Source organism: Epinephelus moara, chromosome 14 (genome assembly GCF_006386435.1).
Source record: "Epinephelus moara isolate mb chromosome 14, YSFRI_EMoa_1.0, whole genome shotgun sequence".
NCBI lineage: Eukaryota > Metazoa > Chordata > Actinopteri > Perciformes > Serranidae > Epinephelus > Epinephelus moara.
In genome coordinates, this window is record NC_065519.1 from 18,581,762 (window position 1) to 18,820,153 (window position 238,392).

The 238,392-nt window shown below is 41.4% G+C and overlaps 4 protein-coding genes across 10 annotated transcripts; 3 read left to right on the forward strand and 1 right to left on the reverse strand.

Moving 5' to 3' along the window:
* The first annotated feature begins 13,966 nt into the window (after positions 1 to 13,966).
* Positions 13,967 to 47,447, forward strand: impg1b (interphotoreceptor matrix proteoglycan 1b). Of its 2 annotated transcripts, none has more exons than XM_050061901.1 (16): positions 13,967 to 14,410; positions 20,981 to 21,196; positions 22,401 to 22,567; positions 22,690 to 22,718; positions 23,451 to 23,485; positions 23,611 to 23,657; positions 23,767 to 23,916; positions 25,651 to 25,709; positions 25,987 to 26,180; positions 26,268 to 26,687; positions 30,455 to 31,110; positions 41,252 to 41,471; positions 41,905 to 42,115; positions 43,172 to 43,357; positions 44,145 to 44,228; positions 46,827 to 47,447. In XM_050061901.1, exons 1-15 carry the CDS (start codon positions 14,344 to 14,346, stop codon positions 44,182 to 44,184), a joined length of 2,697 nt encoding a protein of 898 aa, XP_049917858.1. In that variant the 5' UTR covers positions 13,967 to 14,343; the 3' UTR covers positions 44,185 to 44,228; positions 46,827 to 47,447. The 2 variants fall into 2 exon arrangements, with proteins under 2 accessions (XP_049917858.1, XP_049917859.1); XM_050061902.1 differs by having other exon boundaries at positions 41,917 to 42,115.
* A 2,088-nt stretch (positions 47,448 to 49,535) lies between these two features.
* myo6b (myosin VIb) lies at positions 49,536 to 110,605 on the reverse strand. 2 transcript variants are annotated; one of them, XM_050062604.1, is made up of 33 exons: positions 110,431 to 110,605; positions 106,071 to 106,218; positions 102,045 to 102,114; positions 101,864 to 101,937; positions 100,217 to 100,346; positions 99,067 to 99,172; positions 98,682 to 98,737; positions 98,497 to 98,594; positions 98,236 to 98,400; positions 96,145 to 96,225; positions 89,815 to 89,995; positions 88,990 to 89,134; positions 87,305 to 87,462; positions 86,914 to 87,005; positions 86,366 to 86,438; positions 81,669 to 81,796; positions 80,610 to 80,705; positions 78,586 to 78,756; positions 75,691 to 75,729; positions 75,508 to 75,601; positions 73,264 to 73,394; positions 72,993 to 73,070; positions 72,733 to 72,862; positions 69,931 to 70,021; positions 68,063 to 68,213; positions 66,568 to 66,776; positions 66,371 to 66,449; positions 61,089 to 61,249; positions 60,919 to 60,969; positions 57,365 to 57,468; positions 54,132 to 54,266; positions 51,511 to 51,729; positions 49,536 to 51,267 (listed from the first exon to the last, which is right to left on the reverse strand). In XM_050062604.1, exons 2-33 carry the CDS (start codon positions 106,185 to 106,187, stop codon positions 51,068 to 51,070), a joined length of 3,813 nt encoding a protein of 1,270 aa, XP_049918561.1. In that variant the 5' UTR covers positions 106,188 to 106,218; positions 110,431 to 110,605; the 3' UTR covers positions 49,536 to 51,067. The 2 variants fall into 2 exon arrangements, with proteins under 2 accessions (XP_049918561.1, XP_049918562.1); XM_050062605.1 differs by lacking the exon at positions 60,919 to 60,969 and having other exon boundaries at positions 110,431 to 110,604.
* Positions 110,606 to 113,484: 2,879 nt separating this feature from the next.
* Positions 113,485 to 116,391, forward strand: colec11 (collectin sub-family member 11). 3 transcript variants are annotated; one of them, XM_050061691.1, is made up of 7 exons: positions 113,485 to 113,624; positions 113,997 to 114,158; positions 114,259 to 114,330; positions 114,703 to 114,774; positions 114,867 to 114,920; positions 115,245 to 115,340; positions 115,473 to 116,391. In XM_050061691.1, exons 2-7 carry the CDS (start codon positions 114,026 to 114,028, stop codon positions 115,880 to 115,882), a joined length of 837 nt encoding a protein of 278 aa, XP_049917648.1. In that variant the 5' UTR covers positions 113,485 to 113,624; positions 113,997 to 114,025; the 3' UTR covers positions 115,883 to 116,391. The 3 variants fall into 3 exon arrangements, with proteins under 3 accessions (XP_049917648.1, XP_049917650.1, XP_049917649.1); XM_050061693.1 differs by having other exon boundaries at positions 115,491 to 116,391; XM_050061692.1 differs by having other exon boundaries at positions 113,493 to 113,624; positions 114,002 to 114,158.
* Positions 116,392 to 120,313: 3,922 nt separating this feature from the next.
* Positions 120,314 to 185,091, forward strand: LOC126401516 (doublecortin domain-containing protein 2). Of its 3 annotated transcripts, XM_050062845.1 has the most exons (12): positions 120,314 to 120,640; positions 122,021 to 122,069; positions 122,696 to 122,772; positions 122,894 to 123,025; positions 123,568 to 123,744; positions 123,843 to 123,891; positions 127,492 to 127,621; positions 130,235 to 130,335; positions 130,874 to 131,002; positions 133,841 to 133,910; positions 135,964 to 136,017; positions 161,314 to 161,445. In XM_050062845.1, the coding sequence occupies exons 1-11, from the start codon at positions 120,357 to 120,359 to the stop codon at positions 135,978 to 135,980; spliced, it is 1,215 nt and encodes a 404-aa protein (XP_049918802.1). In that variant the 5' UTR covers positions 120,314 to 120,356; the 3' UTR covers positions 135,981 to 136,017; positions 161,314 to 161,445. The 3 variants fall into 3 exon arrangements, with proteins under 3 accessions (XP_049918802.1, XP_049918805.1, XP_049918803.1); XM_050062848.1 differs by lacking the exon at positions 133,841 to 133,910 and having other exon boundaries at positions 161,314 to 161,371; XM_050062846.1 differs by lacking the exons at positions 133,841 to 133,910; positions 135,964 to 136,017; positions 161,314 to 161,445 and adding an exon at positions 184,735 to 185,091.
* Positions 185,092 to 238,392: the final 53,301 nt, after the last annotated feature.

Genomic DNA, 238,392 nt, shown 5'->3' on the forward strand with positions numbered 1-238,392 from the left:
CGCAAGTTCGTAGTTTTCACCAAAGTCTGTACATTTAATGGAAACACACAGGATTCGTATTTCTTTTAATGCGCATTTCCCAATGATTCAAATCACTTTTGGATGGAAACATAGCTACTGTTTGGCATTACAGATGCAGCTGTAATAGGAACATGCAATACTGACACTTTTGTGACCGATATTATCCATTTCTTTCGACCTGAATCAGATCATACAAATCAAGTTTAACTGTTTTCCTGCAGCTATGCCGTAAGAAATGAACGGGCTCTCGGGAAATCATTAAATGAAGCATGAATTACATCTGTCAGTGTGAGATCAGATGAAAACAAAGCATTTATTGAGGCAGCTGCACGGACTCACAGCCCCATTAAATGTGGAGTTCAAACAGTGATGACTGTGGCTGAACCAGAGACTCCACAACCTACCAATGACCATGTTTCCTTCATTCTAATAGAAATAAATAAATAAATAAAATCATGGTCTCAGTGTCCTTGGAGGATGAGGATAAAATGCAGTCTGGCTTATTTACCATCCATGTGCAGCTGCGTGTCCAGGTCAACCTCCTCTCGTTCCTGAGGTCCACAAGTTCATCTCTACCAGATGCCACACCATCTTAAATTGCGTGTCTCACTTTGGAGGTGCAGGTCACTCGTATTAGAGTGAGGCAAGCTCACCCTGCAGAGAAAACTCATTTCAGCCCAATTTACTTGCAGGGGTGGTGTCCTGGAGGGTCGGAGGTGTTACCAGCCTCACTGCAATCTGAACTGGCCAAGCCTGGCCTTCATAACACATTTCCTGACTATTACTGGTAAGTAGGTAGTTGATTTGTCATTACTGAAGAAAGAAGATGTTGGCAGATGAGAAATTATGTGAAATGGAGTCGAAGCAGAGGTTAACATGTGACTCCATCTGTGACGCCTGATTGAATGGTTCTGATCACGATCTAAACCTCATGACTGTCAGATCAGGGATGTAGATCGACCAGTAAAACCTTTGACTACCAAAAATGCACAAGACCAAGATCAAAAGGTCAACTTAGCCCACAGGTAATTTTGAAAAGGTCTTTTTTGGTCACAAAGCCCAAGGCTCTCTGTGGATAATCAGCATGCTGTGATGCGGTGTAAATGCTCAGTGAGAGGTTACGACACAGGGCACCCCTATTTTTGCGCTCTGACAGGTACGTGTGTTCTCTTACTTATCTGAAAATTTCCATAAATGTGGAACACCACGTTGGCCGTTTCACCATTCAGAATTTAAATGCAGTGAGAAAGCTGAGCATTTCCAGACAAAGCGAGAGCTCTCGACTCCCCAGTAAAGCCGCGCTGACATGATTAAAAACGTCTGATCCACTTAATCTCAAAGACAAACACACAAACAGGCAAATGCACACATGGACAAGAGCGCAGATAACCTTCATGGCATTCTTAGATCGGGTTCTGCATTGTCTGCTTTGACTGGTGTAAAAATAAGAGGGTATCACGTCAGTCAAGAACACTGCAGTTATACATGTGTCGACCTGTGGTTGATGCAGTCCTGACAGGTTTATATCTGCAGTGGATTTAGCCATGGTTTCCATGTTGCCTCTGTCATGCTGCTGTGGGCTGTAAGCAGGTGTGGATTAATATGTCGGGTCACAAATGCATCCCTGATGGGCTGTCAACTGACCTGACCTCCTTCTCCACTTCTCACCCTCTCTGTTCCCCTGCCATGCAGCACTGTTTCTCCATGTTCATCCCACTACTACTCTATCCTCTGCCTCCTCTCCATCTCTTTCCCTCCCACTCCACCCTCTATCACTGTCTTTCCTTCTTTCCTCCATTCCTACCCGATAAAATGAATCCTGCCCATGAGGGACATGATAAACAGGCTCCGTTTCACTGGATACTTTGAGTCACAGTTCTATCTTCTCTCTAACAGCATGGGAACGCCGTCTTTTAACTCCTCTTCAGCTCGGACAGCTGGAGGAAACCCTCCTGGGCATCTACCTCTCTGTCTTATTCAGAACAAAGACACAGGCAATTAATCTTTAGACATCCGCCTGTCAACTGTAGAGAGCTTTGGATATAATTCCACATGAGACCATGAGCCTTTTTAAGCTCTGATTGCATGTGACGTCTTTAATAGGTCATTTAAAGATATTAATCTTAAAGCCGCCTCAATCTGATATCTCATCATATGTATGATACGCAGATAGTATTAAAGGAGAGTGGTCCCTGTTGTTCGACTTGATTTCATCAGTGTCTTTTCAGAACTGCAGCTTCTTTTAATATTTAATCAAATCAGTGATTAATATTCTCTACCTGGAAGATTGAAGTGTCCCCCTATATAATTTGTCCTTGTGCAGCGTAATCATTCGAGCGCTTATCTCGACATCCTGGGTGTTTAAAAGGCTGATGCTGTATGTCTCTCGATAGAAGTTTGATGTGATTTTGAGGCCTATAAGTAAATTAAGATAAGCCTGTCGTATGTTGTAGAAGATGCACATAGATACATTTGAATAAAATTAGTGTTAAGTGAGACTAATTCAAAGTGACGGGGTATTTGGCTAAGAAATTAAATTATTTAGTTTCTCTGTTTTCTCTGTTGTTTCCCCTCCTCCCTGTATTTCCCTCTTGCCCAAATGAAGATAATCTTTCTTCTCCTGATTTGGTTTACTCGTCACAAGTTTGTATTCACAGTTTTGCAGATCTCTCTGAGGACAATCTGAATAACTGATATTGTTAGTTATTGACCCTGCTATGTGAATGTTAAGTGCATGTTTTCCAATAAAAATGCCCTGATTTGTCTTTAATGGAAAAACACAGTTCATTACAACTTGGGTTTTGTTTTTATGGCTTCTATTGGTTATGAAAGCATTACCAAAGTACTTGCAGATGCAACAAAATCACTACAGTCAGGACACTGCAATCAGATATCGGTCTTGGACCTTATGTAAGAGTGTACAACTCTTGTGTGGATCTTTGAGCAAAATGTGGAAAACATATGATTGTGAGAAAGTCTTATGAATGGCAGGACCCTCACAGTTGTCACAGTTTGAGGTTATTAGCTCCTCACAGGACAGAATATTGCGCTCATAAATTTACACTGCGACTTCCTCCATATAGAGTCATTTTCAGCTACTTTCCATTAAAGTCTGACCATTTCAAGTTCATTTTAGGAGGGAACTGACTATTTACCGAGTCAGGCAGTCATTTAAAAGGCAGGTTTAAGAGTGTTTACTACTCTTACATTATTGCGGATTATTGTCAATATCCAAGCCTGGTGTTTATTACACATTACAGAGAACATTTTGTTTCCTTACATTTATGTGGATAAAAATAAGCCACTAGAATTCGAAGTTGCACATCTGGTAATTAATCACACTCAGCATGATGCCAGCATTTTTTTCGTCATGCTGTGCATATTGTTCACACTGCTATAATAATGTAACACTGATAAAATATTTACTTGAAACTTAAGCATGTCACACTGTTCAACCCACCATAGACTTCTTTTTGGTTTTTTTTAGGAAGGGCAGAAGATCTTTAGACAGAGGTAGCAGGTCAACAGTATACATCACATAGAAGAGGAAACATCATCTGAAAGCTGGGAACATGAGGATTAATTTGGGGTGTAGCTTAGCACTGTCTGTGAAGTCTTTTTAGGCATAAATCTGTAATAAACATTGTGTTTTGTTTAGGCTCCTATTGAAACCGAAAGTTTACAGTGTACAGGGTCTTAGAACGTTACGATGAAAGTATATGATGGCCATTCCCATGCTCAATTATGTCTCATAATTTGCAGTTGTTGGGCTGAAGATGGTCAAAAATCCCTCTAAAATATCAAATCAAGACACTAAGATCTTAAGGAACATCATACAAAAATCAATACTGTGTTTTGGTGTCAAAAACCACATTGACGTGGAGATTTCTGTGAGAACTGCATTTTTCTGGCATTGTATAGCGAGCACTTCAGCTCTGGAAACTTTTCAGAAACGCCCTTATTGTCAACATACAAAAGTCCTACATCCTCCAAATGCCTGAGGTCTCTACTTTGTGACCTCCAAAGTGTCATGAGGCTGTTATTATTCAAGAGGTCACAATGGCCTGTTTTATACAGTGATGCCTGTCTAAAAAAATGATGTCACTACAATGAAATTGCTACTTTAGGGGCTAATATCATCTGACATGAATAAAAGTATGCTTGTTGAGTCCACAAGAGTCTCAGCTTTCCAGTCATACTCAGTGTATATAATTCCAAGACTGTTTAGGGACCGCAGTATGCAGAAATATTTAAATACAGTAGGTGGAAATAGCACATTTGTATTACATGCATGTTTTTTGCCCAAAACTGCATGAGGCCAGCATAAAGTGGAAAGGAGAGACTCATGGGGACTCATAAAACCCATTTTCATTCAGATATCTTACGGTAACAGTTCAAGGCACTTTGAAAATGCCCATGTCAGTTTTTCCTTGCGAAATTTAGCTTAGCTTTGAAGCGTTATTTAGCCGCATTCCTGACAAGCTAACATGTCAAGGTTGGTACTAGGGGATTCCTTGAGTCTTTAATTTCCATATGATAATCTTACTGAAATTAACAAATAGACCTGCCCATCAGGAAGAGACTCAAAATGACCCCAAAGAGACACAAAAGGACCACAAAAAGATGCAAAGGAACTGCAAAGAGACACAAAATAACTACAAAAAAAGGCAAAACAACCAAAAAAAGACACAAAATAACTTCAAAGAGACACAAAATTACTACAAAGTGGCAGAAAATGATCAAAAAAAGAGACAAAATTACATCAAAAAGACCCAAACGACTACAAAAAAGACACAAAAGAACCACAAAGAGACACAAAACAAAACAAAAAGACACAAAATTACCTAAAAGAGACAGAAACAGCCACAGGAAGACACACAATGAGAAGAAAGAGACATAAAACCACAAAAAGACAATTAACGACTGCAAAGAGATGCAAACCACCAACCAAGTCTGTGTGCCTTGTGGGGCCCTTTGCATATCTGTAACCAGGGGCCATTCTCTCATATGCCGCAGTCCCACAAGTATTGTGTTTTTAACACCTCAGTGGAATAAACAGAAGCTAGCAGCTGCCTGGAAAGTGGGAAAAAAACATTTTGAAGTTTAAATGCTACAGTGCGTCTTGTGAAGTGGTGATCCTTTGAGTTTGAATCAGACTGAATCATCAAACATCCACAAATAGCTTTTACCAACACCTGTGACCATCATAAGACCATCATAATGGAAACATTTCTGGGTGTGCAGCAGGTGTCTGAGGGGTTTCAGGCGCTGAATATGTTGAGTCCAGACCTTAGCTGCATGTAATTCTCCTGCTCTCTCTTAACTCATTTTCTCTCAGCTAACTCTCTAAGAAAGGCAAAAGGACCAGTATATTTCACTCATATGTGCATCATTAACCATCAGATTTATATGAGAAATCTACTTTACAGTGAGAAGGAAATACTGGAATGCACTGCTCTAGCTTCCTAACAACTTCATCCCTTCACACACTTCCACTTCACATAATCCACTGAAATTCATTTATGCACCAGAAGTAATTGATTTCCACATTTTCCAAAAATATGCCCTTTATCGAGTGTTTTGAAAAGAGAGTGGGTCATGAGTTTTAGTCAAAAGTAGCTTGGGAAATAAGAGGTTTATTTCTGAATGAGTTATTTGTGTATCTGCAGAGCCTGAACATACTTTTCCTCCTCACTGACTTCAAACAGTTATGGTTTTACCTCCTGCTGGGACAGTCCAACGTGCTGCCCTCTGTTGGTGTGTTTTTTGGCAGACCGGGACTCATCAGCGCGCAAAATCATGAATGGGAAGCAATTAAACCCTCTGATACACTTTAATACTGGATATCTGCAGCGTACTAATGACTTAGCAGGCTTACAGTAGCACTCTGTTAGCATGAGATTCACTCTCACCACCTTGATTGCTTTAATGTTTAGTATTACATTTATTTACTCAATTGTAAATTAAATGTATTCCCTGTAAATATGAAGGTCTAGATGTTGTTTTATACCCTACTCTGGACAGACAGAAATAAAATTCAGGTGTGGAAACTGAGAGTATCCTTTACGGGTTTGGTTTTAAACCTCAATCATTTTCAGTGCTGGCTGAAATGTGTCCACATCAAAAAATCAAAAAGTGTAAAGTATCAAAGGTTGGTGTCACATGCTAGGTACGATTCTTAAGCTTATTTAATTATTTTTTGGTAAAAGTTTTCCTTATTAAAACCAGGAACATAACTTTAGACTTGAGAATTTTATTCAAACACAACTCACAACCTACCTGGTGGTGGTATAAATTGTGCTGAATTTACATAGTGTGGGTATGGTTGAGTTTAGGCACCAAAACTACTTGGTTAGGTTTAGGGAAAAAAAATGTGTTTTCGATTGAAATAACGCAGTTTGTTATGTACGGGACGAAAGAATGTCATCAAGTGACCATCAAGTACATCATAAAAATTGACGTTAAGTTCCCAGTTTACACATGGGAAATGAACAGCAGTCTCCTGGGTGAAAGTCTTTGACCCATCCACCACCCTGACCTCCTTTGTATGTGGACTTTCTTCGTCTCTATACTATCTATGGGATCATAACATTAACCAAAGCCCATTGCTTTATGTTGATGGCCCAGGGAATCTGTGTGTCCACCGCAACCAAGGATCCTAATTGACTTTCCATTTGCACTGTTTGTGTGGTGCTTGCAAGTAATTTCAGCACAATACGTGCCACCCCCACGAAATGTTACAAGGTCACGGTCATTTTACGAATTTCTGTGAGAGCGGGTTTGTCAAAATATGTTTCAGTTCAAGAAATTATTGTGTAGGTAGTAACACTAATGGTTCTTTGATTGATTTTGTTAGTGCAACAATTGTCAAAATTAGATATACTGACACTGGACATAGACCATGTGGAAGTAAAAACAAACAAATTTAACCGAGGACACAAAAACACAGAGGGCATGACCTCAGTTTCCTTAATGGTATCTACAGCCCTGAACATGAGGATCTGAATACAAGACGGATATGAAAACAAATGCTCTTGTGAAGTTTCCTTGAGCAAGGCATTGAATCCCTGCAATCCACTTACTCTGCATGACCTTGACCTTCCTGAAGGACAGCGCAAGATTATTGAAATTTTTTTCCTACTGACCTCAAACACAGTATTTTAGTTTCCACTCTTTTAAAGCAGAAAGAGTATTTCAGCATCCATAGTTCAGATGTGTTACTGCCACTGCACACATCCTGATGGTTATCAATGAATACATTCAGCCAGAATCGACCTTTTACATGCCCACACAGCAGTGTGTCTTCATGAGTGTTCAAAGGCATCACAAATTCAGCTGCATTAATCTCAAGGCTACTACACTTATGAACTGATCTTCATTACAGATTATGGATGACTGAAACGTCCTCATCCACTCCAGTAGCCTATAGGTCACAGAATTCACGTTGGCACAGGCACACAAGCAATGGCACTTTCACTGCTGCAGGTCAAGTAGAGTGGATCACACCGATAATCAGCCCAGAGTGGATTTTCCCAAAGAGGAGCGCCACAACAAACATGACTCTAATATTAGACTGTAGCCCTGAGGCACTCGTCTTTCTCAGCTTTCCAAGGGAAGGTTAAAAGTTGGAACCGCACTGGAAAATAATATCAGAGGCATATAGATCTTATACAGTCTTCAGGGGAAAATACAGTATCTACAAACAAAACTAAAAAACAACAACTTTATTTTGGTATTTACAGTCATAGTTAGGCTATAGGAACTTAATTAGCTCTGTCTACCTGTCTGTCCACTAATATTTACAGTTTATTGAAATAATTTGATGCATCTAAATAGTAGGGCAGCTTGAATTTTTGATGTATTTGTAGAACACAATTACAAATCACCACAAAAGTGGTAATTACTGACTTTACAGAGATTCATGTTTTTTAATTTTTTATATATAAATACAAAAAATTGCACAAGCAGTAGAGTCCCCACCTGCTGGCAGCAGAATTGAGTGTGTTAGTGGTACTGACTAACTTAGAAATAAAATGGTGTCCGTTAAAACTGATAATGGACACCATGTAAGTAGCTCCGGTGAAACTGTCTGTTCACTATTCCAAATTAATGCACCGCCTACGTAATAGTACCAGCATCTGTAATGTGTTCACAATTAATTTACAACCATAGACTGTAAAATAACGGACGTAGTTTGTGGACTGCCGTTGTGAAGCCTCGAGTTTGGCGTTTTGGCCGTCGCCATCTTGGATTTCTGGAGCCAGATATGCAAATCTATGCAAATTTTAGACTAGGGGGCGGAGCAATGGAGGAGTGCGGAGTACACTGCGCACGACCACCTACACCGGCAACCTGACTGACTGAACACTGCACTCGGCTTGCCGGTGCCAAACCGCTGCTAACAAAGTTAGCAAGAGGAGTGACGTTAACCTGGTAACGTTAACCTTATTATAGCGTTACCGTGTGTACGTTAATGTTAGTGTGTGGTGTGTAGTTAGCATAACTGCAATAATATGGTGGTTAAGACGATATGCGTTCTTTCTTTCTCTTTCATAAACGGTAACAGCTGAGTAGTCATTCAGTGTCTTATCCTCTGAACACCACAGGAGGGAGACAGCAACACACCCTGCAGGTACTACACCGCCCCTCTGACCTTCAGCTAACGTCCCAACAGCTATTCAACTCTGCCGACAGTTTGTGAAAATTTTGGTATCGATTTGCTAACAGCGACACGGCTGGATAGCTAGCCGGTCTTATTGTGAAACATACTGTCAAATTATATCTACTGTTTGTCAACTATATGCAATGTTATTGACTTTGAATCTTGCTAGCATAACGTTAGCTTTCTGGCTAATAACAGGGCGGACTAGAGTATCTCCCGTTGCTAGGTCGTAACTAAGGTTAGTCCTATTAAGTGGAGAGGTGAATAATGTTTCCATTGCATAAGAACTTTATGGGGCGGCAATGATTGTTCCAGGTATTAGGTAAACCAGGTGTTACCAAGAAAATTGAGTTAAAACTGTTAGATTTTGACTTCAAAAAAGCATAAAAATATGAATGAGTAGTCTTGCTTTTTATTGCTTTGGCAAGTGACCATGGTACCAGTGGGATAATGCCCATGGAGGTGTCCATTAGCTCTTTTTAACGGCCTTCCTGAGGCAGACGGTTCACACCTCTAAGTCAGCCATTAAAAAGTTATAATTGACACTTCGTCCATTATCCCTTACTTATAATACAACTCAGTAAATATAATAGTTTTAAAATTATAGTTGAAATCACTTGGCTTGAGAGTCACACTGGCAATGACAAGTACATCCAGTGTGGGGTAACACTGTGGGCATGCCCAAGGGCTTTGGCAAGAAAAGCTAACAATTTTGATGCCACTTGAACTGATTGTCTGTTGTCCCTCTGCAGTGGGTGCTGTTGTAGTCAATGATCGGCTCATAGTTGGCATAATTATGCAGCCTCGGATGGTCCCATTTTCTGAGTTGGGGGAAAGGTTTTTCCCACAGCCGCAAATTTGATCTAAACAGCTCTGGTTTTTCTGAATTTGGTGTGTTCATGAGCTTTGAGTCACGATGTGGAAACGACACGGTAGCTACAAAACGTGTTAGATTTTATTACTCAGAGAATTTAAAGAACACATGATAATGAGGTGATTTTGTCCCAGACTTGCTGTTGCACCAGTGTGTCCCCTAAAACTACTAAAATATTGCTTTACCTGACAGATGCTAATAAATAACTTCTCTAACTATGTAGGACAATCTACACAGACAGCCACTGGTTACAAAATACCATAATACAAATTACATATGAGCAAAAATTTAACATGCAATTATATATGAATTAATAAAAAGTTTCTTACCGTCACCTGAACATTTACTTTTGTCTGCTGTATTTATGCATTTATGGAGTCAATTCCGATTATTCCAACATCACATTAATTCAGGACTAGTATTTCTATGACAGAGGTCACCATGAGCAATGTGGTATATTTTCTACAGCACAAACAAGAAAGTCTGAGTTTTGAAGAAAAATTTGAGGTACAGTAACAAACCTCATGCCCACTAGCTGTGGGATATGGTTTTAATTAAATCAGTGTGCAGGTAAAAATATTTAGATTTAATGTGGAGTGGTTCTCCAGTGAAAAAAGGGCTAACTGCTATTTTTTTTTTCTCCTCGTGTTGTATTCAGAGGGGACGGTTCCTGGTCAAGAGCAACCTTTCAGGATCTCAGGCATCTTTCTGAGAGGATTACTAAACATGAAAGCAGCAGTAAAAGTGGGCTCAAACTGACAGCGCATACAAACAGGGAACTGAGCAGCACCTTGACGAGAGCAGGTATGTTCCCAGTCTGAATATCACCTGTGGTAACTAAAGTGTGTGGGAAAAATGAAATTGTGCTTAAAATATCAATTAGTAAAATGTGTAATTCTGTCTAAAGTCGTTGTAGCCCCACCTAAAAACCCCACCGCACACAAACACGATCTAGCAGCTACAGATCGTGGATATAACAGCAGAGGTGTCTTTTGCTGTGCCAGACCCTGCCAACCAGAGACACCTAGGCTCTGTCCCTAATGAAATAACCCCTTCTGACAGATGGCAAGTACCACTTTCCCTTTGTTGCATAATTAAAACGGACCACTCTAATTGGACAATGATTCAAGTCATCAGGCAGTGGGAGAAGGTCAAGCTTGTCCAAGCAAGATTCTGGTTGAGACTGACAAGGATTTGTTTATTTTGGGAAAAATATCAAAGTGAATATACAGTGAATTTAAGAATGCATTATTAATCTACAAGACTCAGATACAAGATTAGACTGCTGTTATGCATAAGTGATGCTAAAATTCAACAATGATGTTGCATTAGTGTCAGGTTATTTCAGGCTTAAACTTGATAGTAATGCTTAGGGCTGAATGTCAAAGTTTTTTCTTAATCCTTACTCTGAAGCAAAAATCTATGACTTAAGCTTGACCAAGACCGATCTGTGACCCTGACTCTAATCCTGAAGGATATGGGTCAGGGTCACGTACTGCAAAGGTCAGGTTTGATTGATTATACAACTGCAAAACATATGCAAAAGTGTGCAAGCGAGGACTCGGCAATCAACACTTTGTTGATACATATATAGTTTAATAGTTAGTTTAATTTACCTGGGGAGGAGAAGTTTTGTATGTAAATTTGAAAAGGAGTCCTCTTGAAAAAGACAGTCCTAGCAAATGTCAGCGTGGGTGTACTGTGGCCTCTTTCAGTTTATAAATATATGTGAAGATGGTTTTATAATCTTCTCAAATGTGCTGTGATGAGAACAGTCTGTACCTGATGTTACCTTGTCGTCCAGTGCAGAGAGACATTTATTTCTGTGCTTCAGCAGAGTTCGTCTGCTTTTGCAAAATGTCAATCATGCATTAACTCAATAGATTGATCAAAAGAAAATTTGATTCTATTGATTATATTGTGATCACTTCTCTCATGTCAACTGAGATTATTGTCCCAATAAATGTTTTTTTTTCTGACAGCTATTTTGTATCATGAAATCAAGGTTACTACTGGTACTGTGGAGTTTCTATCAACTGTATTCTACCAGATCCTACCAACTGCGGGAGAGTAAATACCCTGACCTCTGACAAACCATTAGGAAGGTAAGCAAACTGTATCCCTTTGTAATCAACACAGAATCACACAAAAATATTTATAAATACATTTAAATTAACCATATAATCCTGGATTCGGTGCATGTATTGGCTTTCTGATTTTAAAGGAACATTTAAGGTACATTTTTTAGACTAACAATAATATAAGTTTCCCAGCAGGAGTATATTAAAAATAGAAAAGCTGCTCAGGTGCAAAAACATGCAAAAGTTAATTTGCTTGTAATGTACTAACACAATAATTCTTTAACGTAACAGACATGTATTCATAAAAATAGCTCTTCAAAGTGGGGCTGGGTGATGGGGAGAAAATCAAATATCACAAGGTTTTTGACAAAATATCTCAATTGATATTTTGAAGCTGTTGTAGGGTTGGTGCGTTCGGAACATATTTACACAATGAGATATTTGGATATGAAATCATCAGTAATGTACATATAATTAGGAAGTGGGTAAAGACAAATAATAGAACAGTTAGAACAGTCTGATAAGGTCAGAAAATAACATCACTTTACTGTAATGCAGCCTGTAAAACCAGGAAAAGACAACACTTACGCAATATTATTGATATATCCAAAGTCGCAGAGCCCTGACACACGAGGCTGACAGTCGGCTGTTTGTCAATGTCAGGCTGTCAGTGAGTGTTTGTCACCCTAGATTTTGCAGTGTGGAATGTGAGAGAAGCAAACAAACAGCCAAAGTGAGTGATAATGTGAGATAAACACTTGTTATATGAGGTAAGATTATTTTTTTGTAGCCACTGAGCTCTTTAGCAGGAACGCTTCCTAATGGTTTGCATTATTGTTCACTAGTGCTCAGTGAACATTCTTTGTTCTTTCAACATCAGGTTGTGTTGTTAGTGTGCTACCTAGCTAACTAGCATCTTGAATCTGTCCTGTTGGTCTCCTGGTTTCCCCCTTTCAAATGACGAATTCAGACTACTACCACCTGCTGGTGTGGAGAGTTATTTCCTCTCAGGCAGGGGTGGAACGTACCTGCCAGTTGGCCGTTGGCTGTAGTCTTTGCATTGTGTTCAAATGCCCTTTTTGGGCTGAGACACAGGCAATGTGAAGCAATGCAAAAGTCAGCCATCTACGCCAAAAGTTCTTTGATGTTGCTTTGGCATGTCTGGGCCTTCAAACATGGTACTGATATGTTGCCCGGCCCTAAATCACAGGTTAAAACTCCATTCAGCAAAACTAGCCAACATATAATCTGGATGTGTACATAGGCATTTGTTTGCTAAAATGTTAGCCAATATAGCTTTTGTCTCCATGTGGCCGAATAATACAGCTTCAAAATGTGCCACTCTCAATGCAGCCACAATCATTAGTTAAAGGTTCAGATTACTGTGTCAGAACGCAGCCTGGGTGGATTATGTTGCTCTTGAAGAGGCTTATTTACTGCAGCAAATTGTTAACAACCAACAAGCGCAGCTAATCCTCTTCACAGGAAGAGGCAAGGGTGGAGACTAACAACATGGGGCCTTCCCACCCTGATACGCCATAGCAGGAGAGGCCACACATGCCTTCACTGTCTCTGATTACTTCTTCCACCATCTGCAGCCATCACCTCCAGCACCTAAAAAATAAACTAAAAGAGAAGAGAGGCGATATAGAGGAACAGAGACTTTCCTGATCCTGCTTTTTCTGCAAAGTCAAATACCTTTGGATCAGACAAATATGGAATAAGTGAGCATCAAAAAGACACCTCAGGAAGTGGAGGTGGGTGAATTTTTCGGAGGAGGAGGATCAATCAGGTGCATCTACAACAGCCAAAACACAGGGGAAAGGGGGCAGGGTTACATGTAGACACTGCCCTTACAGTCAGAAGAGAGGCCTGAACTTGGCTGTGCAGCTCAAATAGGAATTAGACACATTGTTTTTGGTAGCTGGGTGAATAGCACAGAACAACACTGCAACCCTGACCTCTCTTGGCACCCAAAATTGCTGGCCTGGGAGGCAGGGATTTGCTGTGAGCACCCAGGAAGGAGGAATCTAAACTGAGAGCAAGAAGAGGATGAGTTAGAGCATTCAAACAGTGACACATAGAGGCGGATAAGAACACACAGAGTCTGGGTGTCAGTGATCAACTTTGGGGCGACTGTAGGAAGTAGTTATCTGATCTAGGCTGGCTGGCCGATCCCCAAGTTTGTGCAGCTGACAGATGAGGGTCCAGAAGGTGGCTAACAGGATGAGGCCGGGCGGCCACGTGGCCCCGCACGGATTACAAGCAGCAAGAAGAAGGTAAAGAGATTAGACTCAAAACGGAGCCTGCTTTTTTAACCTCGTCACTCTTGTCACACTGACAGCGTAGAAGGAAACCTCCTGAGCCAAAATTCCACCCGTTCACCGTCTCTCCTTCCTCTACCTCTCTCCTCCCTCCCTCGCTCCCTCTGCTCATCCACCCATGTAGCCACCTCGCTTGTCTACAGGGATCCAACAGCATCCAGGAACTAACTGCTGCTGAAGAACTGAGCTGGAGCACAGATAAGAGTGGACTGGACACCCTCTTTTGGCACAAGCTGAAGACCTTGTCAGCACAGATGAGGACACTGTTGCACCCTCTGCTTATGGACTCGTGCTAAAGAGATTGTGGATTTTATTGTTGCTTGCAACAGCCTCTTTACAAATGACAACTCTGGGCTTGAAGACCACATAAATTAGCCCATCATGCTTTTGAAGTCAGGACTTTTCCTCACTTTGTGTCTGTTTACCCTCCAAGCAAGTCGAATCAAAGGTAAGAATCCTGTGGGAGGCTGGTTTTTCTGTCAACATAGTTGAGATTTTTCACCCAGTAATTGCCTTTTATATTATGATTGGAGAACGAAATGTTTGTTTTCACACAGAAGGTTTCAGTAGTTGCATATTTGCAAGTTTGAACAATCTACCTCTTTGAGGCTGCACTTGTAGCAAGGACAGATGTAATTCTGTCAATAAAGTAGTGATATATTTCTACACGCCTTTTTTATACACCTGCCTCAAGAAGGACCAAACTTTGGAAAAAGGTCACTTTATGTTTAGTTACTGACAAATAATTATTTGCTGTGAAGACCTTCCTGCAGGTTTTCTGTCAATGAGGTTTGATTGCATGGCGAGACTTAAAGAACAGGCAATCCACTTCAAGGGCAACAAGGTTTTCCAGTTAAAATTGTGCATGACTCTGCAGTTTGAAGATTTCTCTCTGTAAATTACAAATTGTTTGCTCATGCTCACTTAGATCTTTGATTTTTTTAAGAAAAAATGTCAAGCAGTCAGCAAACCACTTTTGAGGTCATGAATATTCACCATGAATTAAACGGGCAGAGACATAATAGATGTTCACTGAGAAAGATAGCATCACTTCACCAGTGATAACATTTGCGACTGCACTGGTTGTCTTGTTCAGTTTGATGTGCCCGGGCGAGCTCATTATCCTGAAGGAAACAAAAGCCATTCTGTTCCCAGTGTCGCAGGACGCTAATCTTTTCTGGCTTGTAATTCTGCTGCGAGGCCTTTTTGTGGCTGCACCAGGCATTAAGGCCCGCTCAAACACTCCCTCCTCTTGCTCAGGCCCTCGTGTCTCTGCATGTGCAAGTCAGGCTTCAAGCTTACCGATTTCCAAAAACCCATTTAAAAGGTTGTCTCGCTGGCGTGACTATTAATGGAGGCACGCATGATTTGGCTAAATTTCAGGCAGCCTTCTGACCTGCTGGAATGGAAGTGGAAGGTTTGTCGGGTGAATGGGTCTGCCTGACAGACACTAAACTGGGGGATATTTGCCCACAAAGCTACAGGCTGTAATGTCAATGCCCACACATTCTTTGCGTGCTCTTGGTGTTGGGCCAAGTTTGGATTTGAGAAAACAATATTGTTCTTTGTAGAGGTTGTTATTTAGGTGTAATACAGTGATTAACACACTTTTTACTTGTCTTTCTCCACCATTCATGTCAAGCAAAACATCAATGAATGCCTGTGTTTGGGGCCCTTTTTCAGCTCTTTAATTCTAATTCCCGAATAAAGGCCAGTAGCACAGCAGGCATGCACATTCCTACTACAACTTAAAGTAGGTGGACACAATGTGATGCAACAACCACCACAAACCTGACCTATAATATTTTATAAGAGTGAACGTTCATCTCTGTCCGTCTCAACAAAATCAATTACAAACTTCACAGAAGTAGTTTGCATGTTTGTTAGCATTCCCAGCTACTCCATCACAACACATATTCAAGTGACAATGATATTATGACATCACAATGTATGAGCGATACCATAGAGAGGCACAATTCCTCGTTTTTCCTTCCTGTTTCCCCCACAGGACATTTCAGATTTGTGCGGTAGTCATTGATTAGAGACAAATCAATTTTGATCCTGTTTGAATTGTGCCATAAATTACACATGAATTTCACAAGTGGTTTGTTGTAGTACAGTTTAGTTTAGTGTGAAACCGCTCATTGAATTACATCTCTTGGCTCGCACAATATAGACTGCTTCATTGCCATATTGTTGCTCGGGCAACAGATATGGTCTTGTTTACTTCCTGTCATCTGATGACAAATCATATAATCTGTTTGGACACCACTATCAAGGAAATGAATGAGCATATATAGTTAAAAAAAAAAAACATCAGTCAACTTTAGATAATGTGTGGTTTTGTATTCAGTGGAAACATTTTGCAGTCAAAGGTTTTGGTCGTAGTGGGACTTGACATGCCTGACCCATTAACTTCAATAGTGGTGGCACCCAAGCAAATGCAAAATTCAAATGCTGCCCCTGATAACCCTTCCGTCTTTAATAATTTGCTTGTCATCTACTGCATCAACAACATTCCAATAGGATTAACACTTGGACCTATGTCTAGTTTGAAACAGTTTATACTTCGCCAACACCAGCTAGTTAGCTAGCTAGGTGACTTAGCTATTTCCCACACACAAATGTAACCTTATCTGACCTGATGTGCTTAATCCAGTGACACCTCCCTGGTCTTTTTATCAGCTGATAATAGAAGAACGAATAAGACGTGTTGCTGGAGTTAGTGCATTCCTATAAGAACCACACAGGCATTGTAGCTTCAGTGAGAAAGAAACTACTGACTTCACTTACGCGACATGTAGTCTCCTTCAACAGTTTCAGGGCAAACTGCGACTGTCATGACTTACAAAATTATGTTTTGAATTGACAAACATCACATGTGTAATTCATGGCACAGTCATAATGGGATCCGAAAATAATTTGTCTGTGGCTTTCAACTATCGCACTTATTTTTTTACAAACCTAAGGTCCCATGGTGGGTCACCAAAAGGGAGAGACTTCATCCCTCTATGATGTTTCCATGTTTCAGCACTGAGTTAGTACAACAACATGCAACATCTCAAAACAAATACAGCGACACAAACAAACTCTGAGAAAATAAATGAGACACACAGTTGTAGCTCTTACTTCCGAATCTCTGGGCTCTACCTGTATTGTTCTTCATCTGCTTGTGGTCCAGTGTTCACCATGCTGGACATGATTATGTTATAGTTAACACAACTTAATGGCTGTCATGGGGATGTGTATTAATGCATGAGACTGTCCTGTTGTCATGTTTATCTTCACAAAAATGCACCATCGCCAACTTAAAGCTCTGTGTCTGATGCCGGTATATCAGTGATTATATTGTTTACACTCAGTTGCTCTTTTCATTTCTCTGTTACCTTCATTCTGCTCCCTAATCCAGAGGAGGCACAGTCTATTATTTGGGTCCGATGACCTGAAGTCTGTTTTTGGGGCTCATAAATCCTGGCTTATTGTCTTAGAAAGTCCTCTGAGGTTTGCCACCTGGCATCACAATGAGTTCCTTTCTTCTAAAATAGCTTTGTTCAATGGTGTGACTGTGTTGGAGAGCGTTGACTGGCACACCCGCTTGTGTTGTGGTGTGGAATTACCCTCCTGTAATGCCTCACCGGGGTGGCTGAGCTTGTTTTCTTTACTAAGGTGATCAGAAAATTAGGGCACTTCTTCTCAGTGTGTGCAGCATCTCAGTGTTATACTTTATGGAAATAGTCCTGTGTCTGTGTGTCTGTTACTGTTTGAATGTTTTTATGCAACAGAATTGTTTTTGTAAAATCAGCTGGGTATCCACCTGCACCTCATTTTAATCTCTTTAAGGTTTGCTGTGCACGCACATCCCTTTTCAACTGTAATCCGCATGCGTGTGCATTTCTACACATTCACACCTGGACGCTGCCCAGCACACTGCTGGCCACTGAGCAGCTTCAGTGAAGCCATGTGGGGTCAGGTCGCCCAAGGGCATCTCAGCAACCATTCCTCAGGGAGAAGCGAGTGTTACTCATTTGCTTTCGCCACACATCTGTGCACTGTGCCAGCATTTGAAATGACAGCGTTCCAGTCACAAACCAGCTCCTGAAAGCCTCAGGCCCAAAACGTTTTTACACTACAGTGAATTCAAAAACTCAAATACAACATTGCACCTTAGAGGGACACAAAAATCACACATGCAAAGGATTTATTGACTCTCCGGGACCCTCTGTGTTTAATATACTTTTCACTGCAAAGCCAGATGCTATTTATGGCCAATGGCAGGGCAAGCAGCAGTTAACTTACAGTAAGAGGGCTGATGCCATTAGGTAACTTGTTGGATTAAGTATCTGTCAAATCAAATACTCCTCAGTGGTTGTTAGTGTTATCTGCCTGATACCTGCATACACATTACAAGACTACCAAACATGGGCATTTCAAGGGAATTCCAGTTTCCAGAGTTTCCAGAATTCCGCCCTAAAAAACAGTTTTAGACACGTTTGTAAATGTTGAATTACATTTAATAAAATTCTCCCGTGCCCCATATGCTGTTACAATCACTCCTGCATGTGTGGGGCGCCCAGTAGCTCACCAGGTAGAGCAGGTGCCCCATGTTCAAAGGCTATGTCATTGCCACAGCAGCCGTAGGCTCAATTCCAACCTGTGGCCCTTTGCTGCATGTTGACCCCTCTCTTCCCCCCTCATGCTCATCCTGTCCGTTCTAATAAAGGCAAAAATGCTGTAAAAATAATCTTAATATTATGACTCTAATATTGCTTGTAAAAACTATTGATACACTATTAACAAGTAGAACGCAGATACAAGTAACCTACTCTTGTGTGTGTTGAACTCTGCAATCTCTCACCCCTAGAGTTGGCGTGCATGCATCTGCATTTTGTTAATCCACCTGAAAGCGCTGTCACAAATTGACATTTTATCCAGTTTTAAGCCATAATGTTACCATGCGCTTTTTAGATCCTTGTCATTTTTACCTAAATGTTTTAACCAATTAGATTTTAGCATTTGGATGCTTGGTTCTGAAGTAAACCAAGTGATCGACAACATCTGTGCCTGCCGGACACCATCACTAAAACCTTGCCAGATTCTCATTCATCTCAGTGGGCCCAGTATTTGGGCCCGTGCTAGTAAGTTTGATGCCTTGGAGGACCTTAACCTGCTTTTATCTCTATCAAAGCTAAGATAACGCTGTGAACTCCCGTGTAAGTTTTTACACTGTGTCTCTGCAAATTAGCTAAACCGGGAGTAGCTGTCTGAGCTTCAACACTCACTAGGCCTTTACTGCTGTAGTCGCTTTCTCTGTTTCCCTAGTTATCGTCTGATTCCAGCATGCCATCACTCACCTCTCAATCCAGGTGTGATCGCTGCCTTCATCTGACCAAAACCATTGCCAAGCTGAAAGAATATATCTCCAATCTCTACAAACTTTTCCCAGACTCCTTGGTTACAGTGGGTGCTGCTCCCATCGCTGCAGCTGAGGCCGAGCTAGACTCCAATATCCTGGCTGCTCAATCCAACATGGAGGATCCCTGGCTACAGCAGGGAGCTAAACCAAAGAAAAAGGCTAAGGCCACATCAAATCCAAAAATCCACAGCTCCACTTTCAACAAGAGCCTTGGTCCATCGTACATCGGAATAGCAAGGGGAAGATATTACCCCTGCTTCCTTCTTCTCCCTGTGAGCTTCAACTCCCCAACTGGTTCAACATTCTGGAACAGGACTTCTCCCTGCTGACAGAAAACCTCCGTCCCAACTAGTCCTTGGGACTAGTCAATCCGACTGGTCCGTCAATCTGATTGAAGCTGGCTGTCATTCCCTCAAAACCAAGTGATGGACACGCAGCTCCTTAGGCTGTGACCTTATCTTATTGCTACAAGCCTTCACTGCACACTCCTACATCTCTCGTCATTTGTGATTCCATCATAAGACATATTAAATCCAAAACTGCAGTGACCCATTGCATACCCCGTGCTAAAGTCCCACAGATCCTGTCTCTGGTTAGCAAACACCCCTATGTCCATAATGTTATTGTTCATATTGGCACAAACAACACCACCAAGCAGCAGTCTGGAATTTTAAAAGATTTTGACCATCTTTTAACAAATTAAAACAACTGTGGAAAGTTCGTCTTCATCTCAGACTCTCTGACCTCGCTGGGCCGAGGCATCATGGCTGCAGTCTAATCAGTCATTTGTGTTTTACTTACAATTTAATCTCTTTTGGTAAAGGGTTTCCTTTTTCAGCAGTTTCCATGACTGGAGAAATTCTGTATTTTTGGAGAAATGCAGACGAGAAAGAGCTTGTATACATGAAGATGCCATGTCAGTTATGTGGATATAATACAAGACTAAGCAAAGCTAAATGTAAACACTGTCAGAAAACAGCAGAGTGTATCACAGCCTCTACAGATGCATTCATTGCAGTGTGTGTGTGTGTGTGTGTGTGTGTGTGTGGTAAGCGAGGAGAGAAAGACTTGTGTGTCTGCATTCAGGACAGGCAGGTGAGCTGGTCGTCAGGTTATCAGTAAACCATGAATGTAACAGTATGCCCATGTCAAGACAAGCTTTCGGCTAATATTTAATAGGTCTAAAGCCCAGGATGAAATAACTAATGGCATTATTGTGACATCATCAGGGTTGTTGCTGTTTTCACGGGATAAGCATTACGTCTTGTGACAATTATACTGATTTTGTGCCTCTTTCAAACGTCTCTTGCTTTGCTTGTGATAATGCAAACCTAGTTTTGTTGCCAGCAAATAGTATTTGCTTTTTTTTTTTCATCTGTAAAGGCAAAGGCAACATGTTTTTAATTAATGGCAACATTATTTTGTGTTTGCATCATTTATATAACAAGTAATTACATTGTGAAGCTGTTAATATTGCATTTGCCACAGAAACAAACTCCTACCTAATGCAAATCATTCACCTTAATGTAGGAATACTTCATGTGCTACTGGAAAGAAAAATGATATCTCTTCCTAAACTTCCAACTTCACTGACTGCTCTTGCAGACCTTCATGACCACGGTTTTTCTGGACTCAGGGATGTGAAGTACCGACACTTCCTAGAAGCCTCCCGACCGATCAGACATGCCACAAATGTCAGGGCAGAGCAGGACGGCCATCGGACAAAGAGGTCGGCGCTCCTCACCACGGGGGTTAAAGTGTGTCCCCAGGAGACGATGAAAGCAGTCATCGGTAGCCATCGGGCCTATTACAAGCTCAGAGGTAAACTGTGAGACTTTGATGTGAGCTTATACCGTAGATAGACTTTTTTAAGTTTAACTTTTATGCAACACCTTACAGTGAAATTAATAAGCCTTTCCTAAAACATTGACTCTGTGTCAGATGAGAATAAAGCTCTTAGGCAAACAGTTGGGTAAACAGCTGTCTGCTTTGATGTTTTTGTGCATGTTTCCTTTAGCAAAGATGATTAAAAAGATATTCTAATCCTCTCAAATGTGTATGATTCTCTAAATCTTATTAATTAATGTACATACACATGCATAGCTTAATACACTGTAGATGTTTGTTATTTGTCTCAATTGTTTAGAGCCTAGTGAGGCTGACATGATGCCACAAAGCGATGCGCTGAAGCTGTTTTCCTCACTGTACGGATACACACACACACTAAAGCACTTGATATAATGAAGTTATATGCAAATATTCTTTGTCCAAGAGAGATGAATTGTGGATGATTTAGGAGGCAGAGATTGCCACCTTGGCTGTTACAATGGCAGAGTAATACAAATTGTTCCACAACAGCTGCCGTGGCGTACGTTGTGGAAATGAGGCAGATTAATTCGGTGTATTGGAGGTAATCGCTTCGCTCCAGAAATGAGTTTGTCAGAGAATAAATTTCCCACAGGCATCAAGATATTGGACATTGTGGAGCTTGTTTCCCCCACAGTGGCAGATAAAACATACTGTGGCTTCAGGGTGTCTTTGTGCTCATGGTTTTCCTATTAACAAAAATGTCATGGACATGCAAAGACTTAAATACGTGGTTTGACATTTACTGAAAAAGGCATTCCTACCTTTTTGCGCTGTCCCAATTATATCATGTTCAATATGTTATGTGATTTATTATAGCACTGTGGCATTGTACGGTGTAATGTGCTGAGTATTCCTATGTGAAGCTGCAGTGTTTGTCTGAGGGAGATAATAATCTTGTAGATAAATCCCTAAATCAAAGCAAACTCCCCACATGCAGAGATGCCAAGATCACTACCAACAATCCTCTTTATCCTCAGTCATTTGATTTCCCTGTGCTGTAGCTTCCACCCTGTCTGCCCATATTGCAGATATATATAATGCCATGTCTATTTTTTAACATAATTATACTTACCTGTGAGGTTGGTGTGTTTTCTTGTTATGATTTCTGAGAAAAGTCAAAAGAACACATCCACAAAATGACCCTACATGTCCTCAGTTTGTCAGGAAGCAATCTGGGAAGCGTTTCGGATCTTCTTGGACAGAGTCCCAAACTCAGAGGAGTACAGAGCCTGGCTCTACACCTGCCAACATGAAAACCTCTGCATGGACGACCTGGCCCAGAACTTCAGCAGCTCTCAGGAGCATCTAGACATGGTGGCCAGAGTGAGTTTGCAGCTGAAATACCTTCATAGAGAAGTCCAAATTTATGGCTTGTATATATTCATACTGTTATACTGTCAATCTCTAGTGTAAGTCTGCGTTAATATCTTGCTTCTTATTTCCAGAGAGTAGCTGAGCAAGCTGAAATTGAAGGGTATGTGTGAACTTCTTTCTGAAGTTTTGTGGTAAATGTGAGTTTCCTGTTTTGTAATGTGCTTTTAGACCAAAAAAAATGTTCATAAGAAAAAAAAAACGTCAGTTTTAACAGTGCATAAGTGGTAAATAATTGATAAATAATTATCAGTGCTTTCATTTCCAGAGAGGCAATTTCAGTAAGCATCAGAGGAGCTATTAACACCTCTGCTCAAAATGTTCAAAAGAGTTGGAGTCAGCTTAACCTTTAGCACCCCAGACAGAAAAATGAATATTCAGGGTGTTATGCAAAATGGTTTTAAAGGTCCAGTGTGTAGGATTTAGGGGGATATGTTGGCAGAAATGGATGTAATATTCATAACTGTTTTTTCATCAGTTTATAATAACCTTAAAATAAGAATCGTTGTGTTTTCATTACCTTAGAATGAGCTATTTATATCTACATAGTGAGCGGGTCCTTTTCCACAGAGTCTGCCACGTTGTTTCTACAGTAGCAGAGAATGGACAAACTAAACACTGGCTCTAGATAGGGCCATTCACATTTGCTTGTCGTCTAATGTAGTTCTCCAAAATGTTTGGCCCACAGGAGAAGTTTCAGTTTCTTCCAATCTGCAACCTCACCACTAGATCATGCACACTAGACCTTAAAGCATAAGGCTTATCTTAACAAACTCTAGTTAATGGTCATTGTTGTGTAACCAATTTTTTTAAAAACATGTTATTTTGTTTCCAGAGTTATCCCTGAAACCCCAGGGCCGGAAAGGGATTGTGAGTTGAACACTACAGCACCCACACTATTCAATGAAAGCATCTGAATTTCTTTAGAAACATAGCAGCTATCAATACATCTTCATAACATCATATATTAACTGGTGAGTTCCTGTTTGTCTCAGGCACCTGGACGCCCCCACTGATTCTGCTACCAACCGAAGCTGATGCAGTAAGTTGACCCACAAAGTTTCAGAATTGTAGTTTACTGTTTTGAATATTTAAAAGTGTATCTAATGGTGGCACTATAGTCAAACAACATAATTTGGCTTTTTCGTCAGCTTGAAGAAAACCCCAACATGATAAAAGAGAACTACGAGGAGTACATTATCGAGTTCAGAGTCACCATTGTGGACCCGGCGTACAGCAAGCTGCTCAGGGACCCGGAGGTAGCACAGTATGATGGCATCACACAAGAGCTCACAGACAAGGTGAGGACCGAGTGTGAGTTCACAGACCCACAGTAAATGTTAGCTGTCTGCTTTACCTCTCCACAAACACAGGGAGCCTGATAACAGAGCTGTGAGAGGGCTAAAACCCCGAAAGTCTACTGGAAAAGAAGCAAGTGGGATCCATTTGTATTGTCTGTTTTGTCACTTGCAACCTCTTTGCTGAAAAAATCCTTACACAGCAGTGTTGTATTATTATGCACAATGCCGTACAATGAGATCAATGTGAATGCCAGCTTCTGCAGCATTGTATTGTTCAGTGTAAATCTCACCCGATTGATTTAACAGCTTTAAAGTCGCAACCAAAGGACTTTAGGTAAGACTCCTAAATGACCACAAGCCTGAAATAGTAAGATCTAATCATATAGATTATCTCTGACTAAGAAGGCATTGACTGAGGCTCTCAACACCGCACTTAAGAGTGACTTTTGCTGCTGTGAAACCAGTATGTCATTTATTTTTTAAAGAACTAAATGTTGTTTCTAAGAATTGAAAGGTGAAATTTACAGCCATGCTCTGATGTGTTTTTTTTAACAGTGTCACAGCAACGCTCAACTAACGCAAATCTTAAAACTTTAATATCAAGCATGCACATATAATTAAAGTAATTGCACTATTTAACACCTGTTTAGACATGCACATGTACAGTAGCTTTTTATGGTTACCACGACTGACAATCCTTAATATCACTTGTGCATTTCTTTACCTGTTGTCAATTTGCCAGTCACTAATTCTTCCTGTCATTTCAGAGCCTGCTTCCACCCTGCCCTGCAGTGTTTCCACCTTTAGCTGTCATCTGATCTCCATACCTGTTCCCAATCCCCTAATCAGCTCCCTGGCACATACACAGGCCACTTCTCCTCACTTTCTGCTTGTTACGGCCATATGTCTGCATCTTTAAATTTATGTTTGCCTGCCTGGCTTTCCCCTTCTGCTTAGTTTTCCTTTTCAGATTAATTACCTATCGACAAACCCTTTTTTTTTTTTTTTTAAATTTCAGACACAGCAAACCTTTGAATATTACCTCTCTGCCTCTATGTCATGCCTTAAGGTCTAGTAGGCCTTTTTCATTGAAGACATTTGGACATGTTACAGTAGGAAGCACAGGTGTACACAATGAAATTATCAATAGCTGAATTCCATTTAGATGCTTTGATTTCAGGGTCCTGGTATTGTGCATGCATGCTCACTGAGAACAGAGCCACTGTTAATGTCATTAGTAACACCTGTGCTTTTCCAACTATGGCAGGTCAAAATGTCTGCCGTGAAAAAGGTCTATACTGAGCCTACACAGTAGCACATGTCCTGCTACTAATACTGGAAAATACCTGGCACAATTTGTCTAAAGTCCAAGGTGATGTTTTAAAATGGCTTGTTTTGTCCAAGCAGCAGTTCAAAACCCAAAGATTTTTACTTTACTGTCATGTATGACAGAGAAAAACATACAGATTCACACATTAGAGAACACTGGAGCCTGGGAATGTTTGCCATTTTTGCTTAAAATAGTTGCCATAAATGTTCTTTCGATTATTAATTAATACGTTGAGCAATCTTTGCAGCTGTAGTGTACAATGCAGCAAATCCCTCAGTTGTAAAATAACTTAATACAGAGATACATGTTTTTTTACTGGACAGCAAAGCCCAATAAGGCAAAGCAGAATGATTGAAGAGAAACTGTTCATGTTTCTTACACACTCCTGTTTTTCTTTTCTTCAGATGCTTCATGTGTTTGAAAAAGTTCCAGGATTCAAAGAGATTCGTATTCTAGGATTTCGGTAAGTTCATTGTAATTGTTCTTTGTAATGATGATTGATTCTGACAAAACAACACAGTAGATAAGATAAGAGACTCAAAACATAAATTTCTTATACTTTCCTCTGAATTGACTTTAATTGAAGTGTTTAATTCCTCAAGTCTCAAGAGAAACTGTAACGTTCCCTAAAATATCCTCTTCTGGGATATGACTTAGAAATGTCTGCCTCAGCTGACATCCATTATCAGTGAGGTCTGTCTGTTATGAGGGTTTCTGACATGACTTGTTGTGTTGATCAGCTCAGAGGATGTGTCCGTGCGTTACGCCGTGGTTTTTAATGGAGAAACAGAGCTCAGTGATGACCCTGAGGGTCTCGAGGAGCCTGAGACAGATGAGGATGTGAATGCTCCTAAACTGAAGCACATCATCGTAAAGGCCTTAAAACAGGAGCCGTCGCTACCGCTGGACATAAAGACGCTCAGCTTTGAGGCTGGTGAGCATAATATCACTGAATAATAGTATGTTAGTCCTTAGATTCAGGTTTAAAAGCTGTATGAATTTTTTAACTCTTCCTTTTCAGTCACCACAGTTTATCCAGTTGCGGAGCTCGGCATGAACCCTGCTGAGGACATATCTGAGGACGACACCACACAGATGCCGACAGCGGACAGCACTCCTATCCACAGTTTCTTCCCCACTGTGCCGGTGATAGAAAACTCTTTGGAGGCTTATACAATCGAACCAGAAACACACACCTTTGTGCCTTTCATCCCAAACATCCTCCCAGAAAGCACCTCTGCTGTCACTGATGAGACTCCTGTAATGTCAGCAGTAGAGGAGGAATCCACAGAAGGTACTGCTGAGGAGCCCAGTGGCATTTTAACGCCAGAAACAGAAGAGCCGGAAGAGGAAACAGAGCCAGAGGTGGAGGAGATACCACAGACTGAGCCTGATGCCGGAGGTGAGGCTGAACCTGAACCTGAAGAAAAGGTGACAGACGGTAAGGCTACTTCAGGTTGAATCTTTTTTGTAAAGCAGTATGTTGAAGTTCAATCAGGAGACACAAGTTCAACAATTCAAAGCTTTATTGAGCAGCTAAACTTTAGATTGAGGTTCGGACTCCATTTAGAGGTATTGACAGAAAACAGGATCGAACCACAACTTAACCCACACTTTGCCATCGTGTTCTGGTTTCTGAGTCTTGATTAGATTGATGGTGGGAAAGCAGTGGGAGGATGCTTTTATGGTCTAAAGACTCAAGAGACGGGAACAGCTGATTAAGGTTTATAAAAGGAACACATCCCCTAGAGAAATACATTTTAATATTATTTGAGGGGATGATACCAAAGAAATTACATAATATCTAAAAGTAATTGGATAAAAGAAAGAAAGATGAGAGTGGAGGAAAGTATATGAAAAACAATTAAGCATTAAATGAATCTTACTGATTGAACTTAAACTGTGCTTCATTTTATTTTTATTATAATTTAACATCCCTTTATTTGATTAGTCTAGTATTGATCCGCAATTACTGGATGGTGAAGAAGTTTTCCCCCTTTTTTTCCCTGTATGTCTACACATTATTTAATATTAGTCCCATTTCTAATATTAACCCTGACCCTTAGAGTAACTTCAACTGGGTAATAAATGTTCAACCTAATTTTATCACAAATGTCACATGAAACTCTAGAGTCGTCCTAGTGATACATTAAAGTCACTTGATAGTAAATATCAGCAATGGACTGTCCAATAAAAAGTGACCCATTTTTTTTTTCTTTTACTAATACTTATCAGCACGGAACACTCACCTCTCATAGGAAATGGAAATTAGACTTGGTGGTTTGGTTTTGTGCACGGAGATGCTCCCTGCTGAGGCAATACACCATATTAAAACCCATTAACAAACAGCGGCCTGCTTGTGGTCGAGTCATTACAAACTCATGCTGTGCTGCCAAACTTTGTTCAAACCTGCAGAACTTCAGCGTTAACTCTTGTATGTATCAGGCTTGTCAAGCTGAATATGAGGGACGTGTATAAAATGATGCGCAACACATACACAGTATTTTACTGTGCTGTCAGACACTGGGACATGCCATAATAAATAATAATAATAAATTTTATTTGTAATGCACTTTACATAAAAAACAAATCTCAAAGTGCTACAGAAGGCAGTGCAGATATGCTATGCTAAGAGTTAAAAACAGACAACATGATAAAATACATAAAAATGCTTTAGTAAAAAGGTAAGTCTTTAAGTTGCGTTTAAAAGTGTCCACAGTCTGCGGTGCTCTCAGGTGGTCAGGGAGTGCCTTCCACAATCTGGGAGTGGCCGAGCAGAAGGCCCGGTCTCCCATGGTGCAGAGTCTGGTCCTGGGGGGGGTTGAGGAGGTTGGTAGTGCAGCCAGTGTGTGAGGAAGTCTGAGGAGTGAGGAGTTCTTTAAGATACAGTGGAGCATGTCCATGAATGCACTGATGTGTGATGAGGGAGACCTTGTATTGAATTCTGAGTTCAATGGGCAGCCAGTGGAGTGATTTGAGGATGGGTGTGATACGGTCATGCTTGCGCGCCCTCATCAGGATCCTAGCAGCGCTGTTTTGGATGTATTGAAGCCTCTGGATGCTTTTACTAGGGATCCCGATGAGGAGCGCATTACAGTAGTCCAGCCTGGAGGAGACAAAGGCGTGGACAAGCTTTTCAGCATCTGCCGGGTTGAGTGACGGACAGAGTTTTGCAATGTTCCTGAGGTGGTAAAAGGAAGTCTTGCACAGGTGTTTGATGTGAGTCTCGAATGTAAGGTGGGGGTCCATTTTAACACCGAGGTTGGTGACTGAAGTAGACAGGGGGTTGTTCTCGCCGGAGAAAGAGATGCTGGTGAGGGTGGATGATCTGACCTGGTGGGGGGTGCCAACAAGGATGGCTTCAGTCTTGGGCTGTTAAGTTATAAGAAATTTAGCTTCATCCACGCCTTTATCTCCTCCAGGCAGGTAGTGAGTGAGGCAGATGGCAGGAGTGCAGAGGGGGTGGGATCTGTCCGCAGGTAGAGTTGTGTGTCGTCCTCATAACAATGGAATGATATGCCATGCCTGCTGATAACACAGCCAAGGGGGAGCATATGGAAGAGGGTAGGACCCAGCACCGAGCCTTGAGGGACACCACAGGTGACATAGTGAACGTGTGATTTTGCCTCTCCCAATGCAGCATACTCAGTTCGCCCAGTGAGGTAGGATGTGAACCACTTGTGGACGGTATCAGCGAGGCTGATGGTGGAATGCAGGCGGTGAAGGAGGATGTTGTGGTCCATGGTGTCAAATGCAGCTGTAAGATCCAGAATTATGAGGAGGGATGGGGAGCCGGTGTCCGTTGTCACCATTATTGTAAAACCCTTAGAGCTGCTTAAAGGAACAGTCTGAAATTTTGGGGAAACAATTATCTCTTTCTGTGTGAGTGTTAGATGAGAGGATTGATACCACGTATGTGCCTTAAGTCTGGAACTAGAGCCAGGTGATGGTTAGCTTAGCTAACATTAGCACAAAGACTGGAATCAGGGGGAAACAGCTAGCCTGGCAATTCCACCAGTCAGGCTTGTTGGGGATGGAGCACCTGCCACAGCAAGCGAACACACTGTCTGCAGTCATTTTGACTTGACCAGCAGACTTTACTACAAGCCGACTGGCTGTAAAAACAGGCGACATGCCTTACATTGTAAAACCAGCAACTGGCAATTTGACCAGCTGAGTTGCAGGTGACACCATCAGCTGGCTTGAGTCGAGCTCAGACGGCCAGTTCACACCTCTGCAACTTTTCTCTGAAACATTCTAAAAAGGATTCGTCTTGTCGCAAATCTTTGGTCTGAACTGGGCTTGAAGCTCAACTGTTGAATCTTATCTGTTTGATTTGTACACATACGGTAATGTATAATTACAATTTGTTAGGTGGTTGTAACTGTTTATGTAGAGACGCTAGTTGCCAGACAGCCTCATTGTGATGACAGTGTAGCTGTTTGCCTGTTTCCAGTCTTGATGACCCCTGGCTCTGTTTTTAAAACACTAACATGAGGGTCTAAAGAGGGTAGAGCACTGAAAAAAACTTGGTTCTGAAGCGGAAATTCTTCTGCACGAAGTGAATGCAAAGTGAGCTGTCATATTTTGTAGCGTCAATAGTGGATCAAAATATCCTAAAAAAGATGCATGGCATGCTATGACTCATTCAGTGAATGCTGTATTTGGAGAAAAGCACACAACTGATGAAGTAAACAAAAAAAATAAAAGGATCAATCTCAAATCTGAGGCTAAAAACATATTGCCAAGCAGAGAAGAAAGACACTGACCACTGAAGGAGGCAGGGTTGCCCTTGTCACTAAATAGATCTACATGGTCTTGGAAGACGTGCTCCTTCCTCAGGACACGGTCTGCGACAGGCCATTCTGACATAGACAAACATATCAGAGCTCAAATATGAGTAAGAGTCAGAGATTCTGTTATTACCTAAGAACAAATCCCAAATAAGAAAACATTGGTGAATATTTGTGAAAAATGCAGAAGTAGGTTTTAGAAGAAATGTATTCAGTTGTCAGATGAGGCCCAATCTTATGTGACTTTTGGAAAAATGTTCAAACTCCTAAACCTTTCGTCAAATCATCAAAGTGCTTGAGTGTCCTGCCTGCAATGCCTTTATATAACAATTACTGTACCTGTATAATTATCTTATACATAAAATAACTCCGTCTGGTCCTAACATGCCTTTTTTGATATACGTTTTTTTACAAGAACCTGAACCAGCTGATGGGATCACTGAGGAGCTTCCAGAGCAACAGAACGAGGACCTTCCCTTAGAAACTCCAGACTCCCAACCAGAAGAAGTCATTACTGATGCACCTGCTGAGGTTAACTTGGACCTGCCAGAGTCTACAGATCCCATTGTTACCGAGATATCTGTTGTAGAAGCAGCAGAAGCCATCACTACACCATCATCTCATGAGGATGTCGTCCAAGGCATTGAACCAGAAACAGATGTGGAGCCTTTGCCATCCCCTGCAGAGAGTGGCGAAGCCCCCGAGGACGGAGATGAGTCTAGTGGAGGGCACAGTGGAGTTCCGCCGGTCTCAACGCCCTTGCCTCCTGAGAACTACAACATACAAGAGGATGTAGGGTTAAGTCAGAACAGGACCAGTGTGGAAATGATTGAACCTCTGGAAGAAGACAGCGGGAGTGGATTCCCCTCAGAGTCTGACGAACGTCCGTATGAATCCACGGCTGCACCGGCCATGAGACAAGCCAGCACCCCTCTGATGACCGCAGTGGATAAGGGCAAAGAGTTAGTGGTTTTCTTTAGCTTGAGGGTCACTAACATGATGTTTTCTGATGACCTGTTCAACAAGAGCTCCCCAGAGTATAAATCACTGGAGAATACCTTTCTTGAGCTGGTAGGTACACAAGCTTTTGTGCTGGATATCATGCTTTTGCATGCTTCTTTCTCATATTTGCTTTCGTAGTCTGAGCTGAAATGTGTGATAGAAGTACATCTGTGCAATATATGCTGTAAATTGTGGTGTTAGATGATGTTTTAGTAAGAGTGAAAACATTTTGCAGTAGCCCTAAGTTGGTGCTTAATCTAAATTTTGTTGTCCTGGGCAAGTGAGGATGCACTTTAAGCCTTGTCCTCACATTTTTTAATGTTAAAATTAACAGTAAATTATGATAAATATTTATTTTTCTTCAACAAATTTTATTTTTTTATTAAAGTGTTATAAAGTGTGATAAGGCTTTAATCAGTCGCCAAATTCTTGATCAAATCTGCAGTATGCTGATGTTGTAATTTCAGAGGAGCCATTGTGTCAACAGTATAAAGAAATGACTCTGTTTCACTTAGACACAGCACTCTGGGTCCAGAAACTCGCCAAACCCTGGAGCTTCCAGTAAATCTGGGCCTGGGAGACAGAAGACTTTAGCCTCCATACCGGTATTTTTTTTTTCCATATTGGAACTACATGTCCAATGCCTCAGAGAGAGCATGACCTTTCTATTTCTTAACTAACCTTTTCGAAATGCAGTATCTAACAATCTGAAAGCACCTAACATTTCTGAAGTACTCAGCTTTAGTTTTTAGCTTTGCTTTGTCCTTAAATTAGACACTAGACCTTCTTGCTGCAGCTGCTCATGTCTGTTGGTTTTATCTGTGAGTCTGGTTGTAATGTTGGCGAGCTTGGTTTTGTGTGTTTTGCCTTAATTTTTTGATTTGTACTAAAGTTTTGGCTTTTTCAAGGATTGTTAAGATTCTGTTTGACTTGTATTTCAGCTCCTCATTTTGTACAGTTTATGTCTGCAAGTGATTTGTCCCAATTATGGGCTGTAAAATTGCTATTACGTGGAATTCCAAAGAGGTAAACATGCAAAACAGTGAGGTAGTGCAGATGAGAATATAGGTAAGGGCTGCACAGTTATCAAAATATTATTGAAATTGCAATATGGCAAAATACAATATTCAATCAGAGGAGTTGCAAGATAAAATGTTTCACAACATACCATTATAAATGAAGCATTGTGGTGCTACGGAGATGCTCTGGCCTACAAATCATATTCTAGATGTAAGGGAACACGTTTGTTTGGTACAGACCACGGCAAAGTCATATCATCATCTTTTTTTCTTAGTTTTTTGCAGCCCTTATATTGACATCACTCTCATATCTGTCCCTTCAATACATAGTTGGAGCCAACAGCTGGTTAGCTTAGCATAAAGACTGGAGAAAAGAGGAGACAACTAGTATGGCTCTGTCCAAAGGTAACAAAATCTCATTACCTGCACATCTAATGCTCTTTGTGGTCCTTGATATTGTCACAGCTGGTTGCCAGACTTAACAGCGAGAGCAAGACAGCCAAGAAATAGTCTGCCTCATAACCCCCTATGAAATCACAAATTGTAATTCTTTGCTTTTTGGAAGTATGTTTTGTCACCTTTGGACAGAGCCAGGCTGGCTGTTTCCCCCTGTTTCCAGTCTTAATGCTAAGCTAAGCTAGCTGGCTGCTGGCTGTAGCCTTAATTGGGATTTAAACTTCTGGGTCAGCTCTATGCAGAGCCTACGCCGTAGCCTATGCACGTAGCCTACGCCGTTGTGAGCATTTACACTTGTGAGGTGGTGTGTCTGTGTCACTCTGCAGTTACACCTCCAAAACACTAATCAGCGGCGGAGTTTGTGTGAAGTGCTGTAAAGTTTAGTTGATTCAAAACATACATTAAACATGGCTTAAACACAAGCACACAAGTCAGCTTCACTATAACGCGAAGCATTTATAGACAAAGCACTTGTCTTTTGCTGGACACATTTTCCCCACAAATACAACATGCTAGCGTTATTAGCACAAGCCTATGGCATTTTACATTGTATAAATTAGCCTAGCGATGAGCAGAGATTTCCTCTACTCATATGAAGCCAGGATAAATCACACACAGGACTTAAAATGCTGTTTTGTGGAGGCTTAACTGTCTTCACAATTTATTGTTTCTTATCTTTTAAAATAAAGTAAATAAAAGGTTCCTTTCCACTGAGGGAAATGGTTTCCAGCATACAAGAATAGGCAAGAGGTCTGCGTCACTGCAACTTGTAGTTGTATTTCTGGGGAGGCTGCAATTTTACCATTCAGGGCAATAGTGCAACATCAATGTACATCCACTGCTTGTTTTTGCCACTGACTTGCTCAGATTGTTAATTTAAGTGTCTGACAACATTATGGAAGGGATCCTACAGGGAACTGAAATGTTTGTCTTTACCTTTTGCTGATCTGATCTGTTTGTTGGTGTGTATAACCAAGTTTCACTCAAGCAGAAATATCGCTTCGACATCTTGTAGACTTTTTCACATGGTCAAAATCAGCCAAGTATTCAGCAATGACAAGTTCTTCCTGACACTCCTCTCTCCAACTCTCACTATCTTTTTCACTGTTAACTTCCCGCAACAAGTTGCCTCTCAAACAACAAACAGACCGCACCAAGCGAAAGATAAAGAAAAAGTTTCATTTCCTTGTAGTGTACTTTTCATAATGTTGTCAGATGTATAGTTTTAATAAAAGTCTGAGCATGTCGGTGGCAAAACAAGCACTTGTAGTGGATGTAAATTGATGGTGCACAAATGCCCCGGGTGGTTACATTGCAGCCTGTTTCGCCACTGCAGCTGCAACACTCTCTCAATACTGGACCAGTTTCAAAACTCCATTGGTCACTGAGGCACAAAACATGGGGGAAAGGGTCCAGGTTGAAAAATACTTTAAGTGGACAGACATGAGAGTGGTATCAATCTTCTCATCTAACTCTTGGCAAGAAAGCAAATGAGCATGTTTCCCCAAAATGTCAAACTATTCCTTTAAAGAATGGCATTGTAAGCAAAACATCTGTTGTCTTTTGTTTGTATAGACAAGCTCTATGGTGTGATATACTACTGCTTGTTGAAGTTGCTTTGTATCCTGATGTAGCATACACTCATTATCTGTCTATTGTGAGTCTAAAGGTTTGTGTTTACGTGTCCATCTAGTCAGGCTAGTTAGTTTCTGACCAACAAAATCCAGAATATATTTTTGTACATGTGTTGCTCATGTGTGTTACAACACTGACCAGTGTGTTCGTGCATGTTTTGAAGCCTTAAAGATAAACCTGCAGAGTGAGTGAATGAATAAATGAATTAATGTGGAGCACAATAATGTGATAATAGGCTTAGTAATGCAGCTTTATGCATTTTGTGTTGCTTAAACTGTATTGCTTTTGTACATGGTAGAGAGCAAACTAGCCCGGGGTAGTCTGAATCATGAGACCCGGGTCTGCCTTAGTCATTGTAGGACTCAGAGGTTTGTGACTTGTGGTAAGAAGCTTTAAGTAATTCTGGTCAGTTCCAGCACCACACACACACGGTGCTATTAATGGGTCCAATCTGCTTAGTGCGACATCAGTCAGGTTACATCTGTATGGTGCAGCAGTATTACTGTGTTGGCTATCTGGAGTTATAGATAGTATTTGTACAACTGTAGGCGACAAGACGATGAAATAAAATAGCTCACAGATTGGTCGAGGTTGTTTTGGAGCATTTGTGTGTAAATTCATGTTTTTTTAATCGATGCTGGAGTGTTTCCTTTTGTTCCATTTTACTACATTTCTAAATTTCTATTGTGTCTCCTAAAACCACCTTATTAGCGTACATCAATGCAAGAAGCATCACTTGACTGCCCTATTTAGTTTCAAGGCTTACCCTGAGGTTGACGGCAGGACATATTTTTAGGCTTGTGCCCTGTGCTCTGTGTTACGTAAAGGCCTCAGCCTCAAACTGAGGAGGTGCATCGATACAAATTGGATTGTGTGTTTGCTGTAATGCCAAGAAGCAGAGGGAATGTGAAGTTACACAGCTACTCTGGGTTGGCTTAGTGTTTTTGATGATAAAGCCTCTTTGGTTCAGATAAATAGTTAATGTGTTTCTCATTCATTTTCGCTTATTTATTACAGTAACATACTGTAAAAAGTAGAGGTTTTGATGATTTGTGCTGTGAATTTGATCTGTTTTTATTCTGCAATTTTCTCAATTAAGCTTTAAAAGTCCAGTGTGTAAGATTTAAGGGCATTTAGTGGCATCTAGCTGTAAAGATTGCAGATTGCAGCATCATAGTGACTAAATGCACCTTTGCAGATTGCAACCAGCCGAAATTTCTCCTGGTCAGAAACCTTTCAGGTTTTTACCGGGAGCCATGTTATCTGCAGAGGTCTCTTTCTTTTTAAAACAAATGGACCCATTGAGTTAAGCCAGTAAAAGTTGAGTCAATTTTATTTGTACCGCAGCACATTTAATACAAAGGTAAAGCATAGAAAACATTGAACAATGAGATAGAAAACATATAAAATACTCCACATAACCATTCAGCAAACCACACAGTGCACACACTTATACACACAATACAGTAGGCACTCACAGATGGACTACAGGCGCACACGAAGGCACATGTATACACGCACACACACACACACACACACACACACACACACACACACACACAGACTGCTTTTAATGGATGATACAGTCATAGCAGATCTCAGGTTATCAGGCAGTTTCTATCAGAAAACAGCATCATAATGACTAAATGCACCTTTGCCTGATTTAGATTTAATCCGAGATACATTCAGGAGACACATGCTTGATGATCTGGGGGATCTGGTTGAGCTATAGCTAGTGGACAGGTCAGAAATATATTAAGGAGCCATACCATTTAAGGCTTTGTAAACAAGCATTCGATTTTGTGCTGTACCCATAGCCAGTGGAGTGTTTTCAGTATAGGTGTAATGTGCTCTGTTTTCTTTGTCTCAGTTAGGACTCTCACTGCAGCATTGTGAATTAGCTGGAGCCTGCCTATTGTCTTTTTGGAAAGTCCAGCAAGAAAGGGCATTACAGTAATCCAATCTGCTGGAGATGAATGCATGGACCAGTTTTTCAGAGTGGTAGGAAGCTGTCTTAGTAATTGTCCTGATGCAAAGTTAAGATTGGTATCAATATTAACACCCAGATTTCTGACAAGCTCACTGTGGTTTAGAGAAAAAGACAATATTGATACAATCTCCTGCCAGTAAAAACACTGAATAAGGCAGTTTCATGCTAAAAACCACTTATTCTTCTATGCTGTTCAGCTCGGAGAGGCTGCTTACTACAGTGGCTGACACAAAAATATGAATGGCCTTATCTAGAGCCAGTGTTTCGTTTGTCCGGGCTACTGTAGAAACCAACCTAGTCTCACTCTGAAATCGTTGAAATCTGGCGCTTGGGCAGTGACTTGTGGTGTCAGACACTGACGAAAATGCTGTCCTTAAATGTTGGCAGCCGGTTGACGTTATAGTTTTTGTCAGCGTCAGGGTGGCAAATGTCGGAGTAGGGCAGGTGGGAGTGGTGATGGATGGGTCCAACAATCAACGGGCTTTCACCTGGGTGAGCGGTGTTGCGTCTCGTAAGATTATCAAGCCAAACCCTGTACTTTTTCCCAAAACCTAGCCACGTGTATTTTTTTGCCTAAACCCAACCACATTGGAGGGGGGGGAAAAAAGTCAATTTGTGCTGTTGTACTGACGTAGTGAGTTTATTTTGAAAGAGACTGTATGTAAACATTAAATTTCCTGTGAAAACGGAAGTGTATCTTGAAAGAAGACAAAGCATGTAACAGGCAGAACTTGACACGGCGTCCAAGAACGTCAAAAACCAACGCACCCAGGGTACCTTGCACGTCTTATCTGGATGTGGAGAGTCCATGACCAAACGCTGATATGTGACGAGGTCGGAGTGAGAATATGTTGTACTAACATGGCGGTGAAACATTGGCAGACTACATGGACAAGGAGACATTCCCTATGTAGATATAAATGTCTTATCTAAGGTAACAAAAACGCAGCTATTCTTATTTCAGGTGATTATACACTAAAGAAAACAAACCTATTACATTATGCTGCACTTCTGTCAATATATCCCCCTAAATCCTACACACTGGACCTTCAAGTTTCCAATTAGTTTTCTTGGCATGAATAAAAACAATCAATGTCCGCACTGGGCCAGGGATATGAAGTATTAGGGATACATACACCCAGAGATACATATTATGAGCAAATGTCCAAAACAATAATGAAACTATCACTCCATCTCCAATCTTTAATGGTTGCCCAAACTGTGGTTACTGCAGCTTTCCTCATTAATCGATGTATTTAGCTTCCTGGCAAAACTAATGTGGTCAGACGTTTGAACTGGTAAGTATTTACCGTATACTCTCTGTTCTCAGTACCCCATTAGGAATAGTCAACATACTGTATCTTCCTTTTAAATGGGCTATTTAGGCACTGGGGGGCACTTTGAAGCAAATATTTCAAACTGGTCTGAGGTTTATAGATCACTGAGCAGTACTAGGAACATCAATGAAAAAATGTCACATAATACATATTCTGCAGCCCATTTAAATGGACACAGTGTAATGCTCTGCTGGATATTGGACCCCATTTGTGATACTGTACATTTACTATCTCTCATATATATGTATGCATATATATGGACCATTAGTTTGCCCCCATTACTCCTGTACCTACTGGTTTGTGAAGCAACCAATAAAATTGGACATGGAGGTTGGAATGACTTTATTTGCCACAGTAAATCATAAAAAATGGCGGCATAATATTCCTTGTGACTGTTCCTTTTTTTTTTTTTTTTTGACATCAGAGAAGGGATGAGGTTTTCCAAAACAAGAACCAGTAGATACATGTGTAACCTCAGAGAAGCCTATGTGATCGTGCCAAAGACTTTATGGTTGTGTTTGTGTTATGCTGTCTACATTTCTTAGGCGACAAAGGAATCTACATTATTGTCCTTAGTCCACAATACAGACTGCACTGAGGTTTGTTGTGAAAGAACTCGGCTTTGACCTTGTGTGGAAGGCAACAGAGCAACAGATTGGTATCTAATCTACAGTGTAGATGTAATACTTGACACTTTGCATTGAGACAAATGGACGACCAAGCAGCAAGCTGTGTGTCCAGTTGTACTGCAGGCTGTCGCCCATTTGTTCAGGATGTCGGACCCTCTCGTACTTTCTCAGAGACTATTAGCTACAGGGAACTAGCCCCTGGTAAACTGTCGGCCAGTGATAAGTGAAGTAACCCGATCAGAGCAGAGCTCCTTAAGGCCTCTTATCTCCCGCTCGGCAGCCAGGCCAGCTAAAGCATCGTAATCTCTCCCTCTCACACTGCGGCTGTTTGACGTTCGCTTCGCCTGTAGTGAACGTGAAGTGGCTGGAAGGAGAGTGGTTCAGATCGATGAACATTGATGCAGGTCCATTACTTGAGCTGGTTGACTTCCTCCCTGCCTAAATATCACCACAGTCATCAGTCTGAGGCCACAGTCTTAAAAGATTGGTTTCTGGGTTATCTGAGCTGCAGGGTGGGAATATCTTTCAGTGCAACAATGTGGAAAATTGTAAGATATGAGTTAAAATATGGCTGCGTAGATTTGATTTTACTGCACTGATGTTCTTTTTTAATCAGGAGTTGGTGATGCTGTGTGTATTGTAAGGCAGAAGGCAAACTGTGTGACAGATACAAGTTGTAAGTTAATACATTAATATATGATTTTAAGGTAGAGTTTGCTCAGTCTCAGAACCTGTCAGCTATCTGTCTGACGACGCTGAGCCTCTGGCGGTGAGGGGCAGATCCGGTGTAGCCAGTGGATATCAAACCAGTGCTTCCTCTTGCATGAGACAGTCATTTTGGCTAATCTCTATAAACAGATTAGGGCTGCAACTAACGATTATTTTCATTGTCGACTAATCTGTCAATTCTTTCTTTGATTAGTCGACTAATCATTTTTTCAAAAAATGTGTTAAAATGTTGAAAAATGTCGGTCTGTCTCTCCCAAACCCCGAAATGATGTCATCTAATGTCTTGTTTCGTACTCACGCCAAAGGGTTTTAGTTCACCGTCATGGGAGGGTGTGTAAAGCTGCCAGTATTTGAACGTAAGAAGCTGCAATAAGAGTATTTTGGGGTACTGTTATAGTACTACTTTTTCCATGAAAAATGACTCAAACCGATTAGTCGACTACTAAAATAGTCACCGATTATTTTATAGTCAATTAGTCATCGATTAGTCGACTAATCGTTGCAGCCCTAAAACAGATATCTGTGTATGAAGACAGATTTAAAAGACAAGCTAATATAAAGGTAACTTGTTGTTGGACATAGCTGATGGGTTCCAAGACTGCAGTTCGGCCAATGCATTCTGCCTCACTACGTGGACTTTTTACCCGCCGTTCAAACGTAATTGGTCAATACTACTTGGACTACAAACGGAAACCAAAATCTTGTCCCATCGACTATGGATTCTACATCCATAAAAAGAATCTGAGTATAGAAATTAGAGTTTGCTAAACCACATCAAATCCAAAATTCCACTGGAGTCGGTGGCTGCAGAGATGGCAGTTATTGCTATTCTGCTAAACTAAGCTAACAAACTTTTTGCGGGATAAGTTATTTTTACTCCATAATGATTGTATTTTGCATCCGCTGTATTTATGTGGTATAACAAACTCAAAATGTTGTTTAAATTACAGCAAACAGGCAGGCTAAATTGGTTAAATTAGCTTTAGCCAAGGCTACGTCACCAGCTAGCCTTAGCTAAAGCCAGAATAATTGATATATGATTGAAGAGATGTCATAAAGTCAAAGATTCTAGTTGATATTAGCGATTGAGTTGCTGTGTTTTGGTTTTGTAGGGCAGTGTTGGTGGGATTATACAGAGATACTTGACCAGACAATATAGAGTGCTGCAGGAATGAGTCCTAAAATGTGGAAATTAGTTAGCATTTTGTCACTTCCAGTTCCCTCGTATTGAAGACGATAGGTTTTTCGAATGGGTTTTTGGTTATCTGCCTGAAATAGGTCTGTAAACACAAGCTTAAGAGACCTTTATATTTCGTTTTAAGACATAAATACATAAGTAAATGCCCCTATTGTGAATTTTGAAGCTATTAGGTGTTTTAAAAAGTGGCTAAATGAGACTACAGAACGTCATCATGCAGAACACAGCTTTACAGCCTTGTGGTGTCGACATTAAGTCAGGCAACAGTGGTGTAGTTTGTTTAAAGCCTAATGTTAGCTTTTTACCTCTTGGGATTGCATATGCTTCAAACTATCTATAAATCATAAAAGTGGTGCTTATTTGTGAAGATTATCATGCTGAATAAAACATTTGTTTGTTTACTGCAGTATTTCAAAATCAGATGGAATAACACCATTGGCTTTCTAACTAAGGAACCAGGACATCGCCAGCTTCCCTGTCGGCCTACAAAAAAGCATCATCCCTGCAGCACTCTATAGCATGCATATGTTACTGTTAGGCACTTGAGATAAAAGCTTTCATTAAACAGCATATATTATAGATTTATTTTGGACATGCGATAGCTTTGATGCCATGCGAGTCTTTTCATGTGTTCCCGGGCTCTTCCTCAACTAGAAATAGCACGTTCTGTGTTCTTATACTAATGCTTATAGAGCTAACCCTAATTTTGTTCTACATCTAATTACACAGTCTGTGCAGTAATGGCAGGATTTCATGCTTGCATCAAAATTTAATTATGAACTATTCATAGCATTCACACTGTAAAATGTGACCTGAATAATTCAAAATCAGCCGTGCGACGACAACCTTAGTCCTGTCGTTGTGGAAGTAAAACCACAGGTAAAGGTGGTCTCTGCCGCCCTGGTCTCCTTCTCGGGGGGACTCAGATCTTTACTGAGACTTGACACCAGCATGAATCTGACATCATTTCATTAACCTAAATATTCGAGGGGGAATCTTTGTCCTTGTGAGATTGAGAACAGTTCCCTTTTTTACCTTGTAAGATGAAATCTTGCTTGAGTGTGGCTTTCCAGGAGCATCATGTTCACTCACTGATCACTAACTACACAGAAAATTGACATTTTAAATGAGGACGTTCAGTACATCCTCTGAAAGTAGTTGCATAAACATTTTAAATTAGAAAAATATTAATTTGCTTTCCTTTTCCTTTCCCTAAGCTTCTGCCATATCTACAATCCAATTTAACCGGATTCAAGCAGCTGGAAATTCTCAACTTCAGAAACGGCAGCGTTGTGGTGAACAGCAGGATGAAACTGGACAAACCGGTACCTTATAATGTCACTGAGGCCGTTCACTGTGTGCTCGAGGACTTCTGCAACGCCGCGTCTAAACGGCTCGACATCGAGATTGACAGTCGCTCCTTGGAAGTGGAGCCAGGTGAGATGTCCTTCCTTGTGCGTACCGTCTTGTCCTGTGTGATTACAGGATGCGGACGCCTCATGCAGAAAAAAAGAATCTGTTCTTGCAGTGATGTTTATTCATGCTACAAGGTCAGAGCGCCACACGTCCCCATTCTGCTGTCTTTTTCAGTCTGTAGGTGATGTGCAGTTTAAATGTGATGCTTGGAAGAGTTCACGACTGTATGTGACCTCATTAAACACACCTTAGTGAAAGCAGACACCATAATTCACATCAATCAAAATGCCCTTTAATATCCCCTCTGCATCAGTGAGTGACAGGTGGACACCACTTTAATGCTAATAAGCTATCACCTCTCTCTGGTCTCTATCCACACCTCTCTTCCCATTCCTCCTCCTCCTCCTCCTCCTCTTCTTCTTTCCCCCTCCTCTCTCCTCTCTGTTGGGTTCAGCTGACCAAGCAGACCCCTGTAAGTTCCTGGCTTGCAACGAGTTTTCACGCTGCGTGGTGAACAGTTGGACCGATGAGGCGGAGTGTCTGTGTGATCCAGGCTACAGCACGGTGGACGGCCTGCCGTGTCAGAGCACCTGCGCTCTGCAGCCGGACTATTGCATGAATGGAGGCCTGTGTGAGATAATCCCGGGGCATGGAGCCACCTGCAGGTATGCACAAGCTGACGAATCAAAGAAAGCACAAGAGGCATGACCTTAACTTGTTTGAAGTTCTTGCATTTTTAACTAGAGAATGTGCTAGACTGTGCATCACTGCAAAACATTAACACACCTTAAGCCTTTACACATTCTTTGTGTTTGGCAGCCATTATTTTTCATTCATTTCACTGCTGCAGCAGTTTTTATTTTGTTGTAAGACAGTTGAATGCACAAGCAGGGACTGTAGTGAAAACCCTTTCTTAGTGAAGCAGTCAAGTACATTCTAGTTTTGGAAGTTGACTGCTGAAAAAGATTGTATTCTAAGCATTTTATCACACCCAGAAGATAAACGTCAAGCAAGTATCACTGCTGTGGAGAGGATTATCACCATCTATTATTTTCTCACTATTGGTGTTTAGCAGCAGGCTCTATGTTGAATACACCAACAAGAATTAAAGGTCCCATATTATAAAGTCAGAATTCCATGTCTTTTTAAATGTACAGGTGCTATGTAAATACTGTCAAAGTATCAAAATGCTCAGTCTACTGGAAAGTGCAAACAGTCCGTATTTCACAACTATACAACTATAAAGGTACAAAGTGTCGAAGGTGTTGCTACAGTGTTGTGACAGTAATTCTCTTGCTGCAGTGATGGTGCAGACACAACAAGAATGAAGATAAGACCTTGAAACTCTGACTAATCAGAGCAGGCTGGGCTTTTTCAGAAGGGGGGCTATATTTGTGTTTATTGTCAGAGTGGGTTTTCTCCAGGTTCCTCCCACAGTCCAAAGACATGCAGGTTAATTGGTGACTCTAAATTGTCCGTAGGTGTGAATGTAAGCATGAATGGTTGTCTGTCTCTATGTGTCAGCCCTGTGATAGTCTGGCGACCTGTCCAGGGTGTACCCCACCTCTCGGCCAATTTCAGCTGGGATAGTGTCCAACTCCCCTCTGTGACCCTGGATAGGATAAGTGGTTACAGATAATGATCGGATGGATAAGTGGTAATTTGTTTGGTTTCATTTGATTGTGTCTTCTTCTCTCTAACCTATATATGTTCTCTTTCAGATGTCCTGTAGGTAAATACTGGCACTACCACGGAGAACGCTGCAACGAGCTGGTGTCAATGCCAGTAGACCCTCCGTTAATTATAACCTGCCTTGTGGGAAGTCTCTGCTTTGTTTGTGCCATCATCGGCATCTTGATATTCATTAACAAGAAATGTATAAAGACCAGAAAGGCTGTAACTTTGGTGTAAGTACCAGTCCTTTTTATTCTTCATATTTAAACTGCTTTTGTTTCAGGGTGTTGCTTTTGCAGTGATTTGTGATGTTTGGTTTGTGCCTCATCTCCTTTACATTGTAGGCACACCCTTGCTCCCTATGCCTTTGAGAATACTTTGAGGGAGAACCCCGTATTTGAGAACGATGACGGTGTCTTAACTCAAGTGTCCACATTGCCATATCCGTCAAGTTCTGCTTCTTCCCAATCCCAGCAGTCTGAACAGGAACATTTTGCCTCAATTGAAAACATACATCTGAGTATTGAGGTACACTGTGCTGTATGTGCACAAACGACTAAGCTACTAACCTCAAACCTGCGACTACAGTAAACTAATACACTCTAACAAACTGTCTGCAGATAATTGGCTTGTTTCCCTCGCTCATACGCTTCACAAACTGTCTGATGAATCCTTTAGTGTGACTTAAACACTGTCTAGTGTGGCTTTAATGGTAATAAACACAGATCAAGGTCCTTGGGTGCCTTCAGTAGTTGCTCAGAAGCCTTGATCCACACAATAAAACACATTTTTTACACACCATCCCCAACTTTAAAGATGTTTTGTGCCAAATCTAACAAAGGTGTATCATGTTAACTCAGAGTTCTGCAGTAGCAGCTGTAGGTATAATCTCCTGTGGTAGATCTTTCTTCCTGGCAGCTCCTTATATCGGTTATACTACCTGCTTTTGTTCACGATGCCTCTGGTTCTATAATATATTAATGAAGCACACTGTAAACACTGTCTGCTCTGTCTCCACAGATCCCCAGACAACTCTACACAACAAGATCAGAAAAGTTAGTCTCAGAAATGGTTGACTTCCATCACTGTATACCACACAATGAGGTGAGGACCGCAGGGTAACGTCTGATTTTGTAAAGTTAAAGACACAAAGATACACTTGTACCGCAAAAGTTCAAGGGAAACTTAAACTCACTTAAAGTGAAACTCACCACCTTTTGTGTGGATGTCCAATCAGTGTTGATGATAAATGTTGTTAATTAAAGCAATAAATTCTGACATGTGTGCCATATTGACCTAGAAAGCTGTGTTCTCCTTCTCACGACTACTCATGAGTCGTGCCGGCAGTGCGTATAAGTATGCATTGCACGGGAGCTGCTAGCCCATTGAGGAATATTTAGGAATTTAGAAAACTCTGGTTCGAGGACTTCATCAACTCAGTGGTGTTCCTGTTCCCTGTCAGTCTTATTTTGAGGCAGTTTGAGCTGCTTTGTATTTCATATACTCAGGGTGCGTTCAGAATCGCATACTTTTTACTTTGAGTATGTACTGCAGCTGCCCTTTAAAAGTATGTACTGTTGCATAATCAGGACATACTGCTGTCTCATAACTTTACGCCTTGAACTTTGACCCTCTTGCACATCTATCTGTTACCGTAGAGATAAAACAAAATGCCATTTGTTCAAAATGCCAGAGACGGAGATCAACCCGGACAGCTCTGATTGTGTTTTTTGCAATGTTATAACTGCATACATTGTAGATTCTAATATATTATATTCAGGATAGTTGAATTACATAGGCTATACATTAATACTTGTGCCCTTTTGTTGGTTATATTTGTGATTATTTTATTCAATTAGACAGTTAATATTCCGTTCATTATTAATCGACTGGTCATCAGTCACCTGAATGCGCTGTCATCCATCACTGCGACTTCTGACAGCTGTCAATCAGCTGTCAGCGAGCTGCTAAGCTGTCATCTGTTTGCGGCTCAGTCGATGTGATGTATCGTCTGCGGTCCAGAAGATTGTGGGTCAGAATAGCCAAAAAGCACGCTGGCTTATTCACTGTGACTGGATGTAGTAGAACATCCTGGTATTTTTGGCACACTGCATTTGACATACGATGTATTGGGACATACTAAATCTTAATCTGTCATACTATATAGTATGGTAGTGTGGGGACTGGAACGCACAGTTAGACAATTCAAAGGATAAGGCTGGTCCACATGCTCCTCTGTTCTCCAGAGAAAAAGGGCCGCTACCTGTGAGCTGTTGCTACATATAGACCTTGTGCTCCGCCCATTCAGGAAGAGAGAGGCAAGTAGGAGTGGTTGGGGATTTTTAATGCAGGTAGATGGAGACAGGTAGAGGGATGCTTGGATTTTCCACACCTATAGTTATTACTTTGTTGGACAAAACATAGTGTAGCTGAGGTGTAAAAGGTAACAATATAAAACACAGGGGCTCCTGTAGCCTGAACCAGCTTGAACAAAGACGGCAACATGCTTTTTTTATTTTCACATTGTCCAGGGCAGCACATTACCACTTTACTTTTTCAGTTTTAACCCTTCACAATAAAAGCCCAACTTAACTCACAGTAGTGATAGGTATCATAAACACTCACTCAATAGTCATCTGTCCTGTCCACCCTGCTGGTCTTGGTTGTCTTGTCCAGTTTGTCGTCTGGATCCTGAAGAATATCTCCAGCCCGCCCATGTCCAAGTGAGAAGTAAAACTTTCCTGCATAGTAACACACACACACAGGCTCTCCCGGTGTTGGTGACAGCACCCAACAACACTGCCAATTCATTGCAGCAGAATGATTTAGTTTCTTTTTGCATCAGAGGGCAATTTGAGCAACCGCAACACCAGTCGGTGTTTGCTCTCCGCAGCTCAGGTTCTGGAGGGTTCCCGCTGGTCATATCCTCTTGCATGGCAGCTGCAGTCCTGGCTGCTCTCCATTGGATTACTTCTGGCGTGTACTCTGGTTCAAATAAGTTCGGCTGAGTATCTGAGTCAGCCAAAACACTACAAAACGTATCCTCGTCCATAACATACTCTGCAGTAGTTTGATTATACAGGCAAAGAGAACAAGGAACTCCTGTTTTCGAGTGGCATCTGGGGCGTGTTCCCTGGCTACCTGGGGGTGTCAAATGGCGGCGCTGAATGCAGGAAGAGCAGATTTTGCAGCTTTCTCTGTCAATACATCACACACTGAGGAATTTATTACTTCACTTGACTACTTCACCGTGGACACTGATTGGACAGCCACATAAAAGGTGTCTTCAGAGGCCTCGTACTTTTAAAATTCACTTTGAAGTGTTCCTGATATTCAATAACAGTAACCTTTACATCAAATGTCTTACAGCTCTATGATGTGTGCAAAGGTAAAACACCTGAGCGTGTCGTAGCCATTGCTGATTTCTCACGTTCTCACAAACCAAATCACTGTTGACTGTTTGAGCTAGATAGTTTTAACATGATCTAACAAATAGAGATGGGAAAATGATCAATTATTAACCTTGGGATGATTTTTATGTCGAGAAGTCTCAGTGTTGATGAAAAATAGTCTGTCTTGAGTTTAGGTAAATTGATTCATACAAAGCAAATATCTTGTAGATATAGTTACAAGGGTATTCTGTCATGTATTGTATAATTCCCCCTGAAGCTATTTTTCATCCTCCCTCTTTGTCTCATCTAGACGTGGCGACCGCCAAATGAATACAGAGCATGCTGCCTTCTGAGGGCATCAGATAACGAATGTTTTGAAGTAACAGTCCTTTGATGGCACCTCGTTCGTGTGAGGAGCAGCCGACACAGGGAGATGGTGCGAAACACGAGGTAGCAGAGACAGAAGATGCTGTTTAACTGTTTATGGGATGCTGTGGTACAGACGCAGGTACGGTAGACCAGTCACATGGTGTTATAAGTGTTGAGATTAAGTGTTCATAGTGATCAAATTGTCTTGTTAGACAGAGAGCTATGGATGTAAGGTGGACTTAGGTTGTCTGAACGTGGAACCTAATATTTATTCTATATATTGAATGGTAGGAACATTTCCTGTATACCCTTGGCAAAGGTTGTTCTTTCCTCACAATGAGGTATTTATTATTTACAAACTGATACACATTGTGGTATCTTTAGACTGTAATATGTTGTATATTGTAATGTTATACTTGTATATATACCATACCCGTGTTGTGTCCCAAAAAGAGAATGAATGTATAAGCTGTTGGGTCATGACATATTGTCTGTAGAGTCATCACCTGCTGAGCTGTATTTATCACTTGGTCCTGTTCAAAACAACTCTTCCCACTAATCGTGTGTTTTGAGATTTGGATTTTTTACACATTTTGCAAGAATAAAATGCTTTTTGCATAAAAATGTGATGTTTTTTTTGGTTTGTTGTTGCCGCTACCGGAGCACTTAACGTTTTCGTCAGAGCAGAGCAGCTACCAACAACACAGGACACTCTGCATTTAATTTTCTACAGCTACATAAATTGTTCCACCGGGCGCCAGCTTTGCTACTGAGGATGGTATCTGCAAAGAACGTGCATTGATACTCTTTGGTTACTGGTGACAGCTACCAGCAGTTCTGTCCACATATGGCAGTGACCCTGAGAAGGTCCTGTGAATGTGCCAAAGGGCAAGCCAAAATCTCAAGGCACACGTGCATTTATATCTGTGCACAATAGCTTCTGTAACAGTGTTATCACTCTTATCACAGCATTAGACAATAAAAATAATAAAAAAAGAAGACAGGCTGCTTTGGTGATACTGTCTACTGACAGTTTTGTTTTCTTTCGATGGTAGGTTGTCTTTGCTGGTGCTTTGTCGTAATTTGCTCCGTTTAATGAAGTGATCCATTGTCCCACTCACAGCTCTCTCCTCGTAATTATCATCCCTCACACTGGCTGCAAATCAGGGCTTTTGATGTGTCACACATTTATAATTCCCACATGTGAACCGTGACGAATAGGTTCCCCATGAAGGTTTTTTAAATTAAAGTGAAATTAATTAATTTAGATTAAATTAAATCCCACTTTTGGCTAGAGCTTGCCCCTTTCATGTGAAATGTGTGCACACAACATACTGATACAGTCAATTAAAAATTAATTCATATTTTTTGTATAGGCTCAGGTAATATTGCAATAATAATGTGCGGTCATCACAAAATCCCAGGGCACACCTGAATCGGCATCATGGCACACCAGTGTGCTGCATCACACCATTTGAGAACCACTGACTTATATCAACCTACCTCTTGGCTCGTAATATTAGCTGTAATGTTAGCTTTCTGGCTTTAGTTCTTTTCTTTTCAGTCTGGCTGGGAACTAGCTTCCTTAGCAGGAATTGCTGCAGCCTAAGAGCTGGCTTGTAACAAATATTCAGCTGGGCCTATACATTAAGTTACGAATACTTTTTTAATTGACTTTATCAGTATATTGTCTGTACGCACTTCCTAATAAAGATGCAAAATCTAGCTAAAAATGTAATTTAATTTAATTTAATGAAAAAAAAAATCCTTCACGGGGAACCTATTTGTCACCATTCACGCGTGGAAAATATAAATGTTTGACACATCAAAAGCCCTGATCGGCAGCCAGTGTGAGGGATGATAACAATTACAAGGAGAAAGGCGTGAGCGGGAGATTGAATCACTTTATTGTACGGAGCAAATTACAACAAAGCACCAGCAAAAACGACCTACCACTAAAAAAGAAAACAGAAAAAAAGTAGACAGTAAAGCTACCTGTCTCATTGCTATCGTCTTATGTTGTGATAAGAGTGATAACAAGTCATAGAAGCTATTGTGCACAGATATAAATACAGGTGTGCCTTATAAATTGGTTATCAATGCTTGTATTTTAAGGTGAACATGATTATTGCTGGCCTCCATGGGGCCCTCCAGTGGCTTGGCCCTAGAAAGGTTTCCCCTTTTACCCCTTTATGTAGCTACTGATAGCTACTGGAGAAAACAAAAACGCTTTCCTCTACTTGCTTTTGTTGCATAATGGTTGGAAGCACGTCCTGTGTGCCGTAAATCTTACCTTCATTTTCCTAGGAGATGGAATTGCATATTGAAAGCAGGCTTATAGGGAACCAAACTAAACGCAGATGGTTTATCTATTATTATTCTGTAGCCATCACATTGTGCAATCATTTACTTCATAATGATAAGTTAAAGAAAAAACTTCTCTATTTCTATTTCCACTTTGCAGGCTGACGTCAGCCAACTTTGTGAGATGAAAGTACATGCAGTGTTTTCATTCAAATCAAGGACATATCAACTTACTGATTGTTACTGTAAGTTCAGAGGAATAACTAAAAAATACTTAACAATGTTAAACTGTGCACTGAAGAGGCTCCTAACTTCAAAACATGTTCGCAGTCAACTCAAGGTCTGCTTATGGGTCATTAATTTTTTCATACTCGTCACTGTTAATTTGCCACAAAAGCAGAAAGCATCTAGAACACATCGACAAAGAGAACCTGAAGTCAGTTTTAATCCACTTGATCACTTAATGGTAGCGAAGCCTCAGCTCAGTGACGACATCAGCTGCATATTAGCTTCTGCTGTTTAATTAATCTACACACTAATCTCGTTAGCTGCTGTTACCGTCAGGATGTCAGATCCATTTACAGAACACGGCCCGCTGCAATAACTCACTCTCACTCATCAGCTATTTACAGTAACTCAGCAAGAAACAGCACCAGGAGGAGGATGGGGGCATACATTTATTGTCTACAGTGTTCCAGTGCAAAGGCCGACATACAACCAGAGCCAACAGGGAGCAATGAAACTGAACGGTTAATAAGTGTGAGCCTAAATAAAGATATTGCATGATCGTCCGACGAGATGTTCCTGATCTAACCAACACGTCTAACAACAGTCAAGTAATCAGCTTAATAAAACAATACATGAACACACAACACACACACACACATTACATTATTGTCTGTAAAACAACCCCAAACCCACGAAACTGCAAACATGAAAACTAATGTCTACATTTCCCTCTTACATAACAAATAAACAACAATACAAAAAAAAATCCCTTTTTAAGGAGTTGTACACGCAGCAGGAAAATAATGGATGGATAAAAAGACAAAACTAAGACGGTAATAAACCCAGCACTTCTTTAAATGGATTAAAAAATACATTCTGTGACTATATGAAGTGAAAAAGTTGTGAAAATGTTGAATTTGTTGCTTTATTTTGTCAAAAGTGAAGCAGATGGAGGACTGAAAAAGAAATCTGAAGTTCTATACTTGAAATAGAGCGTAATATAACAACAGAAATATGTGTATAAATATAATTTGTTCACTTTCTTTTAGGTGTATGATACTCATTTATGATTTAAGTTGTTTTCCAGCAAAACCGACACAGAGAAGTGTTTTCTTATCGTCCCTTTGAAGCTGCATGAGTGTGAAAACTTTCATTCTTACTAATCAAATCAAGTGTAGATGAAGAACAGTACTTAAAGCCTTATTATCCACATGACCATAAAGCTTTACTTAAAAGACAAAGATAATTAGACACTATTAAAAGCATGTGTCACAGTCTAATTTATTGCAGACCATTAAGGTTTCAGGTTAATAGCTAGATAAGCTACGCACCAATTAAGACTTCCTGGGTGTAGTGCAGTTTATTATTGCAGTTTAAGGCCTCTCAGTGGGATACTCTATTCAAGCACAGATACAGAAGAAGACAAATGCTGACAAACGCTACACCAATCAGGTGTTACACTGCAAAATAAAGATATAAAAAGTGGTGTTTAAAATGAGATGAAACTGAGTGCCTACGAGCATCGTTCTCTGGTTACTTCCTTTTCCTCCTACAAACAGCAGGCACACCGCGCTGCCCTTGAACGTGTACGTTTATGTTCTTGAGTCTTGTGTATTCCATGCTCGAGGATGCTTATCTCGCTGCTGTGGTTCACTTGAGGAGACTCTGAAGCATGGCGGTGGCGTACGTGGGGCGGGCCTGCTTGTTCTCAATGGCTTTCTTGAGGTACTGGATTCCGTCGCAGCGTTCCCAGATTTCTTCAAACTGCCTGGGCAGGATCTCCGCCCCCCTCTTCCTGGTCAGACCGGTCTCCTCCAGACTCAGCTCGCACATCTCCATGTCGTCTTTACCTGAGTGTTGGACGAATGAGGACAGAGGTTTACTGAAAGGACACATAGGTAGGTACTTTTGCACTTGAGTCTTCCATTGCCATCTTTTTTTTTTTTACACTTTTCTGACAAAACTAAAGACTAAACCATGAGTCCCTGAAGATTGGGAACCCTCGAAAGATGATTAAGGCCAAGAACCATCTGACTAAAAGATTAACTGAATAATCATTACAATATGACAAAAACCAAAAGCTGCCGACTCACCTGCGACCAGCACAATGGGTCGTTTGTCTGGGTGCAGCTCCATCTGTCTGGCTATCCAGGGCCCGTCGAAGTGGGCGTACCACCAGCCCTTCTTTTTATTCTGCGGGTCTTTGTACTGGTCCGCAGGCCGGATGAAAGGAATGCGGAAATATCGCTGCTGGCGGTTCATGGCCACTTCCTGATGCTGGGCCGTCATCGGAGGAGCTGGGTTCTGTTCAGCTGCAGAGGGAGTGCGATCATTACAAGATTAGATTTGTTTTAAAAACGGAGATTGTTGTTCATCTCCAGAGCAGACAGAAGAAAGCATCTGTCAATTGGTCTATTATGACGTTATAATGCTCATGTTTTGCTAACAGCAGAGAACAAGTTAAAGAGACAATTTACCATTAAAATCCAAAACACATCTTTTTCCTCTTACCTGTAGTGCTATTTATTAGTCTAGATTGTTGTGGTGTGAGTTGTTGAGTGTTGGAGTCAGCCACAGAGATGTCTGCTTTCTCTCGGACATAATGGAACTAGATGGCACTCAGCTTGTGGAGCTCAAAGTGCCAAAAAATACATTTGAAAAACTCAACAGCAATGTCTCTTTCCAGAAATCATGACCTTGTTACTCAAGATAATCCACAGTCCTTGTTGTGAGCAGTTTCATGTAGGAACTATTTTCTTTCTACCAAACTACACCCACCAATCGTATCACTGTGCAGAAAGAGGCGTGCATCTACTCAAGGACAAGAGGCTTGTGCTCGTGCAACCTGGTCTCACTCCGAAGTCATTGAAATCCGGCACTTGGGCAGTGACTTGCGGAGTCAGACACCAACCAACAAAGGCGTCTTTTAACGTCGACATGATGCATTGCCAATTGCTGTTCTAGTTTAACAGTGCCCAGCAGCGTCAGAGGGAAACATGGCGGGACAAGACCGCAAGTTTAGGCAGCAAAAGTCCGAATGGGGTAGGTAGGTGGGAGGGGTGGTGGATGGGTCAAACAAACACCAACCTTCACCCAGGAGAGTGGTATTCAAGTCCCGTAAGATTATAAAGCCAGACCCTGTTCTTTTTCGAAACCCAATCACGTGCTTTTTTTTTTTTTTGCCTAAACCAAACCACAGGCATTGTTGTTGAAAGAAAAAAAGTCAGTTGGCGGTGCTGTACTGACGTAGTACGTTTATCCTGAAAGAGACGTTACATTTAAGAAGACAATGCATGTAACAGGCAGAACTTGACACGGTGTCCCAGAACGCCAACAACCAACGCTACCAGGGTACCTTGCACGTCGTATCTGGACATGGAAAGTCCATGACCAAACATTGATATGTGACGAGGTCGGAGTGAGTATGTGTTGGCTTGTGACAGAGGGAGATGCAAACATCAATGGCGTCCTCTTCAGCAGAGCTGTACCGTTAGCTAGCTCAGTGGTGCTATGTGAGCAAGCAGTGGACGTGCACTTCCTTCTTGTGTGTGCAAATGTAGTTCGGTAGAGAGAAAATAGTTCCTACATGAAACTGCTCACAACAAGGTCTGTGGATTATCTTGAGTAACTGGGTCAGGATTTCTGGAAAGAGACATTGCTGTTGAGTTTTTCAAATGTTTTTTTTTGGCACTTTGAGCACCACAAGCTGAGCGCCATTTTGTTCCATTATATTTGAGAGAAAGCGGACATCTCTACGGCTGATATCTCCAACACTCTGCAACTCACATCAGAACAATGTAGCCTGATAAATAGCACTGCAGGTAGGAGGACAAATGTGTATTTTTGATTTCTAGGTGAACTGTCCCTTTAAGTGGGGCAGAAAACAAAATATAAAGCTTTCAAAACCAGCCAGGAAATGCCCAAAAAAGGACCCAGAAAATGTCCAAGTAAATATCACATGGAGAAACCAGGTAAAGCAGCTTTTAGCCTCTTATGAAATGACCTTGATAAGACCCAAGCTGCATCAGCAGAGGCCAAGAACAGGATCCAAATATAAAGCAAACAAAGCACAGCCAGTACGGCTTTCAGGAGCTATCATATCAAAAGAGAGAGGCGAGTAAATATAGTGAAAGCAGAAGCAATAGTGACTCCAATGTTCCCATTCCCCCATCAAACTTAATATTTCTTTAAAAGACGAAAAAGAGGGGAATGCAGAACACCGGTAAGCTTTAAAGCAGCTAAATAACATTTGTGTGTATGTGTGTTTGTGGCGCAGAGCATGCTTGGTTGAGCTGAGAATGAAATGAGCAAAGCAGCGAGCTGTCACGGCAGCAGCTACTGAACCTGACAAGGCATGGCTGGCAGTTACTTGCTAATTACAACAAATATTTCTGACAGAGGCAGACAGAAGGCAGCTGCATTCTCAGGCCTCGCCGTCTCATCGGCTAATTGAATGTTAAGAAACACAGGCAGGTTTATTTGTGTGCAGGTCATTATTTTCTGCCAATGACAGCGGGAGGCGACAGTGGAGAAACTAAACACTTGTCACCTGTAACTTAATGTGCCTGGGGCGGGGTGTGCATGTGTGAAATAGATGGAATATTCATGTGCTGTGTTTGTGGATATACAGATTTGTATTGATATCCACAGGTGAAGCATTAAATGACAGTAATTTAGAGAAAGAGGGAGTACAGGGAGTAATATCTCGACTAACCGTAGTCTGTGACAGATTTAGGAGCCCTCTGATCACTTCCGTCATCGTTGCGCTTCTTGTTTTTGGACTTCCATGCATGATAGACCTTCAGACGGCGGTGGAACTCCTCTCTGCAGGCCGCCAGCAGCTCAATGTCTGTCCACACAACACCACAACAGTTAGTAGTGCTCAAATGTTGACTGTTCTCAAGAGACTTTCTCTACATATGTCACTTGTTTTCAAGTCCAAGTCTGGACATGTAAAATGTGATATTACATACTTGAAAAATAGTTCCGAAGAAAATGTATTATTTAAGGGCAGACACTACAGGTGAATAACTTTTAACAGATATCATAATGAAACGTTTCAGGTTGAGTCCTTACATGAAGACAATTATTTTTTGTTATAAAAGTTTTCTGACGTTTTATGTTTAAATATGCAAATTATGCATTACTTAGTTAAATATGTGGTTATTTGGACAATATTCCAGAACAGAAATCTGAACACTGAATAAAGCCAGGTTCAAAGTTCCTCTTTATTTAGTTGACATTTTAGGAGTCAAAGGTTTTTGGAGAGGGAAGTTTGGATATCTCTTTTTATATCTTTTTATATTTTTTTCATCCTTTTTTTGGAGTAAAATGTTATATAAATCATGCTATGAATGACATATGAACAAACACCTTTGTAAAAACATTCAGAATATAAATAGGAATAAAAGTGGAAAGTGGAGATTTATGGCTCATAGTATGAGTAAAAAAAACTAATTTTAAGTAAATGGCCTTAACATACTGTATGTATAGTAAAATTCCGTACATTTTTAGACAACAAAATAAGACACTACAGGTGAATATGGAAACATTTTTAACTAATTATATATCGCCATGAAACTAAGCTGTGGTTAGCCATTACCTTAATCTTCCAAACCAAAGATAAGCCCAAGCAGCAACTTCCAAGGCTGAAAAATGAAGCCAATGTGGAAGTGCTGAAAAACTGCAGTTCCTAACATGGCCACTTGAGGCTGGCTCCAAAAGCAAATCAATCCCAAAAGACCCCCATGTTTGAATGCTCAACTTTACAGCAGAAATAAACCTGTTTACAGCCTGGTACAAAAAATGGTTTTAGTCTCTATAGCTAATTTTCCCCTTCATGACGACTGTACGGGGGTCGATTTTTTTTTATATAACTCAACCATTTACATTTTATCAAGGCTTAAAGTTACACATAATTATCGCTCCAGCCTCTTGCTCAAATATGGTAACTTCTGGCTCCAAAACACAAACCAAAGGGTGACGTCACGGAAGCTACATCCAATATTTTCACAGTCCATGGATAAGCCATAAAATTACAATTCAGTATCTTTGAACAAAACCAATTACAACTACCAATAATCATACTCATAAGGAAGTTATATTGTCAAAATTAGACAAATAAAAGATTTAATCCCTAGGGAGTTACATTAGCATAATGCTAAATGACAGTTGTTCACACTCGTCTACAGGACCCAGGACCCAGAAAAATCAAACAAACAAATCCAACAGGACAAATTACAAAAACCAAAACCATTAGCACAGATTTGCATGTTGAGTGTCATGATCCTGGGGTTTGTTAATATTCTGATATATTGTGGACTTCCTTTTGGGGTTTTCTGTTTGTGTTCTTCCTTGTTTCATATTATTCACTCCTGTTTATTATGTTTCCTGTTTTATTTTATAGATTCTCTCCTCATGTTTCATAGCTGGCTTTACTTCCTGTCTTTGTGTGTTTTCCCACCTGTTTCCTGTCACACCTGTGTCGTTAGTCCTTCCCTGTTCCCAGCATGTTCCCTTCACACCTGTTTTGTGTTAGTCTTGTTTGCTCCATCCTGGTGTTCCCCACCACACCCTTGTTGTTCGCCAAGGACAATGCCGTGTCCTCCTACTCCAGCTGTGTCTCGTTCTTGTGATTAGTTTTCTGTGTATATATACCTGTGTGTTTCCCTTTGTTCCTTGTCAGTTTGACTGTGCTCACGGTGTTGTTTCAAGGATTTCTTTATCGGCAATAAAGCATGCTTTTTTTTGTTAAACCTTCAACCTGCCTCCTGCTCTGCATTTGGGTCATTCCTGACCCGATTCCTGACATCGAGTTGTTTTTTTTTACCATGTATACCCAGAGGGCCTCCGTATGAAACGTTCCCAGTTGTTAACTGATATTAAGACAGTTATTTTTTTACTCTACAAGCTTTCTGAAATTTTCTTAAAATAGACAACAAGACACATAATTAAATATGCATGTTTTGCATACATTTCCAGAACAAAAACCTGAACTAAAATGTGTATTTTGGACATTTTCTTTCCACACAAAGTCTTGTTATGGAAGCAAAATAGCCCAAAATCCAAAAAAGTATGTTTTCACCTGTTGTGTCAATATGAAGCTGGACTGTTTACAGGTTTAAATAGTCTGGCACATAACCTACATGTATTTATGCTTAAAATACAACGGTGTAATGAGGAGTGTAGGGTCTCGCACTGTGTTTTCTTCCCTACAATGACAAACAAAACATTCACAACATAACAGTGCTTCTCGTGAGCATAAGGCTATAATCAGTTAGACTTCAAACACGGCTTTTTGGTATCACCACCAGCACCACCAAAGCAAATGGGTTCCACAAATTAGCCAGATGTCCTTGGAATCCCACAGGGAATATCAGAGTCCCTAACACTGATCAGAGCACTGTATACAGTGGCAATTAAAAAGGCATCGACAAGTGTGGAAGCAGAAAGGCATCTGCTATTCATGCTGACTGAGGAGAGGGTTGGCTGGGAATGACTAGGAAGGGCAGTAATGGTGATAATTTCCTCTCCCCACCAATAAAACGCATGCTGATGAGCCGCAGCAGCTGTGGGAACATCCTCACATCGCTCCTTTTTCATCTTGTGTGCACACTTTGTACAGCTGCAGCGGCAGTCACTTTGGCTATTCAAAAAAAAAAAAAAAAAAAAAAAATGACGGGGAGAAAAATGACAGAGTGCGCGGATGAAAAACGTTTCTGGGTACCAAAAGTGCCGAAACATGAGCTGCTGCTGAATTATTTAACGTGGGGGCTGAAAACTGTAAATAAAATTGAAGGAGGGAAAATAGTCGAATCACAAGCTCTGCCGCCTTGATCTGCTTGGAACGGCTGGTTCGCTGCACACACACACACACATACACACACACACACACACTGTTTAGTTGATAAAGGCGGCATCATGCTGAACTCGTTCGGGATTTCTCACCACAGGAAGTGTTGATGACATCTCGCAGCTCAGCATACTTCCACTTGCTGAGGTCATACTTTTTCACACCAGCAGCAGCTTTGGTTGCCTGAACTTGAGGACCCCTGTAGCACGGAACAGATGAACGTGGGTGTGTGTGAGAGAGAGAGGGGGAGAAAAGAAAAAGAAGGTGAGTGTGAAGACAGGTGAGGGTGTGACAGCGTGGGAGTAACACGGATTAAGGGTTCTATTTTTTTGACGCTGAATAAAATTTAAGTTTTACAATCAGGGAGGTGTCAGCGTCTAAAAGAACATGGCAACACAGCGAAAAGAGCAACATTTGATCATTACGCTGGAATTTTAGTGTTGTGTTTCGTGGAATTTTAACAGCAGACAAAACACATGAATATTAAAAGGATGCAGGATTGATTAAGTTCACCGCCCTTGGTGGGAAATGAAAACAGATGCCCCGCTTCTTTCAAGCCCTCCTCTTTGTCTCAGCCGACTGAACTCACGTTAGAGGCCGGGCAGCAGGGGAGCCAAAGAGCAAAGTTTGTCCATATCCATGCAGCCTTTCAACTCCACTTAAAATGATGCAAAGCTCCTCTAATGATACAACTACGCAGGCTTCAATCTGCTGGTATTTCTTTGTTCAGGAATGATGATGCCAAACTGTAATACATGAATCAAACTGGTGCTGCAGAGTTTCAGCTACTTAAACGACTGCTGCAGCAAGTCTGAGCTCGTGTCTCCTGCTTCCCTGCTGAGTTGAGGCTGCTAATTCAATAATGCGAAGGATTTACCTCCTCTATTTACAGTCCGCGTAGCTGCTAAGAAGAGGATTAGCGATCTACGAATCATCAGCCAGATTACCATTACCGTTCATAATTCATACTGACTGGAAAGATGATTCGGGATCATCGTCAGTCTGGCTGAGACGTGTGCCAGCGTGTGACTTTGCTTTCGCTGCAGCCAGGAAAGACGGAGTGGAAGTGAGGCCACGGCCAGGGCTTTGCTGTTTGGCAGTAGGTGAACAGGAAATGGATGGCTGAGGCGGTCCTCTGTGCCAGCGATGCCAGCCAGCGTGTATGCTTCTACTGCACGCATGGCTTCATGTGCTTAACCTCTGCGGTGTGCACATGTGACCTTTGGAGCTTCTTTCTTGCATCAGATCTCCTTTTGGTTTCCAGGGGTCAGCTGACTTACAGGGATAGTATGAGACATGCAACATGGCTCCTGGATGCCCGAGCCAACGCTGACAAGATTACAGGCTATTAGATCAAATGAAATTTTGTGCTCGCTGAACCTAGGTAAGAGATGAGAGTCCATGCAGGATTTGAGAGAACTTCTCCTGGCTCTATAACACAGAGTGGGGTTATGGAAATTCACTCCCACTGACACTGTGGAGTCAAATTGATACCAAGGTTCAGGAGTATGATGTGGGCAGCTATCATACACTGTATTTAAATCTCTCCTTATTCACTACATACTGCACTACTGAGCGTCTACTATACAGGAAACAGTGAATGAGTGAACATGGAGTGACTTCAAACACAGCTCATGTGCAAAGTGCGTTAAACTGTTGGAAACCATGGGAACAGCACTATGCACCATGTTCCTGGACACAACCTGTTACCTGTGGTGCCCTTACACACATGAGACTAAATACAGAACCATTCTGTAACATTATAAACACAATATTTTATCGCAGTAGTAAGAACATTTAAATATTGTGAGTTGTTATCGGAATAAATATGAAATAACAGCTATCTTCACTAGTAGCTAAGACTCTAAATACCTGGTAATTAAAGCCACTGATATTAATGAGATTTAAAGGAATGCTTCACCACAAAATGATCATTTGTATTTCAATTTATTTACCCTGTGTCATGTCAAATTCTTGAAGAAATCTTTGTTTTTCTTACATGCTGCCACGGTAAACAAGGAACCCAAACACAGGGACTGTTCTTGATGAATTGAAGTCATAGGGGTCCACGTTTAACAACAGCAAAACTATATCAAAACATCCGCTTACAAACTTTCACACAACTCATGCAGTGTAATCCAAGTTTCATTTATCCAGTCGTATGCTCACTGTTTCCCAAACACATGCATTTTTGCTAAAACCTCACTATGTCAAACACATAAAAAGTCCCATGCACGGACGGGCCACACGCCTGGGCATACATGTGTTTGGGAAACATTGAGTATATGACAGGATAAATTACACTTGGCTTATACTTCACGATGTCATGATCCTGGGGTTTTGTTTATATTCTGGTATCTTGCAGACCTTGTTCTGGGGTTTCATGTTATTCAGTCATGTTCAATCTGTTTCCTGTTTTATTTTGTAGATTCTCTCATGTGTCGTGTCTGGTTTTACTTCCTGTCTTTGTGTGTTTTCCCGCCTGTTTTCTGCCACACCTGTCTCGTTAGTCCCTCCCTGTTCCCAGAGTCTTGCCTTCACACCTGTTCTGCTAGTCTTGTTTGCTCCACCCTTATGTTCCCCAACACACCCTTGTTGTCAGCCAATCCCCATTTCCCTCCTTTTGCCCGTGTCCTCCTACTCCAGCTGTGTCTCGTTCTTGTGATTAGTTTTCTGTGTATATATACCTGTGTGGTTCCTTTTGTTCCTTGTCAGTTTGTCTGTGTTCATCCTCAGTTTCCTGCTTCATGTCTTATGTTCTGTTTGGAATTTTTACCCGAGTTCATTTTTTTATCCTGGTTGGTTTTCAGTTTAGTTTTGGTTCTTCTTTCTTTTGGATTTTCACTTACCTGCCTTTTTTTGGATGTTTTTTTATCAGCTTGCTTTTTGTTAAACCTTCAACTTGCCTGCTGCTCTGCATTTGGGTCCTTCCTGAACTGATACATGATTCACGAGTTGAGTGACAGTTTTTAAATAGATGTTTTGATATAGGTTTTGCTGTTGCTCAACGTGGCCCCCTTTTACCCCAGCTCATCGAGACTTTTCTCAGTTCATTCACCGTGTAGGCATGTGAGGAAAAACAAAGTTGTCTTCATACATTTAATGATTATGTAAATGATCATTCCGTGGGTAAGGATTTCCTTTAAGTTAGGGGAACAGAACAGTGAGTTCAGACCGACAATGAAACTTCTTATGTTATGTTCTTATAAATACACATGTATCCAGAAGACATGGGCACCTACAGATTCATAACAATCTAATGTATGAATCAGGGGAAGCACATAGACAGCCATGGTGTTGTGCACCAGCACTGCAAAGGACACAGACAGGCTTCATCCACGGCAGACCCATGCAGAGCCCATTCAGATCAGCGAAACAAAACGATCACATGCTGCACATTCTGATCCACCTCTCATGTATGATTTGATGTGCCACACCAGACATCTCAATTTGACGACTGATTTCTGAAATCAAAGGATTTTTTAATCGGCTTTGCAATGCTGGTATAAATCTGTATCTATTTTAAGGTGCTTAGACATTTCTGACTACGACAGAATGAGACAGACAGCGAAGGAGTGACTGATTATCATGATTGGTGTTAGGTACACGTGGACACAGGCAGTTATAGAAACCTGTGCCGGTATCTTACATGGCTCTGGCTGAGGATGAGGAGATAGGAAGATCTGAAAAAGGCTCATCGCTGGGAGGAAACACAGCAACAGGAGAAATGCAGTTACACACGCATGCTGACAGTTTGTTTATCCTGAATTGTTGTGCACACTGCTTGTTGACTGTGCACTGCAGTCACATATACAATACCTGCGCAGGCTTGGGTCCATCTGCCCCTCCTCAGTGATGAGCTCTGCCTCGCTCTGAGCAATCCTCATGGCTAACTCTCTGTCTCGTCTCTCCTGCTCCAGCATGGTGCTGCGCTGGACCTGCTCCTCACGCTCCAGAGCCAGCTGAATCTCCAACTCCGCCTGTAAACACACACAAACACACAATAGCTTTTAATGTGACTTTATAAAATCCACATAACCCCAGATCCTGTCTAAATACTGACGCTGCCGTCTGTGCCAGACCTTTCATAACAATTAGAGCTCTGCTGTGAGCCCAAGCCTGATTAGACATATTTATCCAGAGTGTAGAGCTGCTAATGAAGCTTTACTGGTCATTTGTCTAGACACAACAGGGCATACAACAGACAAACACTCAACACCAATCAGTCCTGGCATTTTTAAAGTTTGACCCAGACTAAACTTTTTGTTTTTCACTTTATAGAGCAGAACAGAATCTGTGACTGGCTCACACCTCACTGTAACTAGCCAATAGGCATCTAGAGGGCATACTCTACATATTAAAATAAATCAATAAACATATATCTATCTGTATGTGTAGGGCTGCAACTGTTAGGATCGTTCATTGCCGATTCTTGATTAAAGGAACAGTGTGCAGGATTTAATGGCATCTAGCAGTGAGGACTGCAGATTGCATCCAGCTGGAACTCCCCCCATGTGCTAAATGTGAACTGCTAGTTCGGATTCCATCAGTATTCGTTGTTCAGAAGGTTTTTAACGAAGGCCGAATTATCAGCAGAGGTCTCTTCCTCTCCAACACAAATGGACAAGGTGGTTAAAACCCTGAGTTAAGCATTTTCACGTAACAAACAAAAGTGTTTCTCCTATGCTGTTCGGCTTGTCAAAGACAGGCTGCTACAATAAAGCATATGGTATGGTATGGTATCGTATTTTTCAACTTGGACCCTATTTGCCTGTGTAAACTGATTAAAGAGACTGATGTGAACAACATTTTTTTTAAATGATTCCAGTATTAAGGGAGCCAGATGTCCATTAAAAGTGGTTATTTTTGCCACAGAGCAGCTGTTATTGTAAGTATCTGAAGTGTCTCTTTACCTTTCCTTTGATCCGGTCTGTTTGTTTATTTAACCTTTTTTTAACCAGGAACACCCATTGAGATTGAAAATCTCTTTCACAAGAGAGACCTGGCCGAGGTAGCAGCCGATCAAAACACATTTAAAATGTAACATATAATACAAAAATCCACAATAAAATAACTATTCAAACACAGTGGCCTCTCAAGAAAAACAAGCACATGTCTCTGTCACCACGTTCTTTATGATGCCCTTAAATGCACTGATTAATGTAAGTGTTTCTAATTTTAGTTTTGTTATTGCCTCCTTATGCTGAAGTCGCTTTCTGAAATATCATGAGATGTCAAAAATAAACCGCTTTTAATAGACATACATTGACAATGTTTAAGTGCCCAGTGTGCCTCCATTGCAGCTCGTTCTGTGGCTGCTGGCTCCCTCAGTATTGGAACAATTTCTAAAACTGTTGTTCACATTAGTCTCTCTGATCGATTTACACAGGGAAATAGTGTCCTGGTTGAAAAATGCAGAAGTTATCCTTTAAGATCCAGATGTTCAGGAAGATTTTAACTGGGGCTCTTCCTCGTCAAAGCAAACAGAGCCGGTGATTTAAACCGGTAAAAACTGAATAAGCAGTTTCTTGTTGAAAAAATCTGTGTTTTCCCAACACACTCGTTGTGAGGGGCTGCTAACTACAGTGGCCAACGCGAAAGTGCATTGTTTGGTTTGTCCACTCTGGGCTAATGTAGAACATCACGGTGCATTGTGGCAATCTCCGTAGATTAGGACCTACTCCCTATGTAGACGTAAACAGCTGCTTTTAAGTTAACAAAAGCTGACAGATGTCACTGACAGGTGATTATCTGCTAAAGAAAACACATTATATGAAATTCTATTTCTGCCAGTATGTCCCCCTAAATCCTACACACTGGACCTTTAATTGATTAGTTGCTTGGTCTATAAAATCAATCGATCAGTGTTTCCCAAAGCCCAAGATGACGTTCTCACATGCTTTGTTTTGCCTACAGTCAAAAGATATTCAGTTTACTGTCAAGTGGAGTAAAAAAAACCCAAAATTATTCACATTTTTTCTTGAGAAAGTTCCTCAAACCGATTAGTCAACTATCAAATTACTTGGCGATTTATTTAATAGCTAACAACTAATCAATTAGTCGTTACAGCTCTACTATATACTGCATATTCATCCCCTATCACCTTATAGAAAGCCGCTAATGAAGTCCACAATGGATACTTCTCTCTGAGGAGCTTTAAATATAAATGTCTCTCCAGTTGATAATATATTATTCATACCGTGTGACGTTCCACTTGGCAGCTGGGATACATGGCCAAAACTTTAAATTGTGACGGCCTCAGTGTGAAAGTTGAGCTGCTTTATAGCAAGTGGAAGCATGTTTAATAGACACCCTTGCATTCTGCTTACAATTAATTCATGGTAAACCCCAAATCACCACTGTAACTCTGAATTTGACTGTCTTCAGAAAGACAAAAGTCAAATTACTTGAATGATGGGAATAGTACACCGAAAGTCTTCCATTTTGTGAGGTTCCCCTCTATGGGAGGAAAAAAAAAGAGACTGGAAGGTGTGCAGTAAATAAGGTTAGGTTGAAAGACACCATGATACAAAGTTTGAAGGGAGGAAGATACAGTGCTAGACTAACCTTTGACACAGCAGAAAATAGCACAGAACACAGAGTAAAATGCCATCTAAGTCACAGCAGACACCCTTAGAAAGTTTACCGCTGCAGCTTTGAGCCTCTGAGCTGCGGATAAACAAACTCTGCAGAGAGTCTCCTGAGACGTGTGGCTTATGACAGCCTGGTGTCAACTGTCTCACTACGAGAAAGGGAAAAAAATGACAGCATGCAAATGTCCAACTGGCCTTGTGTGAATAAAAAGAGCTTTAGATGTACAGAAGGTGCGATGTACGTGAAACAGATGGATGAATGGGCGGTTAAAAAAGGCGAGGCATAATGGGAAAACTGGAGCAGCAGGTGTGTGTGTGTGTGGTGATACAACCAGAGGAGAAAGATTAAGGAAAGACGTAGCGACGTGACAAAAAGGTGACAAATGAAATGTGAGTGAGTGAAACAGGCCGAGATGGATAAAGGTAGTAGTAAAGGGCGTGATAATAAAAACAGGGAAGCACACGGAGGGATAAAGTAGCTTAGTTAGGAGAAACTGTGCAGAAAGTGGAACCATCAATCAAGACCCTGTGGGAAACCCGCTGGGAATCCGACCAATGTCATGACCCAGCTGTTGCTGTTGGAGACCAAATGAACGTTTCAGTTAGAGGAGAGAGCAGGCAGGCTGCCACTGAGAGGAAACATTAGAGCCATAACGATGGGTTTGTGTGATTTTCCTCTGCTGATTAACCACAATACAAATACTTTAAACTACATTCTGAGCAGCCTCGTGAGTCATTTGTATGGAGGACCATTTCAGCCAATGTGATCTGAAAAAAAAGATCCTGTAAGTCGTGCATTGCCTGGCATTATCTTAAATACTACCTCGTCATTTTCAGAAAGGCTACTAATTATTTTGAGATACTTACTCATTCTTTTGAGAAAGTTTATCATTATAATGACTTGCAGGATCTTTTTTTATCACATCTGTAAAAATGGGCTTCCATATTTGTAAGTTTAGGATGGTTCCACGTCCCCAGAGCCAGTCTGCAGCACCAGGGATCAACACGCCCTGGGCCCCGCCCCTTCCTGCTGCCTGGCACACAATGCACCAGACCCTGATTCCTGTCCCTGCGGGTGGTTGGCCCGGCTGAGGCTGCGTCTGATTGGGCTCCATGGCTCAAGGCCCGGCCACCAGACACTCACTGGCGAGCTCCCCCCTCAGTACCTTGATGTCCCCATACCGTGCTCAAAGTCCAAATATGGCATGTCATCAAGGTCTTCTTTAATCGCTCTTAGTCTGGCCCCTCCCCTGGGACCACTTTGCCTTTGGATACCCTACTAGGAGCTATAAGCCCCGGACAACACAGCTCCTAGGTTCACAGGGACACACAAACCCCTCCACCAAGTTAAGGCGATTCTCGGAAAGGAACCTCATGAGATGTGAAATTTGTTTTAAGTTAAGTTATACAGTGCTCCAGGGATGACGTTTCTCTGTAGGCCGACATGGAAGTTAGCGTCGACCTGGTTCCCTCGTCAAAAAGCTCACAGGATTTTTTCATTGGATTTTGAATTTGCTTTTCTTGTTTCCTCTCAGTGCCAGTTCATCTTAGCTCCTTGCGTGTCTAGTGTTCCAGCCTTTTGTTTCCCAGTGTCCTTTTCTTGTTTTTTTTTTATTTAGCCTGTTGACTGACTCTGCCTCTGCCTCATCCCTGTTGGATTTGTTGCCTCCACTGATTGTCCCTCTGTCACCAAATCTACCTTTCGACCAGTTTTCGACCAAACTGTCTCCAGAGCCGTGAGTTTGAGTCCACTCTCACCTGGTTCAACAGTTGTTACACAATGACGCTGTAGTCATGTTTGTCGTGATGATCTTCTGTGGTCTCATTTAGCTATTTGTTAGCAACCACCTTTTTTTAAGACACAAAAAAACTTCAAATTCACGAGTGGTTTATCTACTGATGTGTTTTATGTCGTAGAACAAACCATGTGAGTCTCTATAAGCTGACTGACCTTATTTCAGACGTATAACCAACAACCCATTGACTTTAAGATAAGGAAACTGCGTGTGCTAACAGTGTGAGTGCTAACTAATTTCTGGGCTTTAGGACTCATTCCTATGGCACTCTTTTGGTATGCTCCTCTTGGTCGTGACTGTTTTAAAAACATTTGTGGTGTGTTCAAATGCTTATGGAAAACTTACAGTCCATGTTTGACTTTTGAGACTAATTTTTCTACAACATCCTGTAATGTACTGTTGCTCCTGAATGCATCACTTTATGACAAATGGTTATGAAGTCTAAGATGTCGGAGCTTCATTTAACGTTAACATTAATTTAACATTTTGGCTGCTACTAATGGTTACAATTTATTGTCATTGTGCACCTAAATATCAAGCAAATCAACCTACAATAGGAAGTTTTTAAAGAAGTATACAATATACACAACTTGATATTCATCCTAAAATATGAGCGTTGATTTGGAGGTCATTTTCTTACATTTTTATTTCTAAGGCTTTGCAACCTTTTAGCAGGAGAGTACACCAGTAGACATTTTAGGGTGAACCAAACCTGTATAGCCTTCTCTTCCTCCTCTCTCTTTTTTCTATCCTCCTCCTCCTGCTTCCTCTTCATCTCCATCTCTGATTTCCTAAAATGTTTGGAAAAAGGAAATTTTAACTCAGACTGGCACACAACTTATAGTTTCAAACCTTTACCACTGCATTTACTTTATTATCTACTGACAGTCCTCCTCTGCAATCACTCACATTCTTCTCTCCTCTTCCTCCTGTTTGCGCCGTTGCTCTTCCTTCTCCCTCCTCTTCCTCTCCTTCTCCATCTCTTCCTCGATATGTTTCAGCCTCTCGGTCTCTTCCTCCTCCTGCTTCTTCTTTTGCATCGAGGAGAGCAGCTGCTCCGAGCGTTTCACCAGCACCTGATACTCTGTGTCAATCTCCTTCCAGGTCATTACTGTGGCCTAGGGGTCAAGAGAAAGATCGGAACGGAAGGTCATGGTCACAGAATGAAGACATACTTGTTATTTCTTCTTCTATCAAACTATTCAGTTAATTCTCAAACCGTGTTTATGACAGAAAAACCTGATGAGACTCCCTTTAGGGTGACAAACATGCTATCCTGAATTTTGTTTACTTTCAACAAGGCGAGGGGACATTTTTGAGGTGTGACACCGAGTGCACTTATAGCCTGACTCGGCACACACTCCACCGTTACCATGGCGCAACCCTCCCATGTGACAACGAGAGAAGACACTGACTGACACCGTGACTGTCACTTGCACACTGCAGCCACAATGCTCAATTCCCCACTATACTTGTCTGACAATCAGCGGGGGGAGAGGAGGTCACCGTATTGTGAAGATTCATTAGACTGGGTCTCTAACAGTGACACGGGGACGGAAGATGACAAGGTCTTGTCCCCAACGCATAGAAGTCTGAATGACAGCCATCGGCATCTCATGCATTATTCATACAGAGACGCCGCGCCAGGAGCAATTTCTAAGCGCTCAGGACGCCATGAGTGTCGACAGTGGGGCTGCTAATATGCTAACAGAGGACGATAGGGGAGTGGGAGAGGCTGATTTGGGGGAGAGGGGAGAGAAAGGTGCTTCGGTGTCAATCAAGACACCCAGAGGAGCCTATGAGCGCTCTAATCAAACCTTTTGAATGCATACAGGTAACTACACAGCACCAAATCAACACTATTAGGCAGCCAGAGCCCAGATATCATGTGGATGTGTTTGTGATGATCCGCCATACCTACAGGGTCCAATAAGACGGGTGCTTATTGCACAGGGAGAGCTGGGATTTCACTAACCGAGTTTGATCATTTAGCAAAACAGCCTCTCTAAATTATATTATTGGAGAGGAGAGGACTTCTCCTTCACCTAGCTCTTCTTTTTTATCCCGAGGTGATTGAAAATATTGATTCCGAGAGGAGGAATGAGAAAAGGGCACAGCACACTTAGGAAAGGGCATAGTGTACAACAGAAGACTGGCTGTGCCGCCGAGCTACAGGTGTGAATGCAGACAGCCATATAAGTCTGAGGCAGTCACGCTTAAAGCGAGGAGTGTGCTCGGAAAATTCTTCCGCGGATAAACACGTATAAAGACAAACAGCAAAATGTTTCATTGCTCACACTGTATCATGCTCAAAGCACCTGGAAAAAAGTGTTGACATGAGCAGCTTTAGAATCAGCAGAGCAATAATTCCTGGGTGATATGAAAGAGGTGAACACAGACTCGCCTTTATCTTTGCTAACAGAGCGTCTATGGAGGCAGCCAGCTCCTGGACCTGTTTGGCCATCTCCTGCTTTCCCTCCTTCAGTCCGCTCACCACCTCGTTGAACCGCTCCATGTGCTTCTTCAGGTTTCGAACCTTCACCATTCCATCAATGCTACGAGAGAAGAGAAAAATGCAAATGTTGTACACATGAATGCCTCAGTAAGAATGAAGCATTACATTCAAATGGCCAATGTTTATAAGAGGTGACAATTAGGCCTGCCCCCTAATAGTCGTCCAAAAGTAAGTTGACCAGGAAGGTCATTAGCTGGCAACACTGTATATGTCTGGATCATAAGGGAATTCATTTGAAAGGACAGACACAGGAAGTGGTGACACTCAGCATTTTGAGATGGTGAATGACGAACCCAAGGTGATATGTAAACTCATCTTCATTGGTCGACTACAAACATGACGTATCATCTGAAACATGGAAGTAGCTACGTGCCCATTAGCCACTTAGCATAATCATTACTGCTTTACCGACAGCATCATTAACAGGCGGCTCGCTCAGTGTGTGACGTGCACTTGTAGATAAAATATAGGCCTATATTAATGAAGGTTCATTAGTACGGTTTTGTATTTCTCTGTAATGTAGCACAGTGTTAACAATGTTACTGATACTATTCTTTCTCACACCTTCAACTCAAACCATTGTGTTGCCCCGCCCAAAATATATCATTTAATAATGAAATCGATATCGTAAACATGCGGGCGACTAGTCGACTAATGGCCCTAAATGACGACTACTGGTTGACCAGGAAAATTCTTAGTTAGGGGCATCCTCCTCTCCTTCCTTTCTGTTAAACATTTCAACATGTTTGAGGACTTATGTTGAACACAGATGCATAAACATGATTTTACTTAATTTCAAGAAGTTCAGTATGGGTATTTCAGCTGACTAAAATATTTTTTCACACTTATTTTTAGTTTTTAATGTAATTTTAGTTAACTATGATAACCTTGGTAAAACAAAATTTAAAAAAAAAAAATCCAACTTGACTGTTAGCTTGTAGATTACTTTAGCTAGCAGAGCAATATTATGGGTTAGAGGTGTGTGTTTGGATCTCAGTTAGCAAAAACTTTGGTTATATCTTTATATGAGCGCATGGTTGTGTTCTGATTTACCAATCCCCCCCCCATCCTCCACTTCCTGACTGTAATGCAGATGAGGGAGGTGTGGATGGAGGCCAACATTTCTTTACATTACTGTGCAAATCCGTATTCGCCAAGCTGCTCCCAATATCGAGCACTTTAAATATACCCTTCATAACTGCATCCTGACCACATATTCTGTTTCATTCTGCCTTTAACATTTCCAATGCCTTTTTCCTTTTTTTAGGTTTTTACTAAAAATAGATAAATAACTGTTAGGAATGACCCTCTTCATACTGAACTAAATGTGCATATGCTGTCATAAAACATTTCCTCATATATCTATATACACACACTGCCACTAACAATCAAAATCTGAGTCTAAAAGAAAAAACTTGAAACTCATCATCTGGATGGCTGCTTCCACAAAGGCCATTTTTCCAAATGCAACCCAATACAGCGAGACACGCGGCATTTCCCAAAGCAGTACAGTGAGACATCAGTTCTCCGCAGATGACTTTCTGAGATTGATTTGAACTCTTAAATGCACAATGTGGGTGAAGCCATCAAAACCTGCCAAGCGTGAATCAGTTTAAATAAAAAGCACAAGAGAGTTCAGGGTGAGAGGGAAAAAACATAAGAGAGCAAAGGGCACAGACAAGCAGGAAGATGGTAAAAATGATGAATGTGTGTGTGTGTGTTTGTGCGCAGGGCACCAGAACCAGGAGGAGACTCACCGAGGCTTATGCTTCCTCTTACACAACCACATGCGGACAGTCTTCTGAATCTTAATGCAGGCCTGAGCTCTGTAACTCATCTTGTTCCGAACTGTGGAAGACAAGGAGAAAAAAGAAGAGGATTCAAACAAAGATGTAGAAAAATAATTGTAGTAAGAACTTTATTTTTAAAGATGAATATGTACCTGAAAAATTAAAGCTCAAATTATGCCACAGCCAATGTCACAGCCTTGTATAAGCTGCTATAATGGGTAATATTGATCAGGCACAAAAACAGGCAGTGCAGAATATCGTACACACACTACATCTCTCTCACACTCTCACACACACGTATATGAAAGTGCGATAATAAGGTGAGGTGTTGAAGGAAATAAATGACCAGGACCGAGGACATAAATTTCCTCAGGTCATTTATGCAAGAACTGCGTGGTCAAGCAGAGGCGTCGTTCTCTTCTAACGCTAATGTAATTTCATTTGATGCTTTCACACAAATAATCAGAGGCCTGCCTGCACTTTGTTAAATGGTGGAAATCAATAACTTGGCACAGAGCATAATGGTTCAGGGAACTGCTTTTAGAGTACTATTCCATATTGCTAGAGGCTGCCGCTCTCAATATTCAGAATGAATGGGAAAGCGTGAAATATGATTTAGTGTAGCTATCAGAGCTATATAATAAAACTGTGGGGGAATGACAAAGCATCTTATACATCATGCAGTGGAAAGTGAAATAACTTGACTAACAAAAATAACTTGTGCTTCTGGCCTTTCTTCAATTATTCTTTTTCTTTTTTTTTTATTCATTTGCACTTTTTGTGTAGAAGTCTTGCGGGATGTAGATATGGCTGCATATTAGAGACACCCATACACTTTTTTTTTTTTAACCCGTTTAATACCAGTGGTCGTAATAATAACCACCAAAAAAAAGTTTTCAGTTTTAAGGCTCTAAAAATGCTAAGGAATGATGTGTCAGTGCATTTCCAGCAACAAAGGGTCTCAATGAAATACATGCAGTGTCGCATGTTTAGTATAAATTGTCACATGACCAGAGCCGTTTACTTCCTGGTTGCACCATGAGGCAAGAAAGGCTGCATCAAAGCTCCCAAACAAAAGGTCAGTAAAGTGTGTTAACATAAAGATAGGACAGACATTTTTGGTACACATCATCTTTAAGGTGTTGAGTATTGATATGTGCATTTACAATAACTCAGCTTTGTTCATTGTGGTGACAGAATTAGTGAACATGTTGACGGCAACAATAGTGACCAGTGGGACAACACAGCACATCTAAATGTACATGTACTGATACACATCGTTCTTGTTTTAGGTTCACTTTGAGTAAAATTTCGGATATGTGGGATCTAGGTAAAAGCCAAGGCAATGCATACAACCTTACAGTTGTCCCTCACAATAAAAAAAAAAGAAGCTGTCTCCAGTGATTGTGACAGCGATGGGTCAGATATAGACTATGAGGGGGAGACAGACCATTTGCTGAACTTATGCAAACAGACCATGACAGGAATAACCTTATCAGTGATTATGACCTCCCCCTCCAGCCCGTTCTCATTCCGAAGTCGTCAGACACTACCCCTTCGTCAATGATTTGGACGTCAGACACAGGAAAATCAAATGAAGTTGGAAGTTGTTGCGTCTCCAACTATAATTTTTGACCCACACGTTTGTACATGCTGCTATGCATTCTTTTGTTGACGCCTGCATAGTTTTTCTACGAAATAAAGTCATCTTTGGTATTATTTTTCCCAACTGGAGCTCATTAATCCAACGTTAGTTCTTCATGGTTCTCTCCTGCAACTTGATTGGATGATTTAGGATTAGTTCAGACAAAGTGGATGTTCGGGAAATGAGTTGATTTGTGGCACACTTGTTAAATGACATACCCTTTCATCTTTGGGTTCAGGGGAAGGTATCAAGTATTTTCAAGTCAAAAGGTTTAAGTCCAATTGAAGTTACAAGTCATTGGTGTTGAAGTGCAAGTCAAGTTGCAAGTCTGTTTTGACTTTGAAGTCTAAAGTCACCAGATTTGTGACTCCAGTCTGACTCAAGTCCAAGTCGGATGACTCAAGCCCACACCTCTGGCATAATGACAGACACACAAACAGTTCATCAGGCTACACATATGCTAAATTCTTAAAAATGGAAGTTAATCATGACTTTATAGGAAGTGTCTGCACCTAAAACAGACATAACCCAGGCAAAGACCATGTTAAATGATTACATATTTTACTCACGATCCTAAAATACACTAAAGCAGGCATACTAAAGTTGCTGTGCCCGGGGGCCATGTTTGCAAAATGACAGTGGGCCAAGGGCCAGTTAATAAACAAACATTAATATTATTTATCACATTAAATGAATAAGAGGTAAATCCAGTCACAGCAGCCCTGCATAGGTCAGCTGTCCGCAGGGGCATTTCTAGGATGAGAGGAAATTCATGGCTTAGCCTGGGGGACCCTCCCCTGGCACTTTTTTTTTATATATATATATAAACAAGCTTTATCTTAATGCCTTTTTTGCAGCTGAAGGCCAAAAAACTTCACAGTGTAAATTAATTTATTTTCACTGTGAATTAGAAATTGGTTGGCTGGACTCCTGGCACTGTATCCTGGGCCAGATTTGGCCAGCTCAGGATATGGTGCCTATGTTAAGTTGAGCATAACCACTAAAATTGACTATTAGAGAAAACAGAAAGACCATCAGAATCATTCCCTCGCTACACTGCAGATGCTCGTACCGAGGCTGCTTGAGTTATACATCACAAGATCTGTCCATTAGATTGAACCTACGTTTGATGACAGACAGGCTGCACCACTGGACCTTCTTCCAGCGGCTGCACACCAACCACGTGTTGACTTTCTTCAGTAGCTCTGCGAGGTGGTCTGGATCTGACTTCATGATCTGGTCAAACTCAGCAAACTGATGCATGAACACAGACACAAAATTACCAAGTTAAAATATGATCCACGTAGTTTAAGAAATATTCATAGAGTTCTGTACAATGATCTGCAACATTACTGCGTAATGAGTTCTGTTAACTTCTCTGTACCTTTCCCGGGCGGAAGAACACCCTGGTCAATCCAAACTTGAAGTCATTGTCATTTAGTCCCAGAGCTTTGAACAAAGCCTACAAAAATACAAATACACATTCAGTGACATAATAATATTGTATAAGTGGTAAGAATGTGGGGCACTAAACTGTTGATGGGTCAGTGTAGCTATAGGCTTTTTCTTACACAACTAATTGGGCTTTACTTTAACAGATTACACGTTTGTCTTTCTCCAGTGAAGCAGAAACATATGAGTTTACGTAATCCCACCTTGCAGAAAAGTCGTGGATTCAGGCGTGTGAGCTTGTCAGGCATGTACTGTTTATACATGTTGTAGAGCTCATGGAAGGGGGCTCTGGAGGGGAAACCCCCCTGCATCAGGTCCAACACTGACACCATGCCTGATCAAGACAAACACACAAAGACAACAGTGATCTATTGAAGAGAAACTGAAACCATGGAGTAACAATACAAGCTCAAAGGTAACCAGCCTATCAAAGGAACACCATGAGCCTTAATGCAACCAAGCTCAAACCTGTAACATACATTATTCTCTTAGTACCTCATCAGTGTCTGATGTGTGTGCATGTAAGTGTGAATGCAATGCATGAAAGAACAATGTTGCTTTAATGCAATCACAAAGGCGGTGGCAGGGTCATATTAACTTCTGCATCAATCACAGTAGCAGTATGTAGTGACGTCAGAACACACAATTTAGCACCATTTTATGCTGTTTTTTTTTTTTTCTTAAAGCAACATGAAGAATGAACAACGTGCCCCAAAGTGAAGGTGCAACATTTACAAAACCCCCATAATTAATCTAACATGACAAGGGAACCATCTATAAACTTGACAGTGTCAAACAAGGACAAACTGCACTGAAATACATTACAACATACAAAGTCAGATGCCTCCAAAGGTTTTTCCAGTCACCACAGTTTAACATAATTCAACCTTTGTGGGAAGCAGTGGGAGGAAATGTAAATTTATATAACCTGCATTCTCTAAAGAAACTGAGGCTTTCCTTTTTAAAGAAAGGTCCAATATAGTTCAAACTCTGAGGTTCTTGTGTATGTCATATCCACATTAGAAATATATCATGTTGCAGTCTTCGTAGTTGAAACACATCTCTCTCTAATTTTGTGTCTCTTTGTAGTTGCTTTACTATTCTTTTTTTTTTTTAAAGATATTTTTTGGGGCATTTTTTGCCTTTAATGGACAGGACAGTTGAGTGTGAAGGGGGGAAAGAGAGAGGGGATGACATGCAGCAAAGGGCCACAGGCTGGACGAGGGGATGACATGCAGCAAAGGGCCACAGGCTGGACTTGAACCCGGGCCGCTGCGGACATGTACATAGCGAGCCTGCTCTACCACNTGAGTGTGAAGGGGGGAAAGAGAGAGGGGATGACATGCAGCAAAGGGCCACAGGCTGGACTCGAACCCGGGCCGCTGCGGACATGTACATGGCGAGCCTGCTCTACCACTAAGCCACCGATGCCCCGTTGCTTTACTATTCTTTGCAGTCATTCTGTGTCTCTAGTTTTTTTGTGTATGTGGTTGGTTTGCCCCTTTATGTAGTCGTTGTGTGTCTCTTTGTGTTTCTTCGCAGCTGTTTTGCATCTTTTCGTAGTCATATCTCTTTGTTGTTGCTTTAAGTCTCTTTGTAGTCATTTTATGTCTTTTTAAGTTTTTTTTGCCCCTTTCCGTAGTCATGGTGCATGTCTTTGTGTCTCGTCGCAGCTGTTTTGCATCTCTTTGAAGTCTTTTTCTGTCTATTAGTAGTCATTTATGTCGTTTTGTGGTTGCTTTGCCACTTTTCATAGTCGCTGTGCATCTCTTTGTAGTCATTTTGTGTCTCTTTGTGGTTGTTTGGCCCCTTTCTGTAGGCATTGTGCATCTCTTCTTGTCTCTTCGCACCTGTTTTGCATCTCTTCGTAGTCATTTTATGTCTCTTTGTGGTTGTTTGGCCCCTTTCTGTAGTCATTGTGTGTCTCTTTGTGTCTCTTTGCAGCTGTTTGCATCTCTTTGTTGTCATTTTAGATCTCTCTGTAGTTGCTTTAGGTCTCTTTGTAGTCATTTGATATCCCTTTGTGGTTGTTTTGCCCCTTTCTGTAGTCATTGTGCATATCTTGTTGTCTCTTCGTACCTGTTTGGTATCTCTTTGTAGTCATTTTGTGTCTTTATGGTAATTTTATGTCTCTTTACAGCTGTTTTGCATCTTTTTGTAGTAATTTGTGTCTCTCTGTGGTCCTTTGCATTACTTTGAGTGACATTTTGCAGGTGAAGCCGAGGGGGACACTTTGAGCCCCTTGGCTTTCGCCCGGTGGACCTATCCATTAATCCATCAATGATTCAATGAATACACTTTAAGTGGGGTGACCCTGGAATTGCTTCACTTACAGTAGAGCTACTAAGATATCCTTAGTATATTCACTGATCCGAAAGATTATAAATATAACAACTCCTGCTCTAAAATGTCACAGTACATTCTGTACACACTGTCCTTGGTCCTACCTGAGCACTGCAGCTGTGAGAGAATCAAAGCTCCTTCAAACTTGTGGCTGACCATCTTCAGGTTGGGTTTTACACAGCGGATGAAACTTGAGCCCTGTGCACACATAGATTAATAAGGACTGAGTGATCCTGAGCAGTAAAGTATATACAATAAAACGGAGAAAAAACTGACATATTACTCACTGTACTGCGGAGCTTTTCCAGCAGCAGGTTTAGCTGGGTCTGTGTGTGCAAGCAGACGAAATGAGATGGTTATTGGTTTATTTATAATGTTTAATGAAGGTAGCCCAGACAGTAATTTAAATGAGGTAGTAGGGAAGGAAGCAACCAGAGTTAACAGTCATGGAGGGATAAAGGCAAAATAAGCCAAATTATTTGTATATCATCCTTCAACAATGAGGAAAAACAAAGTGCTGTATATAAAAGGCATTAGACTAAATAAAAAAGAAACATAAGGCAATATAGGAGGTAATATAAAAGACACATTCACAGGATATAAAGGATCCAAACAAAGTAAGATAGAACATTACAATTTGATAGAATAGAATAAAGATTAAACCGTAAAATAAACATTACAGTGGAGCTACAGTGCAGTGTAAGACATTAATGAATGGTCCCAAAATAATTTAATAAAATGCAATGGCAAACAGTTAAGTCTTCTGCCCTGATTTAAAACAACTGAGAGTTGGAGCAGACCTCAAGTTTTCTGGGAGTTTGTTCCAGATATGTGGAGCAGAAAAACTAAATGCTGCTTTTTCTGTGTTTAGTTTTTACTCTGCAGACACTAAGCAGACCTGTCCCAGACGATCTGAATCAGCTGCAGCTGTCTGATCAGCGTTACAGTGGGTGAGCCGACTGAGGATAAATGCATGGAAAAGTTTTTCTAAATTCTGCTGAGGCGTAAGTGCTTTAATTCTTGAGGTATTCTTAAGGTGAAGGTAAGCTGATTTTGTGACTGTCTTAATGTGTATGTTAAAAAACACTAATTTCTGGCCTGGTTTGTGGATTTAAACGTCCTGAATTTAAAATTAAGCTCAGCACTGACTTTTAAATCATTCATCTTTGGCTTCAAAAACAATAACTTTAGTTCAGGACCACTTTAAGTCAAAGAAAACTTTATTTCCATTTGCAGTATTATATTTGCTCTGTTCTGGGGCCTCTCTGCCTCTCCTCAGGCCTATGCAGAAAGCCTCTTCTACACTCCTCTCTGCCCTTCCATGCGCCTACATGGAAAGCCTAACGCCAGGGCCACACTGCCTGCGAAGCGCAGCGCACCAAAATTCTCGCGCGCGCCGGAGAACCTCCGTTCACATAGACGCGCATTTCTCCACGCCGTCGACAAGCGATTCTGCTCCCAGCTGTTATTTTTCACTGCCTGGCTTGACACATTCGCTCGCGGCTCGCGCAGAAAATAGACCAGACGCCGAACTGATCGCTGCAAATCGTGAGCCTGCCGCGGAGCTTCCCGGCGCGGCGCGGCCAGTGTGGACGACACAGTCGGTTAACATGGGCGCCGAAAGGAAACTGCCTTCTCTTCTCGGCGCTTCGAGGCTATTCGCGGCGCTTCCGCGGGCGGTGTGGCCCTGGCGTAAGGCAGGGAGAGAGCAGCAGCAAAGCCCCCCCCCCAGAGAAAGCAGCAACAGCCAGCAGGCCAGAGCAGTTTAAATAGGGCGCCCTGAATGAGATTCGCCAGTTGGTTGCAGGGAATCATGTGATCTATCATGGCACATCATTGTTTTGTTGCTTTTTATGCTGAATAGAAGTGGCCCAAGAGCAGAGCCTTGGGGGACTCCACATGCCATAAATCTGTTTGTTGTGTGTGTAATTATGATGAGATATTTTTTGTTTTTCATGTTAAATAGGACGGAGCCTTGGGGTGCTCCACATGTAATTTTTGTGCACTCAGATACTGTATATAAATACAAATCAACACAAAATAGTGTCATTCAGATAGGATTCCCACCAGTTTAGTTGTGTGCCAAAAAGACTGAACCAGTTTTCCAGTCTGTCCAGTGATATGTCGTGGTGAACTGTGTCGAATGCAGCACTGAGATCCAATACTACCAACATGCAAACTTTTTCACTGTCTGTGTTTATGTGGATGTTATTACAGACCTTAACAAGAGTCTTATATTTCACATTACATTTTACAGACTACTTACTTTGACAGAATGTATCTGTCCTAACATGTTTCCTGGTGAAGAAAATAAAGACTACATTTCCTCTCCATACAACACACTCTAGCTATTAGAGCCTTTTTGAATCACACACACATCATCTTTGTGCTTGAGTCTATATCCGGTGCATTAGTGATAAAAGCAAAGAAGCGACATTAATGGTAAAGAAACCTCAAATCTGAGGATGGAGTTGGCTTTTTTGGTTGTTGCTGGAGCATGAGACACAACTGAAAGGTGTGTGCTTCTGGCTCACTCAGCACAGTTTCGTGTGTGAGTGTTTCATTCTTTCTTACTCCTATTTTTTCACTCTCCTGGTTTCCTAACACCTCGCTTTTATACCTCAAGCTGACTTTATCCAGCTTTATCCACCAAGGAAGGTTTTCTCAGAGGAAAGAGGTGGGAGATGGAAGAAATCTAAGAGAGGGGAACCCTGAATACGAAGGAAGGACGGAAGGAGAGTGGAAAGGTTAAAAAGTTACACCAGAGGTCTAGGGATAACAGTTAGAAAAGTCTGAGAAGAAGCTGAAAAGATAAAGGAGTACCGTGAACTATCTTACAAAATTGTACTCCTCTAAACCAGTAGGCAATACTAGACAGCAAATCAGTGTATCTAAAAAAGTACATCTACATAATTTTGCCTGGAAAACCGCATATCAAATTAAATTGTTGTATTTTGCCACATGTACAGCTGGCCAAAACCTATAAATATACTGTAAATATACTGTAATCTACATGTCTTTGACAATAAAAGACATTAACACAAAATACTGTAACATCTAAATGTTTGAATTTGGTGAAGTAATCCTTAGTATGAAAAAAACAACTGTATTTGCTCAAAATTACCTACTGAAATATAAACTGAAAAGTACATTATGTTCAGTGATTAACAATGAAAAATGACCTTGAACTTGTTGCCAACGCTGATGAAGCTGAGTTTGCCCGCCTTCTGTTTGGAGTCCTTGTTGGTGATTGAGTTCTCAAACAGCTCTCGAACAAATTTGTCTTTCGATTCAGACACTAAGCTCTCCAGGGACATGTGGAGGGCATCGTTATTCTTCTCCACAAACCGAGTCTGTGGACAAAAACATGCAAACGCATACATTTATGTGAGGGGAGACTTTCAGAGAGATGTACAAGATGCAAAAACGAATGGAGAAAGCCTAAATCCCTGCAGACTACATAACACATCACCAAAGCAACTTATTTAGTTTGTTTTTTTATTTGTTGTTTTTCCTTTGCTGGTAAAATAACGTGACAGAAAAAGTGTGACATGTATACATATATAGACAAAACATAATAAAGATAGAAGCAATGGACAGACATTGACAATAACATTAAGTATGATCATGTATATGTGATGATGTGATAAGAAACCAGGTGTAGAGCTTAGATTAGATTGGGCAAGGTGTGTGTGGATGTTTGGATGAGAGGCAGTGATAAGTATATGTGTACTGTGATCCTGGATAGGTTGATGGGTGGAGCAGGGGTAGGCTATGGGTTGTGTGACAGAGAGAAAGAACAAGACGATAACAACACAATAAATGACAATAAATATATGGTGATGCAGCAATATCATTATAATAGACATATAATATTAATATACATCCATGTCTGCCTGAGCTCATATGTAGCCATGACAGTAAGTAGACAATGCCTCAAAAATGTGTCATGATCCTGAGTTTTGTTTATATTCTAGTATCTCGTGGACTTTGTTTTGGGGTTTTCTGTTTGTCTTCTTCCTTGTTTCATGTTATTCCTTCATGTTTAATCTGGTTCCTGTTTTATTTTGCAGATCCTCCCCTCATGTGTCATGTCTGGTTTTACTTCCTGCTTTTGTGTGTTTTCCCACCTGTTTCTGTCACACCTCTTGTCCACCTGTCTCGTTAGTCCTTCCCTGTTCCCAGAGTCTTCCCTTCACACCTGTTCTGTATTAGTCTTGTTTGCTCCACCCTAGTGTTCTCCACCACACTTGTTGTTAGCCAATCTCCATTTCCCTTCTATTGCCCATGTCCTCCTACTCCAGCTGTGTCTCATTCCTGTGATTAATTTTCTGTGTATATATAGGCCTACCTGTGTGTTTCCCTTTGTTCTTTGTCAGTTTGTCTGTGTTCATCCCTGTGTTCTTGATGTTGTTCCCTGCTCTGTTTCCTGCCTGGTGTTTTGTATTCTGTTGGATTTCTTCCCTGAGTTTATTGTATTATCCTAGCTGGTTTTCAGTTAGGTTTTGGTTCATCTTTCTTTTGGACTTTCAGTTACCTGACTGTTTTTGGATGTTTTTTTATCAGTTTTATTAAAGCTCACTTTTTGTAAACCTTGAACCTGCCTGCTGCCCTTCATTTAGGTCCTTCCTGTACTGATCCATGACAAAAATGGATGTTGCTGCAAAGAAGCTACATAGTCTTAAACATGGATGCTTCACACACATCTTCAGCGCCACAGCACAGAAGATCTATACAATCAGCACAGTTTCAAGTTGGACACCGAGATTAGTGTCACCAATTCAGTATCTGACCAAATGTCTCTTTTTTGTTCCTGAGTTATGACGTTGAATAATGGCCAGAAAATGATGATGTCACAATAGAGATGACCTTTGACCTTTTGGATATAAAATGTCATCACGTCATCATTTTATTTCAATAGACATTTACGTGACATCTTGTCATAATTGGCGCATGAATTCTTGAGTTGTGGCCAAAAACATTAATCTGTTCATCGTTGAGTCCAGGTGGACGTTTGTGCCAAATTTGAACAAAATTCTCTCAACGCATTAATGACATTAATACCAGGGTATCAAACACATAAGAGCTTTAAGCTAGCTTTAGCTGCTAGTTACTCCACTGTGTTATGTAACTAATCAACATGTAGATGTGTGAATGTGAAAACTACCTGGCCCCAACATCCCTGTATACAGTAATAAGATCTTACTGTTTCATAGCAGACTGCTCCGGCAAAGTGCCTGATGATGAAGCCCTCGTCATCCCGCAGATTCCTGTGAATGGTCAACTTCGACTTCCTCGGAACCTAAGTGGAGAGAGGGAGAAGGCAAATCGAATGTAATGACAGTGCTAAAACACATACATATCGATTTCACTCTAATTCTATCCATCACCATCTCTACAGCAGAATCGTGTTTATCCACACCACTATTGAATGAGGAGGGCCGGGTTGGAGAATGAAACATTAAAATCTATGAAGCACAGTGAAACAAAGCCAAAAAGACAGAAATTATGTAATAAATATGGACGTATTCTCACAATCTCTGAACAAGGTAATTTGTGGTTATTTAACATGTTTACTTGCAAGGAAATAATAGTGACTTTTTAAAGCTCCATTAATCTTATCTGGCTCAAGTATTATAAAGGACCCAAAAAAATCCATTACCAGAAACAATTCAGGATAAAGAAAAGCAGTGGTACCCAGCATTTTAAGCTCCATTAGCTTCATCGGTGAGGGGAACCATAATAAATTACCCTTAAAGTGTGAAAACTATACAGCAAAAAATGTTAGCTCATGGCATATGCAGGCACTTTAGATTAAGATTAATGTCTTTCACCCTATTAAATGTACAGAATAGTGCTTATTTGAGTAATAACTCTCCCCGCAGTATAGAGGGTGGCTGCAGCCAGCCAGCTGTAATCTTAAGCCTGAACTGGTGTCAAGGCTACATTTCTAAAAGGATTTCATGCTTGCACAGATACAGACAGAGTGACGAACAATAGCAACAATGACAGAGACAGAGGGAGGGCTCGGGACTGTGCGTCATCCCCAAAACTGCTGTTAAAAAACAGGCAGAGTAAAAATGATCACAATGACTAAACCGGTGTGCGGTTACGTCACTGCCTCGTCTCACAAAAGAACTTCGTGCACAAAGAAAGAGAATAATAGCAGAATACTGGGGAGAAAGCAATAAGCAGGCGGCGAGAGAGAATAGGAGAGATAGTGGGAGACGAGAGAGGGTGGGAGAGCACGGCTAAGAGGTCTGACCGTCAGTCTGAAGTGGTCTTTATGCTTGCTGTGAACAGCCAGAGTAAAGTGCTGGTCGCTAGGCTGAGGGAGACGGTTCTCCTCATCCAAAATGTCCAGGACTCCCACAAGCTTTGCTTCCACGAGGTCTGCAAACACCAATTACACATGTATCAGCAACATCATTATGATTAATGTTTAAAAATTATTTCACTGCTGGAAAGATAGTCTTTACATAAGACTGGACTGTCTATGCAGTAGGAAGATGCAAATTCTTTTGAATTTGGTGCTACACAACTAGAGAAAACAGAGAGAAGGGGCTGTGGCATTTGCTTTTGCGCAAGATGTAGAAAACCTACGACTACCAGAGTGCACTGCGCCACATTGGACCAATAAATACTCCAGCTGGTGGGTGATTTAATGCCAGGGCTATAAAATAAAGGCTGGTACACTGTGACTTCATGGGAGCTATGGGGTATGACACATGTGTCAAGTAACTGGAGCTAGCTGGCATTAGAAAAAAGGGGTGGTGTCCACTCAGGTGCTCTTTGGGTGCACTCGTTTTAGTCTCTTTGAGTGCGCTCAGCCTGACAAACATTTTTGGGTATGTGTAGATTTTCAGTGTTCAGAACGTTTTCAAATAGAAAGCATTTGTTCATTGTCTTTGTTTAGACCTTTTCAGTAATTGTAGTTCTCACCCATATATTTAGCATAGCATTAGTTCAGGCAGGACACAATGTTAAGCTCAACTCACATCCCAGCTACACCAGCTGATCTCAAACAGCCAATCAACTGATGGAGCAGCTGATTGATGGAAGGGAGTCAACTAATGGATCCCATGATTCCTTTCTATGCAACCAATTGGCAAATCTCATTCAGGGGGCCCTATTCAAACTGCTCTGGCCTGCCTACTGTTGCTGCTTCCTCTGCAAGCCGCTTTGCAACCTGCCTCCACCCCAGCTCCTCCTTTTGCTGTGTCGGACTTATCAACGTCATTTCTGTTTGTCTTTGCTGCTGCTCTCCCTGCCTTAGGGTTTCCATGTAGGCGCATGGAAGGGCAGGGAGGTTTGCTCTCTCTGCCTCAGGCTTTCCTCGTTTGCACGTGGAAGGGCAGAGCGGTGTGCTCTCTCCACCTTAGGCTGTCACCCAGCTATTGAGCCTTCCAGCAATTGGAGACTAAATTTTACTGCACATTGTGTTGTACCCCAAGGATACAACCATATGACATCGTGACTTCTCCTCTTTTTAACCTCTCTGCGTAATGCAAGCTTGTCCATTTGGACTTTTGCAATGTGTGTTTGAGAAAAAAGCAACACAGCAACAGAATCTTGGTTCATATCGATCGGCACTGCTTAGTTTTATAGTTTGATCTCAGTATTTTCAGCCTCCGTTTTTACAATACAGGAAACAGTATGGCACCCACTACCTGATCAAAGTTCTTGTATTACAGCCAAACAGTGCACTAAAATATGTTTTGGAAGTCATTTTAGGTGAGATATTGGCAATACAGGAACAGAATGTTGGTTTATATTGATCAGTGCTGCCTAGTTGTACAGTTTGATCTGTGTTTGGTCTGCACTTCTATACTTTTTGTGTCCGTGGTGGCAGGTATACAGAAATGCCGAAGTAAAGTCTGTACTTCAAGCAACAGCCAAAGCAAGATAAGCAGGGAGATCTGTGTGCTGGTACGATGGAGGGAAGTTTACAAAGTTTACATATCTGGTTGAAAACTGGCAAAGCATCTCTTTAAGTACAACACGACTCAAATGTGCAGGGAAGCTCCAGTATGAAAATATCCAGTGCCTAAGATGTCACACGTTAGTTGCCAAAACCTGAAATAATGTCCACACTGTCAATATTTCCAAGCATCAGATGCTGACAGACATATTTAGTGACAACAACAAAATAGACAAATCCCTACGGAGGTATTTGGGAGGGGGTGAGGTGGGAACCACAGCGGCTATCATTATGCAGGAGTTATAAAAGCACTAAACATTCAGTTTATGACATTTATTGAAAATTTCCACTGTTTACTGTTTCTGGTTGTGAATATTCAAGGCACAAAACGTGTTCATCAGGATGCTCATTTAGCCATATATCTGAATTATTCATGCAGCATGCTGTTTGGAATATAATCTAATAGCCAAGGACCTCTGAAAAAAAAATCTGCATGAACAAGCACCTGTGCATAAATCCCGAAGATTGATGAGTGAATTAATGGCCAACCCAAACGGTCATTTGCAAGTCATAAATGTTATTCACGGCTGTCAGTTAACCTCGCACCTGAATAATCGCAGCCTTTGAAATACAAATCAAACTGCTTCACCTTGATACACTGACTACTTCATCCCATTAATTCGAGGATTCACTCGAGGACAGACACAACAAAAACAAGGGGGTGTTATTTCGCCAGGCTTCCCGTTGCACAAAAGAGACCATAAAACCCACAAATACTCATTACGCCTGCTCCCTTCAGACACACGGATATGCCATCTCCTTGGATAATGAGAAGTCGGTATTTTTGTCCCCCTGACAGGTGTATTTTCGCTGCTCTGACGTGTAGCCCAGAGCACGAGGAATGGCCCAAATGAATGCCATGTGGGTGAGCTGATGCTGCACTTGAACCATCCTCAGTGCACTTGTGGTGTGTGGGCTAAACAGACAGCCACAGTTTGTGCTTGCAGAAGCCCTCAAAGGCCACACTTCATCTTAATGATGTCTCTGAGTGTCACTCGATGTACCTGTTTTCCCTTCCGAAGATCACCCAAGGTGCAGATACATGTAGGTATCAATACAAAAACTCCCACATGTGTATACCATTGATATTAGTCATTTGAAACCAGCTCAAGACAGATATCTTATCACTGAGATCATTTGAGTTAGTTTGAGTTTCTTAAGTTTTAGTTTAGTTTCCAACTTAGTTTATTACTTTTCACATTTAAAGGTTCAGTGTGTAAAGTTTAGGGGGATTTAGTCAAATCTAGCAGTGAGGACTGCACATTGCAACCAGTTGAAACTTCCTCTGGTTAGAATTCCTTCAGTGTTCATTGTTTAGAAGGTTTGTGCCAGGAGTTAATTATCAACAGAGGTCTCTTTTTCTCCCAGAAAAATGGACCTGGTGATTCAAACTGGTAAAATCACTCAATTAACACAGTTTCATGTTATAAATCAGAGTATCTCCAACACTGAGCAGAGGGGCTACTAACTACACTGTAATGGTGGCCGTGCAACATGGCGGACTCTGTGGACAAGAACCCACCCCCTAGGAAGATATAAACGGCTCATCATTCTAATGCGGTATTTATACTTTTGCACTAAATCAACGCCATACCCTACGTCATAGCCTGACGTGCACCACCCTGGAAATGTAACTACATGTTGTGGCAACGCAGACCTCTTGTCTATTCTTGTTAGCTGAAACCATTTCTCTCAGTGGAAATGAAGCTTTTATTTACTTTAATGTCACAGATGATAAACAATAAATTGTGAAGACAATAAAGCCTCCACAAAATAGCATTTTAAGTCTTGTGTGTGATTCATCATGGCTTCATATGAGCAGAGGAAACTTCCGCTAGGCTAATTTATACAATGTAAAATGCCAAAGGCTGGCGCTAATAACGTTAGCATGTTGTATTTGTTTTAGAAACGTGTAGTATAAGACAGTTGTTTTGTCAATGAACCTTGTGAATTGTAATGGAGCCAAATTTTGTAATGTTACCATTGTTAAATGTTACTGTTGTCCCTGGCATCATATGAGTAGAAGAAAAGTCTGCTAGCCGCTAGGCTAATTTATACAATGTAAAATACCATAGACTTGTGCTAAAAACATTAGCATGCTGTATTTGAGGGGAAAATGTGTCCAGATAAAGACAGGTGCTTTGTCTGTGAATGCTTCAAGTTATAGTGAAGCCAATTTATTTATCTGCGTTTGAAAAGTCATGTTTAATGTGTGTTTAATGTGTGTTTAATGTGTGTTTTGAATCAACTAAACTTTACAGCACTTCACAGAAACCCCGCCACCGACAAGTGTTTTGGAGGTGTAACTGCAGAGTTACACAGACACACCACCACACAAGTATAAATGCTCACAACTGCGTAGGCCACGTGCGTAGGCCATGGCATCGGCTCTGCATAGAGCTGACGCACTAGTAAAAATCCGAGGTAACATAAACACAAAGACGCTTATTTTCAGGTGATTATAAACTAAGGAAAATATATAAATTATATAAAATTCCATTTCTGCCAGGTTATCCCCCAAAGTCCTACACACTGGGCCTTCACATAAAAAGATCTATACAAGGAAAAAAAGAAATAAAATCTAGTATAAAATATAAATGGGGTTGGGGTTGGTCTGCTTCCAATTAAGTAATACGAGTCTTCTGGCTAAAAGACTAATGTAAGCAATGCAATTTGACTGCACCTTCGAGAGATGATTGTCCTCACACTGAATACCAAAATGTCTGTAAGAGGATTTAGATATATTGTTCCTCCAAGTGTCTTAGACAGTGCTTCAAAAATGGGGGACCAGTAAGCAGAGAGCCCCAGGCAAGACCAGAATGTATGAGCTCGTGTTGCAGGTGAATTTTAGATATTTTTAAGTTTCAGAGAGGCAGTACATTTTTGAGAAGTGACTGTGCACACAGTGAAGTAGTAAAATTTTAAAGCTGCAGAGTTTGAGGATCAACAGGGTGCGAGGAGGGAAGTCGATATAAACTTACCTATACAGTCCTGGTTGTCAACATAATGCACCTCATTGACTCCCAGGCCTTCCCTTTGATACAGCTCTTGCTCCTGCACAGACATGACCAAATATCAAAACTGAAAACAGATTCTGAAAATGTCCTGATGTAAAATTAATTTACACCTTTCTGAGTGGCTTCAGAGCATCAGCCAACTCAACAAAGCAAACAAAAAAACACCAAACTGGCAATACCCATTCAGATAATAAGAAAGAGGCTTAAACCAGAGATGTGACACATTAATTGGAGACCTTGGAAGGGAATAACGTTAAGAGATCACAGGAGAGAAGCACGCCTCATTGTGTCCCCTGAGAAATTAGCATTCTAATGAGAGGGCGCAGGAGAGACGGAGGACAAAACAAAAGTGAGAAAGCAGAGACGAGAAAGACAAGAGCGTGCCAACCGCTTCCTCCCAGCTTGTGAAGGAGTCGGCGAGTTCGGCTTGTGAGTGACACGACACGGCCCGTTTCCCAGGATAAAGGAGTAAAGCACACCAAATCACGTTAATCCGCACGCTGCTCACCCACCTCTTTGAGAATACGCTCGTTGAAGAACTGCTGCAGCTTCTCGTTGCAGTAATTGATACAGAACTGCTCAAAGCTGTTGTGCTCAAAATATTCTAAGAGGGGAGACAAAACAGGTGAGGCAGAAAAGTCATATATTTCAATTAATTTTCCAAATTGAACATTTTTGCAAAGCCTGTGTTAATTATGCAGTCTGGGGAAATTAATTCTCAGGCAGGAGCCTTGGTAATGAAGTGTGTGTGTGTGCATTAGGGTACTTATATTAAGAAACATGCTGCAAAGACAAGTGTCTCTTTAGTGGGCTGAATGCTAAGCAAAATGAAAAAATGTGGGAAGTTATGTTGAGCTCAATCTACACGTTCTATTACAGCAAACACTAACTGCATTGTATTACCAAACCCAGCGATGTCCAACACCCCAATAAAGTTGGAGGAAGTCTCAAAGGGGAAGCACTGGTTCACTCGTTTGACCACATGATCGAAGAGCCGGCTGTACACCGCCTTGGCCAGGGCATCGCGGGCATTGTTTGCTTGTTCAACCTTTAGAGGCACCCTGGGGGGGACACACAAAGTGGGGCAGTGAGAAACAGTCCATAACTGGGACATGCTAGCCTCTTATTAAACCTCTCTTTTTTATTTCCCCCACCCCAATCAACCCAATTTTCACGCGGCAGCAAAAGTTTAGCCGTGTTGATGTGACACTTTTTGCCGCATAGTTTCCCTTTTTGATCTCTGCAGTGGAGGTAGGCAACCGTTTTCAAATGAGGGTTTCTGAGCCGGAGATGAGGTATTAAAACTAAAATGTGAACCTTGAACTCTTCTAGACTCTCTCATGGCGCTTTAACACAATATATTTTTAAATTATTTACAGGGGTTGACTGTAAGGACAAAGTGCAGCTCCACAGAGACCCAGAGTTCAGCTCACCTGTCCCTGCTGGGAAGGAGGTGAATTTAAAATGAAAAGGTCTGTCTCTTGCTATGATAGATCGTTACCCACTTTTTTCTTTTGATATTCCACCCATCGAGTCCCCAGAAGAAAAAAGAAAAAACCTTCATCCATTACAAACAGGAATAGCCCACCTATGTGAAGACCAAGGCAGCCATATTTTCTCCATTTCACTGTGACATGAGCTAAATGCAGGAGTTTTAAAAAGCACATGAGATCCTTTCATTTCATCTCAATGACAGGCATTTTTTATCCAATGTAATGCTCCATATGCACGCTAGTTTGAGACTCCGTCACCCCCACCACCACCACCGCCGCCCCTCCTCTGTAACCCTCAACCTCCCGGGGGTATAGGGCGGATCTGTCTGGGGCTTAATGACAAAGCCAGGCCCCCTTCCCTCCACCTGCTCCCCAGACACCAGGCCTTTACTGTACTGCAGCCATGCTCGCCTGCCTCCTCAGATACAGGCTGCATTATTTATGTGGAGAAAACACTTCCAGGCCAGGCCAGCATCTGGCCCTCCTGAAATATTAATCTATCAAACCTGGCCCCATCACTCAAACGCCACATCATCACCAAAGTACACAGGGGCAGCGCCAATAACACTGCACCACATTCTCCTCTCAATCTGCGAGAAGTAACCACACGATCGTGTACAAGTGCAGTTTATCCAAGCAAAAATCCCTCTATACTTGTGTCCCTTTTCCACTGGAGCTCACTGAGAGTGGTTTAGACAGACACAGAGGGCTCTTGCCTGCAAGGAATAATAAGATCTATTATACACTCTTTATGATAAGATCATAAAATAAAAGGCTTTATTGTGCAGGATAATGAGATTAAATCATGACGCTGAATTGATACTTTGCAGGACAGCACCAATAAGCACAGCAACAACTGCTTCGCCACTGCCCATGTCGATTAAATTCTACTTGGTTAATCTCTCTCCAGGATTATTTGCTATTTTCAGACCTATGGTGGATTTACTGCCTTCACACACACAGTTCATCTACCATTAACTCTGACAGCGACTTCTGGAAGAACTAAGAGGATCATTTTTTTGTCAACAGTATCAAAAGAAGTTGCAAAGAGTCGCAGATCTTTTAAGTGCTTTTGAAGCGTGCTGTTGTTCTTACTTGATAACTGTTCCTTTGGCGCCCCCTGCTGTCGTGAGCATGACCCTGGTTGTGAGGCTGACACGCAAATCATCCTGGTCCAGACCCAGCAGGTTAGCACAGTACTCCAGAGACTGGCCGGACTGATTCTTCAGGATACAACCGCCTGAAACACACAGCAACACCTTGAAGAATCATCCTACTACAGTCTGTGGTTCTCTCTCAATACCCAGACAATGGAGACACAACTACAGTAAGATTCTTAGAACATAAGCAGAAGTGTGTCTTGGGTGGGAGAGCAAAGGGTGAAAGATTTTAGCTGTGAATGGGTGACATCAACAGCCTGATACAGAGCTGTTGGGTGTAACGTACAGTATATGAATGAAGGAGAAACTTCTGAAAACTGCCCTCAAGAAAAGTTTCAAAGTACACTTATATTATCCCCAGAGACTTTGATTGTAGAGACAAAGAGAAGGAATGAGCCAGAAAAATAATGAGAGCCGGATCACGGTTACCAGGGTAACAGAGGTTCTCTTTATCATCACTGGAGACTAAACAGTGGCGACATCCAAGGACAGCTGAGCTATTCTTCTGTATTTTATATTGATCTAATACTGTAACACACATCTGTGGAATTCAAAAAAGTGTTGATGCCAACTTCTTTAAAAAATGGCTGCATAAAGGATTTTACAATTAATGTTTTAACCCACGTTTTTGAGGGCTTTTCAAATCTGGCACTGAAGTAAAGTTTTTCTTATTTCTGGCAGCAGGAGATACAAACATAAGAGTCCAACACCAAAGATCTCACCAGAGCCAAAATATTAAGAATCTCAGCGTCTGTCTAACCTGAGGAACTCCCTGTTTCTTCAAAGTCGATGTTGCCCAGGTGCAGGACACCGGCAACCACCCTGAACAGGTCCAGCTTCTCAGTGTCGTCCAGACCGATCTTCTTCATGGCCACACACATCCTGTTGAAGTCGCCCAGGTCGTCGAGAAGAGGGTCCTTCAGAGCACCGACCTTTCCGTGCTACAAAACACACGACAGCGTCAAAAATGTGGAGATAAGGAGAAAAACAAAGTGTGAGAATTCAATTGAAATCATGATTTACTCTGACACTATTCAGAAATGGCTAATTTTTTAATAAATAGTCTTTAAATGTTGAGTAAATCGGATTTTAAATTGAACAGGACATGGACCCAACAGCCTCAACAGTAATAGACACATATTAAAGGACTATTTCACCCACAAAATGATCATTTGTAAAACTTCATTTGATAGCCCGGGCTATTATTTATTTAAATCACTGAATTCAACAGGTCTATATTTGGGACAGGCCTTTAATTCCTTTCACACATAACTGTTGCTCAGCAAGAATTGGGAAATATAATCAAGTTATTTATTTAAACCAGTATGAATATTACTTGTCGTCTTTGGTGCTCATACTGTAGTTTCAGTAAAACAAACAGTGAATTGTGGGGAATCTAAATGAGCTAACAATATGAGCATCTCCGTATTGACAAAAGTTTCGACATTTATATTTGTATGTGCGATCAAAGCAGCTGACTAACATTAGCTCAAGTTTATAGCAAACAACGTGTTTTATACGTACAAAGAACTTCTATAGAAATGAACTGCTTGGCAACCAGACCAGGCTTCTAATTGAGACAGGCCTTTATTTGTCAAAATGTGTTGCTACACCAGGCTAGTGAAAGGGACTGGGCTTTTAATTGAAGTTGATCAGTATATTAATTACTCACCTAATGTTACACTGAATTTGTGAGGAAAATGTTTTTCTCGCATGCCTCAGCAGTGAATGAAGAATCCAGAAATGTCAAGTGGGTTGCATTTAACAAAAGCAAAACTATATCAAAACATCCATTTACAAACAGCCATAATATTCAAAACACTTCAGCATAAACACTTTAATGCACAGATGAGTACCGCATCCGAACAAGCAAGTGCACTTGAAGAAGTTCTGCTGTTCATAAAGAAATTTCTCTGTATTTTTGGATTCTTCGTTCACCATGGAGGAATGTGAGAAAAAAGAAGGTTTCTTCACAAATTCAAGGAAACACAAGGTGAGTCACTAGTGACCATTTTGTGGGTGAAGTATTCATTTAACACAGACTTTGCACTCAAACAAAAATATTTTACACTCGTGAGTTGAAAAAGCCTCCACCGACAGCACACAGCAAACAGCAAACACTATAAACTACTGTAGGGCTGCTCTGCTACAGCAGCTTTGTCTCCAAAGTCTTGACAAGTACTGTATGTATGTACTTAAAGAAAAGAGCCTATATAATATTGAGCAATATCTCAGGGATATAGAAAACAGGCATGCAGTGAAAGACTGAACAGAACACTTCAACATCTATTAGGAATCAATATTAAACAGTGATAATTACCAAGAGCTGCACAATTATCAGTGAACGTATGCTCCTTATTATAGTGTAAAATAAGAGAGCAAAATGCTTCAATTGCACCTTCTTCATGTTTTATTTATGTGTTTAAATGTTGATTAGCAAAAAAAAAAAAACTTTAACAATCTGTGCACTATGGAAAATATACCGTGATTGTGCAGCCCTTTATAATATGACTGTAAAAAAAAACAAAAAAAAAACAGCTGAGTAAGCAAACATCCTTTGTATTGTATCGACAGCGCCATCCAGCCCCGACCCCGCCCAAACCTGGCAGACACATGCAGACAAAGAGGAAGCATGCACCCTCATTTCCTGTTTGCACTACAAACAGCAGCATGTAAATCCTGAGAGTCTCAGTGTTTACTCAAGGAAAATACAGGATAAGGAGCACACAGCACAAAGCCCTGATAAGAGAGGAAACATCACCTTATTGTCCTACATAACAGACACGTGGAAAGACAGACAGTGACTTAATTAGCAACATGGGAACAACACACAGTGTGCTTACAACCACACAGATTACACATTTCATCTGTAATCTATAATAAAAGCCCTTTTTTCATTAACAGAAATCAAACATGAGAACAAATTTCAATCTGCATGTGGTTTTTGAATATTAATACCAGAGGTGGGACCGAGTCATGGCACTCGAGTCACAAGTCAAGACAGGTATGCCCCAAAGTCAAGTTCTACGTCAAGACCTACAAGTCCCGAGCACAGACTGTAAAAATAATGGACGAAGCTACCGTGACATCAGCCACTGGTTCGTGGACTCCCATTTTGAAGCCAGCTTGAAGAAGTTTGGTATTTCGGCCATCACCATCTTGTTTTTTTGGAGCCAGAAATGACCATATTTGGGCGAGAGGCTGGCGCTGTGAATCTGACGCAGATGCCTAGGGCACTATCGGCAGACAGCCCCTCACTCAAAGTGGCCCACTACTGTGTAACTTTAACCCTTACTAAAATGTAACCGGGTGAGTTATACAAAAATTCACACACTGTACGGTCGTCATGAAGAGGGAAACTAGCTAAAGAGATCAAAACCGTTTTTTGTGCCAGACTGTAAACATGTTTACTTCTGCTGTAAAGTTGGGCATGTAAACAGATATACAAAAAAATCCTCCGCACACTGACATAGACTTTACTATCGAAGTTTAATGAAGGGAACAACGCGTTTCGCGTTTAGCGTTTAGCGTCATCAGGTTCACCTCATCAGGTCTGACCTCAGCTTAGGTTAGGATTTTTTTGTATATCTTATGACTTACGTTCCTGCTGCCTACCAGCACCTGACGATCTGTGGCTGTGCAAGGAGATTTCATTGATTCCAGTTTGGGCATGTTAACATTGGGGTCTGTGGGGATTGACTGGCTTCTGGTGCCAGCCTCAAGTGGCCATTTGAGGAACTGCAGTTTTTGGCACTTTGGAGTTAGCTTAATTTTTTAGCCAAGTTCCAAGTGCTAAACTTTATGCTTCGAGTCCTAAACAAGTCATAACATGCCCTTCACCCAATGTCATGCCATTTTGACAACAGAGAAATACCATGAATGCTTTTTAAAATGTGTTCTTATTTGTTAAAACAAGTTTGTTGGAAGAAGTTGCATCACCATCTGTAATTTTTGACCCGCATGTTTGGCATACTGCAATTTGTTTTTTGTTGATCGACACATAGTTTTTCTAGGCAAACAAAATTAACAATAATTTGGTATCATTTTTTACAACTGGCACTAAGTAACGTAACATTCTCTCGAGGTTCTCTCCTGCAACCTGATTGGATGCTGTCAGATTGGTTTAAACAAAGTGGATCTAGGGAATTAACTGTCAAATTGCTGGGAATGAATATTAATGTTAGCTGATTCCGGAAATGAAGGGAAATGAATTGATTCGTGGCACGCTTTATAAATAAGATAATCTTGGAGAATATTTTGGACCCAAAGTTTTTATTCTAGGTTTACACCTGACAAACATCTTGCATCCAAGAGAATTATCTCACTCTTTCGGAAAAAGACTGGAAAACCAAAGCTCATTAATTGGATTAGAGAGTTATCTATGATTCCAATTTTGGAAAAGATGACATATGCCATTAGAGGGAAACAATAAGTCTTTGAAATAATTTGGGGTCCTTTCCTACAATAAATGGAGAATGTTGATGTAAGTATTGTGATGAAGTAGTAGTGGTCCTCTGCAGTTGTCTGAATCATTTAAAATCCTATTAATACTTGACTGTATCGGTATGTTCCATGTGAACTATGTCTTTAAATTTGAAACAAGGCACAAACAATGAAAGCATGACATGGCTATAACAATAGGGGACCCCCTTTGGAAAACAGAGGAACCTCTTTTTTGTTTATCTTATCAAGTATAATTTATCATTATTATTTTTGTTGTTTGCATTTTGTAGTCTTTAAATTGTCTGACATGTAAGGGAAGGACAATAATCTGTGTGCTTTCAATATTCTTCTGGATGAGAACACGATTGCTTCCCAATACTTATAAGGTATTTGAAAATTAATAAAGAAAAAAAAGATCTCTGGGCTCTGGGGAAAGTATCAAGTATTGTCTCAAGTCACTGGTGTTAAAGTCCAAGCTGAGTTGCCAGTATTTATTTATTACTTTTTTAAAATTTTGTCAAGTCGAGTCTGAAGTCATCAAATTTGTGACTCAAGTCATTGGACTCGAGTCCACATCTCTGATTAATACATAGAGCAGTTAAAAACCTGGACTGAGGGGGTGACAATGAAACCAAAGCACAACTAATCAAACACCAGCTGCCTCTGAACTTCTAGAAATAAAGTATGACTAGTCCATACCCACTGAGTGCACAGATGCCCATGTACAGTTTCACATGGTGTGTGTTTGGGATACAGGTCATAGGAAATTGCAGATTAAATAGTCAACTGATTAAGATTAAGAAGAGCAATGTATTCAGACAGAGTATTTTTGTGAATTTGATGACGATTGCAGCCACAGCGATTGGTTGCATTTTAGTCATTTATAAGCATTTTTCTGTTGTTATAGCGCCACCCAGTTGCCAATTAGAGTTAAAGTTCTCCAGTCACCTTGAGGTGTCCTGTTCTACATATCTACCAAGTTTAGTAAAAATCGATATGGCGGTTAGGCCTAGATAAGAAATTAGCTCTCTAGCGCTCCCATTTTGTTTGATGGGGTCAATAATGGAGGGGTCCCCTCAGATTATGTGTGGTCATATGCCTACAAAGTTGCGTGGTGATCGGTGAAACCCTTGAGATGTTATACACCTTTATGTGATGAGCCACGCCCTCTGCAATATTCATTGGCTTATAGAAGCTCAGTTTTATTAAGTTTTCCAACTTTTGCCAAGAGGGAACTTTAGATATTGGTCCCTAGATTATGTTCACAGAGTTTCATACAGATCGCTCAAACTTCCGAGGAAGAGATCGATTTTATGTGTTCAAAATTCAAAATGGCGGAAAATCTATATAACCGGAAGTTATGGGTTCTTGAGGCAAATTTGTTCCTCATGAGGAGAGGCACCTCTGTGCAAAGTTTCATGTCTCTGCGATATACGGGGCATGAGATATGCCCATTCAAAGTTTGCGATTTCAATCGGTTGTTATAGCACCCCACTTTGGCCAATTGATGTAATATTGCTTCATTCGCATCCTCCCATGACCCTCTACCACTGTGCCAAATTTCACATGGATTGACCAAGTCAGTGAGGAGAAAAACATGGAACAGACACACAGACACACCCACAGACAGAGTTTTTGTCATTCTATAGTAAGATGTTGCTGGGGTAAAAAGTCTTTTCACCAGGGGTAAAGTATCAAGTACTGTCAAGTCAAGAGGCTCAAGTGCAAGTTATCTCTCAAGTCACTGATGTTAAAATCCAAACCAAGTTGTTATTTATTTACAAGTCGAGTCTGAAGTCATCAAATTTGTGACTCAAGTCTGACTTGGACTCGAGTCCCCATCTCTGATTAATACATAAAGCAGTAAAAAACCTGGACTTAGGGGGTCACAGTGAAGCCAAAGCACGGCTAATCTCACACCAGCTGCTTCTGAACTTCTAGAAATAAAGTGTGATTACAATATTTCAGAGAAAAGGCAGAATACAGAGAAAATTAAATTACATATAAAAATCAAAGAATAGCTTATGATTGGCCTCTAAGGTAAAAACAAAAGTTCAATCATTGCATTTCTCTGAACGTACTCGGCTAAATAAACCCATTAATAAACAACTGAAACCACTTCCTTTGTTTACCACTTCCTCACCTGATCTCCCTGAAACTTTGATCAGCATTAAAGAAGATATTCTATCTTAGAAAACAAGGAGTGAAATGAACATGTCTAATTAGTCCCTGAGAGAGAAACATGTCACACTTACTCTCCTAATTGTTTCATGATATTAATTACACATCTCCTGCAGGCTGTGCAGCCACCGCTTCTGTTTCATGTTATACATAATTCATCAAATACACAGACCTGAACTAATTTCTTAGCATGAAATATTCTTATTGACCAATTCCTGCTTGGCGTTTCATGTCTGCAGCTGATTTCTTTAAACGTGTGTCTGGGCTTTGCTTTCAGTGCTTACTCATTGTTATTGGGGAAAAGATTAATGCACATGTATCTGAATGATTTATTGCACAGGAGAGAATCAAAAAGTGCAGCATTACAATACAGTCTTTGCCTTTGCTCCTTAACTGTAACACAAGTGTCCAAAGTAATCATGTATCGTGGTTGGAGTGATGAGACCAGAACAGAACGTGACATTACCTCGGGGCTCTTGCGGTTCTGCATGATTTGCTTATCAGAGTCCTTACTGGCAAAGTATCTGGTGCATCCTCGGTTCAGGTACTGCAACGGAGAAAAATCAGCTTAAAAAACATTTAAACGCAATCAGTGTTTTGATAAATTAAATTCAGACACAGTGTAAATGCATTTCACTGGTGGCGACAAACCTGCTGGGGATATTTGTATTGATTTCCATCGTCTAAAAGATTTACTTTGTTGTCTTCCTAATATTGCTCCACAGCTGACTAGTGGTGAATCACGTGAAGTAATTGCCTCTGTTGATGTGGGTGTCACCTCGGGGACCTGATATAATGACACTATGATAAACATCTTAAGGAACAGCTTGAGCTGCTTGTTGTTCCGGTAAGTGTTGTTTTGTCGAGCATGTGGAGGAAAATAAAGGCTGCGGTAAACACCTTTATGCTCTCTGACTTCGCCCCTGCTGAGCTGATAATTGCATTCAGAAGGGAAAGAAGTCAATTGAGAAATATTTTGTCACTGAGGGGGATTTTGATTTCACATGGGAGGACGTCTTGACATGATGAAAAGATAAGCTTCTGTGACATCTAGTGGGCTTCCTCAGAACTACCAACCTACGTGCACTCCAAAATACTATTAAATGCAATTTAATTACATTAAAAGCAGCTTTTAAAATAATTTCTGTCTCTTCCAAAAACAGGACCACAACTTCTCACCTTCATTTCACTTTGGAGTGTCACAGCTGAAATTCTCTTGGGTCACAAAACAGTAGAGGTCTACAGAGACGCCATTACGTCTATCTGTAACTGTTCAACCAATATAATAATATCTGTATTTGTATTTGGATAGAGGACTGAAAGTGCCCATGGTTTATATCGTAAGTCACGTTAAATCAGGCAGATGTTGTATTTTACAACATACATTAAGAAAAACATTTCCACTTCCTCATACTGTACTTTCTATCGATCTATATTTATTTTCTACTAAACTAAGTTTTATGAACTGTCTGTCCCCACCACATGGAATACCATTTAAGTCAATATTGAATAAATACATGAATAAATATGGCCATGAAATAAATCCTTGAAAAAAAGGAAATGAATATACAATCACATAAATAAATGTAAATATAAATATTAAAATGAGTCACTATATTTTAACATATAAATAATGAAGATTTTCAATAAAACTTTAATAGATATTTAAAGGACTACTTCTATTTATTTCAGGGGATTTTATTTCATAATTCCACATTAATTTCCCAGCTCATTTAATTTCCAATTGTTTATATAAACATGAAATATTGGTAAGGTGAATATTAACTGAAATATAAGGTAAAACATCTTCATATATATGTGTATATATATATGTGTATATAATATAATTATTTGGGTAGCTTTTATTGGACAGGACAGATCAAGCGTGACAGGGGAAAAGAGAGGGAATGACGTCCAGGAAAGGGCATGGTCTGGAATGAAACCCGTAGCCATGCCGGCTGCGCTACTGGGCACCCCTAGATGTTTTTTTTAAATGGAGGAAATGAACAAATACAGCTAAAGCTGCAGATTCTGACTTGCATTTTGATGTATAATTTGCAGGGATTTGAAAAAAATCCAGCTGCCACAACAGGCTTTTGTCTCGGAACTCCTGCACATGAAGCTTCCTTCTCCACGGTACCTGGGTTTCACTGAGTGATAGCTGGGAAAAGTGAGCTCTGTGCCTGCTGTGCACTGACTCAGTGGGGGCAACAAAATATAGCGACGAGTTCATCAATAATGTGTGGTAAATGAGATAGCTAGTTAGTGAAATCAAAGTTCTATGTTGCAAATAGAATGGACATATTCATCTTGTGGCCATCCACAATGATATGAACAACTTAAAGAAACAATGCACAAACATGTTAATCATGGCTTTTTTCCAAATAATGAGCAATTTTGGTAGAATAATTATCTGTTTCCATCACATTATTTGAGCTTTCCCAAATAACATATTCGGATTCAGGTACATCTGTACAATACAGTGGTCAATAACATGTGTTCTGCTTCTAAAAAACATTGGCACTGCAGACTCTGGGGACTGTCTAAGCCCACTGACCCTGAAGCTGTCTGGAGAGTCCAGGTGCAGCTTCTTCTTTATGTCCTCAGATGCTCCGGCACACAGCCTGTAGAAGATGTGGTAGTTCCTCTCGTCGTTACTCTGCATGCAAATCCTCGACTTCTCCAGCAAGTAATGTGAGACAAATCCACCCACAACTGCATTCTGGTAACGCAAGAGAAGATCCAGATCTTAAAAGTCATGTTTCACACACATCAAAGTATAGAGGAGCCTCGAATGTAATCAGTGACCATCTGGTACCTTCTCATTGAAATGGATTTCCACAAACTTCCCAAAGCGACTGCTGTTGTTATTTCGGACTGTCTTTGCATTTCCAAAGGCCTCCAGGAGGGGATTTGCTGAGATTTGAATACAGAAAAACAATCAGGATCACCTTGCCTCCATTTGGTACATACTGTACTGATAGTTAGTTACTCATTTATTACCTTCTACAATTCTCTCGTCAATATCTTGCCCACTTCCATATGTTGTGGTGAGATATCTACAGGACGGAGATGAAATAAGGAAGACATTAACCATGATAAATAGATTTTAAAAAGTAAGACAGAAACACCAAAACCCAAATCACTGTTCTCACATTATAAAGACAATAACTTCCCTTTGCGAAGAAGCTACATTTTTGCTACTTAAATTGGCAATTAGATCCAGTTCAGTGTTATTTTACTACCTCTACAGTTTATCAGTTTTCATTAGATATTTGAAAAGGTATGAGCAGTCAAAAGGTCAAGTCAATGGTGAAATATTTTGGTTTGGACCACTTTATATCCTGTGAAGGGAGGATGAATATGGGATGCAGGATGATACTCATACCTGAGAACAAACTTGGTGTTTTCGGTCTTTCCAGCACCGGATTCACCAGAAACTATGATAGACTGGCTCATCTTGAGAACCTTCATGTCCCTGTAGGCTTTGTCGGCTAAAAAAAGAAGACACATTCTCCTTAAAAAAGTAACACCAAAGCTCTTAGTACCTATCGGTACCAGTACAATATATCATCAGTAATGTGTTTCAAATACAACTCTTTTACTCCTTAAGTGCTGTGATATTACTTAAGTTTGTAGTTCTGTACATTTCCCTCTTATTTAACAGGGATTTTATTCCTCTCACTTGTTATTGAAAAACATTCAAATATACAAACATTGCAGACGTGTACTCATCATAATCCTACAAATAAACAAGAGCATGAATTTAAATGAATAAAAATTAAATAATAATAAAATAATTACAAAAAACAGAATTGGGAACTTCAACATATTCAAATAAGAACATATGTTATTCTGCTTTAAAGAGCTCCCTGTACAGATTGACAGTTTTGTATTTTTTTTTTTCTTAATTTTAAGAGTCTTAAATATTCTTTAAATTCGCATTAAAATCCAGTGAAATTAGAGTACGGTACGTTTTTTTTAAATTTACGATACGATCGATACGATACGATACGATACGATAAGAAATACTTGATCGTGCCCGTAGGGAAATTTGTCTTGGACTCAGGAGCTGCACAAGTATTGCTGCCTTACAATAATAGTCCAGAGGAAGTGAAAAGCATATACCATAAAAAAAAACACATAAAAACACTACTACATAACAGTTTTGCACATCAGCCACTCATATATTGCACATAATACCAGAACCAGCACATTTATGTATCTGAAATTAACCATGTATGGTCAATAAGTTTACAATAAATTCATGTCACACTTGTTATACTCAAAATGTATGCTGACACTGACATTTTTAACCAACAAATAATATTTTATTCAAGTCCAAAGACCAATTAAATGTAGGCTATACAATGGTCAAATAAAAGCCTTAAAGATTTTGCTTCAGTATTGCAAAAATTACATTTGTTTCCAACAATTAAGAATTTGGATCATATTGGTAATACAGGACTGTCATGGTTATAGCAATACCCTACAAAAATGTTGTTTCTTAGCAGTGATAAGAAGGTGTGAGCTTTCACCTATAGCGTAGACATGAGGTGGCAGAGTTCCCAGTGACTTCCCCCGGTACGACTTGATGGCATCAGGGCCGTAAAGTTTGGGGATGTCATAGTAAGGATTCACAGCTATCAAGATATTGGCCACATAAGTCTGTAAGAGATATGAAAACATCTATGATTAGAGTCGCTGTATTTAGAGACAGTCAATAACCAGCTAAAATACACATGAATTATTGAATAATGAGAGACAACAGAGGCGAAAACGAGACACATCTTAACTTGTTTCCCTGTCTTGCTTTCCCCGTCTACCAGCTGTTTCTCATTTCCTAAGTGAGTGACTGGGATCAGGATTGGGTTTGCCAGTCTGACTCTGTGACCCTTCTCTAGCTTCCCTCCCCTCTTTACCACCTGGTGCTTTCCCCCCAGGGAAACAAGGAAAGGGATCCTCTCTCCTGCTGTCTCCCAGCTTGTCACTGTATCTCCTGATGCAGCTGGATAGAAGTGACTTTAAAGGGACAGTTCACCCCAAAATCAAAAACACACATTTATCCTCTTACCTGTAGTGCTGTTTATCTGTCTCGATTGTTTTGGTGTGAGTTGCTGAGTGTTGGAGATATCAGCCAAAGAGATGTCTGCATTCTCTTTAATATAATGGAACTAGATGGCACTCAGCTTGTGGTGCTCAAAGCGCCAAAAATACATTTGAAAGACTCAACAGCAATGTGTCTTTCCAGAAATCCTGACCCAGTTACTCCAGATAATCCACAGACTTTGTTGTGAGCAGTTTCTTATGAGAACTATTTTTTTTTCAACCCACCTTTACACACCAACAAAATCAATTTGCAGAAGGAATTGTGCATCTACTGCTAGCTTACCTAGCACCACTGAGCTAGCTAATGTTACAGCTCAGCTGAGGAGGACGCCATTAATGTTTACATCTCATGCCGTCACAAGCATGAGCCTCTCATTCAAGAGTAGATGCACGCTTCCTTCTGCACAATGATAGCAGGTGTAGTTCAATAGAAAGAAAATAGTTCCTACATGAAACTGCTCACAACAAGGTCTGTGGAGTATCTTGAGCAACCAGGTCATGATTTCTGGAAAGAGACATTGCTATTGAGTTTTTTGAAAATGTATTTTAAATTTCAAAAAAAGTAATTCCTATATTTCATGTAGGTACTATTTTCTTCCTACCAAACTTCACCCGCCAACCATATCACTGCGCAGAAGAAAGCGTGCATCTACTGCTAGCTCACCTAGAACCACGGAACTAGCTAACGTTACAGCCTGTTGTCCATGAGTAGATGCACACTGAGCTTAATATGCTCACATCTGTGGATTATCTTGAGTAACTGGGTCATGATTTCTGGAAAGAGACATTGCTGTTGAGTTTTTTCAAACATATATTTTTGGTGCTTTGAGCACCACAAGCCAAGTGCCATCTAGTTCCACTATACTCGAGAGAAGGCAGACATCTCTACGGCTGATATCTCCAACACTCAGCAACTCACATCAAAACAATCCAGATCGATAAATAGCTCAGAGGATAACAGCAATAATATGTAATTTTAATTTGAGGGTGAACTGTGCCTTTAAGCTATTGCAAGAGCACTTGTGCAGAAACTTGTGCCAATATGCAGACAAGTATAGATGGAGAAGAAAACATACATAGATGTGGTCTTTATTGTACCGCACTCTGACGTTGTTCAGAAGAGTGGCTTCATTCAAGTACATAAGGGAACCTGAAAATAGAGGACACAAACAACAAACAAGACAAATAAAATAAAGCTATTCATTAAATGTGTTAAGATTAACAACATGATTGTAAAAGCCACATGTGTTGACTTACAGTTGTCATCTACATGTTTGTTGACATCATCCTCTGCTGGGAAGACTTGGCTCATCGGAGCAAGAAAAGTCTGCAACAAAAACAGTTTCCATTATTACAACATTCACATGATGTAATTTCCAGAAGAGACAGACATGCAACAGGTGGCACTGTCTCTATTCATCCCTCTATATTTATCTTTGATATGACACAAAACAAGTGTTTATAAGCATCCCAAAAAAATTAAAAGCGTGGGGGGAATATTAGGCGTAATAACAAAGCTAAGCAAGAATGCATAAACATGAATCATTCATCATGGTTAAAGATCACAGTAATGATGTTTGGTGCGACATGTTCCCAGGCTGAATTAGTTACTGATATTCTCACTCTATTGTTTAAGAGTCTGAGTTAATGGAAATAAACTCAATGGAACAAGCCGGCTGTGAGAGAAACAAGGAGAGACATGGCAGGATAATGAATAATTTGGTGGGAGAGCAACCGGATCCGAACACCTGAGTGAGTAAGTGAGTGTATGCTGTGTGTGTATGTGTGTGTGTGTGTGTGTGTGTGTGTGTGTGTGTGTGTGTGTGTGTGGTTGAGACAAGATGACGGCAGGGCTCTGTGCTGATCTTGTAGGAGCCAATCAAGTCACAAACTCCACCCTTGACATTTAAACAGGGCGTGTACTGCGCCTTTAAGAAGGTAAGACCACGTGACGTGATTACAGCAGTAAATATATATACACACACATATATATATATATATATATATATATATATATATGTATCTGTGTCTGACCATTCCCTGTACAATATATATTTCAATAATAAACACTCTTTTGCTCCATTTACAAGTTCATTACACTCCCTATATCAATACCACTGCTTGTGTGTGTTTGTGTGTGTGTGTGTGTGTGTGTGTGTGTGTGTGTGTGTGTGTGTGTGTGAGTGTGCCCCAGTCTGTGCTGTGATGCATGGTTTATTACCGCAAACAGGCTGTAAGCATAAACAGAATCTGCTTTGTGTGCGTGCTTCAGTACTTTGGCTCAATCTGGACATCCACAACAATAATAACCATGTGAGAAATGTCTAACCGATAAAATTGACAAAGAAGAAGAGGCGGCCGTGCTGAGGGCTGTGCACTGAGCTGAGCCCCTAATGAGCTCCACACAGCAGTAAAAAAAAAAAAAAAAGAGACACTCAATGGGCCTTTCATTCCCTCACTGAATGGGACAGGAGTTTCCGCCTTGCAATAAAGTGATCATGATCATTCAAAGTTCACATTTATGCAAAATGAGATCCACTGCAAACTACCCCAGCTCAGTGTAGCAGAACATAAAAATATGTATGCATTTATGCAGAGTCTTAATACACTCATTTCCAATGCGACTTCAATTCAGAGGGTCTCTGGTATCTGGTGACATCTTGACATTAAAATAAAGTTCAGTGTCAGTTATGATTTCCTCAGACAAATTTTAAAGTGATTCTCAAAATAGCTGGGGTATTGCAGTGCAAACACAAGGTTTTCTGACAACTTTAGTAGTATCAAAGTACTTTATCTGGCTGTTCTCGCGCACTCACAAGCTCTCTCACAAGCCAGTAATTCGTGTGTAACCCACATAATTTGGAAGGCTGTAATCACATCAGAAATACTTTACTGATCTCCGAGAGGAAATTGTGATTAGCTACAGTCGCTCCCATGTGACGAACAGGGAATTATAATAAGTAAGAATAAAAGTATGAAATAGAAGTATGTAGAAAAAGAAGATTATAATAACATGGAAATAAAAATGTGTATTATGTTACAATACATACCACTAGTACTTAAAATATTAAGAATAAAAAAATTAATATATGATATACTTTTTTGTGCTGAGTCTGTAATGAAGTAGTATCAAGAGATAAAGCCTGTGAAAAGAGGCAAGTTGGGGTTGTGGATGGGTCAAACAAACAAAGGACTTTCACCCAGGAGACCAGTGTTAGAGACTGGGTAAAACCAAATGAACTTTGAGACACGTCGTCGCCATGTCCTTTTTCTTAAAGATTTTTTTTTAGGGCATTTTTGCCTTTAATTGATAGGACAGCCAAGCATGACAGGGGGAGAGAGAGGGAGTGACATGCAGCAAAGGGCCACAGGCTGGAGTCGAGCCCGGACTGCTGGGGCAACAGCCTTGTATATGGGGCGCATGCTCTATCCACAAAGCCACTAACACCCCACCATGTCCTTTTTCTAAGCCATATCTATCTAACTTTACACTAGCTACTAAACTTTACTCTAACTATGTAACTTTACTTTAGGTAACGTCATTCATAGGATGTTAATTCGTTAGATATCATACAGACCATTGTATGAGGTTACAATGACTTTAACAAGGATAGACATTTTTGGAATGCAAGGAATTTATATTAAACATGACTTCTTCTTTTTTTTTACCAGAAAGGCATAAAAATTTCCAGAATAAAAAATCAAAAGTAACATAAAACTATCAAACATAGTTTGACAAAGTCGCCTTCATGTATGCAGCTCCATGTGAAATCTTTGGCAAAGGGATTTAAAGTTGCACTCATTAGTTCCTCTAGGCCGTTTCAAAGTAGAACGCTGCTTGGGCCACATTTTCCTGACCGAACCCGACCTGAGTCCGAGACAGTTATAACCAGGCCCGGCCCGACCCTGACAGACTTTCTGATTTTTGAGTCCAAACCCGACCCGAGCCCAACACAGTTTGTTCCCTGACATAGTTATTGTTATAGACAGTATGTAAATGACCATCAAAAGACTGCTATTACACACATTCAAAAAACACCGCTCTCACAGCAGCACAGCACAGCACTGTACACACACTCAGTTGGAGAGGAGCCTGTGTTGCGTTTTGGCGTTGTCACGTAAATAACAAATTGCAGCACTTGAATAGGCCATAGCACAACACAGCAGCATGTTAAGTGGGCCGAACCCAAACCGAACCCGGGGAAAATTTCTGATTTGTTATCCGGACCCAGCCCGATCCGTCGGGCTCTGACGGGTCCCGTCAGGCTTGAGTCGGGTATCCACACTCTGTTTCAAAGCACTGTTGCAGAAATTATGTTTGCCATCATTAATGTCAGGGTGTATTTTAGCTTGATTTTTGTATGGTTTATAGTTGCCCATTGTCTTGTTTGTCTTATGATTTGCTTATGGCATTCGTCAATTTACTTTTTAGTTTTTCTTCGTAATAATGTCATTTTATGTTTTATATTGTTCACTTTTGTGTTGCATATTTGATGATGTATTTTTGTTCTATGTAATCTATGTTGCTGCCTGTCAATAGATTTAATCTGGTTGAATAAAGGTTAAAACAATTAAAAAAAGAAAATTAAAAGACTGTTCTTCTAGAGGACATTTTGAACCTTGCAGCTAATAATGATAGCATTCCAATGTAGGTGTTCCAGTACCGGGGCCCTGGCTCACTTTAACAAGTCAAAATGTCTGAGGCTAGAATGGTCTGTAGCTGTGGTGAAGCATTAGACGAAACCAATGCAGAGGCAACTGCTCTAGTCCATGCCTGTTGTAAACATCAGAGGCCTGCTTGCTGGGGACACGTGACGGCTCAGGTGTAACAGGTGGCCTTTACCTCCTAATGAGCAGCTCTCCCTCTAGGCAACACTATCAGTGCACCTGCTGCTGCACTCTTTATTTATTCATGCCTCTGTACATGTGGTCTCTCGTGTTTCTCACATTTTACACATTGTTGTGCTGACGCCTCTCTAATCGCACCTTAGACAGATGGCGACAAAACTACAGAAAATACTTCAGTTCTCACACACAGCATCGTAATTCTCCATGAAAGTCTTGTAAATGAGTTTATGAATGCGTGTGTTTGTGTATGGTGTGAGCATCCTCCTGGGATTATAACACCTAGTTTATGTGCGCCACTTAATGAATGAGCAATTCTTACATCGACTGAGCCACATGAAAGAACAACAAGCCTCTCACACATATCCCCAGCTGGACTTTCTTTGCTTGCAAATGGAAAGCCTGTGTGTGTGCATGTGCCTGTGTGTGATGACCCACCTTGCCCTTCTGGTTCACTGGTTCTATGGTGAGCGTGTCGGCTCCTATGTCAACGATCATCCCCAGCTGGAACCCGTCGGCGGGGTGGGGCGCCCACACTGGCTTCCCATCCTCCATGGCTTACCTCCAGTCCAGCACGACGACACAACTAAAAAGACAGAAAGGCAAAGAAAGGAATAAAGGAGAGCAACGTGTGGCTTAAAATGAATATGCAAAGTACAGTATGCAGTTTTGCATTTTGACTAAGGTGCTTCAAACAAAGTGGATTTGCGTCTGAGCCGGTCCCAAGGCTTGCATTGCTACACAATACGCATTTCACCTTTTCTTCACAGCTGACAAACAAAAGTGGATGTCGACACTGCTGATTTAACTACTACGAAAACAATAATCCCCAGTGAGGGCAATTTCTGTGTTCCATTTTATTGCTGAGCACCTGATCCTCATTTGCATGGCAGTATTTTCCTACATCCCTTCATACCCCACAGACTCCTTACTAGTATCTAAAGTAAGTAATGGAAACACTATGTTTTACTTGACATGGAGACTAATATCAAAGTTTAATGGCTAGGTACGACTGAAAGAAGCTTAAGTGAAACAACACAAAACCAAAGATGAGAATGACTCCATTGTCAAACTGAAATACAGTGTTATTCCTCACGACATGACTGGGACCTGACCCACTGATGCAGTCTGCTTCGCTTTCCTTTAACCTACTATTCTTCCTACTGATATTTTAAGAAAGGATTTTCCACTGGGACACGACTGGAGGGAGTCCTGCAATCTCTTGTGAGGACAACACTACCCTGAGTGACCTGACGTAAACTGCCTGGCCAAAGAATCCAGTTCGGAGCATCTCAGGTCTGTAGGTGCATGTTGGGACTGTGCGGAGTCCAAGCTAAAGCAGGTAATCCTGAGACAATGCTATTAAACTCTGACATTGCAACTAACCAATTAACCAGTTATTGAGCTTAAAATTGTGACGGTATTTTTAGTCATCAACCATCTGTGTTTAAGTTGGACGTCAAACTAAAACAGACTCTTTTAAAGGGACAGTTTACCTCAAAATCAAAAATACATATTTTTCCTCTTACCTGTAGCGCCATTTAGCAGTCTGGGTGGTTTTGGTGTGAGTTGCCAAGTGTTGGAGATATGGGCCGTAGAGATGTCTGCCTTCTCTTGAGTATAATGGAACTAAATGGCACTCGGCTTGTGGTGCTCAAAGCACCAAAAAAATACATTTGATAAACTCAACAGCAATATCTCTTTCCAGAAATCATGACCCAGTCACTCAAGATAATCCACAGACCTTGTTGTTAGCAGTTTCATGTAGGAACTATTTTCTTTCTATCGAACTTCACAGACCAACCGTATCAATTTGCAGAAGGTAGCGTGCATCTACTGCTAGCTTACCTAGCACCACTGGGCTTGCTAATGCTACAGCACAGTCGAGGAGGACGCCATGAATGTTTACATCTCGTGCTGTCACAAGCACAAGCCTCTCATTCATGAGTAGATGCACACTTCCTTCTGTGCAATGGTATGATTGGAAGGTGTAGTTCAGTGGAAAGAAAATAGTTCCTACATGAAACTGCTCACAACATTTTACTGTCTCTTCGAGCACTACAAGTCAAGTGCCATGTAGTTCTATTATATTTGATAGAAGGCAGACATCTCTACAGCCCATATCTCCAACACCAAAACAATCTAGATTGGTAAATAGTACTACAGGTAAGAGGATATTTAAACTGTATATTAAAATTGTACAACTTTATTCTGTAGGTGACAGCAGCAGTTGGACCTTGGAAGACACAGAGTACAAAGTGAATAATTTCTGTCCTAATCTTGCGCCCACAATATCCAAGCATCTTTGATCAAATGTGAAAGCTTGTATTTTCACATGCGTGTGATTAATGGTTCTTAATCCTACAACCACAGAGTTCTTCAAAGCAAAAGTGCTGACGTTATGCTTGATATCCCATTAGCCTCAGGGATTGAGGTCAAATGTCAGACAGAATAGGTGCTGGAAAGTGCTGATGCAGCCTTCAGCAGCAAGACTCAAAGTTCAGCAGGTGCATCGGCTCAGCCTAATGGCGGATCCAACCGAGGGAAAGACGAGAGATGGTAGTGACTATCTCTATTGCTTTTCTACCTTTGTTTTGGACCTTGATGAGGCTGGATCACAAATGATCTTGCATTATTCAACATTTTATTACATAATATTTGTGACTGAACATCATATTCCTTTGTGTTAACTTCCGTACAAGAGCAGTCAACCATTTCTTTCTTACTAAACAAATGATAGGCCCTTGCATGATAGTGCTTAATAACCACAATCAGGCTTTTACAGCTTCTTTATCAAGCACACGTCACGTCTGGTCAACACACTTACATTTGGCTTTTCTCAGTATAAGCTATGGAAACTTCCAGGCACTCACTCACTCTGAGGACTTTGTAACATAAGGCTCAGATGTTAAACCCATTAAAATTAAGATATAAGCTACAGTAGCTCATATCACTGTAAATCCTGTTGCAAACCATGAGACTGAATGCCCTTTAAGATTTTGAGAATGTCTGCGAACCTGTGCTAAGAAGTGGTAGGCCTACTGTAAGTATGAATGAATGAAAGCCTAGTTTGCACCCAAGGTAAAGCAGGGCCGAATGTTATCACTGCTTCCACTGAAAGTGAATGTAACATGAGGCACACGGCGTGCTGTTATCTTTATTATTAGAGCAATAACCTTTATTTTCAATAGATGTCTTTGCCCCGGGTGGGAAAACAGCCGAGTAGGAGGAGGATTTTACACATCAAGGGGCCGACCCACCGTCAAGGCCAAAACTAGAACAAAAAACTCAAACAATGCGCTGAGAGGCAAAGTTATAAATGAAGTTATAAATAAATAAATATGATACTAGAAAGTTCTTGAACCAACGTATCGTCTACACATTGGCAGGATGCAAGCTACAATCACTTAAGGCTGCAACAAGTGAAAAGGACCTGTCTGTAACTTTAGGAACTGTTTGTACAATAAATGGAGGCCATATCCATATTTGCAGTGGTGATAATTTGATTATTAAGCTCTAAAAAACATCCAAACATAAGCAGGAGTGCAAGAAAATCACACCATAAGGAGGGAGGATAAAGATTACTTTCCCAGTCTGTTATCTCGAACCTTCAAGTGTGAGATCAAGGCTAGGGGGATCTTCAAGACTGATGACCGATGACTGATGACTGATAACCACAAAGCTTTCCCACAGTGCAAGTTTAATTATAATACGTCCACAAAGGAAATACGCTCAGTTCAGGAAAACCTAAATGTCTATACACATCGTGCTATGACTGACAATTCGTGCTTACCACCTTTGTCAGACACAAAGAGCAGTCTATGTCGGTCTGCCGCAAACTCCACACACAACACATCTGTCTTTGTAATACAGCACTGCTCAATGCATCAAGAGCTTTGAAATTATCATGCTACTTTCAATGCAAACCTCCAAACAGTCTGGTATATCACTCACGGAGAGATGTCCTTGAGCCTAAAAGTCTACACCACTAATACAAACAACAAAACAGACACCGGCCCATCATGAGTAACTTTGACTCTGCAGCCCTAAATCCTCTTAGTATCTGACCCTAATCCAGACCATGAGGTGAAACGCTTCAAGTGACACCTAAGCCTCACAAATAAAAGTCTGTGATCGGTTGTTGTGAGACGAATCAGAAGGGAAGCAAGGAGACACAGGAGAAGGAGAAATAAACGTGCACACAAATGAATGGACTCTGGCTCAGAGCAAAAGCAGGACACACAAACACGCCTCTTGTTTCCTGCCTCTTGTTTCCTGTTCTCTACTATAGGCAAAAAGGGACATGGAGAATTCTTTGGAAGTAGACAACAGGGAAACAGGATGAAGACACATGTAGAGACGGATCACACTTTCAAAGGTTCATCTTTAAAAAACATGGACAACATAGAGTTTTGGTTTAAGAGGGATTTAAAGTGGCTGAGGGGTGGCAGCATGACAGAAATGAAAGAATTAAGAAGATTAGACAGTCAAATAAAATAGGTGCAAGACAACCTCATAATTAAATGGATTTAAATATATCAGCACCTTCTGTACACTGAGCTCCTTATGAATAAACCATTATGACTACTTCAGGTGTTTGTAGGCAAACTCACACTGTGCTAATGCAGGCAATGCTTGTTAATAATTACACAATATTATAGGTAGTTATCAAACGCAATACACTACAACAACTGCACAAACTCCATCTATGTACCTGTGAAGACAATATAAAACACCTCAGGCTGTTTCTGACTCTGACTATCAGCTATAAAAGTGTAAAAGTCAGACACACACTTACGTTCAGGGGGTTAAATTTAGTATCAGGACGACAGGAAAGAGTTTTAAGTCCCTCATACGGATGTGTAGTGTAGCAGTAGTCCAGCTCTCTCACTCTTCTCCTCGGGACAGGACAGGACAGGACAGGACAGGACGGACGGAGCAGCGGGCTGTCTGGATGACAGGCTGTGCTCGGTGCTCCGGTGAGCCCAGGTGACGTCACTCCGACTGTACACTGCTGAAGGTGCGTTGAAGTGCTGCTCGGAAGATCCTGTGTCAGGTCGTTTTCACTGGCTGTGTTTTCACACCATGCAAATCCAAGTGTGCCGTGGGATTTTGTGATATTCTCGCATTATTACTGCAATATTCAACTGAGCCTAAACAAAAAGTTATGAATGAAATTTTAATTCATTTTTTTTAATTCAATTGTCTTTCTTTTAAATCACACATTTCTTAATAAAGAGGCAAACTCTACGTAAAATATGTAATTTAATTTAATTTAATTTAATTTAATTTAATTTTTAAAAAAAAAAGGGAACCTGATTTCCCATTTCCCCTTTGAATTGATGTGTTATTGGTGCTTTGATGTAATTTTAAAACATTTAAAATTAATTCTTAAATCATTTTGGTAATGAATATTTCATGAGTAATAGTTGGCTGTCAATTGTTATTTGATGTCAGTAAATAAAAACAAAACTTCATGCTGTGATAAGAGTCAAAACATGTTATGAAGGATATTGTTCACAAATAGAAATACATGTGTGCCTTGAGACTTTGGCTTTCTTTTGGTGTGCCTTGGGCACATAAAATTTGAAAACCAATGTTTTCGGCTAAAAAAAAAAAACCCCGAAAGAAATCAAACAGCAACACTGAACTCAATTTATTTTATTTATTTTTTAAAAATAATAAACACAGGAGCAGAAAACTGATGTGATATTTCAAACCCATTTACAAGTAAGTCCTCTACAAGTGACTTTGTTTTTTTACTTTTTTATGCTGATGAGAAAAAAAAAAATATATATATATATAAATAGATATAGATATACATATATATATATAGCCTACCACACATATTAATACATCTGCGTGCTTGGACACATGTCCATATAAGGATGTCACATTCTGCGTTTTCTGCATCTTATACTTCATTCTACTTTACTTAGACCTGCTGTCCTTGTTCGTGGACACTTTTTTGTGCCACCTAGTGGTAGTGAGACCACAATACACTAATCCATTTAAAAACAAGATGGCTGCCATGTTTTCCAAGCCAGTCTGCAGCTGATCCGACACAAAAGTGGACAAGGTCCAAAACCTGATCACATTTTATGGTTGAAATTTGTTTATTTATGATTAATACTGTTTGTAGTTTGATATGGCAACAAATTTGACCAATATTAGCAACAGTAACAAGAAAAAAAATTCTGTTAAGTAGGCAGTGCTTGTTTGAGGACATTGGGACTTTATTTTGGTCAGACTGTCTCCACAAACAAAAGGACATCCCTTGCTTGGAGTATGGCACAAAGAAAACTGATGCAGAGGTTTTAAAAGAATAAATCACAGACTTTTATATTAATTTCAATATTTGTAATTTTGTTTTTACACACGAACATTCAGACATTGAAATAAACAGTTTTATTCTTTATTACACACAGTGATTATTGAAAATAAACCCAACATCCACATATGAGGACATCTTTTTTTTCTTCTAAGACTACTTCCTGTTCAAAGACAGTTTTTATTTATTCATTTATTTATTTATTTATACCATTAGATCCTACTGATCCCAAACACCCCAGAGACAATAAAAATGTGTACCAAACAGAAGCTGAGGTCTCAGGAGGATACAGCCACATGTCCTTTATGCTTTGTAAATTCATTTTCAATAGGTATCATTATGAGGAATATTTCATTTTACTGCCCACAGTCATGTAATACACTGTATTAGTCTTTTTGAGCAGACACCTACACTACTTCACCAGCTGCAATGAAAAGACAGCAAATGTTGCCTTGAAAGTCATGAATATTTCAGAGGCAGGTAATCTAAAACTTCTGGGGGGGATTTTTGAAGGAGACATCCAATCCACCATTGAAAGCCGCCACTGGGTTTGTAAATCTAATTAGGATATCTGATACTCCTGCACTGGATCGTATCTGATTACTGACACTAGATGACAGCATGTAAACACTAACATGACATTTTTTTTGTTGTTGTTCGCAAGTTAAAAGTCCAAGTTGGTATTTGCGTGGCGTCATAAATAATGCACAACAAAGACAAGCACCACTTGATATCAAACTGTGACATGTTTTATTTTGGGGATGCTACAGTACATCCTGATCTCCAAAGAAAGAATTGTACAGATATGACCACCATCCATTCACCATCCATTTTGTTTATTTTAAAGTCATCTTTATCACACAGGTCAAGACAAATAAACACTGGCAAATGCTGTGATTTAAAATCTGAAAATATATAAAGTTATTGTCATTTTAGTCACTGTAATTCTGACTTCAAGGAAAAAGGATGAGTGATGTACATTAAGGATCCAGGCAAGTGGAGGTCAACTCCACTCTGCTTGTATGGACAATGGCTCCCTCATGTGGCCACAACTGGGAACAGCAAATCTAAAATCCCAAGACTTAGCTACAAGAAGGCAGAGAAGAGTAAAGAGCAGCAGCAGTGAAGGAGGGGATGTACTGGAAAGTTGATCATCACAACAAATACTGCTCTTGACATGATAGTGGCAAAAATCCTATACAAGTAAGGTATCTTATTCATGTAAAATACCAAAAGTTCAACTTGGACTGACAGAATAACACAAAACTTGCAGTCAAGTCTTAGAAACTGTAAACATAATGAAAACTCTACACTTAACTTGTCATTTAAAATAAACTACACAACATGGTAAGCATTATGGGCATTTCACAAAATATGCTTTTCTTCAAGTAAATATCTGATAGAGTTTGAGGTTGAGTCAGTGTATTTATCGGGCCCCTTCACCGTCAATCACTTGACTACTTTCCCAGCCAATTATCTGCGGGGCCCCAGCTGCTTCAGACTTTATCTGCGAACTGTTTACGAATGTCCTATCACACACATTCTGCCGTGCCTGCGGAGGAACATGAAATGTTTCTGTAGGACCACCAGTGTTCAAAGTTACTGCAAGTCTTTTCAAGCTGGCTACACTTCTCTTCTCCTGTCTGGAAACACCTCTGCAGGTAGGACGTGCAGATTTTAAAACGGGATATTCTGTTAAACCCATGTATTTCACAGGGGATGTAGTGATTTCTGATAAAGGTGTGGTCAAGTTTGTAACAAAAAGTTGAATATGTGTTTGGTTTAGGCAGGTTTCTGCAGGTTCAAACCTGAATTCTTCTAGATGATATGTATGAATAGGTTTAAAACAATAATTTCTTTCTTAAACTTGTATCTACTATTTCAAATGTGTGGCATTTTATATTGAAACTCCTAAAATTTCTCAGGATGAACAAATATTGCTTGAGCGTGCTCTCTCTGGAATTTAGTAGCCCGCAAACTGGGTGATTTGCAAAACAATTTCTCTAGTGTTAATCTCTCTCTCATTCCTTCAGAATAGCTCACCAACCAGCCCATGTAAAGGATGATAGGAGACAAGCTGTTATTGCCCATAGTGCTGATGTCTGTGCTGAGTTTACTGACACTACAGACATCGTATGGACAGCATCTGACAGAGGAGTCCTGCACTGTTCAGATCCTTGTCCCTGGACTCAAAGGCATGCCGTTCTACATATTCTCTTATACTATTCATCGTAGATAGAAACCAAAAAATAGAATTTGTCTTCATCTTATTTTTTCTGCCTTGTTGTGCAAAAGGAGAACCAGGGGAGAAAGGACTAAAAGGAGCACCGGGGCGCCCGGGAAGAGTCGGTCCTCCTGGAGAGATGGGTATAGAATATCTAGGTTTCTCAATGCAAGCATTAGCCATGCACCCAGACTTGTACATCTCGCTAAGCTGTAACAAAAAAAAAAAGGAGCTGGGGTAAAGTTCACATTGATAATGTGCTGTTACATCACTGCCAGGCCATGCAGAGATGGCCAAGTGTTTACATTTGGGTGAGAGGTTGGCGGAGAAATGATCTGAAGAATCCACGGCTGTGGACAAGTGTTTACTGAAGACCTTAATGAGGAGTGGAGGGTGGAGATTACACAGACACTGCATCCTAATAATATACTTACTCACTGGGAGTAATTTCCAGTATTTTCATCAGCTATAATTTGTGGAGAAATATTGTCTAACACCATGCATACTCTTTTCAGGTCAAACTGGGCTTAAAGGTCAGAAAGGCATAATGGGACGTTATGGAAAAGTGGGTCAGAGTGGAATGAAAGGTAATCGGAAAATGCAGAAATGTGCTTGCACTTGTTTGGCAATGAGGTCCGTATTGTTCGTGCTTTATGGATAATGCCATTTCATGTCTCAGGGGTAAAGGGAGACATGGGGGATCCAGGTCCAAGGGGCCCTAATGGAGACCCAGGTGAGATATTACAGCCCTAAGGCTAACTATGGTAGCACTGAAACAGAGAAACATGGCTTCAAAGTTTTTAGACTGTCCAGACAAATGTGTCATAGGTAGAAAAGTGGTAATGTGCTCATTAAATAGGTATTCGTAAGTCATAGGTGTTCGACCTATGACCCCAAACATGCAGTAAAATTGTTTCTGTGCTTGGCATTCAAAGGGCAGATTAGGCCTACACTCTGTTATTCAGTTGGTCAAACTGATTATTGCCTTATTAGACAGACACATTTGGTGAAATTTGAGACGAACGTGTGGTAATCCCCCACATTTTTGTCTTATCAGGTGTTCCGTGTGAGTGCACACCCATGAGGAAGATGATCGGAGAGATGGACATTCTCGTGGCGCAGCTTTCGTCTGAACTGAAATTCATTAAGAATGGTATGATCTTAGCATTTCTTGTTTGCATCCCTGTCAGCTCTTGTCTATTGTTTCACCTGTTATCCTCATAGAACTGCAAATGCTGGGCATGTCAATGTAAAATTTATAGAAATACAAGTGCTCATTTTTCAGCACTGCCCTCCCCCGCAGCTGTTGCTGGCATAAAAGAGACAGACAGTAAGGTCTATCTGTTGGTGAAGGAGGAGAAGCGCTACTCGGACGCTGAGGCCTACTGTCAGACGAGGGGAGGGCACCTGGCCATGCCCAAGGATGAGGGAGCCAACGCAGCCATCGCAGGGTACATAACGGAAGCGGGCCTGAACAGAGTCTACATTGGGATAAACGACCTGCAACATGAGGGTGCTTTCACCTACGTGGATCTCTCGCCCATGACCACTTTCAGCAAATGGAGGAAGGGGGAGCCCAACAATGCCTATGATGATGAGGACTGTGCTGAGATGGTGGCCTCTGGGGAGTGGACTGATGTGGCCTGCCACCCTACCATGTATTTTGTTTGTGAATTTGACAAGGACAGTGTCTGAGTTCAGTCTGCCTATAGAGTGGGTAAATATGATGGGTTTGTGCTTCTATCTGTAAATAAGGTGACAAAATGACAAGCAAGTTGTGCAAACTAGTATATTTTCTACTTTCTTTTTACTTCTCCTCATAAGCCCATAAGCTATTTATTTTCTTAACTCACCAAACAGAGTTCTTGTTCTTTTGTGATACTTACTTTAGGTACACAGTTAATCTCATACTCTGTGATTCATTAGTGTTTCAAACAGCATGCCAGGCAATGCATTGTGTTTCTATGTTATGCAAACTATCCACGAAGCAACATTTGTAACAGGGCTATCAACAAACGAGACAAATAAGAAAATGTAGAGGGCTGTAGATTGTGCATAAAATTTGAAATGAAAGAAAGATTTGGTTTCCAGTTGTTTGCTTTTAATCAGAGAAATGGGATACGATAAGCATTTCATATCCATGTTCACATGATAAGTTATGTGGCGGTTGTTGTAAAATAAAACTCACTGATGATTTAAAAGATAAAGAATTAGTCTGTGCATTGTTTTTCTGCCCTGGAGCAAACTACACTTATCTGGTGCAGCAGCTGAACCATGTCCTGCAGTGTACAGCAGTCTCCATCTAGTGGATGGAAATGGTACTGCAATGTAACAACCACAATCACCCTGGGATGTAAAGTTAGTGACAGGTGGGCTGGGGTTTGATACAGCATAGTATGGTGATATTTTGTGTGGTGATATTGTATCGATATACAGACACCAAGTATTGATCTTTTATTATATACATTATTCACTAACAAAGACCACACCCATAAGATAAAGATTTCTAATGGTTTATTGCGTATGATGGATTATGGGTTCGGAGGAAAGCGTGAAGGGGTGAGGATCTAGGGATTAGAGAATAAAAGGATGAGGATGGAGGGATGAAGGGATGAGGGTCGAGGGCCAGATGGATGAAAGGTTCGGAATGACAGGATAAGGATGAAGAGTGAGGAATGAAGGGATGAGGGTTGTTCCCGAACCTAGTTATAAAACTACATTTAATTTTTGCAAGTACACTCTTTAATACAACATTTGGTATTTGAGTCAGATGAACAGTCTGAAAACTTCTCTTATGACGTAAAACTGATGTTGACAAAGTTTTCCTTTGGGGAATTAATTTGCAGTTGGAAAAAAGGTAAGAAATTGTTATTATTTTTTATATATATTATCGCAATACTCAGTATAGCGCAATATTACAATCGTATCGTGACCTAAGTGTGGTGATAATATTGTATAGTGGGTCCTCTGGCGATTTCCACCCCTAGTATCTTTTAGGTAATTTCGTGTCTTGGATTTTTTCGCATCTTTTGTAGTCATTTTGTGTCTCGCTGCAGTTCCTTTGCATCTCTTTGTGGTCTTTTTAGTCATTTTTCGGCATCTTGTGTCTGTTTGTAGTTGTTTGGGTCTTTTTTTTAAATCTAATTTTGTTTCTTATTGTGGTGATTTAGTGTCTATTTTAGTAAATTTTGTGTCTTTTTGGGTTGTTTTACATCTTTTGCAGTTCCTTTGCATCTCTCTGTGGTCTTTTTGTGTCTCTCTGTGGTCATTTTGAGTCCCTTTCCGGCCATTACGTGTTAATTTCAGTGACAATTTGCAAGTGAAGGCCGGGGGGGCACCCTGACATTTTTGGACCCCTGGGCCTGTGCCCGGTTGGCCCGTTCAGTAATACATCCATGGTCAGTTTCTTCAAGCATCCCAGTAAGCCATGATGCAACAGTGTGGCAACATGGACAATAACAGGACCCTGAAACTGAAAAAAATCAGCCGTCAATAATTTGATTTTGTACACGTGCTTTTCCTGCTGTTAGATGTATTGTGTATAACGGCCTGTGCCCCTGTTTAAAGATGTCAACACATACTGTAGCAATCTATGCTAAAAAAATAACCTGTCTGTTATTTGTTAAGGGATATGTATTTAGACTGATTGAGGGAGATTTTTCTACATCAACATTTCTTTGGGAAAAATGCTGAAATCCATCTGAAGCAATGGATTAAATGATGACAGGGACTACACACATTATACTGAGTTAAATTAGTACTGTCAGTTTGCAGTGACATGTGTATTATTTGAAAAAATAATGTATCCTCAAAACACAAGAGAGTTTATAATAATAATAAATTAATTACTCTTGGTAACAATGTGACAGCACGATATTGGCTGAATGACAAAAACAAGACATTACATACCTCAGGTTAATATGGCATTTTCATCTTCGAAAATCCTCTACGGTTTAGTCGTGTGATTAATAGAAGTTGTCTTACAGCCCTGCTTGCTATTGTTTTTAAGGATGGGCATCCCAGCTGAGATGATATCCTATTGAGTCCCTTTAAGAAGAGGAAAAATTTGAATATGCATGATGCAGTTCTCCTAATAAAGCACAGTTCCAGTCCCTTAAGAGATGAATAATTAATGCTGAGATGAATTATGCATTTAATTGACCACGAGTTGTCTGGCATAAACCAATTAGGTGCCATTGTTGGTGCAATCTCTGGTTACCTTTGTGGTAAACAATTTGGGCAGCTCTGTCTGACAGTCGACTGGCACTGGTGAAGAAATGGCCTGTAAATGGTAGATATGGCTACAGTGCATGGAAACGAGGACACACACCCTGCATCTGATGTTTTATCCACTTCTATATCCAACATAGGAATATCATGTTGGTGCTGTAGTAGTGATGTTTTAGCTTGTGCCTGTAATTGTGGACTTAAGTTTAGCTCCAAATCGTTCAAAATTGAGCAGCTTGACTTTTGACCAAAACAAAACCATCCTCACACATCACACCTATTTTGGCTTCCCTGCATTGGCTTCCAGTCTCTTTCAGAAACCATTTTAAAGTTCTTTTAATCACATGCAAGGCTCTCAATGATCTGGCACCAGAGTATATAACTGAGCCTCTCATACTGTGCCATCCAAGTCTGGGTCTTCAAACTGTTCCAGAGTCCAAATCAAAGACAAAGAGTGATCGAGCATTTTCAGTTCCTGCTTCTTGGCTCTGGAACAGCCTCCCACTGAGTATCAGATCAACTGACTGACTGAAGTTTGATACTTTTTTGGTCATTGTCTGACTCTATAAACCATTTTGTGTCTTTTTATAGTCATTTTGTGTCTCTTTGTAATTATTTTGTGTCTCTTTATTGTTGCTTTGCCCTTTCTTTGTTGTTATTTTGTCATAACTTTGCAGTTCTTTCACATCTCTGTGGTCTTTTTGTGTCTCTTATGGTCATTTTTGTCTCCTTGTGGTTGTTTTGTGTCCTTTTGTAGTCATTTGTGTCTCTTTCAGGTTAACTTTTGTACTCATTGGTCATTGTGTGCTACTTTGTTGTCATTTTGAGTCTCTTTGTGGTTGTGTTGTGTCTCTTTGTAGTCGTTTTGTGTCACTTTGTAGTCATTTTGTGTCTCTGTGGTTGTTTTGCCTGTTTTTGTTGTTATTTTGTGTTTCTTTGAGGTACTTTTTTGGTCATTGTTTGTCACTCTATACCCACTTTGTGTCTCCTTGTGGTTGTTTTGTGGCTTTTTGTAGTGTTTTGGGTCTTTTTAAAGTAATTTTGTGTCTTTTTTGGTTGTTTTGTGTCACTTTGTAGTCATTTTGTGTTTCTTTGTAGTTGTTCGGTGTCTCTTCATTGTTGCTTTGCCCTTTCTGTGTTGTTATCTCGTCAAAACTTTGCAGTTCCTTAACATCTCTGTCGTCTGTTTGTCTCGCTTTGTGGTCATTCCAAGTGACATTTTGCAAGTGATGACCAGGGGCCTCCCTGACATCTTGGGCCCCTGGGCCTGTGCCTGTTATGTCCATTCACTAATCTATCCATGCCTATCTTTACAGACCATCTAACTATAAGTTTCACATGTACAATACCTGTTGCTGGGCTCTGAGTCATTTACATGATTTATTAGTGTCTTCCAGCTATTGTGCGATTACAACCAAGAAGCCTCAGAATAAGAAAAAAAGACCATGTAATAGCCTACCTCTATGTGTGTTTGGTCAATAAATAAATAAATACATAAATAAATAAATAAAATTACAAGAATAATACTGTATCATTTTGAAGTACTAAAACCCAAACCAATTTCACACAAAAATTGAAAAAAAGACATAAAAATAAAATAACATGTCTAATATAGGGTAGATGTGATCTAACAACCCGTTGCCAAACAACGGATTAATTTTCCTTAGTGGTTGCCTTGGAAACGCTGAAGTTTTGGAACCCAACGGTAAATTAACGTCAGTTACCGTTTCATACAAATGGAAACTAGCAAACAGCCGCAGCACAGCCGGGGGGATAGGTTTCTTAATGCTACACCTCTCATGTGGAAGAATTGGTTTCCATATCAGATGCTATCTCCAGTTACGTCTCCGGAGGCTGCGGACAGCTGCCACTGACACATTTTGACACCCAGCGCCATTACTGTTTGTTTGTTTGTTTTTCTGTTAGCTAACGTTCAGTCAGTATGCCGGGCACAGCAGGGAGAGGTGATTTGCCGCCGACCAAGACAATAACTGTCTACAGGAACGGAGACGCTTTCTTTCCCGGAAGAAAAATAGTGGTAAATTTGCGGCATTTGACGACCTTTGACCATCTGTTGACCTTCCTGACCAGACTGATCGAGGCTCCTTTCGGCGCCGTCAGAAGGCTGTACACTCCCAGAGAGGGCCACAGGGTTCAGCACCTGAACGACCTGAAGCACGGGAGTGTGTATGTTGCAGCCGGAAATGAGCAGTTCAAAAGGCTGGAGTAGGTACCAATGCTGTAAGGTGTGTGTGAGTGTGTGTAGGAGGGTGTGTGGGTCATAGCAGGGAGGTCAGGTCACTGTAACCGAGGACGAGCTCCATCCTGGGTCATGAGAAGGTGCATTTATTTAAGCTAATGTTAGCTACATGGTCAGCAGGTGGGTTGTCTGTAATGTTTGATAGATATTTAGCTGGGTTTGTACTGCACAGTCCTTAAAATATGTCTTCATCACATAACCTTAATTCTCAAGGGTTTCAATAGTTTACATTTACAGATACATGTCTTAAATAAAGTCTAAATTTTGATTTGTAGTCTACTATTGAGTTGTAGTGTGCTGGTATACTTGTATCCTGTTAGCATGATGTCTAGAGCACTTTTTATTTGACTCTCACCTGTAAAAGCAGTATTTTATATTAACTGGTATTATCAGGTCTAGAGATGTCTTCCATCTATCATCATGGGCGGACTATGAGACAATGGGCCCTTGGGCACAAATATGAACAGGGCCCCTCCACCTTTCCTAGACAGAAGCAAGAAGCACAGACTTTGTGCTGGTTTTGTGTCTCTTTTCTGTGTCTTGTGGATGTGTCTATTTGCAGTCATTTTGTGGACTTTCTCGTTGTTTTGTATCTTTTTGTAGTCATTTTGTGTCTCTTTGTAGTAATTCTGTGTACTTTTTGGTTGTTTTGTGTCTCTTTGTGGTCATTCTGTGTCTCCTTGTCATAGTTTTGTGTCCATTTGTAGTTGTTTGTGTCTCTTTGTAGTTATTTTGTGTCTCCTTGTCATAGTTTTGTGTCCTTGTTTGCATCCCTTTGAGGTAATTTTGTATACTATTTGGTTGTTAAGTGATGCTTTGTTGTCATTTTGTGTCTCAGTAGTTGCTTTGCCCATTGTTGTTGTCATTTTGTGTCTCAGTAGTTGCTTTGCCCATTGTTGTTGTTATTTTGTGACTCAGAGATAATTTTGGGTACTTTGCGTTCATTGTCTGTCAGTCTGTAGCCAGTTTATGTCTTCTTGTGGTTATTTTGTGTGCTTTTTTTTTGTAATCGTTTATTTTAAGGTCATTTTGTGTGTCTTTGTAGTTATGTTTTGTCTCTTTCTCATTGCCTTGCCCTTTTTGTTGTTATTTGTCATAAATTTACAATTCCTTCACATCTCTTTGTGGTCATTTTGAGTCTGTTCCTGATCGACAGACCTACTTGTTAATTTGAGTGACATTTTGCAAGTGATGGCCAGGGGGCTTCCTGATACTTTGGGTACCTGGGCTTGTGCAAATTAGGCCCATTCAGTAATCCATCCATACCTATCTTTATAGACCATCTAACTGTAGGTTTCACATGTACAGTAACTGAGTCATTTACATGATTTTTTTATTTCTTCCAGCTATTGTGCGATAACGAACAAGAAGCCACAGACTAAGAAAAGAGAACAGGTAATACCACTTTGTGTGTTTCTTCAGTTATACTTGATATGATTTAACTAAGTCTAACCTACATTTTCAGGTGCTTTATTACTTGTGACAATAATATGATATGGAGCCTTAGGAGGCTGCAGGTGGCTGAGACCGAACATAACAATCCTGCTATCACTAGAGCTACACACAAAGTTGATCACTTGTCAACTATTAAATCAATCACCAACTAATTTGATAACTGATTAATTGGTCTGAATATTTTCCTTTTAACCCTTTTAGATCACATCCCCAGTCAGATCTTAAAACGCTGTTTCATGAGGACTTTAAATGTGAATATTTTCTGGTTTCTTTACTCCTCTGTGACAATAAACTAAATACTTTTGAGTTGTGGACAAAACAAGACATTTAAGGTCATCATCTTGGGCTTTGAGAAACACTAATCAACATTTTTCACCATTTTCTGACATTTTATAGACCAAACAACCAATCCATTATTCCATCTACAGACAGTGAAAATAATCGTTAGTTGCAGCCCCTAATTATCACATAACATCAGAGTTGGAGTCATACACTTAAAAATGCCTCCTTTCTTATTTTCCACCAGGTCATGTTCATTTTCTAACCCTTAGTTTTGACATTTTCAGATCCGACCTGTTGTTCACAGCAGAATACTAGTTTCTGCTCGCTGGAAGAGAACTGTGGATGAGTCCTGCACAATAAAGTGAGTGTTTATTTTAAGATACAAAGTCATCCTGAATGTAAAAAGGTTCATGTTTTTTTCCAGTTTACTTTTCAGCAATTAAATAATTGTTTGTATCTTTCGTTTTCGTTGTGTTTCATAGTGTCTTGACCAATGGAGAAATCTTGGTTCCTCCAGCTCGAATACGGATCCCAAAGCATACTCTCAGAAGCTGGGAAAATGTTTTAGCCATGGTGACAGAGAAAGTGCGACTGCGCACTGGTGCTGTGTTCAGGTGATGTCCGACACCAGCACACTATGAAGCCTTATAGTTTAGAATGTACCAGCGAGGGCAAGCAAAGGCATGTTCTTCATCATGTTTTTTTAATGAAATCAAACCAGTCAACCCATTTTTTAATCAAAAATGGTGTACATTGAAAGAATTTTAAGTTAACTAGTCACAATACTGAATCCTGTTTCTCTGCAGAATGTCAGCTTCTGTAATATAGATTGAGGGAAACATGATTAGTGGAGGCTTTCCAGTCCGTTTAAATGCAGCAACATTCAGCAGAGCAGAAGGATTTTTCTAATAAATTAGTGATTTGGACCATGTCAAGTTGTGATGGGCCCACAGGAGTTAATCCAAAACTGCTTGTTAGGCAAACACAGCTTTGATGAATTTTTAAAAAATACGCTTACATTAAGTTTAACCACTCAAACAATATTTAAAACATCTGTGTCTCTTTTATTATCCAAAAACACAGATTGTGTAAGAATAGTTGAAACAATCACAAAACATCGCTCCCACTTGTATGATCTCTCTATTTGTGTGCCCAGGCTTTGCACGTTAGATGGACGTCCTCTCTCCGGCCCCAGTGAACTGGAGAACAACCAGTACTACGTCGCAGTTGGTGCAGACAAGTTTAAAGATCTCCCATATGATCGCTGCAGGCCCTACAGGGATTTAATTAGGGAAAACAACATCATCAAAGGGTATGACACCTGTGATTTCAAGTAAGTTGTTATATTCTAAATAAACACTGGATTCTATTCTGATGTGAAAGTGAAAGAGAAAATGTGTCAGTTTTGGTTTCCCCTTATATGCCCTGCAGCCAAGACATCCTGCCTGCTATTAGAAAGACAAGACATCCAAAGGATGCGGTGAGTACTATCACTTCAGAGTTGGCTGCAGTTTGCCATCTGGTTGTTCACTTTCTTGCGACATGCTCAATTGTTGTTGTTTTTTTTTTTCTCAGATTCCCTCTGGTTTATTGCCGTAACACCTTGGTACTATCACAGTCGAGAAGCGTGTCTTTGCACACACAGCATTTCAATTAACATTTCCCACGTGTGAGACTTGTTGTGGGGGTGCAATTCGTTATGAAACAGCGCTATCATCAATCACTGTCTGCGGGAGGCATTGAGTTACCTTTGCTTTCCACTTTGATGGGTAATCCCCACAGAGAAAGGCTGGCCCACTTGATCAAGTGCAGTGAGCCTCATAGACAGATCATATGCACCAGGGGGACTTCACCGACTGAAAACAAAAAAAAAAAAAGAAATCTCTTATTCAAACCAGAACCGGGACAATTTGTATTGTGATTAAGTAGACAGTGAAGTGCGTTGAATCCATATGAGGATTGCGCTGCTGTGGGCCTGAGATGAACACCAAATCAAACGGTGAAGATGAGAACATGCCCACTCAGCAAGTTGAGGTGGAGATGGGGGGGGCCCCTGTGAGAGATGTGTCTGACATCTGATTTTTCTAACCATGAAAGATGACAATGCTGTGGCAGATGCCAATTTTTTTCAGATGGAGAAAAATGCCCCGTGCCTTATCTGTGGTGGACCGCCATTATATTCAGAAATATGATGAATATTTATTAGTAATATATTAGAATATGTTAAGATTTCTTCATCTTATTCAAATGTGTCCAATCATAAAATAATATATGGAGACCACACTGCTCTGTTATCAAACTTTGCTTAACTGAAGCTCAGTCTTCAGGTTGGAAAATCTGAATCAACACTGCTCAGATCATAGCATGTGCCATTCAACTTAAGACCATGAGGTGGAGACAGAGACAGAGCCATGGCTTTGTTTTGCATCCACCAGCTCATTGTAGTATTAGTCATTCAATGGACATGATGCTGCCGCATTTTACTCCCTCTGCCTCCACGTCTGAACCCTCATGAATTTGTAAACATGATTTGACCAGTTAATAAGGACCTTTCAGAGAGGAAAGAAACATGTGACAAAAATTGCCCACTCTGTCTCGATCTGTCGCCTGTTTAGCTTACTGATTACACATACATTTATAGGGTCATGTCCGTCATTAATTTCAGTTTGACCTCACAAAACAACAGCAGTCTGGTTTGAAATGCCTGTAAAAAGATCCTTTAAACATGCCCACTGAGGCTGCGTAAAATGTAACCTTGCTCTCGCAACCTCCCCCTGTATGGGATCACTGTCTGTCCTGTCCTGTCTGCACCAGGCTGCGGAGTGTTTCTGCGCCGCTGACTGGGACATCTGGTCTGGAGCAACCACTGAAGTCTAAACTGACGGCTCTGCAGAGTGTAATATTGAATCTCTCCAGCACACCATGTTCCCATCGGGAGCGAGCATATATGCTGAGTTAGGTGTTCGCAGACATGATGAGGTAGAAACTTTTGAGGTAGACGTCGCATAAAGAAAAGATTAATAGGGGGGAGAGAGGAATGCAAAGGGAAAGAGAGAATAATGATGTGCATCAAAGCAAAGTACTTTTGTATGATAGTGATAATAATGAGCGGTGCAATTGTGCTTCACATGTACTTCACACGGAGCATCCTGTGAAAACGGCCCAGAAAGGCTGACTAAACCTTTAATAGCTGCACTCCCTGACATCAGCGATTACTTGCTGCCGCTCTCCATTTCTCTGCTGTTTCTGGATGATGTCATTGGTGAGGGGAAGTAGCAATGCCCCGTGGAAAACTATACCTCCTGGCTGCTGCCAGCATGTCTGCTCGCTGAGGACCCGGCCCAGGGAGTGGCTCCGACTGATACCACAGCCAGCGTGGCTGGAGGCTGCTTGGTCCAATTGGTTGGGACCCCCGTTTTCCCCTGGCTATCATATCACAGTGTCCTCTTGTTGACTCCCGTTCTCTGCCACTTGAGAGGGCCACAGATTATTTGCTGCTCGGTCCCCCTGAGCCCCCTTCACACTAACTCCAGCGCTCTCTCTCTCCTGGTCTCTCTTTCTCTGGGGCCTCCTGATACACACAGTTGTCTGCTCCCACAGGACATGGTACTGTAGATATGTAATGCAGAACGAGAGGAGAGATGACCTCAGCTTTTCCACAGCCGTGTTTCCAGTTGCGCTGCTACTTGTACTGTACTCTCCTGGCTCTGCGGCGCCCCTCGTCCTCTGCTTTCCGCTCCCAGAGTGAGACCGTCTTGATTTAACTTTGTTGATTTAAATAAGATCTATTTACATCTCACCACCAAGCTGTAAACACAGAAAACAAGCTGTTCAATTTTTGATTGCCCAGATGTATTTGGATTTTGAACTTTTCGGTGACGTTTCCTCACATCACTCACAGACGAATTAATGTTACGGAAATTAGCAGCTTACCACTGCGACAGCGCCACCGCTCCCCCCGTCTTTGATCTGGTGCGGTTGTGTGGACACTGCAGCGATAAGAGTGTGAACTCTGTTTCAACTCTCCTTTCGCTGAATATACCAGGGAAACTTCACTCTTCTTTTGTTGTTTTATTTTTCTCCCTCGGCCCACCAACGGCTGTAGAAATTCAAAAGAATATCAACAGACTTTGCCTCTGCATTAAAGAAAGCAAACAAGTGAAGAAACAACGCTGCCGTTCCCCAGAGGCCATGTTAGTGAGCTTGCAAACACCATTGCCAGAAGTGTATTCTGGTGGAAGCCTGAGATCACTACACTATCCCCGGAGCCAGCCCAGGGATCCAGCCAGGCAGCTGCAGTAAAGAGCACTGTAGCTGAAAAGAAACATTAAGTCTGCTCTATCCCGCTCTCTGTGTCTGTGTCTCTCATTCTCTGTGAGGGAGACATACCTCACCTTGCTACCTACAGAGGGGATGAGGAGCCTGTGAGGAGAAAATTGCCTTTTGTGGAAGCATTAATTCAGATGTGTACCCTGCTGTCTGAACATCACTCTGAACTCTCCCCACTGCTCTGTCTCTCTTTTTCTCTCACTTTCCTCCCTCGCTCCTTCACTCTCCCACCATGCAACTAAGTCCCAAGCCTCCCTTTTTTTCCCTCTCCCTCTCCATCAATAACCTTCTGCTGTCTACTGCTGAAGAATAAGTTATTCCCTACGACTCCCTCCCTTTCCCTTTAAGCTTGTTTGGATTTTCATTGTTTGATCTGGCTTGATAAATAAGACAAATGCAGTTAGAAATTCATGGCTGCCCCATTTCATCAATAAATGATTAGTTTGCCACGCTCCCTAGTGATTGATAGGTTGTGCACGGGATGTATTGGAACCAGATGAATTCAATACAGTAGGAGTCACGGGGGAGCTACAAAGCATATCAGCTCATGAAAAATTGAGGCCAATGGAAAATGTAAAAAAGCGTTGAAAAGGGGAGAAACAAGTTTTGCCCCGATGCGTTTTGTCTTTTTTCTTCTTCTTCCTCTTTACAAAACAACAGCAAAAAGTCGATGATGAATCACAGAGAAATCTGAGGAAATACGCCTTAATCTGTGCCCCTGTTTTCTCCTCTCTTTTGTCTCTTCATGTAGTTTGCTCACACAGGCTTTAGAGAGGACCTTGAGCACACAGCCAGGGGCCAGATGAAGAAACAAGCCAAACCGGAGAGAACCAAACAACAGAGGCAGGTGTCCAGAAACCCAGTTCTCTTCTCGACGGGGGGTAAGCAGAGCAATTCTATAGAAATATCTTTCTCCATGTCTCTCTCTCTCTCCAGCCCCCCTGTCCTCAGAGCGTTTTTTTCTTCCTCCAACACCTCCTTTCTCACCAATAAGAAGAATCCTGTTTGCTTATGTGTATATGTGTTACTGTACAGTTAGTACTCCTTTGCATATGTAGGGCTACATTTGGGCACACATGTAGGCATATATACTGTTATACATTCTTCTGTGTGTATGTGAGGAGATATGTGTGTGTTGGGGACATAAAAAAAACATTTGGCAGGTGAAGGAGCTTCCTTTGGATTCTCAACCTGTTCTTTTTAAGTCCAAACAGAAGCCAGCTCCCTGCTCTTTTGAAAGAAACACCAGTCTTTTTCTGTGAATATTAAACAGAACAAGACTTCAAACACCGTCGAGGGGGCTTAAATCATAGATGAATTCAATCAGGCCATTTTGTTGAATATGTATCCAGAAAGCCTTGTTAACTATGTGGGGGGAAAACAAAATGCTCTAATTTTCTGCCGATGCGGGGATCAAAATGGTAATAAGTTATTAATCGCAAATAGCGCTGACGAAATAATCATAAAAGTGACAAAATACTCCTTTAAATTGATGGGCTTGAGCATTGTGGCAGTTGCGCTGTTTGAGAGCGATACTGTGTTTATCATTAATACACAGTAATTGTGTGTTTGCTTCCTTTATCCAATTATTCAGTAGTTGTTTTCATGGGTGTTTGTTTTACCATCTGTGCACAGTAGTACAGTGCCTTGACTTGAAAGTCTTATCCTATATTATATCATATACAACATGGATAGGCTAATTGTCACAAATTAAACCTGCCATCCTTTCGTATCCTTCCATCTATTTTCATCTGCTTATCCAGCCTGGTCGCAGGGCAGCAAGCTCAGCAAAGTATTCCAGATGTCCCTCTACCCAGCAGTGTCTTTCAGCTCCTCCTGGGGGATCCCAAGGTGTTCCCAGGCTAGGTGAGATATACAATCTCTACAGATTGTATACAGCATGCCCTGGGGGGCCTCCTACCTGTGGGACTTGCCCAGAAAAACCTCTAATGAGGGTCGCCCAGGAGGCCTCCTGATCAGATGCCCAAACCAGCTTAACTGGCTCCTTTCAATGCGAAGGAGCAGCGGCTCTACCCCGAGCTCCCTCCGTATGTCGTAACTATCCTTATCTTTAAGGCTGAGCCCAGGCAAACTACGGAGGATACTTACTGCAGCCGCTTGTGTCCGCAATCTCAGTCACTACCTAAAGACCGTGGCCATAGGTGAAGGTTGGAATGTAGATGTGTTGGTAAATCCCTTGTGACCACTATGGTCTGGTGTAACGCCTGCGTGACTGCTGACACTGCACCAACTCACGCCATCTCATGCTCCATTTTAACCTCACGCGTCAACAAGAGTGTCAAGATACTAGGGATGTTCCTGGCGACTAATTTCCCAGTCTAAAAAAGGAAAGGGGGGGGACAGCTTACTGACAGCTCTGTAGCACTCACTAGCGGCAGGCGGCTGCATGACAGTTAAGCAGCCTTGTACATGAGTAAAACACTAATTGGTTTAATCGACTGAGGGGGCGGACGTTTAATTGTTTAGACGTCTAATCACGTGCATCCCTACAAGATACTCCTTCACTTGGGGCGGTTACTCACTCCCTACCCAGATGGGGCAATCCACTGTTTGTTACAACAAGATAGCTGACATTATTAAATAGAAGTGACTATTTGACTCTTATTGTGCCCATGATGATGCTGTTGTTTGCAGCCACACATATTGGACAATTGATCATACCTATAGTAACGGTTTTGGCCCACAAAACCCTTCACTAAAGGCCTTAGAGTTAGAAATCTGAAATTCACAAGTCTTCAAATCACCTCTTTGAACCCAATCGCTCTGAGTGTTCACAAGCATCATCTGGTACAGGATCAGCTTTTGGCACCAGCTTTCTTCCATCATTCTGCCTTTTCTTAACTAGTGTGAGTTTAGAAAGAGATCCAAAAGTGTAATGCCTGACTGAAAAACATAATGAACTCTACATGTTTTGAAGCTGCATAATTGCCTCTTTGAGCTATTAACCATACATGTTTCTATACATTGTTCCTTTGTCTTATCACTGATTAATCTACCATGCTTTGTTATTTATTATTTAAATGAAATTACTTAAGGCTATTGAAGTAGATTCAAGCTCAATAGTGTGTTTAATTATTCACATCCCACCCCGTCCAGCAGCCAGAGACAAAAAAAAGGAGTTTGTTTACAAGGAAAAACAGTGTGACGTTGCCATATAAGCTATTCCCCACATGCATCAGCAGCAACCTGTCACTGTCAGGAACTAACCCTTGGAACTGAAAGTTCACGCTGGCCGGCCATATTCGTGGCAGGGCAGCTGTGGCTTTCAGTGGCCCTTTCGTCTGTGGGACCACTCTAAATAAATAAATGGCTTGACAGCGACATTGATCTCTTGTGAAGTTGAACAGGAGAGGCAAAGGGAGAGAGGGCAGTGAGGGATGGAGGGGTGTAGAGAAGGGAGAGAATGAATGTGCAGAAGAATGAGACGGTGGCTGCCAGCCGATGAGGTAATTGTGATTAATCACTTTTCTCAGAGGGCAGCGTGTTCAATGCGCAAAACAAAAGGAGTGAGATGGCAGGAGCGGCGGAGGTGCAGGAAGACGGCCAGTTGAAGGTGGACCTGCCTATTGATCAGGTGAAGCACAACTCCATACTGCAGTGCAACCTGATGAGGTCTTTAGCATACAGTCTTTGAATTGCTTGGTCCTACAGTATTTATCTGACAGGAAGTAAGAATTCATTCCAGTCTAAAAACACTATTATCAACATCACTATAGATAAAAAAAAATGCCACCTGGCCTTGTGCTGGGTCCATTTTAGTTCAGTATATGCTACTAAATGATCTTATCTTAATTTTAGAGCTTAATGACAGTGAAGACAAACATAAATATTAAAGCTGATGAACATCACAACAAGCTTAGTTGGGTTATATGGATAAGTGTCTGCCGCTGTAGCCCCATTTTCCTCTTATTAAACTTGAACCTTTCTTTGTTTTTCAGCTTCAAAAAGAATCAAGAATACACTTCTAGTACAGCAGAACATTTTCTGCCCAGAATAAGACTAAGAATGCTCAGTAGAACAAGTTGCATAAATATATAAATATTTAGCAAAATCAATACGGCAGCACAGTACAGTGTAAGCCAAGGGGGATCTTGTTTTCTCCCTCCACGCAGGTCGAGGCCAAGATAGTTGACGAGGAGTACAAGGATGGGAGTTGTTCTGCGAGTCCCTGCAAGGCCTCCCTCCATGATTCAGACAGCTTGTGTCTGCAGAGGTCTTTGTCTGCAGGTTCCAGGAAGGATGTAAGTACCCTTATTATGAGCTGCATGTAGTTCCTATTTCATGTTTAGTTCATTTTTACTTTATTATTATGTCCAATTGTTTCATTTGCTTTGGGATTAGGTCATAAAAATGGTCTAACCAGCAATTATGGTGATCACCATTTCCATAATTGCAAGAGCGCCACGTAGATGTGCTTCCAGCAACTATACTTTTGTCTCATTTGTGTGCAAGTTGTTTTTCTGTCTCTATGGTGCTCTCTGTGCATTGCATACTGTGCATTTATCACAAGGAGACACAGGATTACAGACACCTGAGCCCCAGGTGCAACTTTACAGTATGTAGTATTATAGAGTTTATAGAGCTCAGCTGTAGCCACAGATACTGCAGCATCAAGCTTAGGAAATACACAGAAGTGTGCATTTGTGATTAGACCAGAGCCTCATAACAGCATGTGGCTGCATTTGATGTCTGCCCTTTACTCTGGTGATTGTGTGCGTTCGCAGTGATGAAGTAGGCCTGAGCTGTGTATACAGATGTTTTTGCATGGATCCGTGGTTCCTAGAAATTACACTCATTTAAATACACTTATTTTTGCTCTAATAATCCTCGAGGGACGGCAATATGAAGCAGTGTAACTGTGATGAATGCGCACAATAGTTGGGTGATATTACTATTCCGAGCAATTTCATTCGGCTTTGAAATGAGAAGATATTGAGTCTTATTTAAGCAATCAATAACCTTGAACATTTTGTTTTAATGAAAACTATAATTTCAAGCAGTGGCAATTACACCATAGGGGAATGTTTTGGTGTGGTGATGGTTATGCTGCCGTATGCACTTTTGTAATAAAGATATTCTTATCGGGGTAATTATTGACTTCTTGGGGCCAGTTATGACCCCGGCTAAAGACCTCATCAATAGCTTAATTCATTGCTTATCACTTTTAGTCATACAGGAATGTTGCTGATTCAGATTGGCTATAGATTGCAGGGAGAGACTATTAGATAATGGAAAATAATAATAATGATCATAATAATACGAGCTCAGCTACTTTTTTGCAATGATCATCTCGCCAAGCAGTTTTTAGATTTGACACTTAACAAAGACTGACATAAGAAGAAGGTAGGTAGAATCGTGTCCTCACTAAATTCAAGGATGTAATCTCACCCTAAACTATGGAAAGTTGCAGCAGATTTTAAAGGAAAGCCTTGATCACAACACCTACTTTACCAACATTTCACTTTGCATAAGAATGAGACGGTTGTATATTCATACAAGTTGTCATCAGAACAGAATTAACGATGCTGCAGGTGAGACTTACCGAACTTAAAATATAACACCACTGATGCATGCTCTCCTATTTTCCCTCTGAGGCCAAACAGGCTGTCGCTGTCTCATTGTCAGCAACCTCATCATTTAAAGGGCTGTGAATAATAACGAGGGATAGCTGCACCGCTATGACTCATACTTTGAGCCGAGTTCGGACAGATTTCCTTCCACTCCGGCGCTCATACGTGCTCGCGAAATGCCCCGTGCACTCGCTATATGTGCATGTATATAGTAGATATTGATGACCAAATTCAATTACATGATTACATTTTCAGCCGAAGCTTTAAATGATTTATTGCATTGAATTTAAATAGTGAATACATTTACAGACAGCACACCGGTGAGGCAGTCGTGTGCGCGCGTGATATTGACCTGTGCGGTCCAGGCCAAATAAAGAATAACGAGATTCAGCATCTCTGCCAAGTGGAGATGTCCGCTGGGAGTGAAGGCAGGCTATCTCAGTGGAAGAGAGCGAAGGATGGCGGGCTGGAGCCTGATGCACATTTATCAAAGCTTTTCTTATAATCACTTGACTGACTTTTGTTGGGCTTTCTGAAGGTTGGGTTTTCCTTTAGAGTGCACTCTGTTAAGGAGTTGATTGATTTCATGAGGGGGGACTCTGTCTATGTTGTGGATGTCATACACTTTGAGGAAATGTGGACAAGGGTAGATTTGTGCTCACCGGTTCGGCATTGTGTTTACAACTATCATTTGTTTTGATTTAACAATATTGGCTGATTTATCAACCAGTGAGCTAGGCATTTTTTCTTAATTAATATTGTTAGAAATGCCAATACGACTAGGGATATTTGATCAATTGTCTTCCTCTTCTTAAGAATTTTGTGATAAAAAATCGAATCATTATTGAGCGCCGCATTGATCCATTCCTTTCCTTTTCCAATGCCAGTCCATTTCATTTGTCTTTCAGCTGTTTTTCCGTGCTCCTATTCCACGGAGCTTAGGTTAGCCGTTTCAAAGGCCTTATTCTCCCCATGCAAGGTCAACTATAATCAACTGGAGACAATGTCACCGCCTTGCATTTCCAGAGAGAGAGGCAGAGGAAGACGACTCCTCTGGGCTTTTAAGGACCCACTGCATTATACCATTCAATTACTGTTCATTAGACAGTGTACAGCCATTAATCAGACTGAGATGTTCTGCTAGTCCTCAGCGGGGACAATGAACTGGGGAAATTTATTCTGGTTTCCTGTCTGGGCCGCTGTTTAGTGGCAAGGAGAGAGATGACACTTTGGAATGCGCTGAAGCTTTCAGTACAGAGACATCCTAAACTGAGCCGCTACTCCAGTGTCTGTGTCTTCTTTCAAGCGAAGTTCTCTGCTTCATGCAGCCTTGTCTTTGAATTTTTAAGAAACAAGGGCTTTGTCAGAGATTTATTGCATATGTGGGAGAGTATTACGAATCTGATATATCACTAAAAGGAGAGATAGCTGACAGATTTACCGATTAGAGCTGCATATGCATTGAATATGACTAGATGATGATATGAGAAACTGATTTATGTTTTCCAGGAGGCTAAAGGCTGGGGTGTGTGTTCCAGGTTCCGCAGAATGCGATCACGGGTGTCCCAGTTTTTCAAGGGTAGGTTCATCAAAGCATAAAGCCTGGTAGTAGCTCACTGGCAGCAGTGGCGGCGGCCCCCACGTTCCCCTCCACGGCACCTAATGCACCCATAAAGAGACCACTAATACACTCTGCATTACCAGTTCCTCCCTCACATTGCATGTCACCGGATCCGCAACCACCTCTCAACATCTGGGAGAGCTTTACGCCATGCTTTATGGAGACCATCTGGTTGAGTGGGTTTTTTTGCCTCCCCAATCTCAGATGACTTATTCTAGTATTAAAGACACCTGCGCATCAAGGTGTGCCATGCTGAGAGCCTGGGATTATTCACTACGCTTTATATTTCCCATGTCGTTTGTAATTTGGAACCACTCAGACAGAATGAGAGGGATATGCACCTTGTTACTATGAAAATCCATTTTTTTCCCTCCCTGACTTCTTATTCGAAGTAGAATTGCATGGTCTGACTTTTATTTGATTGATCTAGAGAAGAACACATCTGACAAAATACAAAATAAGTGTTAGACACATTTGATTATGGTGGGGGGGGAGATAACATAGCGTTAAAACACAAACCAAAGCAATGATGTGAGCTCGACATTCTCTTTTGTTGGGGGAATATGCCTTTCAGCTGGATCGGGCAATTTCATTGTAATTGCCTACAAAACACAGGGTTTGGTAGTGAGGCATCCTCAATTGTTCCTTGTGAAAATTCCAAAGCTGGCTAAATGGAACGGGATGTGAATCCCTGCACGTGGTTATCACTGTCTGCCCTTCAATCTGAGGTTTGCCCTGTCAGTGTGACACCGGGAAAATGACTGCATCCTGCGCTAACAGCAGGCTCCCTACCTCTCTCACGTGTCATTCACGCTATCATAAAAGTACACAAATACATGTGCAGGCACATATGCGCAGAGTTACCTAACAGACAGCACTTCACAGCAAGTGTTTTTTTATACACATGTGCATGATTTTTATGTATGTACATGTATTCTCTTTCAATTATCCTTATATTGATAGTACTAGAGGTTGAGATGCAGCTTTATACAATCTAGCACTGGCTCTGATTTCCCTGCAGAATATCAATGGACACTGCGGGGGGCATTTGAAATAAATCATAGCACATTATTGCTTGCAGACTCCAGGCCCACATACTCGTTTTTCTGTCCCTATCACATTATATTGTTGTTGCTGTTTATGAATGGTTCTGCATCATTCATGCCTCACATTCCCTAGCTGTCACAGTGGATCTGCAGATGACACAGATGCAAAGCTGAACGGGAGACTCAGAGCCGTAGAGGAAGGGAAGTGGGATGTGAAAGGAAATGCAAGGGATCTCTAACAGAATCAAACCTGCCTGCCACCTGCTTTGCATCAAAATGTCAATATCTGGGCCAGTTTTTATCCTTGAAAGGAATTTGTCAGCTGAGTGAAAAAAGGAAGGCTTTTTTTTTTTTTTTTGAAAGTAAATCTACCATTAAAGTACTTCCCTTGCCCCCTTCATATACTTTACCAGGGGTATTCCATCTTGACTTCCACGCATAACAGCCAGAGATACCACCGGGTTCAGTTTGGCTGAGATTCTCCTTCAAAAGTTATTGGCACCATGTACAATGGCCTTGTAATTTACGAGAACTGTTAGGGCCTCTGACAGAAGTTGTAAAGCATCTTGACTGATTGGGTAGATATGAGATGTGTGCAGTCATGGCACATCGTCGCCTATACGTGCGCAAGACACGCAGAGAGTTGCATGGCTTGCTCTGTCACAGATAAATTACTCCGCACAGTCAAATTAAGTTGTTGTAAATCACCCTGCGGACCCGAGACTAGTCCTGAGTGACGACCTTTACGCCTATTTGACTTTAAGTCTTATTTATGTTAATCACATCTGTATTATACCGACAGTAAAATTGTGTCATATCCTAAAAGGTCATTGTTTTGCAGAGCAGCATACGACAGGGACAGAAAAACACACGGGGTTTGTTTGTTACTGAGTGTAAGAAGTGTTGAGAGGATGGTGTGACTCTCAGTGTTTACATTTTTTTTTTTTATCTTTTCTTTTTTGCAGGGAACATGAAACCTTAACATTCATTGCTTTGTTCTGCATGACATCTTTCTGAAGGTATGTTCTATTACAAATAATATAATAAAAGATCTCATTGATTTAAAGGTATACTATGCAGGATTTTTCTAAAAAAAACAAAAAAACAATGCATGAACTCATATGTGTTAGGGACGTTCCTGGCCACAGCGTGCAGCTGAGGTCGGGACTTTATAAAATCAGGGTGTCTGCAGGTCCTTAAAAAGTCTTAAAATGCATTACATTCAATGTTACAACAATAAGGCCTTAAAAGTCATTAAATAGTCCTAAATTTAAATTTGCGAGGTCTTAACTGCGACAAACATTTCAACTAATTTCATTTATACATCTTTTAATTTATTTTTATGAAAATGAGTGAAGCTTTTTTCATGTCAAAGTCCACATTTCTAATGTTACAAAACTTTAAAAGCTATAATACTATCACTTGCACTTATCTGTTGACAAAATGTCAATCAGCTTAACTCACTCTAATAACCATATTCCTACATAACACTTACCTCTGCAGACATAGGCTATGTACTACTACCCTGCAAGTAAAACATGATCTGTCCAAAAATTTGTCCTAAATTTGGTTAAAAGGTGTCTTGAAAGGGACTTAAAAGCATTGAATTGAATTGTCTGATAGCTGTAGACACCCTGAAAATGGTAGCGATCAGCAGGCTTCTCAGAGAAAGCTACAAAAATCACAGACACAACCTAAAAAATGGCAAAAATATAGCAAGTCGAAATGCCAAGTGAAGTGAATCTGCGGTTGCTTTTCACTTAACCTTTTGGTGGCGATACTGTTCACAAACAGTAACTGACAATCCCTGCATAGTGTACCTTTAAGTCTTAAAATTAAATAAATTCAATGTCACAGCAATAAGGTCCTAAAAGCCACTGAATAGTTTTAAATTTGAATTTCTGAGGTCTTAACTGCTATAAATATTTTATCAAATTTCATTGATACATCTTTTAATGTATTTTTATGAAAATGAGAGAAGCTATTTTTACGTAAAAGTCCACATTTCTAATGTTACAAACCTTTAAAATACTATAATACTGCCATTTTACCTCATACTTTCACTTACCTGTTGGCAAAATGTAGATTGACTTCACTAATTGGCTATGTACTGTTTACCTGCAATGCTTACCTGCAATGCTCAGATAAGTGAAACATATTTTGTCCAAAAATCTGTCCTGAATTTGGTTAAAAGGTGTCTTGAAAGGGTATTAAAAAGTATTGAATTCAACTGTCTGATACCTGTGTACCCATGAAGTGGTATCAGTCACATGCCAGACTGTAAGCAGCAGGCATCTCAGAGGAAGCTACGAAAATTGCACGCACAGCCTAAAAAAATTGCAAAAGTATAGCGAGTTGAAAATGAAGTGAAATGAATCTGGGGTTGCCTTTCACTTTTGCTTTTGTTGGCCACACTATTGACAAACAATAACCGGCAGTCCCTGCATAGTGTACCTTTAACTTGTGATCTTAAATGCATGACGCACAATGCAGAGTGTAGTAGGGCTCCATACAGAGCACAGCAGTGTTCAGGAACCATATGGGGATACAGCATGTGCCATGTTATTAGTATAACAACTTGTGAGCAGTACAGATGCTTGGTGTGGATATTAAGTGCTTCTGAAATCCCTCCACAAAGAGCTCTGTGGTATTTACAACACTAAAGTAATCACATGTTCTGTGGATGTTAGTCCTCTACAGTACGTCTTATGATACAGAATACATATTTATCCTCTGCTTCATTCACCCATCCTCGTGGAGCAAACAGTATCCTTGGGGATGGCTTCGCTGTGGGAGATTGAAAGCCTTTGTTAACTACAGTAAAGTTGGAGGAAAATGTATGCTTTTCTTCTCATTCATCATATACATGTCATGAAAGGGCCTTCAAAAGACAGCAGCTCCCAACAGCAATAAGTTTCTTCTTCTTTCTTTTTTCTTTTTTACATGTACATGTTGAGAAATAATAAGTTCTCAAAGAGCGTATGTTGAAAATCAGCCATTGTGATGTGAGAGAGGCGTCTGCGTGTGATCTCCGCTGCACTCGACACGACAGGCTCTGTGAAGTGCACCACTGCCCAGTTACACATTAGCTTTGATTGCCAGTTTGTTCTGCGCGTAGCCCGTATAGCTTTGAACTGCGTCTCAAGATGAAAGCCAACCTTGTCCACATAGTGTGTCCACTGTGGACTGCTGCTGTTGCTTATTTGCTTCAGGCACCATCAAGGGCTTCGGGACTTCATTTTTTTTCTATAGTTCTTTACCATGCTGGGATGAGCATTATGTATAATTTATCATACAATACATCCCGAGACAGCACCTCGTCCCGACTCCATTTTGATTTAATGCCTCTTCTTTCTTCCTGCATCTTGTGTTGACTGTGGTCAATGTATGATCCCACTAAGGTACGTCTTTGTTGTGTCCTGCAGATAGACTTTGATATTAGTGGTTCCCATGGTGAACGCATCACCACTCAGTGCTTATCTCCCTCTCTTTCTCTCCTCCTCCTCTTCCGAGCCGCAGAACACAGTGTCAGACTGCTAAAGACCAGACGTCCTCGTTCTCTTCCGTCTCCAGAAGCCAGCTGCTCATGTATAAGATGAAACAGTGTTATAAACCAAATAAAAATGTCTTGCCTCTTGACAGCCCCACCGTGAATATATGGCCTCTTATTTCAGTGAATATATTGCATAATTATGTATGGTTATGAATATTACATGGAGCCTCACACTGAGTGCATGGTAAGATGCCTAATTGCGGAGTTTAATTATTAAGAAGCAAAGGTCCTGAGCGGGTTTTGTGAGAAGCACTTTTGATAAATTATTTTTTGCAGTTTTCTGATGAATTATTTTGGGGGCTTGTGTCTAATCAGCAGGCATAGTGGACGGCGTAACTGCTCTTGAGAGAGACTTATCTTCCCATGGAGAGGAATTACTATGCTGATTAAATCCACTGAAATCAACTAATAACTTAATGATATTGGAGTGGATCAAAAGAATGAATCATTGCCTCTCATAGTGGCGGCTATGAAGAACACAAGGGCACAGTGATGGGTGGAATGAGGGCTGTTGCCGTTGACCTCGGGGCACAGCTTTAATATTTCTGTGTAACATGAGGGAGCGACGGAGAGCGTGTGTGATGGTATGTACTAAAGCAAACCAAAGCACCTCATATTAAACACAGTGTAGTTGCGCTTTACTTTACACTTCATATGAAGCACTTCAAGGAAAAAGTCCAGAGAGGCTGACTAAACAAGGAATAATAAACTAGATCTCCCTCAAGTACTGCCAAAGCCACTAGACACAGCTGCTTGTGTAACTACAGTACTATTGCTACTGCCACTTCTTCCTCTCCAGCATGTACCATAACTGAGGCGCCCACACATAAAAATATGCCTCCCTAGTTATGTATTCAGTTCAAGTGCACTTAGTATGCAGAAAAGTTTAAGGCTTGACCTCGGTTTTGCGTCGAAAGAAATTTGAAAATGAATAAAACAGGCCTCTCTGCGTGTTACTTCAAATATAGAACTTGCGCGTGTGATGTATTCTTCCATAAAAGCTAATGGCTGCAATGCAGACAATAAGAATCATTGACCCACTTAATCGCAGCTCTGTGTCACGCTGTGACAGTGCGAAAGTTAGCTCACCACAACTGTAGGATCAAACACAGGGTAATAGCTGGGCTCCCTCTTACAAAATGCATGTCGGTCTGGCACTTGTGAAACGCGGTCGGGCTGCCTTTTTTCACCAGCCGGCACAAATATGTGAATAATTGATTGATATCGATGTGAGGATCACCTTGGTGGATCCAGTAGTTGTTGTTTAGAAGTCTCCTGTGGAGGGCCGGAGACTGGCCATCTGTCAATAACACGTCGGTCGTCTCACATGGCGGCCTCTGACCGTCTCGAACGCTTCAGTAAGCAGCCGAGCAATTGTTCTCAACGTGGTGTCAAATCAGCTATTCTGCTCTGAGAGGAGGCTTGAAGCTAAAGTGGTTCAGGTCTGTTTCAGTCAGTCAAGTTAGAAATAATGGGCACATGCTAATTCCATTCCCTTGCTGCGATACGATTACAGTGATTATTAATGGCATTTACTCGATAGCACTCAAAATAATATGTGAGGCATGCTTTACACAGAGCACATTTCATTTTTAACTTTTATCCAGGTAAACTAATCACAAACACCTCTTTACAGCATGTGCAAGCTGCTTTTGTGCAGTTCAGGTTTGGTGCCTTGCTCAAGGGCATGTCCTGACTGCTATGGAAGTTTTAAAGGGCACTTTAGTTACAGCCTGAATAGGACAAAAGTGCGTATGAACTTTTGTATGTTGTGTAAGTGAAATGAAAATTGCCATGAAGGTCATTTTATACAGAGGTCTCCACATGCCTAGAGACTTGTATCGAGCCTCCTTGCGGGCGAAATGGACAGGTGGTGTTATAAAAAGACCTTTTTGCCACTGACATCATCCGTAGCCACCAGGAGGCCACTTTTTCCCCTTCTCTCCCTCTCTTTCTGTCTCTCTGTCTCTCTCTCTCTCTCTCTCCGTTCCAGGCTGGTAGCTGCCCACTGTCTGAAGCTAATGGCTGGAAGCACAGCTAAAAGCTCTCAGTGTGATAAGGTAATGTGGAGTCAGAGAGAGGGAGAGAGTGAGCGAGGAGGGCAGAAGAGTGCTATATCAGTGAGGCCATATATACTGATTATACAGTGATGAGGAAACAGTCTAAAAATAAAAACAAATGGAGAATGCGAGATGATATCACTGCACCCAGATTGCTGACTGCAGTGTTTGCAGTCATATCCAGATGGTTATGAAGCGGGGATGACGGTGGGAGCCGAGACATACTGCTGTCCTCTCGACTGACCTTGCTGATGTCATGCTTGAAAATAAAAGAGAGGAGCAATCTGTTTTTGCAAATACATAAGGGATTATGAACAAAAGTGTGAATATTAATGAAAACATTCTCATAAGGGTCCCACTTTTATCTGTAGTAGTTTGTAGAATTAAGCCTGAAATGTAGGGGTGGGGGAAAAATCGATACAGCTATATTTTGCATGGTAATTACACGGACGCCAATTATATAAATTATTTATATTGCAAATAGAAATTAAACTTTTGGTCGCCCTCTAGACTAATTAAATCAATTGTCTTTCAGTCCACTAGATACATTTTGCCACAGTAAAGATGATTAAAGTGAGATGAACAGACTGAAAACTTTTCCTAGGGACATGATTTGCAGTTGAACAAAGGTCATGAATTGCAATATTTAGCAACGTATGTTATGGTATTCTCATGGCCTGAATGGTGGATGACAGATCCATCATGCAGCACTTGGTGTCCGTAGCCAGGCCAGTGACTTTTACTTATGTCCAGGTGATATCGTTTCATCTCATTGAGAACTTATGCTGTCTTGGTGGTCTTGTACGTGGTTCGGACATTCCATGTTCCAAGGCGGATCTTGGATTTTGGCCCGAGTAGACCCTCTTTCACACTCCTTATTTCCTTTTGGCTTATATCAGGAGTGGTCATCCTGCCACCGTGTTGGTTGCTGGGGTCTACTAAGTGCTTGATGCCAATAGTTTGCTCATTGCAGTTTCTGTAACAATGTCTTTTTCATGGGGTGGCGTCGTTAGCGCCATGCCCAACCCCAAAGCCTGGAGGGCCAGTGTGCTGACTTTCGTCATACCAATCTGGTAAGGTTGAACCTACCAGGGGCAGCCTGAAGTATGTTATGGCAATACTCAGTATATTGCACAGTGTCTAAATCACAATAATATTGTATCATCAGTGTTCAACATAACATTTGAACACTGATGAACACTTAGGACAATAACTAAGGAGTCCGCTCCACATTAGCCTATCTGGTTGGCGAGCGTGCGCTGTAGCCTACCTCCTGCACGTTGGCCTGCGGTGGGATGTAAACACCGACCAGAATGAATGAAGCAAACTCACGGGGGGAGTAAAAAGGTTTGCAGTTGAAAAAGATTCCAGATCAGGAGAGCAGTGCTACTGGATCACTGTCACGTCATTACACTAGCCACTGTTAGTATAAAAACAGATACCTCCACCTTTAGTTTTGCCGGAGAGTTCTGTGTTACGATCCGCTCAAGATTTGGAAGCCTGTCAGCTGCAGCACAGAGTCCGGTATCAATCCACACAGCCACGTCTCCGTGAAGCACAAAACTGCAGGTGTAGAAAAGTATCCGTTTTTCACCATCAGTAGCTGAAGTTCATCCAGTTTACTGGCCAGCGAACGCANAGCAGTGCTACTGGATCACTGTTACGTCATTACACTAGCCACTGTTAGTATAAAAACAGATACCTCCACCTTTAGTTTTGAGTTCTGTGTTACGATCCGCTCAAGATTTGGAAGCCTGTCAGCTGCATTGCAGAGTCCGGTATCGATCCACACAGCCACGTCTCCGTGAAGCACAAAACTGCAGGTGTAGAAAAGTATCCGTTTTTCACCATCAGTAGCTGAAGTTCATCCAGTTTACTGGCCAGCGAACGCACACTGGAGAGAAATATACCTGCATGGCAGCGGTGTGCGGTGTCCGCGTTGGCGGAGACGCACAAGCGCACCGGCACGTTTACCCCTCCTCCGGTGTTTCATTGCATGAGCAAAGGTGAGGGCACCTTTGGCCAAAAAGCCCAATAAATCCACTGAAGGCTCGAGAAAAGTGGGATAAAAATCCGCTGGAGTTGTTCCCCTGACAAAAAAAGCCTTACAGTGTCACTGTGACCTGTCAGTCAACTTGCCCGACATACTTTTTGATTGGCCCCGGGCCATCGGTTATGTCGAACCCTGATCATGACTGAGCAAAAAACCCAGGCTCCAGACCATTCTGAATAGTCTGTTTCCACTTTGGCTACAAGATGACATCAAATCATGAAGGATTTCTTTACAAAGTCATCTGCTCCAGGCACGCTACTGCAAGTGTTTACAGTAGTAGCCTACACTGCTACATGTAGCTACATGCTTACATCAGGGAAATACATAATCTAGGTAAAAATGTTGTTATTATATCCCCGATTGTGGATCATGTTCTTGCTTAAACATGTCCGGTTGTGTTCTAAAGCTTTTATTTGTGATTTTTAAAGGAAGAAATTATCGCTATACACAGTCATTCACCGGCTGCCAGTACACTGCTACATGTAGCTACATGCTTATGTCAGGGAAACATGTCATCTTGGTTGATGAAGTTGTTAATTTTTTGCCAATTATGGATCATAATCCTGCTTGAACATGTCTGGTTGTGTTTTGAAGCTTTTATTTATTATTTTTAAAGGGAGAAATTGCCAATATACTTAGTCAAGTACACTGCTACATGTAGCTACATGCTTATGTAAGGGAAAAATGCAATCTTGGTAGATGATGTTGTTAATTATTCCCTGATTCAGGATCATATTCCTGCTGGAGCATGTCCAGTTGTTATTTTTTATGGTAGAAAGTGCCACTATACTCTGTTTCAGTCATTCCCAGGCTGTGATGACAATGCAGAAATGCTGAGATGTAGAAGACCCGGAAACACTGACCAATCAGAGCAGACTGGGCTTTTTCAGGAGGGGGCTTAAAGAGACAGGAGCTAAAAGGGAGAGTCTCAGACAGAAGGGAAAAAATACAGGTGTTCCACCACAGAAAGTACAAGGAAAATATTTTTTTAACCAGTAAATCTTGTATTTTGGAATTCTGCTACAACATGTTTACAAGTTTGAACATGAACATGAGCATAACAGGTCCCTTTAATGTCCACTCCAGGCTTTTGTATGCCTGCTAATATCACAGCATCGTGAGAGATAACACTTTCATATTGTGGTTATGTAATTTGTTCAGCCTTCACTGTCTGCAGATGGTGCCACCAGTCTAGATTACTGTTACATCAACTGCTCCCTTCTCTTTGCTCTCACCTTGTCTTCACTCATTTGCTCCTTTGCACCTCCCATCCGCCACCAACACTGTGCACACACACACGTATACAAGTTTTTTTCCCTGTTCCTTCCCAACTGCTTCCTTTCCTCTCCCCCTCTAACTCTCTCTGTCTCCCTCTCTTTCCCTCTCCACCCCCTTGTTTTCCTTTATCTGCTCCCAGACTGGCTTGTCCTTAGTAAGATGGATGTGTGCATTCCCAGGGCAGATGGCCCTGTTGTTACTCTGTGTACCCGGCTCACACTTTAACACCCGGCCTGCTTGTCTGGCCTGACGGGCCATTGCCTGGGGAAAGGAATCTACTTCTACACCGTGCAGCAAACATGTGTGTTGTGCAGCTAACCGCATGGGTGCTCGCACCTTTTTTTTTGTAAGGGAGTAGACTCCAGCAGACTGTGTGCCAAATACACAGATGGGTTCTTTCTTTAAGGATCACACATTTTGTTGTAGGCTTGTACGCTTCAATATACATACATTAATTTACATAGTGAGTCATTTATTTTGTTAACATTTACCCTGGAAACAGTGGACACATTGTGATATATTCCAGTGTATTTAAATTTAATGTAGCAGTTGTTGTTTTTTTAAAACAATAATAATAATTTCTTGCTAAGGGAACTTCAGCCTTGACAACCATATCTCAGTGTCAATACTGAGTTCAGGGTCTTGATCTTCTGAAGATTTTTAGACCAAATTAATTATATCAAACCAACGAGGTTTGGCCACTTTAAATTCCTCCCATAGTGTATGACGTCATACATCAGTGCACTGTCGAGATGGAGGGCAGGAAACTGGAAGCAAAGACTTTTAACACTGTACAAATGCCTATGATTTGCGCTCTTTACGCCTGTTCCAATTAAACAAATTGGGAAAACACAAGGGCCACTTTAAGTATGGAAAGGACTTAAAGGGAGAAGTTATATTTGAAAAAAGAAGTCTGTCGTGTCGAAATTTGTCGTGTTTTTAGCCACAACCCAGATGTTAAACAGCGTTTCACCAGACTTCTGGAAACAGTTCACTTAGTACGTAGAAAATAGTAGCTAAAGTTATCTAAAGTTACTTAGCAATGTTAAGTCCGGTCCAGACCAAAGATTCATGACGAGACCAAACTGTTTTAGAAGTTGCAGAGAAAAGTTGCAGCAGTGTGAGCTTGCCATCTGAGCTGGATTTAAGCTAGCTGATGGTGTCACCTGCAACTCCACTGGTCAAACCTCTTGCGGCTGGTTTTAACACATAAAGCTCATCGCCTGTTTCTACAGCCAATCTGCTTGTAGTGAAGTCCACTGGTCAAGTCAAAATGACTGCAGACGGTGTGTTCACTTGCTGTGGCAGGTGCTCCATCCCTGCAGAGCCCTCTGTTTCCATCCTCATGGTGTGTCGGTGCACTTCTGACCTATATTATTGTGGCATATTTATTATGAATACAGTCCATCTGATGCTCGTTTTGTTTTTGTCTTTCACCATTTCATAACTACTACAAATGCAGCTGAAGCCAGTATCTCACATCACTATTTTAAAAAACTGCAAATTATATTCAGCCACAAAATAAGTCTGAAAAGCTGGATATCAAAACAGGAGTACAGAGAGTTGTTGCATAGAGATGATACACCATCTCATCGAGCTGCATTGATGTGATCCGGCAGGTTTTTAGAACATTGCAGAACGGCGCAATGCAAGTAGATGCCTGTTTTAACTCGTCTCGTCCCGAATCTTTGGTCTGAACTGGGTTTTAGCTTGACAGCGGTGCATCCACGTACAGAGTTGGAATATAAAAGACAGTTATATTCACACATTTAACACATTTACTCATCAACATTTACTCAAAAACAAGATGGTAGTTGTTTCAGTCATGGAGCCAGACTAGACCAAACTAGACTCTTGTACACTTTCATCGGCTCGCCATGTAATGTTTGTATGTTAGCAGGTCTGAAGGACGAGGCAATTTGAGCAGAAGCTTCCAAATGTTTATCTTTCTTTACTAAGCAGAGACTCATATGAGATTTAGGCTTCCCTTGAATATTGTATGCGGTCTGTTGATATCTTTAATTCCCGTTTCCAACTGCCTTTTACTGCTCACGCTGAAACAACCACACTTAACCTACCATGGTAAAAAATAGTCCACTTAAAGTGGGAAGTAGCATCCCACATAATTAACCTGTTATTGTACATAGTTTCACATGTGGATTCAGTAGAGCACTTAAACTCTTAACAGATCTCTGCTGTTGTTTAGTCTGCTGTTAAGCTGACTGGACCGCTTTGTATGGACATCTTCCATACCAGTACATTAACATTAATTATCAGCACATCTGGGATGCTTCATGAACTAACAGATTAACTGTTTGAAACGTCCTGTTTAATACTTCCACACCACTTGCCTTTTTCAATTATAAGTATTGTAATTGTTTATCAACAAAGACTGCTGTTGTTGCTGCATGCATGTGCTGCATGTATTCAATCTTTTTTTTTTTTAACCTCCTACCAAATAACTGCCTCTGATTGGGCATCGTTTTGCATGACGGCAACCTGTGCCTTTTTGATGGATTCGTTCCATTTCATTGCCATGATAAACTTTTACAACAGCTATCATTTACCGGCAGCATGCATGGACCTCTTTAGGAGATCTGTGCTTGATTTCTACACAGTGATCTAAGGATGATAAATCACCGGGCACGCATAAATTATATCAGCGGAATCACATGCGGCATAGGCCTTTTGTGTGGACATATGTAAATCCAGCCAGGGATGTTCGGCTGTGCGAAATTGCAGTCTTTGTCTACCCTCTAACCATACAATTTCTTTCATTTCAATCTCAGCACGCAATTGGAATATTGTCCCTTAGCTGCTCCTATCATATGTAATGAATGTGCTGCCCCAAAGGTGAGAGCCATAATTGATTAAAAACCATAATGTTTTTCCATGCCTCAGTGTAGTCAGTGATAAGGATATCTGTGATGTGTGAGGTGTCCTGTATGTGTATGTGTGTGTGTCTGTTTGTGGGTCTGTGTGGACAGGACGGGACATCAAAGTCGTGTGCGCTGTGGCTCTGTTTCATCCTGGCTAATGAAGACGCTGTGAGTGTGCTTCTGGGTCACAGTGGGAACATGCACAGCGAGGTCACTTCAAAGGCAGGATAATGACGGATTAAGTCTAAATCATGGCGGCGCTTTAGTCGCTGTCTCACATCTAGCCTGTCGCTTTGCATTTTATTAACAAATCATCGCAATATGATCTGGTAAAAATGTGCCTGCCTTAATTTCCCTTGTCCATCTTACTCTGGGCAAATCCTCTACATCCAGATTAGTGGATCGTGGTGGGCAGAGTGGTGGGCCTTTTTATAAACCCTTGATGGCGATGAAATATTCTTTCATTAGTGTCCATATATCTGCTCATGTATTCATGTTTTAATGCAGTGCTCTCTCTGCAGTTCCTTATTGCTTTGTGTTGTGTCAGTGACAGTGATACAGCTTTTCATTTATGGTCGCCCTACAGCTTGCAAGCACGATATTCTATCCTTGGCTGGTTCTGTTCTGCATTTAAAATTAACCTGCACACCCACGGGCCTCAGCTCACAGTCGATGAACAGGTAAAGCAGAACTTTCTGTATCATAAAGCGAGGAGTCATAATGCGCCAACCCTTCGAACCGTACGTGAAGTAGAAATGGTTTAGAAGGGGGGGGCGCCACTCCAAGATTATAGAGCTCTTAACACTCTTATGTGTAAGAGGATGGCACATGAATATACTGTTTCACTGCCATTCATCTTGTTCAGTGCATAACCCTCACGATCTTTGACCTCAGACCTGCTGTGCCTGTGAAGTTACAGGTATGCAGGAAGCACTCAGGGAAGTCTAATTGCCGCTGGAGTGATTTATCCTCCCGTAGAGTCTCCAAGAGCACTCGAACGCTCAGATACTCTTGTCAACAACACCTTCCAGCAGTTATAATCACTGGGACCGAGCACAGGCTCACCGTCGAAAGGCTTGTTTGTGATGAAGAGGTGCAGTGTCAGGATATATTTGATCAATCTCAGCAGAAGTTCAGGTGAAATGGGTTCGGTGTTGTTCAAGGTTCGAGTGACAGACTGCGCAACACTCCTCCTGTCAGGCTGCTCCCATTTACTGTTCATACCTATGAAAAAATTCACTATAGTTTGTATATGATGCACTTTATTGTGAGCCAGCAGGCTGTAGTCATGTGACTTACTGTATGCGCTGCAGACTGTTGTCTGTGATATCACAGGAGCAAAGGAGGAAGTCAGGTCACGCAAGTATAAAGAACGACAAAGTCTGTAAAGGGAAGAAGGTTTGGGGTGATTGACAGGCCAAACAAACATAGAACTTTGACCCAAGAGACCGGGGTTCTTGTCCCGTGTGAAACCAGAAGTTAACAGTCGGTTTACATGCAGCTTGAGGAAATCGAATTATTGTCTTAGTCCAACTGAAACCTGACTTTTAAATGCATCTTAGTCCGACTGAAATTGGACTATCCGTAGCTTGACTAACACACCTAGATAATTCAATTGAAAATTGAGCTATTGCTGCATGTATCCACTTAGTACGACTTGAGTCGGACTCTGCGTTCTGCGCATGCACCACTTTTACTTTCGCAGGCTTTCACCCAGAAGAAGAAGGAGATGACGTAGCAGCAGTTCAGTACATAGCAGTGCAGTAACTCCCAGAAAAACAAACAAACAAACAAACACTATGGCAACCGAGAAGCAGAAGACGCACCTCTGGATGGACAGGGAAATTACATTCCTGCTCTTCCAATTTCATTCATCGTTAGCTTTCTCTTTGGGTCAACCGGAACTAGTTCAATACGCACTATATTAAAAAGGACACAGCGCCAACTATCAAGGCGGAGTCAGACGGACTTGGTCAGAAATTTGATTTTCTCTTCTGCATGTATACTCAGACAAGACGAGAAGTCCGACTTGACTGATTAGCCGAGCTATGAGCTGAGCTTGACTACTGCATGTAAATGTAGTGACTGAGTTATTTTAAGTCAAGTAAGAACGTATTGACATGTCACCCAACCATGATTTTTTTCCTAAACCCAACCTAGTGTAACTAAATTGAAATTATATCCTTATGTTTATGGAGAAGTTTCACCAAATCCTGATTAATATTGAAGAACCTTTGTTTTGTTTTCGTTCAAGGTGTATTTTGTAACCTTTTCAAACTTAAAAGTTAATACATGTACTTTCACTTTAAGAGATCACGGTTTTTGACGTCGGGCAGCACCACTCTCAGTCCGCGCTGCACTAGTTGAGAGGAGAGACATACAACCACCATACAGAAAACATTAAAGGAGCAACCAGTCCTCACATGTGGTCTGGGTCCTTCCTTCAGTCAGCACAGTTGTAGAACACAACGCAGATCACACAGAAGTTAATAAGTGTGCATCCAGCCAGATATGAGAATGACGCAGGACAGGCACTCCCGTCCTACACTGACTTACTCTGCTTGGTTAGGCCAATCTTACCTCTCTTACCTAAACCTAACCAACAAAGACAGCAAGTACTAGCCAATCAGAAGGGCAGTGGGGCAAGTCATACCTTTGCCATCCTAGAAACAAAATCTTTTAGCGAAGTGGTAGGGGTGCTAATTTGTAATTCAAATCTTAAGGAAGTTGTTCTGGAAAGTATTAAATATTCATGACTACTAGGCAACACCCAGAGTAAAAGTTTTTGGTATTTTTCATTTCGAGTTTAACACTTTAAAACTCAGTACAGATGAAGCTAATCTACATCATCAGGGCTGTGTGGGTGTAGTTTGCTTAGAGTGACTGCCAGCTGGCAACACAAGAAAACAATTACAATGAGATTTTGCTTCAAATATTGCTAAATCCTAACTGGTTTACAGAAGTATGCGACATCAAGATATCCCAACCAAGTTATATTTACTTCAAACTAGTTAGAAGCACAACAATAAAAACACAAATGCAGATAAGCAATTAGGAACCTGGGAAAAAGGATTTTCAGGGACTTTAAGTCATTTAACAAGCAAAATTTGAGGATCTGCAACTTTTCTATATCACTAAAAATTAAATATCTTTGTGTTTTGGACTGTTGGTTGGACAAAGACATCATTGCAGTGGGAATTTTTCACTGCTTTCACACGTTTTTATAGAGTAAACATAGGATACTGAAAATAATCATGCGTCACAGCCCTAATCCTGGCTACTCTGGATGTTAATGTACACATTCTTGCTAAGTTAATTCACCCGATACAGACACATAATCCAGCATACTGTACATACATTAATAAGATACACTGTATAAGTGTTGAAGTGAATACTTAGCAGAGGATTAGCAGAGCTGAAACTGGGTTGTCCAGCTTCTGTCCAGAGAGGGAATCAGCAGGGCCTCATTTGTTGGAGGCTCTGTGGCAGCTCCCACTTCACCTGGGCTCTCCCGTGTTTAATTGGCCTCATTATGTGATTAACTTAGCAAATTTACCCCTTACCCTCAAGGCACAGCTTTCAACACTGGCCGACCACAGACCCTCCCAAAGTCACTCCATCACTTGAAAACACAATGTCAGCGTTTAGGCTGGCCATCTCATTCCACTGGGAAGTTTTCATTTTCCAGCAGAGATGCCTGTTTGCCTATATTAACCTCGGCACCTTTGACTCAACGCACCGCTTTTAAACATGCAGTAATTCATTCTAGGATGATTAGCAATATATCATTGTTTCCTTAGAAATGCTCAGTATGCATATTATGTTGCTTATCACACTTTATATGCCTAGCATGATTTCTGCAAGCTCTGTAAATTGTTGTATTATGCATGGCCCGTGTTGGTGTTTGCATCCAGACCTTAGCCTCGCGCTTTCAAAAAGTGAGAGGTTTTATATATGAAACATAAATCTATTTTATTCCAGGGTACAACAAAAGTGCGTGTTGTAATGTGGCAGTCTGTTCGTCAGAATAGATGGATATAGGTGTCGCCATGGAGTGAGTGGAAAGAAACAGTAGATTGTCCAATCCAACACACAAAATCTAATATTTTGAAAGCTCCGGTTGTTTGTTTGAAGGTTTGTAGATATTGGTTTCGTTTTGTTGATGTCCTCGGAGGGTAGTATGGAAAATGAAAGGAAGATGAAAAACAAAGTCCATGATGTTAATCTATTCTGTCATCACTGAAATCTCACAGGTCCTCTGTGGGCTCACTGACAGTCGGATGAAATGGCCAGTAAAGTGCCAATTTTACCAGACCACTTGTTATTTGTCAGCAAAAGTCATGGGTTCGCTTCCTTGTTTAATAACCAGAGAAGGAGAAGGTGATGAAGGGGGGGGATGCGTGTGTCCGTGTGTGGGGGTAGAGGAGGGGAGGAGGGGGCAAGCAGGGTAGGGGAGAAGTTTACAAATGGGATCCATCATTTTTCATGCACAGGGGTGACATCCCTCCGTCAACCAATTTCGCTCCGATAGCCCAGTCCCTTGGTTCATTGATATCTGCATTAGGGACCTTTGTTAAAGGTCTCATCTAAATGCATTGAAAAACGCCTTGCTCCCTCTGTGTACCTCCTTCCTTTAAAACTGTGTGCGTGCATGCATGTTGCTTGCGCAAAGATTTGCCGACTTGGCTTTGTCTACATTAAGGTTAGTCTTTGTGGCAGAGCGACGTCTGAACCTGGAGAGGGGAAGAAAAAAAACAACAGCCGCTGAGAAAACCATCAACAAAGCCACAACAAAAGCCAGCTGCTCAGAGTGCTCTCATGAGTGTTTTCTCACTCTCTTGTCACTGAGTACATCTGTAATGTAATGAATTTAATAAATCTGTCCAAATTAACAGCAGCGAACGGAACATGACCTTTGAACTTGTTTCAAGAATAGGCCAGGAGGCATTGTGAAGGAGCACGTTTCAAATTGATATAAATATGACAGTGCCTTGTGTTTGAAGTTGGTTGGAGTAGACCCATTAACCAAAACACTTCACAGCCACTTCATTTTATTCCACTAAAAACACCACCCTTCATGTCGCCGCACTTGTACAGTCCTGCAGGTTCACACCAACCTGACTGTACATCCCTTGCTACCATTAAGAAGATTTAATTTGCTATTCCTGTCCATCTACTTTACAGAGCCATAGTGTGATACAGCAGAGGTGCTGAGGGGCTAATGTCGCTGTCAATCCACCATCCCCTCAGCTACAATCTCATGGCTTAATTTCCACACGGATCCGAGTACCCTCGAGCTTCGAGAGGTCTCATTCACATACTTGAATCAAAATTGCCCCCAAACTCTCTTGTCCAGTAATTTCACAACACTTTGGTTATAAGCAATGTTGCACTTTGAATTTTAGCAGCTGCGCCTCCGTTTTTTTTGTCCACGAACTTTCCGGTAAAAGGCGAGCCACACACACACCCAGCCAATCTCATTAATATGTTTAATGTAAATGTATGTGGAACATTTCATTTGCAGCTTTTAGGTAGTTAGGCGATATCTCCTGGCACTCTTGTAAGATATATTAAGAATAGTAATTAATAAACTTGATAATCTGAAATTGACTAATAATTTGGTGCTTGAGGACATCTCCGCAGTATGGTCCCATAGGGATCCCATTAAAAGTCCTACTGACTATAATCTATAGTTGCGCTATATGATTCAGCCATGCTGCCCTTGCAACAATATTGAAATCCACTTTCAAATGACTTTGGAATTAATAATTTACGTTAAGTTTATGGACCTTGTGGTACATGACAATAGCCGCTCTGACGTGAATACTAGTGTGTCCCAGAATGTTTACAAAGACAATTGCACTGGGAGCGTCTGTCACTGCCTGTCACCAGTTTGAAGAGAAAATGTGAGTGTTTGACACATGCTATTATGTTGTTGTCCTATTTTCAGATACGCTGCAGGAGAGGACAGGTCTGTGTTAGTGTTCTTTAGTCAGAGCTGTTTGGGAGGATGGGAGGATGAATTAAAATGTGATTAACAGCAGCAAGGCCTTGACCCTGGCTTGAATAATACTCTATGAATCACAGGGAGTGGTGCGCCATTCTTAATGCTCACGGTGATGCGCTGTCTTTTAAATAAACTTATTGCTGCCATACTCTTTTATCATGTGAGGCGGAAATGTCAGCGCCAACTCAAACAGGCCCGGCCAAAGCTCCCGAACATGGTGAGATTGGATGTGATATCAGTGCAGGGGTCACTGACAAAAGAAATTGGGTTTTATGCAGAGCGTGCCTCAATACACAACACTCCCAAACCAAAGGTAAAAGCAAAGCCCTTACCCGCTATTTTCAACCCATCATTATTTCTCATAAATCCCAAACTAGCCAAGACCAGTGCCTTTGACAGCATGACTGATGAGTTTGCCGTCGTGAATGTCAAGAGAAATGGTCTCCCGCACCTTATCTCCCCTATTTCTCATTGTGAGTGAGACTTGGGGTTTTTATGGAGAAAAGCCACGGCCGTTGTGATGAGCATTACCCGGTGATAATGAAGGGCACGCCGCTGTACTGTCAGCCTCTACAGACAGACAGACAGACAGGCAGGGGGAAAAGCAGGCAGGCAGGGACCTGCTGGCTGCTGAGAGACGTTGTCCATTCATGCGTTTATGTGCCCTTATGTCTTTATCTGGAGACCAGGATAAATGAGCATATTTATTTATTTACACTATGTCAGCGCAGTGATTGCCTTATCTGCCGCTGCCTTCATTCATGGAGGGAAATGTCAAGACGTAATCAAGTCGAATGTGCCTTTTGTCAATGCTATTCACGGATCTCAAATTGTATATTGAAAATATTGGGGTGATGGGTCTGTAAAATGCTCCTCTCTGACATATTTGATTTAACTGGAGATGTTTCCGTACTGTTTGATTATTCATATCATCCACCTTTAGACCACATATAGCTCCATACAGTAATGGAAAAAATAGAAACCATACATACTTAATGTTTGGGTTTTCACTCTGAAAGTCTTACTGCTCATTGAACAATTATGGTGTGTTTGAGTGCGTTCGAAATTTAACCAAGTCAAGTGGAGGTTTTTTTTTCAACACCGCTTATGTTTTTGAAAAAAAGGGGGGAAAATGATTTGATGAGCATGCTTTCTAGTCCCAGAAGTGAGCCACATATCCCACTGAGGCTACCGTTAAGGGGCTTTTAGTGATCCTGCCTGTAACTTGGCATGCGCACCTGCCAGTACAGACGAAGGATAATGAGCTCGGACCCAGGTCTGAGCCGTGGCTCTGAGGCAGGAAGCTGCATATTTATGACGGCTTTAAGGAGCATTTATTGCCTAGTTTCCATCAGAACATTGTCTGCAGAGACCTGACAGCTTTCTTTAGAGATTAGTCTCAGATACCCCCTGTTTGGTGGCAGTCTGGCCAGATCTCTCTCCCTGCTGGTCTGCTTTCCTTTCCATCTTTATCGTCTCCTCACCCCCTTCCCTCTATTCCTCTCCTCCCTTGTTGTATTTCTCTCCCCTTTCTCTGCTGCTTCCTGAAGTTTTCCACACTTTGTGTCACCGCATGTCCTCTGGTTACACTGATACAAATCGGGGTTAAAACATTTGTTTACTGTGAGGAAAGGCAGAGAGGGAGAGAGAGGGAGAGAAACAGCGCTGTGCTAAATGTCAAGGATGATGAGGTGGGTCAGGCTGGCAGTGCTGTTGCGATTACGGCTGTCTTCGCACGGCATCATCACAAACCCTGACAACCGCGCATCGACTGCACAATTTATGCTCGGGAGGGCTAAGTCCTTCCAGTTCCGCTGTTTCACCAAGAAATTAAATTCACATGTTATCTTTGAGAACATCCTTCCTCTTTTCCTCTCCAATACCAGTGTCAGGAGTAAAGAAATGTGCGGTGTCAAACTGCGCTGTTCAAACCGAAGAATAATGGATTCTGGCATAAGGAATCATTTCTGTCTTTCTGGGCGAAAGGCACACTCATCTGCTTGCTGTTGATGTGTGCTTCCTTCAATAAATAAACAGATATATAGGCACTAATAGGCTTTCAAAATACGGAAGAAAAGTTTGATATCATTTTTTAACGACTTTTGACCACCGAAAACCAAGCAGGTTGTCAACTATCTGCCGCACGGTATGACAAGCTTGAATGTGCTCACGCCTACACCCCACGCCTGTATGTTTGCCGAGCGCCTTGTGTATGAGCTATATGATTCTTTCATGAGCTGTGTGGTGGCTGGCCTTTCATAGGCGTGCTCTCATTGAGCACTTAATCAATACCTGTCATCTTGAACTCATCCTCTAAAGTAGGCCCCTGTTCTTTGTCTTCCCCCCGTAATCCATCTCCATACAGCTATTTGAATTTGTATTACGCACTAAGAGGACCTTCTTCACTATCAGAAGACTTAACAGATTGTTTAAGAGCCCTCAGTACGTATTTTCATAAGCACAAGACCCGGTTTATAAAAATCTATACAAGGACCCAAGGACCTGGGGCACTGTGGCAAGCAGGGTAAGCCGGGAACGTGCGGAGAATTTCAGATTTGGAGGAAGGCAATTTCGGTGTCTTGGTTTTTCTGATTGTTTTGTTAAAGCTGGTTTTATTGCTGTTGCTCTGCTCTTCTGTCTGTCTATTTGCTTTGGGTTTAAGGAGTCGCCAAAGGTAATTTATAGTATTTCCCCCCTAGGAGAGTATTTGATAAGGCACTTCTAAAGCCGCCAGGCTACAGGCGAAAAACGGGGAGACACGCTTTGGATTCCGTGTGGTTTCTAAATCACTGGCAGCTTCTTGTGATTGTACTTTTGTGAGTCTATCTGTAGTAAAGACTGATCGTACTCTGGGCGCGGTGCTCGAGTGATTGTAGTTTGTGAGTTTATCTGAAGTAAACATTGATAGTATTGGAAGACACTACGCGTTTAAGTGCTTTTTTTCCCCTCCTCCCTTTACTCAACTTCTATGTTCCAGTCTTGCAGCTCAGCCTTTTCAGAAACAAATGTGCAGTGATCCATGCTCTTAACACAGTTAAGAAAATAGTTTTTCGAAAATTGGACCTTGAAGAATTCAGAGCGGGTGAGTAATTGGAGGTCAATAGAAAGCAATGCTCCACGACAGAGCTGAACTCGCAGAGAGGGAGAGAGATAGGGAGACGCAGGGCGGAAGACAGAGAGAGGGAGAGAGAGAGAGAGAGAGAGGAGCCAGCAGAGTGTCAATCAGTCTGCGTTTTGCCCGCATTGCCCCTTAATTTAATCACTGTTTAATTACTGCTGTCCCCTGAGGGGCGCTCTGTTAGGTTCAGTTACTGAGCTTTTTCCCTTCCTCTGCCTCCGTCTCTGGGTGCGTATTTAGCCCTTGGACACTCTCTCTAAAGCAGGCCACTCTCTCAGAAGCCTCAGCAGTATTTCAACCTTACCTCGGGGCCCCCTGCACAAATCTGCTGATGATAATGTCAAGGGCAAGCACATATGCATATGTGTGATGAAAGCTGCCTGCAGGAGGAGAGACACCACAAACACACAACTTTATCCAGCGGAGCAAGGGCAGGGGAATATGGGAAACGTCTTGAACTACCCACCCGCTGCCCAGTCCCTTCAGGACTTCCCTGTGTAAGTCTCTGTACACAGGTTTGGGATGTTATGTGAAATCCAGCCCATCATTTAAAAAAATCACTGCTGGAAGGGATGGTCAGGTTTACATAAATGCTCCCTGGCACTGTACGATGTGTGCTGCCATATCTGTGGCCAAACACAGTGCACATGTTGTGGTTTCTCTGGATTACCAGCAGCCCACCACCACAGATCCTACACAGGGGCCGCGTCGGGGGAATAGCTCACATTTAGCTCTTAAGCTACAGCAATCAATATAAATTTAGCATGGTAATGATCAGGTGCAGGGGGTGTAAGTCTCCCGTGCTTCTCTCTCTCTCTTTTCCCGGTTCATGCCACGGCGCTCCTGCTCCCAGAGGCCTGTGGGTAACACAGCTAAGGCTCCACGCTGCACGTCAAACCTCAACTGAGGATTACAGCGGGGAAACAAACAAACAAGGCTGTCTCAGAGTCTTAGCGACAGGCACAGGCAATAGCCGGCGCTGGTAATGAAGCCACTGACGGCACACACTTATGCACAGACACACACACACACACCTCAACAGCTCTCAACCCTGCACAATTCCCTTCCTGGTGCAGCAGAGGTATTTTAGACTGTGTTAAGGATATAATGGGACAAATAGAGATGATGTGATGAGGGGGCTGTGTGTGTGTGTGTGACTGATAGATGAGATGCTGTCTCTCAGGAGAGTGTCCGCGATGATGACTATCGCCAGGGGAGGAGAGTTGAGACAGTTGTGGCTCCTGGGTATTCAGATTGGAGTGTTGACAGGTTTATTATTGAAGTTTTTTTCCCATTCTTTCTATCACTGGCTGGGTGGTGTCGGGGTGTGATAGTCACTGTCTTCTTCTGTACTTTCCGTCTTGACAGACAACAAGTGTGCTGTTCCTACACCAGCTGGTCTCTTGCCACTCTGGCAGCCATCTCAAGGCATCCGGAGGAGACAACAATGATGTAGATTAATTAAAACGGCATAACACTTAATGCTTTTCGCCGTCTATTTTTACACCCAAAGTTGTAAAGAATTTTTACACTGCGAGGTGCAGCATTAAGGCCAAAAGCAAATTGGCTGGAGGACCGTGCCAAATGTAATCGCCTCTACGCTGGCTCGCTCTCCTCGTTTGTGTCAAGCAGGATGCCTAGCCAGGGTATCAAGGCCCGTAATGCAATTGACGACCTGCTGCCTCTGACATTAATAAAGATGGAACATGTACAGGAAATTAAACTCTCACTTTCCTATTGTAATGAGATCTTATCCATCATGATACTGTTTACCTCACAATCAGATAAAATGATCAAATTGAAGCTCAATCAGAGCCTCACACAATGCCATCGCTGTAACCTGCTGGCATTACTCTTCTAAATGGATGGAAAAGTGAATGAGATTTAAATAAAGACTCTATATGTTAATGGGCAGGGTTTAGCTCCCCTGGTGATCCACTTTCTACAGAGAAGAGGGGGAGAAGTGACGAGGGGGGGCATGTAGCCAGCACTGAAGATGAATGTCAGTAGTTGTTGTGTTATACACATTGCTAATCTCCTTCTTCTTGCTTTAAAAAATGCAAGAAGGAGGAAAGTGAACACGTTGACCTGAGCAAACGTCTCAGGCGTCTCTGTGTCCCGGTTGGCCACAAGAGGGAAGTAGCTAGCTACAGAGACAGACCACAGGCCACAGGTCCATAATGGAGAGATGTGAGATATATTAACTAAAGGGTATTATCATCTGCTTTACTTTTACAGATCACTGCATTTTTTTCTTCATTACATGAGTCTATGATCTCTGATACAGAAGAGGGGAGAGCACTATGGACAAGGAGATGAGGCAATGCAGACTTTAATGGTATTGGCTTTTATACGTAATAAGGGGGCACTGATCAAAGGTTCACAATACTCAAAAGCAGCTAGGTTGCACTCAGGAGGGGCACCAAGTGCTCTCCAGCCAGGCTGAGTAAATTGCCAGATCAGCTAATCAGAATTCAACTGGAAGATGTAAGTTAGTGGAGACTAATTGAAGACAGATTTAAGGGGCATCCATCTGGATATGGCAACCCTCTCCCACTCTCCTTAGTAATTTCTGGTGAATATTAATAATGTTTTTTATATAATAGTGTATGTGTGGAGTGGGGAGGGGGAGGGAAGGGTCCTCCAAATGAAGCAACTAAAAAGCCTCAAACGTACAGGGTGAAATTACTCCGAGGATATCTCAAGCAGACTATCCATTTACTTGCCCTCTTGGCTCCTCCTGGGCACGGGGAGGGCGATTGGTGGAGGAGCCACGCACTTATGAAAAACAGCACATGTGGGATGTTATCAGCACCTGCTCAACATGGGTATATGAGCCAATTAAACAAGTACGGTTGTATGTTGTCCTCCACTACATGATTAGAATCAGAATCTGCGGCTGTGTGGTCCTTCTTGACCCGACTCACGTTAAGATGGAATATTCCCTGGAAAAAGGTTCACTTAATGAAGAGTATTGAGCCACAGCCTGATCAAGAAGTAGGCAGGATGGATGCAACCGCAGATTAATGAAGTCGTGGAGATAAGAGCGGGTTGAATTTGCATAAGACACTCAACAAGAATTAGTAGCATTATATATGTAATGTAGGCAGTGTAAATGCTGCAGAATAAATGGAGTTTTAACCTGTAGATTATAGTGAGACACACTACTGCAACCAGTGGTGGAAAAAGTGCTCAGATCCTTAACTTAAAAGGACAGTACACCCTAAAATCAAAGCCACATATTTTTCCTCTTACCTGTAGTGCTGTTTATGGGTCTAGATTGTTACTATTTTCTTTCTACCAAACTTCTACCAAACTACACCCACCAACTGTATCACCATGCAGAAGGAAGAGTACATCTACTCATGGATGAGCTGCTCATGCTAGTGACAGCGCAAAGTGTAAATGTTAATGGCGTCCCCCTTGGCTGAGCTGTAACATAAGCTAGCTCAGTGGTGCGATGTAAGCTAGCAGTAGATGCACTCTTCCTTCTGCACAGTGATACAGTTGGCGGGTGTAGTTCAATAGAGAGAAAATAGTTCCTACATGAAACTGCTCACAACAAGGTCTGTGGATTATCTTGAGTTACCGGGTCACAATTTCAGAAAAGAGACATTGCTGTTGACTTTTTCAGATGTATTCTTTTGTCACTTTGAGCACCACAAGCTGAGTGCCATTTAGCTCCATTATATTTGAGAAAAGGCAGACATCTCTACAGTTGATATCTCGAACACTCGGCAACTCACACCAAAACAGTCTACACTGAGAAATAGCACTACAGATAAGAGGAAACATGTAGTTTTGATTTTGGGGTGAACTGTCCCTTTAAGTAAAAGTAGAAATACTATAGAGTGCTCCAGGAATGAGTCCTAAAACCTGCAAATGAGTTAGCATTTTTGCATTCCTGCTTCCTGGGAGTCAGTTCATTTTTTAATTGGTTTTTAGTTAGATGCCTGAAATAAGGTCTGTAGTTAAATAATTAGTTATTGAAGAGACTTTCACGTTTTGTTCTGTGATATAAAATACATCAGTATATACTCCACTCATTCATTTTGAAGCTTTTAGATGCTAACAAGTGGCTAAATGAGACTACAGAACATCACCATGCTGAACACAGCTTTACAGCCTTATTGTGACGGCGACATTAAGTCATATGACCTCAGTGTAATTGCCTAATATTAGCTTTTTATGACTGGAGATTGCATTTACACTTCAAAAATCATAATAGTGGTGTTTATTTGTAAAGTTTCTTTTGCTGAACAGTATAAAAAAAAAAGAAAGAAAAGTGTTGGCCTCAAATCTTATATTCTCCAATAATCCAAAATTCAAGAGGAAAATATTATTGGATTTTTGGCAAGGGAACTATGGTGATACTAACTTCTGCGTCTGCCTACAAAAAACTCTATAGTCTATAAATACTCCTTTACAAGTGAAAGCCCTGAATTCACAATGGTACCAAAGTAAAAGTGCATCAGTGTGGAGCCAATAGATACTTTGTATACTGCTGGGTAGATCAGTAGTATAGTACTGCGTCATGTCATATATTTCAATGTAAAAAATAACTAGTAGCAAAGTGTCAAAAAAATGTAGTGGAGTAAAAAGCACATTATTTCCCTCTGAGGTGTTGTGAAGTATAATGTATTGTAAAATGAAAATACTCAAGTAAAGTACAAGTATGACAAAATTTTATTTTAGCACTTGATTAAATGTACTTAGTTACTTTCCATAACTGACTACAACCCTCAGTTTTAATGGCATGTTTTTCCTTAGCTGACAGTTGTCACATTAAAGTCACAGTGAAACAACAGTAACAGCATCTTAATCTTTGTGGACGACAGCAGGGTTTAGTTATGAGAAAGATTTAAATGAAATTTGATGGCACTGTGAAAAAAGTGGGTGAATATTGTGAGCTGTGGGACTGTTCACATCTAAACCACACCTCCTTCACCTGTGTTGTTAGTTCAGGAGGATGATAAGGTTTAAACGAATAAATTAGACCTCACTAACATTCATTGGCAATGTGAAGAACATATGATGATACTGGCCAAATACAAATCAGTGGTCAAGTGCTGCTCAAGATTAGTCATCAAAAACATTTTTATGTTTAACAGGTAGAGAAAATGGAGAGCTTTTGATAAAATATTTTTTTTATTTTGCATGTGAAACAAGACAAATGACTAATTTAACACAGGGACACAGAAAATGTGTTTTTTATTTCACTCTGTCTTGTGTTTCGGAGCGTTCATGCTGTTTAAGCCACAAAAACATTTTTTTCACATGGTCTTTGCATGATCCATGTCTTCACTTTTCACGGATTCAATTCTGTGACCCTACGACATCATTTTTTTTCTTCCTTGTGCTTTGCAGTGGATCCAGATCTCGCAGTGAAAACACCGGGGCAAAGAACATCGTCAATATGGCATTCACAACGGCTGTTATTTCCCCCAGGACGTGGAATCACACATTTGAAACAATCCTCTGGGGAGATATTTAGACAACAGACCGATCCAAACTGCTGGTAACTCAAACCTCGCTGTCACACCGCTGCCTTTAACAGACTTTAAAAAGGGAAAAAAGACAGAGAAATAGGTCAATAGATGTATCAGCTGCCACAATCTGTGATTTTATTTGTCTTTTTTTTGCACAAAAACATGTAAAAATAGACACAAGAACAATAAAACTGAAAAAAACCCAATACAATAATGTGAAAGTACGGTATGTTTAAGACCTTAGGGTCATCACAAAGGTCCTACGTCTCTTAAAGAAATGCACTGTTCCACAGATCCTCTGTACCTCAAAGGAAAGTGACAGTACTATACTATAAAGGTATTTAGAGAAAATGATAAATCCTAAAAAGCTGTCATCGTGGTGATTCCATTTAGCGTATGATTACTGTCCCAGATGTCAGTGATGATGGAGGCAACAAGGAGGAGTGTTATATTAGTCCCCAAAGCCTGACAACCATAATACCTTTCCTATTTTACAGCCTAACTTTCTCTTACTCCACAAGGAGACATTTTCACTATGCTGCTTTGATATGCCTGGCTGCTTGGTGGCTGTTGTAGAAAAAAGAAAGAAAAAAAAACCTCCCACCACATCGACAGGTGTCTGATTTCTATTCCCACGGCAAACGCACGCCACAGCTAGATGCAGATTGCCTGTGGAGATCACCGTTTGTGTGAAATAATAGTGTATGTGGAAATACTGGCCCGGGGACAGTCTGCAGGCCTTCAGATGAGATGTGTGTTTGAGAAGAAATGATACAACAGTGAGGGAGCGATTGCCGTAATGATAGATCCCTAACCAGACATTTTTCATAAATGGAAACTTGGGTTTGGGCCTGAAAAGAATCAAGAATGGGTATGTCAAAGTGTGAGACAATTTAGAGAAAATGTTTTTGTGCTAAATTGCTGCATCATGGATACTCGGGACGCTTTAAGGTAATGGAGTTCACGCCTGGGTAGAATCACTCAATCCATGAAAGTTTGGAAAGACTCTTGTTGACAGACGAGAAGAAGTCTGAGCAAGTTTCTCATCTGACTTGCCTTGAATGTTTTCTTTTGATTGATGGGTTTACATTTGACATAATGCACCGCTGAAGCATGAATAAATGGAATACTTTTTACATATATTTAACACTTAGGGTATATCAAGGCTCTCTCTCTCAATGACATTTTCTTCTGGTATGCAAAATGGAAGGTCTAACCTGAGGGTATGACAATATGATTAGAATGGGAAGTCATTCGCCCTCCATCCTCACGGCCACTGTGATAAAAATATAAGAAAGTGATTAGGGGGTAGAGAAAGCTTTAGTTCATTTATATTTTATACCATTTGAAAAAGTAATCTGACCTATAGACGCTGTGGCTCACACTGGATATGGAAGTAAGGAAGCAGACGTCTGTATAAGACTGCTTAATTTCAATGGAATCACTGCATTATTTACATCATTAAAAACCAAGACTACTGTATAACCCATATTCAGGGGACAAAAGCACTAATACAAGGTTGGAGATGAAAATAAGGTGACAGCGTGGGCACTCTGCAAAGATATATCTTAAATCAGCCTGATCAGTCTAGCATAATGTGATGGTTATTACATTTAGGCTGTATATATGGATATCTGTCAGGGAATATGGCATGCTGTTAGTGTGGGATCACATCACATATAGCTAGAGAGTTTGACATCAGAGAGACACTGGATGAACTCCATACATTATTACTGCTGCGATGTGTCAGTTTCAATTTTCACTACATTGCCCCTGTGGTTAATAATTAGATGTTTTGCAAACACTTTTTTTTTTTGCAGTCAATTAGGAAAGTGTCAGTTTTTCACCCACCAATTATTGTTTCAAACATTCAGCAATGAGACTTTGAATTTTTTTTAACCCTTTATTAACTGATTTTTGGCACTTACGGGCAGCAGAAACAAGCTGCAAACACAACCACTGACACTGTTTCACCTTTTTGCTTTTTTTTTGGTCTCCACCACCACCTGAGGGAAATTTTGGCTAAGTGCTTCACTATGTTCACTGAATTGTAGCTTTGTCTGTCAGCCATTTGGTGCTGTTATTGTTGCGCATATTGGGGTTTTTAAAGGAGGGATGTGACATTCTGGGCTGATACGATACCCGTGTTTAAAATAACAATTTGGTTGATAGCTGATACAGATGTTGTTCAGATCTGTTTTAAAGTCATGCAGTCCTTCATTACACTACCTTTAAATGAGCACAAATTCAATCATACACAGTTATGAAATAATCTTTAAAATAACCTTCTTTCACGTGGGAAAAAAAGAAGTCATTTTCCTTACATATAATGTCATAATTCCCTCTGTAATACCTATTTTAGATTGGTTTGTTAAACATCAACACATTTCTCCTTCAAACTACTGTATTTATTCAAGTTTCTCGCAAACTACATTTTACAAGATTACATTTGAACACATCATGAAAACTTGCGTTTGCCCAATGCTCATTTTTAATGAGGAGAGTTTGAACTCATCATAATTTAACTCAATCTCCATCAGCAGTTAGTTAGCCAAAATTAGGCTAACTTTAACTAGCTCTCCTCGTGCGATGTCAACACGAATTTGTCGTTCACCATGTAGCATTATCAGTGAAAAAAATAGGGTGTGTCCCCTGGGGACGCTGTCTGTTAATCTCAAACATGTTTTCTATCTTCCCCAGGATGACGGGACACCATTAGGTTCAAGCCCTGCTTTATAGCCTGCGTGAAATTGATGACACAACAGAAAAACGTCAGCCACTGCTAACGATTAATGTCATCTCGATACGCCAATGGCAGTTCACAAAGCGAACATTGGCTGATACCGATTTGTGGCAGATAAATTGGTATATCCCTGTTTTCAAACTTTTTTGCTGGGAAAAAAAAAAAAAAAAAAAAACCACTAACAAAAAACAGCTGTGGCTGAAACTGACGCTGATGAGAACCGTGAGAGTGAACCAAAACAGTAATGTTGTGAGGTGTAAAACCAAAACAGTGGGCAAAGAAACACCTAAAGTGAAAACAGACTAATGGTTCGTGCTTGAGTTATCATTATAAAGTATATTTTGATTGCATGATTTAATGGCCATATTATTAGATTGGTTCCCATATGCCCCACTTTCACTTGACAATATTTGTTTGCCACAAGGTAAAAAATGAAGGCTCAATATACAGCGCAGAGGAAGTGCATTAACCATTGTGCAACCAAAACAGGATGTGGATAGCACTTTTGTTTTTTTTTCCTTCCAGTTTTCTTATCTGTAGCTATCCCTAGTTACCAAAGACTATCAATAGCCTCTATTACAGTGGCTGTTTTAGGCGGGAATACTGCACCGTTATTCTACCTCGCCAGTCTGTATAATAGGTACGATCATGGAATGGGGGACAGAGTTGTCTCGCCTTTAGACCGTAACAGCACCAACATTCGACATCTGTGTAAAATGTGAGCTAGTGGGACAGAAGGAGTGTGATGTTTTGATGACTTATATGTGCAACCCAAAACCAGGAGATTTAAAAAGCAGCTAGCAGCAGTTAGCAGCTAACACAAAGCAGAAGAACAGCAACCAAAAATGTTCTTCGTGGCAGTATTGCGGGATCTCTGTATAAAAAAGGCTACTGTAGGTGTCCCCAGTGGCAGAAATGGTGGACAGTGAAACAACTGTAGTAACCGTGGAAAGCAAAATGCAGTGTGTCCTGTTAGTAGTTGCTTGACTTGGAGGATAAAGGACAGCGATATGATTGTTGTAGCAGCGGCAGCAATAGTACCACTTCGAAACAAAGAGGGGAGAAAAGTTTAAAAAGTTGTCTGTTTCCACTTGAAATGTTTGGAGCTGAAAGAAACTGTAGATTCTGGAGATAATTCTTTGTGGGTTTGTCACTGTAGTGGCTCCTTCATGTTTGAGTAGTTTAAATTGATTATTGCTGCTTTATTTTTATACCTTAACATACATATATGTAATTTTTGCAACTGTTGTTACTGTAAACCAATTTAGTTGTAACAGTGTGCTGCTGTTTTTCATGCAAAAGGCTATTACAGTGTTCAGTATTCTGTTTTAGTGTCACCACCCCCATACACATTCTGCTCTACATCACCAAACCAAGGTGAATCAGGATACTGACATGCATTAACTTTGACCCTGCCCAAACATTTACATACACAAAACACAAACCACGTCTGTTGATGCCCCCATAAACATGACACATATGTGATGTGCCTGTCACACACGGGCCATGTCACTGTGACCGTGTGACATTGTGACAGAGCTCGTATGCCTATGTGCCTATTTTGTGTACACATGTGAGATGGGAGCATTAGTGGAAGGGGGGGGGTACATTTTCGGATTTTTGATGAGTATGATTGTGTGGGTGCGTTTATGCTGCCTCACTTTGACAGCGCTGGTCCGGCTCCATCCTGCAGGTCAGCTGGGGTTTAATTGTCAACCTTAAATATTCATGGGCACATTGAGTAGATAAATGAAGGTATAAGCACACTGTAAAATTTTCAATAGGTCAGGTGTCACTGACTTCACCGGATACAATTTACTGTATGATCCGACATTCGCTGCAATGCCAATTAATATGTTAAGAGCATGAAAAGAAACCCTAATGGCATTTTCCATTTATGCATCATGAAGTAATCCACAATGAGATGGATACCGTTAAGACTAAAGGTGCACTGCAATAAAAAGGAGCGCTTTATGAGGGTGTTTTATATAGGTATGAATCTATATAATTCTAACATAGACTCAAACCTTTGATTCTTGCAGTCATTACTTTTTACCTGAGCAATGTGTTCCCTCTTGATAACCCGAGCACACTGGTCAAATTATTTTACAGTTCATCATCGTACTCTTGGACAAAAGTGATCAAAGCATCTGTTCTGCAGGCTCACCAGGAGCCAGCTGCTCCAGCGCTTTGGAAGTTCAATCTTAGCCCAGTTAGCCAAACTGCTAATTAAAACCAGTTGTACCACACAAAAAATACTGTAGGTCTTGGACAGAGATTAGATGTTGGTTGATAATTACGCCCAGCAACTGCCAGGCCTAACCATTATGTGGCTTACAAAATGCCAGCTTTTAATAGTTATTATAATTATAATAATATATGACCAGTTGAGATTGAAGGTTGACATGTTATAGTGACTGTGGTCCACATGTTGGATCATGCTATAAAATGCTGTTAATGCTGTTTAATAACCAAATAAACTGGGAATATCTCAAATTACATTCAACAGAATTAACAAAGCATACCTCTATTTTCAAATTATTACGCTAATGACAATAACGTAGCATCGGGCCGGCTCAGACCAGGGTCCGACAACAACACAGCTGTGCTCCATTGACTCTAATGGAATCGTTTCAGATTTCCTTCATTTTCAGGCTGGTTTTGTGGATGTGGAGCTAAATGTTGTGCCTGGGGCATGTCGTGTATTAAAAAAATCAGACCCTGAAAAGTGTAGGGTTAGCTAGCTAGCTACTGAAGATATAGCCTACTGAATGTGTCTTTTTAACCTGTTGTTGCTGCTGAGTCAGTTTGACATCCTGGATATATCCTTCAAACACAGACTGTAGACCCTCTGTCTGCTTCTCTCTGGAATCACTCTTTCATTTGTCCAAAAATATGATAATATTTCTTCAGGGAGTGCAGTTAGTTACAGTGAGGGCTCCATGCTTACTCTGACAGCTTGTTGGACCATCACAAAGGGGCGGGGCTTAGCAAAAGATCCATTGGAAAGCGCTGTCTGATTGTCTTGTGTCTTGTGACTGATTTACAAATTACTAAAATAATTACTAGCTGAGATATTTCTTTAAGTTTTAATAGTGCAGCCTGATTAAGTAAATCACCAGCTTGAGACTAGCTTGTAGTTACTTATTGTAGGAACTTGCCAGCTGGGACAGTCACAAAAAACACTGTAGAATGTAGTGCAACATGTTATTCTTCGGTTTTGTCTTGTAAAAGCGTTAAGTTTTTTGCCAATAATTTTTTGTCACAAACACCACACTTTCCAGGCATTAAATGTTTACACATGACCAAATTAGAATCAGTATCTTAGCAACACAATCAAAGCCAACTTAACCCGACTCAGCCACCCAGCTGTCCCCCTCTTGCCAAGGTTAGCATCCCCTCATCCAGTGTGCATCCATCCTTCTCCTTAATGGCTTATTTGACGATAATTAACCCTGAATCCTACAGAGACGGGCCGGTGAGAGATTGATGGCCTCGTCGGCCCGCTACACCTGTTCTGCCACAAGGCTCACAGTTACCAAACCATGGCCAAATATGACTGCCCTGGAGCCACGCATGTTGATGTCAAAGACAAACACAGGTCCTCCCCAGTGGCCTGGGTGTTCTGTATAGGGCAACATTGTGACCACAACCTCTGATTACACTCATTATTCCACTCAAGGCTGTCTCCTCTAAGGGGCCTCTCCTGCAGTCCCTTTTGTCCCAATTATCTACACTGTCCCTTAAAATGTCTATTCATCTGCAGCTACACATCTTCTTGCATACAGATGCGCCGACTAACCGGAAAGCATATTTCATCAGGCCATCCTTTCGTCAGTGAATCCATTTAGGGAAAGAAACAAGTGCACATTTGGGAGTCTGGCCGCACATGGGGACAGTATAATTGACAGCTGGAGTGAAATGTTGGCGGAAGTTCTTTCATTTTAACAGTTGTTGCTGTTTTGCAGACCCCCCTGTTCTTTCTATATCGAGTTAATATGAACATTCGTTTGCTCTTTTGCCATCTCGCCTCCAAACATGCATGTGAAACCACAGCTCAGAGAAATATACTAACACGTGTAGCACACTTGATTCTGTTGTCAGTGTTTATCAAACTGTTTCTTGCTGTGGTAGATTACTGCTGTGAAAGCAGATCATCATGCCAGTGCTGAATGGCATTTCCAGGCTTCACACATGTGCTTACTATTACCATGAACAGATGTTAATTACTTCTTTCCCCCCCCTTCACTTTACTTGAGATGTTCTTCACTCCCGTAGGTGGAGGCTCTGGTCTTTTTCTCAGCATGTTTGGGGTGAAGCATGGGCCTCTGTCATGTTTGCTGCAGAGGGGCTTTCGGGAGTGGGGGAATAATCGAATGCAGAAAAGTGTTTAATTTTTCATAAACAGAGGAACCACCGAATGCACACAACTAACAATGTACCCCAAAGCAGATGTAGAGCGTTTTTAATTTATGGAGAACTGAGCGAAATGGGCAGATGGAGCAAGAGGAGGTGGAGGCATGCTGAGGGACTCCACTTTTCTCTCTTCTCACCTCACAAACAAGAGAAGCCTGTGAGCGTGTGCCACAACACACACAAACACACTCCCACACAGCGCTCAAAGACACGAGCGCATGCACGAACGCAGACATGTACCACCCCCACCATTTACATGCACACTTCCCACCGCCTCCATCACTTCCACCACACACAGACACACAAACACACACTTTTTTTTTCCCCCACCGTTTGCAACACAATCCAACTCTCCCCTGTAACCCGCAACAAAACACACATAAATACATCACCCTCCCTCCCTCCCACACACCCATACGCAACCAAAAATGATCCCACCACCATCAGCCCCTCACAGACCCACACATTTAAATCCTCAGGGTTCGACTGGACCCGATTGAGAACACTCAGTAATGAACTGCCTCTTGCGCTCTACAGAGTCTGCAGGAAGTAGACAGGCTTCATTCTGGCGGGCCATATGTAGGTATGAATATGCATGGGAATCTGTCATACAGGCAACAAGCACTACATATATATGATGCCAAAGGTCGCCAGTGTGAGGAGTGAAATTAGCTCTCTGCTGGGCATTTGGAGACATGTAAGACTGTGTTTGGAAGCCGTGGGCGGACTGTGAATCATGCTAATGTGTGAATGTAGTCCTTGGCTCACTTTTAGAGGACAACATTGATTGAGAAGTTTGGCCACTTAGTGTTATTATTATTTTTATTGGAGGTAGAGGAAAAATGTTGAAGTCAACCAGTGCGTGCTGCAAATGCACCAAGGCCGCACGCGAGACACGGTGGTCCACAGTTTTTGCCTTCCTGACACGATTGTTTGCGTAGACTCATTTGCATTTTTAAAAGCCAAGGTGATGCTGTATGTAGAATTTAAACAGGGGCTTAAACCCGGAAAGTATCTGTTGCATGAAAATTACATTGCTGACAGACTATTTGTAATTTTGGGTGAGCAACACCAGAACTCCCAAAGGCACAGGAGGATGTCTCATAGCAACCGTCTGTTTGGGTGGAACACCACATAAAAATGATCGAAAATTTTAATGTTTTACATGTGCTCATATCAAAAAATCAAATACTGGCCCATTTATCATTATCTGTTTGTTTTTTTAAAAGCTCCTAGGTGTTGGTAACAGACTCAAACATCTCATGTAAAGCTTTAAGGCCCTGACACACTCACTCACAACCCGTTAAATACCGATGCTTGGACAGTAGCCCTTGGCGTCAAATACTGAGGCACAGAAGCACCCTCTAGTGGCGGTATGAGATGCACTGGCGGCTGCATTTTTTGACGCTCCAAGCAACTGCCATTGTATAAACAGCAAGAAAATCCACTTAGGGCAGATGAGAGTTGAGGCGGATGGGTCTAACAAACTCTGCACTTTCACCCCGGAGCCCGCTGGTTGTTTCCCGTGTGAAACCAAAAGTCAATCGAGTTATTTTAATAACAACGTAGCGTGCTAGTATGTGTAGCATGATACACTAGTGACATGTCACAAGAAATTTGTACTTATTTTAAGCCAAATCATGATGTTTTTCTATAAACCCAACCATGTGCTTTTGATGCTTAAACCCAAGGAAGTAAACCTAAATTTATTTATTTATTTATTTTTTTACCTACGTTATAAGTTTATTTTGAAAAGTAACCGTGTGCATTTATTAATGAGCAGAAAGTGTACAATCCGAGTGAAAACAGAAATTTATCATAAGAGATGATGAATGAATGAGCATTAATTGACTCTAGGTAGCCCTACCTAGAGTGCCATAGTTTGACGTTTAGGGCCACTGACCAAGCGTCCATATTTGACGAATTGGGAGTGAGAATGTCTGAGCTGACTGTTGGCCATTGGCCAATGTTGGGCCATCGGTGAGCATCTATGACCCTAGTTTTTGTCGTGTGTCCTGCACCGCTGGCTCTTGTCAGCCTTTGTCGGCAGCTTTTCAGTTGATTGAGCTAGGGGTGTGCCATATCATCTCGCTAACGATAATACGGGTATAATTTTTGATATCAAGAAAAATTCATATTGCGATACTAAATTACATTTTGATGTCATACTGTTACCCACGGCAACAACAAGCATGGCTGAAAGCAAAATTATTACCGACTCCGCGGTGGTTCCAAAAAGAGGAGCAGCTTCAGCAGTGTGGAATCAACTGTGGCGTCCTGAATGTTTTATGAACAGCCCTGGACTTCTCAGACTCTTTTAGAGAGTTACCGCCCAGAGGGAACTCAGTCAGCGGTTGTTATCGCAAACATACCCTGAAATATCGTGATATTATTTTAGGGCCATATCGCTCACCCCTAGATTGAGCACGTTGAATCCATGACAGAGCCAGTCGGTGAGAGAAACCATTCTGATTGGCTGGTCAGTTTCAGCTAATCAGTCCACAAGAAGAGAAACTGAAGTGAGGAAAGCAAACAAACGACTTAAGTCAAGAGGACATGCACAGACGGCTCTTTTTCATCTTCTTCTCATCCGATCATTCCAATACACAGATATTTCCACAACAACATGACCATCTGGAATGAAGCAACTGAAGACCAAGTGGTGAGTGAGATGGTGTGAAAATGGTCGGCAAAGCCGCTTTGTTTCATGTATGTATCATAACAACAGTTTGTGTATCAGCAGTCTGAAGTGTTCTGCTTTCCCATTTTGAATGATGAATACAGACTACCGCCACCTGCTGGTATGGAGAGTTATATCCTCTCACACAGGTGCAGCTGTCGGCTACAGTCTTTGCCGTGTGCAACTTTTTGGCCCAGACACAGGCAACCTGAGGTGACCTAACAGTCCGCCTTTGTTGCTGTCAGTTTATTAGTGTTGATTTGGTAAAAAATATGAAACAGTGAAACTTTTACAGCCTGTCTTTTGAAACAAATGTGCACAGAGTACAGTATCTGCTCTGTATCGACATGATGCCAGTCAAACTGAAGGAGTCTGAGTCGGAGTTTGCTTCATCTCAGCATCTTTTTTTTTTTGGTTTTCTTTTATTGCCATTTGATTGAACAACTTCCCCTCGCAGGCTCTGCTGCTTGACATGATTTTGTTAGAGTAAGATTTGGCCCTATTGCAGATGTGTTTCATCTCTCCCAGCTGACTTGTCACTTCATTTCTAAACCCAAATTCCTCTAGTAAAAAAAAAATAAACTAAAGAAAGAGGATGTGTTTTTGTGAGCCGGGCTGCAGCTCCAACAAGCACAACTATCTCCAGCTTGTTAACTATTTATTCGAGGTGACATTAGACCAGCATTATGCTTCACCAAAACACATGTGTCCCCAGGCATGGCCCAGACGGCCTCACTGTCCCGCAGTCTTTCTGCTGTAAATTCCCCACTTAAAATTTCATGATCTCCGCTCTGCAGGATACCACTTCCATCATGAAAGAGTTCTCAAACCTAATAACCGTTACTACTCTGGCGGAGCCATCAAAAACCTATTTGTTTCAACAAAAGCCCTCTCCCCCATGCAATGCTGCTGGGTAATAATGCCAGATAGGTTTTAAGGGCAATGAATTGTGGAATTACCATTTTCTCCTCTCTCTGTCTCTGTCTCTCCCTCTCTCTTTCTTTCCTTTCTCTCTCTCACATCATTATATTAAACACTTAATTATTCATTGGTAATGCCTGTCATGGTGAAATATTGTCCTCTGCCAATCTGAATGCATCATACTGCCTGGGCCTGCCTCTCTTCCCGAGGTTAATGGCACAGCCCTCACTTGCATTAGCTTGGCTAAATGCAGTGCACCTCATAAGTCAAAGTTCCCTAAGTGAGTGGAGAAGTCATCACCTCGAGCGCTCTCTTTTTCTTTCTCCTTCAGCATGTGGGTCAGTGAGATCATCCCCGCACAGGAACCAGCTCTGAACGCACGCACACGCGTACACACACGCATGTCCACATCGGATCTTTATTGTTTTATCTGAAGGATGGTTTGGGCTTGACAGAGCGGTTGCAGCAGAATGGGGCTTGCCATAAGGGCTTTTAAAGGTGAGGGGTGAATGGATCGCTATTCATGCAGTGCACTCATGGACTGAGCATCCATGGATGGCCTTCTATAGGGTACGGAGTATTATGACTAAATTATGAGACTGACATTAGTCATTCCATACGGCGTGTTCAATTTGGACGGACATAAACAGTATTAAACAGATTACAGGAGATAGTGGTGACAAGATCTCTCAGGTCTGATGCGAAGATGCATGGCGTCCTCTTTGTGTTAATACACTCTGGCGTGCAATATTTCTTCAGCAAATATGCAGTGCTAACAAAAATGATAGTTTTGTGCACTTAAGCAAATTGCATGTTGATTACATCTCCCTGATATTGCTAAAATGAAATTTATTTTATCATCGGTTAACAGGGTATTACACGTAATAAGAAATCCTTCCGGGATAAAGAAAAAAAAGAGCAAACATTTAGTTTTATGCCAATAACGTGGAAATGCTGACATATGGGTAAACATTTCACCAGCATTGCAGCTTTTTCCCTCCATGGCAAATAAAATGAATACCAAAAACAATTAATTTTATTTGAAGGGAGGTCAATCTGCTTTAACCCCCGCTGAATGAAGTGGCAGAGAAAAGGGGGCAAAAGGATGCCGGAGATTAATACCTTGTCTTGAAAGCCAATATGGATCATTATTTTACAGCCTTCTATTACCTGGTTAAACATGTATGACTTTATGTCAGCACATTATTAAAGGTGCCGGTGATGCTTACCTCACCGCTGGGGCGTCCTGGAAAGATCACAGGAAGAAAAGTTATTGGAAAAGCATGTAGCAGATTGAAGACTCTCATAATGAATACAACATGCCTACATTTATGATTGTTAATTTCTTGTGATCATTTAACACCTTTACGGTCATTATATGTTCTGAATTTGACATGTAGATAGGACAGAATCGATTCCTGAAGTGGAACAACTCACTTTTTTTACCTTCATACTTTCAGATGCTCATTAAAACCAAAAGAGGAGAGAGAAAGTCTCAAGGGGCCAACAAAAATACCGTAGCTGCTTCCTTTAAATCATTTGTTTGTTATTAGTTAATGACTCCTGAAGTCCAACAGCACATTTGGATGATGAAATCTCTGACCTTCACTTCACAGTTGACTCTCCTCACTGTAGAGCTCATTAGTGAACCATCTAATCTCATTAGACGACGCCGGGCTAAGGTGGCATGGCGACAAAGTAAGTAACCACACTCTCCCTCTCTCTCTCTCTCTCTCTCTCTCTCTCTCTCTCTCTCTCTCTCTGTCTCTCTTTGGTTTGGACCAGGAGCAGAAACAGGTGTGAGAGCGGGCGTGCGAGTCTGGGACAGGCAGAGTCCTCCCTAACCCCTTCTCCTCTAATTGCCGCGGATGCCAGTATGCTCTCGCTTCTGCCTTTCATAACAGTTGGTGTTTGGCAAAGAGGCTTTTATGTTTGTTTTAGCTGATGCTTTGCTACTTATTGTGTCTCTGTCAAAGGAATACTTTTGCATCCTTAGTTGAATTGAAACGCACACGTCCCCCCCCCGTGGACGTGCATGCCAACTGCTCCGAGACACATTACAGTAACACAGCCACTTTTGAAACTTCTCGCAACAATCTGATGTTGATTTAGTGTCTTTCTGGAACTATTTACAAGGAACTTCTGCACATAGAGGAAGAGACGGAGGCGCTGCAGCACAGCTGTGGGGATTAAACAATGTGTGAGCTCCTTAGGCCTTAAGCATATAGGGCTAGTTGCTTCCATGTTGACAACAAAGATAATCTTTTTTTTTGCTTGCTTTAACATGTTAGTCTTGCAGGTTTGCCATGTTATGAAGCAAGTCTTAAATCATTCATGTAATTTTCTCTTGCATTACACTTCTGGAGTCTAATCTCACTGCAACAATGAGCTGGTTTTCTGATGCACCTTAGTGATATTTCTAACTCCCCACCTCCGATAACCTCGTCTCCAAACTTAGGATTTACTCCTCTGTCTGCACATTTTCTCCGCCAGGCTCATATTCCAGATCATGTGGAGCCGTATTTATTGTCGCAGCTTATTTAAATAATCACCGGCATGTCAGCGCACATTATGGCCCTCTGTCAAGGTAATAACACATTGTCATTGCTGTTGGGAAGCAAATATTAAACCATAGATCAACGTTTAACAATGCATAATGGACTGGATCTGCATGTTTCCGTTTCCATTTCAGTTGGCCCTCGGCTATATTAGAATAATTTAATGCTCCAAATAATATGAAAAAAGCTGTTGTTATTGCTTTTTTTGATAAATAGTTAAGGGAATCAGTGTTACATGTATTATAGAATATGAGGCTGTTTGCATGTGACACTTGTTTGACTGTGATGTTAGTGAGCTGCGCCTTTGTAGGAACAGCAAAGCAAGAGCACATATATAAAAAACTATATACGTATCATTCTCTTTGATTTATATATATGCCTGTGCTGCATATTTAAAATGACACAGTAAGGTGTTAGTAGTTTTAACTGTTTGTTCTACTGAGTCCATAATATGGTGTTTTTTGGTAATGTGATATTCTGGGCATTCTGGCAAATGCAGCACCAAATTCCCAGGATATCTAATGTTATTATTCTATATGTAACATTTGTGCAGCTAGTCCCAAACTTTGTCTGTCTGCTGTTTAGTGCTTAGCAGGTAGTGAAGCCTGCTACCTCACAATGTGATGCTGTAAAAATGGTTTGAGTGAAGCAAAAGTGTCTGACTGTCTATGTCCAGGTACGTGGAAATACGTAAAATGCTAAAGGATGGCTTTCTTGGTCAGTGTCTGACGCAGTAGGTCGTTGCCCAAGTGCCAGATTTCGACGACTTTGGAGTGAGACCAGGTGGGACCAAAAAGCTGAAACTCATCAAAAGGATACTTTCAACCAGCTTGTATTATGACAATGTGGGCATCATGTGTAAACTTCCCTCTATCTTGCCAGCACACACATCTCCCCACTCCTCTTTCAGCGGCTTATCTCCCAGCTGGCAGCCATATTGTTTCCTGTGTCGCATTGCATTACCCAGCTGACGGAGCTTATTGGTCTAGTGCATCGCAATGCATTCTGGTAGTTGGAGATTTTCTACTAAACAATGCCACAACTTTTTTCTCTGTTTTCTCTGGTCATGTTGCACCCGTTTCAAAAGTATTTGTGTCATTCTGCTGCATGGACATCGCAGATTTATGAGAAGACCATCTTTTCTCGCTCCGAAGTCAGCGAAATCCGGCACTTGGGCAGTGTCTTGCAGCATCCAAAACTGATGAAAAAAGCCGTCCTTTAACATTGGCATGATATGCAGCTGGTCACCGTTATAGTTTAACTGTGCTTGGTGACGTCAGAGAAAAACGGACTGGGACAAGAATGAAAGTTAAGTCTAAGTGGGGCGGGTAGGAGGGGCAATGGATGGGTCCAACAAAATTGACTTTCAACCGGCAGAGCGGTGTTCGTGTCCTGTAAGATTATAAAGCCAAAGCCTTTCCTTTTTTCCTAAACTAAACCATGTGCGGTAGGGAAAAAAAGTCAAAGAAGACAGGCAGAACTTGACACAGCATCCCAGAATGTCAACAACCAACGCACCTAGGGTACCTTTCACGTCGTCTCTAGACGTGGAAAGTCCATGACCAGATGTCGATATGTGACGAGGTCAGAGTGAGAATGTGTTGGCAGAGTTGGGTTGCAGTTCTCTGTGTGTTCCTACGAGTGACCCCTTTCACAAACAAGTAGTTTTTTTTTGCATGTCTATTTATTGTTTTTATACCTGGTGTTTCTCCACAGCTACAGATAAAGATCAGGCTACAGGAATATTATGAGTATAATATGTAGAATAAGATTCCAGTGGCTGCTGCATAGGATTGTTTCTTACTTGTGTGATCCAAACATTTCCACTGTGAAGTCCAAAAGTCAAACTGTATTGAAAAAAGTTAGATGTAATTATTTCCAAAATTCACGACATGTGTTTATCTAACAAAATATTTTTGCCTCAGTCCGTATTTGTTGCCGTTTCACCTGTCAAAAACATTTTCGGTGCAGTCAAAAACAGTTTGCTCTCCTGCTTGCCACACAAACAGGTGGTCTACCAGCAAACTAACAGCACCATAAATTACATTTATTCATGAAAGAAACTGATTTGATAATAAAAGGCCGACTCATTTAATCCAATAAATAATTTTATTGAAGTACTTTTTAAGGGCTTCATTTGAAAACCTCAACAGAAGCTTTGACTGTAAAAAAGAAGTACCGCAAGTAGTCATGTGATCCATTGCTAATGTTAGAATATTAGATACGCTTTCTTCAAACTCGCCATTCACTTGGAGAAAGCCTGGGGGATGAGGAAACGTGACCCCTGACAAACCTTCTTCAGGTTTGTGAGGGGTCAACATTGCTTTGTTTGGTGGGAAAACTATACTGTGTAAATGTAAAAATTCATATATGTCACAGAGAGATGTCTGGATGCTAGATTTTTGTTGTTTGAATTAAAGCAGGGTCTTGTAAGCCCATGTGGATTGGACCAAACTAACTAACTAACTTTAGTAATTCCAGGTGCATATGTATACACACACACACACACACACACACACACACACACTTCCTTATCAGTGATTCTGCTCGGGGTTCAATGAACCATCAGCTGGAAAATCTCCCTGGCTGATCCTGAGTCAGTGTGTGTTGGGTGCCAGGCCTGCAGCGTTTGCCCCCGGGGATTCCTTCTTGGATCAGCTGTTGCTAGCTGAGCCAGCGGCTAACAGAGCCCCGGGGAGCTCCAGGTGGGCCTGATTAGCTCTCCATGGAAGACAGGGGTCAAGGGAAGGCAGCTCGGGTTACCTTCACAGAGGTGGAGAGGAACAGAGGAAGGGGAGGGAGAGGCGGAAAGCAGTGTGTGGCGGACAGGCAAATGAGTGGTTGCGGAGCACTGAGTGGGGAATTAGACACATGTCGGGCCGAGGTCTCAATTTTCCTGCAATCAGCACGACACCTGGCCTCGTCTTAATTGGTCAGGCTACCTCACCTAATCCATCGCCCGTCCTCCTCAGTGTCTGGAGCCCTCTAAGCTCCATTCGGCGCTGAGGCGAATGGACAAAAGCCAGGGATGAAAAAGGGGCCTCTCTTTGAGACCTAATCCAATTAGATAACTGTTAGAAAACCGTGAGTGGAGTTTCACGTCCCTTAAAAGTAGACACGAACTCTGGCAACCTCTGTGACCTCGGAGAATGCCATCTTGTTAAGAGTCGCAGCAGGAACCCCTATCCCCCTCTCTTGATCTCTCTGACCAGAGGGTGTGTGTTTTGTGTGTGTGTGGGTCTTAGAAATAGACAGAGAGAGGGATAAACGGTCCCGACTCATATAGCAGCTAGTCTACATCTCATCCAAGTCTAAAATAAATCAGTATCTGAAGGGGCTCTCCTGATAGTTGTGCAATGGTGCCTCTGTTTGTTTTTAGTTTAAACTTAATTAACTCTTTAATACTCTTATGTAAACAAAACAAAATAAAACAAAACAACGCAAGAGCCACTCTAGCATATAAAAGTACAGAAACTGCACTACAGGGACCCATCTGATTTATTCATATTTACAGAATCATGATAGCCTTAGGTGATATCTTTGCCAGTAAATACATGAATATGTATCACTGCTTTTTGAGACATGCTATGACTTACATATTTCCCTCGCACCGCCCATTTGTATTCATGCAAAAAGGTTTCAGGCGCCGCATTAAAAGCCCAGCGTTCTCCCACTTTTGAAACACATCTAAGTATTGTAAACTTGTGATGTGCCCTGCCAGAGTGGCGTGGCCTCGGAGCGTGCCCCTAAATGTTTGCTGAAGGGGGGCACCGGCTGGCCCTCGTAATACCCCATAATGTCCCTGCATAGTGATCAAACAATGAAATTTAATCAGTGGCCTCCAGTCTACTTCCCATAAAAATGTGTTCTCTAATATAAAGTTCATTTCTATGAATATTAAAGCAGCATATCATCTGTTGAATATTTCATTTGATCTCCACCTTTAATAATGCAAAATGAGGAATAGAACATTCACCTCCTTTTTCCTATAGATGATGACTTTGTCCACTTTTGTATATATCACATATTACATTACAAGCCGTAGTGTCTTTAATATATAGGTGTAGTTAAAAATGGCAGTGGATATTATGCCACAGCTTAAGGCGTTTTGGCTGTCATTGAAATACAGAGCATCAGAATGATGAAGGTTTAAGTAAATGTCTAAAGTGAAGCATTGCTTGACACCTGCTCACTTTGAATGAACTTTGAATCAGCCACAGTAGGTGACTTGATAGTGCCGGACATGGAACATTCTGTGCCCTGGGCAAGCTTCCATTGGTGCCGCCCCCCCCAACAAATGTTTTTTTATATTTATTGTATTTATTAATTAACATAAACAACAACTAATTACAAACAACACAAATAAAAATTAAGCTAACAGAAAATTATAATAAATATCGAACAACAAAAGAATACGATGTGTGCAAATTTGGATGGCTTTTACTTTTTCATTTTCTCTTACGCTAATGCTCGTCACTCAACCATAAAGGCCAATTCCCAGTTTGTCCGCAAGGGTCCACTTTTTACCGTGTAATGTAAATCTCGTGCCGGCACGGTGCAGTGGTTAGCATTGTCGCCTCTCCAGGGTGGGGGAGCCCTTCTGTGCGAAGTTTGCATGTTGTTCCCATGTCAGCGAAGGTTTTATCTGGGTACTCCGGCTTCCTCCCTCAAGTCACAGACATGCAGGTTAATTGGTAACTCTAAATTGTCCGTAGGTGTGAATGTGAGCATGAATGGTTGTCTGTCTCTATGTGTCAGCCCTGTGACAGTCTGGCGACCTGTCCAGGGTGTACCCCGCCTCTCACCCAATGCCAGCTGGGACGTTTTGGTCATGGACTTTCCGCATCCACATATGACGTGAAAGGTACCCTGGGTGTGTTGGTTGGTGACGTTCTGGGATGCCTTGTCAAGTTCTCTATTAGGATACACTTCTATTTTTACAGGAAAGTTAACATTTACATGCAGTAAAAACACGTGGTTAGGTTTAGGCAACGAAAGGAAGTGGTGAAGTTTAGGAAAACAGAACAGGGCTTGGCTTTAGAATCTTATGGGACGTGAACACTGCTCTCTCGGATGAAGGTCGGTGTTTGTTTGACCTATCCAGCCAACCCTCCCGCCCGTTCCGCTCGGACTTTCGCTGCCTTAACTTTTATCCTTGTCCTGCTGCATTTCCCCCTGATGCTACCGGGCGCCGTTAAACTATAACGGCAACCAGCCGCATATCATGCCGATGTTAAAGGATGCCTCCTATTCTTTAGATTCTGACGTCGCAAGTCACTGCTCCAAGCGTTGGATTTTGACGACTTCGGAGTGAGACTGTGCTTGTACTACGTTGCACAGGCAGATATTTCCCTTTGTTTTTTTTTATTCCTTTGCTTTATATATATATATATGTATATGTATCTCCTGTAATTTTAGTAACTTGGTGGGTTGGGGGGTGGGGGGTGAGGGGTGTTGCCCCCCCATGAGTTGGTCACCCATGTCGCCTATAAGAAGATCTGCCTCTGTGGCTGGAGACAGGAAGAAGAAGTCAAGCAGCAGAATCTTTGCAGATACTGAAGGTACCGTCAGACATAAAGATACTAAAGTAGTTATGTAAGGGCCGCACAGACTCCCCACACAGCTTTGGATGCTTATCTAGTATAATTGTGTGACATTATAAGGATGCAAATGAAGTGTGTAGACATGGCAACCCTGTTGGAAAAAGCCTTGAGGCTGTCTCCCCTTTGTTTCCTTCCCCTCTCAGCCATGTTCTAATTGTATTATCCCCGTCATTTTAGTTATTTGCTTCGCTCTCGTTTGCTGTCTCCCTCCTCTGAATGTCTTTGTATAGCACAATCATCAAGGTGATAATTGCATTGCCAGTCCCCAGTAAGAGACATTCTTAATTATTTCAGCATTAGGCGGTAGTTATACAGGCAATTAATGCTTGACTTCACAATTATATACTTTGTTTGATTGCCTTTTATCAGCAGGATACAATGGGCTTATTTGCGGCTGACAAGAGGAGCACCACAGTTTTATACAAAAGATAAGTGATGTGACATTCCCTGTATGGCTCCCATTCACATGCAAACATCGCATGTTGCGTTGAAGTGCTTTTAATCTCACAAACACCCCACGCATGAAAACAGTTGCATGGAATTGTGTGGACGCTGAATGAGCTGTCAAGCCATGAAAAGCAGTTTGGGTCAGTCTGTGCTTTTGAAGACTTGATGCCTTCTCTGCCAGTCTCACTTGAGATCGGTCTGAATTGTTGACACCTCCTTTGGAACACGCTTTTCTCGCTCAAGTGCCATGCTTTTTATGTGCGGGGGAGTTGTTTGAACCTCTGTGCTTTATTGTTAGCCGGCGAGGTCTCTCTGTATCATTCCTCGAGCATCTGAAATCTTAGTAACAGTAACACACTTAAAGTATGTTGCTAATAAGTGACATTACATTTTATATGCTGCTTTATAATTCGATTCAGGCCTAATTATACTGTGGTGTACACCTGGCACTAGCCCTCACTACCACATTCCTCTGTCTTTAAAGTCTTGGCCCGGGCATCAAAGCCGCCTGGTTTTGATGATATTTTGGCACTGCTCAGTGTTGGCTGCAACTTAAATGGGATTAGAGTGTTGCATGTTTTAAAAAAAACAGGCCGCTGCTCTTCATCTCAGCAGAACAGGATATTATAAGTACTTTTCAATGTCAAAACTCATAGGGAAAACTGTAACATATTAAAGGAAACTGCAAAGTAGAAAAAGGTCCACAGAGTCTCTACCAGGCCAATCTGCAGAATTAATGTTGGCATTGTACATTTTGACAAAACATGTATATGTTACATTTTTACATGTAGCACATTTGTATTATGTAGCAGGCACATGAAAACTTTACGTCTCTTTAAGTTACACCACTGCTGTGGTTAACGTGGTTAGGTTTAGGCACAAAAAGTACTAGTTATGGTTAGGAAAAGATCATGCTTTGTCTTAAAATACATGCTCTTGGTGGCACAATCCCCAGTGGAAAGGCAGCTATGTGTAATTAAAAAACAACTGCTTTAGGTGGACAATCCCCTTCTCCAATCTCCTTCAAAAAAACCCAAAAAAACAGGTGGACAATCTCCTGAGAGAACGCTGCGATGTCTTGGTAAAAACAACCGCTTTTGATTGCACAATCCCCATTAGAAACGCGGCAATGTCTACATAAAAAGGCTGTCACTTTTGGTGGCACAATCTGCATTGGAAACACAGTGATGTCCTGATATAAAATAATTCTTCTGGTGGCAAATAAGCAGCTAGACCAACACAGCATCAGGTCACTAAGAAACAGTTGTTTTGTTTGGTGGTCTCAAACAGTGGTCTGAAGCTTAGCAGCCATCTCACTGAGGTGTCATGCCATCCACTACTTCACTTTAGAAAGACTGATTTATGTATGAAATGTACAAATGTAACAAAGCAAGGGTTTGCAGAAATGTACAATGCACAAATAAACATTTTCTAATGGCAACTGGCTTCATCACACCGTGACCTACAGCAGGCACTGGGGCGGTCGGGATGAGAGTCAGCACCTCCAAATCAGACGCCATAGTTCTCTGCGTGAAAACGGTGGATTGCCCCCTCTGGGTTGGGAGAAAGTTACTGCCTCTACCTCAGGGTCTTGTTCAAGAGTGAGGGTAGAATGGAGCATTAGATGGATCGGCAGTTTGGTGCGGCTTCTGCAGTGATGTGGATGCTGCGCTGGACTGTCGTGGTGAAGAGGGAGCTGAGCCGGAGGGCAAAGCTTTCGATTTACTGGTTCATCTACGTCCCAATGGTCATGAGCTCTGGGTGGTGACCGAAAGAATGAGATCACGGATACAAGCAGCCGAAATGAGTCTCCTCTGTGGGGTGGCTGGGCTCAGCCTTAGAGATAGGGTAAGGAGCTCGTACATCTGGAGGGAGCTCGGAGTAGAGCCGCTGCTCCTTCATGTTGAAAGGGGTCAATTGAGGTGCCTCAGGCAACCGATCAGGATGCCTCCTGGGCACCTCCTGTTTGAGGTGTTCCTGGTGCATCCCACTGGTAGGAGGCCCCAGGGCAGACCCAGAACACACTGGACAGATTACATATCTCATCTGGCCTGGGAACGCCTTGGGGTCCCCCAGGAGGAGCTGGAAAGTGTTGCTAGGGAGAGGGACATCTGGGGTGCTTTGCTTGGCCTGCTGCCCCCACGACCTGGCCCCAGATAAGCAGATAAAAATAGATGGATGGAACTGAGCTGTCTCTACGGTGTATTACCATCAATGTTATTTACCCTCAGCTTTTCTAGTACATAAATATTATAGACATATGTACCACACCAGATTTAGCACATCTCTTTCAACAGACCAGTCCATTAAGTGTCCAGTCGAGTGCACACTCATTGGACAGAACCTTACCAGAACATGCCAACATTATCACAGGCTAAATTGGGTAAAGATGCTGCTAGCCAGCACACCAGATGTCGATTCAATAATAATAAAAAAAAACTTTTCATGACACCTGATGATATGGGCAGAACTTGCAGAAAAGTGAAGGGTAGAAGCCAGTGTTCAAATAAAGGGGAATTCAGTCCACACTGTTCACAGATGTGCATTTACATTGTTCACTAACTGCCTTTTCATGGCTTATTCTGTTCTTAATTATTGTCTGTAACTGCCAAGCTGGGACACTTTTTGGCTGTATTATTGATCTACAGTGAGGCTGGGACAGAGGCAGCATGAACTACTCCATCTACCTTAATAACTGCAAAATATTTTTAAAGCTGCATTTGGTCATTTCTGACCACGAGATCACTAGAAGCAAGACCCTAAAATAAACTCACAGAAACACAGCTCGATGTAGCTTTGGCTCATCAACGTATTGATCTGCGATAAGGCTGGAGCAACACTACTGATGCAACATGAGCACACATGCAAGAGCCAGAGAGTAACATGCTGTTGAAGAAACATTTCTAGTCTCCTAACAAATGTAAGCCCAAATTCACTGTCTTAGGTACGACTGATATATACCATGCCGCAAGTATCCCCAGCCGCTCAGCTTTCACACAAGTAATGTTCTGTACCTGAGTACACTTGCTTCATCATCCATGTGACATATTTTTGTTGTGCTACAGTGTAGAAAAGGGCGCTGAAGATGGACACTGCCACCCTGGGGACCGTACTCAGTGGGTACCGGCAAAGCAGTAAGGCAACACTCCTACCCAGAGGAGGAGCTGCTACTGTTGGACATGGAGCTCTCTGCTTTCAGTCAGAGCTCTGACTGCAGGTCAAAGATTGCAGCGAAGATGGATCTGGGCAAGCCGGTCTCACTCCGACGCTGGCAAAAAAGCTGAAAAAAGTTGTCCTTTAACATTGGCATGTTATGCAGCTGGTCACTGTTATAGTTTAATGGCTCTCAGTGGCATCAGGGGGGAAACGCAGCGGGACAAGAACGAAAGTTAAGGCTTTGAAAGTCAGAGTGGGGCAGGCCGGAGGAGTGGTGAATGGGTCCAACAAACACTGACTTTCACCCGGGAAAGCGGTGTTTGTGTCCCGTAAGATTATGAAGCCAAACCCTGATCTTTTTTCCAAAACCTAACGACCTGCGTTAGTCGTTGGAAAAAAAACAAAACGTCAATTCGTGGTGTTGTACCATCAGAGTGTGTTTATTTTGAAAGAGACTGCATGTAATGTAAATTTCCTGTGAAAATGGAAGTGTATTTTGAAAGAAGACAATCCATGTAACAGGCAGAACTTGACATAGTGTATCAGAACGTCAACAACCAACGCACCCAGGGTACCTTTCACATCGTATCAAATAACCAAATGTCAATATGTGTCAAGGTCAGAGTGAGAATGTGTTGATCTGGGACTGTCTGCAGCGGACCGAGCTGCCGTCTGATATAAAGGCATCAGTATTAAATTGCGACTGTTTCATGATTGGTTACGAACTCCTTGTTGTCATGGTAAATAGCAGTCCACTTTTTGTGTTTTGTAACAGTTGGAGTTCACACCTGATGCATTCTGTCCCGGTGTACACATGAACATTGGATCACCTTTTCCAGTGGACGCAACACACTAATCAAGGAAACTGGACTTTGGAGTCAATACTCAGATCCAGGCCTGGGTCCATGGTGTGAAGACCCCCTTTAATTCTTATGGTGCAACAACTCCTGAGAGAAAGATGTACGTCTATAGCTGCCATATCGTCTATCCATTGTTTTAACTTATTAGTACTTGCACTGTTGCTTTATTATTGTTGCTGTTTTGTTGTTATATAATTGTTACAATGAATAAATAAGAAATACAGAACCGTTAACAGTAATGATGCTTCTGCTGCACAAGCCAGAGACGAATATGACAGATCCTGTGACTGCACAAATAAAAAAGGCTTCAAGAAAACAATGTGTCTTGTATAATTTATTGCAGTTTCAGTGTGTGTTTGTTTTTTATATGAGAGGCTCCTGTTTGTGCTGTTTATTTACAAGCATCATTGAGTCTTTCTCGGAGCTGCAGTGATGGAATAAGAGTACAAATAGGCCAATCAGTGTTGAAACGATTTCTCCGCAATTAATATGCAACCCATAGTTTATGTATGCAACAATTAATGCGCTTCATTATTGATAACTAAGATCAACTAGCTTCCTGCTGTGTTTTAGAAGTTCTGTTTTAGATGCAGAGTGCAGATAAATGGTTATGCTGCAAACATTTCTGATCTCTCTGATATAATTATCACGGAGAGCAAAGTCTTGACTGATCTATAAACATGTCATTCTGAGCGCATGAATACTTGATATTTTTCCTTTAATTTTCCCAGGGAGTTCAGTTAGTGAGCAAATCTGATCATCTGAAATGAACATGGTCAACTGAGTGTGCCCCAAAAAAAGGAAGATGTAAGGTCAAGGAGTGAAGGGGGCTGATCTTGTGGAGCTTCGTCATCATGGTCACAGTAATAAGCCACATAATATGAGTGTATGGTAAATGGGCTGCACTTGTATAGCACTTTTCTAGTCTTCCCCAGGTACAGCTGTGGCTCAGAGGTAGAGCAGGTCATCCACTAATCTGAAGATCGGCTGTTTGATCCCCGGCTCCTCCAGTCCGCATGTCGAAGTATCCTTTGGCAAGATACTGAACCTATAGCTGTTCCATTGGTGTGTGAGTGTGTGTGAATGGCTACAGAATAGCAGTTGGCACAATGTGCGGTAGCCTCGGCCACCATGTGTGTGAATGTGTGGATGTGACATCTAGTGTGAAAAAGCGCTTTGAGTGGTTGGAAGACTCGAAAAGCACTACACAAGTGCAGTCCACTTACCATTTACTCATATCATGTAACTTACTACTGTAACCATGATGACAAAGCTCCACTAAGGAAGTAGTCATTTAATAATAATAATTAAAAAAAAAGTTCAGCCTCCGTAGCACTAGTGCTTTGTGGTGATGGACTCATATTCTAAATCACAGAGGTCAAACATACTGCCCGTGGGCCAGAACTGGTCCACTAAAGGGTCCAATCCGGTCCACTGGATGACTTTACACACAAAGAGTTCTCTGAGAAAACAATGAATACTTATTGTGGTCGCATTTAAAGATATTGAACACTTTGCAAAATATTGTCAATCAGCAGCATTTGATTTGCAAATGGTTTGTAAGGAAGATGAAAACTTAACCTGCTTCCCTAATAGCTTTCTCTTTAGTTCGGTGTGGTGACGCCAACATGACTACACAAAAATGAAAATGTATGCGCATATGAGGAGTGGACTCACTGAATGTGGAAAAACAGTCATATTGTTGAAATTGCACTTATTTTTCTGAGGACATCTCAGGCTGTTTATCATCTGTTTTGTAAAATGATGCAGGGAAAGGTTCAGCCTTTTTTAGATCAAATTGGGCTGTATGTTGCCCATGAGCTAAAACAAGGTCTACAGCCCTGTTCTAAATGTAAATCTTTACTGACCGCACCAGCTACCAGATGTTTGGATTAAGCATTATTATAAGCTACCTTAACGGTCCCATCTACCTTACAGGTCCAGTGTGTAGGATGTAGTGGCATCTAGCGGGGAAGTTTCTTCGACTTCTTCTTCTTGTTATTATTATTATCAATATTATTTAGGACAGAAACTTCTCCTGTGTGCCAAGTGTGTAGGAGGAACTACGGAGGCTGATGCGGAAATGTGAAAAGGTGAATGGACTAAATCATCATTAGAGTCATGTTACATGGGTAAGTTTTTCATAGACAAATGGAGATAGTTAAAGACTAATCCAAGTTTGGACCATTGAAAGAATAACTTTAAACTCTTGAGTAAATCACTGAAACTTCTCAAAGACGAGAAAGCTCGTCAAACTGTATTCATTACTAGATATGTTAAAATTTATTTAAGATAGCCCTGTTTTTGTGTTAGTACGTGTTTTATTTTTATATATATCTCTTAATTTTTTTTTCTATTCCTATCATTTGTGTCTGGTTTTAATATTTGTTTGAACCTGAGGCAGAAGCTATTTGATGAACAGGACTTGATAATTGTTTGTTTGTACCTATAAAGTTCAATAAAGAATGTAACTAAATAACTAACAAAAAAAACAAAAAAAAAACTATCTAGAGCCAGTGTTTGGATTGTCCATTCAGGGCTACTGTAGAACAACATGGCAGACTCTGAGGAAGAGTTCCAGCTCTGTATAAAATGTGAACGACTCACTCCAAGGTAGGGCTACAACTAACCATGTTGAAAAATGTTGGTCTGTCTCTCCCAAACCCCAAAATTATGTCATCTAATGTCTTGTTTCGTACTCACGCCAAAGGGTTTTATGCTGCGTTCGTTTTGTACTCGGAGGTCGGAAGCTGGAAGTGGGAATGACGTCACCTCTGAGTTGACAACAGTTTTTGCATTCTCGTTGACAACGGTGGACAAGTTGGAAAAAAACATGGACGTTATCGTTTTACCGTTGGGCTAGCCGTAGCCACTGTTAGCAATATCAGTTGATAACAACGCTCTACGTGGCATTTTGCACATGCAGACAGCATAGCAACATGCCCACGGATAAAAATTTAACAGTTCTATGGGTGTGGCTGACCTAATGTAAAACAAATAAGATAAAATTGCTATAAACAGTACTTCAGCAGAGTAAACTCACTATGTATGTGACTGGCAGCCATCATGAATTCGTAAATCGGGGTTGATGTGGTTGCTCCGAGTTTCCGAGTTGGAAATCCGACCTCAGGGTGCGTTCGAGTTTACTTCCGACTGGGAACTGGAAATCCGAGTACAAAACGAATGCAGCATTAGTTCACTGTCATGGGAGAGTGTGTAAAGCTGCCAGTATCTGAACGTAAAAAGCTGCAATAAGAGTATTTTGGGGTACTTTTATAGTACCTTTAAACGAAAAATGACTCAAACCAATTAGTTGACTACTAAAATAGTCAACGATTATTTTAATAGTCGATTAGTCATCCATTAGTCACTAATCGTTGCAGCCCTAGTCTAAGGTAATGAAAACACAACTATTCTTATATTCAGGTGATTATAAACTAATGTAAAGATAGTTATGAATATTATATTCATAACCCCTACATCCAACACACCGTACCTTTAATTTAAAGTTAGCTCGAGGCGCCACCAAACCTGCGCGCTAAGTGACTAAAATCAAGCACACCTACTGATGTCGCGTGACCAACAGGTGCTGCCGGGCCTGGCTAACATGCTACATGCTAACGCGCTCGTTCATGCCGGATCCTTCAGGTGACTTCTGCCTTCACTTGGGAACTTTTACCTTCAGTGAGGAGTGTGAGACCTTTCTATTTGTGACAGTAAACTCGTGTAGACTGTGAGGAGCGCAGTGGGACCACACAGGCTTAGTGGACTGGTTATAAATACACAGAGGATGGAGAGCAGGGAACTTGAACCTGGAGCTTTACAGAGTATCGTCACACAGGTAAGTGAAACAACACACTGACGGTGTTGTCACCTGTGCAGCTTAGCGTTGTGTACACTGTTACATGTTGTGCAAAAACTGCGCTGCTTTCTGTTTGCTGTAATGTGTGTGTTTATGGCTGCAGCTTTATACTTGTCCATGCTGTCTGCCTTTGGTTTGCCTTTGTTTTACTCTGCTGTGTGTCGCTATTTGATTTCTGCACCCTGATGATGCTCTGCTTCACCCGCCGTGGTGTCAACAGCTGTTTTCATACTATACTGGTTATGTTTTGTGAAATTGTCTGAGCTGTGCAGGCCTACTGTGTCAGTGAGTGGCAATTTTTGCATTTAATTTTCACTGAAAGTAATAATAAGTGAATTAAGATAACATAGATGCTGCTGGGATCTGTACCAAACAAGAATGTTCTCTTACATCTGGAATATGATTTTGCAGGCTGGATGTAGCACCACAATGCTTCTTTTAGGGTGTCTTCACATATAGTGCTTTTTAAATAAACCATACTCAGTCCTCTTAACGTGCACCAAAAGTGGACCCACTGAGAAGGGAAAAGGGACCAAAAAACTCCTTGTCCTGCATTTAAGCAAGCGTTACAGGACGATGTGGTTTTGTCTATTTTTTTCCAAGTGTCCCAGAGCAATAGCATGTGATCTAGAGGACAGTATACAGCAGCAAAAAGCAAAGTGAACCTGGAGCACTTTGTGTTCACAAGGCACAGGTTAAGTGAACTGCACCACAGACTTGAAGCAAACCGAACTCAGACCACCTCCCGAAGTAGTCTGAGAGTGTTTTCACATATAGCCTAGTCCTTTTTAAACAAACCGAACTCAGTCCTCAGAAACTGCACCAAAAAGTGGACTTACAGAAAAGGGACTCAGTTCTTTTCGGTTTCACATTGTCAGTTCATTTGAAAGAGGACTCAGTTCTCTTTCTGGTCAACTTTAGCTCTGATGGGGCCTCAGTCTTCTTTCTGTGCACACTATATATAATATATATTGACATAGTTTATTTTTCACTTTGACGTGGCATGGCAGTGTGGTTATGAAGCTCCTCGCTATCAAATGAACTTAAAATTGGAGCTAAACCTTAGTGTTTCTGTGCTGTAGACTGTTGCTGTTTGATGTATTCTACATTCCACATCTGGAGATGTGCAGTATTTTCTTGGACCAAACTACTGCTCGTCCTGCGTCCTTGCAAGTGTGACATGCTGACGTGGTTTCACCTGTTTTTTCAAGCATCCCAGAGCAACAGCATGTGATCTAGAGGGCTAAATACAATGGCAAAGAGCAAAATGAACCTGGAGTGCTTTGTGTTCACAAGGCACAGGTTAATTGTACCGCACCATGGACTTGAAGCGAACCATATTCAGACCACCTCCAGAAGCAGTCTGAGGATGTTTTCACATATAGTCCTTTTTAAACAAACCGAACTCAGTCCTCTTCAAGTGGACCAAACTACTCCTTGTCCTGCGTTCTTGCAGGCGTTACACGCCGATGTGGTTTCGTCTGTTTTTTCAAGCGTCCCAGTGCAACAGCATGTGATCAGGAGGGCTAAATAAAATGGCAACGAGCAGAGCAAACCTGGAGCGCTTTGTGTTCACAAGGCACAGGTTAGGTGAACTGCACCACAAACTTAAAGTGAACTGAACTCAGACCACCTCCCGAAGTAGTCTGAGTACGGTTCGCTTCAGAGTTCTCTGGGAGTGTTCACATATTCGCAAAAAATGCTGAGTCACCACTCTGAGTCTGTTTAGAGGACTAAAAAGGACCAAGTGTAAAACACTTATGTTTTGACACATTTTAGCTTAATCCAAAAATTGCAGCTTCTGTGATCTGGATATTGCACTGCGATTTGAATAATATTTGAATTAATAGTGCAGCCAGCTTTGTGAAAGCAGTAGGTCATGATACCAACTTCAATTCATACAGGAAGAATAATAAGAATAATAATAGCAACTTTACAATATAAGTTACTGTTAACTGGTGTTCAGTGCAGTGTAATCATTTCCTCATGATTGCAGAGTTCCTCCTCAGCTCATCCAGTACAAGATTTTTTGAGGTCACTGACGGAAAGAAATGCTGACACAAAGAGCCAGTCATCGCTTGTGGCTCCTTCACAGTCAGACCCTCTGTAACTTTGCTTTTTGCTTACCGAGCTCCCTTTCAATACAGTTAATAATGATTAGAAATATTATTACTGTTTACTCATTCTGCACTAGAGGGGCACTTCAGTCAAAGAGGGCAGCTTGAGCCACAATAGCAGCTATTATCTGCACCTCCCTGCCTGACATCTACCCATACACAGCCCTCGCACACACTGGCATCCACCCGCACACACACACTCGCTGCTGTACAAACACATGCACAGCAGTCATTGCCCATGCAGCAGGACATACATCAAGACCGCCGTGTGGACATCAAAGATCAAATTACACCTCCCAGTATGAGACACATTGATAACCCCGATGTCAGTAGGAATCCAATCAAAATCTAAATTGTGCCCCACTAAAACGGCCCCCTTGATTAGTTCTCCAATAAAATCCATTTCCTGCCCTCGTGCCTATTTTAGGCAGTTTATTTCCCCTGTGGTATCAGGCAATAGGCCCTACCCAGGACTCCCATCTCAGAAGGCCTGGTGTGATGTGTGTCTGTCTGGAGTGCTTTACAGGAGCTTGATGCTTCTGTCCGCCCCCCGACCATTCCCAATGATTATACATGCCCTACCGTTAGCTTTTCCAATATTCACCGCTGGCTCAACCTTTTGTGTCCACCCTGGGCAGAACTAAATGGGCAGTGCTTTCAGAAAATTGTGGCACTTTTTTGTGCCCCTTCTTTTTTTTTTCTATATTACAGTCCTGAATTGTAGAGCTATCTTACAGAGAGGCAGAGAGAAACGGCACAAATATCCATCTCGTCTCTCTATCGCAGGGATGGTGGCATGATTCATTCACCCACAAAAAGTCTTATCTCCTGATAAGTACTCTTATATTTCAAACAAGTGAACAGAAGTCATGTCTGGATCTGTATTACCATTATTACATGCTGCAAGTTTTATGTAAATCCAACTGTAGCACTTCCAAGTGATATTTCTCTTTTGTTGCGCTTTCATATTTATTACACTTACCTCTTTGTTATTCCTCTGGAGCCCACATTATGTGTTCCCTGGAGTGTGTATTTGCCATTGATGCTTCTTTTTATTCCCGACTCTATAAATTGCTGTTAAGCACAAATTATGTCTTGAAAATGACCCCAGAGCGCACGACTGATGGTTCAATCAACATTCTTTCTTTTAAAGTGAAAAGGACCCTTTTGGAAAGAAAAGAAATATCTGATTACTGTTTGCAGTGACATGTAGTGTTGATGGTTAACTGTAGGTATGGGAGTTATAGTAGGCTACAGTGTGAATTCAATAGTACTGTATACTTTAAGTTCTCTGTACTATCAGTTACTATACGACTACTGTGGAAACTTCTGTAGCTCTGGAAGTTTCTTAAGTCTTAAAAAATTACCCATGTCATCAGCTCAGCTTAAGTCTTAAAAAATTACCCATGTCATCAGCTCAGCTTAGGATCAAGACGTGGAGTTTGAAAAAAAAAATGTATACTTCCGCGTTGATTTGATGCACTACCTATGGCACCTCCCCAGAAATGTAACTACAACCTCTGTCTATTTTTGTAAACTGAAACCATTTCCCTCAGTGGAAACGAAGCTTTTATTTACTTAAATTTCGCAGATAATAATTAGGCTAATTTATACAATGTAAAATGCCATAGGCTTGTGCTAATAGCATTAGCATGTTGTATTCATGGGGAAAATTTGTCCAGCAAAAGGCAAGTGTTTGTCTGTGAATGCTGCGAGTTATAGTGAAGCTGATTTGGGTACTTGTGATTGAAATCGTCGCTATTAAGCCATGTTTAATGTGTGTTTAATGTGTGTTTTAAATCAACTAAACTTCACAGCACTTCACAGAAACCCCGACACCGACCACACCACCGCACAAGTATAAATGCTCATAACGGTGTAGGCCACGAGTGTAGGCTACGGCGTAGGGTCTACATAAGGCTCACAAGTCTAAATCCTGCATTAGAGGGCTAATGAGTTGCATTGCAGTATGGAAATAAAAAGGCCCAGTTTTTTTGGAGCTTGACCGGGACTACGGATTTAGAGCACGGCTTGATTGAACAGTTTGAACATCATAGAGTCATAGAATTTTAAAATTTTTAAATCTACATCTGTGATTGGTGATTGGTATAAGAGGGTCCCTGGTGTGGAGTTTGCATGTTCTCCCCGTGTCAGCGTGGGTTTTCTGCGGGTGCTCCGGTTTTCTTGCACAATCCAAAGACATGCAGGTTAATTGGTGACTCTAAATTGTCCGTAGGTGTGAGTGTGAGTGTGAATGCTTGTCTGTCTCTATGTGTCAGCCCTGTGATAGTCTGGCGACCTGTGCAGGGTGTACCCCGCCTCTTGCCCAGTGTCAGCTGGGATAGGCTCCAGCCCCCTGCGACCCCTAACGGTTGCAGAAAATTAATGAATTAATGAATAGAGTCCACAACTGTAAAGCATGGTAAAGATGCTGTATTTTTAATTGCTCTATATCTGTGATTGAAAAATAATGTTTTATCAAACAAGAAGCATACATGTATTTGTTCATGCATCGGTCTTATAGCATAAAACTGTGAAACCACAAACAAGGAAGTAAAGACAATGCTAAAAAGTTACAAGGATTAAAAAATATTTGATGAACTAACAACTAAATACCTCTGAGAACACCATAAATATTAATTTTAAACCTTGAATTCCAATGTTGCTTATGTTCATTTAACCAAAGGGCTGAAATCCACTGTTTCTGCCCAGCAACACCAAATCTAGTGTCCTATTGACCCTTATCTCTTCTGAGGCAAGGCAGTGAAGGGTTAAGCGCCACTAATCCTCCATCTTCTATAGAGGAGTTATTTATCATTGGACTTGACAAAAGGTGATTTGTTTACTTATAGATCCGCCCCTTTAGATATACATCCAGCCGCCCGCTCCAGATTCAATCTCTCTCCGTCTGGTGAAAGTATGTGACAACTTGACAAGTTGACGCGTGGATGTAATTGTGTGTCACGCATATAAAGTTTACTAAAATGGAAATTGACCATCCAGGGATGTTTTACAGCAGAATTACCTAATTTACTGTATTGACATTATTGACCCCTTTACAGGCTAGAGAAGGGATTCTGGTGACCTCAGCCAGTAAACACATCGGAGGGGATCAATACGACAAAGTCAGAGTTCACTCGGCTCCCCCGGCCAGGTTGATTGCGGAATGAACTCCATTAAAAGTTTCCAAGGCCCGAAAGTCAAACATCATTTGGCTCAGACGTCAGAAAGCGTCTGCGGGAAAACCAAAAGACACGCCGGCGGTAATGGAGTTTGTTTTGGGGGCTTTAATTGCAGGTGCAGCCGTGCCAATAACTCAACGAGTTGTGCACAGGGAGAATTTGTTAAAGGGAGCAACTGTGTCTGAGATTAAAGTCAAAGGACTGAACTTCACTAAGCCCTGTCCAAACCACAGATTTCTGGCCCGGTGACATCTGCGTCACCATTGACAGCTGTCCTCTTAGATCTGTGGCCGTGTCGCTGCAGCAGAGCACAAAGCTCCCAGCGAGTCAGCTCTCTGCAACTCACTGTTTTACTTGTCATAGCCGTCGCGTCTCTCAGAGAAGTTTTTGGGTGACACCTCTTTATGCGAGGACACCTGCCATAGTCATTACTCTAATTGTCCGTTTTGTCTCGTGAATGAAGGGCACGCAGAATGAAATTAGGCACTTGAGTTGCCACCACAGTGTTGATTCGATTCAGTAGTCAGACTTGGGAGGTCTACAGTAATTGCATTCACAAATTGAGCCCCCTCCTCGCACCCTGCCATCGCCTCCTGATGAAGGCAGCATTTCTGGAGCCGTTCCCCCCTCTCTGCTGCCACTCTGTGTATCCTTCCCCCTTTTTTCCCCTTACCAGCCACAGCTCCACACACTCCTCATCAGTCACCTCACCCACTTCCTCCCCTCCTCTCCGACTCCTCCGTCATCCCTTCATCCCTCCGTCCACAGCCAAGACTCACTTTCCCCCCATTTACGAAGATAAAGCCATAATGGCTCTCTTTGTGCCACTGACGGCCACTCAGCCGTGGCAGCCCCCAGTCAACAGATAAATATTTCTTTTCTCCGTTTTTTCTTTATCGCAAGCTCGCTTCAATTAGCACAAGTTACAGTCGTTTAATGAAATTCCTCTGTGACCTTTGGTCCGCTCGCCTCCTTTCAGGGATTTGACTAATTTAACTTTGTCTGAAAGCTTCGCTCCGTGCTGCCACTGGATGTGTGTGTGGGATTCAGGGATGGAGGGCGTGACATGTTTTGTTTGCTGACTGATAAATGGATGTATAATGCAAGTAGATAAAGGTTTGCAAAGGGGATGGGGCTGAGGCTGGGATGGGAAGAGGCAGAGAGTACATTCCCCCCCCCCCTCTCCACTCCACCCCTGCTTCCTCCAAGCTGTCCAAAGCTGTGACATGTGGGCCGACACTCTGTCCCTCTCTCCGTTTCCCTCCCTCCGTCTCCTTCCTCCCTCCTTCCCTCCCCCTCTTTCTGTAGATAGATATTTTTATTCCTTGGCACCTCAGTGCAGATAGGCCATTGGGCTCCTGTCTGCTGGGGCAGCTGGCTGGGGGTTGGAAAGGGATGAAGGATAAGTAGATTCAATCGGGCGTTGCAAATCAACTTTTCCACCAGCATCCTGGGAAGACCTGATAATACAGGTTTCTAATATCTGACCTGTCTGGCAGAAAGAGAGAGTGAGAGGCAGGCAGAGGGAGGGAGGGAGTGAAAAAGGAGGAGAGCAATGGAGGCAAGAGAGAGCAATGAACACATTGATTTGATGCGGCTAATAGTTCTGCAGTTGATAAGCACACCGGCGCCAGTCACAAAAATGAAAGGCTAGCAACAGAGTGAAATAAATTGGGTCTAGCTTCTTTCTTTTTTTTTTTTGTCTCACTCCCGTCAGAGTTTTGGACATGTATCAGAGGGGTTTGGCAGACAGGGCATCAGCAAGGTTTCCTGTTTGTGTCTCTCCACCTGTCAGCCTTCATCCACTCCCCAATCTGAATACTGTTATCATCGCTGTTTCAAAAACTCAAACACATTCGGGGGCTGCTTATGCGAGTCAGAGTCAGACCTGTGAAGGAGAGAAAACAAGACAGTGGGAGCACAGCGGTGTGAAACATGCAGTATGAGCTGCTGTTGACAATATGGCACCACTGTACTGTATGTACTAATGTGTGAGGGACAATCTGTCAGACTGGCGTCATTAACACGCACGCTGTGTTTTACATCCCTGATGCTGATGATGTACTACAAAACAACTATAGCATAGGTTTGCTCCAATAACGGTCAGTGAGATGCTGAGCTTGTGAAGTGGCTTTTAAATATAATTTCAAAGGTTGTTTCTTATATAATTAATTTTTTTTACAGCTTTACAGCAGGTAATATGGAAACCCATTTCTGCCAGTGGGATGAGGAAAAAAAAGATCCTGTAAGTCATGATAATGAAAAACTTTCTCAAAATAATGAGAATCTTCCTTAAAATAGTAACTTAGTATGTTGAAACTGAAATGACTTACTACCTTAAAATAATGACTTATCTTAAAATAAATATTCTGTATTGAGATACCAAGTTATTATTATTTTTTTTAAAGTTCTTCATTATTTTTGAAAGTTTCTTATTATTTTTAGATTGTTTCTTATTTTTTGAGTTATGAATATATTATTTTGAGATACCGACTCATTATTTTGAGATACCAAATTATTATTTTGAGATAAGTAGGACATTATTTTGAAAGTTTGTCATTATTTTGATAAAGTGTCTCATTTGTCTCATTATTTTCAGACCTAATTTGTATTTTTTAGAAACTAAGTCATAGTTTTCTCACTATGTTGAGATACCAAGTTATTATTTTGAGATATGAAGAAATTATTTGAGATGGGTGAGTCCTTATTTTTTAGAAAGTTTGTCATTATTTTGAGATGCCTAATAAGTATTTCGAGAAACTAAGTCATTATTTTGAAAGTTTCTCATTATTTTTAGAACGTTATCAATATATTTTGAGATAGTAAGTCATTATTTTGATCTACCAAATTATTATTTTGAAATACTAAGTCATTATTTTGAGAAAGTTTCTCATTATTTTAAGATGCCTAATAAGTATTTTGAGAAACTAAGTCATTATTTTGAAAGTTTCTCATTATTTTTAGAATGTTATCAATATATTTTGAGATATTAAGTCATTATTTTGAGATACCAAATTATTGTTTTGGAATACTTTGTCATTATTTTTGAAAGTTTCTCATTCTGTTGAGAAAGTTTCTCATTATTTTTGAAAGTTTCTTATTCTGTTGAGAAAGTTTCTCATTCTGTTGAGAAAGTTTGTCATTATTTTGAAAGTTTCTCATTATTTTGAAAGTTTCTCATTATGTTGAGAAAGTTTCTCATTATTTTGAAAGTTTCTCATTATGTTGACAGTTTCTCATTATTTTGAAAGTTTCTCATTATGTTGAGAAAGTTTGTCATTATTTTGAAAGTTTGACATTATGTTGAGAAAGTTTGTCATTATTTTTGAAAGTTTCTCATCATGTTGAGAAAGTTTGTCATCATGTTGAGAAAGTTTGTCATTATGTTGAGAAAGTTTGTCATTATTTTGAAAGTTTCTCATTATTTTAAGAATGTTTCTTATTACTTTAAGATAGGTACGTCATTATTCTGAAAGTTTGTCATTATTTTTAGAACGTTTCTCAACATTTTCAATGAGCAAGTTAATATTTTGAGATAAGTAGGTAATTATTTTTAGGTTTCTTATTATTTTAAGATACAAAGATATTATGTGAGATAGGTGAGTAATTATTTTGAGAATGTTTCTCACTTTTTTGAGATACCAAACTATTATTTTGAGATACTTGAGTCATTATTTTGAAAGTTTGTCATTATTTTGAGAAAGTTTCTCATAATTTAAGATGCCAAGTTATTATTTTGAGACATGAAGATATTTTTGAGATGGTTAAGTCATTATTTTGAGAAAGATTCTCATAATTTTGTGATACCAAATTATTATTTTGAAGTTAATAAGTCATGATGTGGAAAGTTTTTCTTTATTTTTAGAATGTTTATTATTACTTTAAGATAGGTGAGTCATTATTTTGAGAAAAATTCTCATTATTTTGAGATAATAAGTCATTATTTTTGAAAGTTTGTCATTATTTTGAGATAACAAGTTAATATTTTGAGATAAGTAGGTCATTATTTTTGGAAAGTTTCTTATCATTCTGAGTTACAAAGATATTATGTGAGATAGGTAAGTAATTATTTTGAGAAAGTTTCTCACGATTTTGAGATACCAAACTATATTTTGAGATACTGAGTCATTACATTGAAAGTTTGCCATTATTTTTAGAATGTTTGTTTAGTATTTAGAGATATGAAGATATTTTGAGATAGGTATGTCATTATTTTGAGAAAGTTTCTCACTATTTTGAGATACCAAATTATTATTTTGATATAAGTAGGTCAATATTTTGAGACATTTTCTCGTTATTATGACTCACAGGATCTTTTTTTCATCACACTGGTGGAAATGGGCTTCCATAGTTTATTACCTTCTGTAAACCTGTGGAAAAACTCAAATTGTGTCAGTGGTCCAAATCGTAGTACTCTTGTTTGAGCCCAAACATTTGCCATGTTAAAAAGGGTATTTTTTGACATAATGTTTACAGCTGACAAGTTGTAACCAAACAGATCGGCTCCTCTCGGAGGTGTCAGTGTAAAACCCTGTGTTGATCAGGCCTGCTGAGACAGACGGGGCTGAGCCTGCTGTGTCTGTCCAGCCTGCACTCGGTGTGACAGTGCAGACACTGCCACTCTGACCTTTCCTGATGCTACCAGGTACGACGGAGCCAATACCAGCGCTAACGAGACAGTGACATAGCTCGACAGCCAGGGGTGGCACGCAATTATTCCACCCAAGAAAACTGCTTGTCGGCGAGCGCGCGCGTAGGTGAGGCATTCGTGCATCTGTGAAGTCAGGGAGAAAGACTCAAAGAGTGCACGCTTGTGTCACCATCTCCCGCGGATCCCTGCGTAGTCAGTCAACGAAGCCGCATTGTTCTTATTAATGATTGATGTGTCCAAATCTCGGTAGAACTGCCCTGTCAGATCCCACACAGGTGAGTTTCATCAGCATGAACTCGGTCGCCTAGAATGCCTCGCTTTCAGAGAGGGGTCCGTTGTGATCTCAGAATAGCCTGGCCTCGCCTGCTCCCAGGATCGCCTGATGTGACCCATTTATTGACATCGTTGTCAGCTGAGCCGTTTGAAGTCTTTTGGCCATAAGCAATTTACTTTTTTCCTCTCCGCACTATTGGAAAAATCCCCAACCTTGAGGAGAATGATATGTGGGCTCACTGTGTCCGCACGGATGCTCAGAGTTAGCAGGATGTGTGAATGGTCATACAGTGATGTCACACACCAGCATCCCTATACGAGTCATCAGAATTCATGTTTTGTTGCGCTTTGCTCGCCATTTACATATTTTTTGTCGGAGGATTATCTCATAAATAGATGATTAGATTGATCTTCATCTGATTAACAGCAGTTAATTAGCTGGATAAGCTACTCAAGCGCGGCACTGGTGTTGTTCTTCTGGAACATTTCAGATGAGGTGACTTTGAGAATAGTGTCAGTAAATCAATTAAGTTCTCAGTCAATAAATTAAACTGGCAGAAGATAATAAGAAATACTGTATATATACAGTCGTGGCACCACCTACTCTTGAATTTGACTTTGACAAATTGATTGAATGATTAAATCTATACCTTTTAAACAGATGACAGTATACATGCCAGGCTGTAATGTTTATTTGTATTGTTTGTTTCTAAGTCGCTCTCCACTCAATACATTCAAGGTTATTAAAAGCAACAGCGGATAATTTGTTGTATACATTACTTGACTAGATGTGAGTCGACATGCTGTAAGCAGCAGTGACTTTGTCCTTTGTATATTTTGTATCCATAAAAATAAAAAAAGAAAGAAAACAAAGTATTTTTCACAAATCCCTACAAAGAACGGATGCTCGTATGACAAATCCAAAACACGGATACATTTGACACAAGCTGTCTGTTGCGCTCTCTCATCTGTCAGGTCATTGCTCCATCAAATTCCACACTGGCTACAAGTTGCACATAGTTATTACATCAAAGCAAGTGCATAGAGTATTACAATAATCGAAGGGAGGGGGAGGCGGGCATCAAACATGGAGGAAACTGCAACAGGGAAGTGGGGTCGGGACCTTATGCTGCTGCCTGGATAATAAAAGAAGGATTTGTGCTCAGAACAAAGGGAGAGAGGTGGAGGACTTGGAAGTGACAGCGTCTGAACAACATCCAGCAGTCCGTCCGCCCGAGACGACTAAAATACGACGTGTGACAACACATGATTTTAGGAAGACAACAGAGTTAAATTCCCCACTTTTGATACTACATCTGGCAGCACAATTTTGGGGCCCCTCATAAGCACGGTCACCACCCATCACCGCCTGCTAAGCGCTGAAAATTATTGTTATCAGTTTGAAGGAATTAAAATCAAATGCAAAATGATCTATTCACTAAAGCCCGTCTCGTCTACTTTGATCTGTATCTCTTTGTGAATTAAGGATAACAATTTTGCTTCACATCAAGCACTTCAATCAGATAGTTAGACACTCTTTGGTGGGAATATGTGCCAACTTCCAAGGGCATAAATCAAAGGAATAAGAGGGAGTTGCTATTCCTTTGTTGCAAAGGCCACTTGGCTCAGATACATCAGTGGCTGAGCTTACTGCAATGCCTCGGAGGACTCAGCGCTCGGCGTTGTTATTGATCTGTCTGTGTAAAGTTTCTGCAGAGTGATTCCGTGTATAAAGCAGCTATGCATTTTTAAAGGCAAGCCGGGGTCCAGACGAGACACGTAACATTTATCTATACCTTAAACCCTAATTATAGCAATTCCACCCTTGACAAATTGTCATTCTCTGAGCTCACCTAGCACAGTGGTGTTCTCAGATGTCCAATCCTTGATGCTCTTAATTCGTAGTCATGTGTTTGTGATTGATGGAAATTTCAGCTTGTGGAATGGGAAAGTGTTGCAGGACTGATGGGAAGCAGAGGTCACTGTGCGAATTGTTATTTCAAATATAGCACGCCATGCTCTTAACGTTCCTCCCTCTCCTCTCTCTATAAGTGCAGTATATTCTTAACAGTGATCCATTGTGGTGCCTATGACAAGAAAATAATGTATTTCTACCAGAGTCTATCAGAGAAATGACTTTGGAGGTAGAGGGAAGAGGAGCTAGATCAATATGTTTCAGGCAGCTGTGAGTGTTTTTGAAACTGAATTTCCACCTTCCTTTGAGTTGTTTTGACCTTGATCTCCAAGAAGATATGTCTCTGCTGCTCCCCAGCTTTCACCACTCCGTGATTATCCTGTACACCATGAAAGATAACCTGTGCGGTGAGCTCCACTTTTCCCCGGCCCCCCTCGCAGCAGCCCTCGCCATTATCTTGCCAATCCGAAAACAGAACAAAAGATGTCACAGCGCGGCCATTGCACACCTTCATCCTGTGCACACCCCTCATTATTATTATTCCCTTGCTGTCTAACTGTTCGCGGTGATAATTGAATTTAAATGAAGAAAAGGCGAAGGAGAATGTTCTTTTTGTGCTGCGTTAACATGCTGTCATTAAAAGCGCTGGTTGTTTTAATGGGCCAGGTCTTAAACTATCAAGACTGTAGAGAACCGGGGAGAGAGGTGGAAAATAGCAACGACAACGAGAGAGAGATTAGAAAATTGGATTATAATTAGTTTACTGCAAATTGCTCAGGTTCTGTAGCACTTTATAGCTCATGGGGATCTTCAGATCTCCCTGTTTGTGCAGCGCTCAGGCCTCCATATGTGCATGTGCATATTCTATTTTCAGTCTAGTTTACGATGACACGCGGGGCCACTACTCGGACCAAAGGAAATGGGCATGAATGCATGATGGGATTTCTGCCAAAATAAACATCCAGCGTTGTCCCCCAGATGATTGCTCAAAGAGAGGTGCTCGTTGAGGCGTCAGCCGACAGAAACACATGTTGTGACAGCTCACACGGAGCGATTCGATGCATGCAAAAATCAAATGATATGCCACAGCCAGGGAGCCCTCCCAATGAAAACAAAATCAGGGCATTAGCATGTTTCAGCTGTGCCTCAATCAAGGTTGTCTGTGGTCTCTGGTTTTCATGTCCCTCAGTGGGATTGGAGACAGACAGAGCAAAAAAGCAACACCCGTGTGGATATTAAATGGCTTTTTCGAAAAGAATTCGCTCCCCGTGCTACAGTGCGCGCTCCTTTCAACCTGACTGGTTAGCCAAGCAAAAGGAAACATCTACAGTTCCATATGGTCATGCTGTGCCAAGATACAGGAAAGAGCATTAGTCTGACATGGGCTTTGATCGATGCATGTCTCACATTGGCCTCAAGGCTGATGGGCATTTGGAATTTAGAGGGTACATCTAGTTTTTCAATTTCAGCCTGAAACTCTGAACAACCAAAATGTATATACAATAAAAATGTGCACTCAAGATGTAGCTAAGATTGAACCAAGAGGCTCACAAATGGGTTGAATTGATTTTTTTAAGACACCTGGAGAGTAAGTTCATACATAGCAAATGTTGAAATTTTCTGTTTGTATGTGCATCGTTTCTGGGGACAAATTGGGCAAGTTACACAAGTAATATCAACAGTATCGGCTCTGTCTAGTGCGGCAGTGATGGCAGCTGGAACCCAAAATGCATTACATTTTCATTATGACCAGAGCAATGCGGCACATAGTAAGGTGCACTCTTGGTGCACCCCATTTATTCTGAATGAAGAGGTGGCTGCTGCAGTTCAATGACCTCTTATCTGATGGTGTGCCGCTGTCATTGAAGCCATCAGAGTGAAAGGATTAAGCCTGGCTTATATCGATATAAGTCCTGAATGGAGCTAAACACACACACATACACATGCGGCGCACACAAACACACACACACACACACACACATACACATATGCAATATAGCATGTCCTTCTGAAAAACATTAGAAAGGCATATTAGGTCAGAGCTTCTGGGTAGGAAGATATGTTTTCATCTTGCAAGCAGATGAGGAAAAAAGGAAAGTCAATAGAATTCTCTCAACTAGATATTAAACAAATCAGCCTCAGCCGCCGGTCCATCCCTGGATGTCAATAGTACAATGACATCACATTAAATGTGCACCACAGAGCATTTACATCATGTGTTGGGAAAGAATTGAGGCGGCGCCTGCCTCGCCGCACTGATGGAGAGGTTAGAGGACTGCTAGTATGCATTGATCACTATTTGCAAGGATGCAAATAACTATTATCCTTCTCCAAGTGTGGACACACATACACATACAGTAGACGCACCGTGCATCAGAGCATCTTCACAGTTGTTTAAGAGACAAAGCGACTGTTCTGTCAATACGTTGCCATGTTTGGATTCTATCGGCTTTTCTTTAGAATACTTGACCTGAACGCCCTCCTTTTTCTTTTTGCTTTATTTTCCGTAAACATAAAAATGTGCTGACAACACACTGCAATTTCCTTACACCGGGCTTCTTAGGAACCTTGTGGGGATTTGTTGCAGCAATCAAGACCTGGTCCATCCGACAATTAGATCTGATGACCTTCAGACTGCGTGCTTCTCAAGCACAATGTGGCCCACATGCATCACTCCAGCAGCATATCAAACATTTATGTGCCCTGAAATCCTGAAGCCCTTTGAAAGCAGTTACTCAAATGATGATGGGTTTTAATATTCTGTTCAAAATCTGCTTTAATGCTTCACCATTGTCACCTCGTGGCCTGATAACACAAACAGTCTGATTAGAGCCATATACTGTAATGTCATCTGAAGTAACAGGGATGCCTCTTTGTTGATCTTTCCAGTTTCAGCATGCGTGGTCATAGTTGCGTGAAGACCCTCCTTTGAACCTACCTGCTTTAATGTTCGCTAATGCAGAATTTCATCAGATAGGACCAAATTACTTCTCTAACATGCATAATGTATTGTTATGTCTTTACACATTTAGCTCAAGATCAAGAAAAACGTAAGGAAAAAGGGTCAACCGCTCCTGCTGAGTTCCCACTGACTGTAACCTATTGTGTTCTTATCCATAAGCCAGTGATGTTAAAGGGATTTAAGAGCTGAAAATTTTGTGGCTGGGGGTAATCATGCAGTATTTTGATTTTAATTTGTTACAGCTACTGCATACTGGTATTTTGATTTACATACATAACCGCTGTGTTTCAGGTGGGGCTGGGCGATATGGAGAAAATCGAGTATCACAATATGTTTGACCAAATACCTCGATATAGATACCTTGATATTGCAATGATAATGAAGGGATATTTAAACAAATTATATTCTTGATAAATAATCATTAGTAATGTGGATATAATGACATGAAATGACAAACACAAATAATACAACAGTGAGAACAGTGTTGTAAATTTAAAAAAATGACACCACTTTAACGGTAATGCAGCCTTTAAACCCAGGAAAAGACAACACTTAAGATTTCATTCAAAATGTAAGATGATATTCTCGTGCGCTTTTTATATGTATACCTACTAAAAGTAATGCACAGCGTAGTATATATCCCATGTAATCATGAGCCAGTTATTATTGTATGTCCCACGTAATCAGGAAGGCTGCGATCATATGAAAAATGGGCTGATGGTTGTAGGGGTGTGCCATATCATCTTGTTCGTGATACTGCCGGTATAATTTGTAATATGAAAGATTTATATCGTGATACTTCCAGTATTTCGACTTGTTCACATATTGACGTCTTACTGTTACCCACGGCGGCAACAATAAGAATTGCTGAAAGCGAAATTATTACTGACTCCGCGGTGGTTCCAAAAAGAGGAACAGCTTCAGTAGTGTGGAATAAACTGTGGCGTCCTGAATGTTTTATGAACAGACCCGGACTTCTCAGACTCTTTTAGTAAGTTACCGCTCAGAGGGAACTCAGTCAGGGTCAAACAACACAGGACTTTCCCCAATTGGTAAGCGTGTCCCATGTAAAACAAAGTGAGCTTTGAGGTATTTTAAGGTACGTCCTCACCATTTTTCTTTTCCTAAACCTAATCTATGTAACTTTACGTTAAGTATATAACTTTATGTTAAGCGCGTTACATCATTTGTGGGGTGCTCATTCATTAGCTATTATCAGAACCATTGTATGTGTAGTTTTGTAAGATATCATGCCAAACATGTGAGGATACGATATACAATCAATATATTACCAAGCTCTAATTCCAGTACTGCAACAATACAATAGTGAACAGACTCCAAGACTTCTATTGTCATCAAGAAAAACAAAATATTATAGACAGGGTTTCAGGCATTCCTGATTTCAGTTAATCAGCTAATACTGTTGGCCTTCAAGCATATGATCACAGGTTTAAAAAATTAAACAGTGTTTTAAATTGTCAATTAAAGCCTATAGTTTGTGCACAATGACCTAGAACACAAATTAATGTTTAGGTGCTTAAATTGAAACCTAAGGCCAAATTAATTTAACACACTTTTTTTAATAGTTCAAAATATTGAACACTTTTTTTCTCTTTTAAACAGAGACTGTTTAGCTCAGGGCTGTTAGAGGCACCATGTTTGTTCTCACAGATGAGTCCCACAGAGAGAGTTATTGGGCACCGGCCTCGTGGCAAAAAGGAAGGTAATTTTTCAAAAGAACTTTCAGGGCGTGAGGAAGCCTGAAGTCCACCTGTGTGTCTCTGCATGAGCTGCTTCTGATATGACCTTCCTCGTGGCGATTGGAATCACAATGGTCTTTCTGGAAATCCTAACATAATGAATTTTTCTTTTTCACTTTGTTGTGAAACCAGTTTGTTGTATCAATTCAAGTTGACATCAGACACTAATTTTCACTTGGTTTGTCATGCTGATGCCAAGTTTGTGATTCTTTTTTTTTGGCTGGTCCGCAGAATGTGAGGCCAGCCCTATACAAGCCAAAGTCTGTCTGTGACTGAGTGAGCTGTGACGTTACACAATTGGTGTCACTTGAAATGAGTGATGACTTGAGTGCTGGTGTTTCCCCATTGGCCAGTGCTCTTTCAAAACTAGTAGGTGCTAACAATTGTTTTATAAATTGCAAACCATTTCTCTCAGTGGGAATTAAACTTATGAATGAATTTACTTTTATATCACAGATGAGAAACAAATTGTAAAGACCATAAGGCCCTAACCCCACAAAGAAGCATTTATCCCAGTTTCATATGAGTCAAGGAAGTCTGCTAGCCACTAGACTAATTTATGCAACTGGAAATGTAATTTGCTTATACTAATAATGTTAGCATATGTTGTATAGACCCTGTTACTGTTGAAGAACTTTACAGTATGAAGTTTTTGGGTGGGCGGGGCTTAGCTAAAGGTAAAACAGTTCTCAGCAGACATTAGCTAGGGCTAGCTAGTGAGTTTTACTGGCTTGTTTCAGATAATGGAGGAAGATGCACCAAGTGGTGCATTCAGAAAATACTCACTCTGAGTGCCGGAGTGCACTCTGACACAAACTGGACCGTTCGTAAATCCAGAGGGCTGTTGAAATGTACCCTTACCATGGTTAAGTGTTGCTGTGTTACCAGCTTCATGGGAGAAGGGGAAAAGTTTGCTAGCTTCTAGGCTAATTTATTCAATGTAAAATGTCATAGGCTTTTGCTAATAAAGTTAGCATGTCGTATTTGTGGGTAAAACGTGTTTAGCCAAAGACGATTGTTTTGTCTGTGAATGTTATGAGTTATAATGAAGCCGAATTTTGATTAATGTTATTGCTATTAAGCCTATTAAGCCATGTTTTATTTGTGTTTTAGGTATGTTAGTTGAATCAATCAAACACAGAAACTCAACACAGTAGCGTAAAATCCCCACTGCCAACTAGTGTTTTGGAGATGTAATTGGTAGGGCTGTCCCCTAATAGTCGACCAAACGTTAGTTGACCAGAAAGGTCATTGGTCGCTTAGTCGTAGAAAAACCAACCAACCAACCAAACAAACAAACAAATAAACGTGAAACTCTATTAGGAGCTGCACCTCATCAAAATAAATCAAAACCTATATGACTGGCCCATGTAGGAATTTAATTTAAAAGGACAAATACAGGAAGTGGCCACGCTCAGCAGTCAGACAGGAATCACGTTAATTTCCAGGGCTTATACCTGCGGTTATTCCACAGGCTAGTTAATAACATGTCGGGCAGGAAATCCAAAGTGTGGGATCATTTTGAGAAGGTGAAGGACGAACCCAAGGTGATATGTAAACTCATCTTCATTGGTCGACTACAGACATGACGTATCATCTGAAACATGGAAGTAGCTACATGCCCATTAGCCACTTAGCACAATCATTACTGCTGTGCTGTAGGGCTGCCACGATTAGTCGACTAATCGATGACTAATCGACTATTAAAATAATCGGTGACTAATCGATGACTAATCGACTATTAAAATAATCGGTGACTATTTTACTAGTTGACTAATCGGTTTGAGTCATTTTTCATGGAAAAGTACTACAAAAGTACCCCAAAATACTCTTACTGCAGCTTCTTACGTTCAGATATTGGCAGCTTTACACACTCTCCAGTGACAGTGAACTAAAACCCTTTGGTGTGAGTATGAAACAAGACATTAGATGACGTAATTTGGGGGTTTGGGCGAGACAGACCGACATTTTTCAACATTTTAACACATTTTTCGATGAAATGATTAGTCGACTAATCGAAGAAATAATCGACAGATTAGTCGACAATGAAAATAATCGTTAGTGGCAGCCCTACTGTGCTGACAGCGTCATTCAGGCGGCTCGCTCAGTGTGTGACGTGCACTTATAGATGAAATATAGGCCTATATTAATGAAGGTTCATTAGTACGCCTAAAATAATGAAAGTAATATCCTAAACATGTGGGCGGCTAGTCGATTAATGGCTCTAAATGACGACTATTAGTCGACTAGGAAAAGTCTTAGTCGGGGGCAGCCCTAGTAATTACAGAGCGAGCCAGACACACCACTGCACATATATAAATCATGGTATAAATGCTACAACTGTGTAGGCTATGGTGTAAGCTCTGCATAGAGCCTACATGTAACTATAAATCAGCATTTACATCACCGGCTGGAGTTGGAGAGGGGAGGCTTGTTTTAAATCCATATGTTAAATCTTGCAAAAGCTATCTTGGGTACATCTCCAGAGAAAGCAGGTCCCTTCTGCTGTGTGAGTGTGTATTGCTCCCTTTAAGCTGTATTTACATGAACCTTTGGCTGGACTGCAACAGCAGGTCCAGGGCTCCTGTGACTGGTTGAATGCACTTCCTGTTTCAAAGTAAAAGCCATCGTTTCAAACAGGGTCAAGCCATATTCTAGGTTGTGACCTAGTCTTGTTGATCTTGCCTGTAGATGATGTGTAAAGTTGTGTTCCTCAAATCAGGATCGCTCATTAGCTTGCCAGCTCAACATTCCTCGTTTAAGTAATACCAATCTCAAAGAGAGACATATTGACTAAGACAGAACCTCATGGTGTCATAACTAATAACTCAGCGTCTTGATTTACCATCCATAATTCACTCCAGCAAGGCACTTACTGTCTTGGAATAAATTGGAATATTTAAGCAAACAGATATATGCCTTGTGGCACTTAAATAAGTAATACATCTCCCTCCCAAGTGTTCTCAATTCTGAAAAAAATCCAGTATACAAGTTTGATGCCCCGCTCACCAGAACGAGTGTTTTATTTTTCATGCTTTTGCCATCCATTAGCTGTGTTTTTGAACCAGGTTGACACACTTTGAAATACAGTTATTCAAAATGTTGGGAGTCAAATTGAACATTCATTTGCCATGCTGAGATACAGTACGCAACGATGCATATGGATGCGGCGCATCATGGGCTTTGCGTTTCTCTCCACAGAGCAGGTTGGGTCATGGTTAGATGCTGGAAGTATGCAGTTGTGACAACTACTTGGAAAAGCATATGATAGCATCTTGCAAGTCTGAATGTAGTGCTCTCTCTGAGAATGCCTGATCCAGTTATATCAACAGAAATGGTTGCAATTTCTCTGCTGTAGTGTGTTCAGTTCCTCTGACTTTTGCATAATCATCCCTAATCTTAACCAGCGATATTATCGATATGACTCCACAACATGCTCCATTCAACAGACTTCTGCCTAAAGTGGTGCTTAAAGGCATGGGTGTGGGGGGGTGCTTCCACCTCCTCAAAGCTCTTAAGTCACACTCCTGCTCCGACCCATGAGTTACTCACTGAGCTAGCTCCTGCTTGGCTTTTTCAAATGCTAATGACGAGCAGCGCTGAAAGCCCCAAATTGGGCCGTGCAATTCAGCCTGTGGTGTTTGGTGAGGCCCTGCTCATGTTGGAGACCGTGGTCTTTTCCCCTGCCCCCCCTCCTGGTCTTTTGTGTGCTGCGGTAATAGGCACAGATGTTCCTCTTGCTTCACACAGGGCCACTTTCCCCCTAATCGCCACCTTGTATGCGGACGGCTTTCACCTGCCCCAGCAGCTCTCTCCTTTTTACTCTCTCTCTCTCTCTCTCTCTCTCTCTCTCTCTCTCTCTCTCTCTCTCCAATTCTCTTCCTCTCAGCCCCTCCCTTCCTCACCCTCTTTCTGTCTGTGTGTTTTTTCTTTCCCTCACTCCCCAGACCACTGTAAGAAGGCCTTCCCCGATGCCCCCCAAATTTCAGACGCTACTTCTCGGGCGTCTGATTGTTTAAACGTCAAATTGTGGAAATGGAGAGGCGAGAATGGGGATGGATGGAGGGTGTAAAAAAGAAGCAGGGGTTATTTTTTTGTGATTTGGGAATGGGTTAAAAAAAAAAAAACGGAGATGGGCGAGCCTCTCCTCGCTCCAGCTGGAGAGAATTTGGAACATAATACCCTTGTAGCAGCTCAGCCAAACCTCAATGCTGATGGTGCATTTAGGCTGCCTCCCTCTATTGGGCTAGTGGATTGAGGTGCAAGGGGAGGGATGGAGGGGGTGTTGGGGAGGAGGCGGAGGGTTGCAGCCAGGCTTAAAAATTGGACCGAAGTGCAGTTTGCTTCATGGCCCCTGTGGTGTAGTGTGATTTACCGTCCTGCTTTCAAACTGAGTGTGGAAATGTGTCAAAATTTGGTCTCTGTAGGGACCTCGGGAAAAAAAAACGTATTCCTTTTACTGATGTTTTTCCAGCGAGATAAATTTGATAAGTATCTTAATCACCTTGAAATGAGACCATGGCAGGTGCCAGTGCAGTGTAATGGCACATTTGCTATGAGTTAGGTTCGAATTCAAAGGAGGGGAAAGACACCTTTTTCAGATGATCGCATTACATCACATTTTCTTTTCACTTTCCGTCCGTCTTTCTGACAACCTTGGAGGCCTCGCAAACATTCAGGCTTCGCTCTTCAAAGGTGCAGGCTTATTTTCACAGCTTAATAGCACTGCCTGTATTTATATTACAGTATGTGCGTTACATTAAAAACCAGTTGTTACCCACGGTCTCCAGAAAGAACCACACTCTCCCCAGTTTGGTAGACGATTGGAGCATTAATGCGGCTGAACAGCCAAGGATTAGATCAATGGATTCTCTTTGGTGGCTTAGTACAGTGAGTATCGTCTTCATAGTGTATCGCTGTTAGGGAGGGAGGCTTCTAAGAAACGTCAGTCGGAGGCCAAATAATTGATCATTACTGTGTGTGGCACGATAGCAGCAGAAGATGTTTTAAAATCAGTGTAGTTTTTCTGTCCTCCAACACATATTCATTCAATACAATATTCAGCCGGTGTCAAGTTGAAGAAGTGATGATTGCTCGGAGAGGAGAGTGAGAGTCTTATTATTTTTGTTGTGATGTTGCGCGTGGTGCATCTGACACAATTGTGATGTATCCTGACAGTTTTATGGTTCAGCAGAGACCTCTTTATTGCGTGTCTTCGCTGAGTGCATCATACAGTAATCATAACTTAACCACGACCTTGCCCCAGCTTGGGTGGGAAAATGGAAGCCGTAGCATCGCTTATGATGCAACGCGAGGCGAGATAAGAGCTCGCGGAGGTCATTGATTCGCTTTCTCACACAGGCTCGGAGCCTCTTTGCTTTTCTCTCAACTAAAGCCCAAAACAAACACGAACCGAAGACTTTCAACTTGCTCGATTTCATGTGAGCGCCGAGATCAGTGTTTATCACCAGACGTATTTAAACCATGTTACCCTGTTTAACCCAACGCCGCTGCACTCTCGCCTATAAGGCATCTGACAAATAATGTGAGCTTTACCAAAGTTGATGCACTTACAGTATTCAGCAGCTCCCACACACACAAACACAGACACACACACATGTGCTATGCCCAGCACATTCGGTGCAGTGTGATTATTCAGCCTTTCGTCAGCTGTTTGATTGCCTCTCTCAAAGGGCAAAGCCCTGCAGTAGCTTGCATACAGGATAATTAGTGTTGTGATTGTACTCAATAACCACGGGTGCCTGTCTGCAAGCACCCATAGGCCACTTTGGTCAGTTTTGACTTGATGCGCACCAAAGGAACTGGCGCTCACTGAGCCAATCAAGCGAATTATTGCAGGTTACAAGGGTTTTGATGATATATTTATGCAGCATATGTATGACAAGACTGCTGATTCTGTTACAGCAACAACAGCCGCACCTTCCATCTGCTGAATAGTCTGATTCACATTCTGCCGAGGCCCCAAACTTCCAAAGGTTGTAATACAAAACGTTGTCATCTGATCACTTTTCACGCTTTGAGTTAATTAGATTTACCTCTCTCACACAGCGTTTCAGTTTAATTGCAGCTCATTATTTCGGATCGAATTTTATAAACTTGATTGTTGATGCAATTTGTGAGCTTTTCAGAGAAACGCCGCCTCGTGTGTGCGTCTAGGCGTCCCGTCTCTGCCTGTAGCTACTTTGACCAAACAGCTTCGCTACACACAAGATGTGTGTCAATATTTGACCATGTTCCCCCGAGGGGAAAACAAAGACTCTTCTTCTTCTTCCTCTGTCGTTTTCTGCTGTCTTGTTCTTCTAAAATGTTGTTTCTTCTTCTTCCTCTTCTTTTTCTTCAGTCTTCATCTCTTCTTTCCTCCTTGTTCTTTAAAAATTCTTTCTTTTCTACTTCTTCTGTGATCTTTTATTTGTCTGAAAAATACTGTTTCTTCTTCTTCTCCTTCCTCTGTCTTTTTCTACTCTCTTTTTCTTCCAAGATATTGTTTCTTCTTCTCCCTCTTCCGTAGTCTTCATCTGTTTTTCCCTCTTGTTCTTCAAAAATACTTTATTTTTCCCCTTCTTAGTCTATGTACTTTTATTTTCTTTGTCTGAAAAATACTGTTTCTTTTTCTTTTCTTTCTTTTGTCATCTTCCATTTTCTTTTTTCTGTCTTCTTCAAAAATATTGATTCTCCCGTTCCTTCTTCCTCTTCCTGTCTTTATCTTCTTTCCTCTTCCTTCCTCTTCCTCTGTCTTCCTCTTCCGCTGTCTTCTTCTTCCTCTGTCTTTTTCTGCTCTTTTTCTTCCAAGATATTGTTTCTTCTTCTCCTTCTTTTTTCCAGTGTTCCTTTTTTTTTGTCTAAAAAAAATACTGTTTCTTCTTCTTCTCCTTCTTTTGTCATCTTCCATTCCTTTCTTCCATCTTCTTAAAAATATCGAGTCTCCCTTTCCTTCTGTCTTCCTGTCTTTTTCTTTCTTCCTCTGTCTTCTTCTTCGTCCTCTGTCTTCTTCTTCCTCTGTCCTTTTCTACTTTTTTCCTCAAAAATATTGTTTCTTCTTCTATGTTCTTTTATTTTCTTTGTTTAATAAAATACTTTTTCTCCTCCTCCTTTTGTCATCTTCCATTTTTTTTCATTTTTTCTGTCTTTTTCTTCAAAATGATTCATTGTCCCTTTCCTTCTTCTTCTTCCTTTATCATCTTCTTTTTCTTCATGTGTCTTCCTCTTCTTCTCCTTGCTTTGTCTTCCTCTTCTTCTTCTCCTCTTTCCTGTCTTCTTCTTCTACTTCTTCCGCTGTTGTCTTCTTCTCTTTCCTCTGTCTTCTTCTTTGTTCTTCTGTCTTATCTGTTTTCTTTCTTCCATTTTCTTTCTTCTGTTTTTCTTCGTCTTCTTCCCGACTCTTTTTCCTCTTCTATCTCTTTCCTTGTTTTTTTTTTCTTTAGTCTTCCTCTGTCTTCCTCCTTCTTCTTCCTTCTGCTTCTTCAAAAATAAGTTTACAGTGACAGAGTTTTCCTTGGAATGTTGAATCATTTCAGTGATATTTTAAAACATGTTTTATTTAGTGTATTTTTATTATCAGTACTCATTTTAAAATGTCTCCAGGAAAAAGATTAGAAAACATGAGAATGGATCAGTGATCTAAAACATACTAAACTATGTAATCTTTATGAAGTTCATTTATGTTTTTCATTAAGAATGAAGGGAACACTGTGTGTGGTGTCCACTTGGCTTCACAGGGACAAATTTGCATTGCGTGATTAGGTGATCGACATATTTCTCTGACATCCTTGTGTCAGACAGCACATTTGCAAAGTCTTTGCAGGCCGTAATGAATATTGAGTGTTCTATCTCTTTTGCCTTCCAATTAATGAATAGATGTTGGTAATTATTTGACCAATGCCTCTCTCTCATGACATGTCCCATATCCATCACTAAGTTAAAAATAAATTAAAATCAATACAGCCGGCAGACTCTTAGGACAGTGTCAGAGCTTCCTATGGAGGGACCCATGCAGGTCTGAATAACAACTATTGATCCTCCTTGAGGAATATTCTCTTTTATCACCTCCCCTCCTCTCCATGCACACACATGCACACAAGCACCCACACAAGATAAGTGTTTCTTTTCCCTTTTCTCTCATAGTTGCGCACATTGGCAGCCGCTGACAAAACCTCATCTTGTTTGTTCTTATCGCCCCATCCCACGATAAAGGATGCAAAAAGATCGGAAAGACGGAAACAAAAAAAAGGCAGAGCCGTTGCCGATAAAAAGCTGGCAACGCTCGTGATTTATATTTCAAACGGCTCCCTCTCCCGTCCCTCTGCCTCTGTCCCCTGTGTGGTAGGTGGCCATTGTGTAAACAGCTCCTTGAAAAACAAATGGCTCCCTAAATCGTTGTAAAGAGCTGTGGCAGCTCGATCCGACCGGAGGCCCGGGGAGAGAGGGGACGGGAGATAACGTGTGTCAGCAAACATTGACTGGGCTTTATCACAATGAGGTTTCTGTGTTGGAGGAGCTAAGAGGCTGGCCAGCTAATCGTCCTCCGCAGAGAGCACACATTCCTACAGGTCAGGGCTCAGGGTTGTACGTGTTTGTGTGTGTATATGTGTGCCGAAGGACTTTTGGTATGTTTATGCTCGGCCCGATTTGGCGACTCAGAGGAAAAAGCTGCAATTTTGTCAATTTTTTTTTCTTCCTCACTCCACTCCCCCCTCCTGTCCCTACACCGTCGGTTAACTTTGTATGCTGTGACCTGCGATAAGCCCGACGGAAAAGCGGTGTTTGCAGTTATGACTGTGATGACTATTTGTTTACCCTTATCTAAACTGTGTGATAAATCACAGACGAAAAGTAACATCTGGTGCGTTAGGAGTGAAGAGGAGGGCTGTGTGAGTGTGTGTGTGTGTCTTTTTTCTTTTAGCGGAGGGGTCACTCTCAGCTGCCGGGTTGAGGGAGAGAGTTTACTGCTCAAGGACAGACCAGGGAATTAAGTTTCACACAAGCATGAAGGGGTTTACTCTCTTAACAAATGACATCCGAGGAGAAAGGCACACTAAAAGCACTCAGGGTGATTCCGCTTCAGCTGTGAGGTTAGCCTGGAGGCATCTTTTCATCTCGGTTCATGACTCGGGGAGTTTTGCCCCCTCGTGTCTCTTTAAGTGTTTTCTGCTCTGTTCTTCTAGGGCACCAGTTCTCAACTGTTTCCTACCTCAGTGCAATAACACCGCCTCAGTCTCCCCTGCTGGTCCAACCAAGACCCACTCGGCTGCAGTTACGAATCCCGGCCAACAGATGTCAGCCTTTCCAGTTGATTTCATTTAAAGTGTGGGTTTGGGGGGGAAAAAACAAATCATTCAAATCCACAGCCTCAAACACAGCACTGAGATTTCGAATTAGCAATGCAGAAGACACGCTGGTCTGAGATTTACTTTGATATACATCATGTATGTTAATGTAATTCTTTATTGATCCCCTCAAGGGAAAGTCTCTTTTTGCCTCGCCCCTCTGGGGAGGTCAGAGCGCGGGGTCGGATGCAGCATAACCCCCCTCACCCACCCCCTCCTGTGTCACCCGGAGCTGGTGGGGACCAAGTGTCTTGTTCAATGACACTTCATCAGGGTGAATGCGTCCTGACATGGGGGTCTGAACCCTGCTCATGTGACTGAAAATAGCCTATAGATTACGCCACCTTGCCATCTCACATACAGGGAAATTAAAAAAAGGGGGTCAACACTGTCGTATCCTTAAAAAAAAAAAACAGTGCTATTCACTCTGCATTGCATAAAGACAACCGTTTAATCCTGTTTAGCTGTCAGGCCTGTGATAACTTCTGGGGAATCGCTGCTACCCTTATCGTATTTATCCAGTGATGACAGATTAGTGGGCGTTAAACGCACTTCACATACAGTAGACATCGCCCCGGATTGGTACAGCTGAGTTTCAAGCGAGGGAGGGCTCCAGACGCCGAGTATCTTTTTTGTTGTCAAAAAAAAGATGAATGAAAATCCACTCACCGAGCGGGGCTGCATACTGGAACAAGATAATTCGTGGCAATAAGTCTCAAAGTGAGCGCTGTAATAATTTACCAGCAATGCACACACAGATAGATGTGGCGTACTCTGTGAGTGCTGCATCTGATTGTACCACAGTTTGCAGTATTGCCCCCTGTTTTTTGATAGAGAAATGTATCCTGTAGCGCATTTGCCATGCACATATTTCAGGGGTTTGCATGGCAGCTGTTGGTTTTGCATGCTGCGAGGGTTTAAAAGGTTCCAGTGTAGAGCTGTGTGCTTATGCTGTTCAATTACTATGAAAAAAAAAAGAAGCTGTTGGGATAATGCTCCCACACACACTCTCTAAGTAGCTGAGTGTGCGGGGTGAGGCTGTTCCTTCCAGGCAAGGGCTTGTCTGTGAATCTTCGAGGCAGGCAGGAAGGTACAAGGTGGAGACCTCTTCAGATCTGGCTGCTATTAACAGTCTTGTGATCTGCTCATGTTTACCTACTCTCACAACACTGGTACTCGGGGCTGTGTGGAGCATGGGACGCGGGGCCCGGCCTCTTTGATGTGAAGTTGATCCCTCAGACTATGCTCTTGGTAATTGCACCTTCTCTCTCTCCCTCTTCCCTGACCCCCCCCTTACCTTCTCTCTTACCCCCCCCTCTTCTATTTTCTTTCTCACTGAGATGAGATTTGGAGGATGCAGATGGGGAGCTTTTAATGTGATTGTGTGCCTCTCATCTGAACCAAAAGTAAAATGTATACAGCACTTCTAAATGCTCAAAGGTAATTTTTTAGCAGTTTTGACACGGAAAAAAACATCTCAGTTATAAACGCAATCCGAGGGATTTTGATGCGAGAGAGCTTATCGGCGTCGCGTATACTATACTCAATCTCCCGCTTCTTTTTTTCCCTCTGCCGTAGAGCTTAAAAAAATCATGTCTTTCCTTCTATAATTCACTCTACCAGATTTAGATTATCATAATTGAAAAGTGGAAGCAAAGCAACGTGAACAGACGGAGCATAAAATGTCCATGTTAAGCACCAGATGACAAAAAATGCCATTTGTTTGTGCACTTACTGTCTGTCGATAAAGTAGCCGTAATGACACTTGATTTGAATTAGTTTTGGGTTTTTTTTTGTTTTTTTCCCCCCAGACATGTTTACTCCATCCACTGTCACTGGCGTGTGCTGTGTTCAGTGGCGTGCAGCGTGGAACACCTGTGTGTTGTTGTAATTACTTTGATTATACCTACTATGGGGTATTACAGCAGTCTGGAGAGAGGGTCCAATTTAACCTGCAGTGAATTTCAATTCTAACTGAAAACAAGAGGGAAAAATTGCTTTCTGGAATACATGATCAGTGGAGAGACATTCATATGGTTGCATGCTGTGTGTGTGTGTGTGTGTGTGGGCGCGCATGTGTGTGTGTGTGTGTGTGTGAATATAATAAGCAACAGGGATGCATATTGGACTGTGAAGTTCAAGGTTTGTACTTTCCTTTGCTTTTGATCAGTTTGCCGTGATGGGTATTGGTCTGCATCCAGACATATGACAGTCCGGGGGGCCTCGTCGGTGAAGCCTGCTCTCCCAAAAGATGCCAGGTGCCTGATTCGGAACAAATGCTCACAAACAGAAACACAAACACACCAGAGGGACCCCTTTTTGTGTGTGTGTGCGCACGCTTGTGTGTGTGTGTGTGTGTGTGTGTGTGTGTGAGTGTGTGTGTATTCCTCCCTTTGACGAGGAGAAGGGTGAGGATGGCAGGTATCGAACTGCGTTGAAGTAGAACGAGCAGCCATGGGCATCTCCCGGTTCATGACGCTAGTCAGAAAACTGACAAACCAAAGCTGCTTTTTATTCTGCAGCTACAATGTAAATGGAGCTCCCTCCTGTCCCTCATGCAATCACCCCAGACCCACTAACTGTACAGACAGTGGTTTGGATCCCCTCTCTCTTTCTCTTTTTCCTGTCTGTCTCTACAGCACTCTTTATATATCTCTCCCCTCCTGTCTTTCTCTCGCCGCTTTGCTCCCCCTTGTCTAGTTAGAGGGCAGATATACCTTTCTCGCCAGACAGGAGAAACCTATACTTTATCACTGCCACATATGGGGAAAGGTATTTTCTCCCAAAGGGAAAACTGGCATGCAATTATAATGTTCTAGCTGCCCCAAACATCCTTCAGAAAATATATAGCATCCTGTTTTTGACTTACATGAGTTTATGATCTCTTACATGGCACCGCAGTGTTGCACGTCTGCCCTGGGTGTTTCCCTTTATGTCTCTTTATGGTTGATTTACTCAAGCGGGCAAAGCACTAAGGCTATTGACCTCCAGCTTTTTTTTTTTCTTCCACCAGCTGTGAAAAGTTTAAGACAAAAAGCAGTGCTTCACATTGACAGTGAGAGTAAGTGTTTTTCTTGGACAAGACGGGCTGAAAACAGCTCTTGAATTACTTCTAAACAACTATGTCTGTACTTTTATGTGTGTTTTATCCATATAAATATTCTCAGAGATAGTGCAAACACACCTGCGATTAGTTGTAGTAAAGTGCGGACAAATAAATTGAACAAGTAAATGCGCAGAATTGCAGATGACAGCACTTTGAGATGTCTGGAAGCAGTTTCTAAGCCCCCGCACACTGCTGCAGTGTTGCCCGTCACACTAGCTGTCTCTCTACCATCAGAGTGGTAAAGTGGGACAGATGTTGAGGGTTAGAGAGGCCCCAGTGGGATATTGAGAATGATGGTTTGGCAGGGAGTGCGGGACAATAAAGGGAGGAGACGGGAGAGGCCGGGGGTTCTCCTTTCACTACACCTGACCCGATCCTGCCCCGGGACCTGTTCAGCCTCATCTGAAATGAAAGAAAGGTGCCCATTGTTGACTAATTTACATTTACACGCGGAACAAGGATTCCCCAATACGCCTCGTGAGAGTGAGGAGAGACGAACGCCGGTGAAGCCAAGGAGGAGTGTGGGTTTCAAACATTAAAGAGGCGCGCTTGCGTGGAATAACATCCCCCTAGAAGGATGGGAGTGGAGAGCTTCAAAGTGCGAAGACATAAAAGTGCATTCTGAAGTGTCCACTTATCAATTCCCGATTCATTGAGGGATTGGATCAATAACTGTCCTCCTGAATTTCAGGACAAGCCTTTGAAGTGAGCAGTGGGGTTACAGTGGGCTCCTCAGACTTCATAAACCAAGTATCAAACTTCACAGGTTTTTATATTCCCAGCAGTCCTCCAAACATACCTAATAAATGCAGCATCAGTTACTTGGGTTTGGATGTCTCAGTTCGAGCTTCAAATTTCAATATATACATAGTAATAGAAATGGGCGCGCGAGGTTTTACTGATGTATAACTTTTCTTTTTGAGAATAAAAAGCGTCCCGTTTCTTTGGTGGAAAGGCACTGTTTTGTCAGATTGGTATTCAAGTTGTCGCCGGATGCTGCATAATTGTAGGCTGCAGCTGCCAGCGCACAGCAGACCTTCCATTGGTTTTACATTTTATGAGAGTTTACATACGCTATGTTTCTTCAAGTGGAAAATTGTTTTCTGCATGATGCCAACAGGTGGACTCATTAGAGAGTCAACATAATCATGGCAATCATTCCTCTCTGCAATTAGAAATATTGATCATTTACATATTATTCCAAACCGCAGTGGAGTTTATTGTTTCGCTCACTCAAGTTTCTAAAGCCAAACATCTGTAGTACACAGCAGTCAAAACTGGTGTTGTAGACTTGGACTGTTCTTGGTCCCTAGAATGAGATTTTGAACATAAAAAAGGAAGAAGGCTAGATTTATATTTCTCTCTGAAAGTACATTTTAGAAGTGTTTACTCCCAAAGATGTAATCCAATTGAAAACTGTCCAAGTTGTCTATAGATGGAGATACTGCAGCTGAATTTTTCATATGACTATTCTTCTGTGGTTTGAGCATTGCAGACGAGATTATTTCACTTTTATTTTATAGAGGTGTCAGAGGTGGATATCTCACTTTGACCATATCATATCGGTCTGTATGGCTAGATAGTGTACCATTAAATGAAAAAAAAAATTCTTTATTAATACATGGGGGAGCCAACATTCTAATGATGCCATAATGAACATGTATTGATGGTCTTGACTTCATAAACCTGCTTCAGAATCTTAATTTGAAAGTGTTTTACATCTGTCCACCTTATCATTCCCAGCAACAACGATGTGCATCACTGCAATATTGCTACAGCATAGGATTTTTTTTGTTCTGAAAATTATTAAACTTCAAGTAGCCCACTAGAATAATGTAATCAATTGCTTTTTCAGTCCACTAGACACATTTTGCTGCTGCAAAAAATGGCTGAAGTGAGATGAACAGACTGAAAACTTTATCTTATTAAATAAAACAGGTGTTGACAAAGTTTTCTTTTGGGGATATAATTTACAGTTAAAAAAAGGTAATAAATCACAATATATTTTATCGCAACCCTAAGCATATCGCACATATTTAAATTGCAATAATATTGTATTGGGACTTAAGTATAGTGATAATATCGTATCGTAGATCCTCTGGTGATTCCCTCCCCTTATATATTTATTTATATATTAGGGCTGCCCCCTGAAAGTCAGAGATTTGAAACCCCTTAGTCAACTGAGAATGCTTTGGTACAGTCAGCTGGGGACGTGATGCAGCTAGATGCAATGGCAAGGAGGAGAAACTTCACCATAACTATACGTTCAAACCTACAGTGACCAGAGCTTCCAAAACGACGGAAGTCATTCATTTTCAATGAGAGCCCGGCGACTTGGGTGACCTGGTTGTCAGCCGCGTGTCTTGGGCAACCAACGTGACCGGAACGGTCCGGAGGGGAGTTAAAACTCGTTTAACTTCATGATAATGAGCTCTGACGCGGTTCGGCGGCAACCAATCAGAATGCTGACGTGCTCCGATGAAGCGGGTCCCAGAGAACAAGCCATGTAACTTTGGTTCCCACAGCACACTTGATCCGACAATGGATACCGAGAAGTTCATTACTTGCGTTTGCGCCTACTCAGTCCTTTATAATGTGTCTTGGGACCGTGTCGCGGAGGTAGCTGGTTGGTCTGGTGAGTTTTAAAGTGTGTAATGTTAGTAACAGAGGAGAGAATTGCAGGCTAATGTTGCGGCGTAGCATACAAGTCTTCCTTGCTTGGTTTGAATGGGATGACATACGTTTTCTGTTTTCATTGACCAAACATAACTTTCTGTCGGCCAACTATGAGCTTTTTGACTGGACAACAGCGAGCAGCAACTACACTGCTTTAGAGCCAGTAGTCCGCTTTGCAGGTCCTTTAAATTGACGAGCACGATCAAACTTTCAATGATTCACATGATGAGCGACTAGAGCGACCAAAGCTGCCACAAATATTTTTGACAGTCGTGCTTCTTGGGCGTCCGCGAGAGACTTTGCCTCTTTGAAAGCTTCTGGTTTGAACGTACAGTAAGACTATAAGATAACAATATCCTCTCTCTTCTGCTTGGAGGTGGTGAATTTACAGCTCACAAATACTTACTACGACACAGTCTCTCGCTTTTGCATGATAGCTAGTGTCATTGCACATTTCCGATCTGTCATTAGTGCCTTTAGCTTGTTTACTATATTATATGAAGGCCAGTGTCACACTGAACGTCCCTCTGAGCCCGTTCAAACTTTAAAGCTTTATATGGAAAAAGACGTATGATAAAACAATAAAATAAAAAATACATGATTTGCAGGAACGTGTAATGCCATCACTTTCTTGTGACAACTGGGCTGACATCCAAAAAGTAAGACATCTACTGGTGTAATTCTTTTCTCCTGTGCTCACCTTTCAAATGGTTTTGTAGTCGTCATCAAATAATAATACATTTGTCTGAAATCATTTTTTCATTAAAGGAAATTAATGCAGTTCATGTTCATTCCTCATCCTAGTACATGGAAATGGAAATGATAGTGGCCTGTATCCACAACTCAGCTCGATGTAAGGAAGCCTGTTGTGGTCTGGACAGCCAAGGGTTGAGTTACCACGTCCACTTCCCCATTTCTGTCTTCCAGCCCCAACGGCTTGCAGATGTTGACCAAGGCTAAAGGTTGGCTCGGGGCATTTTAGTTCACCGCACTTTGTTGTCTACCTCTCACTTTGTGAACCAAACCTCTCCGGCCCGGCCTCCCAGGTCAACCACAACATCGACTCGCTCCCAGCTTGTCAACGTGTCAGGGTGCATGCAGGCGTGCTGGAGAGGATGGAAGGGCTGAGGCGGGGAGAGAGAGACAGACACATGAAAGGCTTGCATGTTGTGAAGATGGTGGTTGAAGATGGCCCTCTAAAACATTGTTCGCATTATGCTCTGCCTAAAGAAAAAAAGGCAGTCCAGTGGAAAAGAAGTGACCCCTCTGGACCTGCTGTCATGTGACATCTTTGTTTTCTGAGCCTGTGATGCAGCCAACATGTAGCTCAAACCAATCCCAGCAGCATGACTCATATTACCCCTCTTAATCTATTTTTGTTTATGGCTTTGGCTTAAAAATTAATTAATTGCAGTATTATACATACTTGACAGCTATGGATCATCATGTAAATGCTCCCACAGCAGCTATGTGAGCCTTGCAGTCTACTGCAGCCGTGGTTTAATCTCTACATGTCTCGGCAGACACATTAAAACTGTTCTCATAACAAGTCCTGTCATTCTGCTTCAACCAAAAAACATATTCAGCGTCACATCACATTAGATCAGCGAGCAAAAGAGACACTGCACGCTGAAAACATTCCTTTTTTAACTCTTCCCTTCTTGTGGGCTAAAGCAGGGATTTGAATCGGGGAACATTTAAAGAGGATTTTTACCACAGGGAAACAAATCAGTCTTTCTGAACAGGTCTGTTTAAACTTGTGCTATAATAAGTCCCGGCCTCTCATTTACACCACAGTCACACACAGCACTAACAGATGTTGTCCTGGCCAGTAGGGACAGATGCACTGGTGGACGTAACCAACGTGTCCCCTATTTCCATACAGTTTAAGTCACTGTCCAAACAGGATTAGTGCCAGCTTCCAAGTGTCAAAGCAATTACAACAATGACATCAGCGTGGTTTGGGGGTTATGGCTGATAGAGTGTAAATGTCTGTGGAGATGAACGCCTACCAGCTCTCAGTTGTCACCGCCCACTCTCCACTTCCATCTGCTCCTTTTCCTGATGCATCAGATTGGACTTTTTTTCTGACAAAAGATGCACTGGTCCATCGCAGTCATGGAGTTTGAGCTGCTGGGTCGATTAAAGATAGCTGTTGGTCATCAGCAAACCCTATTCAGTGCTTCATTTCCAAAATTGCAAATGTATTTCTGTGGTGTGAACAGTTTTCTTATCTGATTCAGGGGACAAATAGACCATTGCATTAAACAAATGATATGTGATGCAGTAACCTTTGTAGTATTTATGGTATAGCTTAACAATGACAAAATGGTCATAAAGTTGCTTTTTATTTTTAATTTAATTATAAAAGAAAGAAAAACAACAACTATAAACTTAAACATGGTGTAGAGTTGGGCGATATAGAAAAAATCCAGTATCAATATTTCTGACCATATACCTTAAATCGACATTGCTACGATATTGTAGGGTTGCCTATTGGTGCTTTCACAACACACCTACAAAATGAGACTTTTGATAAATAAAGTGGATATAATGACTAAGTGGGTAAAAGCAAATAATTGTACAGCAAGAACATGCTGGTAAGTTTAGAAAATTACATCACTTTACTGTGATATTGCTTTTAAAACCAGGAAAAGGCAATGCACATGATATTAAGAATCCAAAATCCAAGACGGCAGCCATTATTAACTTGGTAAATCAGCTGGTGATAAAGCCAGCCAGTATCCGCCACAGACATTCATAGATATAGAAACGGGCCACAGACATCACAATGATGTCATTTTATTAGCTGGAGGCAAAACATGACTCACCACCACAGAGCTGTAGGCTACGAAGGAGTCTTAAAATGTCATCTTGTGTTTTTGGGAGCCAGAATAGAAGGAGTCATTGCTCAAAACTGCCCATCTGCCCATCAACAAAAACGAAGACAACTATGGTTAAATGCAATATGATGAAAGGACTGGACAGAGGTGATCATCAAAAATGCTTGCATGTCATATCAGGTTAAGGAACAAGTACTGTTGTGGGGATTAATAACGTTACGTGTATTAAGGGCTAGCATGTCCACATAATCAGACAGTGGGAAGGTATGAAGAGGAATATTGGATTTCTCCATAACGCTAACTTTTTAGCGCGTTAGCTAACGTTAGTTTAGATAGCAAAACAAACTGGAGGAAACCGTTCAATGTCGTTTGTAAGACTGGCATAGTAATCAACCACAAAGCTTCCTGTGATGTCATCCATCCACTGAGTGAGAGCATACAGGTTGGCCGGTCAGGTCCTGTTGGTCAGTGTTTACTTATTCAGTTAACACTTGCAGTCCCAGAGTGTGAGTGACCTGACATGGTGCGTTCATTAATTCAGTCTGACACTCGACACTAAAATGAGAGCCCTATTGTTGAAGAAACGCACCATTATATTTCTATATGCATTAATGAAGAGCTGAGTTAATCACACATTCACTCTTCTCGGCGCTCTGCTGCTCCGTCTCCCCAGACGGAGTTCGCTCTGCCACTCAGAGGCGCTTTGGATAACCGAATGGTACATTCCGACAGCGCTTCGAATTTACAAACCATCCAGATCGTGCCAGCGTGTGCTCCGGCACTTGGAATGAGTATTTCTGAACGCACTACTCGCATCATCTTCCTCCTCTGTCTAAAACAAGCCAATAGAACTCATTAGCTAGCACTAGCTAATGCCTGTAAGGAATTGTTTTGCCTCCAGCTAAGCCCCACCCACCTAAAACGTCGGGTCTATAGCAAGTATTTATTTCGGCGAGTGACAATCGTTCGTCAAACGTTGGCAATGATGCTCTGCCCGGTCGCAATTTGCCAAGCAGAAGAGGACAAGCTGCCAGATCTTGGTAAATGGACTTGCACTTGTATAGCACCTTTCTAGTCTTCCGACCCCTCAAAGTACTTTTACACTACAAAGCCACATTCGCACACTAGTGGCGGAGGTTACCATACAAGGTGCCACCTGCTGTTTTGTTAAACATTCATACCCAATCACACACCATTGGCTGTGGGGCAATTTGGGGTTTAGTATGTTGCCCAAGGATACCGCCGATCTTTCGATAAGTAGACAACCCGCTCTACCTCTGAGCCACAGCTGCCCTTCTTGCGAACGTCATTTCGATTAAGTGCAGTGTTTGATTTGAGACAAGACTACCCTGTCAAAATTTGCGCACTAGGCAAGTACATACAAAGTGTGCGCAGTGTACTAGATGTAAGTGTACGAACAGAAGTATCTGATTTGAGACACAGCATAGGTCATGTCATGATGTCAATATATTGGTACGTTGCCCAGCTCTAACCTGGTGCACTTCCAGCAGAGAAGAACACTTACCCACTTGTATGGATGTACAGTATGTAATGCTATCAGAAACTGCAGAATATGCCTTTTTTCCCCCCTTTGTGTTAATCTAACATACTTGAACGTTCCTTGATATATTCTGTGGGGGAAGTAAGTTCATCACTTGATGAAAAATGAATTGATGAAAAAATTTACCTTGAGTGTCCTGGACAAATACATCCATAAGCCACTTACGTAGATAAGCTAAGTGGCAAACCGTACTCACTCCTTTTAATATGCCTCACTGGTGCTCAGAGAAAGAGGGAAAGCAGTACAGATATGACGTACCCTCTTGCTCCCCCTCATTAATCTTAATAAAACAATTGACCCCTGAATAGCTTATTTCTGCCCTGGACCATTAGGCTGCATGACCGAGGCTTTAAATATTAAGCAGGCTTTGAAAAATTTGATAAAATGTTTAGTAAATGGCATAAGGCACAGTGCACTCACGGGCTTTTTTCTCTTACCCTGTGTTGTAAATGATAGATATGTTTTTATTAGACAGAATGCTGTTTTAAGCAGCATTGTGGTATTGATATTTGCCTTCAGCATGCATGATTTAAGATGGCAGATACATTGCAAGCCCGTCCAGCTTTTACCTCCTCTACCTTTCACTACTAACTACTCTGACATAATCTAGCAGCGAATGCTCATGATTTAAAAAGACAGTGAGCATGTGAGCTTCACTCACTGCCTGCGAGGATACTATGCCGTTTCTCGTCTGTGTAAAGCCGCGTTATTTTTGCCCCTTTGCCCCCTCAGACTGCGGCGATGGAGCACAGTACACCACACAATATACAGTAATTTGTCTCTGATTAAAATTTCTGCTGAGCTTTGAAGCCCATACTGGTGTTCTGTGCTGAAGTGGTCTTCCTCGTCTGGTAAAAATTGAAAGCCTTTTCATCTCAGAGGGCTTAAGGGGTCAAAGGAACACCAAATAACCCTCCCTGTTGTGTTTCTTTTTTTTTTTTTTTTTTTTCCTCAGAAGCTCGTAACAAACTGCACCTTTGTCGGACGCGGCCTCTGTCAGGCCGGGGCTGGGGGGGACTGCCCTCGGGTTCAGGCTTTGGAGACCCTGTCAGCTTCAAAATGGGGTCTGCTTTATTTCACCCTCTGACCCCAGGCCCAAAAAGAGCCACGCAGGAAAAACAGAGAGATATATGATACATCAAGGCCTAGTGAAACTCCACGGCTGGGAAATGAGGAAGCTGCAAACTGCAGAGTGAGCAGAAAATGAACGAGCTTATTGTAGGGGGATTTTTAACACCACAATTCCTATTTGGGGGTGAATCAAGGTTGCTACATTGTGAGATTGAAGCCCAGAAGTTTTGCCTTCTGATAGTTATTTTACTGCAACACTGCGATGTATTGATACAATATATCTACTCTGTAAATAACCTGATGTAAAAGTGAGGTCTGTCACAAGCTTTGCATATAATTTGCACCTTCCCTACTTTCAATCATTCACAAATAAATAAACAGATAACACTGAAACAGCAATGAGGTAAATTCATTAAACACGCCGGGGAAACTGAGTGGCGTCCAATTTTCTTTAAGTGTAAATTTAAAGATAATGAAGTGCAACATTTGATCAGAGCTACAAAAAAGAAGAGAATACTTGTTTGCGGCTGAATTGAGATTGACAAAACCATTACATGTAAGGTTCTCTATTGTCGGGGTGGAATTGAAATCCATGGATAAATTCTCAAGTTTGACGCATCTGCATTAAATGAATGAAATTGATTGACTTGGAGATGTTGCTGCATAGCCAATCAATCTAAAGAGGGACAACACGGGGGGCGTCCATGGGGATGCAGAGAGGAAGGGCCTCCTATTGTTTTGGGGCCCGATGTCAGCCCAGTCCTTGACCTTGGGGAGGGGGGGGGGTCCAGGCCTCCGCACTCAGGCCTGGGTGAGAATACTGGGACGAAGGCTTGGGATGCTCAATATGGGAGAGCTGGGCTTTCAAGCTCAGGGTCACGGGGTCAGCATCAATGCTCAGGAGTATTAATGAGTGACCTTCGGAAAATGGTGGAGGAGGACGGAGGGATGGATGGAGGAGGTGAAAAAAAATGAAGGAAGGGGTGGGCGGGGTGAGTGGCAGAGAGAAAACTGTAAAGCCCTGAGAGAATGGAGGCTGAGACCTGTTTCTCCAAGATAACAGAGATTGGCCTATGAAAATGCATCCATCACAAGGCCACTAAGCCGGAGCCTTCTTTTGTGTGTCCATGTCGGCTAAGAGCGAGGGCTGAGGGGCGGGGTGGGGTGGGGAGTGGAGCAGGGAGCTATGGGGGGGNGGGAAGGGTCGCTCAGGCCAGCTTGGCGTGGACAAGTGAAGTGGGAACGCTCCATTGCTTATTCAACAGGGAGCAGATTTCTAAGAAGATAGAGGCCCACCAATCTTTTGAATGGTGGTGGCGTCGGGGGGAGATTTCTAATTTCGGCAGCGAGCTCTCGGCTGAGGGGTTTGTGACAGAGCGGTCCAGATGAGCCGAGGATGGAGCAAGGTGGAGAGGAAGAGCTATTGCCGTAATGCTCTTTAAGGGTAAAGGTTTGGGAACTTCTCTTTGAATAAGAGTATGTTCGGAGGAAAATATTAGCATCAAGTGCATGTAGTAATTAACCTGCTCTTATCCTTGGCGTTGAGTAGATTCTTTTTTTATATATTACGTAGGGAAGGGAGAAAATTTTTGACACATGTTGGTTTATAGGTTAATTTTGCTGCTCTTCAGTTTACTTTACCGTGCTGTGCCTGCGTCTGGTGGGAGCTAGCTAGCATTAGCAATGCCACTCATTTGGCAATTACTGCTAGTAATGCCATCCTGACAGTTGCCGTGGAAACATTGTGCCCACCGTCCTCTCTCCCCTCAGATTGCAGGAAGTAAGTGGCTCAATTTTGAGCCGCAAACCTCCTTAGCATTGTCAACTTTGTTAGCTCTGTTAGCAGTGTTAGTGCGGCTAATGGTGCTAACATAGTTAACAGTGCTGAAGTAGTCCTGTGGCTCGAAATGATCTGCTTATTCACCGAGGCCCAGGGGAAGACTGGAGGGGTACCACCATGTTTCTGTAGCAACGTTGTCCCACGTTACCAGCAGTAATTATGAATGAGTGGCATGGCAAACTGGCTTGTACCCTAGGGTGGTGCACAGTGCAGAGCTGCTAATGCCCTGTTTTGACCGAGCAGTAAGGTACGATACAGTTCAGTTCGGTACGCTGTTTTTCCGTTTCCACCGTGAAAAGTTGTGGATGGTACCGATAGAACTGTACCGTATCGTCCCCAGTTTTGGTCACCCCTTTGTCGGGTTACCGAGCACACAGATCCAGAAGTGAGTGCTGGATGGAGCAGTGAGTGACAACAACCCTACGCATATTCAAGAATACTGTTTGTGGAGGACAGACTAGGGTCTAGGTACCATGTCTGAAGGGTTACTTTTGGTTCCAAAGGTACCATACCGAAAGTGTTTGGTGGAAACAAGGCCTAAGGCCAAAGTTGTCAGCATGGGCAGTGGGTACTGTGTTTCCATGTGGGCAAAGCTATTCAGCTGTTTGTCAGCAAGGCTGACAAAAAATAAAGTCAAAGGAAGACATTTACAAAAACATACATCAAAATTTCACCACCTTTAAATGGATTGTGCTTTGAAATGTGGTGCTAAAGCTCACTGAGTTGATAAAGCGCTGGACGAAAAGCAAAGGCTTCTTGGATTTCACATCATTTTGCGTTTTTTTCTTAAAAATTACATGGTTAGTTACTGTTTAATGGTTGTTGCACTATCGAAAGTAAAATGAACAAAAACTGACATCCCTAATAAGAGGAGCCCCCTAAAGCAGCGGTTTTGATTTTATTTCAAATAATGTTTTTTTCCACCTCAGTTACAGTAAACTTTAAACTCCACACCTTCCTGCTCTTCTTATGTTTCGCCTTTCAAGTGCACTGTTTGCGTCTTTCTAACACTTTTCCTTTACAATGGTGAGCTTGTCATTCAGACTACAGTGCATCTCTATCTCCCTTTACATCACAGATCAATGCTATCTGCGGGAGTGCCGGAACAGGATTGCCTGCTTTATACCGACTTGTGTTTTCCTCCCGTCACCTGCTGCGCTCTCCCGAATTTCCAAGAAGACATTCTCCCTCCCCTCCATGTCACCGCGTATTCACTTCCTGATGTGAAGTGCAGGTTGACACAGATGAGCAACAGACGAGAGATAGATTGTGTGGAGGAGGGTGGGGCGGCGAGCTCTCTGCCCGTGCTGATGACTTCTATTTTGCATTGGAAGTGGCACATTGACGCATTCAAATTAATGTGACTGCCTACAACTTTTCGCTTTTTCTATCTCTGTCTCTTCTTTACCCTGAGGCTTTTTAATTTTCACCGGTCCCTCCGTCCATCCTGGAGACAGATGCACCATAGGCACTTTAAAGCTCTGTAATGTATACATTATTCATATCACTTCACAAAAGGTGCTCATTAAACTATACATGGCCAATGGAGTAGGCAGCTATAGATTGAAAGTGTTGCCCATATCACAAATGTCACTGTGGATTGACAGAGAAAGGAGCGAGCGTTGCTGGGGGTTTGATTTGAAGATGGCTTTGATTTAACTCCAAGGTTATTTGCATCCGGCTTTATACACCCCCCTCTGTTCAGTTCACTGTCTGGTGTTTTTGTGCACTATGTAGACATCAAGGATACTCAGATATAAATACAAATTTTATGTACAAAAAGACACTTACTGAGGATTATTAGATATAAATGTATGCTTTTACAGAATAATAATATACCACAGGAAGGAGAGCAGGAGGTTTGTGTATGTATGTATGCATGAACCCTATACGCAGTAATTCAACTTCAAATGCATCTTTAAATCTGCGTAAACCCCAGCAGTGTTAGTCACAACACAAACAAGCTGCCACGGAGGGCCCTTTGGGTAAGACCTGCACGCTTTCCTTTTCCTTGGCCAGGGTCTCTGCAGAGCATTCATCCCTTAATAATACAACATTTAACCCTCCTGTATTGTCCATAAAAGGCCGGGCAGGCAGGTACAGTAAGCTGGTGGGACTAACAAAAGCTTGGCGGCGAGCTGAGAAAAACATCCACACAGGGAAATGAGCTGTCATTACAGTAGCAAGGCAGCACTCAGGCACTTCTCTGTATGCGCTCATCTCTTCTGCTTGCTACCCCCAAGGTCCTCTTCCACTCATAAATACATAATTACGCCCACCGCCCGCCATGATGATTTCTGTTTTCATCAGCTGTCAGAAATGACCTGAATTACCCATCACTGTTTGACCCAAATGCAGCCGTCAGATATGTTAATCACAGCTTACATAACCACTCAGCCCTCTCTCCACCGACTTAAACTCTGTGTACGCGTGTGCCTGAAACCCCTTTAAATAGCACCTGTCACCAACAGAGCAAAATAAAGAAAAAACGAATAACAGAGATTCAAAACTCGAGATGAGGTGTTTTGCATCCATAAATTAACCTTGACTTTGACGTGTCTCGGCGGGAGGCATGCTGAGCTGTACCTTTTTAATGTTTAACATGACAGAGAAGACAGAAAAACAGTAAAGGCTGATGTCCCTGAAAGCTATGACCTGAACTTATCCAATATGCAGAGTGAGGAGGAGGAAAACAAGATAAATGTTATGTTGACTATTTTATTTTATTTTTTTACTTTTCTGCCTTTCAAGACATATTTTGACAGCCATAATTAAATATGTATTTATGTAGAGATTGTCACAATGGTATTAGAAGGATTTAAACAATTCTGTTTTCACTTGAAACTTATTCTATTGAAGCTTTGTATTTCTTTGGCACAAACAATCCTGCCAGCACAATGAACTTGGGAGACTCCTTAAATCCTGCAGCCTCACGGTACAGGATCTGTTCACTTCCATTAGTCTCCTGATGCTTCTTGTCGTGTCTCACACCCCACCATAACCTTACCCTGAGTGTTTTAAAGTCAAGTGTGTTTGACATTTTAGTGTTTGAACTCGTGTAGCCGCGCACAAGAAGGCTGCTCTCTTCAGACAAAACATGGCCGAGGTCACCCTGGGATTTGTAGGTACAATCCTACAGACTGATGGCATTAATATTTCCTTGTAGCACATTTATACAACTAATCTTAACTGCAGCCATGAGGATTTACATCAATATATTATGACAAAATTATGTGCCTTTTTTTGAGTCCACATGAATTCATAGCCAGTGGTTATTTGCATTATGTGTAAGATGTTTGCATAGAGTAGCTAACTGATCATTTTGTAAAAATACCACATTACATTATCTCACTCTTAAATCTGATGTATGCAGTTGTAATTAGACACGGAATTTTATCAGCTAATCGAGAGGAATATACAAGTAAGAATATATGCTGTCAGCACAAAAGCGTCACAGCAACAAGTTGCAGTAAGGGCCTTTTTTTTTTTTTGCAATGTTATCTCATTAGTGGTAATTATAAGAGATATCATCTTGTATTATTGTGTGAACCAAAATACCCCCAAGCTAAAGTCCTTCCCCCAGCCCAACGCCTGTTTCCACAGAACACTGGATAGGTTTCTCTCTGCCATCTTTTCTTTGCATAAACAGTGCCTGCAGTCAGAGTCTGCTCTGATCAAAGGGACAAATCTATCCAGGAGCAATCAGGTTGCTGTGCTAGCCCGGGCTGCTGACAACTCCAGGCTCTTTGATCAGAAATACATCATCTTCAGCAGGCTGCCTGCCTGGATGCCTTTGTCTGGGGCCAGGAAATAGGGGAAGTGATAGCTCCCTCTTGGTGCTCTTCTTCGCTGCTACGCCTTTTGGCAGGCAAGATGAAAGCTACCCCAATTATAAGTGAAAATACCCCCAATGAACTGAGCTGAGCTTCTGGGGTGCAGCTCGAACCACCGCCCCCACTATATCATCACTAAATCTCTATACGCTGTCTATGCATGATGGTACAAAAGATATTGTCAATTTCTCTTTTCTCTTCCCGCGTCTTTCTCGGTGAAATGAGACTTTGGTTGAGATAGTGTGCCAGTGCAATTGAGGTCACATCCAAAAGCATCGGTCTCCCTCCTCCCAATTTAGTAACTGCAGTTCTAATAACATGGTCTTGTCGGCAAGGAAAAAGAAAAGTGAATGTCTGGGCCTCTAAGCGCGCCTCCTTCGCTCCCCTCCCCTGCTTTCAACCCCTTGACTGTGAGCTAAAACGATTTTTTTTTTCTTCCACCCAGCTTCAAGAGGTGGAACAGGAGATGTTGAATGATGGACAGGTGTGCAGGCATTGTGCTGTTCTGCTCTGCACTGAAGGAGATCATTGATTTGCATTACAGTCCCACACATAAAACACAACCCTCCACACACACACATAAAATGCACCCCCATCCACATCTTACTGTTCCACCCCTATGACTGCGCCGCCTCCCACATGGCAGCCCACACCCAGGCTCCTAATCAAGGAGCGAATGTTTATCTCACTTCCTGTCTTTTATAGGGGTGGAGTGTTATCTCCGGCTTCTGGTACCACCTCACCTGGGCTGACCTGAGAGGGAAAGCTATCACGCCTCAGCGCTGGCTTTACAAGCCCGCTCAGTTGATGTCAAAACCATACATTACCTCACAGAGAATATACATCTGGATGTATTAAATGAGGGTTACTGCGGGAGACTTAACCTTTCTCACTGTCACACTTGGCTTATATCTTGGCTCAAACAAATCAGACCAATTGCATTTAGAATAGATTACCCAAACAGTTTTTTCCCCCTGCTCTTGAAGTACACAGGAAAAAAAAAGCAACAACACGCAGGGAAGCCGCTGCTGCTTAAAGGTGTAATCCCCTGCGTCAGTGGCCTCAGGAGCATATCAGGTGTCTTTAAGCTCATCCACCTGTCAGTGAGCTCTTCCAGCAATTACACATCTGTCAAGTGTCACCTATCTCAGCTCTCACTGACAAGGGTTATGTCAAGCAGTCAGCCATTACGGCGGCCCAAATGGAGTCTGCATTGTTTAGAGCCAGCAGGAAGTGACTGTGGCATGGAAGAGTGAGCAGGGTCTCCATAGTGTGACTGTGAAGCCAAGCTAACGGTTAGTTTCAGAGATGGGGTTGAGGAGGTGTGTGTGTGGGGTGGGGGGGGGGGTTTGCTTCTGTCCAGATCTTTTTTCTCACAACTCCTCATATTTCTCAGAGCTGGGGTGCACGGGTGTTTTTTTGTTAGCAACACCGAGCCTTGAGACTCATCCGGGCTGGTTAAATCTTTGCCCAGGGCAACGGCTTTTATATGCATGAGCTTGATTTGACCTGTCTTCAGGCTGTGAACAGGGTTATGCAAAAGAGAAAATCAGGCAGAATATTAAATATGACATCAGGTTTATCCTCACTACGTGCTTTAATATTGTCTAACAGTCTTATTATTAGTTTGAAATTAAACTGCGTGTATTTAATGTTTTCATTTCCATCTGTGGAGTTTAATTTGCCCCGTAGTGGAGGAAAGAAACCTTCAAGTAAGAAGTTGCCCCACAGAGCAAGTGTTTATCAGGTGGTTGTTACTGACAAACTTGAATCAGTAGTTAAAGGGGACGTATTATGCTTTTCATTATTTTCTGTCATATGTATAAATTATGTTATGATGTCAGATGGACATATTAAAAGTGGCCAAAGTTTCAAATGATGAGGTAAATGTATGTAAAAGTAAGTCTTACGAGTACTATTTTCAACAAACTGATGTCAGCTTGTGACTAACTTCTGTTCCATGGATGCTACTGAACATTACATTATGTAGCCTACAATGCTACATGTAGCTACATGCTAACACCAGGGAAACTTGTAATCTTGGTTGCCAGTGTTGTTGATTTCTCATATTCCTGCTGGAACATGTCCAGTTGTAAAGACTTTGGATTTTTCATGGTGGAATGTGCCGCTATTCTTTGTCATTCCCCGCTTTAAGTAACAGTGCAGATGCCAAATTCGGAAGACCTTGAAATGCTGACCGATCAGAGCAGACTGGGCTAAAGACAGGTACTAAAATGAAGCGTCTCGGGGTGCTTTCAATCCGGCCCTGTTAGGTTCCATTCAATCGAACTCAAGTTCGTTTGCCCCCTAAGTGTGGTTCGTTTGGGCAGGTGTGAACACAGCAATCGCACTCAGGTGCGCACCAAAACAACCAGATCGAGACCTTCTTGAAGAGGTGGTCTCGGTCCAGCTACAACCGAACTCTGGTGCGGTTCGTTTGTGGTGAGAACGTGTTCCGACCTCGATCCAAACCAGCTGTAGTCACATTACACATTGTTTTCTAGTTGGAGCTGTGCCTCATTTTCAAACTGTATGGTTTGACTAAAATGAACAATGACAGCAATATAGTCCACGATGAGCAGCGCTAAAATCAACCTGCGTAGTTGTCCCTCCATTGTGACATTAGAAAGTGTCACATTTTTCTTGCAAGTGTACTTTTCTTCAACGTTTGCTTTACTTCCTGGATTTTTCCTGCATGGAAATTCTGACCAATCAAGAGCAGCTTTCTCTAATCTGGTCCGCTTGTAAATGCTGCCGTGAGAACACGAACCAACTCTCGGCAATTATGCAACTTTGTAACAAAATTAGTCCCTGATTCGGACCAAAGCAAGACAACTCTAGGTCTGCAAGCAGCCTCAGACAGAGGGTGAATACAGGTCTTCCAGCACTGACAGTATGAGAATAAAAAATATATAAAAATACAGTGTGTCTTAAACATTAAAGCATTTAAACATGTCAATAGAACCTCAAAGAACAAGTATGAACCTAAAAATGAGCATGATAAGTCCCCTTTAAAGCAATAGTTTGACATTTTCGGAAATATGTGTTCTTGTCGAGAGTGAGATGAGAACATCAATGGCACTATCAAATTTTTCTGATAAACATAAGGCTAAAGCCAGCACCTAGTTAGCTCAGTTTAGCTGTTAGCTCAGGGGAAGACAGCTACCCTGGCTGCTTTCCAGAAGTAAAAAAGATAACATAAAATCTAAACCTTCTAGTGCTGCAAAAGCTCACTTATTAAGATACAGTCAGTCTCTGATGTACAGTAAAACTTCAATTAAATGCCTAGTCCAATTAAACACCCAGTCCCTTTTACGAGCCCGGTGTGGTTACACATTTTGACAAATAAAGGCCTGTCTCAATTAGAGGCCTGGTCTGGTTGCCAAGCAGTTAATTTTTTATAATAGAAGTTCTTAGGATGTATAAAACTGGGTTGTTGACTACCTCAAATTATGTGTCCATTCCTTGATTATCCTGTAATTTATTTATATTTCTTTATCACTTCTTCCTCTGCAAAATGATCCGTAATGAAGAGTTACCATCCCTGATTGGAAACCCTAGAACATTGTTGAATTTAGGCTACATAGCAACATTACATACTGTTAGCTAACACTGCGCATGAGATTGTCACACATATTTTTTAAGGTCTTCAAACACTACCTCTGGACACCTCTCAGCCCTCTTGAATATTTCAGTGCATATTACAGTCTGAGAGGATCATCAGATCGTGTCTCGTTGGCCTGGCCTGTTGTAATGGCTGTTAACACCCCCCCTGTCTTTGTTGCTCTCTCAGCTGAATTGTGAATCACAGGTGCTATGCTCAGTGCAAAAAGCTTGCAAAGTAAAGAAAGAACGATTGAATCTGGGTCACTTTAATGCTCTCGTCCGTCACACCGCTACATCTCCTCAGGCCTGAGACGCAAGGCACATTGTCAAGTATTAATGAAGAAAACGTCCCTGTAGGGCTGGTGTTTGTCAAACCAAATTACATACATTCAGTTGGAAAGGTGAGGATTAATCTTTCAAATCCCTTCTGGATGTGTAGGATGCACACTGAAAATACCCCCCCTGACGCTGACGCGAATTGGCTGAGCAGAAGCATTGTGCTGTTATGGTATACATACTGCAGGGCGTGATGCCAGTAAACTAGTGAATATGCTGACAGCAATACAGTAACTTGTGTAGCTGCAGCAGCTGGTAAATATGCACACACTTAAGCAAAAACTGGGACAGAATACATTCATCGGTGTGCCAGCGATTGTTTGGTGTTTTTATGATTTGTGTTTTCCATTTTTGGCTTTTCATCGAATGAATAATTCTGACTGGTGATAGAAAATTCAGAGAGACAAACATAACAGAGGAGCAGCGCTGAATTTGAGGGAGGCTTTAAAATAATAAGAAATAAGAAGGAACCTGCGTGACAATAATGTCTTGCATAGGTGGTCATACAGCTGCAATCCTTTGTGAGAACTTAAAACACATACAAATGTTGCTTTTATATTTATTATAATCACATGAAGAAGGAGCGCATGACAAAAATACATAGTCAAACCCACTCATGTAAAACTACCAGACAAATAAATAGGCAAAAAACTCTAAACTCCATTCTTGCGTAGCCAACTGTATGTCAATAGCTCTGTATTTTTACTGGCAGAAATGCTTTACAGTTGTGGTTGGAGCTTTTGTCCCACGTGGCGGTTTTATTTGGATGCGCGGAGAGAAAAATAATTCTCAGTCAATTAAATGCCATTGATAATACAGAGACGTGCTGCTGTGAGAAACGGCAAAGCGATCCACATCCTCGCTCATTTATAGTGGGGATTTGGTCTACCATGGGAAAGAAGCACTGGAGGTGGATCTGCAGAATTCCCCCCTCCATCTCTCCTGCTAGTGTCTTGCTGAGATTTAAATAAGCCTAAAGATTACTTGAGGGCCTTTAAATGCAAATTTTGGTGAGTGTGCAAAGCCCCTCCTGTAAACCTCAGCCTTATCATTTGCCTCCCAGATTAGGGCCCATCTGAGATGGGAAGCTGGCTCCAGGCCCCCCAATAAGCTGCAGGCCAGGGGCCACTCCAGAGAGAGATGGATGGAGAGGGAAGGGGCTTGCTATGGATATGTGCGCCAAGGTCAGTGGTGGCTGTGCTCACAATAATCAGCAAGTATCAAGAGACCTACATCTGGGGGTTTGCTTATCTCCCCATGTGTCTCTGCATGCATGTGTTTGTGTGTTTGTAGCTACTTCAGACACGAGCGCAGCTCAGTCACCGGGGCTCTGAGCCAGGATCTTTGACAGATTAGGCAATAATCAATTAACAAATTAAGAAAAAGTAAGCATAACTGCCTTGTATCCCATGCATTATAAAACACTTTGGTGCGCAGCTACAGCGATTGGCCCGGTGTCCTGCACTTTTTGTCAGGGAGGGGGTATAACAGATGTTGGAAATGGCTTTGATAGGTATATTGGCTCTGAGGAAAATCCAAGAGTATTTATGGTTGGAAACATGAAAGGATCCTGGCTTGTGGATGCATTTATATTTGAATGGCACCCACTTCATTACTTAATGATTTGAAAAGGCTGTTAGGGAGCTGAGCTGGAGCCAACGAACCCATGACCCTGCTGAGTCAATGTGCTAAACAGACACAGGCTCGGCTGCAGGCAGCTACACTTCTCACACCATGGAAATATGACACATGAGTATGGAAAAAGGAGGATACATTGGACGAGATTGAAATACACCAGCTTGTGTATGGATTAAATGTAACTTAAGTTGGTGAAAGTAGCCATATTCAATAGTTTTATCGTGATGATGGATCAAATAACAATGTGTTACGTGAAAGGGAATTATCACCAGTTCTGCAGTTTCCTCAGCTCTACAGAGCATTATACCATCTTTGAGTTCTTTGTTTTGGTATCCTACCTGCCCAGCGTGAAACAGCTCACACACAAAATTAGGCACTGATCAGACTGAGGAACAGCCTGGAGCAGCTTTTTGTAATTGTTTTCAATGAGAGTAAAGCAGTTGGCTCACTGCTTTTGCGTTGCCGAGCACCTAGTATTTTCCCGCTGTATACGCCTCACATTTTTGCAGGAGTGCCTTGAACACATTGAGTTGAAACGAACTTTGAGCGGGATAGCGCCCAACATCACTGGCATTTTTTCCCATTTTCCAGTCGGATGAATTGAGAGGTGGACCTTTTGTGGTGATGATGACAAGTGGTAGTGTATAAAGTTCATGGTTTTTAGCCAATGTTAGCTCACTTTCAGTGTCGCCCTGGTCAAGCTACAACACATATCTGAACACATTGTAGTCTTAAGTACTTTCTGGCATTTGCCAACTCTTATTGATCCTTCCATCCCCAGAGTTCCGCCCCCAGATGCAGACTGGCCAATCATAGTGTAGCATTGGGCCGGCTCAGACCAGGGTCCGACAACAACACAGCTGTGCTCCATTGACTCTAATGCAATCGTTTCAGATTTCCTTCATTTTCAGGCTGGTTTTGTGGATGTGGAGCTAAATGTTGTGCCTGGGGCACGTCGTGTATTAATGATACTCGTTACCTGGAGAGGTTGGAAAAA

Excerpts from the sequence above, each read along its gene's own strand:
- impg1b (XM_050061901.1), top strand. The coding sequence starts at position 14,344 with ATGCTTTTGAAGTCAGGACTTTTCCTCACTTTGTGTCTGTTTACCCTC. Across the intron at positions 25,710-25,986 it reads ATTCGTATTCTAGGATTTCG|CTCAGAGGATGTGTCCGTGC; the intron begins GTAAGTTCATTG and ends TGTGTTGATCAG. Across the intron at positions 26,688-30,454 it reads TGAAGAAAAGGTGACAGACG|AACCTGAACCAGCTGATGGG; the intron begins GTAAGGCTACTT and ends TTTTTTTACAAG.
- colec11 (XM_050061691.1), top strand. The coding sequence starts at position 114,026 with ATGATAGGAGACAAGCTGTTATTGCCCATAGTGCTGATGTCTGTGCTG. Across the intron at positions 114,775-114,866 it reads GGGTCAGAGTGGAATGAAAG|GGGTAAAGGGAGACATGGGG; the intron begins GTAATCGGAAAA and ends TTCATGTCTCAG. Across the intron at positions 115,341-115,472 it reads ACTGAAATTCATTAAGAATG|CACTGCCCTCCCCCGCAGCT; the intron begins GTATGATCTTAG and ends CTCATTTTTCAG.
- LOC126401516 (XM_050062845.1), top strand. The coding sequence starts at position 120,357 with ATGCCGGGCACAGCAGGGAGAGGTGATTTGCCGCCGACCAAGACAATA. Across the intron at positions 120,641-122,020 it reads GAGCAGTTCAAAAGGCTGGA|CTATTGTGCGATAACGAACA; the intron begins GTAGGTACCAAT and ends TATTTCTTCCAG. Across the intron at positions 130,336-130,873 it reads TGGACCTGCCTATTGATCAG|GTCGAGGCCAAGATAGTTGA; the intron begins GTGAAGCACAAC and ends CCCTCCACGCAG.
- myo6b (XM_050062604.1), bottom strand. The coding sequence starts at position 106,187 with ATGGAGGATGGGAAGCCAGTGTGGGCGCCCCACCCCGCCGACGGGTTC. Across the intron at positions 89,996-96,144 it reads AGAACCGCAAGAGCCCCGAG|CACGGAAAGGTCGGTGCTCT; the intron begins GTAATGTCACGT and ends TGTGTTTTGTAG. Across the intron at positions 75,730-78,585 it reads GCGTTGGCAACAAGTTCAAG|ACCCAGCTAAACCTGCTGCT; the intron begins GTCATTTTTCAT and ends TTGCACACACAG.